Here is a 275681-nt window from a genome sequence, read left to right as displayed (position 1 = left end):
ATGTGAGCCCATCGTCTACATAAAACTGGCACTCAACAAACTGTCTTGCATCAAAGCCATGTTCTCCTTCGCCCTGCTGGGCCTCCCGTCTCATGCAGTAAATGGGAACAGCAGGTGACGGGCTGTTTCCAAACACGTGAATCTTCATTCAGAACTCGACTATGTTGTTTGTAATGTCATTGTTCTCGTACCACAGATAGCGTAAATAGTCTTCGTGCACAACAAAAGCAGTAAAACATTTGCTGCACATCAGCTGTCAGGGCTATGGGCTCTTTACCAAAGCGCAACAGCACTCCTAACAGGGAGTTGTTCAAATCAGGCCCACTAAGAAGCACTTGGTTTAGGGACACACCATCACACTCTGCACTAGAATCAAACAAGACTTGTATTTGTTCTGGCTTCTGTGGTTGGTATCCACCGAACGTGGGCAGATACTATGGTTCTTTATTTCAGGCAGGGGAGAAGCAGGCTCAGCTCAGTTTTCTGATGTGGTGCTCTTCAGGGCTAGAGTGAGACCAGGATGCATTGCCGATAAGTGTTTAGTCACACTCGATACACTTTATGTCTGCTTTACAGTCTTCTGCAATATGTCGGACCGACCCACAGTACCTGTAGCAGATGTAATGTTCTTTCAGATAGGCCTGTCTTTCTTCAATAGGTTTGTCTCTGAAAAGCTTACACTTTTTGAGCGGGTGAGGTTTTTTGTGGAGGAGGCACTGGCGATCCGGTTCCTCCGTTTTCCTTGGACTGGGACTATTTTGGTTAGGTGCTGCTGTAATGTCCGTCTTGTGTGCTGACACAGTAGTTTTGCAGCTAAAAGGTCTCAGTTTGTCTGTGTGAGAAGGAACGTGAGCGTTAGAAGTGGACTTGACAAAGCTTGGGTCGTTTCTCATTTTTGCTTGCTGCTGGATAAACTGCGTGAAAACTGAGAAAGGAGGGAATGACACGCTGTGAGTGTCTTTGTTCCTACAGTTGTCCATCTTTTCTGTAAGTTGAAGGGAAGTTTCTCAACTATTTGTCTGACTCCTCGAGCTGTGTCCAGGTATGCAAGCCCTGGTGGAGCGCCATCTTGTTTAGCACACTTTAGCTCCATTAGGGTGTCACTAAGCTCTTGTAACTTAACATTGTCTTTATTTGTTAGTTTTGGAAAGTCCTCTACCTTTTTTAAGAGTGCGTCTTCAATGGCCTCAGGTGAACCGTAGCACTCTTCAAGACGTTGCCAGACCATCTTGGCACCTGGGCCAGGATTCAGGGTGTGTACAGCACAAATGCGTTTAGCTCGTTCGGATGACTTTGAACCCAACCACTTTGTCAACAAATCTAACTCCTCTCTGGGAGACAAATCTAGGTCTTTTGTTGCACTAATGAATGAGGTTTTCCATGCCCAATAGTTTTCAGGTTTATCATCGAATTGCAGAAGACCCGTGCTCACTATTTCTTTACGGATTAGGTTTTTTGCACTTGTGCATTGTTAGTTGTAGGCATGTAGCTCTTAGGAAGATTGGTAGTTTGCTTTGGACAGTTGGACAGGTAGGTGTGGGTTAAATATGTGTTCATTGTTGGTTCCAGTTTCATTTGTCTGTTTACTGGTGGTGGGTTTGTTTGAATGTTGACTGTGACAGGATTGGTTATTCGTGTACTGTCTTGTACGTCTACCTCATTGTCGTTTCTTACAGGAGGCTGTACTGCATCATGCTGAGTGTCTGGAAAAAGTAACTGACTTTGCTGTTGAACATATTCACTAGTGCGCTGTGCTGCACTGATAAGCTCAAACTCTTCATATTTGGCTCTGCTGAACTCCCCGCTTTGAATCTTCGCTTCTTCGTAGGCTATGGCTTCAGCTGCAGCTGCAGCTACTGCTTTCTGGCACTGAAGAAGGTGGAGGCTTGCTTCTAATTCTGCTTTCTGCTTCATCACATCTGCCTCTTTCTCAGCGAAAGCTACTTTAGCTCATGCTGCCTTGGCTTTGGCATAGGCATAGACCAACTGCCTGGTTTCTCAGGCTAAAAGAGATTCTTCTACCATTGAGAAACAAAAGAAAAGAGCTCCAAACTAATATCTGTCAGATTGAGAGTGACCCAGAAAAACAGAATAAGCTTCCCAGATGGCAAAATATATTCAGAACGGATATGGGCCAGATGTGCCAAACCATTTGGTCCGAATTGGTAAAACGGATCCGCACCAGTGTCTTTTTGCACAATGGGCTTGACCTGGTATGGACTCATTTGCCAGATCTGCAACAGCTTTGGGCCAGCACTGGTCCAGAGCATCAAAAATCAATTAATATATGGCCCAAATAAGGCACAGATGTGGTCCAGATTTGTACCAAAACGGTTTTCACTATTGAAACTGACTGGTCTTTTTTTTTTTTAATGTACCATACTTTAAAGTGTCTAAATGAATAATTAAGTTCTAATCTATTAAAAAGAAGAGGTCATTAAGGTTTTCATTGAAGTGCCATTTATTAACATTTGTTTGCAATATTTTTCAAGAATGTAAACAAAAGTGAATGAAAGACAAAAAATATGAAAAATACAAACAAAAATAAATATGAATAAAAATATACATAATTTAAAAAATACATGATAAAAAAATGACTTGCAAATAAAATCATAGAACCCATTTCCATAAAACAAATGTTCATGCCATCAAAACCCTGAGATGTGGAGAGGCTCTTCTCACAGACACAGTTTTAGAGTTAGAACACAGTTTTGTCTTCTTCAAGCAACCTTCCTTATAAACCTTTTCAGATTATAAACCAAACACTTTATTCTGAACATTGAAACAGTCCCTAAACAATATAGAAAATGCCCCATGTAAATGATCACAAAGTTGAACTGCAACTATTTTTCAAGAACTTTAGACAAAAAAGGGAGATTGGATATAGGTCGATAATTAGCCAACACTTCTGAATCAAGAGTAGGTTTTTTAAGTAAAGGTTTAATTACAGCAACCTTAAAAGTCTGAGGTACATATCCTGTCAACAAAGACAGATTGATCAAATCCAATATGGAAGTGTCAATTAAGGGGAAAACCTCCTTGAACAGTCTGGTTGGGATTGGGTCTAAAATACAAGTTGATGGTTTAGAAGAGACTATTGCTGTTGTTAGCTCAGAGAGATCAACTGGGCAGAAGCTGTCTAAATACAATTCAGGTTCGAAAGATACTTCTAAAGCTTCTCTACTTGATGATACATCAGTGATAATAGTGGGAAGGATTCCATTAATCTTCTCTCTGATAGAAACAATTTTATTGATGAAGAATCTCATGAAATCATCACTGCTGAGAGTTAAAGGAATACATGGCTCGACAGAGCTCGGACTCTTTGTCAGCCTGGCAACAGTGCTGAAGAGAAACCTGGGATTATTCTTATTCTCTTCTATCAATGATGAATAATAAGCAGTTCTTTACATTACCATGTAAAACAGACTTTCGCCATAATAAATAAAGTTTAAAAATTACAAATTACAAATTCACCGTTACGGGGAAAAAAAATATTGTGGCAGATGCAGCAAAGAGACCCAAAGCATGGCTATGAGAGGAGGTGAGGAAGAAGAGATAATGTGAACCAGGAAGATATGAGACAGGAATAAACATCAGGTTGGATGTTTCTGCTGGAGAGAGAACAACTCAGAGGAAAAACAGGGTGACAGACTGATCCATAGTTAGCTTCATTGTTGCTATCAGTCAGTAATAACTGCTCAGCTCTCTGGTTCTGACCCGTTTGCTTTGCTCGGTTCTGTCGGGGAAGTTGCTGACATGCAGGTTTAAATTCATGAAAATAATATGGTCATTTCTTCCTCTGTTCTGTTTCAGCTGTAAATCAGAGGAGACAGAAGCTGTGGTTTATTCCTGTAATAAAACTAATGAAACGTGTTTATTTTCTCCAGACCTTTACTTCAGTGCTGTTTATCATGAACTCATGTTTATCAGGAAATACGCAACATAACAGTTTATTCGGAGGGATTTTTACTTGCAACTGACCATTTTTACGTTAGTGTACTGATACTTAAGTAAACCTTTTGCAAGACAGTCTCGATGGGATTCACTTATTGAGTAAAGATGAAAAAAAAAACTCTAAGACCCAAAGACCCTGAGACCCTCGCAATCTGTGCATCACTTGGAATGAATGAGCTGATTCTTGTCTTCCAAATTCAGCAGTATTGTTAGGCAGCCAATAGTAGCATACTGTAACTTCCCTTAAATAACTTGGTTGTTGCCAGCAGATGTTCAAGTGATTAGCAATCTGTGAGCTTCCAATAAATAAAATAGACATCAAATTTGAAGATGCCATAATTTGCTTTGTAGAGACAAATGCACATGTGCAACTTCATATTCTACAATAGAGAATAGATTGTCATCTTCATTTTCTAACACGGGTCTCTGTCAGTAGTATGTCGCAAAACTGGCCAGAGAAAAGAGCTGGGAGGGGGCACCATGTGCAAAGCTTACTGCAATGGCTCTGTCTGTAATGAAGTAAACACCTTCTCTCACAGCAAGTAGGGAGCGTTACAAGAAAAACATATTTCTGTTGAAAAGTCATGGGGCACAAGACAAAAAACTGTAAGATCACGGATAAACTCAGAAGATGAAAGATACATACAACAGGAACTCATTAACAGATTATAAAACACATGTACTGCTTTAGTATTAGAATGATTTAATGGTTACAAGTGAAGAGCCTTAATAAAGCAACTGTGACTATTTTAATATCACTATCCTGCTTTAATTAACTCTGGAGGAAAATAGCAGAAAGCCTCTCATAGATATATCATTTTTATTGTACAGTATTAAAAAGGACCTCCAGATGGCAGGCAACATAACCATTGCATGAAGGGAAACTGATCTGTTTATCACACTGCTGAGCCACAGGAACAGGCTCACAAGACATCTTAATTATCTGGAAAGGTCACAATCCTTTGATTCAGACACAGACCAGGCAATGAGAGGGAAGTCACAGGAGGGTGTGGGTGGCAGCACTGTAAGAGGGTCAACAAATTGGCGGCCAGATGAATAGAGATGGAGGATTATCTTCTGCTGAGATCTTATCTTTTGAGAAAGTTCAACCTGAAAGTGGCCAGATAAGAAAAAGTATAAATTAGCTTTACAATGTACTTAAGGGGGTCATTTTTTCCTTGGAATTACAGTGGAATTGCCAGTGTGAACAAAGGATGTAGATTTTAATGGGTAATTTGCTTCGGCCTGTGCATCATCGATCGTTGACACCTTCTAGAGTTGCTTCTCTTTGCTGTTCTGATTTTCTCTATCAGTATATTTCTGACACAATTGTACATAATCCTGCCTCATGGTGGTCCATAAACTGATCCAATTCCAATTCTTGGGATCATAATTGGATTATATAAAAGCTCCAGAGCAGTCCCCAGCACAGAGCCAGCCTTCTTTATCAGTTTGTTCAGTTTCTTTGAGTCTCTGGCTCTGATGCTGCTGCCCCAACAGATGCTGCAAGCAGATTGTACTTTCCACCACAGACCTATAGAAGATATACATCTTGCTGCAGACATTGAGGGACCTAAGCTTCCTTAAGGAGCCAATTCTGTCCTTTTTTGTGGACAGCCTCAATTTTGTTTTTCCAATTCAGTCATATTAAAGGGGAATTCCGGTATTTTTAAACCTAGACCTTATTTCTGGCATGAAATACGTTCATCTACTCACTGAGAACAGTTTGGTGAAAGTCGGCGTCCTTCGGAAGCTATTTAGATAACTTGCTATCGTATATATACATATAATGGATATATAGTTTATTTACTCCATTCTCTGTGACAGTCGGATAACTTCACACAGAGTTTGCTGCTGCTAGTTTTGTGCAACATGGCAGGATATTTATCAGATTTTGACAATGTGAACGACAACTTTGAGTAAGATGGACGTTACCAGAGTGAATGAGCTGTGCTGCAGGGGGGCGTGTCGATGAAGTGGTCCCAGTAGAGGTGTGTGTAGAATTCCCTCCCGTAGCTTATAGCTGCAATTAGCCACATAACAGCAGCTATGAGCTAACAGAGCTATAGTACACGTTATTAATAAGGCCATAACTACCATTGTGGACACCGAGGTCTCGTCCTCTGTATTTTATTGTTTGTCTGTTGTTGTTGCTTAAATTGTGGAATATAAACTAAAAATAAATTAGACGCGAGACTGACTGCAGGACGATGATATTGATCTCCCACAAAACCATAAGGTGATTTTATACTTGAAGAGCCAAGTGTAGCGCGTCATCAACAACATGCACTGTCGCTATGGTAACTACCACACACAAGTCGGATGTTAATGTTGTTACCATTAGTGAGTCAGTCAGTCTCACCTGTCACTGGAAGAGGAGCACATCAGGCTAAAAATGTAGGTGGAGAGCAGTTTAAGTGGTAGATGACTGAGAAAAAAATGCATTTTAATGTGGAGAGATTTTTATTGCAGCCCAGCGTACTCGGATAGCAAGGAAACATGAATCAAAGGTTAATTTTGGTTAACTTAATTTCCACCGGCTGAGTCAACATTCACTTTGCGATTGAAATGTCAGCGACGTCTTCGATTGAAAATGAAACGTTTATTGTGAGAATGCTGATTAAGCACTTCCATCTTTCAAGTACTTTCAACTCTTCAAAAACTTCCTCCTTTTTTTTCCCTTCTCCTGTTCAGCATTATGGCAACAGAATTGTACTCTGAATACCGTTTATCTCAAACAGATTTGCTTTGCTAAGGGAAACTTTATGAATGTAAAGCTCCCCTCGATGCCCATATAACATAAAGAGAAAGAGGAAGATCAAAGAAGAAGAAACAGAACAGAACAGAACTAGAACCACAACCAGCTGCTATACCTATAGAAACAAAACAGAAGACAATCCACAGCCTCTGAGGGGAATCCAGTCTGAGCGTCACCGGGAGCACCCGAAAGCAGACAAGCAGAGAAAAAACAAACACACAAACAAACAAAAACAAGCACAAGTAGCAGCAATCGCATACAACACAACTGTGGATATAGATGACCTCAAACCACAGGACAACACTACTGCTTAGTGAGCATGCTACTGGGCTAATGAATGTGTGTGTGTGTGTGTGTGTGAGAACACAGGTCCTACATGATAACCATGCTTAGCTGTGAGTGTATAAGTGTACAGAGCCACAATCCACAACCCCCTCCAGCAATCACAACCACGCATCCACCCAGAAGACTGCAGAGGAAGCCCCCGGACAAAGCCCCCATAAGCATAGGGCAAAGGCCCCCCAGGAACCAGGGGCTACAGCCCACCGACCACACCAGGCCCCCTCCTGGGCCAGGCGCTCCAGACAACCGAGCATAGGGGGCCAGCGCATGCCCCAGTGCCCCTGGCTAAGTGCCCACAGGTGGGTGAAGCTTTAAACAGGTCACAAGACATTCAGTTATTACCAATTTGCTCAGCTTTTTCAAATATTAAGCCAGTTTTGAGTGACACTGATAATTTTCAGCATTTCCTGATATTCAAACAAATTCCTCTAACTTTCATACAGTTTAACAGAAACAAATTATATCTTAAAATGTAGGAAATTCATTCCTCTTTCAGCCAATGTAACTTATAAAGAGCTCCCATTTACAGAATTTCAGCAATGAGCCTTTCAAAGAAAGCCAGAGAAAGGTTCAACTGTGTTCAACTTGCTGCCGTTTAAAAGTCTTTCACTCAATTGAAATGCCATCCATCCATCATCCACCCTTATCCGGGGGTCGGGTCGTGGGGGCAGCAGCTTTAACAGAGAAACCCAGACGTCCCTGTCCCCGGCCACTTCCTCCAGCTCTTCCGGGGGGACCCCGAGGCGTTCCCAGGCCAGCCGAGAGACATAGTCTCTCCAACGTGTCCTGGGTCTCCCCCGGGGTCTCCTCCCAGTGGGACGAGCCCGGAACACCTCCCCAGGGAGGCGTCCAGGGGGCATCCTAACCAGATGCCACCTCATCTGACTCCTCTCAATGTGGAGGAGCAGCAGTTCTACTCCGAGCCCCTCCCGGATGACTGAGCTTCTCACCCTGTCTCTAAGGGAGGCCCAGACACCCTGCGGAGGAAACCCATTTCGGCCGCTTGTATTCGTGATCTTGTTCTTTCGGTCTCTACCCACAACTCGTGACCGTAGGTGAGGATGGGAACGTAGACTGACCAGTAAATAGAGAGCTTCACCTTCTGGCTCAGCTCCTTCTTCACAACGACGGGTCGGTGCAGAGCAACACTGCAGACGCCGCACCGATCCGCCGTCAATCTCACGTCAATTGAAATGAAAAAACATTACCGCATTCCTCTAACCTTTCTGGTGCTGACGGTCTTCAAATTATTTTCCTGGCCCTTAAAGTTTTATCACTGGAGGTCATAGTATCCCTTCAGCCACTTCTGCTCTTCGATTGGGAGGGAGCTCATTAAGCCGCAGCTGTTTGCAAACATTCCTATAACTGTGAGGAAATTTTCCCCATTTTCAGCTTTTTTTTAGCATTGTCAGCTATCCCCTTTTCTGCATTCTCACTGCTGTTTCGCAGGAACAGCTTTTTTACTAGTTTAGTTTTGATTTCTCAATGTTGGATCGTCACTTCACGGAACCAACCTGTGTAAAAGTGTCTAAAAACGTTTGTATGAGCACACATGAAGCAGACCTGCAAATAGCCTTAGCATGTAGCCTAAAGACTGCAGAGGGATACTGGCACCATCTCAAAATGGACTACAATAACTTCTGTGCAATTTTTGTCATATGGAACCTATCTCCTGTCATATTTTATATGTCAAGTCTGTGATGAACCAATAACACTCAGCCTGATCTGTGTGTGTCAGTGTAACTTCATACTTTTATTGTTAGTAACCATAATAAGCTATAAAGGATGTCAAATGAAGAATGCATAGTTGAGGCATATGAATAAGAAATTATTCAAATAATATAGTAAAATATACAATTAATTCATTGTAGCCTATTAGTGTGTCTATTTAGAACACATCTACACTGATATGTTATTTTAGGATTTAGTCTTTTTTACTTGCTGGCCCTTTAAGACCTCAAATTATAGGTTCTATAAATTGCAGTACTAGTTAAAGGGATATAGCACTGATTTTCAGCATTAGTATATATTATCCCTCTGTCCCAGGACAGTTCATTTCCTTTTTATTCCTAATCCATAACTTGATGAAATTCATTCTCCAGTTTTACAATGTAACTCATTTGCAAATGATTTAGGATGAGGGTGATGTTCTCAGACAACATAAGCATTTGAATAAGCATATTCAAAAGTCATAATGATTTTGTTTTTACTCCTTAAGATTTAAATAATATAATTAAAAAAATTAAACTAATATATCCTGGATGCACTTATCACACTGTAAACTAGTAAGGCCACGACCTGCAGAAGTAGGGAAAGATTAGTTACCCACCACCGTTCTCTGAGGCATGAGTCTGACTACAAAGGGGAATTCTCTCAACAGGAGGGGGTTCGTCTCAACCTCAGTGAAGAAAACAGAACATAGGGTGTGGCTAAAATAAGACGGCTACGGCTGTGGTGGGTTAAAAGGAACCAGCTGTGTATTGTTAGTCATTACTCTTATCATAGTATTCCTAATTCTTGTCACGATTTAGGTTTTTTTTTCATGTCTTGTCTCGTCATTTCTGTTTTATTTGGAAAATCACTAACTTCCCTCTTGTTTCAGGTAACTTGCCCTTCCTCCTGTGTCAAGTGTCTGATTGTCTTCCCTGATTCCCAAAGTGTTTCCACCTGTTCCCCTTGGCTCCTCATGCGCTCAAATAGTCTGCGTTTCCCTTGTCTTGTGCCAGTTTGTTGCCCCCAATCATGAGCCTCACTCTCGCGTCTCGTTGCACAGAAACCCACAGCCACAGATTCCCTGAGCCTGCAGTGAGTGATCCTCCTGCAGAGTGTATCCTTTGCTTGGTAAAATTATTCTATAGCTTTAATTTAATTCATGGTAAGTTTCACAACCTGGTTTTGTTCCTCCGGTTTGGAGAGATTTTGATTTGTTAATGTTTCATGATGGAGCGATTTGTGTTTCGTTCTTTAAGATCTTTGTGCCACCGTTAAAGGCGTGCTTATAGGTAAGTTTCATAGTGCCTCTGTTTATTACGTGAGATTCTTTTGTTTAAGTTCGCCTCAATGGGAGAGCGTGAAAGGTTATTTGTTCTCTTTAATAGCCCTTTCTGTTTTCCTCCTAGAGTGGAGAGAGTTTTTGTTTTTTGGATAACTTTCATAGCTGCACCCTCCTCTACCATAGTTGTTGAGGAGAGTGCTCCGGAGTTTCACAGCCTCTTTATTTGCTCTGCCTGGAGATCCTCAAGCTGCTGCTGTTTATATCAATAAACACTTTTGCCTTGAAACTGACCCTGCATCTGTGTCCTGTGTCCCGAGGCCCTGACAGTTCTACGGTATTTAGCACAGATTAACAAAAACTAAAGGTAATGCATTACAATGAAACACCCTCACACCCTTGACACAGGCTGACCACAGAGATAGGAGGTCGCTCAGGTCCAACAGACAACTTGTGAACCTACATTTTGTTGCAGGAATAGATTGGGTGGCCGAGGTTGACTTATGCTCAGTTATCACATGTGGAGGCAAACAAAAAGCCCATGTGTATTCTGAGAAGTACATATGTGAAATGTATGTTAATACAAGATTTCCGAAGGATCGCCGGTGTATCAGTTAGAATTTTGTAGGAACGAATAGTCCACAACAGGTTATAGTGATCAGAATAAATGGCTGGAATGGATGATGTACACAGCATGTCAGAGTAATCTATTTGTATTACGTTGGCTAAGACCAGATCACATTTAGAAACTGCACCACTGAAATTAAGCAATCACTCTGACGCAGCTGGTTTCCAATGTGCATTACAATTGTATAATGAATCTTTTTTTTTTTTCTCTGTTGTTCCCAGCAGTTAAGAAAAGAGATGTACTGCCCTGTATATATGTTTCATCCACAGGGGTACAGGTAAGAAGGTGGGTACACTCCTGTCAGATTGTCAAAAGTCAAATTTATTTGTAGCACATTTCATTTACAAAGTGCTTTACATAGAATAAAAGCATTGCAGCAGGGAGCAGAAAAAGCATTAAGAACTCATAAAAGAAAACAAAGAAAACAATTAAAATGAATAAAAACAAGCAACAGTCTGGATAAGTTAAAATATACCGTGCAGATTTCATGCATAGACACATGAGAAAAGAAATGTTTTTAACCTGGATTTAAAAATGTCTGCATTTGGTGACAGTTTAATCTCCTCTGGCAGTTTGTTCCACTTGTTTGCAGCATAGCAGCTAAATGCTGCTTCTCCAGGTTTAGTCTGGACTCTGGACTGGACCAGCTGACCTGGGTCCTTGGATCTAAGGGCTCTGCTGGGTTTATATTCTCTGAACATATCACAGATTCTGGGATTTGTAAACCATCAGCAGGCTTTTAAAATCTATTCTGTGACTGACTGGAAGCCAGAGTAAAGATTTTAAAACTGATGTGATGTGTTCAGATCTCTTAGTCCTGGTTAAAACTCCAGCAGCAGCGTTCTGGATGAACTGCAGATGTTTAATGCTCTTTTTGGGAAGTCCAGATAAAGGACCATTACAGTAATGGAGTCTCTTGGAGATGAATGCATGGATGAGTTTCTCCTGGTCTTTTTGGGAGAGAAAACCTTTAATTCTGTTGATGTTTCTGAGTTGGTAAAAAGCTGCCTTGGTGACAGCTTTGATGTGGCTGCAGAAAGTCAGATCTGAGTCTATCAACACTCCAAGGTTACCAACTTGGTCAGTGATTGTAAGGGCCCGAGTCTCAAGGTATTTACCAATGCTGACCCTCTTCTCTTTGCTACCAAAGAGAATGATCTCAGTTTTGTCTTCATTTAATTGTAGAAAATTCTCTGTCATCCAGGAGTTTATTTCCTCCAGACACTGACACAGTACATCTGCTGGGCTGCAGTCGTCTGGTGACAGAGACACATGAAGTTGTAACCAAATTATATATCGCCGGCACCAACAATATATATTTATAGTGGACACACGTAGCGTGATGTGATAAGCTGTAAGGATTTATTCGAAAGTTCTCACTATCTGAATAAACCTTATTTTACCTCGTTTTAGGGCACCACCTTCAATCAAAGGAAAAAGACAGAATCTTACGATTCTGGTATGTTAAATTAGTAATCAATTATTAATTGATAACTAATAAATTCCAGTCTCATATAGTCGCTACTCGTGAATTCTCGTGAGGGGATGGATGGATACCGGAATCATTCAAATAGTCGAGCTTTGTTACTATTTGAATTTAAAGGCTAACAACTTGGGTTAATTATCATTTTAACAGCGAATTCTCTCCACACCCACCGCATACCGTCTGAAATGTAAGAACAGGGCAGATCTTACGGTTAGGTCAGCTCCGAACCAAAGGTAAAGCCAACGGGTCCAACTGGGTCTCTCGGTTCCGCGTCTCGCGGCCTTCGATGTGGTTGACTTTCTGGGACTGGACCGGTCGCTTTCCTGCACCGTAGAATGGCTTCCTTCTGGTAGCTTGAAGACGAACGGGGTGGTATGTCGGAATTCACCACAAATAATGATAAAACTGTCCAAGGGTGGAGTTGGTTTTGGTTGCTGACCAACTCTGATGAGGTGAACTTAAATTCACCAAAGATTGAAAAAAAGGTTGACAAGCTGAACGCTGGCTCCTTTTGGTGATCAAAAATAGGTGAGGAAGCTGCAGCAGCAGAGTTTAAAACGTGCTATAGAAAGGAGACAGGATGACGGACGAACAAAAACGTATCTTTCTACTACATTCTTCTCTTTCTGTCTTTGTTCGGACCTTCTTCTTCCGTCTCATCTTCCTCTCCTGCCATTTCCAAAGACTCTCCGCCAGACTCTCATTCCATCAATCTTAAAACTCTCTGCTCTTCACCTTCTCTTCTGATCTGGACTCTTTTCTGAACGTTCAATATTCTCTCATCTCTTTTCTTTATTCTTTATTCTGACTTTTCTGAGTTTGATTTGCGGAGGCGGGGCATGACGTAGGCCTACGCTACACTTTCAGCCAATGGTATGCCTGAAACTGTTGTGACGTCTGCCTGGGCGTATTTTGTAAGGCGACCTGCAACGAGGTTTGCCTCAAAGCAACTCGACTCCTGCATTCCTCCGTCTCATAAACATTTGTTCAGAGGATTCTAAAAACACCATAGCTGGTTAAGATATAAAGGGTAAAGATATAGCATAAACTTATGATATAAAGACATAAAAAACAACATAACATAACATGATGGTTATGAGTCTCAAAATTCAGATGGATATCTGTAAAATTATGACGTATGAATAACGAACCAAACAATGTTATCTTCCTGTGTTAAACACAGAATACAAGAGAAACAGCTGAAGCATTGGTTAACAGTTGCATTATTTCATATAAATGTCATATGCAAGTTGTTGACTTAGTTTTGGGTTTAACTATTCAGGACTACGAGCCACTCGGGGGCAATGTGGCTCCATAAGCTGATTAGTCATTTTCCAAAATAATTACTTCTTTCGTATCCTTCCACGTACGGTCATGAAAAAGGTATTAAAATGCAGCTTGTGATATCACTGAGAACATGAAAGAACTTGGAGGGTTATGGGCCAGAGAAGCGTTCTTGGGTTCCACACCGGTTCATTCTGGACCACTCACTCATCATTGACTTCTACAAAGCACACCCTAACAAGCCCGGTGGGCCGCCTAAAGGTATCCATGTGGGACACTGATGTTTGATATACATGTATTGAGAAGGCTGTATGTGAGTGTTTGTTTCAATGGGTGAATGAGAAACACATTGTAAAGTGCTTTGTAGAACCTAGACAAGGAAAAAAAGGCTCTTTAAAAATGTCGACCATTTTTCCATTTAACAGTTATTGTATAAATGACAGCCCAAGAGGCAAATGAGAGATTTCAAATTTATGGAAAATGTTTGTGACATGGTAATAACCATGTGTTGCATTTAACTGTTGCCATAATTGTGAATAACTTTTCTCTACTGGATATTGCAGTAGAATCTGGTCTTCTTTGCTACTTGACGCCACAACATAAAAAAGCTACACTTATCCCCCACTGCACCTTAGGGAGGGGAGAGAGTTTAAATATTTTATCCATGTGGGACTATATTACAATAATTACTGTTCTATTATGTCCTTTATTCATGTTTCCCTATTCAGGTTTTGTGTTAATATCCTTGATTTATCTAATTATTATGCAAATGCAACACCACAGACAGCATATTTTTCACAGCTCTCAAATACTGGGCTTCTCACTATCTCTCAGTGGTCTCAATGTCCTACTTTATGCATCTGTATCTAGGCTATCAGCAGTGGGGGTACAAAAAAGTGACATGTTTAACCTAAATGGGGCATATTAAAAGATACTGAGCAAATAAGTTATGAAATATGCCATAATTTTCCTGGTCCGCTGCAACACACTTGGAAAAGTTTAACTCCATTTTAGTAAGTGTGAAAGAGAAGAAGAGAGTAATTGAGATATTAAGGGCAACAAATTTATTTCTACCAGAAATGGAGATGACCATTTTGTTGCTTGTTCAAGACCCTTTAATTTTTCTTTCATTTCAGAACAGATAGTTGCAATGTTAGTCAAGGTGTGTGTCAAGGTGAGTTTAGTCTTTTTACTTCTGATAACGATTTGATGTTTAAAACAACCCCTTCATCAAGCATTATTTAATAGGTTTGATTAAGGTCTGGGCCTTACCACAAATATTCTGCATCTACTAATAAATGTAAACTGGAACTCTGAAGAAACAACTGTCCAGAGAATTAATTCCTTGACTGACATGTAAGCAAGGAGTGGGAGAAATTGGAGGTCACATTGAATTAGGGCAGATTGAACTGTATAGACTAACACATGCTTATTAATGTGAGAGTGAATAGATGAATGTTGCATGTAGTGTTAAAGCAAATGTAAAAAGTAAATGTTATTAAAATTAGATGTTTAATTTTAGGACCTTTAATTAAATGTTGTCTTAAATTGGAATAGAAACTTATAGAAAAGCCCACTGTTACACTCCCAAATATGTTTACTGATTTCTGTGCGAAAAAAAAAAACTTCCCTCTGTTTTGAAATATTCTCAGATATCACAGATGGATGTAACATGTAAACATCAGATAGACAGGTCCTTTGATAGTCAAAACCCTGAGTTCTTATTATTGTGATAAATCAGTTCACACCTGTCAGCTGGTCGAGGCAGATGGCCCTTCCTGGTTCTGGGACTGATTGAGATTTATTTCTGTTAAAAGGGAGTTTTTTCTTTTCACAGTCGCTTCGTGCACACAAGATGGGGGATTGAATCAAATAAATTATTTTATGTAAGATCAAGATCAGATCAGATTGTCCTCCGCTTTTAACCCATCGAGGTCGGCACCTATTGACACGCACATGCACAGGGTCACACACTCATAGAGACAGATGCCATACACTGGAGTGGTGGGCAGCCATTCACAGTGATCTGTTAGGAGTGGTTTCAAAATAACAAACCCCTAATTTACAATGAGAAATGGAGTGAAAAAACATTCTAAACAAGGACCTTCCACCCTTGAAAGATTCTGATGCCGCGTTATATGAGAACTTTTGAGCTGAAGCCGTTTTAAATGACAACTTTTGAGCTGAAGCCGTTTCACCATTCAGCTTAAAAATTGTCATTTAAAACGGCTTCAGCTCAAAAGTGTTCATTTAAAACGGCTTCAGCTAAAAAGTTGTCATATAAAGCGGCATCAGCTCAAAGGTTGTCATTTAAAACGGCTTCAGATCAAAAGTTGTCATTTAAAACGGCATCAGCTCAAAATTTGTCATTTAATACGACATCAGCTCAAAACTTGTCATTTAAAACAAATTCAGCTCAAAAGTTGTCACACTGAACGGCTTCAGCTCAAAAGTTGTAATTTAAAACGGCTTCAGCTTCAAAGTTGTCACACTGAACGGCTTCAGCTCAAAAGTTGTCATTTAAAATGGCTTCAGCTCAAAAGTTGTCATTTAAAACGGCTTTAGCTCAAAAGTTGTCATTTAAAACGGCTTCAGCTCAAAAGTTGTCATTTAAAACGGCTTCAGCTAAAAACTTGTCATTTAAAACGGCTTCAGCTCAAAACTTGTCATATAAAACGGCTTCAGCTCAAAACTTGTCATATAAAACGGCTTCAGCTCAAAACTTGTTATTTGAAATGGCTTCGGCTCAAAAGTTGTCATATAAAACGGCATCAGCTCAAAAGTTGTCGTATAAAACGGCTTCAGCTCAAAAGTTGTCATATAAAGCGGCATCAGCTCAAAGGTTGTCATATAAAGCGGCATCAGCTCAAAGGTTGTCATTTAAAATGGCTTCAGATCAAAAGTTGTCATTTAAAACGGCATCAGTTCAAAATTTGTCATTTAATACGACATCAGCTCAAAAGTTGTAATTTAAAACGGCTTCAGCTCAAAAGTTGTCATATAAAGCGGCATCAGCTCAAAAGTTGTAATTTAAAATGGCTTCATATCAAAATTTGTCATTTAAAACGGCTTCGGCTCAAAAGTTGTCATTTAAAACGGCTTCGGCTCAAAAGTTGTCATTTAAAACGGCTTCAGCTCAGAAGTTGTCATTTAAAACGGCTTCAGCTCAAAAGTTGTCATTTAAAACGGCATCAGCTCAAAAGTTGTCATTTAAAACGGCATCAGCTCAAAAGTTGTCATTTAAAACGGCATCAGCTCAAAAGTTGTCATATAAAACGGCATCAGCTCAAAAGTTCTCACACTGAATGGCTTCAGCTCAAAAGTTGTCATATAAAACGGCATCAGCTCAAAAGTTGTCATATAAAACGGCATCAGCTCAAAAGTTCTCACACTGAACGGCTTCAGCTCAAAAGTTGTCATTTAAAATGGCTTCAGCTCAAAACTTGTTATTTAAAACGGCATCAGCTCAAAAGTTGTCATATAAAATGGCTTCAGCTCAAAACTTGTTATTTAAAACGGCATCAGCTCAAAAGTTGTCATATAAAACGGCATCAGCTCAAAAGTTGTCATATAAAATGGCATCAGCTCAAAAGTTGTCATATAAAACGGCTTCAGCTCAAAAGTTGTCATTTAAAACGGCTTCAGCTCAAAAGTTGTCGTATAAAACGGCTTCAGCTCAAAAGTTGTCATATAAAGCGGCATCAGCTCAAAGGTTGTCATTTAAAATGGCTTCAGATCAAAAGTTGTCATTTAAAACGGCATCAGTTCAAAATTTGTCATTTAATACGACATCAGCTCAAAAGTTGTAATTTAAAACGGCTTCAGCTCAAAAGTTGTAATTTAAAATGGCTTCAGCTCAAAAGTTGTAATTTAAAATGGCTTCGACTCAAAAGTTGTCATATAAAGCGGCATCAGCTCAAAAGTTGTCATATAAAACGGCTTCATATCAAAATTTGTCATTTAAAACGGCTTCAGCTCAAAAGTTGTCATTTAAAACGGCTTCGGCTCAAAAGTTGTCATTTAAAACGGCTTCAGCTCAGAAGTTGTCATTTAAAACGGCTTCAGCTCAAAAGTTGTCATTTAAAACGGCATCAGCTCAAAAGTTGTCATTTAAAACGGCATCAGCTCAAAAGTTGTCATATAAAACGGCATCAGCTCAAAAGTTCTCACACTGAACGGCTTCAGCTCAAAAGTTGTCATTTAAAATGGCTTCAGCTCAAAACTTGTTATTTAAAACGGCATCAGCTCAAAAGTTGTCATATAAAACGGTATCAGCTCAAAAGTTGTCATTTAAAACGGCTTTAGCTCAAAAATTGTCATTTAAAACGGCATCAGCTCAAAAGTTGTAATTTAAAACGGCTTCAGCTCAAAAGTTGTCATTTAAAACGGCTTTAGCTCAAAAATTGTCATTTAAAACGGCTTTAGCTCAAAAGTTGTCATATAAAACGGCTTCAGCTCAAAAGTTGTCATTTAAAACGGCTTCAGCTCAAAAGTTGTCGTATAAAACGGCTTCAGCTCAAAAGTTGTCATATAAAGCGGCATCAGCTCAAAGGTTGTCATTTAAAATGGCTTCAGATCAAAAGTTGTCATTTAAAACGGCATCAGTTCAAAATTTGTCATTTAATACGACATCAGCTCAAAAGTTGTAATTTAAAACGGCTTCAGCTCAAAAGTTGTAATTTAAAATGGCTTCAGCTCAAAAGTTGTAATTTAAAATGGCTTCGACTCAAAAGTTGTCATATAAAGCGGCATCAGCTCAAAAGTTGTCATATAAAACGGCTTCATATCAAAATTTGTCATTTAAAACGGCTTCAGCTCAAAAGTTGTCATTTAAAACGGCTTCGGCTCAAAAGTTGTCATTTAAAACGGCTTCAGCTCAGAAGTTGTCATTTAAAACGGCTTCAGCTCAAAAGTTGTCATTTAAAACGGCATCAGCTCAAAAGTTGTCATTTAAAACGGCATCAGCTCAAAAGTTGTCATATAAAACGGCATCAGCTCAAAAGTTCTCACACTGAACGGCTTCAGCTCAAAAGTTGTCATTTAAAATGGCTTCAGCTCAAAACTTGTTATTTAAAACGGCATCAGCTCAAAAGTTGTCATATAAAACGGTATCAGCTCAAAAGTTGTCATTTAAAACGGCTTTAGCTCAAAAATTGTCATTTAAAACGGCATCAGCTCAAAAGTTGTAATTTAAAACGGCTTCAGCTCAAAAGTTGTCATTTAAAACGGCTTTAGCTCAAAAATTGTCATTTAAAACGGCTTTAGCTCAAAAGTTGTAATTTAAAACGGCTTCAGCTCAAAAGTGTCATATAAAACCAGCAGCTCGCTCATTCTATTATAGGGAAACCTTTAAAGGTTTCCCTATAACTATTGTTAGTGCCATTATATTCTCCTGAAATAGTTTTCCTCATAATACAGTGCGACTGAAAACTTGAACACTTCTTCCAGATATGTGAGAGTTCCGGTTCTCTCCTCTGTGTTCCACCATGAATTGGGCAACCTCAATGTTCTCACCACCTTTGTCAGGGCGCACACGTGATGGCAAACCAAATTTGTTGATGCTACCAAAGAAGCTCTCCAACACAGTCGATGCCCGATTGTTGGTTACAGCAGACAAACAAACAATTAAACGGCTGAAGCCATCTATTCCACCACGAACAACAAATCTCCAGCTATTAGTTAAAGAAAAGAAAGAAGAAGAAAAACATTTCTAAAATATATAAGGTATCAGATAGCAATTTGAAAAAGGTTCATACACAGCTTATTTGACTCAAAGAACGGTAGGGTACCACGAAGAAAAGTTGTGGAGCAGGTGAACAAACTCAACATATCGTAAGTATGTACCGTATTAATTTGTGGTTTCCATCTATGTGCCACATTGCATCTGGTGCAGGAACAGAGTGTTGCCTCCGTCTTAGTGTCTGGCCACGGCCCGCACCTCATTCCTGAGACTCGTTTTAAGGAGTCACGTACTCTTGTAACTACAACAGCAAACGTTAAATTCAAAGACAAATTACATGAAATATTAACAGCACTTCAAAAATCTGTTTTAACGCAGCACAGGTAATGCTAATGAAGGTAAGATTTAAATGATGAAATTGCCCATTTCATTTAAATAATTCTATTTTCACTTTATTTTAATCATATCGTGTTATTATATTTTAATCATCCTTTTTAAATAAAGCACTTTTAACTAGATTTTTGTTAGAAAAGTTATACAAATAAAGTTTACAATATTATTATTATTATAACTTAGGTCAAACTGAGAGAATGTGCACTGATTGAGCTCACAGAGGACTTAATGCATTTATATGGGGATAAACTTCATATAAAACTTACTTTGCTCTAGCAGTCCCCTGGCATGAAGGAATGACTTCATCATGCTGTATCCTGTGTTAGGGTGACTGTCACAGCTCATGTTTTCAGTTTCTTTGTCAGGTTTTCAGGTTCTTGTCATGTTTCTCCCCTGTCACGTTAGGTTCACTCATGTCACCTGTTTCTGTTCACAGCTGCACGTCATCACTGATCACTTCCCCACAGTATTTAGTTTCCTGGTTCACTCATGTCCACTGCAGAATCCTTATGTACCCTTCATGCCAAAGTTAAGTCTGGGTCTTGCCTCATTCTTGTTCGTTTTAGTTATTCAAAGTCTTGTTTTTTTCATAGTCCTGCTTTGTTTGTTCATAGTTAAGTATTTATGATTATCCGGCTCAGCCGCGCCTTCTGTTTTTGCCTGTTTGGAATAAACCTTTTTGAATTTGAAGAACTTCATCTGGATCCTATCTTCAATCCACCGTTCCTGACAGTGACTTTGGTGGATTTCTGCAATGGCTGCATCCAGCTCTTCATCACTCAGTGCAGAATACATCTGACATTCTAAACAAACAAAACTATTTCTGAGAATTATCTTGGCAGGAGTAAAAGAGATTTTTCTTTTTTTTTTTTTTTTTTTTCACAGCAGTCATTTTGATGTGATTATTTTTATTTTTTAGCTTATTGTGTGTTTGCCACTATCATCACATTATGCTGTCACATAGTCAAGTTTCTAAGTTGGATAGTACACATGAACCATGAACGTCAAATATCGGCGAGCCCACCCGTCACATTAATATGGGCACGGGTCTCAGCCAATCAGAAAACAGAATTCCTTGTTGCCGCTTAAAGTGGGGGGGGGGGGATTGAGGGTGCGTCAACCTGGTTGGGACATAGAAGGGAGCCGCTGATCGTTTAGTTTGGGAGCCGCTGATCTACGTTATAAAAGTTATTTTTAGTGACAGTCAATCAACAATAATCAGGTTAGAACTTTGGCTCAAAGCATCAAATGGCAGCAATTAAGTTTAGTTGTGAACACGGTCCCTTTACAAATAATAGCAATAATGAGTCTGCTACATCAATCCGACTGATTGTCTGGTGGCCTACACCGAACAGCTCCGCTATTTCCTTTATTTTGAAACCATTTAATAAATAGCTTTCAATGGACTGAACGGATGTTGATGGTTGGTCGCCCTCGTCCCATTTGAGGCTCCACAGCATCCAGCTGTTCCAGGACTGAACAGAGGTTTACTGTGTAAATCTGTGACGGCAGAGTATGCAGCCAAGCTCTCTGACTTGTTCTACTTGGCCACAGGCATCAGACCCAGATATATTATTAGATTCTACCTGCTAAGCTAATTCTAACAGTGTTTGCACAATTTGAGGGAGCGCCATGATCCGTGATGCGTCCTCTAAAGACTCAATTCAATCAGTTTCCCGGCACATTTGCAATGCAATGCAGATGTGCACACAGCCCCCTACCAAACAAGATGGGTAGCCCAGTCAGCAGGGAGCTGAGGAAGAGCTGACGTCACTCTGCTGCGCCGCTCAGAATGCTTTTTCCTTTTTGAATCATGGGCAGACCATGAAAACCAAAAAGCAATAATGTGCAGTCTTGAAGAAGAAAATGCAAATGGAAGGATTGATTACTAATTTTATTTATGAGTCCAATAATGCAGCCACATTCTTAAAATGAAAAAGCATTTCTGCAAATGCATTTTAATTTGAATTATGGTCAAGATTCGCTTCCATAGTTTTTCAGTCAAATAGTTTTTGAGACTTTTTCTCCCCATTTTTTAGTTTTTGTTTTAGTTTTGTTTTATTTTGTTTGTTTCAGTTATAGTTTACTTTACACTTTCAGACTCTAGACTCCTTTTTCCCTTTTTAGTCACTTATTTGACCTCTACTTAGACTATTTCACTTTCATTTTTGTTACCTTTTTGGGACGCTCATTTCCTAAGCAAAATCCACAGGGCAAACTTTTTTTTTACCAAGTTTACTTGAAAACACAACTTTTGTTGGGCTTATTTTGACTCGACCCTGCTTTAAAGCCACTCAGCCATCTGCCCGCACCCTTCAGCAAAAGGGGAGACGAGATACCGCATCAGGTGCCTTCAAGCTGAACCAGAACCAGAGCTCCACCGGCCACCATTCCACCGGAGAAAGAAAATCTACACGTGTCCACTTGGGGATTCGCTTATCCAAACTTCTGGGAAGGCGGCGGCCAAATTGTCTGGATTCTGCTCAAAGTAAGGTCTTCCCTCGTCTACCTCTCAAGGAACCTCGGCTGTGGTTTGGTAATAAATAGGGCCGAGTTAAAATAACCAAGTTTTCATTCATGCAGTAAGTCATCCCTATAATTAGCCAGAGACCGCTATAGAAATATAAAGTCCCATGTCTCTCTTATCCCTGATCTATTGAACTGAATCTTTGGTGTTCTGTCCTCATAACCATACATTCTGAGTGCTTATTTTTTTATCAAACGTCCCGCCATTCCGACACTTTTTTTCCTCCTATGGTCGGAATGGCGGTATGTTTTTTTTTTTTTTTAACATACCGCCATTCCGACAGTTCCTTTAAATAGCCTATTTTTTACCCAAAACATTTTGCACTAATGATATGCCGGCGCAAATACGCCCTAAAGTTTTACGCACAAACTTTAGACCCACAGCCTCGCAAGCAAACTTAATAATAATAATAATATTATTAATAATAATAATGATAATATCTATTATAAAAAAATCCCCTGAAATTTCAAATATCAAAATACAGATATTAATGTAGCTCTGGCGAGACTGAAACTGATCAAGCAGAAATACAGTGTCAGTGAGCTGTCACAGCAGCCAGCTGGAGCGGAGCTCTCCACAGAGCCCATGCGTCTTTTGCACGCTGTCATCATATGCAAAAGTAAAGTAACGGTTCGGTTTTAATCAGACATCAACGACAGCTCACCTGTGTCGGACGTCCCGTTGCTGCAAATAAAACCAATTTCATATATTAGGCTACCCCAACTTAGTTGTAAATTAGTTTTAAATCGGTGAACAGTGTTTGTCCATGTTTGTCGCTCCTTTTTGTGTAATAAACTATTTCATCATTTATTAGCTTTTTGAGTGCGTTTTGAAAATTACTTTTTTTAAGGTTATCTGAAGGTTGTGTGATGGATTGATGTTGAGGTAGATACCCTCACACACAGTTATGATTTTCAAAATAAATCAAACATTAACTTTATTGGAACATACATTGGTGATGGGGGAGGGGGCAGGTGGTGGGTTGGCAGGGGAGGTCATGGAGGATTAATTTATTCAAAATTAACTATGCAGTTCTGCACAGCATCCCAATACTGCTGGAGGGTTCTTATGCCTCTATGGTACTGCCGCCGCAGCCGCCTCAGCCTCTCCTCCAGCCTCCTCCACTTCCTCCGCTGTTGAGGTGCAGGGTCTCCGTGCTCAGCCAAGCCACACCTGGTCTCCACTAACCGCTGTTCATCCTTGAGATGGCGAATGAAGACCCAGAGTGATGGGTGGCGCTGCTCCATCGCTGCGTTCCATCTGTGATGGAAAGCTGAAATAATCGTAGATGTGTAAGAACTACATGCAGCACACATGGTCCATTGATGTTATTTTATACATTGTTCTGTGAAATTAGACTAATGAAACCCATTCTGAGCGAGAAGATGCACAGATGTAACCTCACTTTCAGCTTGATGTAATGATGCCAAACGTTTCTATTTTATCAAGGAAATTAGATGTGGCTGGATACTATTTTCAGTGTCCAGACTGACCTGCAAGCAACACATGAGCTCACACCAGATCAGGATGGTCTCACAAAGTTACTTCACACCTCCTGTTTCCTCATAAATTGTATTTCAATCTGTAATATTTTGTGTGTCAAATACAAATCACAGTCAAAATAATATGCTACCCATTAGGCTACAGTAAAGAAATGTAAGTTGTTACCTTCGACACGGTTGTTGGTCCTATTGTCAGACCCCCGGCCATAGACATTCCAGAGGGCCAGGGGGAAAAGAGCATTGACCCCAACATAGGTGTGCTCCACGTAGCAGGCGCCTGGTCTGCCGGGATGTGGCCATGGTGTGAAAGTTTTGCCGCACCACAGCTAGGGGAAGGTAGCCCACCGACATGGCCTTCCTCACCCACTCCTTAAGCTGCCTGTTGTGCCGGTATGGTGCTGCAGATGTTGAGGAGAAAAGTGAAAATGATTCACTGAAATTTGATATAGTCTTCTAAATCAATGGGTGAGCCTGTCATAAAAAGTCACAGCCTGTCAATAAGTCACAGCCTGAATCTTTGTCCATATGAACACTGACCTGCCAGACCAAGCTCCTGGACCTTCCGCCACAGGCTTTGGCAAAAATTAAAATAGCAGCCTAAAGTGCGGACTGTTGGCAACTCGGCCCGTAGTGCCACCATCAATGCCATTTCAAAATCGGTGACCACTCGATTTGGCATCCACCTACATAGACAGACAGACAGACACAGAAAATGAAACAGTTATTCTTAGTTTTCACAAAAATAATAATAAGCATAATTAACCACGCAAACATACACGGATGCGCAGAGGCAGGCAGACACACGCACACACACACACCGTTCTCCCGTTATCCGCTGAATCCTCCTCTTCACATGTCTGAGCAACGCGCATATGCACATATGCTCAGTCTTCCCAGACATGAGGACCATAATGAATGGTAAATGGACTTGTACTTGTATAGCGCTTTTCTAGTCTAGCTGACCACTCAAAGCGCTTCACTACATGACGCATTCACCCCACTCACACACATTCATACAGCACGTCTTAGGATATAACTACGTGCTTTCTAAGCATTCACACACATTCATACCACTGGGGGAGCAACGTGGGGTTCAGTGTCTTGCCCAAGGACGCTTTGACATGTATCCTGGGGAAGCCAGAGTTGAACCGCTGACCTTCCGATTGGTGGGTGACTGCTCTTCCTCCTGAGCTACAGCCGCCCAGCCAGCTGGGATGGTCCTCCCCATGTAAAGCCCGTGGATGGTTATGAACTGGTAAAACGGCCTAGGGCACGTTTTAAATGTCCCGTCGATATAGATCTAAAACAAAATACAAATAAAAAGTTAGAAAGTAATCTGTTCACATTCAAGAAGGTTGAGGTGCTGGTCAAGAGGTTGCCTCTAACCGGAGTCACATTGTAGTTTTTGTATGAACTTTTATTCTACCCAGGAGATTGTTTCCTGATATTTCGATATATGAAGTTCTTTGCATCATCACATCACACTAAAATTTGGATAAATGATCAAGCTACTTCATTTAACTGACATGCAGAAAGTTTCATGGGGGAGGGATTCTAACCTGGTGGCACTGGGACAGCTTGAGAAAGTTGTCTTCGGTCCCGAAGACAAGGAAGTTGTGGGTGGCATTATGTTTGGACAGGAAGTCCTCTCCACCCCAGCTCTCGGCCCACTCCCCCTGCACGGCCACCTCCTCAAGAGTGTTGGGAATGGGGGGCATAAGGCTGGCCCTCTTCCTCTCAAGCCGTGACCTCACTGCCTCGAAAGGGGGCATAGCTGCCACGTCTGCAGCCTGGGCCAACACCTATTTTAATAAAGTTAGACGGTTTGTGTCTTGTTCATATAAAGCAACTTGAGCAGAATGAAAAGGACTAAAGCAGGGGTCGGCAACCTTTACAATTAAGACATTTTTGGCCTATAAAAGAGAAAAAAATGTATGTGGAGCTGCAACAATTTTTTTTAATCTTATAATGAAGGTAACACAACCTATTAAGTGTAAATGAACACTTATCAATATGTTTCACCACATGTGGCTTCTCAGCAGAGGTCTAGCAAAATGTTATATAGCTTTATATATATAATTATATATAGTAATTACCTGGTCATATACCCGTTTGGATGGATGAGACGGGTCAGCAGCCACCTGCAGAAGCATCTGCCCAATGTAATTTGTGCTAGCCACCAATTCTGCCTCTGCCGCATGGCCATGCTCCCCGGGTGGATTGAGGACGATTATGTCGTCGAGATCCCCCCCCCTCGACATCAAATGTATTAGTTGTCAAATAGACATGACAGCCCCTCGAAGCACAACGCCAGTAGATTCTGGTGTTTGTTTTTTTTATTTTTCAAATATCGAAATTCGTCCAAAACTAGGACTGTACCCCCGCGACTATTAGCTACCTGGATGTACGCCATGGTGAGCAATAGGCCTGCTGAGATTTCCTGCCCTTGACCTTTTTTAAGTCACGTGATTATAGCACCCCCGGTTTCCCGTTTAAAATGTTTAAAAGTGCTGTCCATATCGAAAAGAATGACACAGATGAGTTCATTAATTTGCTCATTTTATTGATCACAGCAACACCCGCGCATCAGTGGTCTGTTTATTTGTAGAAAAGGGGATAGTGTACATCCATGAACATTTCAATTATAATGTCAGCTAGTTTTCATCCGTTGGCAGAAAAGAACAGAAAAAACGAATGAGTAAGTGAATAAATCAAAGAAGAAAGACAAAAAATAGAGGTGAGAGAGAGCGAAGTGTCTTTCGCTCCTTCTGGCACATCACCCCCATCACCACCGCCATCTGAGCTGGAGAAACAAAGCGAATCGTCAGTGCCATTGTAGAGATACACGTCTCTTCTAGCTATCACTGGTTCACGGCTACTGCACAGTAGCCTTGCCAATAGGAGAGGAGAGAAACGACAGCATAGAACGTATAAAACAAAATGCAGTGAAAACGTTTATTCATGTTATTCACGTAATTTATGAATACTCGCTCCGATTTTGGGAAGCGCGGATGGGCTTTGCGCATTTGGCACAAACACACAGCCGTTGCGCAAGGCTTTATACAGCCTGTTGATATCTTAAGGACCTAACTGGTCACACCTGGGAGTAAATGTCATGTAGAGATTGTTTTTACATGGCATTACAGCTGAACATATAGCTTTCATCCACAAACCAACGTGGGAGAGCCCGAAGACGCATGTGCCAGACGCACATAGGCATGCGTAAAACCAATTTTGACCACTTCATGCTGTTTATTTGCTTTCTTTTAGTTAACTTTCGTTTCTTTTGGATTCTTGTGCGTATTATGGAGCTGTTTCGGTCCATGTTTGTAAGCCTTTTTTTCCTGGATTATATTTTAAGTGGCATTGGAGTGTATGATTGAAAACCACCGCGGTCTGCTTCTCCTCCTCCAGTTGCCGAGACTTTGTGTTTTTAATAACGCTTATCTGTAAACATGTGTTAAACATATAAATTGCATGAACAGAAAGAAGGGACTCACCTGTTGAGTAACTTACATTTCCTTATAAGGAAAGCCTTGTCGGAATGGTGGGACGTTTGAATGGCGGGATGTCGGAATGGCGGTATTTCGGAATGGGTGTTGCCACCCACTAAAGTCAACGGGACTGGACGTGCATGACTAAAGACAGAGTCACTTGTTAATTAATTGAGGATCGGAACTCAGTGTTTGTGCTTAACGTGGAAAACAGTGAAACCTGTTGCGATTCCAGTTAAAAGATTGAAAACAGAATACTTTGCTTCTCAAATTCTGGTTAAAATAATAAGACGCTAGGGGCCAAACTAATTTGCTGCAGAGAATTGGGTTGGTGATCGCAGTGGTCGTCATTATTGAAGTCAGTGTGTTTTCCTGAGACCGCTGTGTCACTGAGACTTGTGAGTTTGCAAAGTTGCTGGTTTAAAAGTTTGTTGAGGCCGCCGCGCCTTCATTCCTTTACAAGCTGAGTGACAGAGGAAGTTCACTCAAGCGCATACAGAAACAAACTGTCGGAAACCCACATGAGCGGTGAGCCGCTATCGTTGGGCGGTGCTAAATTTCGTCACTCATGACACTAACACATTCTCTCTCCTCCCATCACAACCCCGCCTACCGGGAACACAAGGACGAGCCTTAGCGTCATCTGTTGGCAGCTTTGGTTAATTGCAAAAGGAAGGGAGAAGTCACATTTATTGGGCTGTGTACTAATGAACGACAGTTACTTCAATGATAGTTAATCATGTTTGACATATCATTAAAGCCCTCTAGCTAAATTGGTTGAACTAACACAACCTTCAATCACATACTTAACTTCTATACTAACAAAACATTTGTCTTGTATAATCCATTTGGAAAAAGAAAAAGGGGAAAATACAAAGTCAATTGATTTTAACAGTAACTGACTTTAAGGCTAAGAGGAAGCTCAGTGTATAATTTCTGATTATATCCATCCTTCCTAAATTGTGATTCTACATCAATAATCTAAGAATAGTACCATTGGAAGGGGAGAAAAAAGAAAAGAAAGGAACAAAGGAATTTTATTTAATGATTGTTTTTGAAGAAAACGTTGAAGAACTGTTCTGGTAGTTTTCTTTCTTCCCCTCTTCCAACTATTCTAGATTTAATCTATACCCTTCTGCTTACAGCAGTTATTCCTGGGCAAATAGATTAGTAAACATCAACAATTAAACAGTCGACAAACTCCTGGTGTTGTTGTGACTTTCTGTGGAGTTCAATTTACCTAATATACTATACTCTGTAGTTAAAGATGAGGAGTCATGAAGAATCAAAGATGAGACAGATTCAGCTGGTTCGCGGTCCAATGATGGTTTATTGCAGAGTTACAATATGACCATATATGAGAAGAAGCCCGGGCTAAGTCTGAAGTCTCTTCTGAAAGTTCCCCTCTTTTATACAATCTGGGCCTGTGGTTGCTCCTCCCTGGGCCCCTCCGTTCATATAGTGTATTTTCCCCAATTTTCCACCATTATGTCTTAACTACTTTGTTTACCCGAGGCTGGGCCCTTCATCCTGTCTTTTTTTAAAACCCTTTTATTCATATAATAGTCCTTCCTACTACTCCTGACCTTTCCCCTACATCCATAGCTCCTGTTTACCATTTTTATCGCACATGTATTCATTACTGATTGACTCAGAGCTACACCTTGGTTCTTTCCATAGCATTAATGATTGACTCAGAGCTACACATTGGTTTTTCCATAGTATTAAGCTACACATTGGTTTTTCCATTGTATTACCTTCAGGGCCTGGTAACCAGACACTACATTTCCCCCCTGTGGTCCTGGAAAGGACCACCCATCAAAGAAAACCATATTTCTGTAAATATTGTGCACACACAGATTAATGAAGTACAGCACACTGATTATAGAGGTAAAAACCACACTAATAGTGATATGTCAATATATTTGCATCCTACAGTGAGGATCACCAGAAGATGAAGTATCAGCTGTCAGGACAGCTGTATGACTTCACCTTAAAAACCATCCCGGGACTGGCCCATCCAGATGGCACTCGTGATCGTCACTGACGGGCTCCTAGCTGAACCTTGCAGACATGGCCAGGGAAACATCCTCCCACATGTAGAGTGTGAGAGGTAGAACCCTCGCCTGGTGGCAAAGTTAGCAGTACAACATTTCAACACTAAACTAAAAGTACCATAAAAATCACACGTGAACAAGCAGGTTAAATATACTTGTGAAGTAATAATATTTGTAACAGCACACACCAAACCATGTCAATTTCTGCTCATGCAGCTAGTTACCTTTTGGTTTGTTCTAAGGGCGAACCCTTGGCACACTTATGAGGGTCAATCCTCTTAAACTTTTTTTGTTGAAAGATTTTTTTGCTATTGTTTTCTCCAGATTAATTGCCACTAGGACAATGCTTAAATTTTAAAAATTTAAAAGTAACAGGCCCGTGCCTACACAGGCTAAGCTTTCCATATAGGGTTCACACCCTTGCTACTTCAACATTTATATTGTTATACAACAATACACTTATTCACAGTGCTTATGCTCTTGTGAATACATCACTGAACCAGGCCCACATAGCATGGTTACTGTTTTACTTATATTAATCATTGTCCATAAATCACCAATTGTTCGTCATTCCTTACTAACTTTGCATAATTAATTTCGATAACCGTTATTCAATAGTAATATGAGAAAGGGTGTCCCTTCCTCTTATTGTAACATAGACTCAGGTCAGGTCTTTGCTGAGGTGAGGAAGGTTCCCCCACCCCCCTTCTCAGTACGGCTCCCAGTCCATTGACAGCTGTGGTTTGTTGTTGCAGTTTGTTTTTACAAAATCTGAGAAGAGTGTTGTTGGCTCGTTGTAGTTGTGTTAAGGTTTGCTGGGCCTGATCATAGGCAGCCTGTGTCTGATCCACCTGCCTCTGTAGCGAGTTAGCTGTCTGTTGGGCAAGGTTTAGTTGCTGAGTCAGTCTCTCTTGTTCTGCTCTCATTCGAGGTTTAGTTTGTACTTGCCTCTAAGAGCTGAGCTTCTGACTTTCTGGATCTGCGTACGGGCCATGGGAGTTAGACCTGCTCGCAGAGAAGTGTAGACTGCTTTTGTCATGGTTCCAATTTCAACTCGAAGATCGTTAAGATGTATATACTGCTCGAAAGGGTGGGCCAGGAATCTTGAGATATGAGCTCTATCATCCGGGCCGACTTGAAGATAGGGCGGTCTGGCAGGCATCGGATGGACTGCAGCTGCTGGTTGGCCGTGGTGGATCTCCGAAGGTTGTCCTCGATCCCCTGGGCTGTCTGGACTTTCTGGGTTGGACGGAGGTCTGTGGAAGGCTGCTGGCCACTGGATCCCGAGCGGATCTGCCGGTGGTCCTGCTGGATTCCCCCTGGGTGATGTCTGGGAATGGCTCCACTCGGGCCCCCCTGACGGCGGATTGAAGTGCCTCTCGTCCTGCTGGGAGTCGTGCCTATTTGGAACAAATGTGCTCGTAGCTAGATGTGGTTGTGTTCCTACGGGTGTGTGTGTGTTGTCCCCTCTGCTAGAACTGTGACCATACCAATCATCCAGGGCCACTTGGCTGGTAAAGAAAGCCTCCGCCATTTCCAACAGTCTGTGATGGAGACATGGTAGTTTTAGTGATAATAATATGTGCATACGTATTTATGATTGTCTGCTGAAATTTGCCTTCTTTTATATAACTATTTACAACACCTATACGATTATTTACAACACGTACCTTGTGGGGAGCAGGCGGCGACCATTGCATCCCTACCTATTTTCCTATATGTCATGCAGCTCTATGTGCCCTTCCGGGTCTTGGTGAATTTGCATAGATATTACTGGAAATTGTCCTGTTATGACGTAATATTAGTAGACGGAGCAAAGGTATGACACAGCAGATCACCAGCAATACCACCAGCACAATTTAGCAAACAACGTGGGCCACATAGACAATTGACAATCTTTCTGGAGAAAACCTGGTCTGATGAGGAGAGATGGCATCCATCCCACTTTGGAAGGAGCGGCTCTCATTTCTAGAAATATGGACAAATTTATTAGTCATCAAAAAACATGACAACCCAGGGTTGAGACCAGGATGCAGAGTTGTAGTCTTACACAAAGTCTCTGCGGCTTCCCACCTGATGCTGGCCACCCCCCCCCCCCCCCAATCAAAAAACACAAAAGGAGCAAATCCTCTTGTGCAAAAAAAATTTAAAACAAAAACTTTAACTGAACAAAAGCATCAAACTATTAAATGTGATTTGCTGAATATTAGATCTCTCCTTTGGAAGTCTCTGTTAGTGAATGATTTGATCTGTGATCATCATATTGATATATTTTGTCTTACAGAAACCTGGCTGCAGCAGGAGGATCATTAATGAATCAACTCCCTCTGACTATTTAGATGTTCACGTTCCTCCAACCACAGGCAGAGGAGGAGGAGTGGCAGCTATCTTCAGATCAGGGTTACTAATCAGTCCGAGACCCAAGATTAGTTTTAGCTCTTTTGAATCTCTGATTCTCAGTTTCTCCCAAAGTGGAAATCACAAAAACCTCTTGTGTTTGTTGTTGTGTATCGTCCACCTGGCCCTTATTCTGAGTTTCTGTCTGAATTCTCAGAGTTTTTATCCCAGTTAGTGCTGAGTACAGATAAAGTCATTGTAGTGGGTGACTTTAATATTCATGTAGATGTTGAAAATGACAGCCTAAATATTAACTTTAATTCTATATTAGACTCTATTGGATTTTCTCAAAGTGTTCACAGACCTACTCACTGCCTTAATCATACCCTTGACCTTGTGCTGACTTATGGCATTGAGAGTGAACGGTTAACAGTTAACAGTGTTAACAGTGTTCCCTCATAACTCTGTCTTGTCTGACCATTTTTTTAATAACTTTTGAATTTACATTACTTGACTATACGGCTTCTGAGAATTTTACATATAGAAGGTGTCTGTCAGAGAATGCTTTAACCAGATTTAAAGACTAAATTTCATCATCCTTTTCTTCACTGCCATGTGCAGATATGACAGAGGACGGCTATTTAAATTTTACTCCAGTAGAACTTGACTCTCTTGTTGACAGCACTATAGCTTCAATGCGTACAACACTGGACAATGTTGCCCCTCTGAAAAGGAAGGTAATCAGTCAGAAGAGGTTGGCTCCTTGGTACAATTCACAGCTGCGTGCATTAAAGCAGACTGCAAGAAAGCTGGAGAGACAGTGGCATTCCTCTAATTTAGAAGAGTCTCAATTAGTCTGGAAAGTTTAATAACGTATAAGAAAGCCCTTCGTAAAGCTAGAACTGCTTATTATTCATTATTGATAGAAGAGTATAAGAATAATCCCAGGTTTCTTTTCAGCGCTGTTGCCAGGCTGACAAAGAGTCCAAGCTCTGTTGAGCCATGTATTCCTTTAACTCTCAGCAGTGATGATTTCATGAGATTCTTCATCAATAAAATTGTTTAAATGATATTATGCATATGAATGGTGTTATGGTGTTTTCCCCCCCTCTTTTCCCTCTTTTCTGTCTTCTCAAACCCCAGCTGGTCGAGCCACCCTTCCTGGTTCTGGTTCTGCCAGAGGTTTCTTCCTGTTAAAGGGAGTCGTTCCTTTCCACAGTCCCTCAGGCTCAGGACGGGAGATTGGACTGAAGACAAGTTTTGGTGCAATCTGTTAGTTTCCTTCGCTAGGATATTGTTTTTGAAATGGCTCTATATGAATGAATTGGATTATTTTTAAATTAATTACTTGGATTTCATTGGATTATGTTTACAATGAATTGAACTCCAATTGGCTTGAATATTATTTAAGTGCTTTGAGATGACATTTGTTGTAATTTAGTACTATATAAATAAAACTGAACTGAACTGAATTAAATTGAATTGAATTGAACCCGGGAAGCCCACCGCAGGGACAACCACTCATCCACCCAGAAGACCACAGAGGAAGTCCCCGGACAGAAACCCCACGACCATAGGACAGAGGCCTCCCCGGAATCAGGGGTGACAGCCCACCGGGGTCAGGTCCCCGCCACACAGACACGAGTCGATTGTCTGACCCAGGCCCCACGAACCCAAACCCCCCCGCAGAGGCCCCGTACAATGCCCTCCCAAGTGCCCCAGGAGCCCCCCCACACCAGGAACAGCAGAAGCAGGCCAGAGGACAGCAAGCACTGGACCCAACCACAGCCACAGCCAACCAAGTACTCCTACACAAATCAAAGAGAGAGAAAAAATAAATAAATAAAAACGCACCCACATACAAACACAACCCCACACACGCATGCACACACTTGCACACGCATTCGCTCATGGTACCGCCCCCCCCCCCATCCAGGCAAGTGTGCTTTGTTAAAATATTCTAGTCCAGTGAAGTAGAGGCTGTTGCTGTGCCATAAATTAGCAGTGTATCTTTTAATTTATAAATTTACTTAGGCTCCATACAGAATTTTCTTTTCTTCTGCGCTAGAGATTCAAAGTATACTCAGATTTTTGATATTTAAGGTTTCAAACTGAGTGATTGACACATGTTTTTGTTGTTGTTGCTTTGAAACATTCAGATGGACTTTGTGGAATCAGATGACTCAAACATAAATAGTCAAGATGAGTACAATCCATGTTCAAATGATGAAAGCGCAGAAAGTGATAGCAGTTTGGAATTAACCCTGGAAGATGGAAAAAAGAAAAAAGGTGCATTTAGTGATGGCAGAAGAACGTCTTCCAGTCAGAGCAAGTTTAAGCCCAGAGAGAGTGAAAGTGAGTCTTCCTGTCAGAAGACACCCTTTGAAAGAGGTCTTGCCCCCACACAAAAATTTCCAAATAGCAGAGCTGATGGGATTGAAAAGACAATAGTGTCAACATATTCGCAAAAGGATGTGAGCTTTTCAATGCCCCCTGAAGAACACTCTATGTCAGTCCAATGATAAAGAAGGGAAGCTCTAGAAGTTATAACAAAAAACATTTTTGCTTTTATTGCAGAAGGTTTGTCCAGACAATGTCACAACACCAGGATGAAATGGATGTTGCAAAAACACTAAGCTTACCAAAACAACTCAAAAGAAAGGAGACTGCAGTTAGACTATATAAGAAATAAGGGGAACTTTTAACACAACAGTGATGTTTTGTAGACACAAAAAGGCAATCTCATCCCGTGGAAGCAACCACAGAAAAAATCTGAAGGACACAATTTTGCACATTGTGTTTACTGCTATGTTATATTCTCCAGAAGAGTGATGTGGTGTCATTTTCAGTTGTGCAGCTTCAAACCTGAGAGTTCTTGCATTGTGTGCTTTTGCTGAACCTGCTCCACTTGGATTCAACAATGCTTATTGGATGTTCTTAAGTGTTATGAATCAAGACAGGATTACAGTTTTTATTGAAGAAGACCGCTGGTTACCGATTGTTCAAGAAGAATGAGAAGATAGTCAGTCAACATCAGTATATACGACAGAAATTGAGAGAGCTTGGCAGGCTGTTATTGGAAGCAAGAAAAGCTACACATGTGAAGAACATCCAAGAATCTTAAAACCTGAACAGTACAGTCAGGTTGTCTCTGCTGCAAAGAGCCTATCTGGATTCAGTGAGCAAACTGGTAAATACCAACGTCCGTCTCTTGCTCGCAAGGTTGGCCATAGCTTGCATTCTTTGGCCATGTTTATCAAATCTGAAGGCCTGAAAAAAAAGATAAACAAGCTACTCAAGATGCTGAGGATTTTGCAACGCTTTATCAAGAAAGTTGGAGATTTGACATTGCGAGCCAAGCATTAACTCAGCTTGACCAGAGCCAATGGAATGCTCCTCAACTGTTACCTTTCATACAAGATATCCAAAAGCTTCATTGTCATCTAGCTGAGAAACATCTGCAAGAACACCCATCACCATTAAACTGGAAAGAGCTTCCAAAAGTGACTCTGACACAAGTTGTGCTGTTTAACCGCCGGAAAGGAGGGGAAGTGTCCAGGATGCTCCTGTCTTCGTATCTGTCAAAGGACACATAAGACCAACATGGAGATGTAAGCTTGGCTCTTACACCACTTGAACAGAAGCTGTGCAAACATTTTGTAAGGATTACAATTGTAGGAAAGAGAGGAAGAAAGGTTCCCGTTCTTTTGATGCCAGAGAAAAGAATGTGGGGTGCTGTGTGACAATGGATATCTGTTTGCATTACCACACTCTGTCCATTATGTTATTATTGGCTTTGTTCTTAGACATTATAAATTCATATTCTGTATTTTCCTAAATAACCTAAGTTCCTAGCTGGTACTTTTCCACTCTACTCATACTGCACAATCGATTACCTTAAAATGGTCCAAGACCTTAGAATGACATAAACAACTGGGTCAGACAAAATATCTCTATTAGGGCAGATAGGTCTGGTACATTAGATCCACGCCTAAAACAGCACTCACACACACACACATTGTTTATCACATCCAAAGAGCACAACAAGGACAGCAGCCACTCAAAACTGGCCAATTATACCCTGACAAGTGTGAATACAACTTCTGTGAGATAAAGCTGAGTATAAATATGACATGTTTCCGGATAACGGGGCTCGGCCTGACGGATTTCCTGCAGGAGCTCTGGCACTCCGAGTCCAGCGCTGCAATATACTTTACTTGTGACCACTAATAAATACTTTTTCAATAAACGATTTCTCCAGCTTGTTCTTGGGCTTCCAATGAAAATATCGGGCTAACAATTACATAAGGGCTTCTGACTGCATAAGGCAGTTTGTGTAAGAATGTGACCACATCAAAAATCCTAAAGCATTAACATCAACAAAACTGAGGAAACATATTGCCACCCTCTCTACTGTATTGAACCTCAAGACCACAGAACTCGATCAGTTGGCAGACTTCCTTGGGCATAATATTACTGTCCACCGGAAACACTACCGCCTTCCAGAGGGTACCCTCCAGTTGACCAAAATCAGCAAAGTACTACTGGCTATGGAGCAGGGACACCAAGGAGAATACAAAGGAAAAATCCTGGATGAAAATCAAGTTGATGTGAATGGTATTAAGTGTTGTTATTATATTTTAAAAGTGCAATATATGACACTTACTTTTAAGCATCTAGTAAGCAAGTATTTACCCTGTAAAACATAGGGGAGTAATGGTGACCGGATGAGAATGACAGTAGTGTTATCCCACATCTGTAGTTTACTTTTACATAGACACAAAACATACTTCTGTATTTTGACTGCATCTACCTAGTAGTTATTGAAACAGAATGATCAGTCAATCAGTTTTCTGCAGTGTTTACAGTATGTTTAGTCTTAATTGGCAGATTGCCCACAGTTTCAGTTTTCCAACTCAATAATATTATATCACTTAACATTTTAGAGACCATTGGCATGGAGGAACCTTCAGAAGAGGGCATTGAAGGTATGTGATAATTGTTTTTAAATTGGTTATAAACTAGCCATCATCGGTCATCATTGAGGGTGCAAGTCTGATTCAGTCTGGGATTGAAATCTACTTTATGATATGCTGTATTGTACAGTGACAATATTACATTTTTCTAAACTGCCATTTATCTGTAAAACCCAGCTCGCACCAAAGATTCAGAACAAGACAAAATCATTATAAAATGTTGCAGGGCAAAGTTGCAGCAGTGTGAACAGGTAGCTGTTTCAAATACTTCATAAAGATCTGGTTTGAAGCTGCACTCTATAGTATCTCTAAGTGGAGCTTCAGAAATTATGAAAGTCACCATGTTTCTTTTGCCAATTAAGAGAGACAGCACAGAACATGGTGGTGATGTTAATTACATTATGGATAAATATTAATGATTATATATGTTATGTTCTACTTCATTAAAATGTAGAGGATGAATAAAGAACCACCACTGACACAATCGTACAGTAAATAGGACAGATATTTGGACAATAATCTTGTATACAGAAACCCAATATCAAACACAATGTCTTTTGGTATGAACCTTTGGTAATGGCATGCATTTTTACCACTGATCACTTTTATAAAATCTGTATACCCTTCATCACTGCTGTCAGTCACAACAGTGAGTTGAGTAATATCCTTGTCAAGCTAGCTTTACTAGTAGTAATATTATAATTTACTAGTAGTAATATTAATACTTAATATCAAAGTTAATATGTCTGTCTTGCATGTTTGAATAACAATTTTCTGTGTCCAGGAGAAGAGGGGTCGGAAGATGAGGTCAACATTTCATCCCTGCACGAATGTACATCCACATTCCAAGTCCAAAACCAGGATGGGTCTGCAATAGATGAGCCTGAATAATTAAACCAGACTGATTTTTAGCACTTCTATTTAAGATGAGACACAAATGCCAAATACTGGATTATTTTATAAAATGAAATAATAGCTCTACTGGGCAAGGCAATTTTATTTGTAAAGCACATTTTTACAAGAAGTTCGTCTCAAAGGGCTTTACTGACTGTTTTTGTCTTGTATTATTTATTAAAGTTCTTTATGTGTCTAGATGTCAGTTTGCCAAGAGAAGAGGGGTCAGAAGATGAGGTCAGCATGTCATCCCTCCAAGAATTTACCTCCACATCACAAGTCCATAAGCAGAGTGTGTCTGCAAAAAAACGAGGTAAGCTTTGGGGCTTGGATTCTCTTTTGGGCTATTGCATTTTATCTTACTTTTAAATGGAAAATGGTCTATTGCAAGCATAGGCAACCTATTCCACAAAGAGCCAGTGTGGCTGCAGGTTTTTGTTCAAACCAACTAAAGCCGGGTTCAGACTACACAATTTCAGACGGATTTTGACGCAATTTCGTTGTAGCCGACACATCATCAAATCAAATCAAATCAAATTTTATTTATATGACACCTTTCATACTTTAAAAGCAACACAAAGTGCCTCAGAAGCTAAAAACAACAATGATATACAATGTACCAATCCACCCACCCCCATAGATACCTAGAGAGACACGGAGACAAACAGACGCACACACACACACACACACACATGCACGCACACACACACACACACACACACACACACACACACACACACACACACACACACACACATGCACGCACACACGAACACACAAGCTCAGACCCACTGCACCTATCAGACAGAAACATGGAACCCAGACCTAAGGCAAGGATACCTTGGGTGGCCGACCACACTGAGTGGGCTCCTGGGCCATGACCACAGAGACGGTACCTGGGCAGACTAGAGGCCCCACACCAAGGTGCAGAGTCCTCCAGCCACCCGGGCCAGAGCAGTCCACAGGACAGCACCCCCCTCAGTGGACCAAAAGCAGCTCCCAGTGTGGTAGGCCCCCATGAGGAAACACTGGAGCTAAAAACTGAGAGACTAAAGCAGTAGAATAATATAAAAAGGTGTAAAATGAACAAAATAGATAAAAAACTTTTCAGCTTACATAGTTAAAATGTCTAACTAAGACATGGAGTTTAAGACATATAATTAAAATAATATAGAAATAAAATATAAAAAACGTTTGATTAAAATGAATAAAGAAAATCAATTAAATCAAATAAAAGCCTGATTAAAAGGGTCAGTCTTGAGCCTCTTTTTAAAAACATCAACAGTCTCTGTGGCCCTGAGGTTCTCTGGCAGGCTGTTCTACAATTGGGGGTTATAAACTAAAACTAAAAACTAAAAACCGCCTCCCTGTGTGTTTTAGATCGAACACGTGGTATGGTCAAAAGGCCAGTGCCGGAAGGCCTCAGGGTCCATGAGGGTTGATATGATAAAAGTAAGTCCGATAAGAAGGCCCAAGATCGTTAAGACACCTAAAATCGAGTAAAAGAACCTTTTATCTTGTACCTTGTACTAAAATACTCTAAAATACTTTGGAAGACCAGAGAGCAGGGCAATACAGTAATCTAAACGACAAGAGATAAAAGCATGCATCAGAACCTCCGTGCTGGCCTGAGAGAGAAACGGGCCAAGATGGTAAAAACCTATCGTTGTTATGTTTTTGATATGTGGAATAAAACTAAGCTCAGAGTCAAAAATCACACCCAGGTTTTTTTTACAGTTTTTGATGGTTTAAGATTTTGTTAAAAGTTTCTCTCTCTGGCCTTCAGGACCAATGACTAAAACCTCAGTTTTGTCCTGGTTGAGCTGTAGGAAGTTCGCTGCCATCCATGACTTGTCTGGAGAGAGCAATTCACAATGTTTAAAAGCTGCTCCTCAAAGAAATAAAATGTTTTAAAAACGGTGTGAGAACTGGGTCTAAAAGGCTGGTTGTAGGGTTTATCTGGGAGAAGACTCGACCAAGTGTCCACGCATCAACCAGGGCAAAACTCTCCAGGGTTTCCTCAAGTAAAAGCAATGATCCAGGTGTGGTGATGGCTAAAAACTGTTGAGATAAAAGGGATTGGATCTGATGTCATCAATTTTACTCCTCACAGAGGCAAGGCAGCTTTTTACCAACTCGGAAACATCAACAGAATTAAAGGTTTTCTCTCCCAAAAAGACCAGGAGAAACTCATCCATGCATTCATCTCCAGTAGACTCCATTACTGTAATGGTCTTTTAACTGGACTTCCCAAAAAGAGCATTAAACATCTGCAGCTCATCCAGAACGCTGCTGCTGGAGTTTTAACCAGGACTAAGAGATCTGAACACATCACACCAGTTTTAAAATCTTTACACTGGCTTCCAGTCAGTCACAGAATAGATTTTAAAAGCCTACTGATGGTTTACAAATCCCAGAACGGTTTAGGCCCAAAATGCATCGGTGATATGTTCAGAGAATATAAACCCAGCAGAGCCCTTAGATCCAAGGACCCAGGTCAGCTGGTCCAGTCCAGAGTCCAGACTAAACCTGGAGAAGCAGCATTTAGCTGTTATGCTGCAAACAAGTGGAACAAACTGCCAGAGGAGATTAAACTGTCACCAAATGGAGACATTTTTAAATCCAGGTTAAAAACATTGCTTCTCTCATGTGTCTATGCATGAAATCTGCACGGTATCTTTTAACTTATCGAGACTGTTGCTTGTTTTTATCAATTTTAAATGAATTATTTTGTTTCTTTCTATTTATATTCTTTTACATATTTTTAATGCTTTTTCTGCTCCCTGCTGCAATGCTTTTATTTTATGTAAAGCACAGTTGTTGATGAAGCACTGCGACTCTGCGGGAAGAAGGCAGGAGGTTTGGAGTGCCGATGTCTTGGGCTTGGCTGGGTCGCAGCGACAATGAAGAAATCCATGAGGATTTTGTCCCTCTCCATGAGGTCCTTCCGCAGACCAGAGACAGTCTCCCTCAATTTAGAGAGCCTTCAATTCTCAGCATTTCCAGCATCATGCCCGTTTATGAACGACAAACTGGTGTGTAGTGTGTCATAATTAACGACCAGCAATTTTGCGTCTACGAAACGTCGTACGAAACCCTGACGGACTAGCATGTTAGAATTTTTTTTATTTCCTCACCTAGTGTGACATCTCCTATGGCATGAACCTTGAAGTCGACCAAGAGGATGACAGAGCGCTCTGACGCATTGTTTACACCCAGTGAACATGTGCGCTAAATTTCTGTTTATTTAGGCTGTATTTATTTTCTGGATATTTATTTGTTTTTCAGTTATCATTAATGTAGCCTAATGTTTACATGTTTACTGTTACTGCACTATTGGAGGCCAATGTCAGAATGGCAGCATGTAACCTAAAATAACGTGTTTTCTCCTGCGGGACGGGAGAAGACACAAAATCAATGCATTTCTATTATTGTGCGGGATAAATTCTCAAAGTTTTGCGGCTGCGGCCGGGAGTGTAACACACACGTTGCGGTGGTAATGGTCAGAAATTCAGCGGGAGCGGGGTGAAGAAAACAGTCCCACACAGGGCTGTGGACTGAGAAACAGGAGGAAATGAATGATGTCTGATTTGTGATGTTCATTCATTTGTCATGAAATCATAATTAATTAGTGGTCTTCGGTTCTTGTAGATATGTATAGTGTTGTGTGTAAATAGATAAATGATAATTTAATAATGTGAATAGATACTTTTGAAAATTATATCAACATATTGATTTTGTGTTATACTCTACCATAAAATAATATAATATAATAATAATAATAATAATAATAATAATAATAATAATAATAATAATAATAATAATAATAGTAGTAATAATAATAATAATAAGAAGAAGAAGACACAATAAATGCACTATGTAACATTTTAGGGAACTTATTGTTACTTTTTCTCTCACTTAATTGTGTTACTAATTGTCAAAATCAATGTGAGTTTTACACTCACTTGTTCTCTACCAGCTGTCAGTGACAGGGCTGAACGGATCGTTCTCGTTCGTTAATTTGTCACGTGACAGCTACTGAGTCAGTGTCTCCTTTAAACAACAATGGCAGGGAGGATACAGACACAAGTCACCTTATTGTGGATTTGCTTTCCCAGGTTTTCACTTGGTTTGAATTGTTTGTGGCATTTTGTGTTTTGTACTTTATCAGCTCAGCTGAAGCAAACTATGTTTCCTTCAGTGTTAAGTGTTTAGAACCGTGGCCATTTTGTGCAACGCCCACAGTAGGGCTACAGCGCCACCTGCTGGAAAAATTAACGAAATGATTCGTTCAAAGATTCGTTCAATTTACTGTTCGAGAGTAAATGATCCGATTCAGCCAAAAGAGTCTAACTTCCCAACACTGTGGCTGTGTGCGCACCCACACACACGAGAGAAAGAGGGAGGAGCCGCTGACTCAGCGCCATTTAGAAAGGTTACGACACTCCTTGATCACGCGGTCACGTGTTTCATGTATCCGTCAATACAGAGCTATAGAGTATACACAGAGTTACGACACGCTTCGATGTCGCCGCTCTGTCACGTGGTTCCTCAATAGTTCCAACGGTTCAAACCAAACCGTAAGCTGTCATAGTTTCGTATAGTTTTCGTACAGTGTGAGCGATTGCTTGGTAAATATCAAAGTAAACGTACATTGTATGGGATGTATTTTCGTTTCAATTATGCTTTTGAGCTGTGGGGTTTACAACTGAAAGTGCTTTGATTACTGTTGAACGATAATAATAATGCATTTTTGGAGGGAAAAGTTTGTGTTAGCTTCTCTAGGTTACTTACGTGATTGATGCTAACTTTACAAGGGTGGGTGTTTATGCAAATAGATCAACAAGTTACTATTTCATTGTTACCATTATTGGACTCTAAGCACTGTCAGCACTTACCAGTTTTGTGAAATGTCAGCTTTTCCAAATTACTTTTTATCTTTATTACTAAGTTTAGTTATTTTGAAAGGATATGTATCAAAACCATGGAGATTTTAAGAGATTTTAAGCCATGTACCAGATCTATGAAACAACCACTAATTATGCTTGAATATGATCAGTCAATAGTAACAAATCTATCTCTACAAGAAACTATTCAAACTTGCAATTTATGTTAGAACCGATGGACTGGAATAAGTATGACTGGTACAAACAAGATTTTATGAAAAAATTATTGAAACAAGAACAATTGTGTGTGTGTACAAGAAAAAAAAAAGAATAGGAATATAAATCATGTACATTGTTTTTATTACTATAAATAATACATATTATATTAATGATAAATAATGATAATAATAAAAAGTAATGGTAACAGTAATAGCAGTAGCATCTTAGTATTAGCAGTAGTATTTTGGTAATGTTTTAAAACCTATCAAGAAAAACAACTTTACATAATGTTACATACAACAAAAAGTTAACGGGTCATGTGTTAACAAGTTAGCTTCCTTTACCAAGCTTTTCAGTTAGTTTCCTAAATCAATTACATTTTTAACATCAACATTTCATGCAAACCAAATGTAAAAATAACGATGTCTAACAGTGTACTTCTGATGTAAAAACTTTTGATGATGTAAAAACTTTTAGATTTTATAAAACAACTTCTAAAATGCTGTTATTTCATTAACTTACCAGTAATTGTTGTTGACGAGCAATTGAGTTCAACGGAGCTCCGTGCCTCGTGTGGAACTATTGGCGTCTCCATAACCCAGAAGTGTCGTCCGCCATTTTTTACAACGAGAGTCAATGGGAGTGTCGTAACTCTGTATATACTCTATAGCTCTGCGTCAAGAGTCCCAAACATGTCATCTGTTTGAATGGATTCAGGTCGGAAATATAGAGAAAACGATGATTTTCGTGTACATTTAGGCAAATCTCATCCATAATTTTTTGTTTGTCGTTTTTTATTATGAATGCATTAAGGAAATAATTATGTAATAAATTAATAAAGTAATATTTTATTAGGAGTGATTAGAAGCGAAGACAATGTAGCAGAATGCATTTACAGTAGGCTTTGAAAACATTCATATATTGTAATCAACAAGTATCAGTCAATATAAGGCCTTACTCAGTTTAAGAATGTCTGTGTTGGATCATAATAATGTCATATAAATGTACTTCTCTGTTAGCTATGAACCTAGCAAACACACAGGGGTATTTAAGTGATAAAACTGTCCAAAGATTTAAATAAATAAATAAACACACTGCTCTAAACATGGGGAAGATCTGGATCATATTTAATGTATTTTAAATCAATTACATTCAATTAAATTAAATTAAATTCTATTTATATAGCGCCAAAGTACAACAATTGTCATTTCAAGGCACTTAAGTAATATAGTCCAATTCAAGCCAATTGGAATTCAATTCATTTTATTCATAATCCAATTAATTCATATAGACCCAATTCAAAAAATAATATCCTAGCTAAGGAAACCAACAGATTGCACCGAAACTTGTCTTCAGTCCAATCTCCCGTCCTGTGCCTGAGGGACTGTGGAAAGGAACGACTCCCTTTAACAGGAAGAAACCTCTGGCAGAACCAGACTCAGGAAGAAACCTCTGGCAGAACCAGACTCAGGAAGGGTGGCCATCCGCCTCGACCAGCTGGGGTTTGAGAAGACAGAAAAGAGGGAAAAGAGGGGGAAAAAACACCATAACACCATTCAAAGGATATCTGTTGGAACAGGGAAACATAAGTTAATAACCACAATAATGTCACATGTACATAAAATCATGTGAGAAATTAAACAGGGGGAAAAAGAGAGCAAAGTGAGGAAAGGTGTGACAGATGAGGTCCCCCAGCAGTCTAAGCCTATAGCAGCTTAACTATGGGATGTTTCAGGATTACCTGAGCCATCCCTAACTATAAGCTTTATCAAAAAGGAAAGTTTTTAGCCTAATCTTAAAAGTGGAAAGGGTGTCTGCTTCCTGGACATTTACTGGCAGCTTATTCCACAAGAGAGGGGCCTGATAACTGAAGGCTCTGCCTCCCATTCTACTTTTAGAAACTCTGGGAACCACAAGTAAACCTGCAGTCTGAGAGCAAAGTATCTCCATCTGTATCTCTAAGACTGGTATTTATTACCTCAGAAACATATCTAAAATTTTCTAAGAATTTGATTGTGAAAAGTTGCCTGTTTTTATTTCCAGTAAATTAGCAAAGCCAACACCAACTAAACCACAGCCTATTCAGAATACTGCGATCAGAGTAAAACTAAAAAGCTGTGAGCATATCACTCCTCCATTAACACCTCTTTACTGGCTCTCAGTTCAACAAATCACTGATTTCTAAATATTTCTTTGTCAGGATTCGCAGGTTTTTGTGTTTTGAATTGTCCTATGTTCTGAGTTTTTCTACAGTCTGGTTTTCCTTGTTAATGTTCAGTTACTTCCTGTTTTATTTTGTAGCAGTTTTATTTCCTCTTCTTGCCACACTTGGCTTGCTTTGCTGAGTACCTCACCTGCCACTTATTTAGTTCCCTCTGAATATATACTCCTAGTTTTTACTTGGTCATCGCAGGATCTTTTCACATTCCTGGCTTATTTTTCCCAAGATTTTTGTTTGTCTGTGGATTTTCTGTTGTTTTTTTATAACTAATCTTTGGAGACCATCTGCCGGCTATGCTTTGCTCTTCTCCATCCTATATTTGGGTCTCCTTCCTCCACTACCGTCGACACTTGTTTGCTGTCAGCCATTATGGTTCTGTTCTCTGGAACTGTCTGCCACAAAACTAAATCTGCTACATGTGTCTTTAAAAGCTAGCTAAAAATATACATTTGTTTTCCTCAATGTGGTTTAATGTATGGGTAAACTTTCAATAATGTTGACTGCTGAGTTCACTGATTTCCAGATACTACTGTATTCCAAGTAATCATTGGAATAAAACCTCAAAACCAGACAAATAGAAGAGCTGTCCCAGATGCAAAGTAAGAACAAAATGGAGAAAAAGGAGGACGAAGTTTGAGTTTTGGGAAGTGTGAGATAAAATTAACGAGCTTGATGAGGACACAGCAGGAGTATTGGGAAAGTAATGTTATTTCATAACAGATAAATGGCTGCATAAGCAACTCTACCACCTCTCTACTCAGCTTTCAAACCACATAGACAGAGAGCTTACAGTAAAGGAGGAGGATCACAGAGCTGGTTAACAACAGATGGTGGAATCCTGGAGCGTCTCTGCAGCCCAGATGTTGAACTGCTGGCTGTGAGTTTCTGTCCATGTTGTCTGCTGAGAGTTCACCTGAGTTACCTGCTGACGCTGATGTTGCCGAGCTTCAAAAACAACACCCAAACCCACTCATAGTGATTCGCTAAAGATTTCCACCAGACCCTCTTCTCTGCTACATTTCAACTTTCTAAATATTTGTCAGCAGACATTTATTTTATATTTATTTTGTAATCTATCAATAGCAATAGGATATATTTCTACAATCTTTACTGATGCAATATTATTTCCCTTCAGGGATGAATAAACCATTTTTAATTGAACTGACTTGAATTGAATTAAATTGAATTGTGTATGTCGTACAGAGGGACCAGGTGAGTGCTCTGGAATTAATTCATACAGAGAATACTTGAAAAGCCATGTAAAGTCTGTGGCCTCACATGAAAACATTTGAGATATCTGTATGTGTCTGGGATCTGCATTCTTTGAACTCAACATATTTCTGCTGAAGCAAAACTCTTGTAATCATTTGATGAGTATCAGGGTATCTTAGCTTTCAGTGTGGACAGCATTTACATGCTAGCACCACTTCGAGTAAAACGTAATATCTGTGCTAGAATGGCTAAAATGTTGTTTGAAGGTTAGACTTCAACTGTTCTAAACTAACTGAAGAAAGTGAGATAAAGAAAAATCTCTGAAAGCCTTGTTGTATGCTCTTACTTGATCATTTAACAGGTGTTAATGGGTTTTTCGAGTTGAATTATTTATTCATTAATTTGAAAAGATACCAAGACGTCATACAGAACTTTCAACAGAAATCTACATGAAACATTTAGTTTTCATAATTGGTAATGCTTCATTCATGCTGGAAAACAGCATTCCTTTCAACTTAAAGATGAACACTTTTCTACGACAATGGGAAAAGTGGGTGCACTATATATGAAACCTCTAAGACCAGATTTTATTGAAATAATAAAATGAAGGAACTTTTTTTTATTTGCCAGCAATTGTATGTAAAAAGGGGGGGGGGAAAGATGTTGTAAAACATAAAATGTGAATTCCAATTCAATAAAATGTACCATACAGGGACCTGGCAAATCAGAATTTGTTGAATGCTAGTGTGTTGATGCTCTGCAGTGATACAGGGAAGAATAAGCTGTCAATAAAAAGTCCATAAAGAGGCTAAGCTAAGATTTAAAAGGTTCTTAAATAGGCATAAAATAGGGAGACCACTCGAGCTATTAAACTCTTTGTGATTAAATGCATCTGAGAAGAGTGCAATACTGAATGTGTAGTCAAGTTCACTCTGAGTATTTTGTTTGTTTGAGCACTATAAAAAAGTGATCCAATCAATAACTAAAACCCTCTCAGGTTAGACTCACTAGTACAGCAATACAGAACTTTAAATGCTGAGTAAGAAAACACAAAGAAATGAACAAACCTTCTGTTTCATATGAGCTGCACGTGGTCACGTGAAGAAGGTTCCTGGTTCTAATCTCAGCTTGACTCTTTCTGTGAGAAGTTTGCATGTTCTCCACATGCTTGTGTGGGTTATTTCTGAATACTCTGGCTTTGTCCAGCAGTCCAAAACACGCATGTTAGGTTACAGAGACTGCGCTCACTCCAGAGGCTACGCTCACTCCAGAGGCTACGCTCACTCCAGAGGCTACGCTCACTCCAGAGGCTGCGCTCATTCCAGAGGCTACGCTCACTCCAGAGGCTACGCTCACTCCAGAGGCTACGCTCACTCCAGAGGCTGCGCTCACTCCAGAGGCTACGCTCACTCCAGAGGCTACGCTCACTCCAGAGGCTACGCTCACTCCAGAGGCTACGCTCACTCCAGAGGCTGCGCTCACTCCAGAGGCTACGCTCACTCCAGAGGCTACGCTCACTCCAGAGGCTACGCTCACTCCAGAGGCTGCGCTCACTCCAGAGGCTACGCTCACTCCAGAGGCTACGCTCACTCCAGAGGCTGCGCTCACTCCAGAGGCTACGCTCACTCCAGAGGCTACGCTCACTCCAGAGGCTGCGCTCACTCCAGAGGCTACGCTCACTCCAGAGGCTACGCTCACTCCAGAGGCTACGCTCACTCCAGAGGCTGCGCTCACTCCAGAGGCTACGCTCACTCCAGAGGCTACGCTCACTCCAGAGGCTACGCTCACTCCAGAGGCTGCGCTCACTCCAGAGGCTACGCTCACTCCAGAGGCTGCGCTCACTCCAGAGGCTACGCTCACTCCAGAGGCTACACAATTGTTTGTCTCTGTGGGGCCCTGTGAGGGATTGGAGACCTGGCCAGGGTGTACAGTGCGTCTTGCCCAATGGCAGCCATGGTGGGATGAAGCAGGTATGAGAAATGGATGAATCTATGCTGTTTTATTAGGAGGAGCACATATTTCCTGCCCGCTGGTTACATTTAACAAAAAGGGCAGCAACATTCAAGTTAATTCCCAACTCGTCGTTTTTCTCATTCAAGTGGGCAAGCTTATATTGTTAATACATTCCTTTAGACTATACAGTCACAATGTGTCTGCTTTCTGTGCACTTTATCTCTTTTACAAATAATGTTTAGAGAAATGTGTAGCACAAATTCAATGACTTAAAATGCTTATTATTGATAAATTAAACATTCATTCAGCTATATCATCAAAAATAACTTTGATCAAAATACTCTGAACAGTAATTATACCAAAAATAAGAATATACAAAGTACCATACTGTATCTTATCACACATTGGCCACTATAACAAGTCTGATTTAGATATATGATCACCTAACTCATCTGGTAAATCAGCTAACTTCAACTGTCCCTGACACCTTATTATCATGGGTTTACACTGAAACTGTTAAGTTGATAGGTATATAGTATATAATACATACTTGCTGATCAGATACAATAGTTAACCTATCAATGTTTACATTGGCAACAGACCAACAAAGGTAGATACTGAATGAAACCAAAAAAAATGAAAAACCTCCTTAGTTCTTAAAGTAATAAATGTGCTGCACAGTCCCATCCACCAAAAGAAAATGGACACAGTAAATGTGTATAAATACATCCATTATGCAGTTCCTGTTCCCTTCATGAAGTCATAGTGCAAATTGGAACAACGATGACCAGGATGACGGTGCAGGTAGCAGCTACTATCAGTGCTCCAATTTTACACGCCTTAGCCCTCCTGAATTCTGCTTCTTTTTTCTTGAGCAGTGAGTTGTAGCCCGGTGTGTAGATGTCTTCCATCCAGTACTCCAGGTTGTTGGGGTTTAGGGACTCCTGGGTCTATTAAACAAAGAGAGGTCATAAATGGGAATGGTGAAAAGACACAATTATAGAACATATAAATCCCCCAATTTTATGATGTCTATTAATATAACCAGCAGTTTGACAAAGGCTGCAAGAAAAAAAAGACATGATTTGGAGTCTCCTTAGCCAGATCTGCATGCTACCTTTGTACCATTCAATTGCATCAGAGTGTAATCACAGTAATCTAACAAAGTATATAACAATTAGAACAGCAGTTAAATTGTAGCCTGTATCAGCTACAAAATTCCCCCACCTTCCACTTTGTGCAAATCAATAACTAGTGTTAAGCTGGTGCTGAATGTTGAAATGTTAATTATTGTAGAGGTATTGTAGAAGTACAAATAATGCATATTTAAAGCTGTCAAACATAGGAGAAGGCATACTGTTTTCTACCCATTCATGTTGCTAATACAATGATCTGACACATCAGTAAAGAATTACATTTTACTGACAATAACTTAAGAAACCCAGAAAATCCAGAACACGAGAACTGGGATTAACTACAGAACGAAAATAGTGCCTGAATGTGATGACTGTTGGAACCTCCAGATTTCCATCAAGAATATGAACCTAAACTGTGAACATATTGCTCACCTTTAAGCCAAAATGTTTCCAGGTGATCACATACAAAGAGCTTAGTATTGTCAAAGTATAAATTGAGACCAGACTGCCCAAACACGTTTCAGGAAGTCAATCAATCAACTAAAGTCATAAAAATTGGAAATTTACTGCATGGTCTTACGAAGATAAGCTCAATGTAGCAATTGGTCTTTTTGAAAGTAATAACGTGATTGATTGTTATAAAAAGGGTTGCCATTAAAGCTGTGGAAATGATTTTTTCAGTGCTCAGTTTTTTGGTAGATACAAATGTGGTGGTATCCCAGACAAGGACATTAACCAATGCTCATTTAAACCAGACAGGTTACGATTTTATATCATCCGCAACATAAATTAAACATCAGTGTGTGACTTTTAAGCAAAAATAGCCCCTCTTCCTGCTTTAATGCTATAAAAGCCAGATCAGATCTCAACATGGCCTCATTATCAGGATCAAATACAATCAATATAAGAAGAACAATATAAGAAAGACCTTAAAAATAATCTCAGCTTCAAAGAATAAATAGAAAATTATAGGAGCTATTTATGCTACCCTATGGTTGGCATATGCTATTCCATGGATTACAAAACGTTGAACTCACAAATTCTTCTTAATTTAGAATTGAAATTACCCTGGGATATAGAAAAATGGAAAGAAAGATCATCCCTAAAACACACATGGCACCTTCTAGTAAACAGTCGTAAACTTGTCATCTATCCATCCATTCATTATCTTCTGCTTATCAAACGTCGGTCATAGATGCATCAGATCCAGGAGAGACATCAAGACATCCCTCTCCCCAGCAACACTCTACAGCTCCTCCTGAAGGATCCTGAGACCATTTCAGATGAAATATATAATTCCACAAGCGTGTTCTGGTCTGCCCCAGGGCCCCATACAGTTGGATGTGCCTAAAACCTAAAAACCTAACCTAAAAACCTAGAAAGGGAGGCGACCAAGAGGCAATCTACCCAGACACCCAAACCAGCTCAGCTGATTATTTTCAATGTGAGGAGCTTCTGAGCAGCCTCTGGATGGTCGAAGTCCTCACCATCTGCCTAAGTTTAAGTTCAGCCACTGTCTGAAGAAAATTCATTTCAGTGCCTTGTATCCATGACCTCATTCTTTTGGCGTGCTGATGTTTTGCAGTAAGACATGTTACATCTCTTCCTGTTACCTTTTTTATGTTCATTTAGACTTTTTGCTCCTATTTGATGATTAAATATCACAAAATGTCTTCTTATACTGACACAGTTTTACATCATATACCTTCTCACACCTTGTTATGTTTTACCACCCATTTCTACAGATCTTTGGCATTTTGACACATTTTATTCTTCGAGTGGTGTGTGGAAAGTTCTCTAGCTTAGCATGGCTACCAGTTCTCTTCCTCTATCTCCTGCTTTCAGATGTTTAGTTGCTCCTCTGCCTCCTTTAGTGGTAATGGTACATGTAACAAATGTTTTGTAGTTTTGAAGGCAATGTTATCTGAATTTGAAGCTCAGCTCTGCACTGTTGAAAACCACCCGATAGCGAGACAGGCCTAGCAGATCCCGAGCAGCCGGGACTTAAGAGTGGCTGGGTGACTGTCAGGAAGAGGAGTCATAGTCCTAAAGTCAAGCCTGTGGTTCACCATCAACCTGTCCACGTTTCAAATAGATTTTCCCCACTCAGCGACACACCCGCTGAGGACAAAACCCTGGTAATTGGCAGCTCTATAGTCAGAAACGTGGCATTAGCGACACCAGCGACCATAGTCAAATGCATTCCAGGGGCCAGAGCGGGCGACATAGAATCCTATTTAAAATTGCTGGCTAAGGATAAGCGTAAATACGGTAAAATAGTTATTCACGTCGGCGGTAATGACACCCGGTTACGCCAATCGGAGGTCACTAAAATTAATGTTGCATTGGTGTGTAATTTTGCCAAAACAATGTCGGACTCTGTAGTTTTCTCTGGACCCCTGCCAAATCTGACCAGTGATGACATGTTTAGCCGCATGTCCTCCTTCAATCGCTGGTTGTCTAGATGGTGTCCAGCAAACAACGTGGGCTACATGGATAATTGGCAATCTTTCTGGAGAAAACCTGGTCTGATGAGGAGAGACGGCATCCATCCCACTTTGGAAGGAGCGGCTCTCATTTCTAAAAATATGGACGAATTTATTAGTCATCCAAAAACATGACAACTCAACGTAGTATACGTTAAGTTAATTTTATAAGGTATGCTTGAATATAAATGTGAGTGTATCAAGTATACTATGGACAATGTAGTTGTACTGTACAAGAAAGTGTACTAATTTGACACTTCTTAAATTTAACTCATACTGTACGTAAGACTGCAATGTGTTGCATTATATCTTATGTCGGATGATGATAATGGTGAGATGGAGACCAGAGTACATCCAACTTGTGTTTACTTCTTAACTCCAGTGTGTATCTCCTAAACAGGTCTCTGTAGCAACCTCAACCAAGCGTAGCTAGATCCCTTACAGAACACCTCCTCCTTTAAGTAAGAACTGTCATCTCTTTAACACTTTTAAATGGTACTGACTCCTACAGTAATCTCAGCCATTTCCAAATCTGAACACAATATTTCTGAACATTTATAAAGAAACATTTTCTTTTCTTTTTCTCTTTCACACAGGCACTTACAACTCCAGGCGTACTGGAGAGCATAACACTCTACCTGAGAGAGTGACATATGATGTGTTAGTACTATCAGTCGTTGATTGTGTCTCTGATGACAGGAGTAAGTGTATCAGTGTTATCTGGCTCTGTGTTTTTGTTAAGTGTATCAGGTTGGCTGTTGGGATTGAGGGTGTTGTATTGTGTGCATGTGTGTGTGATTTCTTCTGACATGTCCATCATCAGTGTGTATTATGTATGACCTGGGTGTTGTTGCATGTTGTATGACAGTCCCTTCTCTCTTCTCTCGTAAAGCTAGAACTGCTTATTATTCATCATTGATAGAAGAGAATAAGAATAATCCCAGGTTTCTTTTCAGCACTGTTGCCAGGCTGACAAAGAGTCCGAGCTCTGTTGAGCCATGTATTCCTTTAACTCTCACAGTGATGATTTCATGAGATTCTTCATCAATAAAATTGTTTCTATCAGAGAGAAGATTAATGGAATCCTTCCCACTATTATCACTGATGTATCATCAAGTAGAGCAGCTTTAGAAGTATCTTTAGAACCTGAATTGTATTTAGACAGCTTCTGCCCAGTTGATCTTTCTGAGCTAACAACAGCAATAGTCTCTTCTAAACCATCAACTTGTATTTTAGACCCAATCCCAACCAGACTGTTCAAGGAGGTTTTCCCCTTAATCAATACTTCCATATTGGATTTGATCAATCTGTCTTTGTTGACAGGATATGTACCTCAGACAGTGATGATTTCATGAGATTCTTCATCAATAAAATTGTTTCTATCAGAGAGAAGATTAATGGAATCCTTCCCACTATTATCACTGATGTATCATCAAGTAGAGCAGCTTTAGAAGTATCTTTAGAACCTGAATTGTATTTAGACAGCTTCTGCCCAGTTGATCTTTCTGAGCTAACAACAGCAATAGTCTCTTCTAAACCATCAACTTGTATTTTAGACCCAATCCCAACCAGACTGTTCAAGGAGGTTTTCCTCTTAATTGACACTTCCATATTGGATTTGATCAATCGGTCTTTGTTGACAGGATATGTACCTCAGACTTTTAAGGTTGCTGTAATTAAACCTTTACTTAAAAAAACCTACTCTTGATTCAGAAGTGTTGGCTAATTATCGACCTATATCCAATCTCCCTTTTTGTCTAAAGTTCTTGAAAAAATAATAATAATAACACAGGGGTGGTCTGAATTGCACTGGAAAGTGAAATTCAGGTTATGACAACTGGGTTTTTAAGTAGGCCTACTAATGAACTGTACCAGTGATGGATTACAAACTTTTATTGGCTACGGAGGAGACAGAGATTTGACAAATGCTGATTCAACTGAGTTGTTGTCCCTCCTCTTAACTGATCATTTTTGACACTGATAAATTGAACTAATTGATATAAGCACCTGTTCTTAGCCATCAAAACAGAGAAATCAAAATCAAGATCTGATTGATCGACATTTTACTGACTCTTACTGACATTTTATTTTTTACAAATTTTCGTTATGATGACAAAAAACATTACAAAAGATCACAATTGGGAATAGCTTTGTTTTTAGTTGTGTCCATGAATTCAGAAAAGGAATGAAAAAAACAAGTATAAGTGTGTTCCAAAATCCAATGTTCTCTAGAAGTTTTGGAATCAAAGGCTCAGTGATGTAATCATATGCAAATTATGTGATTAAATTTACTACCATCATAAAGTTTGGGTCACAATAACTTTCTCTTTAAGCCATGTTTTTTAATCTTGTCAAAATGTAAGGTTTTCTCTAAAAAAAAAAAAACTTGGTGCTCAAAGGGTACACAAACCCAATGGAAGAGAGAGTGGAGTTGAGTTTGCTCATTACACACCCTAAAAACAAACAATAAATCACACTTTTCAATGGCAGAACTGTACTGTCTGTTTTATTTTGAGCATAGCATGCCATTGATATTTTATCAAGACCTCAGGAAAGTGTGCCAGCTTGTGAAAAGGGGGCAGAATATGTCTCCTTAAAGCTATTTGTGGGATACATCATGTTTTAAAACATCTGTGGAGGTGGTCACAGCACCACTATATTATCCACATGCTGGTGCCTGTGTATTTATTAATAGTATATTGGTTTGAAGTCAAACCATGTGACAAATTACTGACAAAAAAGATTCATATATTAGCATCTCTCTCGGAACAATAGGGTTGTTGAGTAATTATGTCATCAGATCTCCAGCAGGCATGCAGATTGGACAGTTTGTGTTACTTCTTGAGTGTAATTTACAGTTATGTCGTTGCCCATAAGCTCTTGCACTAGAGTCTCTAATACTGTGACAGGACTGGCAGGTAAGTGATGCTGTGGTGTTGTGAGAATTCACAAGACTTGGGCAGAATTCAACATAGAGAGCTAGTAAACAAAGATTTCAGTGTCGGTAAAATTCTGCCATCTTATTGAAAATTGTTTAAAAGTTGGTTATTTATTTACTTTCTCTAATCGGATCTTGCTGTATCCCAAATACTCTGGAGCAAAATAAAAATTTGGATTACCCAAAGAAGTTAATTGAGGAGTGTTATGAGACAATCATTGTGGATAAATCCAACGCAGCCGCCACCAAAGCTTCATCCTCCAAAAGATGCAGCAACAACTACTCACCTGGAGCTATTTCTCCCCTGGGAAACGACAAAGCAGATATTCTCTTAACCATTGACAACCAATTATCCAGCTTTGATGCTCATTTGTCCCTACTGAAACTGCTCCATAAAGAGTTTCAGGCTCTGTGGGAGTCACCGGAGTTCAGCCAGCAACAAGTCCAAGTGCTGGCTACAGAGGATACTGCCCTCAAAGAGTCGGTGAAATCCCTTACTGATGTAATGACTGATCTCCGAGAGGAAAGCAAACACATCAAATGAGATTGAACTTCAGGCTCCCAGCATGAGGGACAATCTTTTTTTTTTCAGGTATCTCTGAGCGGGCTGAGGAAAATCCCGAAACAACCATAAAAAACTTCATCCAGACTCACCTGAAACTTCCAGAGGACACCATCAAAAACATCACCTTTCACTGAGTTCACCGCCTGGGAGTGACAGCCACCGTCCGAGACCGAGTGTAGACAAATTTGAACATTTCAAGCATAAAGAACAGGTGAAGGGACGCGGCAGAGAACTGAGAGTAACAGACTTTAGTGTCAACGATCAGTTCCCAAAAGAGATCCTGGACGTTCTGTTCCCGATCTGAAGGTTCTGTTTCCGATCTGAAGGTTCTGTTCCCAATCTGGAGGAAGTTTATGGATGGAGATTTCCTGCGTTCTACAAGCTCTACATCAATGGACAGCTCTGCCATGATCTGAACTCCATGGCTCTTCAAAACTCAGTGAAAAAACAGAAATAATTTACAGCATCAGCTGACTATATGCACTGAAGTCATTAACACAATTGTTAAGCAAGAATGTTAAAGTCCCTGTCTGTCTCATGAGCTCAAGTGATGCACGGTGACTGATTTTTATGGGTCTTCTTTTTTTCATTGATACTTTCTGTCCTTTTTGTTTTCTTTCTTTTCACTTCATCTCAACTAGCTGCATCTTTGCTTTCTTTCGTGATATCAAGATAAACATGCACAGCACCTGTACTTGCATAGCACACACTTCCAAACACAACACAACTATAATACAGACAGTGCATCTATACACACCAGCACACCTTCTTTACACACAGACACACACAAGCACACACATAGAAACACACATCCAACACTTACACCACTAATCTGACCATGAGCACACTAAGGTTTGTTTCATGGAATGCATGTGGAGCTGGTTCCAGGGAGAAGAGATTAAAAATTTTCACTTGATTAAAACAACTACAGGCAGACATTGTCTTATTACAAGAGACTCATTTATAACAGGTAGCTATAGATGTACTCACCACAGCACAGTTTCCTCATGTGTACTCAGACTTCACTTGGAGAACTTTGAACATAGTAACAGGTCTTGGAGATATCTCGCTAACCAATTGAAAACAAACAAAGAAAAAACAACTATAGCTTCTGTTAAGGACGCATCAGGAAAGGTCTCTCATGATCATGATGCAATAAATTTAATTTTTCAGGGACTGAAATACTCATCACAAATTGACCCATTAGACAACATTAACCAGTTTCTTAGTAACATCAGCCTTCCAAATGTACATTATGACCAGGCTATGGCTTTGGATTCACCTCTCTCAATAGGTGAACTCCATGGCAGTTTTCCAGCAGAATTCTATGAAGAATTTTGCTCTTCATCGGCTCCAACGTTTTATAAAATGATACTGCAAATTAAGGAGAATAATGCACTACCTTCAAACATGAGCTTTATATCTTTATAGCTTTATAATATCCTTACTAAACGTAGACCTAAAAACAATTTGTAAAGCCCTTGCTAGAAGAGAATAACCCCCTTCATTATACATCCTGACCAAACAGGTTTTATAAAGGGTAGACATTCTTTCACTAACACACGCAGACTAATTGACATCATAGACTACTCCACCATAAACAATTTAGATGTCACAATCATCTCTCTAGATGCAGAAAAAGCATTTGATCAGGCTAACTAGAAAATTTTACAACCAACTGCCAACTTATCCAAGCTTCAGTCTGTGTAGTTATAACAATGAGGTGTGCAAGGCCAGAGAGCTGCATTTTGGGCGGCTGTAGCTCAGGAGGAAGAGCAGTTGCCCACCAATCGGAAGGTCGGTGGTTCGACTCTGGCTTCCCCGGGCTACATGTCGAAGAGTCCTTGGGCAAGACACTGAACCCCACGTTGCCTCCCAATGTATCATTGGGGTATGAATGTGTGTATGAATGATTAGAAAAAGCACGTAGTTAAGAATCCTAAGACGTGCTGTATAAGTGTGTGTGAGTGGGGTGAATGCAGCATGTAGTGAAGCACTTTGAGTGGTCAGTTTGACTAGAAAAGTACAAGTCCATTTACCATTTATCTGAACTGATTAATAAGAATGCCAACAATTCTCTATGGTTGAAAAACTTACAAATCCTCCTAAACAGTCAAACCCAGACCTCCTCTCTACTGAGAAATGCAACGAATTTGCCAACTTTTTTAGCCAAAAAATCAAAATAATTACACAAAACATTCACGCCACACAGACCAAGAAGAAAACTAATCTGTGTCTAAAACCTAGAAATGACATTATTTCACAATTTAATATTGTTGATTTAAAAATCCTGGAGGAAACAGTTCAGCATCTGAAATCAACAACTTGCACTGTGGACATAACACCATCTGACTTTTTAAAAACTGTTTTTACCTCAGTAGAAAGTGATCTCCTACAAATAGTTAACAGCTCACTGGCATCAGGCATTTATTTAACCAGCTCAACGACTTTCTGAATGAAAGTGGAAGTCTCGATAACTTTCAATCATTCTTCCGACGTCATCACAGCACTGAAACAGCTCTGCTCAAAGTGTTTAACAACATCAGGTTGAATACTGATTCTGGTCATGTTTCAGTCCTGGTTCTGTTGGATCTCAGCGCTGAGTTTGATACTGTAGATCACAGAATCCTGTTGCACAGGCTGGAAAATTTGGTTGAACTTTCTGGAGAGGTCCTTAACTGGTTCAGGTCCAATTTAGAAGGCCGGAGTTATTGTGTTACAATTGGCAGCTATGAATCTGAGCGAGTGGCCATGACTTGTGGAGTCCCCCAGGGGTAAATTCTTGGACCTCTTCTGTTTAACTTGTACATGCTCCCTTTGGGTCAGATATTGCAGAACTTTAACATCAATTATCACAGTTATGCAGACGATAAACAACTTTATGTCTCTGTCACCAGACGACTGCAGCCCAGCAGTACTGTGTCAGTGTCTGGAAAATTTTCTACAATTAAATGAAGACAAAACTGAGATCATTCTGTTTGGTACCAAAGAGAAGAGGGTCAGCTATGGTAAAGGAGAAACTCATCCATGCATTCATCTCCAGTAGACTCCATTACTGTAATGGTCTTTTAACTGGACTTCGCAAAAAGAGCATTAAACATCTGCAGCTCATCCAGAACGCTGCTGCTAGAGTTTTAACCAGGACTAAGAGATCTGAACACATCACACCAGTTTTAAAATCTTTACCCTGGCTTCCAGTCAGTCACAGAATAGATTTTAAAAGCCTACTGATGGTTTACAAATCCCAGAACGCTTTAGGCCCAAAATACATCTGTGATATGTTCAGAGAATATAAACCCAGCAGAGCTCTTAGATCCAAGGACTCCGGTCAGCTGGTCCAGTCCAGAGTCCAGATTAAACCTGGAGAAGCAGCATTTAGCTGTTATGCTGCAAACAATTGGAACAAACTGCCAGAGGAGATTAAACTGTCACCAAATGCAGACATTTTTAAATCCAGGTTAAAAACATTGCTTTTCTCATGTGTCTATGCATGAAATCTGCACGGTATCTTTTAACTTATCTAGACCAGTGGTTCCCAACTGGTGGGTCGCGGACCCGTTTTCAATGGGTCGCCAGACTCTGACTGGGAATTAAAAAAAGTTAACCAAAATAACCATGCTTTAATTTTGAAGGGCTCAGAATGGATGCTATTCACACTCTTAAACAGTAGGTGGTGACGATGCCCTGTAATGCTAATCGACTCCATTTCACAGATAGAAGAAAAGCTACGGTTTGTTTTCATATGACAGTGACCATGGCTAAACGCAGGTACGACATTGACTACATAAAATATGGATTTTCTTATGTTGAGGACAAAAGATGGGAACGACCTCAGTGCACTTTTTGATTTTCAATTAAAATGCACCCACTTGAGTGTTAAATGGAATTTTTCCTCTCTACCGTCACACTCTTTTGTTTGCTTTGTTTTATCGTTAAACTTGAATTTTGTGTCTATTGACACACTGTGATATTTTATTTTACGTCAGGTTCAAACTGTAACATGTTTTCATTAAAGAAATTTGAGATGTTAAAAGCATTTTGCAATAACTTTGAAATGTCAATCTTGCCATTTATTAGCCCAAATATCAAGAATAAAAAGTATTTAAAAAACAATGACATGCTCCTCTCTGACCGTCTGGTGAGAATTCCTTAAGATAGCCAAGTCTTCATTCTACCCATGCAATCTTACACTCATCCTGACATTCCTGTGGCCTGTGTGTGGGGGGTGTTCTTGCATGGATCAGGGTTTGGGTTCTGGGCCCTGGTGCGTGGGGCCTGCCCTCTTCCTGTGGGTGGCTTGGTGCTGTGGGGTCTCAGGTGTGCTTGCTACTGGCGGGGGTGGGGGCTTTTCTCTCTCTCTCTGTTTGGGGGCTGCACGACTGGGCTTTCTTGGAGGTGCGATGTAGCTCTGGGCTCAGGCTCGGCGGACCCAGATCCGACAGCCACCCAACCCTCAGTTTTAATTGCACCTTAGACATTTCTACACAAGACACTGACACCTCACACACATACACACTTTGGGCTTTGGTGGATGGGCATGCCAGGTAATACCTTACTCTAACCCTAATCACGAGTAGTGAAGATAGCTCCTCTGCATTTACCCCCCTGGGGTCTGTTGTTCTCTGGCCTGCCTGTGCTGTTCCGTATAATCAGTTTCTACAGTGAGTTTCCTTGTCATAAACTTGCTGCTGGTGATTTTGTTGCTGTTTGTTTGTTTTGTTGTGTATTTCTTTCCATTTATGTTTCTGCAGGTGCTCCTGACGATCCTGTGCATGGCTGCAGTTTCCTTTCTGTTTTACTTGGCTATTGTTGTCTATCTTTTCAAGCTCTCTCCTTTCCTCTCTCTTCAATCTCCCTCTTTCTTTAATTTCTTCTTTCAATTATTATGGGAAAAGCAAACAAAAACATACAATGGTGCTGCAAACTATGATGAGAACACAGGCACAGTGGACTTTGGCTTTTCTGATGCCTGTGCCTCTGAGTACAGCAAAATCTTTTCTTAACACCTCTGCTTCAGCACTAAACTTTATCTCGTGGCTTTTTTCAGGATTAACTGTAGTTGCAACACTCTGCATTCCTTTTTTTCAGAGGTGGTTCACAAGTCAAGTTCACAAGGGAAGTTTGTATACTGTTTTCATCTGGGAAATTGAAATTAGAATAGTTAAGTATTAGGTGGAGTGTTTGTTTTAATTAGTCAAAACCATCCTGCCTAATTAAAACCAACATTCTACCTAAAACTTAATACAGTACGTCAACCTCTTTTACTCCCCTTCATTTGATTTATCATGTCCTGTTATTTTTTGCCTCTCAGTAAAATTGCCACTTTTAGTTAGTGGGAGAGAACCCCTTGAGTGTTATGTTGCCCAGACATTAGCCACTAGTTGAATCTCCTGAGGCAAACTAGTCTAAGGGATAACAGTAACAGTAAAAGCAATTTGAGAGCGAGTTCTGTCTTTGGACTTTTGCACAAGTCTTGAACTGTACATATAAAACACCATGTTTGAGTAGACGGTGGCCCATTAGAATATTTGGTGCTAAGTCACCTTAGGCCAAAGATTAACAATTGAGTTTGTAGTTGCATCATCAGACCTACAGCTATACGTCCTGGATGCTCGGGTAAAGAGATGGGAAGAGCTATCAGCTGATCACCACTTGGTGGTGAGTTGAACATGGTGGCAAGGGAGATTTCTAGTAGTGAGAGAATTTTCAGCATGTAACTAGGGAGGCTGGGGGCATGGGCTATGTTCAGATGGAAGACCTGCTAATAGGCACGGTTGCCCTGAAGTCAATATCTCGCAAACCTTTTCAGCTACTCAGAAAGGGAAAGCAGGGCCCATCCAAAGCTGTATTTTTGTCTGGGTAAAGAACTGCTGACCTAAGCTTGCAATATTTTTGAGCAGTGGTAAAAAGACTTTGACAATCACCTTAATCCAGCTAGGAGGTCCTCCACCGAGGAGGTAGTTTCTAAGAACTTAGGGGAGGATCCTAAACCTCCATGCAACACACACAAAGTCTCAGACTGACAACTGGCTAACTGGGGTGGTGGTCCTCTTTTTTTTTTTTTTTTTTTTAAAGAGAGACCAGAGAGCATATTCAAAATATAGAAGGATCACACTGCTCAGACTACCTGGACAAATTTACTCCAATGTGTTGGAAATGAAGCTCCAACTAATTGTCAAACCTTGGATTCAGGAGGAACAGTGGACTTTATCCTCACAGAGCTGCAGTAGGGGTCATGGGAATCATGTTTTATGGACTTGGAAAAGGCTTACGTCCCTGTCCCTTCTGTGGGGTGCTATAGAATTATGGGGTACTGGTGTCTTTGTCACAGGCCATGCCCTGTATAATCAATCTCTGCATCCATGACACAAAGTTAAGCTAATTTACGGTGTCTCTTGGACTCTCACCTGTGCTGCCCCTTTTTACTCATCCCGTTGGTGGTGTAAATGGACAGGATCTCAAAGTCAAGTTAGGAAAGATGCCCAATAACCAAAAAAAAAAAAGTTACTTATTGAACAATAATGCCTAAACTAAATGACAATGGTAAATTCTCTTGCACCTGCTCTGGTCTTTGTTTAATTAGCCTAATCAGAGAATCTTATCTATGTACTTATAACAATAAGGCAACAATACAATGAAAATGTTACCAAAAAGTTACAAGTAAAAGGTGTTCAGATATCTGAAAAAGAGCAGCTGGGCTCCTTTCCTGATGTTTTACAGGAAATTTGAATGGCTCAATACCTGCAAGTCCAGAGCTGTAAGCGGGTTTCCCTTTTCTCCTGGACTGCATCTATATTCCTTAATGGTCCAGGATGCCTGACTGCGCTTGCCATCTGATAAACTGATAGGCCTTAGGTCAGTGTACAGAAGACTGCCTTTTATATGGGGCTTGACAGAGGGGCTGAAGGGGTGAGATGAGAAAACCTGTTCAGTCAGGTAGGAATCCTTTGGTTTTGGGGGCCGCTGTGACTGGGAGAGCTCATACTGTTGATCTCGCTCTACCTAGGAAAAGCAGAAAAAAATCAATTAAAGGTTATCTGAAAAGCTTCTGTCAACACACTTTCTTTAACCTTGAAGGTTTCTTCACACTGCTGTTAAACTGCTGATATTCAAAGAGTTTAAACATCACTCTCACCAATCTAATATCTTAATCTGTAAAATGAGTAATCTCAGATGGATTACAGAGCAGAAGGTGGATTTTCAGGATTTTGTGGAATTCACAGCTGCGTACGTTAAAGACTTCTAGAAAGTTAAAAGGAAAATGGTGTCCCACGAACTTTGAGGAATTTCAAATTGTCTGGAAAGACGTTCAAGTAAGCACTTTGCAACGCCAGAACTGCTTACTATTTATCATTGATAGAGCAGAATAAGAACAACCCCAGAACTGACAAAGAGTCCGAGCTCTGTTGAGCCATGTATTCCTTTAACTCTCAGCAGTGATGATTTCATGAGACTCTTTATCAATAAAATTGGTTCTATCAGAGAGAAGATTAATGGAATCCTTCCCACTATTATCACTGATGTATCATCAAGTAGAGCAGCTTTAGAAGTATCTTTAAAACCTGGTTTGTATTTAGATGGCTTCTGTCCAGTTGATCTTTCTGGGCTAACAACAGCAATAGTCTCTTCTAAAGCATCAACTTGTATTTTAGACCCAATCCCAACCAAACAGTTCAAGGACATTTTCCCCTTAATCAATACTTCCATGTGTCAGAGGTAATGGGAAGTATCAGGCGGAGTTTGTGGAGCTTTTGCAGCACACCTGTAGCTCATCTACCATCATCAGTCACTGGCTTGATAAGGACCGGCTGGAGCTACAGACGACGCCAGATTGTCTTACTACCTCGGTGGTAAAGCTGGTCTATGGTAAAGCCTTCATTGCGCCTTACCTTATGCCTTCTGTTTCAGTTTATTCCCCACTGAGATCTTCGTTCCTGGAATCCTGCTGGATTAATACTACATTGCCGATTCACTATTCAACTCTGGATCTGCTGCCTGCTGCCTTCACATCCCTGCTTGCCCTGTCTGAACCTCAGAACAGCTACACAGTCATCTACAACTCCTGGTACCCCTCCTGTGCCAAACCATTCCTGGAAATAAGTAAGAGTCTCTGTCTGTTTCACATTATGGATTCTCCTTGGACTCAACTGACAAACACTCGTTTTAGTGAACCACCGGACCAGAATCTCCCAGACCCTCCTTACCATCTAATCTCTATAAATAAACTAAACTCCATCTTACCCTGTCTGTCTGCTCTTGGGTCCTATTCTGTATGTGCGCATGGCTACCAGCAGCCATGACACCATGTCAGATTTGATCAATCTGTCATTGTTGACGGGCCAGCGAGAGGGTTCTGGGTTCAATCCCCATCTGGGGCCTTTCTGTGTGGAGTTTACATGTCCTCCCCATGTATGCGTGGGTTCTCTCCAGTACTCCGGCTTCCTCCCACCATCCAAAAACATGCATGTCAGGTTAATTGGTGATCATAAATTGTCGTTAGGAGTGAGTGTGGTTTTTTGTCTCTATGTGGCCCTGTCATGGACTGGCAACCAGTCCAGGGTGTACCCCGTCTGATGACTGACGGGATAGGCTCCGGCTCCAGCCCCCCCCCCACAACCTGATTGACGGTAAAAAAAAACGTAACTAATTATCTACCTACATCCAATCTCTTTTTTTTTTTGTCTAAAGTTCTTAAATTTCTGCAAAGATAGTTGCAGCTCAACTTTGTGATCATTTACATAGAAATAATCTGTTTGAAGAGTTTCAGTCAGGATTCAGAGTGCATCATAGCACAGAAACAGCACTGGTGAAACTTATCAATGATACATGCCAGAGTAAGTCATGGAGTTGCACAGGGTTCTGTGCTTGGATCTCTTCTTTTTGCTTTATACATGCTTCCATTAGGTAACATTATTAGACACCGTGGCATAAATTTCCATTGTTATGCTGATGATATATTGACGGTAGAGAAAATGGATGGATGGATAAAACAGGTTTCTAGGACTGCCTTCTTTCACCTTTGTAATATTGCTAAAATCAGGAACATCCTGTCTCAGGGTGAAACTAGTTCATGCATTTGTTACGTCAAGATTGGACTACTGCAATTCCTTATTATTGGGCTGTCCCACATATTCTCTGAAAAGCCTCCAGCTGATCCAAAATGCTGCAGCCAGAGTTCTGATGAGAACTAACAGGAGAGATCATGTTTCTCCAGTTTTAGCTTCTCTTCATTGGGTCCCTGTTAAATTCAGAATAGACTTTAAGATTCTTCTCCTCACATATAAAGCTCTTAATGATCTCATTGTAATATATTTTCCTAACAGAGCACTTTGCTCCCAAACTGCAGGTTTACTTGTTGTTCCCAGAGTTTCTAAAAGTAGAATGGGAGGCAGAGCCTTCAGTTATCAGGCCCCTCTCTTGTGGAATAAGCTGCCAGTAAATGTCCGGGAAGCAGACACCCTTTCCACTTTTAAGATTAGGCTTAAAACTTTCCTTTTTGATAAAGCTTATAGTTAGGGATGGCTCAGGTAATCCTGAAACATCCCATAGTTAAGCTGCTATAGACTTCAGTGTGCCACAGAGTACAATTTTGCGGGCCTCCACTTCAGAAAGTAGCACCTCCATCTGGTTTTCCGTGCAGTCCTTCTTTTTTCCCGTCTTACTCATTCTTTTTTCTTTATTTTCTGATCATGCAGAGAGAGGAATCGCATGTGCAGGGCTCATTTAAATCTGATTTGCATGTTTTAGTAGGGGCGTGGACAGGGACGTGTCAGGTACCCCCGACGTGTGCTCAATTTCAAGTCTGTACATGAGGTCCCTGATCTTTGCTGTATGTTCACTGGCAAACAGTACTTTTACTGCGATGTCCTTCAAATAAAAACAATTTTAAATAAAAATTATGAGTTACTTGACTAATTTTGAAGTCTAGAAAGTATTTTATTCTATTCTATTTCGATTCTAGATAGCATAAGCCTTTTTCCTGACACATCGCCTGGGCAGGTAGCATTGGTACAGTTCCTTTTTAAATGTAACGTGTTTTGACATCTGCAGTTTATTTTTAACATATTGGTTAACTGCAGATTGTAGTTGTTGATTAGAAACAAGGCACTTAATAGGTAACTTTTATTTGTACTTTTATTCATTTCAAAGTGTGGCTAGGTAGTTTCCTTCAGATAACCTGAGGTTTGTGTTTCCATACAACGTAAGTATTTTTTTTGTTGTGTTTTGCATCTGTTCTGTTTATATGATCTTTTTTTAGAGCCCATCTATTTTCTAGAATGAAAAAAAAAAGTTAGCTTACGTCTTTAGCTCTCCGATGTCTGTCCTTGTTTTCTCGTTCTCTGTCCTTGTTCTTTGTCTTGTCTCCGGGGTGGCAGGTGTGGGACACAGTCCTCCAATCACATGGAGAGTTGGTGATGCTTGCAACCTTTGACTCATTGGTACTGTTCTCCTCACTGGGTGAGCAAGACGACCTTCTCGTGAACATGCCCCTCTTCAGGGCTTTCATCCTGAGGACATCACTGTTACTCTCATCTGAGTGAACCCACTCCCCTGTATGGCCAAATTCCATTTTCACATTGTGACCAGTGGTATGGCACTGGAAAACATGGGATGAAAGAGGGGTGTTTGAATGTAGATTTGGGTGAGGATGGGGTTTATCTGGGGTGGCACCAGACTCTGATCCTAATGTCCTCTCTCCACATCTCTCATGGGTTTCGGGCTCCTGAATCTTTTCATCCAGCTTGTTCAGCTTGGAAAGTACCTGGGAGATCTCACTGCGAACCCCTGACAGAGACTCCAGTTTCGTCTCAATCTCACCAATTCTCATGACAAGCTTACAAACACTAAGTTTTAGTTCATCATCTGTGTTTTCCAGTGAATGGAAGAGACGGTCCAGCTTGGACTTTGCTAGTTTGACTGTATTGCGTTCAGGTGAGCTGTCGCCATCTGACTTCAGTGTTCCCTGAGAGAGAGACCCATTACTACTATTATGACATGATGATTGAACAATGCCCAGAGAGTCGCAAACACTCATGTCATCCAGAAAACGAAAAATGTCACTTATATCATCACTAATGATCTCAGAGTCCTCATCAGAGTGTTTCAAGTTATGTCGTTCTCTACCATTGTATTTGGACGGGTAATCCTTTACTTTCTTCTGCTCAGCCTGCTCTGTTTGAGTACCAACACTAGAGGAGTTGTCTCCCCCAGCAAACAATGTACTGCTCATATTTTTGTCCCAAAAGTTTTTGGCTGCAGCTTTTTTGTCCAAACCTATGGGTGCTCTTGCCATCAATGCTATATCCTTGGTTTTTATTCCATTACCTGTTTTTGCAAAGCCAGGAGAATGTACTACCTTGTCTTTTGGGCAGTGAAAATGCTGCTCATTGTCAGTATCAATAACGTTGATGTTGCAGTGGTGGTTTTCTTTAACTGCTTTGCTGTTTAGAAAAGGTCTGTCAAAATCTTGTGGACCCTCCTCTGTATTTAGACTGAGACTCTTCACCGGCCACGCAGGCTGCTTCCCTGCTTTGTTGGTGTGCTTCTTGCTGGTGACATGCTCAGATACTGTGGTGGGACCGAAGTACGTGGATGCCTGCAAGTCATCCAGGCTTTCATGCTTCACCCTCAGTCTGTCCTGAAGAGGGGAGTTCAGAGCAGATTCAAAGTAGGGGTTACTGTAGGGCAGTTCAAAGCTGTGGTTGAAGAAGGTAGCAGGCTTGTGCATGTCCCTCCTGTGGTAGCCACCAGCAGCTTTTCTGGCCTGTTTACATTCATTGGTCACAACCTGCAACAATAAGCCAGACAAGGATTGAGTCAGCTTCAGATGACACCCATGAACAAATACTGCTGAGATAGTATTCTGCACAAATATTACAAATCTAGAGCCATAAAATGATTGCATGCCACCAACCAAAAAAAGCAGCCGAATGAAAAAGCAAGTTCTTCCTGTTCTTCACAAATGTCAGTGTTGAAAAGCAACAAACTTCAGTTAATAATGTTGTTTGATTGATTGATTTGACAACTTAAATTGATATCTATGGATAAAATACCGAAGTAGCTGGGACAGGCTCCAGGCCCAAGATACACTCAGCCAGCACCACCTTTTAGTCATGTGATGAAAAGTAGTGACAGTGGGAACAACATTTGTCTCTTAAAAGTTCTGGCAGTTGGCTTATAAAATAAGTTGAGAAGTGTGAAAAAGGAGCTGGGTGCAGCTGTTTTCTGAAAGGCAGCTGCATTTGTTATTTAGTCTGAGCACTGACCCCTGTTTCTAGACCCTTTTGTAAATGTAAATGTACTTTATTTATACAGCCCTTTACAACAATCCATTTCAGTTTACCAAAGTGCTTTACAGCAGATAATAGATAAAGAAAAGAATAAGTGAAAACAATAAAAGAACAGTAAAAGCGATAAAATACAACAAAATCAAATAAGACAAGATAAAAGTGTCATCATACTACTGGGTATTAAAAGCCATCTGAAACAAGTAGGTTTTTAGCCTAGATTTAAAGAGGCCCAGGTCAGAAATAAGACGCATCTCGGCGGGGAGCTTATTCCAGAGCCTGGGGGCAGCAACGGAAAAGGCTCGGTCACCACAGTGCTTGTATTTTGACCTGAACACTTCCAACAAAAGTTGATTTGTTGACCTCAGAGCTCTACCAGGATTACGGACAGTTAAAAGCTCAGATAAATACGATGAGGCGAGGCCGTTAAGAGCTTTAAAAACAAACATGAAAAGTTTAAAATCAATTCTATAAAGGACAGGAAGCCAATGAAGGGAGTTAAGAACAGGAGTGATGTGCACACGTCTGTTAGTGTTGGTTAAAAGACGGGAAGCAGCAGCGATTTGCACAAGTGACTGAGAGAAGTCTGGGAGACGCCGACATAAAGTCCATTGCAGTAGTCTAACCTTGAACTTATTAGGGCATGGATGGCTTTCTCAAGATCGTGACGGCTTAAAAACATTTTAACTTTGGCCAGGAGAGCAACTGGAAAAAACTAGTCCTGACAGCATTGTTAATTTGTTTGTCAAACCTCAGATGACTGTCAAAGGTCACTCCCAGATTTCTGACGGTTGAACTGAGCTTTGAAGACAAGGTGCTAAAGTCAGCCGTCACAGTATCCCCAAACACAATACATTTAGTTTTATCATCATTTAAATGTAGAAAACTTTGGGCCAACCACTGCTCAATGTCAGCAATACAATCAAACAAAGAACATTGTGCACTGTTACTATTTGGCTTCACTGGAAGATAGATTTGTAAATCGTAAATTTGTAAATCTGCATAACAGTGAAAAGAAAGGTTGTGCCTGGCTATAAATGACCCAAGTGGTAACATGTATAATGAGAAGAAGATAGGGCCAAGAATAGATCCGTGTGGGACTCCACAGGAGAGAGGAGCAACCATAACGGAGAAGGTTCTACTGGATGAGTAAGATGTAAACCATGTCAATGCAGTGCCGTGGATGCCAAAATAATTACTTAGATGTAATAGGAGGACTGCATGGTCCACCATGTCAAAGGCTGCTGTGAGATCAAGCAGCACTAAGGCAACAGGGCACTTGGCATCCACAGACAGAGCAATATCATTGTGCACCTTTAACAATGGAGACTCGGTGCTGTGACGAGACCTAAATCCAGATTGGAACTTCTCAAGAACAGTTATATTCAAGAAAGGACTGTATTTGTATAAAAACAACTTTTTCTAAAACCTCTAGAATTTTCTAAAATTTGATAACATTGAGGGGTCAAGATTAGGCCTATTAAGATGGGGCCTGACCACAGCATGTTTAAAGGCAGCTGGGACAGTTCCTAATCTAAGGCAGGAGTTAATAAGAACCAGGAGACTGGGCCCCACAGTATTAAAAAACATTTTCAACACTTTGGCAGGGACAATATCTAATAGGCAATTTGTAGGTTTCAGAGATTTCACTACATCACAGAGACAAGAGAAGGAAACCAGCTCAAACTGATCAAACACAGCAGAATGAGGTGGGGCAACAGGCAGATCCTTATTTGTACTCTATTTGAGTTTGTTCTGACAGAATCAACTTTGTCAACAAAATAAAGAAGAAAATGGCTGTCGATACATCAAATCATCAAATTAAAAGTTGCCAACAGGCTTTTGAAGTCTGTGGCGAATTGGTCAGATGGGCAACAAACGTGAACACTGAAATCTCCACAGATCAGGATCTTGTCATATTTTGGGAGAATGTCAGCCAGAAACTCAGAAAACTCATGAATAAAGCCCTTATTATATTTCAGAGGGCGATAGACAACTGCACACAACACAGGACTTGCGAACTCTATGGAGTATGTACCTATGGGAAGAAGCCGACATTTAAAACTGGCATTGAACACAGCAGCAAGTCGCCCTCCTCGCCCGACACTCTTGGGGAACAGCTGGATGGAACGCACTGTTATCACCTGGTTTAAGTAAGTAAGTAAGCTTTATTTGTACAGCGCCCTTCACAGACCAGGGTCACAGAGCGCTTTACAGCAGAACAATAAAACAGGAAATACATACAATTTTAAAAAGGTCAAGACAACTTAGTAACAATCATATCAGCCCAAAAACAACTAAACAAACCATAAACAAATAAATAGGTATTAAGTTGTCTTTTAAAGGAGTCGACAGACTCCATCAAACGCAGAGAGAGCGGAAGGTCGTTCCAAAGCCTGGGAGCAACAGCTTGGAAGGATCGTCTCCTCTGATCTGGAAGTGAGTGCGTGGCACCATAAGTAAATTCTGATCCACAGACCTCAGATCCCGAGCTGGGGTGTAAGGCTGGATCAGATCACTGATGTAGGGTGGAGCCTGACCATGTAATGCTCTGAAGGTTAAAACCAGAATTTTAAAATTTATCCTAGAGGAAACTGGCAGCCAATGAAGGGCTTTCAGAATAGGGGTTATGTGAGTCCTCCTATCAGAATTCTCGCTGCAGAATTTTGCACTAACTGCAGGCGAGACAATTCCTTCTTGTTTAGACATAAAAACAAACTGTTGTAATAGTCTAAACATGAAGACACAAAGACATGGATTATCAGCTCTAAATCATTTTATGACACCATTTTTCTGAGTTTGGAGATTTTCCTCAGTTGAAAAAAGCTGTTTTTTGATGAGCTGTTTACAGTGTTGTACTAATGACATATCTTTGTCAAACACAACACCCAGGTTTCTAAGGCTCAGCTTCACAGACTAGCCCAAGTCATCCAAGTATTGGCTTATTCCTGGAATAGAGTCATCAGGCGCAATAACCAGTGTTTCTGTTTTGTCCACATTTAACTGTAAGGTGTTATCCATTAGCCATTGTTTTATCTCCACCAAGCAATTAACTAAGGATTTTAGCCTCTGGAGCTCAGTTGGCTTGAAAGAGCAGTAAAGCTGGATGTCATCAGCAAACATGTGGTAGGAAACATCTGAAAATCTCTGGATGATTTTTTTCCAAAGGAATCAGATACAACAAAAATAATACCGGACCCAAAACAGAACCTTGAGGAACTCCACACATCAATTCTGCTGACTCAGATTAAAAAATTAAAAATGGTTGATTTATTCATCCATTTTCTGTACCGTCAATCTGTCGGTCGGGTCACGGGGGGGCAGGACCCAGCAGTCATCGGGCGAAAGGCAGGGTACAACCTGTAAGCCAGTCCATCACAGGGCCACACAAAGACAAATGAGACAAACAGCTATGCACGCTCACTCCTAAGGACAATTTCCCAGGTGGGGATCGAACCTGGAACCACTGTGAGGCAACGATGTTAATTTATCCCAAATGGAAATTATATTGTTGCAGCCAGCTATTTTTCTCTTTTCAATTTCCTTGTCAATAATTATAAGTTGTCTTTATGTAAGGTTATTACTGCTGGGAGTAATGGCTACCTGTAAAAATCTGTCTAACAGCAGAGCTAAAGAAGCCTCTAACTGATCACTCTCCTTGGTCTGAACACAATGTTATGAAAATGATGGTCAGTATTGTTCTTCATGTTCAGTAACTCGATGAACAATGTTATAAGTGCTTCACAAGGTAGCACCAGAAAATATTATATGTAGAGTTCTCACTACTGAAATGCTCCTTCGTGAGCTCTTGCGTAAATTGACCGAATTTGCATAAAGAAGCATTCAACAGTGGCTTGTTAGATATATATATAACTATTTCTTGAAAGATATGGAGAAATGTACCAGAATGACTAAAACTGGGTCACTATTTACGTCTAAAGGCTTTGGAGTGATTTATGAAATTTTTTTTGTTTGTTTTTGTAAATTTTATCTATGCAGTTTTTGTAATTACAGACACACATAATACCAAGACAGAGGGAACCACAACAACATAGAAAAAAAACAAAAAGCATACAGCCAGCACTTACTCGACATAGAGAAAAGAAAATGTGTACATATACATGTCACACAACTGATGTCACAGGGAGTTCACTCACATAGATCGAGTCCAAGCAGCCTGAGCCAGAGGGGGACGGCAAAGTCTCAGTATGGATAAGTAACAAAAAACAACAACATAAAAAACAGTGTAGAGCAATCAGGACCCAGTTTGTGGTCCATCCTTCCTGATATATTCTATGAATGGACCCCAGATCTTCTTAAATCTATCTTGGGTGTTAGACATAGAAAATCGAACTTCTTCCAGGTGTAAACAGGAAACCATTTCGTTTAGCCAGTGTTGTAAAGCGTATGGAAGAACCAAAGAGCTGCCAGAGCTGCCCAGAATCACCAAGAGACAGTCAGGAACCAGTTGACTATTATAAACAGCACTCTACAAACTAAAAATGTCAACCCAGGACCCTGTGAGCTTAGAGCAGGACCAGAAAAGATGGCCAAAAGTTCCATCAGCTGATTTACATTTATCACAAGTGGGGGAGACAGCAGCAAAAATTCTATTCAGTTTAGTCTTGGAATAGTGCAACCTATGAACTACTTTAAACTGAATGAGCTGAAGTCGAGCATTAATAGAGCATAACTTTATCCTGTTTAGCCCTTTTGCCCATAGTTCATCAGAGATTGCTTCACCAGTGTCCCTGATCCATGCCTCTTCAATATGGAGGTTGCCATATAGAAAAGGTTAATACGGGGTTGCCATATAGAAAAGATTAACAAGGCGAGAGATCAAACGCTTGAAGGTGGGAAGGTTTGGTCATGATATGTAGAAGACATATTGTATGGGGGTCGCATCTAGGCAAGAAAATAATTGCTTAACAAAAGTCCTCTATAGTGGTTAAGTCTTTATCTGACCAGTGCTTAAAGACAGCATCCATCAAACCTGGCTTGAAACGGGGGTTCTGACAAATGGGAGCATGAACTGACATCTCTGAGAGGTTCAGAATTCCCTTGATTTGCTTTAAAATTTTAATCAAATTGCAAAGAAAAAAAATTATCATTAAGCAATTTAATTTTAATGTAAGGTTTTGAGAATAGAATGGCTGATAAGGAGGCACCAATTAGTGATACAGCATTACTACGCTCAATCTCACACCATCTAGGGCCGGACCTGCACTCCTCTGCACCCCCAGCCATGAACTGATTCCAGAAAACCAGTGCTCTGGCGTTGCAGGCCCAGTAGTAATGCCTAATACAGGGAGGCCTAGACCACCCTCCTCCATAGGCTTCTGCAAGTGGGCCTTTGAAATACGGGGGGGGGGGGCTTGGAGGCATCTTGAAGAAGGAAGAGGTGGGAAAGACGAGCACATTCTGAAATAGATAAGCAAATTTAGGAAGCACAACCATTTTAACAATGTTAACACGTCCAATCATTGAAAGGGGGAGAAGTTTCCATTTATCTGTCATACACTTGAGCTTGTTAATCAGGGCCGTATAATTACGTTTGAAGTATGAATAAGTTTTGGATTCCTGGGGATTTTAATGCCCAGGTTGGAAAAGTGGTCATGTGAAACTCTGAAAGGCAACAGATTTCCCCCAATTAATAGTGAACCCAGAAGGTCGCCCAAAGTCATCTATCAAATTAAGAAGGGGTTAAAGGGATACTTTTACATCCGAAAGAGTCAGAATTACATCATCTGTGTACACTCGGATGTGCCGCACCTTATACCAGAGATTATACCACAGACAAAAAAATCTGTCACTGATCTGCTTGTAATCAGTTAAAAGCTGACCAACAGATGAAGAAATTTTATGTATTGCCCTATCGGATTGGACTTCCTTCAGTTGCCTAGCAAGCAATTTATCAGCCTTCTCACCCAGCTCAAAGTGCTTCTGCTTTAGTCTACGAATATAGTTCCCAACCTGCTCGCCCAGAATATGGTTATATTCATATTTCACTTTCAAAATAGAGCTAAGTGTGTCTTCAGAACAAGTGTTACGATAGTCCTCCTCCAGAATAGCCAATTCAGCCTTAATATCAGTGTGACACCTGTACCTGGTCCTTTTGCGGGACGCCTGAAATGAGATGACGTGTCCTCTTACAATGACTTTAAAGGACTCCCACAAGGTAGAATCTGAAGCAGCACCATTGTCACTGAAGTGCAAAAAGTCTGCAATATTGGTCGATATTTAGTCCCTGAAAGTGTCATCTAAATATAGAGAGGGGTTAAATTTCTAATTATATTGAGGGGCATAAAGCTTGAAGTCAAACACCATTGAGAGAGGTGCATGGTCTGAGATTAAGATACTATGGTAAGTCAATATATACGTATATATATATAAGTACACATAACCAGGAGCACCAATCAATATTAATACAATCAAATAGTAATAAATAAAATTGAACCAGTGCTAGATTCATGCACTGGAGAAAGCACACTGTGTGAAACGTTATTTGAACACATACACTGTGCTGCATTGGTGATCAACTAAATATAAAAGTGTTGGATCTGAACAACTATCAAAACGCTGGGGAGAAAAATAGCTAAACCAAAAATATATGCATATCAAAATATATAGTGATGATAATCTGTACCATACAGGAATTAAGCTTCATCTGCTGGTCTTAAGAGTTGGCAAGTCATTCAGCATCGGCCGGAGACATGAAGGTGAAGGTCTTCGATGCGTTGTTGAAGTCGACATGGAGCTTGGCTGGAAAGCGCAGAGAGCATTTAGCACCAGCTTCAATCAGCCGCTTCCTCACGTTTGTAAAGACCTGTTGCTGTGCCGAGACCTCCGCCGTGTAGTTGGGGAAGATGGACACACTTTCACCAAGGGCGCTTGTTGGCGATTGAGTCGTAGTATGTCGATCACGTCCCGGTCGTTGTGGACCTTGGAAATGATGAGCTGTGGCCGCTCATTAGGCTGAAGCTTCGGTCTCAGGCTGCAGTGGGCCCAGTCTATTTTGACGGGTCAGCTGCATGCTAGCATCGTGGATTTTTGGGTTAAGCCAGGTCTCCGTAATGATGAGGACACAGCAGTCTCGAACAGAGCAATTTCTCGCAAGCCGTAGCTTCAAGTCGTCCGTTTTATGTGTGATAGATCTGGGGTTGGTGAGGTACAGGCTTGGCAGAGGTGTTTTGTATTGATTGTTCTTTAGCCTTAGCAGGAGACCGGGCCTATGGCCCCGCTTTTGCTTTCTCTCTCTCCTCCGCCTAAGCCGCTTTCCAGACTCGACAACAATCCATGGAGCATCCAACAGGCTTGCTACTTTAATCTGGGATGTTGTGATTCTAATAAAAGTCCATTGAAACTAGGGATGTCCCGATACAGATTTTTTTGCCTCCTGATACAATCCGATTTTTTTAATGATTAGTCTTGCCGACACGATACAGAAAAACAGCGCGGAATTGTGGTAACAAATGGTAAGTTTCATTGTGTGGAAAAGACTGGGATAATTCTTTTGTGCAAGGCAACATCAGACTTGACTTAAACATTTCTTTCCTATTTTTCTAAAAACAAATAAACAGATATAAATATACTGAATTACTTATTTATTTAATAAGTGTACAAACAGTCTTAACCATAAAACTATAACAAGTGTAACGGGTTCAGTCAGTGCAATTCGGGAATCAAAATCCAATGTAAAAAAAAAAGATTAAATAATAAAGGTGCTGAAATTGAGAAAAAAACAATAGCTTCACTAGCTTGGTTGGTAGACTTTCAAAATAAATCAATCAGCTCTTTATATAGTTTAGTGCAAATGGAAATAGAGCATCTGAACAAAACAATAGCTCCTCTAGCTTGGTAAAAACTGAAAAAGAAAAAAAAAAAATCAGAGGTATTCCCTTAATTTTTTTCACCACTAGAGGCAACAGGCCCTTGAATGAATGCCAATGCTGGACAATTAAAAAAATAAATAAATCGGCAATATGGATCGGCCCTTTGTAACCGATACCTGATCTCAAATTTTCTTCGATATCGGTACCGATATCTGATCCAAATATCGGATTGGTGCATCCCTAATTGAAACTGTTTTTTTGTGTCGGTAGCCAATATCCAAAGGTTCCTGGTAAGTGTAGCAGTTGAGTGCTAAGGTGGGCGTACTTAAAGCGCACCTACAAACAAGAATACAATACAAAAACAAGCACTGGAAAGGAGAGCCACTGCGTCTGTGCACGCCACCATCTTGGAGCAAGATGATCATGTTTTAGATGATGATAATAGGATTTTTTTCTCTCTGATTTAGTCTCTCTTAAAAGTCTTTTTTGGAATGCATGCCTCCGATATGCTAATCAATATCTTATTGCTTTAAACTAGATACAGATGGATGATGTTATACAGGTAGCTAATGCTACGGCAAGGGGTGTTCAATCCTTAGGTGCTGTAGTAGCACTGATTTATCAATTCTGAAAATAGAAAGGCCAATGATGTGATCACTGCTGCTAAAGGAGGAATTTGTACCATTTTAAGTGATGGTTGTTGTACTTACCTTCCTTCCGAATCGGACGGTTTAGGGAATTTGACTAGAACTATTAGGAATCTGAAGGACATTCAAGAGGGGATAGGTATGACTAGGTATCCCACACATGACTGCTGGATATTCATCTAGGATGTTTTCCTTTTTGAAGAATTTCTTAGGCAATAATCCTATTGTTACTTGGTTTGTAGATATTTTAGGTTCTCTTAGTCATTTTGATTATGGTAGTGTTAGGTTGTTGTTTTCCACTGATCAAGATGTTGATTCTTCTATCAGTTAATTCAGTGACTAACATGACCTTTGAGCAGAATCCAGTCAGACACACTTCAATTTTTATCCTACCAGTGAGGAGGATGCCGTTTCCAAACACTATGACGACTTCTTCATCTACCTCTGGCTCAGATGACTCTTTAGCTTCTTTTGATAATGTTGTCCTATACTTCACACTTACACTCTTATAGACATGCACACGTTCTCATCCACATATTCATACACAATCACACTTATAGTCACACTTTTTTATTTGTATAATCATTCTCAAAATTTTTCTTCTTTGTTTTCACTTTTTCACTATGCTTATTGTTACAATTTCTTTGTGTGGTCATTATATTCATTGATTATGCGCATGCTTTATTGCTAATGTGAACTGTTATACCTATTCCTGGGCCGCCCCGCAGGGGGCACGACTATTTTTCCTGCTGTGCGCAATATCAGAGAAACAGAGCAGATATTCCTTTGAGGGCGTGGACAAGGGAGTTTCTCTTAGCACATAAATACAAAAAGGACGGATGTGATCGTATGTTTTGGAGAAGCCAGACCGGATTGATGCTGGATGACATTTCAAGGGTCAGTATGGTGATATATGGTGCAAGTGGGTTCGTTGAAAACATATGACATGTCAACATGTTGATCTGAGATGTGTCACTATAAGGAGAAATTTAGTAATATTTAGTGATCCAAGAAGAGCAAAAAGCCCAACTGACCACATATATGGTAACAGGAAGTGATCTAATATGTCTACACTAACGTCCTGATCACAAGGATAATCAGTCAATGCTGGATAGAATTAAACAGACATTCAGCCAATCAAATTATGCTTCATTGGTCATGTGATGCCAACCCATTGGTAAGCGGGTAACAGGGACTCAGACAGCTAACAAACCCAAACTATATGATAGTATGTTTTTAGAGAAGCCAGACCTGATTGATGCTGCATTACCCTGGAAGGTTCAGTATTGTGATATATGGTACAAGTGGGTTCGTAGAAAACATATGACATGTCAACATGGCACCAGTATGTCTGGACTTTCCTCATAGAAACCATAGGAGCACAGTTTAGGATGTTTGAAGTCACCAGCAAATGTAAAACTCCACAAAAACACAACCTTGGCGTAGTTTTTAGTTCTCCTTTGAAAGTTCCTCAATTAATGAGCCATCCTTATTTTCATTTTCAAAACTTCCTCTGCAAAGCTTCGACCTCCAAGCCCTGCCTGCTCGTATCAACCCTGCTTGACTGAAGAAGACAGCTTCTGGTGGAAATGTTCTGCTGTCAGCTGTACTGAGGAGCATGCATCTTCCATCTAGCAGTAGCCTCAGAGGAAATAAAGAGCCCAGTGATTAAACTATACTTGAGGGTAATGTTCCAGCAGAGTTAGCTAAAGACTGTGAATGTGCAGCAGCCACTTTTCATCCCACTGTTTTAACAACTTAGTCCAGTTCAACGCTGGACTGAAGGAACTGAGCCACAAAGAGGATCAGTTCCAACTCTCAGAGCCTGAACTTCAGAGCAGGGAAATGGAAGTATCTGAGAAATAATTTGTTATGATTAGTTTTTTGTTTTTTTATTTCTTTTTTTGTTTTGCAGTAGCTAACGCTTAAAGCTTAGGTAATAAAGATGACATACACCAACTTCTAAGGAGTTATTGCTTTTACTTTTTCAAAAATTAACACTATAATTATAATATTACTTAGTTAATTCAGTGCTCTGTAGTTGAATGGTTAACGGGAAGAAACCTCTGGCAGAGCCAGAACAATCTTCTTCAAATAACTGGGGTTTCAGAGGACAGGAAAGAGGGGACAACAAGCAACATAACACCAGGCCAGGGATACCTGCTGAGAGAGAAACACAAGTTAATGCCAAAAAATAATTACATATGTACATGGAGAGTAAAGAGAGCAGACGGAGTACAGGTGCATCATGGGAGCTCCCCCAGCAAGGTAGGGCTATAGCAGCTTACCTATGGGATGTTTCAGGATCACCTGAGCCATCCCTAACTATAAGCTTTATCAGAAAGTTAAGTTTCAGCCTGATCTTAAAGGTAGAGAGGGTGTCTGCTTCCTGAAGCCAAACTGGCAGCTGGTTCCACAAGAGAGGGGCCTGATAACTGAATAGAATGCCCTTTATTGTCATCATACATTGTACAACACAGTTGGAGACCTTCTCCTGTGCTCAGTGCAAAAATTAAAGTAAAAACAAGTAAAAGAAAAAAATGTCCAATAATAATATAAGGCCTGATAACTGAAGGCTCTGCCTCCCATTCTGCTTTTAGAAACTCTGGGAACAACAAGTAAACCTGCAGTTTGGGAGCAAAGTGCTCTGTTAGGAAAATATCTTACAATGAGATCTTTAAGATATGATGGAGCTCAGTCATTAAGAGCTTTATATGTGAGGAGAAGAATCTTAAATTCTATTCTGAATTTAACAGGGAGCCAATGAAGAGAAGCTAAAACTGGAGAAACATGATCTCTCCTTTTAGTTCTCATCAGAACTCTGGCTGCAGCATTTTGGATCAGCTGGAGGCTTTTCAGAGAATATGTGGGACAGCCCAATAATAAGGAATTACAGTAGTCCAATCTTGAAGTAACAAATGCATGAACTAGTTTCTCTGCATCACCCTGAGACAGGATGTTCCTGATTTTAGCAATATTACGAAGGTGAAAGAAGGCAGTCCTAGAAACCAGTTTTATATGTGTGTCAAATGATAAATTCTGGCCAAGAAAAACTCCAAGGTTCCTCACTATATAACTTGAAGCCAAGGAAATGCCAACGAGAGTAACTATATTAACTATATCCTGCAAGACATTTTTATCCTGAAGGGCTTCAGTCCAAAGACAACTTAAATTCTGTCTGAATGTAGAAGCAGAATATTCAGTCATCTGGCTCTTTATTTAAACATGTTTGCAGTGTAATCAACTGACTGTTTCATAGATGAGTACAGCTGAGTATCATCAGCATAACAATGGAAATTTATGCCATGCTGTCTGATAATGTTACCTAATGGAAGCATGTACAAAGTAAAAAGAATCGGTCCAAGCACAGAACCCTGAGGAACTCCATGACTTACTCTGGCGTGTATCATTGATAACTTTCACCAGTGCTGTTTCTGTGCTATGATGCACTCTGAATCCTGACTGAAACTCTTCAAACAGATTATTTCTATGTAAATGATCACAAAGTTGAACTGCAACTATTTTTTCAAGAACTTTAGACAAAAAAGGTAGATTGGATATAGGTCGATAATCAGCCAACACTTCTGAATCAAGAGTAGGTTTTTTAAGTAAAGGTTTAATTACAGCAACCTTAAAAGTCTGAGGTACATATCCTGTCAACAAAGACCGATCGATCAAATCCAATATGGAAGTGTCAATTAAGGGGAAAACCTCCTTGAACAGTCTGGTTGGGATTGGGTCTAAAATACAAGTTGATGGTTTAGAAAAGACTGCTCTACTTGATGATACATCAGTGATAATAGTGGGAAGGATTCCATTAGTCTTCTCTCTGATAGAAACAATTTTATTGATGAAGAATCTCATGAAATCATCACTGCTGAGAGTTAAAGGAATAGGAAAAAGGAATATTAGTTAAAGGAATATATGGCTCAACAGAGCTCGGACTCTTTGTCAGCCTGGCAACAGCGCTGAAAAGAATGATAATGGTGTTCATATATATGAAATGTTGAAGAACAGTAAGTAGCGATAAATATGCATTACTTTGAGTTACATGGTGCACATCTCTGGTTTAATACACTACAGTTGATCACATAGCATTGTTTACTAGCATCCGCTGCTAACTTACAGCTTTGCTGCTGAACTGTTTCCCTCTGGGATCAGTTGACTAACTATCTATATCTACATATAGACCTGGAGTGTTTTTGGTATGACTAGAGGAATAGCTGTATTGTGTTTGCATTTACTGCATTAAAATTACACAATAGAGTCCCAGGTTTTGATAACAGACAATTTACATAAACACATTGTAACTAATTCTTTAAATCAAACTACTGGTTGTGAACACTCTTTCCAGATATTAAAGCTGCTTGTTCCAGTGTTAAGGACTGTAAGCATGAAGCGTTGCACCTCCATGTTTTTCACTCCTTGATCAGCAGTTATCCTAAAACAATCATATTTATAGCTCATATAAAGTATATATATATATGTATATGTATATAAAGGCATTTTTCACATATATATATGTATCATGTTGGATAAAATATGTTAAAAACATCTGAAAAATGCCTTTTGTAAGAAAGCCAGTTTAGCTGATGGCAGGTTGTTGGAAGCTGTACTAAGATACAGTATCTATAGATACAAAATCTACAGGACACTTTGACACTGCTATGGGAAAGAAAAGTATATAATGATTGTAAAAATATGCACACTTGTACTGACAACTGTGCTTAGTTTACAGGAAAAAAACAGTAATGCCACTAAACATAACAATGTCGTAACTGAAAGGGGGAAAGTACATTTGGCCACTATAAATAATGTAATAAAAAGTAGTAAAAAAAAAGTTTTTTACATACAAAACTGCAGATACGCAGGTGTGTTTTAAATAAAGATGTAGTCAGATGTGATTGTGCACGTAAAACAGTATGAAAAAAAATGCATATCAGTTGCTACTGTATTTTATTTATATATAAATATAGGTGTATATATATATAAATAAACATACATACATATCTATAAATAACCAAACTAGTTTATGGTTTGTATCTATGTGTGTCAAAGACTGGGGGCCTGGAACAAAGCATCATATGTGATATGACACCAGTCGTAACTACACAGTGCATAGAAGCCCTGACTCTGTTATACTGCACCCTCAGTCCTCTGGCTGGCAGAATTCCCTTTACCATTTAATATGCAGAGTGAGGCTGCCTAGATTAAATTTCCAGAACACACTAGTCCAACACCACATCTGACAGGGTTCTGTACAGTGCTTTCACTGAAAGATCAGACTCACTGATGCATCAGTATACTGTGCTTCTGGGCATCCTCAAGAGTTTGGCTATGCATGGAAGACACAGATGGAGTTCCAAAAGGTCACAGAAGGTAGTCTGGGGATATGACCATTGATTGTCACCCGGATAGTACTTGCTCAAATTGCACATTCTTTTATCTTTTTCAAATTGAATAAGTCTGTGTAGATTTATCAATGCATCAAACATGGCTGAAGTTCTTGTGTACAAGGGAAGTCTTAGAAGTCTAGATCTTGAGCGTGTGTTCAGGAATTTGTTCCAAATGAGAGCGAAGTCTTTAAAAAGAAATATGATTTAATTCCTTGAAGAGAAGGCGAAAATAAATGTTTAGATAATCCTAGTATCTAGAATGACTGACTGATGTGCAGACAAATAGCACATGTCCTATTGTTTTATTTGACATTTGTTTGCCAAATTATGTCAAACAGATTCTTTTGTTTGTCTTTGTACATTACAACTCAAAAACAGCAGAGCCTCCATACAACAAATCTCACTTTAACCCATCTCTGACTGATAGTTCAGAATAAGCAATAAGTACATAAATTCTAGTTTAATATTTAACTATCTTGACTGATCACATGACAGTGTTACTAGCTCGTCGCATGACGTTAGTTTTGCTAGCAAAATTAGCTAGCAACATTTTAATGGCCACACAATAGATATTCTAACATTTTAGTTTCACATTTGTATGGTCTATTAAATTCTATAAACAAACAACATGTAAGTTATCGCCTGTAATTTCATCTAACAATAACAACACAGCAAATTAAAGTGCTAAATACTCACCAATAAGATATTGCTTGGGTTTGTTGCCATCTGAGTCTCTGCTGACCAACACATTTACGTCACATGACTAACAAAGCATAATTTGATGGCCGATTGCTGGTTCAATTCCACCTCTGCAATATCTCTGCTGTTCCTAGGACTCAATTTTTCTGGACAGAGACCTCAACAGTTTTTTTCTGGATCTGTTGAAGTTACTATTCCAGAACAACAAGTTCTTCAATTATAAGCGACACCACTGTTCCTGTCTGTCCCCACATCTTTTTAACTTCTCTTTCTTCGCTTGGTATATATTGAGTGTGACTGTGTGTTATATTTAAATGTATAACTTTTGACATAATTTTTATATGTACTTTCATTTAGCTTCAATTGAATCAAATGCTCTTCTCTGAATAATTTTCACATTATAATCATCATGTCAGCTGTGTAATCAGGGCACCTCACTTCAGAAATGTGCTGTAAAGTGGCCATTACAAAACTGACTTCCGATGTCACTGATATCACCTGGCAGTCGCCACAAGAGACATTAATTACAGCTGTACTCCATTACCACATCCTTTTTCTCATTGGGACTTTTAAAGATTAAATTAAAATGGAACTAGGTAAAAATTAATTATCTAAAGAGTTAAAAACGATAAATTAGCATTGCGTTTATAGTGCTGGAAATTATTATCTTGAAATATGATGGTTATTTATGCATTAGTTAAATGCTAACTCATTTGCAAAGAGGAAAATAAGATACTATCAAAGAATGTGTTGGACTATAGTCATTATGTTAATACTTAACACTAAATTATTATCATGAGGAAAATAAGTCTTGCTGTTTTTAAATTAGAAGCTGAATTTTCTTGTCAAATAGGCTTTAAAAAAATACATGTACACAAAAATCTATTGTGGTTTATTCTAGCTCTACCAACATACATGATGAATCAACTTTACATCTGACCTCTAATAAGCTGTCACTTCTATTTTTCATTCACATCCTAAAAGCACAAACCTGTGGTGAAAAGGCCACAAAGTTGTGAAAATCTTCCTTGAAGAGGTTCCTCTTCTGGGTACAGGAGTGAATAGTAAAGCTTTCAGGATGCCCAATGTGCCGCAGCGACTCCTGATCGGTGGTGGACTCGCTGTCAATGTCCATGGGAAAGTAAGTGCTCTGCATATCAGGAGGGACTGAGAGTGGACTACTACTAGAGATCTGGGGAAGGTGGTGCAGTTTGTCTGGAGGGGGTGCTCTACATTTCAGCTCTTTGTTGATGTGCAGAAGGAAGTTGGGGTCTGAAGTGGGAATAAATTGTCTGTTACTGCATTCAGAAGAGTTAGAGAGAGCCTCAAGGTGCTGCGGGGGGTGGTTGTGATGATGGTGCCCACCCCTGGGGTGATCTGTGTGCTCGTAACTGACCATCCGGTCACTGTCTTCGTAATTATAGGCATCACTGTCAGACCTGTGCAGCTCTATCGATGTCTTTTTGTGAATTTTTGTTTTATGGGCTATGGGGAGCTTGTCTTTGGCTATTTCCCCGTTCACTTGGATCAAGTTAAACATGGTAACAATGTCGGCTGCTACCATGAGTTTCTTCGACTGCAGGTCTTCTGTGGAACAGCGCATTTTGTCTTTAAAGAGGGTGGCTGGGAAGGCGGGATCCAGGCAGGCTGTGTAAAAGAGCAGGCTTCGGATTTTAGCTAAGTGCACCAGGTCAAAGCGAGCACACAGAGACTGGCACAGATCCTGGTATGTCATGGTGTTGCGCTTAGTGTCCAGCTCCTCCAGGATCCTTCCCAGGAACAGAGAGTATTCAGGAAGAGGGTCCATGGATGATGAGCAGTGGGAACAGGCCAACAGAAAAGGTCCTACCTCGTGAGAAGCTTGGCACCTGGAAATAACATGTTCAGTTAGCACTAATTTGTTGTTTTACTTTAGATTAATTCTGTCAGTTCCATAAAAAGAGCCATTTACAGCAAAAATCCCAAAACTACATTAGCTGGTTTACTTCAACTGTCAATCGCAGAATATAAAATGGGTAAAAATGAATAGATAAAAAGCACCCGCATTCCCACAATGAGTGAGTCTGATGAAGAAGGACGCAAACACATTTCATTCTTCTATCATCTGTATTTGAACACCATCACAAACGTTTGACCAGCTGTGCAGCATCTCTCTCGTTAGTCTACAAAAAGCAATCATCTGAATCTGAGTCCGCAGCGCCTCACAAGCATGCGGGAGGGTGTGTGTGCGCCGAAAAGCTGAAACCTCAACAAAATGTGCAAACCGCACCAGCCAGACCAGAGGCAGAGAGCACGCCAGTGCGCACAGGTAGGCGCTGATAAATACCATTCAGATGTGCTGCTCCCTGACAGTCCCTGCAGACTGGACTGTCTCCGCTTCCGAACGGAACAGCGGCCATCACAGCTGCGGGGCGGCGTGAAGGAGCTGTCCACCAAATTCAGCTGCGTCCTCTGCTCCAAACCACAAGGTAGCAGCAACAGCCCCCAACGCTTCCGCTTTCTGCTTTCAACAGAAAAGTCTCACAAGGACGGTCGCAAAAAGCTATACTTCGAAGCCTTTTCACCAAAAATGAGCAAATACTCACTTACTGTGGCGTCCAAAGAAAAGATCTCTATTAAAAACGCACTCACTGTAGCCTGAACACTGATATGGCAGAATGATCATCAACACGTTGCAGCACTGTCATTTCCTACTTGATGTAGAACTAAATTTGCAATATGAACTACGAGCAGGTATGTGGAGCTGTCTCAATGTGATCATTGCTTTACATTTGTGCCTCTATTTTGAAGGCAACGTATCTAATATCCGGTTACAGTGTCTGTAATTTTGTGCAGTCGATGCAGTTCTTTTGTTTCTACTAGAATGACGTAAACTACTCCCCAATGAAGAGGTATGTTTCCCCTCTGCACAGAGAGAAAAGAATGGAAGTTAAAAACATTTAAGCTTCCAAAGCATCTTTTAGAAACTGTTGTGGTCCACACATATGAAATCTATGAATCTTTTCCTTCATTCTTACAATGAGCTTTGCAATGAGTTTCTCAATCACACACATCTACAGCGCCTCTTTTTTTATATTGAAATCAGGTGTTAATGTCCTTGGTATTTCTTTAGTCTGCCACGTCTTGTGTGGTGCTCTTTAGACATCTCCCAAATGTTCCAGTCAACAGTTTTGGTCTGTGGTTCATCTACAGCTAAAATTGTCACTGTGTTTTCATTGCAGTCTTTGTGGTTTCACAAGAAAGGTGGTGTCAGGTGAACAAGTGACAACAGGACATGACAGTCGTCAGTATATGTAGCCTATATTTCAATTCAATTCTGCTTATATGTATTACTCAAATTCACAACAAAAGTCATCTTAGCGCACTTTAAAGAGATGGTAACAAAGTTCAATGCAATTTCAGTTAAATACAGTTAAATTCTATTATAGTACAATTCATTACAATCCAATTCAGCCCAGTTCATAATGGTTTTATGCATGTTATGCCATTTGCAAAGTTGCATTTATATAGAAACAATCCATTCAATATCGACCACTTATCAGGGACCAAGTTCTGAGGGCAACAGTTTAAGCAGAGATCCTCAGACCACAGCTTCCCACAGATTCCCCAGCCATTTCCTCAAGTTTTTCAAAGGACACACCAGCATCTTTTCAAGCTGGGCAAGAGATATTTCCACTCAGTCTTAGGTTTGAGACAAGGCCTCCTCGCAGAAGATCAGCAACTCTACTCTGTGTCCCTACCGGGTGACTGAACTCCTCACCCTATCTCTAAAGGTGAGCCCAGCCGTGCTTCAGAGAACATCACTTTCCTCAATTCATTGTGGACCCTTCTCTCCTGTTTTCAGGCTTACCTGAGCTAGCTTGAGCAATAACATTTAGCAAAATGTGAAACTTTTAAGCCTAACCTGAAAGGTTGAGAGGACATCTGCCTCCTGATTCAAATCTGGGAGCGGGTTCTACAAGATAGGAGCCTGATAACTGCAATATATATATATATATATATATATATATATATATATATATATATATATATATATATGCCGTAGCCACCACATATTTGAGACTTTTCAGTCCTCTCAACCCCCAACTGGTCAGAAGCAGGTGGCCACCCTTCCTGGCTCTGGTTCTGCCAGAGGTTTCTTTCTGTTAAAAGGGAGTTTTTTTCTTTCGACAGTTGCCTCGTGCATGTGCAGGACGAGAGATAGGATTGAAGAGAAGTTTTGGTGCCTTGGCTAGGATACTTTTTTTAATTGGCTTTGTATGTATGAATTGGACTAATTTTGAATTTAATGAATTGGATTTAATTGGAATATGATTATATTACAATGAATTGGGTTCTAATCAGATTTTGAAGTGCATTGACATGATATTTGTTGTATTTGTGGTGCTTGTGGCACTATATAAATAAACTGAACTCTAAATTTCTATGGAGGCAGTAATGATGGACATTTTTTAATTTTTAGTTGTTGTTTAGTAAATATTTACAATAACAACAATAATAATAACAATGACAGTGTAACATGTCATATGTTGTAGTTCATGTAAGGTATTCACCTCATTTTAAGACCTGGAAACCATCAGAAGATTTGTTATTTTTAGGGCTCGGCACATTAACGCGTTATTTTTGCGTTAACAAATTAATTCATTATCGCCGACAATTATTTGCCTCCCATTAACGCAGTTTTTATTATTTATTATTTTTATTGTAAACGTCTGTTGCTCACTGGCTTTTATTTTGAAAAAGTCCATCGTGAGCAAGCCTAGTATGTTGCTTACTGCTGCGGCGCTCACAGGAAACAATCATAAAGGAAAAGAATGGCAAATAAAGAGGGAAAAAGAAACATGGTGAAGGTTACGGAACTTTTCCATTTTCCATTTTCATTTTAAAATACTTCCAGACGGCGCAGTCGACAGAGCCAAAGTCATCTGTAAGCACTGTAACGTTGAATTGTGTTATCACCGGAGTACTTGGAGTCTGAAATACCTCCCAAGTGCAAAACACTCAGTTGATACTAGCAAATCATCCAACGAAACAAGCTGAGCGAGGCTTCGGCAGACTATGTTAGATGCAACGTGTGGGAGAAGTATAGATGAACAAAGACAAGAGAAGTTAACAAATGCTATAGCGAAGAGGATCACTACTGCCTCCAGGCCGATTAGTGTTGTGGAAGACGTTGGTCTGAGAAACGTTCTCCAAATCGCAACAAATGATGGCGGGCATGAGATTCCCTCAAGATGCACCATCACAAGAAGAATACAGGAATTGTATGAAAAGGAGAGGACTGCAAAAGCGGTAACTTTACAACGTGCAACCTCCGTTGCTCTCGCTGTGGATCTGGACATCACTGAGTAACCATAATTACCTCTGCATTACAGTGTATTATATTGATGAACAGTGGGAGCTGCATTCACATGCTCTAACGGTAATGAAAACAGAGGAGAGACATTCTGCGGAAACGTGCGCCAAACACTTTATTCAAGTTGCACAACAGAGGAATGTGTCAAATAAAGTCACCTCACTTAGCACACATAGTGGAAGAAACATGACCGCTGCTGCGAGACATCTGCCTTTCGAACATGTCCCCTGCTTCGTCTGCAGCGTTCCATCACAGTATCTCTTTAGAACTATTCTTTTGTACTTGACAATGTTCTGGCCAAGTGCAGATAAGTTGTTTAAACGCAGTCCAGCAAATGCTGCAGAATTAGACCAAAAACAAGTTGAACATGGACAAAAGAAAGAGTCGCTTGTGCAAGATGTTCCAACAAGATAGAATTCCACACTGGAACGAACAGCCACTGAGGGATGTCCTCACTACACACACCAAGACTGCCATGCCAGCTACTGCTGAAATGGACAAACTGCAGAGGTTGGAAATGCTTTATGTTTATGTTTTACATCATATGTCTCACCTGTCAGAGTGCATGTGAGAAAAATAGCGTGTGTGAGGGTGTGTGTGTACGTGTGTATGAAGAAATATGTAAATGCAGCATGAATATGTAATGGATATTTTTGTGTATAAGTAAATGCAATTTATATTTGACTCAAGTGGAGTTTATTTTCTGTTGCAAGTATGTGAAGAATTTTTGGGAGGAGAAAAGTGTGTCTCATGCTCTGTGGCTCTACCTGCTTTTTGCCATGTATCACGGGTGATGGAGAGCTCAGATGGGGACCCTGCCTATATGACCTAGTTCAAGTCTACATTCAGAAAAGACCTGGAGACACGTAAGGAAAATGCCAACATTGCATATCTGAAGATTGCTACTGCACTGGACCCTAGATTCAAGGACCTCAAGTGTATACCCAGAGATGAGAGGAGTGAGGTGTGGGCCTTTGTCACCAACTTAGTTAAGGAACAGATGGTTGTTGCAGAGAAACCTGTGGAAAAAGAAACATCAGAGCCACCAAAGAAAAAGTTAACCCTCCTGGCTGATTCAACTGAGTCCAATTCTGAACAGGAATATGATTTAATTGAGCACAGTGTGCGTCGAAGCGTCAGAGCAGAGCCCACCATCAGTTCAGATTCCTGTCTATTAGAGTGGAGGTCCAAACATGCACACTCACACGGCAAGCTGACCCCAGACAGAACCTGGTCTCATGTTGTCCGTCGCAGAGGTAAACCCAGCACGAAACCTAAACCTCCAGCACTCACTCCACCACCTGAAGTCCCATTGCATAATAGATACAATTTGTTGATTCTAAATACAATATGTGATGATGAAGGTGATACAAAAAAACAATAAAAACAAGAGAAATGGCCCCAAAACTCAGCCAAGGGCTAACCAGAACATTAGGAGAATCCCAAATGCCACAACCAAGGTGAGGACATATTCTGAGAAGGAAGACTGGCTCTGAGATCCTGAACAAAGACTTTTCTCAGACCTCAGTGCTGCGTTTGATACTGTAGATCACAGAATCCTGTTGCACGGACTGGACAACTGGGTTGGACTTTATTTTGTTACAATTGGCAGCTATGAATCTGAGCGAGTGGCCATGACTGTTTAACTTGGGGTGGCTGTAGCTCAGGAGGAAGAGCAATCGCCCACCAATCAGAAGGTCGGTGGTTCGACTCTGGCTTCCCCGGGCTACAAGTCACTGAACCCCACGTTGCCTCCCAGTGTATCACTCGGGTATGAATGTGTGCATGAATGATTGGAAAAAAGCATGTAGTTATGAATCTTAAGACGTGCTGTGTGAGTGGGGTGACATGTAGTGAAGCGCTTTGAGTGGTCAGTTAGACTAGAAAAGCGCTATACTAAGTACAAGTCCATTGAACTTGACCTCTTCTGTTTAACTTGTACATGCTCCCTTTGGGTCAGAACTGCAGAACTTTAACATCAATTATCACAGTTCTGCAGACGATACACAAGTTTATGTGTCTCTGTCACCAGACGACTACAGCCCAGCAGATGTACTGTGTCAGTGTCTGGAGGAAATAAACACCTGGATGAGAGAGAATTTTCTACAATTAAATGGTAAATGGACTTGTACTTGTATAGCGCTTTTCTAGTCTAGCTGACCACGCAAAGCGCTTCACTACATGCCGCATTCACCCCACTCACACACACTCATACAGCACGTCTTAAGATACAAATAACTACGTGCTTTCTAATCATTCACACACATTCATACCCCCAATGATACACTGGGGGGGCAACGTGGGGTTCAGTGTCTTGCCCAAGGACGCTTTGACATGTATCCTGGGGAAGCCAGAGTCGAACCACTGACCTTCCGATTGGTGGGCGACTTCTCTTCCTCCTGAGCTACAGCCGAAATGAAGACAAACCTAAGAGGGTCAGCATTGGTAAATATCTTGAGACTCGGGCCCTTACAATCACTGACCAAGTTGGTAACCTTGGAGTGTTGATAGACTCAGATCTGACTTTCAGCAGCCACATCAAAGCTGTCACCAAGGCAGCTTTTTACCAACTCAGAAACATCAGAATGAAAGGTTTTCTCTCCCAAAAAGACCAGGAGAAACTCATCCATGCATTCATCTCCAGTAGACTCCATTACTGTGATGGTCTTTTAACTGGACTTCCCAAAAAGAGCATTAAACATCTGCAGTTCATCCAGAACGCTGCTGCTAGAGTTTTAACCAGGACTAAGAGATCTGAACACATCACACCAGTTTTAAAATCTTTACACTGGCTTCCAATTAGTCACAGAATAGATTTTAAAAGCCTACTGATGGTTTACAAATCCCAGAATGGTTTAGGCCCAAAATCCATCTGCGATATGTTCAGAGAATATAAAGCCAGCAGAGCCCTTAGATCCAAGGACTCAGGTCAGCTTGTCCAGTCCAGAGTCCAGACTAAACCTGGAGAAGCAGCATTTAGCTGTTATGCTGCAAACAAGTGGAACAAACTGCCAGAGGAGATTAAACTGTCACCAAATGGAGACATTTTTAAATCCAGGTTAAAAACATTGCTTTTCTCATGTGTCTATGCATGAAATCTGCACGGTATCTTTTAACTTATCGAGACTGTTGCTTGTTTTTATTAGTTTTTATTCATTTTAATTCATTTTAATTATTTCTCTTTATATTCTTTTACATACTTTTAATGCTTTTTCTGCTTCCTGCTGCAATGCTTTTATTTTATGTAAAGCACTATTAATTGTTAATGTGCTATACAAATAAATTTGACTTTGACTATGCACAGAAGTATTTAGATACACCTTCAACATCCGTCCCGTGTGAAAGGTCGTTTTCTCTTGCTGGTCATATTCTACAGAAGAAGAGAGCTTCTTTATCATCTGAAAATGTGAATAATTTTGTATGCCTTAGCAACTGGATTCATGCAGAGGAGTAAGAAAAAGAAGCTCTAGAAATTGGCAAACTGCACTGAAAGTGTTTTCTTTTTTTTTTTTTACTGAGAGTCTCATTTTTATATAATTTTTATATCAGTGACAATAAGCTTAAGTTTTGTATTTGATTGTTTAAGTTGAGATTTTGACCAAATAATTTATTTAACTGCTACTGTTTTTATTTATTTATTCATTTAAATGCTGATGCCATGCACTTTACTACTTTTGAATTCATTAAGTCAAATTGTAGGAATTGACAAACTGCACTTAAAGTGTTTTCTGGTTATTTTTTTTAGTGAGATTCTGCTTTTAAGTGTTTGCACAACAAATGTATGGCACATTCGTTCACAGTTTCAATAAAAGTGCTTTATATGCTACTTTTGAATTAATGTTAGGATTTTGCTTCTAACAATGCAATTAATCGGGATTAATCACAGGAAATCATGCAATTAACGCGATTAAAGAATTTAATATTTGCCCAGCCCTAGTTATTTTATTTTGTCTTGATACATATAACCTTAGAGCTGAAAAAAGTGGACTTGTTCGATATTACTGTCTCCTAATTTACGTGTTCAACACAGGAAGTCTTTGTGTTGTTTTGGCTCCTCTGTTCTTTGTGATATTTAACATGACCAAGAGTATGATCAAATCTAAAGAATACATTTAGCCACTCACAGTATTGGTTTGAAAGTTCAGTCAACAACATTTACATTAGAATAGAAGTAAAATAATAGAAATGATAGCACAGAGTAATACTTTATTAGTCCCCAAGGGAAAAGTATATTGTTAGTGTTTTCTCTTTTGCCAAAAGAAAAAAATAATAACAAATAAAAGGCACATATATCATGCATTTCAGCTTATGGGAGGAGTCCCCTCTCAGTTTATTGTAGTGGACAGGAATGACCTTCTGTATCAATCCTTTTTGGAGCAGAGATGAATAAACTTCCAACTGAAGATACTGTTGTTTCATCAGTGTGTTCTGCTGTCAAGGATCTTTTGCAACATTATTCTTCCCACAACCTGTTCCAGGGGCTCCGGAGCAGAATTGCATCATCGGCATCATCCACATTTTAGTAAGAATCTGTTGGTTTCATATAAAAACATGCAGGTGAGAAAGACAAATCAAACCAGGGCAGCAAAGTGGCAACTAATTATACAACTGTAGAATTTATATGCTTAGTTCCTTTTTTGTGATTTCTATTTAACGACTCAGTCATTAATAGCACTTTTTCAAGACAATAAACTGAGATCACATTGATGCTAACAGCCCACATGTTTAACCTCATGTTGCATTGTCTCACCAAGTCCAGAGGAGCTGGTGGTGTCCCCCAGAATCTTCTCAGAGCAGGTCCCACGGTGGCAAGGTTGGTAGGTTGGTGGTCTCAGCCTCACTGAGCAGTTGTCACCATGACGACCAGTCACTTTGTGCATACAATGGACCACTCGTGACTGCAGGCCTTTCCCACAGGAAGTTGAGCACTGAAACAGCAAATGAAAATGATTCCTTGTCACAGTTCATGTTGTCGCTCTCAAAGAATTTGTGGTTGAGGTAGTAAAAATATGTAAATGTAAAAATAACCGTAAACTACCCCTCTCTATCCTCCTGCCAGACTGGCTTTGTACAGTATGTGGATTGTCAAAAGCGTGGAGAAAGGACATTAGATCTGTTTTACGCTAATGTGAAGGAGGCTTACAGGGCAGTGTCTCTTCCACCACTGAGTAGATCTGATCACAGCATGGTCTATCTATAACCCACATACAGACCTTGTGTACAAAGACTTCCTGTTACTACCAGATCTTTCAGGAAGTGGTCACCAGAGGCGAGTGATGCATTAAGAGACTGCTTTGATGTCACAGACTGGGCTGTACTGCTGGAGGAAGAAGAAATGGACATTGACATGGACAGGAGGGTCAGCACCACCAGAGACGACATTAACTTCTGTAGGGACACTGTGATTCCAGTGAGGACTGTAAGGTGCTATCCTAATAATAAACCATGGATCACCAGTGACATCAAAGTCCTCCTGAACCAGAAAAAGATGGCGTTCCAGAATGGGGATGGAGAAAGGTGGAGGAATGTACAACTGGAGCTTAAAAAGACACTACGTCGAGCTAAGGTGGAGCACAAGAAAAAGGTAGAGAGACAGCTGGAGAACAATAACACCAAGGAGGTGTGGAGGGGCATGAGGACTGTAGCCAATTTATATAGCCGGCACACAAGGCACCAACAATATATATATATCGCGGACACACGTAGCGTGACGTGATAAGATATAAGGATTTATCCGAAAGTTCTCACTATCTGAATAAGCCTTATTTTACCTCGTTTTAGGGCACCACCTTCAATCGAAGGAAAAAGACAGAATCTTACGATTCTGGTATGTTAAATTAATAATCAACGATTGATTAATAACTTTTGCGCTTTTATTCGTCCGTCATCTTTGGAAATGGCAGGAGAGGAAGATGAGATGGAAGAAGAAGGTCCGAACAAAGACAGAAAGAGAAGAATGTAGTAGAAAGATACATTTTGCGTTTTTGTTCGTCCGTCATCCTGTCTCCTTTCTATAGCACATTTTAAACTCTGCTGCTGTACGCTTCCTCACCTATTTTTGATCACCAAAAGGAGCCAGCGTTCAGCTTGTCAACCTTTTTGTCAATCTTTGGTGAATTTAAGTTCACCTCCTCAGAGTTGGTCAGCAACCAAAACCAACTCCACCCTTGGACAGTTTTGTCGTTATTTGTGGTGAATTCCGACACACCACTCCGTTCGTCTTCAAGCTACCAGAAGGAAGCCATTCTACGGTGCTTGAAAGCGACCGGTCCAGTCCCAGAAAGTCAACCACAACGAAGGTCGCGAGACGCGGAACCGAGAGAGACCCAGTTGGACCCGTTGGCTTTACCTTTGGTTCGGAGCTGACCTAACTGTAAGTTCCGCCCTGTTCTTACATTTCAGACGGTATGCATTGGGTGTGGAGAGAATTCGCTGTTAAAATTATAGATTAACCCAAGTTGTTAGTCTTTAAATTCAAATAGTAACAAAGCTCGACTATTTGAATGATTCCAGTATCCATCCATCCCCTCCCCTTAGTTCTTTTCAATTCACTAAGTGTTTCTTATATAATCACCTATATTCAAAGCATTTCTCCTGTTGTCTTAAGGTTCATGTCTTTGGTCATGTCATTTTAATAAATGGTTCATATATATACATATATAAAATCAACCGGTTTTTGTGTATGTGTTCTTTACGTAAGTGTGAGTCCAACAAAACGAGAATTCACGAGTCGCGACTATATGAGACTGGAATTTATAAGTTATTAATTAAAAATTGATTATTAATTTAACATACCAGAATCGTAAAATTCTGTCTTTTTCCTTCGATTGAAGGTGGTGCCCTAAAACGAGGTAAAAGAAGGCTTATTCAGATAGTGAGAACTTTCGGATAAATCCTTATATCTTATCACGTCACGCTACGTATGTCCGCTATAGATATATATTGTTGGTGCTTTGTGTGCAGGCGATATATAATTTGGCTACAACAGCTCCCTAAATTTTATTCCAACAATACATGACTCTCTTGTTGACAGCATTCTTCTTGTTTATAGTTTCAATGCCTGCAACACTGGACAATGTTGCCCCTTTGACAAGGAAGTTAATCTCAATCCCAACCAGACTGTTCAAGGAATTTTTCCCTTGAATCATTACTTCCATATTAGATTTGATCCATCTGTCTTTGTTGACAGGATATGTTCCTCAGACTTTTAAGGTTGCTGTAATTAAACCTTTACTTAAAAAACCTACTCTTGATTCAGAAGTGTTGGCTAATTATCGACCTATATCCAATCTCCCTTTTTTTGTCTAAAGTTCTTGAAAAGATAGTTGCAGTTCAACTTTGTGATCATTTATATAGAAATAATCTGTTTGAAGAGTTACAGTCAGGATTCAGAGTGCATCATAGCACAGAAACAGCACTGGTGAAAGTTACCAATGATCTCCTCTTAGCCTCTGATAGCGGACTTGTTTCTGTGCTTGTCCTGTTGGATCTCAGTGCTGCATTTGATACGATCGATCATAGCATTCTGTTACAGAGATTTGAACATGTTATTGGGATTAAAGGAACTGCATTAGGCTGGTTTAAGTCATATTTATCTGATAGATTCCAGTTTGTTCTTGTAAATGAAGAATCTTCCTCACACACCAGAGTAAGTCATGGAGTTCCTTAGGGTTCGGTGCTTGGACCGATTCTTTTTACTTTATACATGCTTCCTCTAGGTAACCTTATTAGACAGCATGGCATACATATCCATTGTTATGCTGATGATACTCAGCTGTACGTGTCTATGAAACCAGATGAAACCAATAGGTTGGTCAGACTACAAGCATCTTTTAAAGACAAAGACCTGGATGATAAATCCCCTGCATGAAACGTGCTACCTCCAGTAGGGGTCCTTAGGCAAGACCCCCTTACCCTATCTGCCTACCTGTAAGTCGCTTTGGATAAAATTGTCTGCCAAATGCATAAACATAAACGTGGATGACTCAGAACTGTCTGCTACTAAATTCAGACAAACTGAAGTTGTTACATTTGGACCTGAGCACTTCAGGGAGAAATTTTCTAGTTATATAGTTACTCTAGATGGTATTTCCTTGGCTTCTAGTACTACAGTGAGGAACCTTGGAGTTATTTTTGACCAGAATTTATCATTTGAAGCACATATAAAACAGGTTTCTTGGACTGCCTTCTTTCACCTTCATAATATTGTTCAAATCAGGAACATCCTGTCTCAGGGTGATGCAGAGAAACGAGTTCATGCATTTGTTCCTTCAGGACTGAACTACTGTAATTCGTTATTATTGGGCTGTCCCACATATTCTCTGAAAAGCCTCCAGCTGATCCAAAATGCTGCAGCCAGAGTTCTGATTAGAACTAACAGGAGAGATCATGTTTCTCCAGTTTTAGCTTCTCTTCATTGGCTCCCTGTTAAATTCAGAATAGAATTTAAGATTCTTCTCCTCACATATAAAGTTCAGTTATCAGGCCCCTCTCATGTGGAATAAGCTGCCAGTAAATGTCCGGGAAGCAGACACCCGATGGCTCAGGTGATGCTGAAACATCCCATTGTGAAGCTGCTATCAGTGTAGACTGATGGGAGCCTCCTATGTTACACCTTTCCTCACTTTGCTCTCTTTTTCCCCCATTTATTTCCTCATTTGACATTATATAGATTTGACATGATTGTGGTTATTAACTTGTGTTTCCCTGTTCCAACAAGTATCCTTTGAATGGTGTTATGGTGTTTTCCCCCCCTCTTTTCTTCGGTCTCAACCCCCACCCTTCCTGGTTCTGGTTCTGATGGAGGTTTCTTCTTGTTAAAAGGCAGTTGTTTCTCTCCACAGTCGCCTCATGCATGCTCAGGATGGGAGATTGGGCCGAAGAGAAGTTTTGGTGCAATCTGTTGATTTCCTTAGCTAGGATATTGTTTTTGAATTGGCTCTGTATGTATGAATTGGACTAATTTGGAATTTAATTAATTTAATTTGATTGGATTAGGATTACAAAGAATGATTACAATTAAATTGGCTTGAATATGACTGTATTATTGAAGTGTCTTGAGATAACATTTGTTGTAATTTGGCGCTAAATAAATAAAACTGAATTGACTGAACTGATTTAATGATTTGGTGCTTGTTGACTTGTGGATGGCATCAGGGTAAGATATTTCAAGTGCAAGTGGTTGTGTAAACTAGATAAGATTCGCATGTTTACATATGCTTAAGAGCTTTGCCCCAACATAATTTAATTTTGCACACATGACATGCCAACTTTGTTTGATTGGTAGCAATGATTGTGAGACAGACAGAACTTTCTTTTTTTTGTGCCAGGAGAGCACGACAAAAAGGCTCAGCAGGATTTTTTTTTCCAAATCGTTGTGGGGAGATAGATAGATTCTTGATCCCAATGGAAATTCAAGGAGGGGAGGGGACCAAACACGCACCAAACACATTCTGATAATTAGAATTTTTGATTCTCAATATATCGGTCAGTTTAAAGGCTATTTGCAGAAATTGTTTCTTATCAATATTTAGATTGTTTTATTTTTAAATTTAAATTCCATGATCCCCTCTATTTCAGGGTGTATAGAACAGGACCCTCGGGACCCACTTTGTCTTTGATATTCTCCAATCCTTAGATATTATAATGCTTTTTCCATTAATATCTAATAAATTCTAGCCTTATCCTTGAAATGGAGGATGAGGCCTCTCTATGGAGATTGAGGAATGGGAAAATCATGTGGTCTTCCACACATGAAGAGGCCCTGTCTTTCATTCCCCCTCCTTCTTGACCCCAGGACTTACTTTGGACTTGCCACGATCAGCAGCCCTGAGACTGCATTTGATTTTCTTTTCCCTGAGGATATCCTGCAGCTAATCCTGCACTTCACAAACCTGCAGGGAAGTAGGTTAGTAAAGGAATTGAAAGATTTGAGTGAGGACAAGCTGCGGGCCCACCTGGGGCTGCTGATCTTGGCCAACATCGTCAGGTCACAGTTTGAGACAACCAAGAGCCTGTGGGACAATGAGACAGAGCGTGTTATTTTTGCTGCAACAATATCCCAGAAGAGATTTTTCCAGATCAATCTGGCCTTGTGGTTCGATGACAGACTGTCCCTGCCAAACCGCCGCAGGAGAGACAAGCTGGCCGTGATTAAGGACCTGTGGAATGGATGGAGCACCCGCCTCCCCAAGCTGTTTAACCATATCCTTTAATGAACAGCTGGTTCCTATTTAGGAGCCACTGTTCAATCAGACAGTATATTCACTCCAAACCTGGAAAGATTTGGGCTCTCTGTTACAAGCAGACCTTGTATGCATGGAGGGTCCAATTGTATACAAGGAGGTCTGCCTCAATACCTAGAGAGTACCACCAAGGGATGTGGGTGGTACTTCAACTCACCGATGAGCTTGAGCACCATATCGTTACCACCAACAGTTTTTTCACCTTATCCTCTTGCTAAGGAGTTACAGAAGAGGAGGATGGCCCTGGTGGGGACACTTAGGTCAAATAAACCTGAGCTCCCCCTGCTCAACATTAGACACAGAAGTGCTTTTAAGACATCGCGAGACAGAGGTCCAGGAATATGGAAAACGAAAACCCCAGATCATTCTGGATTTTAAGTTGGTGGGAAGCGGCAGAGAATTGTGTTAGACTACAACTCTGCATCCTGGTCTCAACCCTGGGTTGTCATGTTTCTGGATGACTAATAAATTTGTCCATATTTCTGTCACTGTCTTGTCTTCTTGTCTTGTCATTTCCTGTTTTATTTTGAAAAGTAACTCTCTCCTCGTTTCAGGTCACTTGCTCTTTCTCGGTCTGATTGTCTGCTGTTTCCACCTGTTCCCCGTTACCCTGTGTATAAGAGTCTGCGTCTCCCTTTATCTCGTGCCAGTGTGTTCGTCTTTGTTCTTGTCTGCATGCGTTCACCTCAGCCTTGCCACAGTCTTTTCACAGCCTTGACCTTAGTCGTTATTTGGATTTTGTTCCGATTCCTCCAAGTTGTAAGTTTCATATCAAAGTTTAGTTCCATAGTTTATGATTTTGCAGCCTTTTGTCTCCTCCGTGTGTAGTGATCCTTTGTTTGCTTACCTTTCATAGATTAGTGTTTTCTGTTGTTTCAACCTTATTTTGCGAGTTCTTTTGCCTCCGTAAGCGGAGTGATTTTCAGTAACTGTTGACGTTTTATTGTTTTGTGTTTTCCTCCTTTTAGTGGAGCGATTATTTATTTATTTTTTGCTTTTTCCATTTATGCGTATCAGAGGTAAGTTTCATTGCCTTTTTTGATTGCTCAGTCTTAGAGTTTTGAACCCTCAAAGACTGTTTTTTGAAGAAACTGAAACCCTGCGTCCTGAGATGTAATCTGGTCATGACAATTTCTTGAAATGAGAGCCGCTCCTTCCAAAGTGGGATGGATGCCGTCTCTCCTCATCAGACCAGGTTTTCTCCAGAAAGATTGCCAATTATCTATGTAGCCCACGCTGTTTGCTGGACACCATCTAGACAACCAGCGATTGAATGAGGACATGCGGCTAAACATGTCATCACTGGTCAGATTTGGCAGGGGTCCAGAGAAAACTACGGAGTCCGACATTGTTTTGGTAAAATTACACACCGATGCAACATTAATTTTAGTGACCTCCGATTGGCGTAACCGGGTGTCATTACCGCCGACGTGAATAACTATTTTACCGTATTTCCGCTTATCCTTAGCCAGCAATTTTAAATAGGATTCTATGTCGCCCGCTCTGGCCCCTGGAATGCATTTGACTATGGTCGCTGGTGTCGCTAATGCCACGTTTCTGACTATAGAGCTGCCAATTACCATTATTTTTTCTTCAGTGGATGTTTCCCTGAGTGGTACCCAGCCAGCCTGGTTTCCAGGTTGCTCGGGACATGCTGAGGTACAGCTGGGGATTTGCTACGCCACACTGGCTAAAGGGACCTGGCTTGCTATCATATGGTTTTCAACAGTGTGGAGCTGAGATTCCAATTCTGAAAACCTTTCTTTCTTTCTACCGAGAGGCTGAATTTGTTACATGTACCATTGTTGTGAAAAGGGACAGAGGAGAGAGCTAGTAGGCTAAGCTAGAGAAGCAAACACACCGCTAGAAAAGTAAAAACGTGTCAAATTATCAAAGATCTATATAAATGGGTGCTAGTATAAATCAAATAGTGCGTGATAGTGTTTGATGCAAAAGTGTGTCACTTATAAGAAGAAATTCAGTGGTATTTAATCATCCAAGAGAAATGTCAGCACGTAGCAGCAGTCCAACTAGAAGCAACTCCTAAACTGTTGGTGCAATTAAATACATTTCCGAGTGCTGGTGTAAGATACACTAGACACTACAGTAAGGGGAGCTGAGTGAGAGAGCTAATTATTGGCACCAGGAACCCTCTTGCTGTGACTCAACAATGCAAACCATTACTCCACAAAGCTGAAGTCTGAACTTTTTTCTAATTTACTTTCCATAAACTGGACTTGTTTGAGTTTAACAATCAATTAGATTGATTTTGATTATAAACCGGCTGGGTAGTATCTTCAAAGTGTATTGATATAAAATTTGTTGTGAATTAGTATCGCATACATGTAATTTAATTGAAATTTATTCCATTTCTATTAATTAAATTTAAACTAAACTGAAATTAATTGTATATCTGTATAAGTGAGTTAATTAAAGAAGCTAGAAGTGATAATAAATTAAGAGTAATTTTGCTGATCTGTGCCATTTGATATTTTTTTCTGTAGATCAAAGAATCCTGTTGCACAGGCTGAAAAACTGGGTTGGACTTTCTGGAGTGGTCCTTAACTGGTTCAGGTCCTACTTAGAGAGAGAGAGAGAGAATTTTCTACAATTAAATGAAGACAAAACTGAGATCATTCTGTTTGGCAGCAAAGAGAAGAGGGTCAGCATTGGTACATATCTTGAGACTCGGGCCCTTACAATCACTGACCAAGTTGGTAACCTTGGAGTGTTGATAGACTCAGATCTGACTTTCAGCAGCCACATCAAAGCTGTCACCAAGGCAGCTTTTTACCAACTCAGAATTAAAGGTTTTCTCTCCCAAAAAGACCAGGAGAAACTCATCCATGCATTCATCTCCAGTAGACTCCATTACTGTAATGGTCTTTTAACTGGACTTCCCAAACAGAGCATTAAACATCTGCAGCTCATCCAGAACGCTGCTGCTAGAGTTTAAACCAGGACTAAGAGATCTGAACACATCACACCAGTTTTAAAATCTTTCCTCTGGCTTCCAGTCAGTCACAGAATATATTTTAAAAGCCTGCTGATGGTTTATAAATCCCAGAACGGTTTAGGCCCAAAATGCATCTGTGATATGTTCAGAGAATATAAACCCAGCAGAGCTCTTAGATCCAAGGACTCAGGTCAGCTGGTCCAGTCCAGAGTCCAGACTAAACATGGAGAAGCAGCATTTAGCTGCTATGCTGCAAACAAGTGGAACAAACTGCCAGAGGAGATTAAACTGTCACCAAATGGAGACATTTTTAAATCCAGGTTAAAAACATTTCTTTTCTCATGTGTCTGTGCATGAAATCTGCACGGTATCTTTTAACTTATCGAGACTGTTGCTTGTTTTAATTCATTTTAATTATTTTATTTCTTTGTCTTTATATTCTTGTGTTCTTAATGCTTCTTCCGCTCCCTACTGCTTATGTAAAGCACTTTGAATGTTTTTTGGACATGAAATGTGCTATACAAATTGACTTGACCTAGAGCACTGAAATTAGCCAGAATTGCCATCACCATTAGAACAAATGTGACCCTGTTATTATTAAGTTGAGGGTAGGCTGCTGAAAGTAAACAGCATAAAGGATTGTTAAAAAGGTGGAACAGCTTACACTCAGGGCTTACTTCAACAACCGTTAAGTGTTACTATAACTAAATTAAACTGAAAAAGTCACTTCACTGTTACCGCAGATTGTGAGATTATCTTTGAATCATTTATTCTAAAAGCTAACAAATGACAAATTTTTTGTAATGGCCACCTTGAAAAGGAACAAAAGGACTGGAGATTGAAGGCTGAAGAACTTGCAATGACATTTTTCTTAAGGGGAATCACATGATCTGGATGAGCCCCCACTTGTTACATGGGACACATACAAAAAGTTCAAATGCCAATTTAGATTTTGATACCCACCCTTAACCAACCATACAGGAGCCATGATGTTTGAAAATAATCATACCTTAGACCAGTCTCCATATTTCCACTCAAAACATTCAGAGTGGTCCTCACAGGATTCCTCTTGAGTTGGCTTGGACAAAGGATCACATAGTCCTTTAGGGTTTGAACACAACACTGTCCTTCTACGAACACCTTGACCACAGTTTGATGAACACTGGAGAGAGTGACAGAAAGAGAGTGACAGATTTTTTACAGTTTTGCTACTTTAAGGACCTGTCTGACACTTGCATTCCTAACATCCCCCAAAAGGAATTTAACATACCAGGGCCCTACAGATGTGTGTACTGTCCACACTTATGTTCTAACTATATGCTTATGAATGTATTTCACAGTATCAGTTACTTGAATTGTTCAAATTTGCATATGACACTACAGATGTGGGTTTGCTTCTGCTAATCCGCCCCTTAGTACTTCGGTGTTCCAGGAGAAAAATATAAAAATTCCAGACTAGGAAATATAATAAACAATGAAATATTATACCCTTATGGATGTGATCTTGTTCTTTTGAAATGTATTGTATTTTATAAATTTGTCTTGTAATGGATTGGACTGAGTGTATCTTTGTCAGTGCATGAAGCTCAAAATGCCAATAAACTATGTTGACATGGTAAAGAAGTATTAAATCTTAAATTGGAATCTTAAAAAAATCTTAAAGTAGAACAGATCACCTTAGAAATGGACAAAACCTCAGACATTTTGTGAGACTACAATCACGTTTTTTTTTTTTTTTTTTGTAAAGGTGGCGTCAACGTAACGACGATAAATAAGCCATTGTGTGAGTACTTCTAAGTTGAAGAAATATGTCTATTTCTGCCCTTTAAAGAGCATGGTAAATCACTGATCACTGGATGCATTGCTTCCCAGTTAATAACATTAAGACAGTTCTCATGACATTAAAAGCCATAACACATTTTCAGGACACCACAATTATGAACATTTAAACAAGGTTTGAATTCCCTATGCAGCTATTTTACTTCATGAATCCAAGACTTTTGGATCATTCATAAGCACCCGTTTTACCAAGCCATGTACAAGTGCTTTGCAGTGGCCACAGTTGCAGAAGTGACAGAGAACACCAATTCAGTGTTCTGAGTTGTCCTCTTCCTCTTTTCCATCTTCTTCATCTTCAATTAAGCTATATAAAGCAGTATAACATACTATACAGTACTATATAAGTACAGTCCATTTACCATTTAACATATCTGCTGCAGCCTCAGCAGCTCCAAGGAAGCTCTGGCTCCCAAGCCTCTAAGCTTTGGCCTCAGCCTTCACCAGACTTCGCTTCAGCCTCAGTATTTGTGCCTGAGTCTGGGTCTTCATCAGTCTGCGCCTGAGTTATAATCTTTGACTGAATTAGCATCAGAGCCCCAGTCTCCTAAGCATCAGTCTGCAGTGCACCAGTCTCCTGACTGTCAGTCTTCAGAGCTCCAGTCTGCAGAGTTTCTGTCTTCAGTGCTCCAGAGCTTCCGTCTTTTGATCTCCAGCCTCCAGGCTTCAGTTTTCCAGTATCCAGACCCACCTTCGTAAGAGGCTCCTTCTCCGTCTGACGTCCGGCTAACTGGCTGAGATGCTCATGCTCTGCCTGCCATTCGGCTGCCTGCCTGGTTGTCCACAACGTCTGTCTGGCCATCCTCCAGAGAGGTCTCTGCACCTTCATTGCTGGATATCTGGCTGTCTGCCTGGCTATCCGCCAGTGAGGTCCTAGCTACTTCCTCCGTGGACATCTGGTCATCCAACAGAGGTTCTGGCTCCTTCGTTGCTACATGCTTGGCCGTCCATCAGAGGCTCTTGTTCCTTCATCTCCTGCTTGCCCAGCCCCCAGAGGGGTCTCAGTCTCGTCAGTTTGTCTGGCCTCCTTTTAAACCCCCCAGAGGGTTCTCTGCTGGGCTGATGAGATCTTAAACACACTAGCAAATCAATAAAAAAAAAAGGAATGTCTGAAAAAAAAAAAGAATCAAGGTGTTGCAATGGTCCAAAGTCCAGACATCAACCTGACAAGACAATCCTCCTGGTTGTCACAACTGTACTGAACTGAACTTTTCTTATTTAGCACCTTTCAAACAAGTGTGTAACCCCAAGTGCTTTACAGAGAAAAGCAGAGCATTTGAAGAATAAATACACAAACCAAGATAGCAAAATAACTGAACAGGCATAATGGAAAAGAGACACGTGGGAAATGAAACAGTGGTCTTACAAGGAGCAAACAAAACCAAGCAGCATGGATACTGAGGAGGATAAAAAGGGGATAGGATAACCATAAATTGGTAAACAGGTGGTACCAATCTATTGAATGAAAATGTATAAGCAAGCAAGTAAGAAAGCAAAAATGTATTTAAATTTGAATGAAATTTAATGAATTTAAATGAACTATTTAAAAAAAACTGAAAGTCAGGTTAATAGATACGATAAAATATATATATCTAAACAAAAGCACAACCAAAAACATCACATGAGATCACAAGAATATTGATCTATTGTAATGATTGGTGGCTCCTTCTGGTTAATTATGGCAACAACGGAGAGGACGACCAAAACATACAGGGAAGAGAAGTTTATTGTATCTTGCGTTTATATAGTGTGTGCGTAATTTGTTCATATTCAAATTGAAAGACAGTAAAATGTACTTAGAATACATTCTAAGTGACTCACTTTTTATGTGAATCAATGGACAATTTTATAATGGTGTATTGATTTGTGTAAAAATGATTCATCTTAAATACATTACTTTCATTTGAGAAAAACACTCCAATTGACGTACCTTTGACCACTCTGAAGCATGCCACACGGTGAAACAGGGGGGGCCTTCACAGCCCTGTAGAAAAGGAGGTTTTCTCCCTGGACAGTACATCTCCTTGGTGTGGATGACTGAACCATTCTGTACATGGTAAACACAAGATACCTTCCTCTGCTGAAGTCCTTTACCACATGTGACAGAACAAGGTCCCCACTCACCTGTCACCCATCTGTGAAAATATCAGGCTATTATTAGAACTGACAGTTCACTGAAAGTACACTTACAGCAAAATTCATAAAAAAAACCTTGAAAACATTTAGCGAAAATAAAAATTAAATATCTCAACTATATACAGAAATATAGCTGCCTCTGGTGTTTGATTATTCTGCTGTTTTTATTGTGGTTATTGTAATTTTTTTTATTGTGTTATATATTTGTATAACCATTTATGTTACTTAATTTTGCATAATAAAAACTGAAAGGTTACTTGTTACTGAATTAACCAATTAACTGCAGTGACATTTGCAACTTTTCAGTGGATGTGCTAAAAGTTATTTTCTTTTCTTCTTTTTTAAGATTGAAATGTGAAATGCTTGTCCACAGCAGTCATTAACACATTTTGTGTATCAAGTAAAAAAATATAGATAATTTATAACTGGATTTAATATAAATATAAATTGAAACAGAATGTACTTATATGTGAGTGTGTGTGAATGTATGTACAGTGAACAACTGAAAGAACGCTGGTATGTTGGTCCATATTTCAGTGCCTTTTTTTCCTCTTTATTGGTCAGTTACAGAGAAGATTATTGGCTTGTAAAATCTAAACTGATTGAAATATTGCAATATTCAAAACATGTAAAGTTTGTCTAAGCCTCTAGATTATTCTGAATTACTTTCATGACAACAGGTCCAGCATGTTGACAAAAAGCTTTCAGAAAACTGAAGTTAGTCCATACCAACTTAAACCATAGCTGAAACAAAGTGCTGCACATCAGAAATAAAGGCAATAAAATACAGCTAAAACAGAAATAAAAGACAAGAAGTCCAACAAAAAGCACAATAAACCAAAAATAAAATCAATGTCTCATACTGGGTCAAAAACCAATGAGTAAAAGTAGTAAGATTGATTTGAAAAGAAAGTGGACAATGAAGGGGCCTGTCTAAGTTGCAAAGTGAAAAACAGATAATCAGCTGACCTGGTAGACCGAGCAGGAGTGTACAGATGGGACAGCTCAGAGTTAAGGCAGGATGAGAGCATTTAAGCATTTAAAAACAAATAACACTGTCAAAATACAAAGAAGTTTAAAATTAGCTCGAAAATACACAGGCAGCCAGTGAAGCGAAGCCAGAATGGGTGTAATGTGATTTTTCTTATGTACTCCAGTTAAAAGATGTACAGCTGCATTTTTAAGCAGCTGGAGACGTGAGAGAGAAGACTGACTGACTTTAAAGTGCATTGCAATAATCTAGCTGAGATGTAATGAAGGTATGGATTAATGACTCAAAGTGCTGTCTTGAAAGAATGGGTTTCACGTTTGCCAACTGCCTTAAATCAATAAAGCTTGACTTCACTACTGTAGCAATTTGACGGTTCAATTTAAAATGCCCATCTTGAAGCTCAGATTTGTAACTGTAGGCCTTACATGCAGTGCCAAGGGACCCAGGTCAACAGAAGGGGACAAGGACCTCACCATTACTTCAGTTTTTTGTCATTAAAATCTAAAAAATTAAGGGCCTACTAAGCTTTAATGTCATTGAGGCATACAAAGAGAGGTGCAACTGAAAAGGCATCCCTCCACTTTAGAGTCACATAAATCTGACAGCCATCAGCGTAACAGTGGAAGGAGATACTTGGCTCCAGTGGAGGGATGGCCAGCAAGCCCCACTCCATGAAACCTTCCACCTTGGTGATGAGAGCGTATGTAGACACAGGCGCTCTCAGCTTCCCAGGTTCGGCTGCCACTCTGGACTGGTTGGCTGTGATGGCCCGGAAACAAGGCCAGGCAGGGTCCCATCAGTCGGTATGCTCTAAAGTGAAGGTTCCCCACCAATGTTGTCCAGACAAGATGGAACCTGTGCAGGCAGAACAGCCAGGTTCTTGTTGTATGGCTCTGGCAGCTTCAAACATTCTGGCAGGAAGTGGGGAGGTTTTGCTCAGGATAGCCTTGTCCAGCGGGTACTCCTCAGTGATGGGAAAAGCTTCCTCAACTGCAACAGTGAAACACTCCACTCGGCATTGCTTCTTTTCCAGTGGTAGCAGCTCATAACCCGCAGGTGGCCTGCGGAGTCAACGCCAACCTGACGGGCTGTGGGCCGAGGCAGCCTTCACCCTTGCTGTGTAAGTCCAAACTGAGGATGTAGCCAGTTTGGCCCGCTGGACACCCATGGACCTTGTCAAGCAGCTTGTATTTATTCTTGTAGGCTTTTAGAATAGTATTCAAAGTGTTATTCAGGCAGATGAAAAATGGGAGCTGATTGTCCACTCTCTGTCCAATTTATACTGGAGGCCGAGGTGTGGCCCACTCAGCAGGTGGGCGTAGACTAAAGTTTTCAGTGACCCAACGTCCGCGGACACTAAGAAAATTCAGACAACAGGAGCTGAAGAAATCCATGAGGTTAAAAGTTTTGTTTGTCAGTGTTTTGTTTGCCCTGGCATTTACCAGGGCCATCTGGTAACAGATGGGGTCTCTGGTTCATCAGGCCGGGAGCTAGGCACAGAGGCTGATGGAACTGGGGAGAGCAGGGGCGTCATGTCCAGAATAGGATCCAGGGAGAGCCGAGACATAAACAAATGAAGAAACAATCCATGTTATGTCCAAGGAAAGGTGGAAGAACGCATCAGATGAACCTTCAGGTTCATCACTGTTACTCATCTATGAAACCAGATGAACCCAATAGGTTGGTCAGACTACAAGCATGTCTTAAAGACATAAAGACCTGTGGCCATATTCACAAAGGATCTTAGGGCTAAAAGTAGCTCCTAATGGGCGAATTTAGGGGAAACTCCAAAAAAATGAGCATGTCAGTCTTAAATTTGTCAGTTACCAGGGGACTCAGGACACAGACATAGGGTATTTTAAGATTACAAGAGGGTTTCATTTTCAAACAAAGCACACAGAGCACAGCAAGGCAGGGCGATCTCCAGGCAGAGCAAAGCAATGGCTATGAAAAACCTAAGCGCTCTCCTCAGTAACTATGGCGTAGAGGATGAGCGCAGCTATGAAAGTTAACCATCTCTCCAAACTGGGAGGAAAACAGAAAAGCTATGAACAATTTAACAAAAACACGCTCTCCTAACGAGGCGAATTTAAACAAAGGACGCACTCGAAAAAGAGAGGCAGTATAAAACTTTAAATATAAACTTAAAGCTCTCCTTTAACGGAGGCAACTATGAAAGGTAGCAATGAAAAATCTCTCCTTGAAAACGGAGGAAAAACAAGGCTATGAAAACTTACCGTATTAATAAATAAACTAAGGCTAGGAACAAGAATAATTTACAACACAAGATAGCTCTGCAGGAGGATCGCTCACTGCAGGCTCGAGGAACTGTGGTTCAAGGAATAAGACAAAGGGCTGGTAATGATGCTCGAACGGAGACAACATACTGACACAAGACAAGGGAAACGCAGACTATCTGAACACATGAGGGACCAAGGGGAACAGGTGGAAACACTTGGGAATCAGGGAAGACAATCAGACGCCTGACACTGGAGGAAGGGCAAGATACCTGAAACGAGGGGAGAAGGTCAGTGATTTTTGAAAATAAAACAGGAAATGACGAGACAAGACATGAAACAGAACATAAACCGTGACAAAATTTAGGACTCCTAATTTTTTTCACGAAGAGCAATTCACAAAGGCTTTTAGGCCTAAAAGTAGCACCTAACTCTAGTAGAGCTTAAAAGTCCTAGAGAGGACTCCTAGTTCAGTAAGACCTATTCAAAAAGAATCAGAAAATGACTGCAGCAAGACAAAATGTTTTGGAGACAATGGAGGACTGTGAATTGATGAAGAGAGATATAGGCTAAATCGTGAGGGTATTAAACTTATGGTAGAATTAGTGCAGGATGCAATAACATCCCCTATTAAGAAAATGAGAAAAATAACCTGATCAGTCCGGAGACAAAATATTTGGCAACATTACGATATTTTGCAACAGGAAAAATGCAACTTTGTAATGCCGACGATTTAGGAATATCGCAACCATCAGTCAGCCGTGCCATAAACCAAACTATCAACACGCTCTCGAGACATACAAAGGATACAAAAGTTTATCTGGTTTCCTTTGGACAATCAGCAACTACACAGGATCAAAGCGTGGACGATGTTATTGACAGGACGCATCAAAATAATTGCACCATCAATAGACAAGGACGTGTTTGTCAATCGAAAGAAAGTCAACTCCATCAACACGCAAAAACCTTGTTTTTGATGCAAATTTTAAAGGAGATCAATTTTCCACCAGTTCACACAGGTCCCTTCATGACATGTCTGTGAAATTGAAGGTGGAATCAATAAGTATTGCAAGCAAATTATATTCCAGTTCTATAGGGGCATGTTTTAATATATGTGTTTATATAATTTAATATCTCTTTAAAACTCTTTGGAGTTATCTTTGACCTCAGTAAAGAAAACATTTTGTTTTATTTTGTGTAAGATATTATAAGAGGTCACAAGTGAGGCTAATAAAGTACACGTCAGCTTCTTATGATTCCATGAATATTATTTAGAAAATTCCTTAGAAATAAAAGTCTAAATAAAATAAATTAAACAATTTAATAGTGGGAAGGATTGACTGGTGACTGACCAACTGACTGACTTGGTGTGTGTGAACCGGTTTGTTTGTACTCATTTGTGCTGCTGTGTGTGAAATCCTGCTGTGTTATGTGAATTTGAAGAAAAAAAAGAAAACAAAAAAAGTTTTTCAAGTGAGAAATCAAAAATCAACTCATCCCATCCCTGACTCTCTTCATTTTTAATACCTATTACATGACTAAAACACACACATTAATTCGAACTTAACATCTGTTGAGTTCTATTGAGTGTGTTCTATTATATTATTATTATAACTGTATTTATTTATTGGCTGCTGTGATTCGTATTGTGTGTCTATATTTTGTTTCTGGTTCAGGTTGCTGGTTTGAGTTGCATTACATTTATATCCTTGGATGCTTTGACATTTTTATTCTGTGACCAAGATCCACAAATGTTCTTATTATAATGATATTTTCTTTTATCATATTGTCATAGTATTTCAGTATCCAGTGCACATTAATTAAGCTGAGATTTAAATGTATTTCTGCCTGTTTCTAGCTTGTGAGTTTGTATTTTGGACTCTTTTCTTAAGTTGTTACAACAGTGATACAAACGCTGTTGTGTGGTGAAGAATAGGGTGCGGTTCAATTGTTTTCTTCTGATTATTAGATTACAGATTGGGGGGAGTTACTAAAATCCTAGGAGGTAGGCTTAGAGGTGTGTTCATATTTCATTGAATTAGAATTTACAGAGCTGTGACGTGTATTGTTGTCTCGTTTGGATTGGTGAAAGGTCATTGTGTAGAGATCCGATTGGGAGCATCTGGGTAGGGCAAAAGTTAGGGCAACGCCCTTAGCTTGAGTCACATCAAAAGAGGTTGAGCATTAATCTAGTTCTAAATTAGCAGTAAAGTTAGCGTTTATTAGCAATAAAGCTAATATAATCTAGTTCTAAATTAGCAATAAAGTTAGCATTTATTAACAATAGCATTAAAGCTAACATTAACCTAAATCCAAATTAGAAATCACAATAGCAAAAAGCTCAATTAGCTTTGTATTGAATTAGCATTGGTTTTAACTCAACCTAGAGCATAAGCCTTTTGTTAGCCTTCAAGGCTAACTAACATTAACACCGACATCAGCCGAGCCTATTCATTAGCATAATTGGCAGCATCTAATTAAACTAATTCTAGCATTAAACTTGTATCAGTTTGAGCTTTAGGTTAGCTTACACTTAGACATCCAAGAGTTGCTTTAAAGAAAACGAAAGAAAAGGGGAAGGAAGTAACCAGGTGAAATAATTAATTGGATTCAACACCAATATTGATCATAAGTGTAAAGAATCCTAAACTTTTCAAAGATATTCAAAAAGTATCTCAAAAATGGGGAAAACGAACAAAAAAATAAAATAAATAATAATAAAAAAAATAAATAAAAATAAAAAAATCGGTTCTCACCTTGGCCAAAAGGTGGCGCTTTCGATGTAGCTGCTTGTGAGAGTATGGGATTAAGGATCAGAGATCAGAGATGATGGATGATGGGGGGGGGCGTTGCGTCTCCCCGCTTTTTCACACACCTGTGGCAACGTCTTGACTCCCGGGGCACTTGGCCAGGGGCACTGGGGCATGCGCTGGCCTACTGTGGGGCATCTGGCTCTCTCGGGTTTTGGGTGGGGGCCTCTGCCGGGGGATTTGGGGGCGCTCAGGCTCCTGGGGCCCGGGTCCGGTGCACGGCCCATCTCTGGGTTGCTGGGGTCGGTGGGCTGTTGTCCCTGGTCCCCGGGGGGCCTCTGCCCTATGCTTACAGGGGCTCTGTCCAGGGGCTTCCTCTGCAGTCTTCTGGGTGGATGCGTGGTTGTCCCTCGGGTAGGCTTCCCAGGTTCTGTGCTCCGTTGAGGCTGCTGGTGGCCTGGGTCTTGTGGTCCTCTCTGCCTACTTCTGATTGCTGGGGTGGGGGGGTTTGGATTAAATGGGCAGTTGATGGGCATCAAGGGGAGCTTTACATTCATAAAACTTCCCTTGGCAAAGCAAATCTGTTTGGCATTAAAGGTATTCAGACTTCAATTCTGCTGCCATGATGCTGGACAGGACAAGGGAAAAAAAAAAGGATCAGAGATCCCAAACCAAAAGATAAGAGCAAAAAGAGACAATGAAAGCTCCCCAGCCAGACGCTGTCCCTAACACAGATCAGGAGGCAGAGAGACAGCCCCCACGGTATAAAAAAAATCATCAGTTCAAAGGCCATCTTTTGAAGATCCTGAGAGTGCTACAGCTTTATCAACAGCTCATTCCTCAGATCACCAAAAGTCACATCAGGATCGAACCACAACTCCCCCTGTAGGCAAAACTACAAGACATGAGTCCCAGATGTTGCAGTACAGGCAGAAAGACTGCTATGCAGAATTTAACGATAAACTCTTAGAAGACTCGTACTGGGTAGAACTTGAGCATTCTACGGTTGATTTGCAGCAAGAAATAAACCAAGCTGAGAAGCAAGATTCGAAAAAACAAAAACATCAAGATGTCAAAATCAGTAAAGATAAAAGTTATGTTCTGAGAGACAGACACTATATTCATCCACCAGATAGATATACTGATCCAGGACAGTATCCAATTTTGATAAAAGGGACTCAGGGACATTTTGTGCCATGGCAGACGCTCAACTTTGCAGAGCTGGTTGCTCGATTGCCTGATGTTCACGAGGGTGCAAACAAGTGGATAAGAGCTTTTGAAGAAGAAACTGTGGGCAAACTGTTAGCTGTGTGAGACATTAAAGAAGTGTGGGTGTTTTGGAGCCTCTTCCATGGAGGACACTTTGAGACACGATAAGAATGATTGGATGTTGAGCCACCAAGCAAATTAAACTGAAATGAATGCAAATCGAGCTGCATTGTGGGAAGCACTGCGTACTGAGTATCCTGCAAGAGTGGACCCGTAAGCATTAAAGGGTGAGCCACTGTTAGATACAGAGAGTCCAGCTGCATATGTTGCACATCAAATGAGAAAATGGAAACAAGAAACGCAGGAAGAAATTGAAACATTGAAAAGTTAAAGACATTGTTCAGAGACACCATTCTAGAGGCTCTGCCCGACCCAGTTCGGAGGAGGCTGGAGGATGTGGTTGGATTGAGATCAGTGCCACATGGGGTATTCCGGGATTATGTGGTGCATGCAGTTGAAAAATATAGACAACTAAAACTGAAGGAGCAGGATAAAAACATCCAAAGAAAACTTGCACAGTTGCAGTTGGGAGAACTGCAAGGGAAACAAAAGGTAAAAGGTCAGGCCCTGCTGATGCTGGGGGCCACTGAACAGATACTTCTACCCTCAACTGCAATGAACATCACACCTTACACACCAGCTGTTATAACACAACCACCATGTCCACTTCAAACACCACTTTCAATACAAACACCACAATACACATAACGTTCAGGGGGACAAGTCCAGTATCGACCCCATCGAGGGTTCAGAAGAAGCACACTTGGAGGTCGAAGTTCCATGGGAGCGGGTTGGGCTCGTGGTGAGCTTGGACACTTTGCTGACAGATGTCCCAGAGCACAAGGAAACCCAAATATTCAGCCTGATCGTGGCCAATCCCTGCGAGGTGGAGCAAGGGACCCAGCAGATCCATGGGTGAGTCCAAATTTTGGTTATTAGGGGTGCCCACAGAATCCTAAAGAGGATGGTCAGTGTTACGGCCTCATAAAATTTAAATAGACTCACACGTAGGCTCAATGAGACCATAACATATAAAGACGCCACACAATGTTTGCAAAAAGAAAAGATTCATTAAAAAGTTGCCAATGAAAAGGAAAAAAAAAGTTAATGGTTAACCCATAGAATTATCAACCAAAGAGATGGAGACCCCGGCCAAAAGGAACAAAAAGGGGAAACACAAGGCCAGCCACGCAGTGATCAGTGAATGAGGTGCAGCTGTGAACAATGAGACAGGTGACGTGAGTGAACCTAACGTGACAGGTGAGAAACGTGACAAGAACATAACCTGAAAACATGAGAATAAACTGTGACAGGGCCCCCCCCAAGGATGGCTCCCAGACATCCAACGAGGGTGGGAGGGAGGGGTTCTGAAGGGCCTAAAACCGGGTCCCGTCTGGCGGACGGCCAGACTTCCGGGAACCTGATTCCCCGCGCCGGAGGCCGTCTGGCAGACGGCCAGATCTCCGGCGACCCGGCCGCCCCTTCAGGGCAGCGAGGCGAGGTGGGGTCCGCCGTGAGGCAACCCGGGTCCCCACCGGGTGCAATAGGGAGATCATTATCAGTATTATCAATACAGTCATTCCCATCTTAACTGTCAGCGCTCCCCAAGTTCCCAAAACAATAACACATTGTTTAAGGTTAGAATGAACCCTGTCTAGATAATGATGAAGATGCAGTAGCGTCCTCAGACAGCAGGCACCGAATAGAGATTGGGTTTGGGCCACGTACACACTGAATGATATAGGAAGGTATAAAAGGATGTCACAAACTGAGGTAATTGGGGAATTTCCGTGCATGCTGAAATGTACATGTTTCTGTGACGGTCTGTTCAATAAATTCCCCATAAGAGGCTGACCACGACGAGTCTGACTATTCTTTTCTTCACAACAACGGCTGATATTTAATGGGTTTAAATGCTGGAAATATGCACATTTGATAATTGATCATTTGCAGGGAATAAATTAATCACCTCGTTGATTTAAAGCAATTGACGTATTTGTATTGTTTGCTTTCTCTCTCGCTTTAACATGCATAACGTCATTATCGTAGTCTGCACAAACTTGTCATCATGCGTGTATTCTGCTTGCTGCACTGTCCATAACTATTTGATAGGAGTTCATGTGTAGTCTAGGCTATTTCCTAGTTTTTCTTTATTTAGTGGGCTCGTTTGTGGGATGTTGCGGAAGAGTTTCGCTGAGACCCCCTGCACTCAAACAAACAATTACCGTACTGAGCGCTTCTAAAGTCGTGCACGATAATCGTATTCCATAACAGGGGTGATTTATTCTTAGTATGAGTAGGCCTCAGCGGCATTGTGAATTACTTTTAAGGAAAAACTCCCACGTAAAATGTTTTAGCGTGAGTTAGGGGCACTCCTAGCGGTAAGATAAAAAGCTTATTTATAAAATATATAAAAAGCTAAATACGGCCACTGGATGACTCAGAAATTTCTGCTTCTAAGTTCAGACAAAACTGAAGTAAGTAAGTAATTAAAATGTGTCTATATAGCACCTTTGTCAGCCAGCAGTCACAAAGTGCTTCACAGGAAGGGCATCAGTGACTACAATACGGACATAAAATACATTACAGCAACATGCAGTCAATGTCAGTCTTAGCAGCCCGGGGACCGTTGGGCTACAATGCTTGCTTAAAAAAAGAATGTCTTCAATTGTTTGTTTTTTTTACAGGGAGTAATGGGGGCTCTTCTGTCAATGCGCGTCAGGATCCTCGCAGCAGAGTTTTGTACAAGCTGTAAACGACTCAAATCCTTCTTGCTTAGACAGGTGAACAGACTGTTACAGAGTCTAGAAGTGATGAAATAAATGCATGTATCAGCATCTCAAGATTATTTTTAGAGACGATAGTTCTTAGTTTGGAGATGTTATGCAGTTGGAAAAAGCAGGTCTTTAGTAACTGTTTTGTGTGATGTTTTGGTGATGTGATGTCAAAAATTTCTCAGGCTAGTTTTGGATGTCTGACTGAGGCAACCTAAGTGCTGCTTGATGCCAGGAATATATATATGGGGCAATGATGAGGGTCTCAGTTTTGTTTGAGTTTAACGGCAGACAGTTATCACTCAACCATTGTTTTATTTTTGATAAACAGTTGGTCAGGGAGCTCAATTTATGGGTCTCAGATGTCTTAAAAGAACAAGATAATTGGATGTCGTCCGCAAACAGATGATAAGAGATGTCAGCAAACTGTTGTATAATCCTACAGAAAAACTTTAATTGGTCCCAGGACAGAACCTTGAACCCATATAGGAGACCTGCAGGGTCGCATGTTAAGTTGTTCACTGAGACGCTAAAGCTCCTGCCGGTGAAATAGGAGGCGAACTACTTTAACACTAAACCAGTCATCCTAACCACATCCCTCAGTCCGTTTATCAGGAAGAGGTGGTCAACTGTATCAAAGGCAGAGGAGAGGTCCAATAGGACTACCAAAGTACATCTCCCTGAGTCGGCTGACATCAAAATGTCACTGGACATTTTGAGTAGGGCTGTTACGGTGGAGTGGTGTTTCCGGAAGTCTGACTGGAAAGTCTCATAAATGTTATGGGCCTCTAAGAAAGATGTAAGTTGTTTGGACACCACCTTTTCTAATATCTTGGCCAGGAATGGAAGCTTAGATATAGGCCTAAAGTTCTGTAAGTCTAATGGGTCAAGGGAAGGTTTTTTTTAGTTCTACAATAGCATGTTTAAAAGAGCTGGGGAATACGCCAGAAGACAGGGACAGGTTAAACATTTTGGTAACCCATGGTCCAATGATTTCAAAGACATTCTGGAAAAGCCTGGTAGGGAGGACATCAAATGAGCTAGAGGATGGTTTCATTTTGGACATCAAAGCTGAGATACAATCTAGTGGTACAGGTTTGATTGAAGACCAGGTGTGGGAGGGAGGCTCAACATGGACTAAGTTGCAGCAAGAACATTGGGGAATTCTGTCCTTTATATCCCTGATCTTTTCAATAAAAAAAGTGTAAAAACCCATTGCATCCAGCTTTGCAAATCATAGGGGCAGCCAGGACAGCAGGAGACACAATATAATTGATTACTTAGAGAAGACATCAACTCCCTCAGATATAGTCTGTCAACCTCGAAGTTGGTACATTTCCACAGGCGCTCAGTTTTGCGACTGAGATTCAAAATGCTCTCATTAGGCGCATTCCCACTGTAGGAACCTTTTGCAGTTCCTATAACCTTTTCAGGAATAGGGACGTTTTTTCGCGCATTCGGACATACAGGAACTCGGGACCATGGCCCTCAGTTCCTATAACCATTTCAGCTCCTTCTCCGAGGCAGGGTCTTTTCTGGGTTCCATAGGAACACATATGACGTAGGGGTTTGGTGGCTGGTAGCTCCGCCCCTTGTCTGAAATTTTTACTCATACAACACGGACGCAACCGCCGCATGTTTAATAACTTAAACTTACACGTTGTCTCCTTTGTCTGTGGCGCTCTGCTCTCCTTCTTTCCCTCATGAAACGAAGACGTATCGCCCGTTGCTCGATTTTTCGTCTCCTGACTCTCGCTGTGTGCTCTTCCAGCCTCGATCTTAGACGCCTGATGTGATCATCCATGATTAATATCACCGCCATGGAGACCATGAACACGGTGGCCTCTTCGCTCTCCATATTAGCTTCTCGGTGGTATTGTTTTATTCTATCCTTACTTTTCGCGGGTTTTATTTTGTTGTTGAGCGTGGCGCTCAAGTAACACGTCTGTGTTGTAGACAGTTGAGTCATATCAGTCCCGACCAAGGTCCCCGACTCATGTGCATATGCAAAATGAAACAGTTCCCCTGGGGAAAGGAAGTTCTTATAACGAAATTCGAGGTGGACAGATCTTAGAACGTCTCTGTCCGAATGCGGCTATTGAGCCTGGAATGGGGCTTTTTCTGAGACACTCTTGCCCTTGAGAGGTGCCACCTGGTCTAAAATAGCTGTGTAATGAACATCATAATAGTGCATAAAACTGTCAACATCAGAGCATTAATTTAAAAGACTTGTATTGAGAATGGCACAGAATCTCTCAGTAGCACTCTCAGTAATAATATGTCTTTGTGGACTTAGGTTTAGGGGATGGGGCTTAATGTGGACGATGAGCTAAAAAAGCACACAGTAATGGTTGCTCATGTGAACATCCTCAATACGGACATTAGCAACATGCAGGCCAAGTGAAAATACAAGGTCCAAAGCTTGGAAGACCTGAGGAGACTGCATAGGGGGCACGTCTCCACAGGTGTACACCGTATACCCACTAGAAAAGGTCAATGATTTATGATTCCAGTGGTGTAGTCTACATTAGCACTTTACAAATTGTTTCTGAACTGTCCATGCCATGTTTAAGTGTATGCTGGACGGACCCTTGGCCGGGCATCTCCCTCTCTTCCTCGAGGCTCTTGCCCTGCTTTTCTCCCCCTCCCCTCAGAGAGAGCCCGGTGGTCTCCTCTGCGCCCAGCCTTTGAAACATGGACCACACGTTGAATGTCTTTATGTGCGTTGAAAAAAGTCTCAATTAAAATTAGTAGGAGAGTAAGCAGTTGTGTTTGGTGTTATTTTGTCAAATTTTAAGGAGACAGAACAGCTCGGAAAAGAAACTGCTTATGAGCTAACGTCCGGAGATTTCACTCAGCAGTACATGAGTGCGCATGTGCGTCCACTTACGAAACGCAGTGGTTCCTATGGGGATTTCTTTCAAGGAAATTCCCCGCACAATGGTAAAAATCAGAAGATTAATTATAAAGCGATGAAGCGAAAACAATAGCAAACAACCCTTTTTCAGTGTTTTCCAAAGCATGCTACTGCACCCACAGCTGCTTCGGGTGGCGCTGCTTATGAGATTGAAGAAAGAACACAAACAGCCAGATGATGATCAAGCTGAGGCTGTTGTAAAGGAGAAGGAGACTGACGCTACTATAATGCCATGAAATCAGCATAGCAGGGGATTGTTGGTATATTTAAATCTAGCGTCCCTCGGTACATAAACCTGTATTATCAGCTGGTTTCTTTATGCTTTATTTGTGAACAACCAGGCTACTGTGGGCCGTAGCCAACACCAAAACAAGCAAAAGCAATTCTGTTCTCGTCAGTAGCTGACCAACTTTTCACTCATTAACATAACTCAATGTTTATATCTCCTTGTTTCAGATGATGAGACAGATGAGAGTTCCTGGCCAGCCTTGTGGAGTGAAAGTCAGGCTTGGGAATTTAAAACCAGGCATCCCTGGTTAGAGTGGAGGGACAGAAAGTTAGGTAAATGTCAGCACATGCAAAGAGGATCTAAACAACTGATATTCATAATGTCATAATGAGAGTTATTTCATGACCATGTTAAAAGTGCATTACTTTAAAAATATTTACATTATATTACTATAAGGTAATGCCAGTTATGAGTAGTTGTCAGATGTCAGTTAGCTGTTGCAAGAGTAGAATAGAGGGTATGCACGTGACGTCACGGTACTCGGAAGTCAGTGGGGTTATACCCACTGAGTGGCAAAAAGAGCTGCCAAATTATTGAATACACAATTATATTAGATATTGAACATGGGGAAGAGCTGCTGTGCAATTGACTGTACAAACAGGGGTACAAAGGGGTCAGAGCAGAGTTTCTACTGGCTACCTAAAGCAATAGAAAAGAGACGGCTGGAATCCAGGTACCAAAACCTGGATTTGTGGTTCGGCAGTGTCAGTGTCAGTTTGGCAGACTCAATTACGAATAAATAATGCCTGACAGTAGCTAACTAAAAAAATAGAAATATATATAACTTATATACAAACCTGTCCACAGACAACCAGAATATTGATATCCAATATACATCCACCGTCAACCTGAACCTTATTTCTAGCTGTATATAAGTTCATTTACTCATTTATAAAATTTTAGTGTCACTCGGAGTCGTTCGGACCAATTTAGATCATTCAAGAGCTGCTATCCGCAAATATCATAACAGGAGTGAACGGGGCAAGAACAATGCAGCCTCTAAATAAGGCACAAAACTCCTTAATTTCACCAATACTTTAATACAAATCGCCAGTACTACTGCTAGTTTTGTGCAACATGGCAGACTATTTATCAGATTTTGAGGATGTGGACGACTTTGAATACAATGGACGTCCTTATCCAGAGTTAGGTTACGGATGAGGTGCTCCTGGAAAGGAGAAGCAGAGGAACAGCTGGCCAGAGAACAGCTGGCCAGAGAACAACAGACCACTGCACGTCCGTGAATCGATCGGTGTTCTTGTGGACAATGTTTACCTATGCCAACAGAGGAGGAATGCCTTTATTGCTCCGAGTGGGATTTGAGGCCAGGAGATACACGTCTGGATGTCTCCAAAAATGACAGTTTCACAATGGCAGATGATTTTGCTGCTTTGATAAATCAGGCTGTGGTAGATGTTTTTTTCTGTGTCCCTAAAATAAATTGGAAGACCCAGCGAAAGCCTGCAGGACCGAACGGGCAACTTTCAATTGAGTAAGTTGCCTACACACGTATATATTGCTGCATTGGCCTTGCCCCGTTAACTCCCGTTATGATATACGCAGCTCTGGAATGATCTAAATATCGTCTGAACGACACCAAAATGTTATCAATTAGTAAATGAGTAAGCTATATATATATATACAGCTGGAAATAAGGTCCAGGTTTAAAAAAACAGAACTTTCCCTTTAAAAAAAAAAATGACCAAGCGTCAAGGCTTTTGTATACCTTTATCTTTGTATCTTTACCTGGCCTTGAAATCAGCTACGTATAAATATTCGGATACCCGATTTCTGGCCATGTCAGTGTTTGTGGACCAGATGGTTTTGGGGAGCTGGTCTGGATCACTACTGAGTCCAACTGACCTCAATTGGTTTTGATGATCCATTTTTATTCATTTTCGCTGTGTCCGCTGCTATCCTTCGCCATGTTGTGGGCGGTTTGTTTTGCCACTCAGTCCGAGTGAGGGGTGCATGTCGGGGGGCAGAAGTGACGTAAATGCATACCCTCTATATAGGCACATCTCAAAAAATTTTGAATATCATGAAAAAGTTAATTTCTTTCAGCCTACTGAACCAGACAGAGAGACCACTTAAAGGCTAAGAAAAACTTTGCAGGTGTTTTTGCAGTGAACTAAACGATTACAGTGTGACACCCTTACTCTATTATATTATATTAGTATTGAAGTGAGGTTTTCTCAGTACATGAATGAAAAAATTTGAATCCGAATCCCATTCACTAATGCCCAGTTTACAGTATACATCTTGAGAGCATTCTTAAAGATTATGGTTATGTTATCAACATGTTAGAAGGCAGCATCAGACACAAAGTGGTGATGGTGCTTATGAGGTGTTGGATGGGTGGGTCGGGTGAGTATAGACAGTATACCCACTACAAAAAAACACCACTGGGGCAGACACACAAATAATTTGTTTGTAGCTATCCCAATCATTGAAGCAGTCTACATAAGTTGCAATAATAAAACCAATAAGCCTGGATATGAACAGTTGAGTTATGGCAGAGCTGTACTCAGGCGCCATCTTGGAAATGGGGAGTGAAGTTATTGTCTTTGAACCTGAGCGCTTCAGGGAGAAACTGTCTAGTCATATAGTTACTCTAGATGGTATTTCCTTGGCTTCTAGTTCTTTTTTGACCAGAATTTATCATTTAACGCACATATAAAACTGGTTTCTAGGACTGCCTTCTTTCACCTTCGTAATATTGCTAAAATCAGGAACATCCTGTCTCAGGGTGATGCAGAGAAACTAGTTCATGCATTTGTTACTTCAGGATTGGACTACTGTAATTCCTTATTATTGGGCTGTCCCACATATTCTCTGAAAAGCCTCCAGCTGATCCAAAATGCTGCAGCCAGAGTTCTGATGAGAACTAACAGCACATATAAAGTTCTTAAAGGGGAACCCCGGTATTTTTAAACCTAGACCTTATTTCTGGCATGAAATACATTGATCTACTCACTGAGAACAGTTTGGCGAAAGTCGGCGTCCTTTCAGATATTCAGATAAGTTGTGATCCCTATAACAGAGTAAACGGGGCTTAGACGATGCAGCCTCTAAATAAGGCATTATCTGTCTTTATTTCACTAATACTTTAAGAAGAATGAATGAATGAACACGTACTATTGCTCTGTTCGCACATAGCTACTGTTATGTGGCTACTTGCAGCTATAGGAGAGCTAACAGAGGGATTTCTACACACACCTCTACTGGGACCACTTCATCGACACGCATGACTGCAGCACAGCTCATTCACTCAGTCGAGGTGGTGTTCAGCAAACAACATGGGCTACATAGATACCGTCAACACTGTGTATGGTGGTGATGGGGCTCTGCTGACCTCAACTAGGGACGCTGTGAGTCGGTGGAATACCTCCTAAATCCTACCGACACTCCTTCAGAGGAAGCAGAGTCAGAGAGCTCGGAGATAAGGGCCTCTCATCATTTCTGAGGTTGCCGAGGTGGTGAAAAAGCTCCTCGGTGGCAAGGCCCCCAGGATGATGGATGGATGATGTGTATATATATATATATATATATATGTGTGTGTGTGTACATTAGAATATATATACAATCAGAAACACTCTAAAATACAAGTTGATGGTTTAGAAAGGGCTATTGTTGTTCACTCAGAGATATCGATCAGACAGAAACAGTCTAAATACAAATCAGATTCTAATGATATTTCTAAAGCCACTATACTTGATGATACATTGTTAAATCTTATATGGTTGGAGTCTTATTTATCAACATCTGTCACAATGACTTTGTAAAATTACATATTTATATCGTGAGAGCACCATATCACATAAGTTAATGTAAAGAAATGATAATAAAGTGTGCAGTCACTACCAATAACTACTGCCGTGTATCTTTGTGGATGTTTGTTTATCTCACCGATATTGACAGGGGTGGGAATTGCAGAGTTGTACATAGGGATGTGGCCGGTTCTCAGGTTGACAGTAGCCATCACTGACCACCTCCATGGTTTTATTGACTATCCTCATACAGGAAACCACTGTCCTCCTTTCACCTGCATGTACACAAATACAAACATTTGCACACATTTCTAAGCGCGACACATCTTCTGAAACATTATGGGAGGCAGAAAAGATGAGAAATAATAAGATAATTAACCTTTAACAAGGTACGTCTAATCATTATATTTGTATGCAGTAGCCAAGCTAGCACCAATGTTCATGCACCAATATAGATTGATCAGCATCTAAATTAAGTTGCTTCGATATGAGAGGAGCTATCTTCACCTTGTGTCTTATGCAGTGTTCCTGGTATTGGCTAATACCTACCAAAATGGTCTGAAGCACTGCCATGGTCACCTAAGCTTCACTTGTGCACGTGGAGAGCAAAGGCTGCTGTTGTTCAAACAGCTGAAATCCTTAATGCTGGCTGGAACTCAAAAGTGTAAAACCACATATTGCAGCTTGCTGTACATATTGCAGCTTTCTCTTCCGGCTCTCAACGAAGGCGGTCGCATTTCTCTTCTCTCCTGTATCTTTCCCTGTCCCTTATCTTCCCTGCTTCTCTTCTTCGTCTTGTCCTGTCCTGTTTCAAACTTTTGGTGTCTCTCTCCACATTGCTCTCAAGACTAAAATCATGGAATTGGTCAACTGGTCTCTCAATGCAATTCACAGAATCTCCTGGGTGAAGATGAGGGCCGTGTGCCTTGCGATCCTTTCCATTGAGGACATTGAGGATCTTTACATTTTCGGAACCATGATAGCGGGCTATCTGCTGATTGGATTAGGCATTGCCCTGGAGTATCGCAAAATTCGGAGTCGGAGACAGCGGTTAAAGGCCCCAAGTTGCCCGACATGATTGTAGCAGTAGGCAGAGCTGTTGGCGCTCAGACTGTGGTCATTAACCGCAACATGGAAAACATCTTGGAGAAGCTGGTGGCTTTGCAAAGGCGTATGGATAGTTTTTGTGACCAGAATGGACAAACAGAGTAAGTCGTGTCCATTGAAATACAACTACTAGCCCTAACCCAACAATCCTAATCTAATCTGCATTCCTGCTCTCCTGGCACTGGTCTTGGCCAAGGCCGCAGCTGAAACAACTCTCCCTGAGATTGCTGCTGCTAGACGCTCTGAACTACTCCCCCCCTTCCTGTCTTCACTGACAACTGTTGACTCTGACTGGGACCCAATCGAGGACTTCTCCATGGCAACCTGCTGTGGTATCACAATGACATCCTGTGAACTGAGACACTGGTTGAGAGCCAGACATAGCAATTCTCAAAGCTTACCCCCATCCCACGCCTTCAAGTTGTTTTAGCATTTTTATGTGTGAAGCGAGCAAATGTTTGCTTATGTTTCAAGTTTGCTGTTCTTGATGTTGCTGAGGTTTTTTTCCGGCCCCACATTGTTCTCCTTTAAGGAACATAGTCTGGACACTGTTTTTTTTCCCCTCCCGTCTCTCTTGTTTTCCTCTCCTTTCTCCCCACTCTTTGCAACTCTTCAAAGTTGGCACATGCGTTTGCAAGCTGCCGGGCTAATTTTGTTGTACTCATGTATAATGACAATAAAGAAGATTTCATTTAATTTTCGTTATCCACTGGCAAAATCTTGTTCATTATGTGTATTTCTGGTCATATTAACATATAGGTAAATAAGAATAAACAAGTATATACGTATATATTTATGGGGCTGCACGGTGGTGTCGTGGTTAGCACAATCCCCTTACAGCAAGAGGGCTCCAGGTTCAATTCCCAGCTGGGGCTGGGGGAGTTTGCATGCCCCCCCGTGCATGTGTGTGTTCTCTCCAGGTACTCCAGCTTCCTCCCACCGTCAAAAAAACAATTTGTTGCTGAGGCTCTAAACTAGTCCAATAGTTGAAATCGTCCGATAGTGTGTGGTTGTTTGTCTCTGCATGGCCCTGTGATGGACTGGTGACCTGTCCACAGTGTACCAATGACCGCTGGGATAGGCTCCAGCCCCCCCGCAACCCGACCAACGGATTAAGCAGGTATAGAAAATGGATGGATGGATTGATGTTTACTTGAGAGAGATGGCATAAGAATGCACAATTGGAAAAAGGCAAGCCAATACAGGTAGTGTGATACACTGGGCAATGTTCAGATGCTAATCATGTGGATGTAAGTTTGTCACATAGCATTTACCTAAACAATGTTTCCTTTCACATAAACCCCACACGGGACTAACAGGTATATCTTCTTCTTCAACCTGCCAGACTGCAAAGGTTTTTCAGGAATAGTTTGAAAAATGTGAAAAATATTCTGGGTAGACATTTCACTTGTCAAAACCAAAAGGACATAACAACAACTTTGTGAGGGTGTGTTCAGGTACCAGGACAGGTATATGTGCCTGGGCTGCCAGAACTGAGAAGAAGCTGAAGACAAGAAGTTGAACACAAGCTGACAATATTTGAGGCTTTAATTAATAAAACTGAGGCATGAAAAACAACAGAATCCACCAGGGAAAGCACTCCCTACGTTAAAAAACATCAAAACTCTTGCTTTTATGGCCACTGCTCAGTAAGGTGGACAAACAGACAAATTGCTGGAAAAGAGTAAAATATTCTGAAGCACAGTTTCTTCTGCTTCACTGCTATATTATATTTCATCATCTCTGAGTTGCTTTTATTTAGTTGGTTAAGAGTCAATCCTGTGTATCCGTGTGTCCTATGTAACATTGACTGACAGCTTTTTGGACATCAACAACATCATGTTGCTTGTAAATTTTTCCGGTTATACTTTTTTATTCAGTGCATTCTATAATAGAATAGAAAACACTTTTTTCACCCTCCGTGGGAGAAATTCAAATTGTCATGTAGCTCAAATAAAATATTTGCAATGATTGTATATTAGAACAATAATAAACAAATAAATTTGAGAAAAATATGTCAGCAGTCACTGTTAAAAAGTTTTAAGGCTGTGGGGACAAAGGACCTCCTGAAACTCTCAGTCCTGCAGCGCAGTGAGATGAGCCAGAAAGTAATAAAAACAAAAAAATAAAAATTTCCTTTCTCACTGCAGCTGCTCCTCTGTCCTGCCAGGATGCTGTGGAGAGGATGTTTATTATTCTCTAACACAGAATACAGTTTCCTCCTCATCCGCTGCTCCACCACAGCACTGAGAGGGTCCAGCCTTCTGCCTACAACAGAACTGGCCTTTTTCACCAGTTTGTTCAGGCGCCTACAGTTTTTGTCTGTTGTGCAACTCCCCCAGCAGACAGCAGCATAGAACAGTGCTCTCTCAATGATAGTGTGATAAAACATGCACATCATGTCACTGCAGACATTGAATGACCTGAGCTGTCTCACGAAGAACAGACGGCTCTGGCCCCTTCTGTACACTGCTTCTATGTTGGCAGACCACTCCAGTTTATTATCCAGCACCACCCCCAGGTATTTGCAGGTCTGAACAATCTCCCCTCCATCAATGCAGACTGACTGGTATGGAGTTTTAGATCTCCTGGAGTCCACCACCAGCTCTTTGGTCTTGGTAATGTTCAGGAGAAAACAGTTATTTTTGGTCCAGCCACAGAAAGGACTCCACAAGGTCCCTGTACTCCTTCTCCAGTCCACCGCGCACACATGCCACAACAGCCGTATCATCAGAATACTTCTGCATGTGGCAGGACTGATGTGTACAGGGTGAAAAGAAAAGGAGCCAAAACAGTACCCTGTGGATCCCCAATGCTGCATTCTAGTGTTCCAGAAACACATCTCCCCATTCTGACATACTGTGGTCTGGCAGTCAGATAGTCTATAATCCACAATGTCAGGGAGGGGGCCGCACCCATACCTAGAAGCTTGTCTTTCAGTATGGGAGGCCGTTTGATGTTGAAGGCACTGGAGAAGTCAAAGAACATGATTCTCACATATGAACAAATATATTTATTATTAATGTATTATTAATCTTATTAATATGTATCATTAATATATACTCTGAAAGAGATATTACAGTGTTAAATAGCAAATATCCACCACATATTCCATGGAAAATTTTAAAATGTATACCATTATATCACTTTCACTTTAGTAATTGATGAAGATGGAGCTCAACATGTCTAGCTGCAACTTATTTTCAAAGATAATTCATTCAGAAAATCATAAAATGATTTGATCCTGAAGAGGCTCTTCACAATGTCTGCTTTTCCCAAATGTGTAAATGAACTAAAATAAGGACAAAAAATTCAAAAAGATGGAACAATGAAAAATTACATTAGAAATATCAAAAATCGTTCATAATTAGCTGAATTTAAACTAATCATTTCAGCTCCACTTTTATACCACATTTAATCTTTAACTTTCCATAGATTTTACATGACAAAAATCTTATTTAGAAAATTGAAAATTTAGATTTTATCTAATTTTTCATAGATCAGTTCAGGGGCACATTTCAGTAAGCCAAAATGAAAGATTCCATTCATTTGATGAAAGTTATTTTAATGTATTGTCTTATTTTTATTTGATCATTAATAACCAAAGCAATGAAGAAATCATACCTCCGCCACACTGGACAGTACAGTCTTGCCAGCTACTGTGTGTCCAGATAAAGAGGTACTCTGGTTCCCTCTGTTCCTCACTGCTCCCGTCCTGAGATGTGTTCAGGGAAACAGTATACTCATAATGGAGCCCATAACTCTGGTCATGAAATAGTAAAACCTGGAACAACAACATAGATGGGTTTAAAGAAAAAGGAAGTCTTACCTAAAGCTAATTAAACTTGACCAAGCTTATCTAAAATCTGTCTAAATCAAATTCCTACTCTGAATTTAAAACAGAACTATTAAGCATTTTTTCAAGATTTGTCTCTGTTGATACAAGAGGAGGGGATATGAAAGTATTTCCAAAACATATGCAGCGACTTTGTCTTAATCAATTTCCAATCCTGAAACAAAAATCAGGATATAGAAGGATGATATGGTTTTAATTATCAATGTTGGAAAAAACGTTTTAAGAAGGGAAAGTGGAGGCCACCAGCGGGCAGCCCTTGTATTGAGGCTCTATGCCACATCAGCCGTCCATGGTTTGATTCCGGCCTGTGGCCCTTTGCTGCATGTCTTCCCCTCACTCTGCACCTCGTTTCTTGTATAGCTACATTCAAATAAAGGCTACTAGAGCCAACAAAACCTTAAAAAAAAGGGAAAGTGAGCACCTAAGTCTGGTTCTGCTGGAGGTCTCTTCCTGTTAAAGGGGAAGTTCGTTTTTTTTAAACCTGGATCTTATTTCTGGCATAAAATACGTTCATCTACTCACCAATAACAGTTTGGTGAAAGTCAGCATCCTTCGGAAGATATTTAGATTACTCAAGATCCGCGTAATTGGAGAGAACCAGGCAGAGACAATACAGCCTCTAAATAAGGCATTACCTGTCTTTATTTCACCAATACTTTAAGAAGAATGAATGAATGAACGTGTACTATTGCACTGTTAGTTCAGAGCTGCTGTGTTGTTGTTGTTATTGGGGGTTATCGGGGTGCTTAAGCCTAGTTTATGCTTCTGCGTAAAAATCCTAACTACGCAAGGCTTTGATTGATCCGCTCAGAGCGTAATTTCCGGCAGTTGCCTTTTCCGGTCTTAATGGCTGTATACGGCGAAGAAGCTCATTGACATTTGAAATGATCAAAAGTGCATTTGTTCATCCAGGTTGTAAATGCACAACCAGTGTTGTAAATTCCCCCGTTCAGCCTCGGCCGGTCGTACAGACCACCCCCTCGAATGTCTTCTCTGTCACCTGCGCTTCAACATTTGCAATTTAAGCGTTTGTCCTTCAATATTGATGAGCTCCAACTGTGAAGACAGCTGCTCCAGCTCGGGTGTCATTGTTTACTGTTGTTAACTGTGACTGGAAGAAAAAGCAAGGATTTGGCTACAACCCCTGAAACCACACAAACATACAACCACACCCCCCCACTTGCATGGTGAATTGTAAAGCAACACGTTCCCTCGATGCAGAACTTCAAATGCTCGGACATGACGGCATCGCGTCCTACACAGACTTCATAGGGACCTTTTTTTTTATTATTGAGAAAAAGTATACAAAACCAGCAGATATTGAATTAACAAACAGCAAAACAAACATTAATTCATCGTAAAAAACAAAATAAATGACTAAATAAAAAGAAAAACTTTTTTTTAGGAAGGTTTCAGGAAAATATTTTACGTAATTAGAAAGAAATGTCTTTTGCTTTCTTATTATTAATCAATTTAAGGGATTCAATCAGAGATTTTAGTTCTGACAAAAATGAGTAATATTCTGTATCGAGTTTGCAAACTTTTGTTTGTGAATGAAAAATTTCGCATATATGATAATAAAATTAAGCATCTGTTCAAAATGACAATTGTCAGAGTTACTGTAATAGCAGATAATATCCTTTAATCTTATTGTGCATACAATATTAGTCGAATGGAAAAAGTGAGATTCAAGGTCACTCCAAAATTTTTTGGATATGCCACAACTAAAAATAACTATGACGTTATGAGTTGTTTTTTTAAAAAAGAACAGGAGTCACTAAAATCTGTGAATTTAACAATAATACAGTTCACGGGATATATGTTATGTAAAATGTTGTACTTCTTTGGCTTTGTTAGAAACACAGTACTTGTGAAGTAAGAGTCAGGCCAGTTTATGTTATCAAAAAAGAGGCTCTGTGAACTTTAACGATAAACTTAAAACTCTCCTTTAACGGAGGCGACTATGAAAGGTTACAACAAAAATCACTTCTTGAAAACAGAGGAAAAACAAAGCTGTGAAACTTACCGTTTAGAATAAATAAACTAAGGCTATGAGTGAGAATAAATTATAACACAAGATAGCTCTGCAGGAGGATCGCTCACTGCAGGCTCGAGGACTCTATGGGTCAACTGTGGTTCAAAGTAAGGCTGGTAATGATGCTCAAATGGAGGCAACACACTGGCACAAGACAAGGGAAACGCAGACTATCTGAACACGTGAGGGACCAAGGGGAACAGGAGGAAACACTTTAGGAATCAGAGAAGACAATCAGACGCTTGACATGGGAGGAAGGGCAAGATACCTGAAACGAGAGGAGAAGGTCAGTGATTCTTCAAAATAAGACAGGAAATGACGAGACAAGACATGGAACAGAACATAAACCGTGACGCTCTGAAAGGAACAGGAAAACTATGGACAGACATAAAGTGCTCATAAGATAACATATTGCCAGTATTATCAACAAGATTAAGGATGTGGTTGATGTCTCTTTTAAACCAATTAAGATTGAATGTGGATAATGATAAACCAGATTGAACCAGATTTTATTACACAAAAGGTTGCAATCAACCATCAAAACATATCAATATAAGTTGGGATGGATTTTTTGGTCAGAAGTTTCTACAACTGAATACTGAACTGATATTTATCACACAAAGGTGGCAATCAAAACATTAGTGACATCACAGTTATCTCCTCATTCATCCACCTCCACCTCAGGAGCTAACTGGGTAGAATAAGAGCAGAACATGAGAAAAACATGGCATCACCTGGTAATCTCATGCTAATGTTACAGCTTCACTAATGACGGATATGAAAACAGTGTCATAATGTTAACATTCACTGACTTTTATGACGTTACGTTAGGTCTTCAATTCAGAAAAACAATCTTACTTAAATGTTACATCACTTCACATACACTCACAGCCAAGTCTACTGCCAGTTCACACAAAATAAATAACTTAATACACAACATACCATTTATCAAGGCTGCTGGTCTCCTTTTTCTTTCCTTTTTGCCACCTCTAGATTGTTGTTGTTGTTAATGCTGCTGCGTCCGTACGTCATATGACGTCGTCTCTGGCGATGCATTAAATGGCTACCGTAATAACTGGTGTTACTTTGAGTCTGCGCGCATTTCCCCCATTCGGTGTCAAAATTGGGGACATTTTCAGGGACAGCTTTGACCGAAATCTGGTCACGTTAGTGTGTGGCTGAATTTCCGGTTCCTCACCTTTACAAAAATCAGTTGCGTTTCATATTTGAACAGCATATTAATAAATAGAACAAGCCCCACTTCTCCCCTTTTTTCAGTGTATGTCGTGTTACCCATGGAACAACTTTTTCTAACATTATATAGCAAACTCCTGCTAACTTATTTGATTACCATCAGATGTAAGGGAGACGTAGTAGGTCCCTTAGCAGACATCTTCTCCCACAGTCCTCTTCTAACATAGCGCACGGTGGTTCCAGCCAGCTCAAATTCTCCCGGGAGTTCAATCTTCCAGTCGCTGTTGATGGATCTCTTGCTGGAGTCCTTTAAGGCTGTAAAGATATTAGAGAATCTTGGAGCTTCTATTTTGAATCACAATATTGTTTTTGGCAATACTGCTCATTTTCATGAAATGTTGCATATCAATTGCTTTTTTTCATGGATCTGTTATCTATATACTTATATTCTACAGTTGTGTTAAATTTAAATTCAAACAGTTTTGGTTTACAGTTTTGGTCAGAACCAAAGGTATGTTTGAATTCTGGGTACAGAATTCTTGTCAACCTGATGAGATGCAAATTGGTAAATTCTATATTTAAGCATCCCTAAAATCACTGAACAAGCAAAGCAAAAAAAGACAACAAAAAGGCTTTTGCATTGGTAAATGGGATATTTAGATGTACCATGTCTGTGGAAAACATAATGCATAATCAAATAAATGCTCTGCTATTTTTGTTTCATAATTCCATATTGGCAACATAGTGTTCCGCTTTCTTATGAGGTTTTGTGAACAAATTCGGAAAAAATTAACTAGATGAACTAGACAGCTTGCTCTCTTCCATCCTTGAGCATGACTGTCCCATAATGGTCCTTGGTAATATGAATATCTATCTTGACAGTCCTAACTCTTCAGATTTTCTGACATTAATGCACTCGTTTGAGCTACAACTGGTTTTCAGTCCTCTGACTCATAAAGATGGCAAAGTGCTAGATCTCATTTTCAGACTTTTCTGACTACTATTTCATTCAGTTCAGAGTGAGCCTCCTGAGAAGACCCATTGCTTCCACCCCTATGGTTTCCTTCTGCCGCAACCTCCACAACCTGTCGCCCACCCGCTTCTCCTCCCTTGTTGCCTCCACCTCTTCCGACCTCCAGCACATTCTCCTCCCTTGAGGTTAATGATGCCACAGAGTCCCTCTGTTCTACACTGAGCTCATGTCTGAATAGTCTGTTCTCTATCTACCAAACCCACTCCATCCTCCCAGTCCCACCCTTGGCTTAGTGATACCCTCCGATTGCTGTGCACCAACGACAGAGCTGCCGAAAGAAAATGGCACAATTCAGAAGATCTTCCAGATCTAACCAAATTCCAGACCCTACAACCATACACCACAGCATCTGCATCCAAACTGAATCCCTATCTCTTGCTCCATCAAAGGTAGAAAGAAACTTGGGTGTCATGATTGATAACAAACTAACCTTGAAAGATCATGTTAATTCCGTTGCTCGATCATGCTGCTTCGCATTGCTAAACATAAGCATGTCAATATATGGTCATCTCCCACCTTGACTACTGCAACGCTTTCCTAACTGGTCTCTCAGGCTGTGCTGTCAAACCGCTGCAAACTGCACATCTGGTCTTTGATCAGCCAAAAAGAGCACACGTCACCCCTCTGTTCATTTCACTGATGTTAGCCTACAAAGTCCTTTAAGGAACGGCTCCCATCTACTTGAATGTTCTTGCAAAGGCTTATGTCACAACTCGGTCCCTCCGTTCGTCCCAGGATTGTCGTCTAGCAGCTCCTACACCACGCCTAAGACAATCCAAACTCTGTTCATGTGTCGTCCCACGATGGTGGAATGACCTACCGAGCGCTACCAGAACAGGGGCGTCCCTGTTTATCTTCAAGAAACTCTTGAAGACCCAGCTGATCAGAGAGCATCTCCTATCCTAGCACTTACCCTGTACTTCCCTACCCCCTCTATCTTTACACTTTATCTTTCTGTACTTTCCTCTATGCCTGCACTCTATCTCTACTCTGTCACCCCTGTCACCTCTGACAGAGTCTGACTAGTGATTTCCTTCTATGTAACTTATTGTTAGCTTTGATGTTTGCAGTAATGTCATATTCTTATTTGTAAGTTGCTTTGGATAAAAGCGTCTGCTAAATACATAAACATAAAGAAATGGAAAGAAAGTGAATTGATGGCGGTTTATCACATTAAAATGGAACAAGTCCAGTGTTATGAGTCTCTGGTTAACAAGGAACTGAGCCTGAGATATGTCAATTAAAACAATAGGAAGGAACAAAAAAAAACCTAATGTGTGTATCAAAAGATGTTGGTTGTTCCCAATCAGATGTGTCTAAAATTTGAAGCAAGCACAAACTAAATGGAAAGTGGTAGAAGGGAAACCGACAGGTTGACCAAGGAAGACGTCAAAGAGTCAGGATGGAAAACTGAAACCAATATGTTTTAAAACAGGAAATGCACAACAACAATAGCAACAGAAAAAAATGCAGAAGTGATGATATGGGCTTGATGGTAAAGGGCCAGGGGACAATCATTACCTCTACATCGAATGCACAGGTGGACTCTTAAGTTTTGAACACTTTTCTCATGCAATCAATCGAAAGGAGGTTTGGGGATGCTGCACTTATTTTTTTTATAATAATGATGCATCTTTTCACTAAGCACAGAGCATTCAAATTTCTTCAGGAAAGACATATCAACTCATGACGACTGACATGGCCAGCAAACAGTCCAGATTTATGGTGGAAACTGAAAAACGTGTCAAGGCTCCATCCTGCAGAGCTGATCTGTCAGCTGCTGTACAAGAAAGTTGGAACTTGATTGAAGAATATTGTTTTTCATTAGGAAAGCCCTCATGAATTCAAGCTGTCAGAAAAGACAGAGGAGGTGGGACAAACATTATTTTCGTCATAATTAAGTGATTCCATATTTTTTCTCTACTTAATTTTAATGACAATGGATATATTTAATTTATTTAATCAATTGCATTACAAATTTTACGAGTTTACAAATCACCAATATGATACAAAATCATTTAAGAGCTGAACATTCTGGCTTTGTAAAACTACAGCAAAGAAGCATTCCACATCAATTAAGTTCAGTTCAGTTTTATTTATAAAGCACCAAATCATACCAAATGTCATTTCAAGGCACTTCAAAGACTTGGTCCAATTCAGGCCAATTATAACCCAAATAATGGTCATACTGTCATAATCCAATCCAGTGTCGTATTGTTGAGCTATACTCGTTGGCTGTAGTTACTCCATGCAGCTGGGGGCTCTTTGCTGCATAACATCCTTTACTCTCTCTGCTCTCTTTCCTGTCGACCTACTTTCAAATAAAGGTCACCATTGCCCAAAAAAATTTAAAAAATCAAATTAGTCTGATCCACATCTCTGAAATCCATCGTAATGTCTTTTTAAAAGGGGACACAATCAGAACCTGTTCCCTTTGCTGGAGTGTTATGGGCCCTTTATGTGACAAAAGAATCAGGCTTTTCTTATGACCTCTTTTCCTATGATTCTTACCAGTTGGGTGGTGTTTTGATAACCAGGGTGAGTTCAACACATGACTCATGATGAAAATGTGCCTGAAAGATGGATCAGTATTCACTGTCCTTGGCTGAACTGCAGACAAGGGAAACACAAGTTGCAAGTTTGCGAATCAAATTGCCAGTCAAGTATTCAGTTTGCTGTGTGCTAGTGTAAGCTCTGAGGCTAGTTAAAGGAAAAAGCCACCTTGGGGGGCCGACCACACTGAGAGGGCTCCTGGCCCACGAGCACAGGGAGCGCTGCCACAGAGACAGTCCCAACCCGGGCAGACAAGAGGCCCCATACCAAGGTGCCTTTATTTTGAGAATGCTAGAAAGCATTCTCACAATAATCCCAGGTTTCTTTTCAGCACTGTAGCCAGGCTGACAAAGAGTCCGAGCTCTGTTGAGCCATGTATTCCTTTAGCTCTCAGCAGTGATGATTTCATAATAATAATAATACATTTTATTTAAAAGCGCCTTTCAAAAAACTCAAGGACACTTTACAAAACAGATAAAAACAATTGATAAAACAATGTATAATAACAAATAGAATAAGATAATGCAGTTGAACTTAAAGTGAATATGCAGTCTTAAACAGATAAGCTTTGCGTCTGGATTTGAAGACGAGAAGAGAGTCAATATTTCAGACGTTAGGTGATAAAGAGTTCCAGAGTTTAGGGGCAGAGCAGCTAAAAGCTCTACACCCCATGGTGCTGAGGCGGGCAGGGGATACAGTGAGGTGGATGGAGGAGGACGATCTGAGGGAGCGGGCTGGAGTGGCGACATGGAGGAGGTCAGACAGAAATGGCGGGCCAAGAGAATGGATAGCCTTAAAGGTAAACAAAAGGAGTTGTAATTTATTCTGTGGGTGACAGGGAGCTGCTGCAGGATGGGGGTGATGTGATGAGATGATGGAGTCCTTGTTATGATCTGGGCAGCAGAGTTATGTACGAGTTGAAGCTTGTGGAGAGACTTCTGGGGGACAATTACAGTAATTGATGCGGGAGGTGACAAGACTGTGGACTTGATGCACTTATTTTTGATGAATGCAGTGTGGACAGTAAGGGTGGGACAAAGTCGGTTTATATTGCAAAGATGGAAGTAAGCAGACCTGACAATGTTATTGATGTGAGAATGGAAGGACAGAGAGCTGTCAAGGATGACACCCAGACTCTTAACCTAAGGGGAGGGGGAGACGGAGGCACCGTCGATGGTAAGAGAGAAGCTGTCAACTTTGGATAGTAATGATTTAGTACCAATAAGAAGTAATTCAGTTTTTAACTGTTCAATTTCAAGAAGTTGGAAGTGAACCAGGACTTGATTTCAGATAAGATGGAGGTGAGGGAGGAGGTTGGTTGCGAAGTATTTGGCTTGCTAGAAAGGTAGAGCTGGGTGTCATCCGGGACCTAGTGGAATTGAATGTTGAATTTACGAAAAACATTGCAGAGAGGGAGGAGATAAATGATAAAGAGAAGGGGCCCTGGGGCACACCTGTAGTGACTGGAGAGGGGTCGGCTCTGAAAGATTTAAGCTGTACGAACTGGGTGTAGCCGGTGAGGTAAGAATGAAACCAGTGGAGGGGGGTATGGGTGATGCCAATGGATAAGTGTCTATTGAGGAAGATGGAGTGAGAAATGGTGTCAAAGGTCGCAAGGATTTATCCAAAAGTTCTCACTCTCATCTGAATAAGCCTTATTTTACCTCGTTTTAGGGCACCACCTTCAATCAAAGGAAAAAGACAGAATCTTACGATTCTGGTATGTTAAATTAATAATCAGTCATTAATTAATAGTTAATAATTAATAAATTCCAGTCTCATATAGTCGCTACTTGTGAATTCTCATTTTGTTGGACTCACACAAACGTAAAGAACACATACATAAAAACCGGTTGATTTTATATATGTATATATATGAACCATTTATTAAAATGACATGACCAAAGACATGAACCTTAAGACAACAGGAGAAATGCTTTGAATATGGATGATTATATAAGAAACACTTAGTGAATTGAAAAGAACTAAGGGGAGGGGATGGATGGTGTCAAAAACGTTTGCTTATTATCATTAAATAAAAGTCACAGCCAGAGAGGCCATTTCATATCAAAACTTCACAAGGAGAAGTTGGGAGACAAAGAGAACTGTGTTTTAAGAAGGAATGTTGTCTCCCCACTGATCGTTATCTTTATAGCTCCCCAAATAAGGAGATGCCTCCAGACTCAGGAGATATACCAGACCTGGGCACATAGAGGATTGTATGTATGTGTCACCTAATAAAAGAGCAAGGGAGGCAACCACTCATTGGAGAACTCTTGTGAATCTGCAGAGAGAAGGTTCGTGTGTTGTTCTCCCCTTGCAAGTAAAATACTGAGGCCTCTGAGGGATTTCTTGGTTTCATGCCGTTGTCTGTGAGTTAATTTTTCTAACAATGGATACCGGAATCATTCAAATAGTCTAGATTTGTTACTATTTGAATTTAACGGCTAACAACTTGGGTTAATTTATCATTTTAACAGTGAATTCTCTCCACACCCACCGCATACCGTCTGAAATGTAAGAACAGGGCAGATCTTACGGTTAGGTCAGCTCCGAACCAAAGGTAATCGCCAGCGGGTCCCACTGGGTCTCTCTGTGTTCCGCGTTTCGCGGCCTTTGTTGTGGTTGACTTTCAGGGACTGGACCGGTCGCTTTCTTGCACCGGAGGGCTTCTGGTGGCTCAGAAGACGAACGGGGTGGTGTGTCGGAATTCACCGCAAACAATGATAAAATTGTCCAAGGGTCGAGTTGGTTTTGGTTGCTGACCAACTCTGATGAGGTGAACTTAAATTCACCAAAGATTGACAAAAACGTTGACAAACTTAACGCTGGCTCTCTTGATGAGCGAAATGCGTGCAGCAGCAGAGTTTAAAACGTGCTATAGAAAGGAGACAGGATGACGGACGAACAAAAACGCAAAATGTATCTTTCTACTACATTCTTCTCTTTCTGTGTTTGGACCTTCTTCTTCCATCTCATCTTCCTCTCCTGCCATTTCCAAAGACTCTCATTCCATAATTTTAGAACTCTCTGTTCTTCATGATTCAATCTGTTTAATTCTCTACCATCTTCTCTTCTACTCCGACTTTCTTCGACTTTTCCTCGCGGTTTCCGGAGTTTGATTCGCAGAGGCGGGGCATGACATAGGCCTACACTACACTTTCAGCCAATGGTATGCCTGAAAATGTTGTGACGTCTGTCTGGGCGTATTTTGTAAAACGACCTATTCTGGCCGTGGATTAAACATTGTGGATTAAATAAAGGCACCTGGTTTCTTAATTTCTTCGTTTCATAAACATTTGTTCAGAGGATTCTAAAAACACCATAACTTGTTAAGATATAAAGGGTAAAGATATAGCATAAACCTAGGATATAAAGACATGAAAAATAACATAACATAACATAACATAACATAACATAACATAACGATTATGAGTCTCAAAATTCAGATGGATATCTATAAAGTTATGAAGTATGAATAACAAACACAGTTTGTTTGAATTAAATTCCACACTTGAGTTCGCTACAAGGATGAGGATGAAGAGTTGGCCAGTGTCAGCTGCAGTGAGGAAGTCATTGGTTATCTTTAGGAGCGCGGTTTCAGTACTGTGGCAGGGACAGAAACCGGACAAAAAGGGCTCATAGAGGGAATTCAGAGATAAGTGGGAGTGAAGTTTGGAGGCGACAGTTTTTTCAAGGATTTTGGATTTGAAGGGTTGGTCAGAGATGGGGCGGAGATTATTGTAGTTATTGAGATCGGAATTAGAGTAATAATTAGATATAGAATGGATGATAGAGTCCTTGTAGAGAGAAATATGTTTTTTTGCATGTCTTTATGAACAGTGAGACCAGTTCTTTTATAAAGCTGCTCAAGCTGAAGGCCTTTAGCTTTCATGGACCGGAGTTCAGGAGTGTACCAGAGTGATGTTGAGGAGAAGAAGACTGTTCGTGTTTTCACTGTTGCAGGAGAGTTTAATATGCTGCATAATCCATCATTATAGAGTGAGACAAGATCATCTGGGGTGGAAGGGAAATCAGGGATCAAGGTAGAGTCAATACTGGAGCAGAGGGTATCAATGTTAATGTTCTTAATATTCCAAAATGAGATGGAGCGCAGAGGTTTGACTACAGAAAGGGAGAGGATGAAGTTGAATTAGAGGAAGAAGTGGTCGGTAACATGGAGTTCGTCAGATGAGCTGTTGGAGGGTGACACCAGAGCAGCAGATTAAATCCAGAATATCCTTTTCTATGCGTGGAGAAATTTGAGTATTGTTGAAAACCAAAACTGTCCAGGTAAGATGAAAAGTTCCTGGTGAGAGGTGAGTTTGAGTTGTCCATGTGTATACTGAAGTCACCCAGCAGTATTACATTGGGTGAAAGAAGGGAGAGATGGGTGAGTAAAGTGGAGAAATCAGATAAGAAGTCACTGTGAGGCTTCGGGGGGCGGTAGACTGTAGCTACGATTGTGGGAGTTGGACCAGGCAGCTTAAACATTGTATATTCAAATGAGCTGAAAGTAGTTACAGACACAGGCAGGACTTTCCACTTCACCTGAAGGCGATCAATGTCCAGCACCGGCGGCGGAAAATCAGGCAGATGACGGCAGAGCCAGAAAAGCTCAGCGGCTGTGTACCGAAATAGCCTGGCCACAGGGCGATGGCAGGATGACAGGAGCAGCCAAATAAGCAAGAACCAGATGCAGGGTTTGCTAGCCCACATTTTGATCTGCACAGCGACCAGGTAGATCCACAAGCCAGGTGCCAGGTGACAGGAGCAGGCAGGTAAGCGATTATTAGTCCAATTTCACAAAACACTGGAGTGCACGATAAACATCTATTGATAGTTAAATATCACTGCTCAAACATGAGAGCAACTACACATTTGGATTGGGTCCCATAAACACTTAAAAGTTACCGATGAGCAGCGGCAGCAAGTCATGCCAGCATGTCTCAAGTGGAGAAGGAGAAGATTCTTTCATGAGATTCTTTGTCAATAAAATTGTTTCTATCAGAGAGAAGATTGATGGAATCCTTCCCACTATCATCACTGATGTATCATCAAGTAGAGCAGCTTTAGAAGTATCTTTAGAACCTGATTTGTATTTAGACGGCTTCTGTCCCGTTGATCTTTCTGAGCTAACAGCAATAGTCTCTTCTAAACCATCAAAATGTATTTTAGACCCAATCCCAACCAGACTGTTCAAGGAGGTTTTCCCCTTAATTGACACTTCCATATTGGATTTGATCAATCTGTCTTTGTTGACAGCATGGCATAAATTTCCATTGTTATGCTGATGATACTCAGCTGTACTTATCTATGAAACCAGATGAAACCAATAGGTTGGTCAGACTACAAGCCTGTCTTAAAGACATAAAGACCTGGATGACTCAGAACTGTCTGCTTTTAAATTCAGACAAACTGAAGTTGTTCTCTTTGGACCTGAGCGCTTCAGGGAGAAATTGTCTAGTTATATAGTTACTCTGGATGGTATTTCCTTGGCTTCTAGTTCTACAGGGAGGAACCTTGGAGTAATTTTTGACCAGAATTTATCATTTGACGCACATATAAAACTGGTTTCTAGGACCTTCGTAATATTGCTAAAATCAGGAACATCCTGTCTCAGGGTGATGCAGAGAAACTAGTTCATGCATTTGTTACTTCAAGATTGGACTACTGTAATTCCTTATTATTGGGCTGTCTCACATATTCTCTGAAAAGCCTCCAGCTGATCCAAAATGCTGCAGCCAGAGTTCTGATGAGATCTAACAGGAGAGATCATGTTTCTCCAGTTTTAGCTTCTCTTCATTGGCTCCCTGTTAAATTCAGAATAGAATTTAAGATTCTTCTCCTCACATATAAAGCTCTTAATGACCGAGCTCCATCATATCTTAAAGATCTCATTGTAAGATATTTTCCTAACAGAGCACTTCACTCCAAACTGCAGGTTTACTTGTGGTTCTTTTCCCTCTTTTCTGTCTTCTCAAACCCCAGCTGGTTGAGGTGGATGGCTGCCCTTCCTGGTTCTGGTTCTGTCAGAGGTTTCTTCTTGTTAAAAGGGAGTCGTTTCTCTCCACAGTCGCCTCATGCAAGCTCAGCAAGAGATATTGGACCCAAGAGAAGTTTTGGTTCAATCTGTTGGTTTCCTTAGCTCGGAAATTGTTTTTGAATTGGCTCTGAATGTATGAACTCATTTTGAATTTAATTAATTGGATTTGGTTGGATTATGAGTACAATTAATTGGATTCTAATTGGCTTGAATTGAACTATATTATTGAAGTGCTTTGAGATGACATTTGTTGTGATTTGGTGCTATATAAATAAACTGAATTGAATACAACTGAATAGTGCTTCAGGTGTTAACATAAACTGAGGTGTATAGTATGCACAATCCAGTGATTTAAAGAAATATACATCCTTCAAAAGTAAGCAGTCCATCCAGATAAAATTCAAATATTCATGTAAATATATAAATTAAGTCACAGTAAATCAATAGATATGTTTACTGACTTATGTCTGAAAGTTAACACTGATCATTTTGTAGAACTTGAATGACATCCTGTCAAACAAAAGTGTATTTACCTAGAAAGTTCTGTGAAGGTTTGTCCTCCATAACTTTGATTCTCCATGCACCTGCAGGGATAACCACAGCCTCGATGTAGCCTGCCAGAGACACAAACAAAAGACGACAAATTCATTGGCATGTACAGGTGGATTTACATTGATGGACTAATGACTGCTCCAATGCACAACTGAATTTATTTATATAACAAAATATACTACAATTATTGTATAAGTTCAAAGAAGATTTATATTTTTGTTCAGTGGTTTAGTGCAGTAACATCATTAAAGTTCAAGAAAAGCAAATTCAGGGATTTGTACAGAAAAGTGTTACAGTTGTCAAACAATAATTGCTTGAAAACAAAATTAACATTGTGGGGAGAGCAGGGCCTTGACACTGCTCAAACCACATGTTGTGTCTTGACACTGCTCGTTGTTTAGGATCAGAGGGAACCCTGAGGTTGGTTAGGTTGGTTATAGGTTGGTTATTACAATATCACCAAAGCTGAAATCCGCACTTGGAAGACATGACAACGGAGTGGCGCAGCAGAGTACGGGAAGCAACGGGCAAGAGGAAACGATGTGCCTGAAAACAGAAGAGAAAGCGGGAGGGCAAGCTGGCCCAGCTAAAGGCTAGCAGGCTGCCGATTCCAACTCTCTCTCTGGCCAACGTCCGTTTACAGGATAACAAAGTGGACTTGTTATGTCTGGGGCTGAAATTTTCTACAGAGATGAGGAACTGTGCTGTTCTTTTTCTCTCGGAAACCTGGCTCATCAACAACATGTCGTACTCAGCCTTCCAGATTGACGGACTACAGCTTTTTCCGAGCAGACCGCGACAACCGGTTGGGGAAAACACAGGGAGGAGGTCTCTGTGTGTACGTGAATGAGGGTTGGTGTACAAACTGTGCCCTGGTTAAAAGACCGTACTATCTGACACGGGAGTTTCATCACCATTGTTTACATCCTGCCAGGTGCTAATGCTAACGAAGCATTAAAGGAGCTACATGAGACCATTAGCTCACTGCAGACAAAGCACCCTGAGGCATTTTACATGGTTGTGGGTCACGTTTAATCACGTGAAACTGACAGACACTCTGTCCAGATTTTACCAGCATGTCACCATTCCTACATGAGGAGACAACACTGGACTGTGTGTACACTAACATTCACGGTGCGTATAGAGCTCTTCCTCGCCCCCATCTTGGCCTCTCCGACCACTTTTCCATCCTGCTGAGACAGATCAGGCCAACAAAGAAGACCACTATGTGGCCCAGGGATGCAGCCTCTGTGCTCCAGGACTGTTTTCAGTGCACAGGCAGGTCTTCAGAGAGGCAGCAATGTGTGAAGAAGAGATGGACCTGGAGGAATACACCTCCTCTGTCCTCGGCTTCATCTCCAAGTGTGCTGATGATGTCACCATCACCAGGACAGTAACCTGCTGTCCGAACTGCAGGCATCGCAAGGGCCAAAGCCACATACACCAAGAAAATTCAGGGTCACTTCACCACCAACGACCCCTGGCGCATGTGGAAGGGTATAAAGTGCATCACAGACTACAACACCAGGGATGCACAATGCCCAAGGGACTCCTCCTTGCCAGGTGCACTCAATAGGTTCTATGCCCATTTTGAGGTTGAAAGTTGAATCTAATCTAATCTAATCTGAAATACGCCTACAGGAAGAACCGCTCCACTGATGACGCCATCTCATCGGTGGTCCACACAGCCCTTACCTATCTGGAGAGCAGAAACTCCTACGTACGTCTGCTCTTCCTGGATTATCCCATGGACCCTGGTGCAGAAACTCTCCACTCTTGGACTGAGTCCCACCATTCCGACAAGGCTTTCCGTATAAGGAAATGTGCATTACTCAACAGGTGAGTCCCTTCTTTCTTTTCATGCAATTTATATGTTTAACACATGTTTACAGATAAGCGTAACTAATAATAGATTATTAAAGTTTGTTTGCAAGGCTGTGTGGCCTCTGCATGTGCAGAGTTTGTGCGCCAAACTTTAGGGCGTATTTGTGCTGGCATATCATTAGTGCAAAATGTTTTGGGTAAAACATAGGCTATTAAAAGGAACTGTTGGAATGGCGGTATGTTAAAAAAAAAAACATACCGCCATTCCGACCATAGGAGGAAAAAAGTGTCGGAATGATGGGACGTTTGATAAAAAAGTGTCGCCATGGCAGCATGTAACCGATAAGATCAATCAGCATGACCCTGCAGGACTATATCCAGCACAGACAGGGGTAGTAAACGTTCAAGGAGATTTTGAAATGACAGATCACAAGACACCACAGGAACATCCGAAGACACAAGTAGCTCCATCAAGTAGACGTGAACATCCTGGTACCCCAGTGGCCACATCAAGAAAACATAATGACCTGGGATGTCCTGAGCCAGATGCTGTCATTAATTTAAATCAGGATGCTGAGAGACAACCCCCATATAATCAAAAATCCCCAGTTCACAAGGCACCTCTTGAATATCCTAGGATTACAGCAGCTTCAGCAACAGCACATCCCCCAGACTACCAAAAATCAAGATCATATCATTACGCCCCCTGAAGGCAAAACTATACTACAAGACATAGTTCCCAGATATTGCAGTACAGGCATAAAGACATCCAAAGACTATGCAGGATTTAACGATAAGCTGGATCGAGAATCATACTGGTTAGAGCTTGAACATTCTACGGTTGATTTACAACAAGAAATAAACCAAAGAGAGATGCAGGGTCTGAAACAGAAAACAGTTAGTTCCCAGGGGAGCGCAGGTAACTTAGGAAGAGCACAGGCAGAAATGATGAGAGATAGCGATAAGAATAAAATCAACTCTGAGCCAATGATGACTCTGCCTGAAGATGGCAACACCAGTAAAGATAACGATTATGACCTGAGATACAGACCCAATATTCACCCACCAGACATATTTACCGATCCAGGACAGTACCCAATTTTGATAAAAGGGACTCAGGGACATTATGTGCCATGGCAGACGCACGACCTTGCAGGGCTGGTTGCTAGATTGCCTGATGTTCACGAAGGTGCAAATAAATGAGCTTTTGAAGAAGAGACTGTGGGCACGTTGTTAGCTGAGGTAGACAGTTTTGATATACAGTGAGAATGGTTGGATGTTGAGCCACCGAGCAGATGGAACTGAGTTTCATGCATATCGAGCTGCACTGTAGGGAGCACTACGAGCTGAGAAGAATTAAGCTAATGGAAAGAAGGGCCAAGAAAAGGAAGGTTGGAGGGGAAGAGGGTGCAAAAGGCAAAAGCAACGATGGCAGTGAACCTAGAGACCGAGGGCCCAGGACCAGCTAGTAGTGAAAGTGAACCGATCATACGAAGAGAGTTGTGCAAACTAAGACAGGTGCTTGCTGAGGCAGCGGGAGAAAACAAGATAACAATGGCAAGACTTGAAACTAATATGAGAGAACTTGTGGACAGAACGGCATCTTTTAGAACAAAGAACGGTTCATGTGGAGGAAAGACTTGGGAGCACCGAAGCAGCACCTCTGTTGAAAGGTCTCGGGATCAATGTGGTGGAAGACAGTACAGAGGTGCTGCATCGAGAGATGATGTGGAGTGGCTGGATCACGGCGACAGAACAGAGAGGGAGGAAAAGGCAGCTCCACATCACAGAGGAAGATCTGAGAGCTCTTATGGAATAAAGCTACATATATGAGTACAGTACTGACAACAAAATGTCTAATGTTCAGTGAAAATTATATTCATTTGTTTATTCTATTATGATTTCATGAGTCGCTAGTTTCCTTAATACTTGTAAAGTATTTGCTAATATTGGTTTTCTACAGAGCAACCATGAGTTTAAGAACTTAAGCAACTATTAGAAAGTTGCAGTTGCGAAAACACAACAACTCTCTGATGGGATCCTTGGAAGGCACATTCTTTTTTTTTGTTAAATTGTGTTGATTTTGGTTTTAATGGAGATGTGCATTTTTTGTTTTTTTGAGGGTTTATTATTTTCTGCTTACATGAGGGATATCGCTTGTGAGTTTATATTGAAACCAATATGAACATGTTAAACTTTGTCTCATACAATGTACATGGCTTGAATCATCTCACTAAAAGAAAAGATACTAAGTCAGCTGAAAAAATTATAATGTTCTATAGCTTTGTTACAAGAAACGCATTTAACAGAGACTGAGCAGTGGAAATTAAGAAAGGAATTGGTAAACCAGGTATACCTTGCCTCATATGGCAAAATAAGAGGAGTAGCAATATTAAAAAGTAAAGGTGTACCATTCAAGGTTGAAAAAGAGATTAAGGATAATATGGGTCGATATATAATGATTGTAGGATCTATAGGAAGTTTAGCTATTTCAGTTCTAAATGTATTTGCTCCAAATGAGGAAAAAGAGACATTTTTTATAGAATTGATCAAAGTAATAACCAGCAATGCAAAGGGGATGATCCTGATGGGGGAGATTTCAAAACAGTTAAAAATTGTAAAGTGGATAGATTTCCTGCAGATCAGGTACCAAACACAAAAAAAGTGTATTAAAGACTATTAAACAATGTTACTAAAGAACTTGCTCTTACGGATATATGGAGAAATAGCAATCCTAAGAGAAGAGACACATTCTATTCAAGTCCACACAATAGCTATTCAAGAATAGATTTCTTCCATTTATCACATCAACAGATGTTCAGAGTATTACAGTGACTATTGGGTAATGAACCTCTTTTTAGATGTTGGAGAATGAATGTATCAATACTGTCTAGTGTGAGTATAGTACAGGAAAAAAAGCAAAATTTAAAGGAATATTTTCAATAAAAGATAATGGTGAAACATCATCATCAATACTATGGGATTTGGGGGGGGGGGGGGGGTGTTACGAGGAAAGACTATAGAAATAACATCTCCATTAGAAAAATTCCTTGAAGCAAAAGGGTCTCTACGTTTTATAAACCAGAAACACTATGAAATGAGCAATAGGGCTCGTTGTCTATTAGTGGTTCAATTTAGGAAGGCTCAAAAATAAGTCTTTTGCAGACTACTATAGAAATTTATATGATAATTGCAAAACTATACAGATTTTTCTCAATAAAATAAATCTACCAACCCTGTCAGACAAAGAAGCAACTGAAATGATTCAACCAATTTCTACACAGGAAATACTGCATACAATAAAACACTTAAAAATAAGAAATAAGATGGGTTTCCTGGGGAATTTTACGGATGTTTTAGTGAGGAATTATCACCTGTATGACATCAAATATTTAATTATGCTTTAACTTCAGGAGATGCACCAAAATCTTGGTCTGAAGCAGTTTTTATCAGTTTTACATAAAGAAGGAAAAGATCCAACTTTATGTGAAGGATACAGACCTGTGAGTTTACTCTGCAGTAACTTAAATTTTATTACAAGCATGAAAGCGAAAGAATGCAGAAACATATTGCCAAATTAATTCAAACAGATCAAACAGGCTTTATTTCGGGGAGGCAGGGAGCAAACAGCATAAGGAGGATACTAAACATAATATCAAGTGCAAAAGACAAGTATCAACCTTCTATGCTTCTAAGCTTCGATGCTCAGAAGGCTTTTGATACGGTCAATTGGAGCTTTTTATATGTCAGTATTTGGAGCTTTATATTTTTATGTCAGTATTTGGATTCCCATAGATTTTTATAGAATGGGTAAAAATGATTTATAAAGATCCTAAATCTCAAATCAGAGTTAATGGTTGTTGCTCAGATTTTTTTCTACCTTAAAAGAGGAGTGAGACAAGGTGATTGCCTGAGCCCTTTGCCAATGGTTCAATACTTAATGCAAAAAACAGAGTCAATTAGACAAAATAAACAAATATTGGGAATAAGGGACGAGGGAGGAGTGGAACATAAAATATCACTGTTTACAGATGATTTATTGGTACTTTTAAACAACCCATTCAAATCAATACCAGCATTGAAGGAAAGCCTTGGTGAAGATGGAAAAATGCCGATGTATCTGACTAATGAAAGGAAATCCGTTGCTATGATGATTTCAGCAGAATGCCTGGCAGCGTTGAAAGAGTGTGGACTTTAAATGGAATGACAAAGGAGTCAGATGCTTGGGAGATTATTACTCCTCAAATTTCACAGGTATATAAGGCAAATTATGGAAAGCTGATACATGAAATTAAGAAAGATCTGGCTAGATGGGCCCTCATCTTAACCTCATAGGGAGGGTTGAAACGATTAGAATGAACATATTGCCAAGATTGTTGTTTTTGTTTCAGTCACTTCCAATCAACATCCTTAGCTCAACTTTTAAAACATCAGATAAAATTATGTCAAATTTTTTATGGCAAAACAAAAAAGCAAGAATTAAATATAAAACACTTATTTTAGGCAAAAATAAGGGTGGTCTAAATCTACCTGATCTAAGGAAATATCCCTGGGTAGCCCAACTTAGAGCTCTTATATTATGGATAACCAAAGATAAGGATGCAATATCGGTAAAAATGGAACAAAGAGCTTGCCCAAAGATATCCTTAGAATCACTTCCCTTTACAACAAAAACAGGACAAAGAGCTCTTAGGATTCATAAATATTGGATCAAAGAAAGAATGAAAATATGGTCAACCATACAAAAGAAATTAAATCGATCAAGGTCAGTCAGCAAAGTCACACAAATCCCAAAAAATATCTACAACTGAGACATTACCTCCAGAACCATAATGAAAGAGATGTAATAAATAAGGAATTAACCAAAGTCGAAGAAATCCTGGTATCAACTGGAAGGGATGAATAAAAAAAGGGGGTGGAATCAAAAATCTATAAAGCACTACAACTTGAATCCATTGTTAATACTACGTATGTAAAAGAAAAATGGGAACTGGAAGCAAATGTAATTATTACAGATGAGGACTGGGAGGACACACTTCTGTCTGGACATAAATTAACCAACAGTCCCATGTGGAGGGAGTTTGATTGGAAGGTAAAGATGCACTATTTTAACAGTCTGATTATGGTCTCAAAATATGGTAATATATCCAATTTATGTGGGAGAAATTGTGGGATGCTTCGGGGACTGTACCCATATATTCTGGGATTGCCCAAAGGTCATAGATTTCTGGGAAGGTGTTCAAAAAGAAATAAAGGAAGCCCTACGTGTTGAGTTATTTTACTTTATTGTATTCTAATCTTTGTGGGGTTTTTGTGTTTGTTTGTTTGTTTTGTTTGTGTTTCTCCTCATTTATTTATTTAGTTTCATCTCTTCTTTCCCAAACCTCCTCTGGTTTTGAATTGGAGGTACAGCAAATTGCACTGTAGACTGTACAAGGACTACATGTACTTACCACATGTTACTTGATGTATAAAATGTGAATGTACAGATGTAGACGTGTATATTGGTGTGTGCAAGTATATGTATACTGTGCAATGCAATCTGTGCACATCAAAACAGACAGATTTGTAAAAAGGGGAAAGGAGTGAATTAATATGCATCTCCATGTGTTTTGTTAATGTTGAATAAATAAATAGTTGACACTGTGGTAAGCAGCACAGGGGCCCCACAGGGAACAGTTTTCTCCCCTTTTCTGTTCACCCTGTACACCTCTGACTTTCAGTTCCATTCTGAGTCCAGCCACCTGCAGAAGTTTTCAGGCGACTCTGTTGGCTGTGTCAGTGAGGGGAAAGAGGATGAGTACTGGGGTGTTGTGGATTCCAGTGTCAGGTAGTGTGAGACTAACCACCTGCATCTTAATACCACCGAGACAAAGGAGTTGGTGGTGGATTATCGCAGGAGGAAATCTGCCCCCACACCCATTTCCATCAATGGTGAGACTGTGGAAGTGGTTCAGGATTACAAATACCTTGGTGTACAACTGGACAACAAACTGAACTGGGCCAAGAACACTGAGGCTGTGTACAAGAAGGGTCAGAGCCGGCTCTATTTCCTGAGGAGGCTCCAGTCTTTCAATGTATGTAACATCATGCTGAGGATGTTCTGTCGGTGGTAGCCAGTGCCATCTTCTTTGGTTTGGTGTGCTGGGGCAGCAGACTGAGGGCTGCAGATGCCAACAATATCAATAAGATCATCAGGAAGGCTGGCTCCGTCCTGGGGGTCCAGCTGGACTCTTTGTTGGTGGTGTCTGAGAGGAGGATGCTGGGTAAACTGCATAGCATCCTGGACAACACCTCTCCACCAGGTGCTTACCTCCCACAGAAGCACCTTCAGCAACAGACTCATTCCACCCCTTTGTAGGACTGAACGCCAGAGGAAGTTCTTTCTGCCTGTGGCCATCAGGCAGTTTAATTAATCTACCTCAGGTTGAGAGAAGATTACGGGAAACACTGTGTCCTGAGAAAAAATACCAATGTCATTTTACCCTATGCCACTTTACAATGACACTTCTCCTTGTACATACTGTTTTCTCTATTGAGGCTGCTATTTGCACACTGCACATATTGTCCAGCAGTTACTTATGTTATTTTATGTTAGCTTTATTTTGTCTTATTTGTCTATTCTATTTTCATTTTATTTTATTTTATTTAGTACTTTTCCCCTTGTTCCATTACTGTTGCACAGCAATTTCCCTCGGGATAAATAAAGCCTCTTGAATCTTGAATTATATTAAATTATATATCGCCGGCACACGAGGCACCAACAATATATATATATCGCGGACACACGTAGCGTGACGTGATAAGATATAAGGATTTATCCGAAAGTTCTCACTATCTGAATAAGCCTTATTTTATTGAAGGAAAAAGACAGAATCTTACGATTCTGGTATGTTAAATTAAAAATAAATGATTAATTAATAGTTAATAATTAATAATCAATTATTAATTAATAACTAATAAATTCCAATCTCATAGAGTCGCTACTCGTGAATTCTCATTTTGTTGGACTCACACATACGTAAAAAACACATACACAAAAACCGGTTGACTTTATATATGTATATATATGAACCATTTATTAAAATGATATGACCAAAGACATGAACCTTAAGACAACAGGAGAAATGCTTTGAATATGGATGATTATATAAGAAACACTTAGTGAATTGAAAAGAACTAAGGGGAGGGGATGGATGGATACCGGAATCATTCAAATAGTCGAGCTTTGTTACTATTTGAATTTAAAGGCTAACAGCTTGGGTTAATTATCATTTTAACAGTGAATTCTCTCCACACCCACCGCATACCGTCTGAAATGTAAGAACAGGACAGATCTTATCGTTAGGTCAGCTCCGAACCACAGGTAATCGCCAGCGGGTCCAACTGGGTCTCTCTGTTCCGCGTCTCGCGACCTTCGTTGTGGTTGACTTTCAGGGACTGGACCGGTCGCTTTCCTGCGCCGGAGAATGGCTTCTGGTAGCTCAGAAGACGAACGGGGTGGTGTGTCGGAATTCACCGCAAATAATGACAAAACTGTCCAAGGGTGGAGTTGGTTTTGGTTGCTGACCAACTCTGGTGAGGTGAACTTAAATTCACCAAAGATTGACAAACAGGTTGACAAGCTGAACGCTGGCTCCTTTTGGTGATCAAAAATAGGTGAGGAAGCTGCAGCAGCAGAGTTTAAAACATGCTATAGAGAGGAAACAGGATGACGGACGAACAAAAACGCAAAATGTATCTTTCTACTACATTCTTCTCTTTCTGTCTTTGTTCGGACCTTCTTCTTCCATCTCATCTTCCTCTCCTGCCATTTTCAAAGACTCTCCGCCAGACTCTCATTCCATCAATCTTAAAACTCTCTGCTCTTCATCTTCTCTTCTGATCTGGACTCATGTGGACTTTCAATATTCTCTCATCTCTTTTCTTTATTCTTTATTCTGACTATTCCTCGCGGTTTCCGGAGTTTGATTCGCAGAGGCGGGGCTTGACGTAGGCCTACACTACACTTTCAGCCAATGGTATGCCTGAAACTGTTGTGACGTCTGCCTGGGCGTATTTTGTAAAACGACCTATTCTGGCCGTGGAAGAAACAGCTGAAGCATTGGTTAATAGTTGCATTATTTCATATAAATGTCACATGTTGTTGACTTAGTTTTGGGTTTAACTATTCAGTACTATGAACCACTCAGGGGCAATGTGGCTCCATAAGCTGATTAATCATTTTCCAAAATAATTACTTCTTCCGTATCCTTCCACGTACGATCAGGAAAAAGGTCTTAAAATGCAGCTTGTGATATCACTGAGAACATGAAAGAACTTGTACAACGATACAAAGCACATTCAATACAGTTTGAAGATTCAGCTAAAAAGTGATTCTGGGTGAGATCCTTTTCAGAGGTCCGTGCAGCGACTGTCTCTGGCTTGAATCAGAGTCACGGCAAACTGTCACCATTGTTTACTTTGAACCATATAGGGCCGGAAAGGTCCTGTTCTGGTTTTCCCCAATACTCTCCTGAAAGGGTCCGTTGTTTGTTCAGCTTAGTTAGTACTAAGCTATTAATGCATTTACCTAAATTTATGGCACAGGTCTGTGGAAAGAGGGGCTGAGAAAACTCCTCCAAAATGCTTTCATGGGCAAAGGTTGTTGTAAATTTCTCTTCTTTGATGTGGAAATCCCCCATCTGGTATTTCCACACTGACCATCCCCACAAAAGAATGTTGCAGTCATTTAAAGTCTTAAGTTTGTATTAAATTCCACACTTGAGTTCGCTACATCACATTACAGGCTGATCGAACTTCAGTGGAAATTCCAAAATGAGGCTCAGTGGTGTGTGTTGCCTCCACCTGCCTGTATGACCTCCCTACAACTCCTGGGCATGCTCCTGATGAGGAGGCAGATGATCTCCTGAGGGATCTCCTCCCAGACCTGGACTAAAGCAGTTAACTCTTGGACAGTCTGTGGTGCAATGTGGCGTTGGTGGATGGAACAAGACATGATGTCTCAGATGTGTTCGATTGGATTCAGATCTGGGGAACGGGCAGGCCAGTCCATAGCATCAATGCCTTTGTCATGCAGGAACTGCTGACACACTTCGGCCACATGAGGCCTCGCATTGTCATGCATTAGATGCACCAGGGCCCACTGCGCCAACATACGGTCTCACAATGGGTCTGAGGATCTCATCCCGGTACCTAATGGCAGTCAGGGTACCTCAGGCTAGCACATGGAGGGCTGCGCGGCCCTCCAAAGAAATGCCTCCCCACACCATTACTGACCCACCGCCAAATCAGTCATGCAGGAGGATGCTGCAGGCAGCAGAACATTCTCCATGGCGTCTCCAGACTCTGTCACGTCTGTCACATGTGCTCAGTGTGAAGCTGCTCTCATCGATGAAGAGCACAGGGTGAATCTGCCAATGGTGTTCCCCAGCAAATGCCAATCGCCTTGCACGGTGTTGGGCTGTAAGCACAAGTCCCACTTGTGGATGTCGGGCCCTCATACCACCCTCATGGAGTCTGTTTCTGACAGTTTGAGCAGAAACATGCATATTTGTGGCCTGCTGGAGGTCCTTTTGCAGGGCTCTGGCAGAGCTCCTCCTGTTCCTCCTTACACAAAGGAGGAGGTAGCGGTCCTGCTGCTGGATTTTTTTGAGCAGTGTATATATTGGATAAAAGTTAGATACTAAAGTGAACACACGCACTCACCCATTCCCTTAGTGTGGTTGAAGTCTCCTCTTACTATTTTACAAGAGTGCCCATGTCCATTGCAAACACCACATGGGTCTTCCCTGGCTGAGGAGCCAATAATGCCGTCACATCCAATTTTCTGTGCACAACAAAATGATAAACACAACAATGAATTACTGCAGTATAAATCAAAGAAAATTATAACAGCTGACAAAAGAACAAAAACAAATGAAAAAACAGGCATGAACTAACAGTGAAGCTCAGGAGGAATGGCTATATGATTTTTGTCGTCCGGCATTACTCCCTCTAGTCCATCTCTCAGCAGCTCTACTGCAGTGCCCTTGCAGTCCCCAGGTCTATAGAGGAACCGCCTGTGTACTGTGGATCGTGTTATGGTCCTTGTTTTTCTGTTGTAATTTTGACTTTCTCTTGTGGTTATCTCTCTTTTAACTTTACTTCCTGTTTTCTTTGGAAAGTGTGTTTTCTTTGAGTTTTTCTTTCTATTATTGTTTCATATCAGATATCAGTTTGGTAATTACAAAACCTGTTCTTCATTTTGCCATTACTCTCATTAGTTCAACACATAGTCTTAGGTTTGTTTTGTTCATCGCTAGTTCCTGGCCATTGTTTGTGCATATATTAGTTGTGCTTCCTATCAGACGTGTTAACTGCAATATGTTCATGTTGTGAAGGTTTTGGTTTTCTGGATTATTTGTCACAGCAGGGACTTGATTTTGTTTTGCAAGTAAATAAAGTTTCATCTGGAAGTATTTTGGATCATAGATATCTCTAATAAATGTAGACCTCAAAATAAAATATAAAGCTCTTACCAAAAGACTAGAAAAAAATATCTCCTCTTATAATACATCCTGACCAAACAGGTTTTATAAAAGGTAGACACTCATTTTGGATATCGAAAGTATGCCAACTGACAGAAGGTACCTAAGCAAATGGTGTATTTTGTTTATTCTTTAATTTTTGCTGTTATTTTTGTGAAAATCTCCTTTATATCCAAGCCAAATTTGTATCAAAACTGAATTATTTAAATCGATATTGAATATAAGGCCAAATGACATGTAATAGTATTTACTCTTTCATAGATGATTCTGATAGTGTGCACATACGTACCTTACATTTCCCATTAACACATAGGTCAGACTCATATGGGCCACAGGGAGTCCCATCTATAACTCTATCAGCCATCAGGACTGGCGCAGCTTGACTTACTGGGCAGCAGAACAATGCACATGGCTTCTCTGTTCATAAACACATGGGCACAAAACAGAGAAACACTAAATCAAATTGTTTGTACAAATGAAGGCTGAAAACACAATCAGGATTTGTATGACTAATTTTTTACAGGTCCAAAACATCACAAACATGTGAACTGAATTTGAAAACAAAGAAAAAGACAAAACATGTGAGAGCCTGCTGAAAAAAACATTTACTTATGTGAAACTGTCAATTGTAGATCATTTTCACACTAACTGGCTCTGAATGTCACAGAAAAAATATTCATAAATGCGAAAATAATATTTACATGTGTAATATTACAGCTAACAACTTAAAATCCATCACATGCTCATACTTATTGTTTTCGTTTTTTTTGTTTGGGCCACATTACACTAAGAAGTGTAAATACAAGTTAAAGATAACAACATCTCAAATTTGCTGGTTCGGGTTCACATCTGCATTCCTGTGTCATGATATAATTTGAACCTGGACCTGAATTTGTTAGTACAACATACAATTTCTATTCCACTTTACATAGTTTTCTAAGGCAATGGGTTTGCAATTATTTTTCTCAGGAAAACTAAATTAGCTAATGGGACAACAGCCCAGCAAATAATGGTGTTTTCCAAATCACATTTAAAAAATAAATCTGATTTCATTGTGTTTCTTACATAACAATTAAAATACTATACTAGAAAACTTCTGAAGAAATTTTGATGGGTGCCAAGCTGCTGCCCGTCGAGACAGGGAGACAGAGAGGCTGTGCTGTGCTGTGCTGAGAGAGCTGTTTCTTGTTAGTCAAACATTAGATTTTTAAAATCCAGTCTGAAATATGAGATTCTGGCTTGTTCTGGTGAAACCTGCCTTTTTGGCAGGACATTTTGGATGTAAGAGGCATTTTTTTGAGAAAGTTTTTTTTAATCATTTTACAGTGGGAGTTAGAGTATGAGAGGCATGAGATGAGCTCCTCTGGCAACATAAAACCTAAACTGCCGTTGTGTCAAAGTTGAATAAGCTATCAACAAGCCCTTTACCACAGTTAAAGCTGAGTCTTTCCTGTCACATACAAACTTTGAATGATGTGTCTGTGATGCAGTATGGCTGAGTGAGGAGGCCTCCAAGAGGAGGCCTTTTCAATGAAGGCCTTGTGAAGGCCTTTTCAATGCATTTTCCCATTGGAAATTTTCCCAGTTTTTCCCAATTTTCTGGAATTCCTTTCGAGTAATGACAGAGAAAAGTCATAGATCCCGATCGACGTGCACGCAGCTGTGTGTTTTTTATTCTGGTCGGACCACCGCTGCAGGAGGAGTAGCTCGCCGAAAAATAGGGCAGAACCAGAAGAATAACTAGAAAAAGGCTGTTCCTGCGAAACAGCAGTGAGAATGCTCATGAGCTGAATGTGATTAGTTGAACATGCTCAAAAAGCTGAATCTAGTGAAAATTTAGCAGAAATCAAGTGATTAATAGTAAAAATGGCTTCAGTGTAATATACAGCAGGGAGTGGAAGAGTGATGTCATCAGTGATGTCATCAGTGATAGCAATGTTTGTCAACAGCTGCAGCTCTCTCCCTGTATAACCTGCAGAAATTGCATTTTGGATACTATGACCTCCTGTGAGAAAACTGGAAGAGCGAGGAAAATAATTTGAAGACCGTAAGAAGCAGAAGGCTTGGAGGAACGCAGCAATGTAGTTTTTATTTGAATGGAGTGAAGAACATTTAAATGGCAGCGAGTTGAACACAGTTGAACCTGTCTCTGGCGTTCCACCAAATTTACATTGGAGTTAGTGAGAGAAATTGAAAGGTTTCTCTCTCTTCAAGGCTCATAGCTGAAAGCATTTCCCATTCATTTGAATGACAGGAAAATTTGAATAAAAGTTACATAGTTTAAAAATGATAAAAGTTGTAAACAACAAAAGTCATAGCCGTAATCTCCTGAACGAACCGAACAGTTTGATACCAGATTTGTAAAAATCGGTGAAAGATTGTAGGATTAGTTAAGTTTCTGAAGAAATTTTGATGGGTGCCAAGCTGCTGCCCGTCGATACAGAGAGGCTGTGCTGTGCTGAGAGAGCTGCTTGTTGCCAGTCAAACATTAGATATTTAAAATCCAGTCTGAAATATGAGATTCTGGCTTGTTATGGTTAAACCTGCCTGCTTTACACAGCATAAGTGAGGTTAACTACACAGAAGGATGGCCTAAGCCAGACAGACACAGAGGAGGATAGACTTTGCCCCCTGAGAACAAACAGCTGTTTCAATGGATTTATAAGTCACAGGTGAAAACAAGTTTGTCCTGATAATAGCAGAAAGGTCTGCTGAAGACAGTTATGTCATTTATATCAAGGTCTTCTGTAGAATACAGGTTTTTATGGCAGTTTGAAGACAGCCCTCTCTATCAGTGTAATGGGGAAAAGGAGGGCCTGTTTATAACGGAAATGTGTGATTTCGCTCTGAATCTGAGGTGATTTGACAGAAAAGCACAAGTTACAGCACAAAGATGGTAGGAAGACATAAATAACTTCATTTTGAGGTTGAATTGATCAGTTGTATTAGAACAGGGCATTTGTTATCAGATACCCTGCTGGTATAGTAACCTGACCAAAGGAGGAGATTTAAGCCACTTACATCAAGACAAGAAAGCTTCTCACAATGCAAGGAGGGTTTCACCCTAGGGCCAGCACTCTGAGATTGTACAATAAGTAAAAGGAAAGAAACCGGGGGCTAGTGAGTGTTACAGCGAGGAATACATGAGAAAGCTGGCCCCCAGTGATGAACTGCTAAGTGAGTATCTCAGGCAGTTGAAACCAAAGAAAGTGGAATGACAAGTGTCTGTATGGCATGTATCACTGACGGACTGAAAAAGTGGCTAATATCAAAAAGTCCTATCAGTGGCTGGAAAAAGCTGGTCTGAAAGACAGTACAGAGGCACTAATCACGGCAGCTCAAGAACTTGCTCTGAGAACAAGAGCAAAAGAGGCCAGGGTTTACCACACTAGAAAGAACCCCACGAGGAAGCTGTGCAAAGAGGCCTCTGAGACTGTCCAGTACATAGAAGGAGGGTGTAAGATGTAGGCAGGTACAGCATACAACTGCCATCACCAAGTGGTGGGAATCATCTTCACTAACTTCTGCTGAGTAAGGGTTGGAATCCCAAAGTCAAAGTGAGAGATACCTCCAAAGGTGGTGGAGAATGACAGAGCCAAGATCCTGTGGGACTTACAGATCCAAGCTGGTGATGGTTGACCAACTAGACATTGTGGTGATAGTCAAACTCCAGGCCTCAGGTAGGGGAACTGAGCGTGAGAGGAAGACTACACACAAGTAAAGGCAAATGTGGAGTTAATGATATCACAGAGGGCAGCAGGGTGTTGAGGAGCTTGACTATGTCAGAGAAGAAGCTATTGCAGTATCTAGTGGTTATGGTTCAGATGCTCTGAAGCCTTCTGTTGGGCAGCAGGAGGATGAACAGTCAATGGGAGGGGTCTTCCACCATGCTGTTTGCACAGCAAATGTGCTTATTGTAGAATTGCTTAAAGGGTGGGTCCATAATGATCCTCTGTGCTGTCGTCACTGTCCGCTTCCATTCGGCGACCTTGCAGTTCCCAAACCAGTAGCAGAGGACTGTCAATGGTCCCTCAATAGAATATGATGAGAACGCGAGGGGGGATGCTGGCCATCTTCAGCTTGCACAGGAAGTGGAGATACTGCTGGGCTTTTTTGGTGATGGCGCTGGTGTTCAAGATTTAGGAGAGGTTGTCTGCCTTGTGCACCTCCAGGAATTGCTGACTATCTCAACAGTGGAGCCATTGATGTTCAGTGGGGAGTGAGCAGCAGGGTTTCTCCTGAAGACATCAACCTTCTCTTTAGTTTTGCTGATGTTAAGATTCAGGTTGTTGTCCTGACACCAGTCCACCAGGTGTGTGACCTCTGTTCTGTAAGTAGACTCATCATTGTTACTGATGAGATCCATCACTCTTGTATCATCTGAAAACTTGATGATATGGTTCGAACTGTCAGGCAGCACAGTCATTGATTAGCAGAGGAAACAGTAGTGAACTGAGCTCCCAGCCCTGGGGGGTGTCTGTTATCTGTGTCCTATGGAGACAGACTCAGGCCTGTGCATCAAAAAGCCCAGGATCCAGCTACAGAGGGAAGAAGGTTCAGCTTCCTTTCCAATTTCTGAGGAATGTCTGTGTTGAATTCTGAACTGAAGTCAATGAACAGCATTCTGACATGGGTGTCCTTTATTGTCCAGGTGGGAAAGGGACAGGTAGAGGGCAATGGAGATTAGGTTGTATGTGGTCCAGTTTGTACTCGTTTACCTTTAGCGAAGATCACATATTTCAGGAGAAATAGATGTGACACCTTTTTAAAGATCTGGCAACCTTTTATTGAGTATATTGAAACATTATCCCTAACCGCTGCGGATTCTCTGTAAGCCTTGAACTAGTTAAATTATACATTTGTAATAACATCCAGGTACATTGTTTGAAATGTCTAAAATGTCTTGTTTAAGATGTCTTTGACATCTATCACAATGTAATAAATGTCTTATTGTATTGTAATGTATTATTATTATCTTATGTGTTTTCTTAAATACTTTTATCATTATTATTTATTTGTTTGTCTTTATTATTTATAGTACTTTACCTGTGGAAATTAGTTGTACTGTTTTTTCATAATTGAAAATGTGGTTTTCCTGTCAGGTCTCGCACCCTTAGTTTTTTGGTACCTTGTCTTGTCACTTCCTGTTTTATTTTGAAGTATTAATCAGTCCTCTCGTTTCAGATAACTTGCCCTTCCTCCCGTGTCATGTGTCTGAGTGTCTACCCTGATCACCCTAAATGTTTCCACCTGCTTCCTTGGGATCCTCGTGTGTATTTAGTCTGCGTCTTCCCTTGTCTCATTGCCAGTGTGTTGAATTTGTCTTTCAAAGCGTTCTCACTCTAGCCTCTACAGCGATCATAGTCTTGAGTAACCCATAGAGCTTGTTTTTCTGTTGTACCTTTTCAATAGCCATAGATTTAACCCAACTGATTTTTTGTTGTTTTTTTCATGCTCATGGTATATCCGTTAGTGGAGTGTTTTTTCATTTATATCCTTAAAGTTTATAGCAACTCCATTAGAAGGAGTCTCTTTCTGTTTTTGTTTTGTTAACTTTCTATAGCGCCTCCGGCGATTCGGAGAGTGGTAAGTTTAATTTGTGAAATTTCTATAGCTTTTGTTTTTTCTTCCTAGCATGGAGAGAATTTTCGTTTGATAAGTTTTATAGTCACACTGCCCTCTTCATAGATATAGAGGAGAGTGCGTAAGGAATTTATAGCCCATTGTTTTGCTCTGCAAAAGAGACTATCAATAATTACTGTATAAATAAAATACTATTATTGATACGACCCTGCATCTGCCTGCTGTGCTTTCACGGTACGTGACAATTCCAAAAAAAACAGAGGTCAATGTTCACAGATTCTTGAGTAGGTTGCAAAGGTCCCAGTCAAGACCAACAGCCCCTAATTTAAGATGATATTCATTTGTAATATTTCTTATCAATTGATTAGTGGTGGCAGCCATATTTGACTTTTTCCACTCAGGCCATTAATTCAAGTGCTCTAGTTGTGTCAAGATAAACATTTACAAAGGTGCGTACTCTCTATAGCACACAACAAATTTTTTTACTCAAAGATTTTACACTTACTCTGTCGCTCCAGATTCTTATGAACACCCTTATGCTTTTAGTCATTCTATGAATGGTTGATGAACATTTATTTTTTACAGCTGTTGAGAGGGTAGCAGCTTTATCATTCTTTTTATGCAACACAAATACTTTCTTCAATTTTATTAATGGACTGAGGGCTTTTCAACTTCAGTGGCTTTTAGGCAGTTCAGCAATTATTCCTTTAATTTTCTCCCATCTGGACGTGCAAAAAACCTCCAAAGGGAGGTGATCAGGAGGCATCCAAACCAGATGTCCGAACCATCCCAGCTAACTCCTTTTGATGCGGAGGAGCAGAGGCTCCACTCTGAGCTCGCTCCAAATGGTCAAGCTCCTGACCCTATCGCGAAAGCTTAGCACAGTCACCCTCCGAAGAAACCTCATTTCAGCTGCTTGTATCCGCAACCTCATTCCACTTGAGGCAGAGACACATCCCTGACCATGAGGGAGTACTCTCCCTTTGTCCAGTTAAGAACCATGGCCACGGATTTGGAAGAGCTGACGTTCCTGCTGCTTCACATTCAGCTCCAGTGTGTGCTGGAGCGGTTCATATTTCCTTATATTATGGAGGTAGAAATAAGAAATATATTATTAAAGATTTAATTTAATTTCATATCATTTCATGTTAGTTTAAATTCAGATTAATTTAATTTAGAAAATCTAATTTAATTCTTTTTTGTTGACTGTAGCAAGTTAAAAAAAAGTGGATTGATGAGTATATGGGCAACTACTACAATAAAAGTAATATCCTTTTGTTTGATTAATTTTTGGTTTAAAAGATTTATTTTATAGTGTTTTTTTTACTGATCTGTCCTTGCTCGTGTGCTTTTTAAGAGAGAAAGAAAAGGATCATGAGGCCACTGTACGACTCACATCATAATCTATCGCACTAGATTTCAGGCTTCATATAAATGTTATTTTAAAATCATTTAAGTGGTTTAGTTTAAGTGGTACACAGTAACAGAAAGACAATGATTGGGGGCGGCTTATGGCTTTAAGGCTCTGGTAGTCTCTCGGAGAGTCTATGCCTGGGGAAGGTCTGGGTTACTTTGGGAAAGCCCAGGTGTCGGTGAGTTGGTGCGGTTCCTGGTGTCCAGCTGGTTGCTCAGGGGCCTCTGATGTGTATGCAGGGTTGTTTTTCAGGAGGTTGTGGCAGTGCTTTTCCCCTGTTGGGGGTTGCTTGGGCTGGCCCGGTTGATGATGGGTCTCAGGTTCAGGCCGCTGTGAATGTTGAGACTTTGTGGGGTTTTTTTTGTTTGGTTTCAAGGGTGACCGCCGAGGTGGGTACCTTCTGGGTGTTCAGTGGCTCCCCAGATACTGTTACAGATGCAAATAACTGAGCAAAATTCATGTAAAATTCTTTGGGGGCTAACAGCTAAGCTAAAAGCTAACCCATGCAGAACACCGCTTCCATCCATCTTGCTCGCCAGCGTTCCCTGGTGAACAAAGGGGATTACTTAAAGCTGGATTTATCAACGAACCGTGAGATGAGAGACTGCTGTGCCTTAATTCGGACTGAGACGTGGCTAAACTCCATCCCTGACGGCGCTGTTAGCATAGGGGGGCTAACAACTTTCCAGATGGACAGGAGCTGCGCTCTCAGCGGCAAAACCAGGGGTGGTGGTGTTTGGATCTACAGTAACAACAGCTTGTGTAATAATGCCAAGGAGGTCGCAAGTCCCTGGGCAGACCCTTCTATCTGCCCAGGGAATCATCCCTGCTGTCGATTTGCATTGGTTTATCTTTACATTTATAAATTTAACTAATGAGTTTGGGCGGTTTTGCTTCTTTAGGAAAGTGTGTGTGAATAACCACAAACATGGAAAAACTATTTTGTGCGTGCGTGTGTCTCACCATCATTAATAATAGCAGTCAACAGGCTGCTCTTTGTTTTGCTGGACTGTCGATCATAGGACATGCACTGCAGGTCTCTGAAGCTGGGCTCCCCCTTGGGACATGGGGCACCTTCGCATGCCTTGTGCTCCACACTGGCCTTTGGACAATGTCGACCATCTGGACCAGGCCTGTACATGCATGCAAGCGTACACACACACAAACACATGCATACAAACACCAAATACAAACCTTTACTTTAGTGATAGACGTAAATATCTATATTTGCAGTCAAACTGAACAAATCTGAATAAATTTAACCTCTCAGCAGGTATGATCAACCGCAATGACAGTTTTACAATAAAGGCTATACAATAAATAAAAGCATTGGGGAAGTACAGATCGTCTTTCAATAAAGCCTCCATTTAGTGTATTTCAGATACACCAGTAGCTTATTGTTAGCTTTGATGTTCGCTGTAATGTCCTTATTTGTAAGTCGCTTTGGATAAAAGCATCTGCCAAGTCTTATGCCAAGTTTATGTTTATGCCAAATGCATAAACTGTTCTGTTCTTTGTGCAAGATACATTCACAAAAGCAATGTCCATGAAGTGGTAGAAGAAAGTCTACTTCTGTGTTTTGTGCAAGACCTTGTCTTATCTCATCAGGTCATTTGATAGGTCAACTCCCCCCATGTACCTAAAAGGGCAGTTGGAAAAACAAAAAAGAAAAATCGTATCAAAATATGTCCAGGACACAAATTATTACATTTCAAAAGGAAAAAAATATCCCTGCTGCCGCAGACTATGTGTCTTTGTGGACGTAAGACTTGTTGTCGACTAACTATTTTACTGGAGTACATTAGCTGGACTCTTGCCAACGTAACAGGACCATTTTATCTTTTCTTAGAATACTGTGAGGCTTTATAGGTGACTGACACTACATTGTATTTGCGACTGGTTTTACATAAGTGTGTACTGTGTCCACAGTTCTGATTGTATCCTTGATTGTCATACATCATTGTAATTGCAAGACCCTTTGCCCTGAAGTAAGCATGTCCCGCCGGTGGGACATAAAAAGGTTAAGGGGTTAAAGGCCTGCGGGAATAGCCAGGGTTGGCCGGATTATCTTTGTCCTCTGACTTGTGATCAGTATTTCATAGGCTTTGCTCTTTGTAGTCTGTCACACTGTGAGGTCAAGTAGGGTTTTTGTCCTGTCTCCATGTTTTGTCTTGTCATTTCCTGTTTTACTTTAAAAGATGAACTTTCCTCTTGTTTCAGATCACTTGCTCTACAACATTTGTTGTAAATTCAGCCTTTCCCAGCCTCGGCTGGTCGTACAGACCACCCCTGCAAACGCTTCAACATTTGCAATTTAAGCATTTGTTCTTCAATATTGATGAGCTCCAACTGCAAATACAGCTGCTCCACCTCGGTTTCCATTGTTTACTGTTGTTAACTGTCACCGGAAGAAAAATCAAGGATTTGGCTATAACCCCTGAAACCACACAAACACACAGCCACACCTCCCTACCGGCATGGTGAATTGCAAAGCAATGTGATCCCTCGACACAGAACTTCGAATGCTCAATGAAACACTTTCTGTGTACATGATCACAAAGTTGAGCTGCAACTATTTTTGACGTGTGCTACGCGGGACAGGCAGCAACTGAAAAGGTCCAAACCTTCCAGGACTACAGTGAGGAGGTGGACTCCAGAGGCAAGTGACATGCTTCAGGACTGCATGGAGTCTACTGACTGGGATTCACTGAGGGCTCCTGAGGATGACAACGACAGTTTTGCTGACACTTTATGTTCCTACATCAGCTTCTGTGAGCAGGTCTGCCTCCCAACCAAAAACATCACAAGACGCAACAACCAAAAGCCTTGGTTCTCCAAGCAGCTCAGAGAGTTCAGACGCCAGAAAGAGCAGGCGTTCAGAGAAGGTTACATGGACACATTTAGGCTGGCCAGACATGACCTCAAGAGGGCCATTAAAAGGGCTAAAAGGGACTATAGTGCCAGACTTGAGCAGGCACCAACGACTGCAGTTGTGTGGAGTACCCTCAGACAAAAAGCCCTGTCATCACCCCCTCCCCCGGACTGGCTGACGATCTCAACACCTTTTACACCAGGTTTGAGAGACCACATGCCCCCCCCCATTGTCTCCCCTCCCCTGCTCCCCTCCCCTCCCCCCTCTCACAAAGGCACTGTGAGTTCCCCCCATAACTCCCTCACTCACTCCCCCTGTTCGTGGACCACAGCTCGGCCTTCAACACCATCCTCCCAGACCGCCTGCACACCAAACTGCTACAGCTATATGTACCCAGCCCCATCTGTGAGTGGATCACTGACTTCCTCACCAACAGTAAGCAAAAAGTGTGGTGCTGGCAGCCACCTGTTGGCCCCCCTCATCACCAACACCGGTGCTCCACAAGGTTGTGTCCTCTCCCCCTATTTGTTCTCCCTGTACACCTATGACTGCCTCTCCAGCCACTCATCCATCAAGCTGGTCAAGTTTGCGGATGACACCACGGTCCTGGGCCTCACCAAGGACACCGATGAGACGGCGTACAGGGACACGGTGTCACAGCTGGCAGCGTGGTGTACACGCAACAACCTGGAGCTCAACACCAACAAGACGGTGGAGATGGTCATGGACTTCTAGAGACACCCACCCCCCACTTCTCATCAACAGCTCCACAGTTCAGGTGGTGAGCTCTGTGAAGCTCTTGGGCACCACTATCACCAGCGACCTTAAGTGGGAGACAAACTCCTCCAAGGTCATCAAGCGGGCGCACCAGAGGATGTTCTTCCTCAGACTGCGCCGCAAGATGAATGTCTCCCCCAAGGTCCACTCCCACTTCAACAGAGCCACCATTGAGAGTGTCCTCACCTCCTCCATCACTGTGTGGTACCCTGCATCCTCTGCCCACACCAAGAACAGACTGGAGCGCATTGTGCGTCGTCTCACGGGCCTAGAACCGGAGCCTGTGTGTGTTCTGCTCGATGGCAGATCCCAGCAGAGGGCCAGGAGAATAGTGGGGAATCCATCTCACCCACCTCACTCCCTGTTCACTCCCCTCTCATCAGGTCAAAGGTTCAGGTCCATCAGAACCAAAACCACCAGGCACTTGAATTGTCTTATCCCCATGTCACCCCTCTTAAATAAGGACATCTCAGATGAAGAGAATAAGAATAATCCCAGGTTTCTTTTCAGCACTGTTGCCAGGCTGACAAAGAGTCCGAGCTCTGTTGAGCCATGTATTCCTTTAACTCTCAGCAGTGATGATTTCATGAGATTCTTCATCAATAAAATTGTTTCTATCAGAGAGAAGATTAATGGAATCCTTCCCACTATTATCACTAATGTATCGTCAAGTGCAGCAGCTTTAGAAGTATCTTTAGAACCTGATTTGTATTTAGACGGCTTCTGCCCGGTTGATCTCACTGAGGTAACAACAGCAATAGTTTCTTCTAAACCATCAACTTGTATTTTAGACCCAATCCCAACCAGACTGTTCAAGGAGGTTTTCCCCTTGATTGACACTTCCATATTAGATTTCATCAGTCTGTCTTTGTTGACAGGATATACCTCAGACTTGTTTATGTTTATGCATTTATCGAAGACCAGACGCACCACCACATTCTGGACCATCTGCAGAGGTTTCATAGTACAGGCTGGGAGACCAGTTAGGAGACCAGTTAGGAGAGCGTTGCAGTAGTCAAGGCAGGAGATGACCATGGCCTGCACCAGGAGTTGGGTGGCATGTTGTGTTAGGTATGGTCTGATCTTTCTTATGTTTAGTAATGCAAAGCGGCACGAACGAGCAACAGAAGTAACATGATCTTTGAAGGTTAGTTGGTCATCAATCATGGCACCCAAGTTTCTAGCAACATTTAATGGAGAAAGAGATAGGGATTCAGTTTGGATCCAGATGCTGTGGTGTATGGTTGGTTTGGCTGGGAAGACAAGCAGTTCAGTTTTTGGGAGGTTAAGTTGGAGGTGATGGGCTTTCATCCATGTTGATATGTCAGAGAGACAGTCTGAGATTCGTGCTGAGACCGTGTGGTCGTCAGGTGGGAATGACAGATAGAGCTGGGTATCATCAGCATAACATTGGTATGAGAAGCCATGTGATCAGATGATCTGTCCCAATGAGTTGGTGTATATGGCAAAGAGAAGAGGTCCCAGTACTGAATCTTGGGGGACCCCTGTGGCGAGGTGGTGCGCTGCAGAAGTGTGACCAAGCCAGGATACTTTGAAGGACCGACCAGTGAGGTATGATTCAAACCAGGAGTGTGCTCTCCCTGTGATGCCCATGCTTGAGAGCATGGACAAAAGGATACTGTGGTTGACAGTGTCAAATGCAGCCGATAAGTTGAGCAGGATAAGAACAGGTAAGTACAGCTGACTTTTAAGGTTGCTGTAATTAAACCTTTACTTCAAAAATCTACTCTTGATTCAGAAGTGTTGGCTAATTATCGACCTATATCCAATCTCCCTTTTTTGTCTAAAGTTCATGGAAAAAATAGTTGCAGTTCAACTTTGTGATAATTTACACAGAAATAATCTGTTTGAAGAGTTTCAGTCAGGATTCAGAGTGCATCATAGCACAGAAACAGCACTGGTGAAAGCTACCAATGATCTCCTCTTAGCCTCTGATAGCGGAGTTGTTTCTGTGCTTGTCCTGTTGGATCTCAGTGCTGCATTTGATACGATCGATCACAGCATTCTGTTACAGAGACTTTAACATGTTATTGGGATTAAAGGAACTGCATTAGTCGTAGTTTATGCTTCAACGTCATTTCAACGACATAGCTGATGTCGACGTTGACCCCTCCGTTGTAGCCTGACGTGCACCTTCAAAAAATTCTAACAACACTTCGCATAGACGCGGGCCGTAAGGGCTGTGATTGGTCCGCTCAGAACGTCATTCATTTCCGGCAGTTGCCTTTTCCGTTCTTAATTGCTGTATATGGGGGCGAAGAAGCTCGTTGACATTCGAAATTATCTAAAGTACATTTGTTCATCCAGGTTGTAAATTCACTCCAGTGCATGAAGACAAATGTTATTAATTGTAATGATCGATCCTAACACTGCATATAACAGTCTGATATATGAACTAAATTATTCTACTGGCACACCCATTCCAAAGAAGAGAAAGCAGGATCAAAACCCCTGGCTCAGAAAAGGGATACTAAATTCTATAAACCTAAAAACAAACTGTATACGCTGTACATCAAAAACCTGAGTGATAACAACAAAAAGGAATATTATAAATTTAGAAATAAACTCACCCACATCATAAGGAAGAGTAAATAAAACTACTACATTGAACGCTTAAGTGCAGCCCAGGGAGATTCCAAAAGGACTTGGGCAGTCTTAAATAAAGTCCTTATCAGGGGTCAGAGGTCTTTAGTGCTTCCAGATATGTCACAGTTTATGTTTTGTTAAATCTTGTTTCAGGTCTTTTCATGTTTTTTCCCAAGTCACTTAGTTTCACTCATGTCAACTGTTTCATTGTCCTCAGCTGTACGCACTCACTAATCACCCTCCTCAGTATTTAGTTCCCTGGTTTACTCATTGAGGAATCCTCACTACCCTTCATGCCACAGTCGCCACAGTTAAGTCTCGTTAAGTCTTGTCTCATAGTCTTGTTTCCATAGTCATGTTATTTATCCATAGTCTTGTTTTTGTTAACATCTGGTATTTTTTAATCCGGCTCAGCTGCGCCCTCTGTTTTTGCCTTGCTCCTTGTTTTTGTGTTTTGTGGAATAAACCTTTTTTGATTATTTGAAAGAACTGCATCTGGGTCCTACCTCACCATCGTTTCCTGACAAGCGAAAAGCAATTTACTTCAACTCATTGAGAGCTTCAATAACTACTTTGCCTCTATTGGTAAAGGACTTACCAATAAAATCAGGCATCCTCAGCGACATTCCTATAGAAGGCCACTATGTGCACCCATTTTTATGAAACCTACTGATACTACTGAGCTTAAATCATCACAAGTATGAAGAATACACGTACAGCAGGGGCTCATGGTATATGCAGCAAAATCCTGATAGCAATTACAGACTTTATTGTACTATCTATCACTACTCCATGGTCTTGTGCCAAAAATGACTAAAATTGCTAGAATTATTCCAATTTACAAATCATGAGACAAAAATAAAGTTAGTAATTACTGTCCAATTTCTGTCTTACCATCTCTATCTAAAGTACTTGAGAGAGTGGTGTATAATAGATTAAGCAAATATCTTGAAATGATTGTTGTCTTCAACTGCTGCAGGGTTCTATCATTCAATATTTGACTTGTTATTTTATCATGGGGAAGTCCAGACTTACATACAAGATTTAGGAATAACACAATGGGAAAGTGATCAGATATAACAGACATGACAACATCAGAGTCCAACTTGGTATTTTGACTATTTGTTGACTATCTCCACGTTGGAAGGAGCGGCTCTCATTTCTAGAAATATGGACGAATTTATTAGTCATCCAAAAACATGACAAACCAGGGTTGAGACTAGGATGCAGAGTTGTAGTCTTTCACACTTCTCTGCGGCTTCCCACCTGATGCTGCCCCCCCCCCCTCAATCAAAAAACACAAAAGGAGCAAATCCTCTTGTGTAAAAAAAAATTAAAACAAAAACTTTAACTGAACAAAAACATCAAACTATTAAATGTGGTTTGCTGAATATTAGATCTCTCCCTTCGAAGTCTCTGTTAGTGAATGATTTGATTTGTGATCATCATATTGATATATTTTGTCTTACAGAAACCTGGCTGCAGCAGGAGGATCATGTTAGCATTAATGAATCAACTCCCTCTGACTATTTAAATGTTCACGTTCCTCCAACCACAGGCAGAGGAGGAGGAGTGGCAGCTATCTTCAGATCAGGGTTAATAATCAGTCCTAGACCCAAGATTAGTTTTAGCTCTTTTGAATCTCTGATTCTCAGTTTTTCCCAAAGTGGAAATCACAAAAACCTCTTGTGTTTGTTGTTGTGTATCGTCCACCTGGCCCTTATTCTGAGTTTCTGTCTGAATTCTCAGAGTTTTTATCCCAGTTAGTGCTGAGTACAGATAAAGTCATTGTAGTGGGTGACTTTAGTATTCATGTAGATGTTGAAAATGACAGCCCAAATATTAACTTTTATTCTATATTAGACTCTATTGGATTTTCTCAAAGTGTTCACAGACCTACTCACTGCCTTAATCATACCCTTGACCTTGTGCTGACTTATGGCATTGAGAGTGAACAGTTAACAGTGTTCCCTCATAACCCTGTCTTGTCTGACCATTTTTTAATAACTTTTGAATTTACATTACTTGACTACACGGTTTCTGAGAAGAATTCTACATATAGAAGGTGTCTGTCAGAGAATGCTGTAACCAGATTTAAAGAGTTGATTTCATCATCCTTTTCTTCACTGCCATGTGAACAGAGGACGGCTACCTAAATGTTACTCCAGTAGAACTTGACTCTCTTGTTGACAGCACTATAGCTTCAATGCGTACAACACTGGACAATGTTGCCCCTCTGAAAAGGAAGGTAATCAGTCAGAAGAGGTTGGTTCCTTGGTATAATTCACAGCTGCTTTAAAGCAGACTGCAAGAAAGCTGGAGAGACAGTGGCATTCCTCTAATTTAGAAGAGTCTCAATTAGTCTGGAAAGATAGTTTAATAACGTATAAGAAAGCACTTCGTAAAGCTAGAACTGCTTATGACATCTGAGATGTCCCATCATGCCGGGTTCCTCCACGTTTCTGCTGGCCGTCGTCGTCCTGCCGCAGCCGACCGCTGCCGCCACGACCAAGCCCCCTCCAGCGGTCGGAGACCCACCCACCCACCCCAATTTAGAGGAGGGTGGGGGCTGTGGGCATCGCCGGGGGTGGGCAAAGCCTTGTCCTCGCCATCGTCCACGGAAGCCGGAGTGGGCTCAGGGTCCTGGCCCATGGAAGCTCGAGCAAGCTCACCCCATTGCCAATGGGATCCTGGCCAGTGGGGGCCCACGGCGGACCTCGCCTCACTGCCCTGAAGGGGCGGCCGGGTCGCCGGAGATCTGGCCGACCGCCAGATGGACCCTGCGTTGGGTCCTTCAGAGCCCCTCCCTCCCATCCTCGTTGGATGTCTGGAAACCATCCTTGAGGGGGGGGGGGGGGGGGGGGGGGGGGGTTCTGTCACGATTTACGTTCTGTTTCATGTCTTGTCTTGTCATTTCCTGTTTTATTTTGAAAAATCACTGACCTTCTCCCCTCGTTTCAGGTATCTTGCCCTTCCTCCCGTGTCATGCGTCTGATTGTCTTCCCTGATTCCCAAGTGTTTTCACCTGTTCCCCTTGGTCCCTCATGTGTATTTCATAGCCTTGTTTTTCCTCCGTTTTCAAGGAGCGAATTTTGTTGTAACCTTCACAGCCACCTCCGATTAGCGGAGTGTTTTTGTGTTTTGATTTATTGAAAATATCTCGTGCCACCGTTAAAGGTGAGTCTTTAAGTTAAAAGTTAAATTTTCATAGAGCCTCTGTTTTGGAAGAGTGCGTCTTTTGTTTTACTCCGCCTCATTAGGAGAGCATGTTTTTGTTTTGTTAACTATTCGTAGCTTTTCTGTTTTCCTCCCAGCGTGGAGAGTTTTATGTTTTGTAAATATCATAGCTGTGCTCCTTCTCCGCCATAGTTACCGAGGAGGGCGCTTAGGTTTCTATAGCCTTTTATTTTGCGCTGCCAGGAGATCGCCCTGCCGTGCCCTATGTGTGCGTGTGTTTATAAAATAAAACCCTTTTGGAATCCAAAGACCCTGCATCTGTGTCCTAAGTCCCTCGAGGTACCTGACAAGAGGCTCTTCAATATGAGCCATCAGATGGAAAAAGTCCCCCTGCTGTGGAAAACTTCTTCTCTCATACCAGTGCCCAAATTAGGGCAACCGGTGGAGCTGAATGACTACAGGCTTTTACAGCTCATATCATGAAGACCTTGGAGAGACTCCTTGTTCATTGCATGAGATTGCAGGTTGCTGAGGATCTTGACCCCCTCCAGTTTGCCTACCAGAAACACATAAGAGTGGAAGATGCGATTCTGTTCATGCTGCATCGGGCATATGCTTATTTGGATGTGCCTGGTTCATATGTGAGATTCATGTTCTTTGCCTTCTCCAGTGCCTTCAACATCAAACGGCCTCCCATACTGAAAGACAAGCCTCTAGGTATGGGTGTGGCATCCTCCCTGATATCATGGATTATAGACTATTTGACTGCCCGACCACAGTATGTCAGGATGGGGAGATGTGTTTCTTGAACACTGGAATGCTGTACTGGGGCTCCGCAGGGTACTGTTTTGGCTCTTTTTCTTTTCACCTTGTACACACCGGACGTCAGGTACAACAGGCATGTGTGCACGGTGGACAGGAGGGGTACAGGGACCTTGTGGAGTCCTTAAATGGCTGGACCAAAAATAACTGTTTGCTCCTGAACATTACCAAGACCAAAGAGCTGGTGGTGGACTCTAGTGGAGATCTAAAACGCCATACCAGTCAGTCTGCATTGATGAAGGGGAGATATAGACTGTTCAGACTTGCAAATATCTGGGGGTGGTGCTGGATAATAAACTGGAGTGGTCTGCCAACATCGAAGCAGTGTACAGGAGGGGCCAGAGCCGTCTCTTCTTTCTGAGACGTCTCAGGTCCTTCACTTTCTGTAGTGAAATGATATGCATGTTTTATCACACTATCATAAAGAGTGCACTGTTCTATGCTGTTGTCTGCTGGGGGAGTTGCACTACAGACAAAAACTGTAGGCGCCTGGACAAACTGGTGAAAAAAGCCAGTTCCGTTGTAGGCAGAGGGCTAAACCCTCTCAGTGCTGTGGTGGAGCAACAAATGAGGAGGAAATTATATTCTGTTTTGGAGAACAATAAACATTCTCTCCACAGCAACCTTTATTGTCAATTCTGAAATACATCCATAGATATACTGAGAATTTAAATTTCGTAAAAGAAAATCCTCTGGAAAAACCTCAGGCTGGGATTGGGTCTAAAATATAAGTTGATGTTTTAGATGAATCTGTTGTTGTTAGCTCAGAGAGATCGACTGGACAGAAACAGTCTAAGTACAAATCAGGTTCTAAAGATACTTCTAAAGCTGCTGTAATTCATGATACATCTGTGATAATGGTGGGAATGTTTGAATTTTTTCCCTGATAGAAACAACTTTGATTGAAGGGCATGATTAAGACAGTAAGTAGGTCTGTGAACATTTGAGGAAATCCAGAAAAATTATGGAACAGTATGAACAGTATTTTGCCAAAGATCCATCCATCCATCATATACCGCTTTTCCGGAGGTCGGGTCGCGGGGGCAGCAGCTTTAACAGAAAAACCCAGACGTCTCTGTCCCCGGCCACTTCCTCAAACTCTTCCGGGGGGACCCCGAGGCGTGCCCAGGCCAGCCGAGAGACATAGTCTCTCCAACGTGTCCTGGGTCTTCCCCGGGCTCTCCTCCCAGAGGGACCTCACCAGGGAGGCGTCCAAGGCGGCATCCTAACCAAATGCCCGAGCCACCTCATCTGACTCCTCCCGATGCGGAGGAGCAGCGGTTCTACTCTGAGCCCCTCCCGGATGACTGAGCTTCTCACCCTATCTGTAAGGGAGAGCCCAGACACCCTGTGGAGGAAACCCATTTCGGCCGCTTGTATTCACGATCTCGTTCTTTCGGTCACTACACACAACTCGTGGCCCGACAACGCTATCAGAACCACATCATCCACAGAAAGCAGAGACCCGATTCTGAGGTCGCCAAATCGGACACCCTCAACTCCCTGGCTGCGCCTAGAAATTCTGTCCATAAAAGTTAGAAACAGAATCGTGATAAAGGGCAGCCCTGATGGAGTCCAACCCTCATCAGAAACGTATCCAACTTACTGCCGGCAATGCGGACCAAACTCTGACACCGGTCATACAGAGACTGAACCGACTCTGCCTCCTCCGAGTAAACCCCAGTGTACAGGCACACAGCCGGGGGGCAATAAGTATGCCCACACCTGCTCTGGGCCTCTCATCACGGGAAACTCCAGAGTGAAAGAGAGTCCAACCCCTCTCAAGAGGACTGGTTCCAGAGCCCAAGCCGTGCATCGAGGTGAGTCCGACTATATCTAGCCGGAACCGCTCAGCCTCGCGCACCAGCTCTGGCTCCTTCCCCAAGAGAGAGGTGACATTCCACGTCCCAAGAGCTAGCTTCAGTAGCCAAGGATCAGACCGCCAAGGGCTCCGCGTTCGGCTGCTACCAAGCTTACATTGCTCCCCGACCCCCTTGGCCCCTCCCACGAGTGGTGAGCCCGTCGGAAGGTGGACCCACGTTATGTGTTCGGGATATGCCCGACCGAGCCCCATGGGCACAGGCCCGGCCACCAGGCACTCGCTGCCGGGCCCCATCCCGATAAGGTGATACATTCTCTCATGGGAGAGACACACAAAGATATCACATTAATTTCAGTGAATTAATTAATCATTTAATTTATCTGATTGTGTAACTGGGAATCATTGGTCTCTATAAGGACCAGTGGTCCTAAAACAATGGTGACAATCCCAAAAAAAGCTCCTAAAAAAATAACAAAAGTATGGTTATGCTAACAAACACACTTGTAAACATGCACAAATAGAAAAGTGACATACGGAGGGTTGTCGCATTTTCTCTGTCTGAACTGGACTCCAGTACCACAGGTCCTACTGCACAAGCTCCACTGACTCCATGGACTCCAGTCACCATCCACATGTTGCGGGATGGGGGTCTTACTGACACAGTCTCCTGCTCTGCACCACTAACATGTAAAGATTAAAATGATTTCAAAAACACTTAACAAACTTTTAGGCAAATCAGTATAATCTTTCATCACAACATATAGCCTGTGAGGAATCAAGAATAGAACAGAACAGAATAGAATATAAATCTATAAAGGGAAGTTATATGGTTGTGGTGTTATTTATAAAATCTACTATTTACCAAAGGAATAAAGTTCTAACTTGAAGAATGTTATGTAGGTGAAACAATCCTACCTTGTCTGTCCCACACTCTGTTCCTTCCAGAGGAGGATCTAGCTTTGTCTTACAGGGTGTATGTCCCTCTACTAAACACCACAGGCCAGCACACATTAGGTGCTGAAAAAATACCAGAGACACAGAGAATAAAAAATATATCGTAAACAAAATACCGGTACTGACATGTTAAAATCATTACTAGTTTTGGTTAGTAAAACAGCAGCACTGATTTGCATATTATATAATGTGCCATTCTTTTAAGAAAACACAAGTGACAAGGGTAAAACACGATTTTCATTTATTAGGATTCAAATTTGACCATAAAACAGTGAATAAAAATTAACTGAAATTAAATTTTAAGAAGCACAGAGACAATTTATCAATTTGTCCAGTTTTTTTGAGTCACTGGTTTTGATGCCTCTCCACTTGACAACAGACTTGTAGAAGATATGCAACAGCTTGGTGCAAACATTAAAGAAAACTTCCTGAAGAAGTATAGTCTGTTATGTCCTTCCTTGAGGACAGCCTCAATGTTGCATTTTCAGTCCAGTCTGCTGTCCAGGTGAACACCTCGGTATTCCTGTATTCCTCAACCACCTCCACCTCTTCACCTAGGATGGACACAATTGGCCTCATGCTAGAAAAGTCCGTACGAACAGATTTGTTCTTAAGTCGTGCATACGAGGTATTTAAGAGAATTTGTGCATTCACCAATGTTTTTGTATTCTAAGTTTTCTTTCAAGTACGAACAGAATTTACGATTGATCCAGACTTGTCATAGGAGTTTCGTAAAATATTCCGCTGTTATTCAAATCAATTTTGCTTGACCGCTCAGAAGGTATGCTGCGTTTTGCACAATATTATCATCAACGAGGGTCACCCACTAGCTGAACCAGTCCAGGCAGACCACAAGGTGTGGTGCCAGAAGACCCTCATGGATCGCCCCATGAAAATGCCATCATGATGAGGCAAGAACTGACTGTCGACTTTAGTTGCAGTCATCAAGCTCCTGGCCATGGCGAGATGTTTTTTAAGCCATTTTACATATCAAACAATTTCTTCTTTATTTCTGTGACATTACGAACAACAGGTGACACGGAATTAACTCGTAATTGCTTTCTTCGCTTTAGCAGGTTCCATAATTCCACTGCTGGCACTGCTAAAAAAGACAGATTTTCCTTTTTGGATCTCTGAAAGCAGAACTTCAGTCTCAGAGTCTGTAAAGTTGCTCTTTTTGCGCCTTGATGGCATTCTCATGACTCAACTCTTCCTGGCACAGGAGAGAGGAAGCGTAGCCTTATATGGAATCATCTTGGGCGTGGAGTATGCAAATTTACTATCTTCGTGCACTTAAATACACACATGTGGCATTCCCATGAGACTTTCTTAAGCACTGCAACAAGGAAGGATATCCTCCACACCACTGGAACCTTCTTCAGATTTAGGCTAAGACTGAAGATGTGCTGTGGCATCCCACATAATTGTCTTACAAAGGCCTTCAGGACCCTGTGGCTGCAGCCTTATTTTGGTTCAGTCTTTCCAGCTGCCTCTTCACATGACTACTGGAGACAGGCAGGATGGAGGGAGGGATCTACAGCAAATCTTCAACCTTAGCTTGAGTCAGGAGAAAGTTCCTGTGCTGTAGAAGATATCCTGCCTTGTTCCTGTATCACTTCTGCCCTCAGTGACTACAAATCAGTGCCCTAACATCCCACATCATGAAAGTCCTGGAGAGACTGTTATTGGCTCCATCACAGTTGGCAAGTGAACACCTTTCAGGACCCACCTCAGTTTAATTATCATCCTGTGGCTGGCGTTGAAGATGTAATTATCTACCTGCTTTAACAAGTCCACAATCATCTGGACAACAATCACCCTGACAAAGCAGTCAGCACCACAACGATCATGTTATTTGATTTCTCCAGTGTTTTAAATACAATTTAGTGTGTACAGTTATGCAAGAAGCTGTATAAAATACAGGTGGATGCCTCCAAAAGCACTTTGATTATTGACTACCTCAAAAAATAGACCATAGTTTGTGAGACTTAAAGGTTGTTTGTCTGACAGGATAGTCAACAGCACATGTCTTATTACCACAGACATCTAAATCCTGTCATCTTGAGAAATACTAGAAATATGCTGCAGTTGCTGAGTGTATTAACGATGGACAAGAGGCTGAGTACAGGGGACTGGTCAACCACTTTGTTATATGCTGAGGGAAAGATCACCTAATTTTGAACACAAACAAAAGAGAGTATTGAGACAGACTGGACAGCAGACTGAACTGGAAATGCACTACTGACGCTGTCTAAAAGCATAGACAGAACAGGCTGTTCTTCTTAAGAAAGCTTAGGTCCTCCAATGTCTGGAGCACAATGTTGCATATCTTTTACTAGGTTTTTGTGAGAAGTACAGTCTGCTTTGCAGCGAGCTATTGGGGCAGCAGCATCAAAGCAAGTAACTGAAAGAAACTGAAGAAACCTACAAATAAGGCTGCCCATGTGCTGGGGACTATTCTGATTATGCAAAGAAGAATGGTGCACAAGTCGATGAACACAATGGACAATACTGCCCACCCTCTTCACAACATAGTGTGGAAACAATGGAGTGTTTTTTTGCAAGAGGCTGCAACACTGAACAGTACTGGTGGACAAGCAGCAATAACCATACACAATGGTATCAGATAATAGTTGATGTAAAAGAGACACTGCAATATGATGATTTCATTATTTATTTATAAATATTATCTTCAAGACAGATGATGTACAAATTACCCCAACAAGAAATTGATTTCACTGTGTACCTTCAGAGTCTTGACAAATACAGAGATCATCACTTTGTGATCAAAATGTCAAATGTCTTTTCTATGAGACAACAGGCCTTGGCATGGTAACTTTTCAACCCGGCTGCAACTGCACTTTGTCTTTGATCCCTGTCAGTTGTCATAACTGTAATAGGCTCTCACATAAATTGGCATCCACTATCTCCTAGAATGAATGTATATGAACTGTATACATACATATACATACATATATATATATATATATGTCCATCCATCCATTATATGCCGCTGCTCCAGGGGGCAGCAGCTTGAGCAGAGAGACGTAGACGTTCCTGTTACTTAAACCTCCCAGACAGGGTTGCCCACTTTCCACTTTTCCCTTTTTGCTATATTTATTGACCCTCTAGCAGCTGCTATCATGCAAAATAAGAATATTAAAGGCATTCAATCCAAAAAAACTAAAACGTAAGATAGAGTACATAAGATAAGTCTTAATGATGATGATGTATTACTTTTCCTCCAGAATTCACTAACATCTCTCTCACAGACAATCACACTCATTGAACAATTCACATCAATCTCTGATGATTCTATCAACTGGTCTAAGTCCACTGTTCTGTCAATTAAGTGTAATTTCTAGAATATACCCACAATGACACTATAGTCAGGAAATATAAGATATTTAGGGGTAAATATTTCTCCCAGGCTTTCAGAGCTAACAAAACTCAACTATGCTCAGCTTCTAAGGACAATAGAAGATAATCTCACACATTGGAACTCCTTACTCATGGGGAGAGTTGCTACTATTAAAATGATGGTCCTACCAAAAATCAAACCTCTTCTCTATGATACCCATCAAACCATCCCCTTACTGGTTTAAGTCACTGGACTCATACATCTCCAAAAATCTTTGGAAAAATAAGCCACCACATAGCCTATTAGCTTAAAAAGTTTACTGAAAACAAGAGACAAGGATTAGATTTACACATTTTTCATTATCATTTCTTAGCCAATAGGTTACAGTATATCTCCAAATGGTGTCAATTTTATCCCCTAGATGAACCATGCTTAGATTTAGAGGAAACATTTTGCAATAACTTAGAAATCTCAAACTTACCATCTATTCGCCCAAATATAAAGCATAATAAGTGTTTCGAAAGCAATAACATCAGCTCCCCTCTGACAGCCTGGTGAGAATTCCATAAAATAACTTTATATATATACTTTATAAATATATATAATTTATTTCACTCACTTTACAGAATGCAGCTGCAACGCATTTTTAGAGTATGAACAGCTCAAATCTATAATAAGTAAGAAATATACCATCAGCCAACTATCCCTACAACTTCCTTCTGGAGTAGCAGATTTCTTAACCTCAATACTCCAAAATTACTATCAAAAATATACAGATTACTGTACAAAACAGATGACTCTTTCACTACTAATCTTAAAATGGGAAACAGACTTATCCATCAACCCTAGTGAAAATTTCATGGTCACAAATCTGTTTAAACACCTTCATCATGACTAAAAATCCAAATTTGCAACTTATACAATAACATTTTTTTTAAGGAATACATTATACATACAATGGATGTTTCAGATGGGCCTTACACACTCAAATTACTGCCCACATTGTACTGATAACAATGACTACATGCACGCTTCGTGGTTTTGTATACCAGTACAAAAATTCTGTCTGGAGATATGTGAAGACTTAACAACATGGCTCAAGTGTAGAGTTCCTGCTTGACCCACACTGTGTATACGAGGTCACCTGGGCGACATCAGCATAGAAATTAACTAGGCACATATGGTCCTCACTGGCTTATGTATTACAAAGAAATCTATTCTCATGAATTGGAAACAAAAAAATAATCTATGTATTAATCAGTTTTGAAATATTTTGTCAGACCATATCAATAATGAGACAATGTCTGCTTCCTCAAAACATCAATTGGCTGAATTACATTCTCTCTGTTCCCTGTTTATTAGTTCTATGACTTAGTGGAGGGCTGGGATCCGGCTGGGTGGGGGTCCTGAGCGTGTGGGTTTCTTGTGGTGTCTGCGGGTGGGGGCTGGTTGGGTGGTTGAGGGCCGCTTTGTGTCTGGTCTCTCAATCTTAAACAGCATACCATTAAACATTGGGGGGAGGGGGGGCTGGGCTGATACATTAACCCAAATGGCAGAAGAGGAGGAACATACTGATTGAAATGACCAGCCAGTCAGCAAGCTTATTCCAGTTTTACTACTTAACCAATACCATCCTGGCACCAAAGTTCAGATCTTAACCAACAAGATCATTTTTAGGGACATGAAAATGGCTGGCACAATTATCACCTCTGTCAGAGTCTGAATGATTTTTAGTAAAAAACGTGAGAACCTTCCAAATGAAAAGAGTTCCAAGTTTGTAGCCTGAATAAAAAAATATTGAGGTTGTTCCCAAAAATCTTTTAACCAAGTACAAACAAAATTCCTCGAAGAACTGTTTTTCTCTTTTTGCTCTATTACAGCCTTATACAGCATTGCTCATCTAGCTTTACTCTCAGATGAAAATATAAATAGATAGCCTGGTTTTATGGTAGATCAGATGTGCAGCAATTGTTTTGGATAGCCATATAATATGTTCAAAACAATTTAAAATAATAGGACTGAATGTTGTACCTCCATGTCACTGCAGAAAGTAGCATTGATTCCAAATAGGATCTGGCACTGTTCATTCACGCTGTAGTGCATGCCTGGCAGTTTGGATGACAAACGGACCTGATAACGGCTCCTGGGGTTTGTGTGCAGTAGACATGTGCTGGCTCTTGATCTGTTTGAAAGAGAGAAATAAAAATACACACACACACACATACATTTATATATATATACATACATACTGGTATTGTGTGTGTATAAACAACCTGGGTGCTTTTACCATAGCTCTGCTCCCTGGAACAAACAACTGAGGTAGATAATAACTGCCTACATTCAAAGGTAAAATCTAAACTTTCTTGTTCTCACGGGTCTACAACTGATAATTATGGGTGTATGTTTGTGTGTGTTATATTTGTATTGTTGTCCCTCAAAACTCGTCTTTACTTACAAAATTCCAGCTTGCATGCAGATATGCTCTGTTTCACCTCAGAACGGCACTTCTGCTCTCAGACACACTGCTGCCAGTGCAAATGTCCTATTATCAAGTTATGTGTTGTATTTCTGTGTTAAGCAAATTAACATAAGCAACTCCATTTCCAAAAGACACATAAATAAATAAACTGAGCTGAATTCTACTTTTATGCTAAGGTATCACCAGCTCAAATATACAGTCAGCAGATATATATCAAATTACCGACTTTATGGCAAAATCAGAAAACAGCCTACTAAATTACTAATATAAACTGTGGCAACTTACAATTCATCACTGATGCAGGTTGACAATATATACAGCCTATTTTCTTATCACCTGAGGAAGCTCTCCAAGTCATTACGGCTGCAGGATGACCAGAACAGATCACTGGGGTTCCGTCCTTTCACCCATTCACCAGACATGATATGGGAGTGGCTGGAGCAATTGGCATGGTCTTCATCATGACTTATTCCCATACTGAGGGTGAGACATGGAGACAAGTGTGAATGGTTGTGAAAATGCTTGGGGAGAACAGACGATGCTGCTCTGTAGGTGCTGGAAAGGTGATACCCGAGACCACCTTCTCTGTTCAGAGATGTTTTTTCCAGTTTAACATAGATGGCTTCCTCGACTCCTCTCTCAAACCATCTGTCTTCTCTGTCCAGAATGTGGACATTACTTTTTTTAGATGTAGTGTGCACTGCTGAGTCTCTGAGACTCTAACGACATGCACATTGGTTTCAGAGCAAGAATCAAAAGTCTTTATTGCCGCTGGGATAGGTTCCAGTCCCCCTGCGACCAGACCGACAGATAAAGCGGATATAGAAAATGGATGGATGGAGTCTTTATTGTCATTACACTAGTGTTGCTTTCGTCAATGAAAATTATGACTAAATATCATCGTCAAAGAACCTTTTTCATGTGACGAAAACGAAACGAGATGCAACATAAATGTTGGTCATGTCACGACAACTATAATTAAAAATATAATGCAATATTGATGACAAATTAAAACGAGACTAAATGCGGTTTACAAAATAAAAAAATCTGCTAAAATGTCTCTTCATTTTCGTTGACTAAAACGAGACGAAATGTTATACACACGTGGACAAAATTGTTGGTACCCCTCAGTAAATTCTCACTGAAAGCACTTGAAACCTACAAAAGTAACAATAAATAAAAATTCATTGAAAATTAAATAATCAAAATCAGCCATTACTTTTGAAATGTTGATTAACATAATTATTTTTAAAAAACAAACTAATGAAATAGGGCTGGACAAAAATGATGGTACCTCTATAAAAGATTGAAAACTATTTGACCAGAGTGACATGATTAACTCAGGTGTGTCCTTTAACTGACATCACAGGTGTTTCCAAACTCATAATCAGTCAGTCTGCCTATTTAAAGGGAGACAAGTAGTCACTCTGCTGTTTGGTGAAAAGGTGTGTACCACACTGAACATGGACAACAGAAAGCGGAGGAGAGAATTGTCCCAGGACATCCGAAAAAAAATGATAGACAAACATCTTAAAGGTGCAGGCTATAAGACCATCTCTAAACAGCTTGAAGTTCCTGTGACAACAGTGGCTCATATTATTCACAAGTTTCGGTGCAATCTGTTGGTTTTCTTAGATAGGAAATTATATTTAGAATTGGCTTTGTATGTATGAATTGGACTCATTTTGATTGGATTACGATAACAATGAATTGGACTCTGATTGGCTTTAAATGGATTGTATCGCTGAAGTGCCTTGAGATGACATTTGTTGTGATTTGGCGCAATATAAATAAACTGAATTGAAATTGAATTTGCCAGAACACTCTAGAGGTCAACTAAAAGTCCTACTCCATAGTCTCCCCAAATTCCTCCTGCACCTGAGTTTTAGTCTCAGTAACCACCAATGCTGCTCCCTCTTAGCTGCTCAGTACCAATCAAGTGCTTTGGGTGACCCCTGGGACAACTGAGCCAGAAAGGCCTTCTTCAGCTTGACGGCTTCCTTCATCCCCCATATTCACCAGTCGGTCCCCCAGTTACCGCCATGACAGGCCCTGACAACTTTCAGGCCACAACTGTTCTTGCAATGATTTTCTTTTAAATATCTGGATTCCATCTTCAAATTGTTACTGATTCCGTTTTTTAATTGTTTAGCTTCGGTTTCATCCCTGTGTCTTTAAATCTGCATAAAAAGCACCAATTATATCAGTGTTTCACCCTGCATTATCGATATAGCCAAATGGAAGTCATAGTGGTACTGTAATCAAGGCCCAGAAATGTACATTTTTACAAATATCTTCAGAACTTAAAATGTAACAGTCCAGCTCTATTTGCTCAAGAAAAAAAAAACACTTCAGGAGCATTAATGTCTTTCATGTTGGATTAGATTTTTGTACAAACATATGTATATGTGTGTGTGTATATATATATATATATATATATATATAATACTATACTTTATACTAAAACAAACTAAAAGCAACAATAACAACAACAAAAGTGCCTATACATATATGTTTGACTGTATTAATACCAAATTTGTTGTACAGGATCACAAGACAGATTCATACTGTTTTACCATAAATGGCTAAGATCAGCCAAAAAGACACTACCTGCCCATCAATCAAAGTTTCTTAGTTGGCAGGATATGGCTCACAATGAATTGATCTTTTGTCCAGTATGTTTTAGGATTGTGCTTATGAATAAAAATAGAAAATATAGATGATTTTTATGCTGAATAATTTTGTAAGTGATGTTCTAAATCAGTGATGAGAACATTTTACAGCCCTCTCATAGCATAATGATATGACATAAGGATAAAAACATGATATATTATTCAAAACCACTTGTTTAAATTTCACCACAACCTACTTGTGTCCCAGCTCATGAGCAATGGTGAAGGCCAAATTAAGGCCATTGTCTTCTGCTAATACACATTTCCTTTTGGCACTGCAGATACCACCCAGATAAGCAATACCTGTAACACAGTGAAGTGATATGTCAGTCAGTTTTATACAGGCTGAGTAATAAACCTGCACTAACACAGCTGTATGATATCAGTGTCTGTGTTTAACTCGGTACACGTTAACTGACAGATAAACAACAGTAAGACGGAGGCTGGGTATGTTAATGATATATTGAGGAGTCACAAAGGATGAAGTTGATGGAATTTAGAAAGTTCTGTGACAAAATAACAAAGTTGACTATTGGCTTAGAAGACTGGACACAAGTATCAGTCTCTTGTGCAGTGCCCTGTGCCTTAGAATGGCCCCTGCTCAAGTCTAAAGGGTAAAGGGAAAAAAGCAAAACATTAAAATGGCCATTACTTAAGAATTTGGATCAAAGATTTGGGACCTATGCTGAAAACACACCTTTTCCACAGTTGTAGGTTTTACAGAACATTACCATTAAATTAGAAAGCATTCAATTCATAAAGTATTGGCAAAACAATGATAGTAAACCATTTAAAAAGTAACACCAATGACTCCTCAGAAGTAGGTGTACCTAATCTTCATTACCTAAGCTGTTAGCTTTAGCTAGTGCTAAATGAGAACATACATAAATAAATTCAGACAACTTATTTCTCATTTACATTTCCCTGCTCTGAAGTTCAGGCTCTGAGAGCTGGAACTGATCCTCTTTGTGGCTCAGTTCCTTCAGTCCAGCGTTGAACTGGACCAAGTTGTTAAAACAGTGGGATGGCAGTGGCTGCTGCACATTCGGGTGGCAACACCCATTCCGAAATTCAAAGTCCCACCATTCCGACAAGGCTTTCAGTTTAAGGAAATGTGCGTTACTCAACAGGTGAGTCCCTTCTTTCTGTTCATGCAATTTATATGTTTAACACATGTTTACAGATAAGCGTTATTAAAAACACAAAGTCTGGGCAACTGGAGGAGGAGAAGCAGACAGTGGTGGTTTTCAATCACACACTCCAATGCCACTTCTTTCAACTTGTGTGCCATTACTGTGTTTTTAACACACATAAGGCGCACCTAATTATAGGGCGCGAGTTTTATATACAATCCACACAAGCATACAAGTTTTTGTATTTAAAAATAGATCGGGAGCAAAACAGAGTTTGTTTGTGCTTTATTTAAAACACACGGTTGAACAAGTTGATCTTAAATTCTCTCACAGCTGCTCGATTCCCATGTTCCTCCGCGTAGCTGATGGCCTTCAGTTTAAACTGTGCTTCAATAAGCGTGCCTCTTTGCCATTTTCAGGGTTGTTGAAACAGAGATGTTCTGCATAACGCACACACCTGTTCTTTTATATACAATCAACGCTCCCACTTCACCCTTTAACGTTCTCACGGTGTTCTCTACTACGTCCGCCTTACAACAACGCACAGGGCGCACTGCACTATAAGGCGCGCTGCACATTTTGAAGAAAATCTAAAACTTTTATGTGCGCCTTATGGTCGTGAAAATACGGTACAGATATTTTAGGTTTTATGTTTAAATTACAGTTAATTAACCATAATGAAAGATTACATTAATATTGTTTTTTAACTTTAATACCATTTTCTGCATGTTTTTACAGGCTTATCACCATTTTTCCATAAAACTGCAAATTAACAGATACTAGCAGTAATTTAAATAGTTACCTTTAGAATTACATGTAATTACCAATAACATCATTTACACTATGAAATTTAACATGTTTGTCATTTTCAAATATAATTTTACATAAAATGTGACATAATTTTACAGATCTTTCCTAATAATTGCAATGAAGAAATGGATATAAAATGACAGAAATGTGTAGTTATTTCCACAAAATTGCAGGTTATTTAGCATGCGTGGTTGAAGTGATTTCATGTTTTTTTAACTGTGCATTACTGTAGAAAGACAATTTAAAATATTTTACGGAACGTGCACTTTAAAGCATTCTGTATTCTTACAGGTTTTAACTTTACTTTTGTTTGTTTTTTACCTTAAAAAAAACAGTGAAATGCCTGTTTATTTTGATATATTGGGAGTAATTAAAATTTTTGCCATTATGGTCCCAGGTAATTTACCATGATTTAAGATTATGTTAATATTATGTTTTCAATGTGTCACAGTCGGCTATAGAAGTTAATGTTATGTCACAGTTTGTTTAATCATGGTTTCAGTTATGTTCTAGTCCTGTTTTTCCCCTGCCACCTCGGTTCACTCAAGTCACCTGGCTCATTGTTCACAGCTGCACCTCATTCACTGATCACTCCCTCCACAGTATTTAGTCTTCTGGTTTCCTTTCAGTCACTGCAGAATCCTTACCTCACTATCCCTTCATGCTTCCACGACACAGTCTTGTTTTGTTTCTCATGGTTTTGTTATTTAATAGTTTAGTGTTTTTGATAATCCGGCTCAGCTGCGTTTTTTTGTTCTTGCTCCTTGTCCCCTTTTTTGTTAATAAACCTTGTTCCGTTTGAAAGAACTGCATCTGGGTCCCTTCTCGCACCACGCACCGTGACACAATGGCAATTGTGAGGTATCAATTTACAGATTGCTGTCCATGATAACGAATGTCACGACCCGGCAGGACACAGGAGCAGGGATTTTCACAATAAGTAGTTCCTTATTGACAACACTTAATAATATCCATGTCAGAGAAATAAACAGGCTATAAAAACTCTAACACACTTTTCTCATTACCTATAAGTGTGGCTATAAAATTTGTCAAAATAATAATCTCTCCACTCTAGGAGGAAAACGAAAAGAGCTATAAACTTTAACAATATCTAAGGATGCTGTCTTAACTAAAGAAGCGAAAGGGAAACCAAAATCTCTCCTATAAAAAAAAAAAGGAGGCACTATCAAAGTTAACAAAATCAAAATCACTCCTTACGGAGGAAACCAAAAGACGATGAAACTTGACAAGGCTAAACTTTATGTTCATGTGTTTATGTTTCTGTATTTAGCAGACGCTTTTATCCAAAGCGACTTACAAATTAAGATATAACAGCTGTATAAAAAGCTAACAATAAACTACTATCAGTCAAAACTAACAAATGAAAACCACTCTGTTGGAGGGAAAAATGCTGCTCACTATGGCTTGGATCAAGGCTTGAGTTTGCTATGGAAGGCTAGGATGAACGTACGCACACAAAGCTTGTAACGAAACACACTGGCACAGGACAGAGGGAGACGCAGACGATAAATACACATGGAGGGAAATGGGGAACAGGTGGAAACACTCAGGGATCAGGAAAGACGGTCAGACTCGTGACACAAGAGGAAGAGCAAGTGACCTGGAACGAGAGGAGAGTTAATCCTTCAAAATAAAACAGGAAATGACAAGAGAAGACCAACTAACAATCAAAAGACCTCACCGCGGTGTGACAGCGAAGACATAAAAAATTACTTTAAGTAACTGGTGATTTCTGTCATTTTTTTCTGTGAAAAATATCTGTAATTCATTCATTCATTCTTTCCATCTATCTGACATCAGTGATAGGCCTGCTATCAAGCCTGCGGCTAAAACTATCTGGACTGCCAGCGATATCTAATGTAATGCTAACAGAGAGAAGCTGCTCTAACTTATTTCTCTCCAAAAGACGCACCAGGCTCCATATTTATAACACATTTAATTAATTAATTAATTAACAAAGTCAAATTTTCACACAAAAAAGTCAGGGTTTGTCCAAGGGGAGGCCTACCATTTGAAAACCTCTGTTCTATAAGCATCAACAGCATCAGAAACTTTGGTAGACAGAAAATAAGGTTGAGGACTGGGTTGAGGTACAACATATATGTGATGGAAAAGTTAACTTTCTCTTTGAGACTGGAGGTGGACAGATTTAAAATAATTTGGGAAAACTGGATAGAGTACATAAAACCAATTAGGTCAGACTTTATCTGACATGTACATTGTGAAAAAAAACCTAGTTCATAGCTACTGAAGTTTTTCTGTTTTTTTTCCCTTTTATTTTAATTTATCATATTCGCTACACTGGTAATTTGGTACAACTCTGTTAGTTTAACTGGTCAAAATGCATGGTAGAACGTAAATACTATGTGCGGGGCATAATTTTTTTTGTATATTTGAATAGGTATGGTTGTCCTTTATTTCGATTCAAAGTAAAAGACAGTGTCATGTTTAATTTAAAGATACTGCATTTGAAAAAGAAAAAAACTCATTCTGCATACAACTGGTACACAATGACTAAGGTGACCAGACGTCCCCGTTTTGAGTGACCTGTCCCCGGTCAAAGCTGTCCCCGAGTTTGACACTGAATGGGGGAAATGCGCGCAGATTCAAACACCAGTTATTACGGTAGCCATTTAGCACATCGCCAGAGATGACGTCATATGACGCACAGACGCAGCAGCGTCAACAACAACAATCTAGAGGCGGCAAAAAGGAAAGAAAAAGGAGACCATAAATGGTAATTTTGTGTATTAAGTTATTTATTTTGTGTGAACTGGCATTAGTGTGTGTTGGGGAGAGAAAGTTGCAATTAAAAAAATATATATATTTATATGTGTGTGTGTATAGAATATAATAAATAGGGCTGGGCAAATATTAACTTCTTTAATTGCGTTAATCACATGATTTCCTGTGATTAATCACGATTAAACACAGAATCCAATAGTGAATTCTTAAGTAGCAAATAACACACTTTTATTGGAACTGCACAGTCATATGACTGTAAAGTACCCATAAGACAATTCAACGTTGCAGTGCTTACAAACGACTTTGGCTCTGTTGACTGCGCCTGGAAGAACTTTGAAATGAAAATGGTCATGTAAAAGTTCCGTAGCCTTCTCCATGTTTGTTTTGCCCGCTTCATCTGCCATTCTTCTTTTTACTGACTGTTTCCTGTGAGCACCGCAGCAGTAAGCAACATGCTAGGCTCGCTCACGATGAACTTTTTCAAAATAAAAGCCAGTGAGCAACAGACGTTTACAATAAAAATAATAAAAACTGCGTTAATGGGAGACAAATAATTTGTCAGAGAATAATGAATTCATTAGTTAACGCAAAAATAACTAATAATAAAAAACATTTTTAATATTTTATTAATATATTTATTTCAATTAGAAACGCACTTCTGCAATCAAACTATGCAGATTCAAATTTCCAAGTTGGCGCCTATTTCATTTTGCTTCGTCCCGCCTATAACGACCAACCGGCCAAGTTTGAAGAACGACAATGCTAGTGTCCTTCAATCAGGCTCAGAGTGTCATGAGTCAGTCATGTGAAAGACCTGCCCTCACGGGCATTGGGCGCATGACCTTCAAGGAGGATGTATGAGACAGCCACAACAGACATTGTCAACCAAGTGCCTTTAGAGGTAAGTGTCCCAGATAACTCATGTGAACGATATTTTAATTCATTTTCATCCTTCAAGTGGACAGCCTTGAAGCTAACGTTAGCATCCCTCAAATAAATTGTTGATATTAGCTGTTAGCAGATAGCTATCGTTTTGTATAGTTTTGAGTCTAAGTGAATGGTGGTAACCAGGTAATTTTATTTTACAGCTGAAGTATTAATTGTTAACGTGCAAAGAGTTTTCTAACATGGCCATAAGGTTAGTCTAACTGTGCTGCTCTCTGCTGATGTATGTTCATAGAGTTGTTATCCGTGATTTGAATGCGGTCAAACTGCTGTATGCTGCTCTGTGTAATGTCCCACTCGTCCTGCATGAGTCCCGCAGAGACTCGAGATTTAATTTTTTTTAATTAGTTTTGTTCTAGCATTAGCTTGCTCAGTTAGCCTGCCTACTGCTATCTTCCCTGCCTAGAGTCTGCTCTGTTTTTCACCAGCAGGGCTGCACGTTAACTTTTTCAGGCTGACAGCTTTTCAGCACAGGACCAGAGAGTTCTAGCACACCCTGTCGCATCGAACTTTAGCCAGGCCAGGGCCGGAGTGGGACTCATTTTCAGCCCTGGAGTTTCATGCCTCAGACCGGCCCACTTTAGAACACAAGCTATTATTAAAATCATGTAATTATGACCTTACATTAGTGATGTGTCGTTCGCGGACGATTCGTTCGATATTAACTAAGCTTTTATATGACTCGGGAGTAACGAGTAGTCTCATTGAGTGATTCGTTCGTTTTCACGCAGCACCCTCCCTCCCCATATGACAGGCGGCTGCTGCATAAACTCAGTCAGAAGGACAGGAAACAGAAATTATTAATTCATTTCCATGCAGTACCCTCTCTCGCCACATGGCAGGCGGCAGCTGCATAAACTCAGTCAGCAGAACAGGAAACAGTTTTGATTCGTTCACGACTCAACTCCTCGGGTTACGGCTCCTCGCACAGGAAACAGTTTTGATTCGTTCAGGAGTCAACTCCTCGGGTTATGGCTCCTCGCACAGGAAACAGTTTTGATTCGTTCACAAGTCAACTGCTGGCGGCTGGCGGCTAAAAACACTGTGAGATCGGGATGTAGCCTAGCGACAGGATGTCAATAAATGATGTGGAAAGGAAGCTCAAAAAAGGTCTTTACAGCACAAAGACAAAGCAAGGCAAGTGTGATATTTGGAGAAGTTTCTCAATTGTCCGTAAATCTCTTTATTAATAGCCTATAAAATGACGTGTTTTCTCCTGTGGGACGGGAGAAGACACAAAATCAATGCATTTCTTTTATTGTGCGGGATAAATTCTCAAAGTTTTGCGGCTGCGGCCGGGAGTGTAACACACACATTGCGGTGGTAATGGTCAGAAATTCAGTGGGAGCAGGGTGAAGAAAACAGTCCCGCACAGGGCTCTACTGTGGACTGAGAAACGAAGGAGGAAATGAATGATGTCTGATTTGTGATGTTCATTCATTTGTCATGAAATCATAATTAATTAGTGGTCTTCGGTTCTTGTAGATATGTATAGTGTTGTGTGTAAATAGATAAATGATAATTTAATAATGTGAATAGATACTTTTGAAAATGATATCAACATATTGATTTTGTGTTATACTCCACCATAAAATAATAATAATAATAATAATAATAAGACACAATAAATGCACTATGTAACATTTTAGGGAACTTATTGTTACTTTTTTTCTCACTTAATTGTGTTACTAATTGTCAAAATGAATGTGAGTTTTACATTCCCTTGTTCTCTACCAGCTGTCACGTGACAGGGCTGAACGGATCGTTCTCGTTCGTTAATTTGTCACGTGACAGCTACTGAGTCAGTGTCGGGCTTTAAACAACAATGGCAGGGAGGATACAGACAGAGTCACCTTATTGTGTATTTGCTTTCCCAGGTTTTCACATGGTTTGAATTGTTTGTGGCATTTTGTGTATTGTATTTTGTCAGCTCAGCTGAAGCAAACCATGTTTCCTTCAGTGTTAAGTGTTTAGAACCGTGGCCATTTTGTGCAACGCCCACAGTAGGGCTACAGCGCCACCTGCTGGAAAAATGAACAAAATGATTCGTTCAAAGATTCGTTCAATTTACTGTTCGAGAGTAAATGATCCGATTCAGCCAAAAGACTCAAAGTTCCCAACACTAATACATAATATGCAGGTTTAACTCATATTACTTTCATCCTATTCCCTTTGAATTGTGGGCTTTGTGTATTTATTATCTTACTTTTCATGATAAAAGTATAACGTGTCTCTACTATCGTTTGGGTATAGAAAGTGGTTATATTGTAACCAATGCTTGCTTGTTCACACACGCAGTCCCTGGCTCTGCTTCTGACACTAAATCACATTTTAAAAATGGTCATAATTCTCCCCTTTTTACAAAGCCTTCTGATCAATTCAGGTGAGTTTCATTAATGTGATGCTGAATCATCTAGCATTTCTGGACACCTTTTTCTTTACAGCATTTACACAATAATATTCACTCAATGAGTAATCCTGTCCACTCTGGACTTGTGGGTTCATAGATGGTGCTTGGTGCTGTATCTTCTGACTCTGTGGGGCTACAAGACAAAGTTTCCCAGTTATGCGGCATCCATCATACTATTATTTGAATTATATAACGTTACGTTATGTGCCACACAGTTCATTGGCTTGATAATTAATTAACTTGAACAGGGGTTTGCAGGCAAAGGTCAACATATTGCCTTACCTGTTCCATCGTCCTCTCATTTGACGTGACAAACCGCGAGCTCGTTTTAGTGAAAAAGTTGCAAATATTTGCATATTTAGCTGCATCTGTTTCCAGAGCTTTCCTCTTTTTTAATTCCAGCCTTCTGCGCTGTCTACTTTTCATACTTCAAACACAACTGACCGAGTGCAGTGACGCGTTACATCAGGGTGAGTCTGCAGAAAATCAAACACACAAAGACGGCCCAGGGACAGCGATAGCAGCATGTAGTAGAGTAATGTGCTGACTGTAATCTCTAAAGAGAATATTTATCAGTCTTTATTTCTGCTCTTCTGTGTCTCTTAGTTTGGAAGTAAAGTGGTACGTTGTTGGCTTTGCTAGAAATGCTCAGTGGGCCAGCAGCCAAGCAAGTAAACAGACATTATCTGACAAGTTTCTCACGGACAGTATGTAATGCCCAAATTGAATGTATTCTAAAATTATTTTTACATTTGTTTCATTTGCAAGAAATAGTAACAAACTTTTATGGCCATGAACTAAGTCTAAAGATTGTCTTCATAAGCTGCTCCTGTGCTTCACAATTGTGGAACAACCACCACATTTAGCTCTGTTTAGATGTGGTTTAGGAAATGGGATGTGTGATGGTAAATTTTATGTCCACATTAACCATTTGTATCACCCAGACACGCTAATTGTTTTAAACTATCTACCTCTTAATTAACACTCAGACAAGATAATTGTTTTAACCTCCTGTTTCTCATCAAAACTGCATCCTACCCCCCCTGGAGGTGTGGTGACACACCTAAAGAACAAAGCACCCTCCTCAGGTATAAATGTTCTGGGTTCCTTTTGTTTGAACTTTTTCATACCCATTGCTGCTGAATGGTGTGGACTGACTGATCTTTTTCCTTGCAACGAGGAATAAAAACTTAGCCGGCCGGCAGAAAAAGTAAAGTTCTCTATTTCATTGCTCATCAGAGGTAGGAAGGAAGGAAGCGATTGAAAACCTCCATAACAGATGTCGGGGATGAAATATACCCCATCGTCTGGCCTCTCAGGACACCTTGTATCAGAGTTGTATTACCCTTGCACATTCCTTTTAATGGCTTCTGGGCGAAACCAGGTCCTTCTGTCTCCAAAAGTTGTGCATAGCAACTTGTATCTTGAGAAATTGCTTTGACACTTAGCTGCGATGGTAACGGCTGCTATGAGAGCTCGGTCAGACTGAATAATGCAGTGAAACGAAATGGCAATTCTGTCTGAGTATCAGGCTAGCAATGCATTGAGTATGTGCAGTCAGCTCTCACTGCATATTCAAAAATTCTTGATAGTTAATATACATTCGGGAGTTTCTTGCACACATAAACCACATACTATGCAGCAAACATGACATACTCAATCTGACGTACTTAGGATGAATAGTACATTCGTAATCCAGTATGATGGACAGCATGACAGCTGCTCCAGTTAAGCCAAAACATCTCAATCGCCCCCTGGTGGCTGGCTGTAGTATAGGACATAAAGTCGGCCCTCTCCATGTACATGTAGTTCTTATGCTGATGTCTTATAGATGAAAAATGTTTCTGTTTCCAGTTTAACCCTGCAATTAATGTTTATGGAGGTCTAGTCAATGTAACTTGGAGAGCACAGGAGCAGCTGCTGAATATTTTGGACTTGGAGTATGGACAGTACAATATAAAAATGATGAATTAAAGGATAAAACTGGTGTAGTGTTTATTTATTGTAAACTTGGCCTGTGAAAAGAGCTAAATCTGCAATGCTTTTCTGTTAATAACTATGGTCCATGTGTCCACCGCCAGAAATATCTATTCCATATTATGCATCTATTTGGACTCCATGGTATTCAAGTCACAGCTTTGCAAATTTTGGTCTGCACAGCTAGTTTTCATCTTTTTTTTTTAAAAAAACAATGTTTTCCCAGATAACATACTGATGATTAGGGATTGTTCATAAAAAAACCCAATATTTTGTAAGTAATACTCTATATTGAACAATAAAGTAACTGCTGAATACTTTACATTTACAGAGATTGCCTTAGCTGTTTTAATGTGTGATTACTTACTATCCTTGTTTTTCTGTCAAATTAAATTTTTTAAGATTGTGTTCAGTTTACTAAAATGATTGTTTAATACCGTAAATTTACAGATATTATCTTTAAATACACCTATTAATGTATTTTGATGTACAGTGTTTAATTTTCCATTGTCCAATTCACTAAAATAACTAATACTGTAAATGTGAAGAAAATCCTATTTGATTAAAGGTACATATTTTGTCTATACATTGCGTCATTGTTGTTTTACTTTGGGAAAACACAATTATGCAGAAAATCAGTGTAGATGGACAAGACGGTTTCATGAAATGACAACAAAACACCCTTAATTTAAAGGGATTGGCCTTAAATGCAGCTATTTGTGATGTATTTGTAATGTACTCTGCCTTTTTTTCCCACTGTCCAGTGAACAATTTTAAATCTTATAATTCTACAAAAGCACAGATTATTACTGTAAATGGGCAGACATTTATCGTTGATTTAATGCATTTATACCATTTTTACACATTATTTCTCATTGTACATGAAAGAACAATATTTAGACAGGAAATTACTCTAGATAGATGAGGCCATTCCATGAAAACAATACTAAAATACCCTTAATTTATAGGGACTGGCCATGTAGCTATTTTTTTTATGTATTTAGCTTGTTTTTCCATTGTCTAATGGTTGTTTTTTGATATACTAATTCTCTAAAATAACAGATTAATACTGTAATTTTTCAGACATTTACCTTTAGTTTTATGAACCTAGTTTGTTTTTATGTAACAACTTTGTTATTGTACATAGAAGAAATAGTATTCTAACATGAAATTACTGTAAATGGACTGGGCTGTTTCCTAAAATAAGTAATGTATATCGTGAAATTGCAGAGATTAATCTGAAAGTTATCTTATTTAGCAGGTTTTTTGACATATATGTTATTTTACAGTATGATGGGCATTTATCAACTATAATATATTGTATTTTAATTCATTTTGACTGTAAAGTTGACTGTATTTTTACAGTAATTGTGTGTAGTTCTGTGATCCAGTTATTGACAAAGTAATTTACAGTAAATTTGAAATCTGTCCTGCCAGTGCCTTCACCTTTTTTTTTCTTCTTTACAGTGTGTTCTCCTTCATGATTAGGCTAGTTTATCATTGTTGACTGAACAATGGATGTCAGTCCATACAGCAGGACTGAGAGTGAGTTGCCAATCAGTCTTTTCTTTTTGTCTGCAATTTCTCCCATCATTTTCAGAACCTCCAAAACCTGTTGCACTACTGTAAAAAGAAAAAAGTTGACTGTGCCCATTCCTGTAGTCTCTCTTGTAGAATCTCACTGAAGATAAGTGTTTAGAACCCATTAGAACTGTATTTGATACTGGATTAAAAACTGATTTTATGAAAGAAAAAAAAAAACTTTCACATTGTACTCAAAAGCCAGATGTTTTATTGTATGTATTTACAGGTTGTTTACTAGTGTAAAAGGGGCAAAGACTTAAAGAAGGAAGGAATAAAACATATAATGGTACTCACCAACAGTATCACAGGGTTCGTCTTTATGAACACAGAAATCTGTCCTGAAAGAGAAACCAGAGTTAACGACACTGAGTAAATCAAATTACAGAGATTGCATTCTTATTTTAAGAACTAGAATATACCCAACTTTTCAGAAAACAAATTTTACAATTCCAATTGAACAATTCCAGTGATCCAGAATTCTAATTGATTTACTAAGTAAGGGATAATGCCCTCCAAGGTGTCCATTATCAGAAATTAATGGACTTGGCGGAAGCAAGGTTCATGCTTCCGTATAGTCCATGTGTTGTGACTGTGTTGTCACAGCTGAGAGGACTATTTATAATAATAGTGACTGCTAACATGTTCTTCTCAAATTTCTTTATTTCGTCATTGATTATTATTGTTGTTGTCTAGTATGCAATCATTGTAAATATTTATAATTTTTTGAGCTACTCGACTAATTTGAATTTCCCCCACTGTGGGATGAATAAAGGCTTTTTCTATTCTATTTAATATCTCCCTATGAAGACGTTGCTAAGCAACGTGGCCAGAGCGACTCAACCGCAGCAGTTGATCAGTGAAGGGAAATGAGGTGACGGCTTAACGTTACGTTACATGATACAAAGTTTAATTTCAGAAGGCCAATGCGCTACTTTACGCTTGTATGTGTCCAGAGGATGATGCAAAATTTTGTTTCAAAGAATCAAAGTCCACAGATAGTTTCCTAAATAGTTTTTATTACAGTAAATATTATCAGCCATTCACTCGGATCATCAAATGTGTAGAAAGGAAAGCAAGCAAGTAGCCTAAGTATGCAAGACAGAAAGACAGGAAATGGCAGTATGCCGGAGGTAACTTAACTATTAACGCACTATTTAAAATTAAATGCTACATTACCATTAATTGTAAAATTTGAAAGCAATATTGGCATGTCCGTCATCGTGGCATTTGATGGACGGAGATTTAAAGTTGACGTCCATGACTTTGTCAGCCAGGAAGTCTCTTAGTGTTAACTGTCCATGTTGTGGTTTTCTTTGTGTTTATCTCTTCCTTGTCATCCTCTAATTTGTTCAATTCCACTGGCGTCACCTCCTTGGGTCGCTTCTTCCGTTTTCTTTTCATATTCACTTCTCTCTTCTTCTTCTTCTGCTGCATCCCAGTCTTCAAAGTTATCATATTCACGAAATAAGTTAAAAGAAATGATAAAATCACTCATCTTTTTGCCATTGTGAGAAATAAACTGTGATGTAACGTTGAGTCTGTCTGAATGGTACTATTTCTATTTATATTGTTTATGCTTGCTGGCCACACAATGTTATGGGAAAGGGACGTTCAATGTTATGGGAAAAGGCATTACTATCCATTTAATGTTATGGGAAGACGAGTTCAGACATATTATTACATAGTATTATGAGAACCAAAAGACAGGTAGAGGCCTCCCCCCATCACAGAAACTCTTATTCTTGCAGCTTTTCTCATAGTATAACTATATAATCTTTCTAACAGTTGTATTGGTTACCAACTAGCCTCCAGCCAATCAAAATTGAGTATTCGCCCAGACCATGGTATAGTTTTTTTTTAATTGATTTTAAAACAGCCTATATCTGCCAACAAGGTAAAATTGTAATGTTTGGTGAAGCCCCCAGTCCAACTCCCATCTTAGACAGCAGGTAGAGATTATCTGACATTCCAAGGGCGTAAGGGGCATAGGGTCCAAATGTACACTGAATGTCTAAATGACACTGACAGACAGACCGGGGCAGTATCTGTAGTAATGAGAATATTGTACTAGCCTGTTTTAGTGGATAAAGGCATCCTTTTGAATGCCTCCCAGTTGAAATGTTTTGATCACGTCTTATCTGTGAAGTTGGGTGTGTGGCTACCTGGAAAGCATACATCTGCAAAGCATCTTAAAATGGTAAATGGACTTGTACTTGTATAGCGCTTTTCTAGTCTAACTGACCACTCAAAGCGCTTCACTACATGCTGCATTCACCCCACTCACACACATTCATACAGCACGTCTTGAGATTCTTAACTACGTGCTTTTTTTTTTTCTAATCATTCATACACACATTCATACCCCAGTGATACACTGGGAGGCAACGTGGGGTTCAGTGTCTTGCCCAAGGACTCTTCGACATGTATCCTGGGGAAGCCAGAGTCGAACCACGACCTTCCGATAGGTGGGCGGCTGCTCTTCCTCCTGAGCTACAGCCGCCCATGTGTTCACTGTCTTTGTAAGGTGAGACAATAACAGTCTATATGTGATGTTGCCATTCACAGTGCCCGAGGAGCAGGTGTTGGGGGACACGGTCATAAGCTTTCTCCAAGTCCATGAAACACTTGTATACTGGATGGTAAAACTTCCATGACGCCCTCAGTAACACTACCAGGGTAAAGATCTGTTCCACTGTTCCATGTCCTGGGACGAAAAACCACAGTGCTCCTCCTGAATTTCAATATGTTGGCACCTCCTCTTCAACAGCCTGGAGTAAACGTTCTCAGTGAGGCTGAGTAGTGTGATCCCCCTGTAATAAGAACACACTCTCCCTCTTTTTAAAAGTGAAAAGCACTACCTCCATAGGTGTTGTCCCATACCTCCATGCAACATTGAAGAGACCAGTCTTCCACAACAGCCCCACATTGTCCAGAGCTTTCAGCATCTCAGGACAAATCATGTCCATCCCTAGGGCACCTTAGTGCCTGGAAAATTTTTAAGTACCCGAGCCACCTCTGTCAAGATGAGGGACAAGTCTTACCCCAAGTCCTCAGACTCTGTCTCCTTAATGGAGGACACACTGGTCAGATTGAGGAGATCCTCAAAGTGTTCCTTACACAGCCCAACAATATCTTCAGTTCAGGTCAGCAGTTCTCCACACAAGCCAAGCACAACCTGGGACAGACCCTGCTTTCCCCTTCTGAGTCACTGAGTGCCTTGCCAGAACATTCTTGAAGCCAACCAAATGTCCCTGTCCATAGCTCCTTTGAAATCCTCCCATACCAGAGTTTTAGCTTCAGCAACAGCCTTCAGCCCTTTTAGCCACTTGATATCTGTCAGCTGCTTCAGATGACCCCGAGACAACCAAGACCAATAGGCTCAATACCTCTTCAACTTGACAGCTTCCCTCACTGCTGGCTTCCACCAGCGGGTATTCTGATAAACGCCACAACAGGCACCGACAACCTTCAGACCACAGTTTTGGAAGCTGCATTCGCAATGCAGGTGTATCTCAGTGTTTCCCAATCCTTGTCCTCAAGGCACACCGCCCTGCATGTTTTCCATGTTTCCCTGCTCCAGCAAACCTGATTGAAATGAATGGGTCTTCCTCAGCCTTCTGCAGAGCTTAGAGACCTGACCCATTAATTTGAATCAGGTGTGCTGGAGTAGAGCCTTGCGCGGGACTCTATCCATGTTTTCTTCATCCTGCTCCTGCTGAATTTCTGACCATTACTGCCCGCACCCACAATGTGCGTGTTACACTCCACACACAGCTCTTTCTTATTGTATTCTGTGTTTAACACAGGAAAATAACATTGTTTGGTTCGTTATTCATACGTCATAACTTTACAGATATCTATCTGAATTTTGAGACTCATAACCATCATGTTATGTTATGTTATGTTGTTTTTTATGTCTTTATATCCTAAGTTTATGCTATATCTTTACCCTTTATATCTTAACAAGTTATGGTGTTTTTAAAATCCTCTGAACAAATGTTCATAAGACGGAGGAATGCAGGGAGTCGAGTTGCTTTGAGGCACCCTCGTTGCAGTTCGCCTTACAAAATACGCCCAGGCAGACGTCACAACAGTTTCAGGCATACCATTGGCTGAAAGTGTAGCGTAGGCCTACGTCAAGCCCCGCCTCCGCGAATCAAACTCCGGAAACCACGAGGAAAAGTCAGAATAAAGAATAAAGAAAAGAGATTAGAGAATATTGAAAGTTCAGAAAAGAGTCCAGATCAGAAGAGAAGGTGAAGAGCAGAGAGTTTTAAGATTGATGGAATGAGAGTCTGGCGGAGAGTCTTTGGAAATGGCAGGAGAGGAAGATGAGATGGAAGAAGAAGGTCCGAACAAAGACAGAAAGAGAAGAATGTAGTAGAAAGATACATTTTGCGTTTTTGTTCGTCCGTCATCCTGTCTCCTCTCTATAGCATGTTTTAAACTCTGCTGCTGCAGCCTCCTCACCTATTTTTGATCACCAAAAGGAGCCAGCGTTCAGCTTGTCAACCTTTTTGTCAATCTTTGAATTTAAGTTCACCTCATCAGAGTTGGTCAGCAACCAAAACCAACTCCACCCTTGGACAGTTTTTTCATTATTTGTGGTGAATTCCGACACACTAACCCCGTTCATCTTCTGAGCTACCAGAAGCCGTCCGGTGCAGGAAAGCGACCGGTCCAGTCCCTGAAAGTCAACCACAACGAAGGCCGCGAGACGCAGAACCGAGAGATCCAGTTGGACCCGCTGGCGATTATCTGTGGTTCGGAGCTGACCTAACGATAAGATCTGCCCTGTTCTTACATTTCAGACTGTATGCGGTGGGTGTGGAGAGAATTTGCTGTTAAAATGATAATTAACCCAAGTTGTTAGCCTTTAAATTCAAATAGTAACAAAGCTCGACTATTTGAATGATTCATCCATGCCCTCACGAGAACTCACGAGTAGCGACTATATGAGACTGGAATTTACCTTTACCTTGTCGCAGCAGCAACATGTGATCATTAGAAATGTCCAGAACTGGTCTGTGGAACCTGTGGAGACTCTACAGGTGTTTTTTGGGATTGACTGGAATAATTTCTGTTACACAAATGAAAATTAAGTGGTTTACGAGTTCTCAATGATGCAGCTATAACTACGGCATTGGGCTGTTCTTTTTCGCTGATTTGGGCTGATGCATGCATTCCACCATGAATATCACAACAGCCTCCTACAACATTTTGGGAATAAACGTTTAAGTCTGCATTTTCCACCAACCATAATAATCAGGTCAAGTTGCAAGGCCAGTGGTCACACGTAAAAAACTATATATGCAATAACATTCAGGTTTGTGACAAGGGTCTCTGTCTCATACAATCTGTATGGAGTTAATCAGGAGACACAGATGTACAAATGCATTATGGGATGTTTGCTATTTTCTTAAATAGCCCTGTGGAAGCCTCTGAGACGATCTGCTGCCAGAAGTTCAGAACAACTTCCAAATATTTGTTTTCTTGTTAAAGTCTCATTGGAGAGGTTTTCCAACAGCATTATGCAAGATGCATGGCTGCAGTCTGCACCAACATTTACTGGAAATAAGATTATATTATGGAAATTAAATATTTCAAACAAAATTAAAATAACTTAGTAGGGGTGTGACGATACACTCAGCTCACGAGACGAGACATATTGGGTTCACGAGGACAAAACGAGGTTTTAAGAAAACTACAATGACAAAATATATGACTGGACCAACAGACTTATTTAACCAAGTTGCACATGCATTTTGAAATGTTTTATTATAACTCTTTACATGCATGATGTAAGCAGGAGCTTTTAATAAACTTCTCCTTCCACAATTTGAATCACTGCGGTGTACAGCATTATTTTCATACAAGGCTTGCATATTGTCCGTGTCTTTATCAGTCACTTTACTGCCATTTATCATTTCCGCCAGGTACACAAAATGCTGCCAAACAAACGATTTGAGAGTGGCGGGGGCATCTTCAATGGTAATACCGGTATTTTCATTCTGGCTGCTTGCTGCTTCCCTGCCCCCTCTTCTTCTTTTCCTTCTCCTGCTTTAGGTTCTGGAAGGCTAGAGATAACAAAGGCACATTACTGCCCCCTCAGGTCACAGATAGAAGTTTGGAAAGATCTCATCACACCCCTGTAACTTAGATAAAGAATTGTTAAGTTTACTGTTAAGTTGTTATATTTTCTTATGGTAAATTATGTGACCTCTTTTCTGTTTCCACCTAATATCAGAATTGACTTGTTATGAAAGCAATAGAACTCATAGTCTGAAGAACTGTGCATATTCTCACTGCATATTCTTCCTTTGTGTATAAATAGTTTTTTGTGTGTGTGTGTGTATGCATCACGTCGTGCAACTGGTGCCTCCTGATTTTTTAAATCTAACTCTACAAACACATTCACTTCCCAATGTGACTTATCAAGGGAATGTTGAGTGGATTCCAAAAAAAACATGATACCATCGAACATGCCCAACAGGTGAAGGTCTACATTCTCAAACATTTCCAAATATTTCAAGTATCTGAGGAAGACCTAAGTGGAGGAAAATGCTCAAAGACATACCTAAGTGGCACAGGTACTGCCATATATGTTTCAATATTCATCTTCTATTGGCTTCCAGCCAAACATTCTTTTAGTCTAAGTTCCAAACACATTTAGAAGAGGATATAGAATAATTTGAATAAGAAATTATGCTCCCTTTCAATCATAGATTAGTAAAACCTCAGATGAACAACAATTCATGACATATTACACTACACCATTATTTATTGAGCAACAACTGAGACAAAATGCAGAAACAGTGTGAAAAACTAAGTCTACACCATTATTTAACAGCATTTTGGACCACCTTTAGCAGTCATATCTCAAGTAATCGCTTCCACCTTATTCCACATCATTGTGGAATTTTAAGCCAATGGGTCAATGGAATCTTGGCCCACTCTTCTCTCCAGCGCTGGTTCAGCTCATTGAGGTTTGCAGCATTGGTTTCTGCACAGCTCTCTTAAGGTCCCACCACAGCATTTCAGTCAGGCTGAGGTCTGGACTCTGACTGGACCATTGCAACACCTTGATTCTTTTCTTTTTCACACATTCTGCTGTAGATCTGCTGCTGTGTTTGGGATCATTGTCCTGTTGATTAACCAGTTTCAGCCAAGCTTTAGCCATTTAGCCACTAATGCTAATAGAAATTAGTGGTACCACCTTTTTTATATGCCAAAGGCTTTTCTTCATCCCAGGCCTGCTCACAAAATGGCATATTTATAGATCGTAACCAACAGAAGAAACTGTTTCAGACGCATATCTGCTTCCTCCTGCTGCTTACTGCTCTATTTGCTTTTATATCATTCTACTTCTTTCCACCAGTCTTGGATATGATTTTGTTCTTTTTCTTTTAAGTGTATATTTCTAAATGGTATTAGCCCTCCTGTTTGCAAAGAGAATTGGACAGAACAGTGTCTCCTAACCCTGCAGTATCAGTGAGCTGCACAGAGTGTGAGTGACTCTCTGTGAGGATAACACAGCTCAAGAAGAGGATTGAAACGCTGCAAGACATTCGTGCGAAGGACTCTATTATAGCTCCTTTGCAGGCTGTGGAGCCTTCATGTGCCAAAGGACTAACTCAGATTTTTTACACGAGGTAACAGCTGATGTGGAGCTTCACGCTGCAGACCTGGCTGACACACTTCCCTGGATGTGTCCAAATGACACTGGAATATCTGGTGAAGCTCCCAAACCGGCCGGTCCAACTGATATCTCTTACTGGAACAGTGTTGGTGCCAAACCAAAGTCATCAACCCCAGCCAGGACCTGGTCTCATGTTGTCCATTGCAGAGGTAAACCCAGCATGAAACCTAAACCTCCAGCACTCACTCCACCACCTGAAGTACCATTGCATAATAGATACGATCCATTGATTCCAAACACAATATGTGATGATGAATGTGATACAAAAAAACAATAAAAACAAGAGAAATGGCCCCAAAACTCAGCCAAGGGCTAACCAGAACATTAGGAGAAGCCCAAATGCCACAACCAAGGTGAGGACATATTCTGAGAAGGAAGACTGGCTCTGAGATCCTGAAGAAAGACTTTTCTCTGCTGTTGGAGAGACTTTGTCACTATGGGGCACACTCAAACATGAGTGTACAGATAAGGGTGGAGGACACAGCAAAGAGGCAAACAACCCTCAGCTCTCCCCCCTCACCAGACCCTTTACTCCACATCACCCAAGGTCTCCAAAGGATGTCTCTATCCCAGCCAGGACTCCAGCGACCACCATCTACCAGGAAACCCCCTGCTCTTACATCATCTGTCCTGTGCAGGATGTTCAAGGAGCAGCAGCAGAGTTCAAAACAAAGATTACCTGCCATGATGCGTTCAGGGTCCCTGCTATAGTAGTCAGACTACTGACAGCTGTTCTGAGAACAAGCTGGGACCCAGTAGGATTCCTGTTAACGGTACCACGTACACTCCACAGAGCTCGCTCTACTTAATATTAGATCTCTGTCCAATAAGTCCCTGTTAGTTAATGACTTCATCATTTCACACAAATTAGATTTTCTTTTTCTGAGAGAAACATGGTTAACAGAGAGCACAAATGCTACTGTTCTTAATGAAACAGGACCCCCAAATTTTAGTTTTATGGATAAATGCCGAAATGGGAGGAAAGGTGGGGGAGAAGCTGCCTTATTTAAAGATACATTCCAGTGTAAAGAGATCTCATTTGGTGACTTTTGAATATCTTAGTTTTATTTTAAAGGGCGTTTCTAAAATTCTGTCCTTAATCATTTACAGATCTCCAGTATACTGTGCAAGTTTTATTGATGAATTATTGTCTGTTATTTCAACGGATTTGAACCATTTTATCTTGACCGGGGATTTTAACATTCTCATAGATAATATGACGGATGGTAATGCCAAAGAATTTCTTCTGTGGATAATTTCAACTTGAAAACTTTTAAAGTAATGGATGCTGTTGCACCAATAAGAATCAAGAGCACCTGAAGCAAGCAGAAAACACCATGGAGAAACACCACAACTGCCAAAAACCTGAAAAGAGAATGCAGGAAAGCTGAACATAAGTGGAGGAAAACAAAGCTTCAGATTCACTATGAGCTGTACAAACAAACCCTGCGTAGTTCTAACAATGAGCTGTACAAGGCCAGAGAGCTGCATTTATCTGAACTGATTAATAAGAATACCAACAATTCTCCAACTCTGTTTGCTATGGTTGAAAAACTCACAAATCCTCCAAAACAGTTAAACCCAGACCTCCTGTCTACTGAGTTTTAAAATCCTTACCCTGGCTTCCAGTCAGTCACAGAATAGATTTTAAAGCCTACTGATGGTTTACAAATCCCAGAACGCTTTAGGCCCAAAATACATCTGTGATATGTTCAGAGAATATAAACCCAGCAGAGCCCTTAGATCCAAGGACTCAGGTCAGCTGGTCCAGTCCAGAGTCCAGACTAAACCTGGAGAAGCAGCATTTAGCTGCTATGCTGCAAACAAGTGGAACAAACTGCCAGAGGAGATTAAACTGTCACCAAATGGAGACATTTTTAAATCCAGGTTAAAAACATTGCTTTTCTCATGTGTCTATGCATGAAATCTGCACGGTGTCTTTTAATTTATCTAGACTGTTGCTTGTTTTTATTCATTTTAATTATTTTATTTCTTTCTGTTTATACTCTTTTATATATATTTAATGCTTTTTCTGCTCCCTGCTGCAATGCTTTTATTTATTTTATGCTCATACAGCTGTGAAGCCGGATATGTCCACACATGAGTCTGGTTTGTTGTCGTTCAGCCAGGACTCAGACAGACAGATCAAACTGCTCTCCTTATACAGCTGTTGGTTCCGCACAAGCACCTCTAGCTCATCACACTTGTTTGGTAGCGAGTTAGCGTTTCCCGTAATCAGCGAAGGCAGAAAAGACTTGTACCTCCACCTCCTGTTGTCCCTCTTTGCCTTTAGTTTTGTTCCAGCTCTGCATCCACGGTACAGCTTTCTTTGCTCGGTCAGAATTGGATGCCTAATTCCGCATCCAATCCTTGACAGTGCCAACAGTTCCTCTCTCATGTTCACTGCTCTACTGGTAGCGGTGCACATTGCCACAAAATTAAAAATAAAACGAAATGTAAATAAAAAGCAGATCACTAAAAATGTTTAGCTTAAAACTAAAATGACATATAATTATATCAATGACAAACAAAATTCAGAGCTACACAGAGTTGCCGATAAGGCCGGCGCATAGCATCCAGGCACAGTATTGTTGTCCCTGTTAATAAATTCCCCGAGAGGCTGCCAGGATAAGTCTAATCTACAGTATCATCAAAAGATTCTGAGAATCTGGAGTCATTTTTTTGTGCAAAGGATAGAGCTTATAGTCAATATAAGCTGTTTGTGATCTTCAGGCCCTCAAGCAGCAGTGCATTAAAACAGACATAATTCTGACTTAGAAATCACTCCATGGACTCACAAACACTTCCAGAAATCATGTCTGTGAACACAATTTACCGTGCCATCCACAAATGCAGGTCAAAGCTGTATCATACAAATTCGGAAACGCCTTGCAATGGCAGCAGCTCTTGATGCATCTATTTCAACAGCCTGACTGGTCTCCTCAGTTCCCAGATGTTTACAAATGTTGTTAAAAGAATAAGAGATGCTACACAGTGGCAAACATGGACCTGTCCCAATTTTTTTTTAGATGTGTTGCTGCCATAACAATTTAAGATGAGATAATATTTTTTTTATGAAATAGTAAAATATTTTCATTTCAGCATTTGATATTTTCTATGCTATTCTGTGACTAAAATGTTGTTGATTAATTTAAAAGTTCACTTAATATTTCCAATATTTTTTTCCCCATTTGATTCAATTTATTTTGTGACTTAGTAGAAAATTAGCTCACATTTTATAAGTCACTGATTCATAAATACTAGCACTTTCAGGGAGTTATTCTTCATTTCTCTGTATCTTCCTATTTAGCCATTTTAGGCAGGAGGAGAATAACCAAAAAAGAGAGAAATATTAGCCCTAAAGTTCATGATGGGAAATGTTAAAAAATATGAAACATTACCTATAAAGTCTTCTACCTTTTATACGACTAGAACAAGTGACACATGGTCAACAGTGAGAATTAAACCAGCTGTCTAAACAAGAGAGATTAAATCATATTTAACAGAATTAACATTAATTCATCTGTGGAAATGCAGGCTGCATACCTTGTGACCAGCACAGCAGTATCCACTGGTGGGATGTCATCCCTTCCACCAGTAATGTGGTTGGTACCAAGATAACGAGGCATCCCAAACTCCTGATGCTGCCAGTTACAGAAACTCTCAAGAGACTTTTCTCCATGATGGCCCACCTTTAATGTTTCCTGATGGGATATGGATACATTAAGTAAACTTTATCCATCCTTTATAAATTCCCACAATGCCTTTTGTATTCACATCATATGTTCAAAAACAAACAAAAAAGAAGAATATAAACAGAACAAAATTAGATGCTAAAATCTCTGTAATAAGTTCTTCCTAAACCCATTTTCTAAAGCATATTCTGGTTCAACTGGTGACTTGTCCAGGGTGTACCCTGCCTTTTTCCCCATGACAGCTGGGATAGGCTACAGCCCCCCTGCAACCCTGAATTGGCTTAAGCGGGTAGACGATGGATGGACAGTCAATGCCTGGGCACCAAAGTAGTTGTGAGAGATAATATAAACGGATAAAACACAGATCATTCCAAGGTTCAAGCAGTAGCAGAGTGTCCAACCCCTGACAATTGCAAGCAGCTACAATGTTTCTTGGGTTTTGCAAAATTCTACTGATGCTTCCTTAAGGACTACGGCAGCATTGCTGCCCCTCTTAACAGGTTAATCTCCAGCAATATCATCTTCTCCTGGACTGGAGAAGCCAGGGAGGCTTTCTTGAGCTAAAAAATCAGTTTGTTTCTGCACCCATACTCACTCAACAAGATACTACCAGACAGTTCATAATTGAAGTTGATGCCTGGAATGTTGGGGCTGTGCTATCTCAAGGAGCTTAATGAGATCAAAAACTTCACACCTGTGGGGGGTTTTTGCTGTCGACTGACCCCCGTGGAAAATAATTATGGTGTTGGCAACCGTGAACTGTTAGCCATTAAACTGGCTTTAGAAGAATGAAGTCATTGACTTGAGGAAGCTGAACACCCTTTTATTGTCTGAACAGACAATAAAGACCTTGCCTATCGGCAGTCAGCTAAACGCCTATATTAAATTAAAATTTGGAATTTAATAAATTGTATTTGATAGGATTCTAATTGGCTTGAATTTGATTGTATCTTTAAAGTACCTTGAGATGGCATTTCTTTGTAATTTGGCGCTATAAAAATAAAATAAAATTGAATTGAATTGAATTAGATTGCAGCCAAACTCACTGGTCCTTGTTTTTTGGGTAATTTCATTTCACCATTACTAACCGTCCCGGATCACACAATGTCAAGCTACATGCTTTGTCCTGTCTGTTCTCTTCTGTTTAGCCTCAATCCACAATACTGCCTACCTCTAGAGTGGTTGCCATGCATACCTTGGAGATTGAAGATAAGATAAGACAGGCTCTACAGTGCGAGCCTGATCCAGGTGGTGGTCCTCCCAACAAGTTATTTGTTACTACCTCTATGCAATCCCAGGTTCCTCAATGGAGTCATTGGAGTCATGGTAATAATCAAACTTTTGCCTTCCTTCAGAATTCGTTCTGGTGAATTGCAGCTGACACCAGTGCTTTTGTCCTGGCTGGTTCCAACTGGCACCATTAACTTACCGTTGGATACCTTAGGCCTCTTCCTGTTCTCAGTCACCCATCGTCTCATATTGCCTTAGACGTTGTCAGTGGTCTCCCCATTTCCCAGGAGAATTCACTTATGCTCATGAGTATTGATCATTTTCCCAAGTCAGCCCACTTTGTTGCCCTACCTAAACTTCCTTCTGCTTCTGACACCGCAGATATTCTAGTTAATCATGTTTTTCTGTTACATGGAATCCCTCATAACAATTAGTGACAGGGGCCCTAAATACACTTCTCAAGTCTGGTCAGCCTTTTGCAGAGCTCTAGGTGCTACAGTTAGCTTGTCTTCCTGCTTCCATCCCCAGACCAATGGACAGACAAAACGGCTTAATCAGGAACTAGAAACCGTTATCCACTGTGTCACAGGATCTAACCAGAGCTCCCGGTCTGAGCATCTTACCTAGACTGAGCATGCACACAACTCATTCATCAGCTCTGCCTCTGTCAAATCCCCCTTTGAATGTCCACTTGGATACCAACCACCATTATTTCCATCTCAGGAACATGATCTGGTTGTTCCTTTGGTTCAGCATCATCTAAACCAGTGTCGCAAGACCTGGACACAAACCAGGGTAGCATTACTCAGATCTGTAGAAAGATTTCAGAACTACATCGACCACTAACAGGCCTCACCTTACTGTATTAGAGACAAGGTCTCTCAACATACCTCTCAAGATTAAATCAAATAAACTCTCCCCAAAATACATTGGCCCATTTGACATAGAAAGGATAATCAATTCCACAATTGTCTGTCTCAAACTCCCAAGAACCATGAGGATTCATCCTACCTTCCACGTCTCTCAAGTAAAACCCATCACTACCTCAGATCTGAACCCTCCTTCCAGATACCCACCACCCACCCGACTCATTGATCACAGTTGCTTTTATCTTTCGTCGTCTTCTGGATGTCTGCCACTGCAGATATGGATTACAGTCCCTGGTGGACTGGGAGGGTTATGGACCTGAAGAGAGGTCATGGGTCCCTCTGGCTTTTATTCTGAACCCTAACCTCATCTCTAATTTTTATTGCTCCCATCCTGACAAGTCCTGGGACTCCCATTGAGGAGGGTGTACTGTTGGGATCTATTGGTTTTTCCTTTTTTCTTCTCACCTCTGCACCTACCTGCTGCAGGTGTGGCCCCCTGAAGTAGCCAATTACACATCTCATTCATCTGTGTTGGGACTTATTGCCTCCTGCTTTTCTGTCCATTTGCCTGGGTCTGCTCTCCAGTCATTACCAGTCCACCTGCTTACCAGTGGCATTGTTTGGCCACCTGAGTATTTGTCTCACTTATGATCCAGGGCTTGTTAATAGAGAGGCTCCTTAAATGTCCTTGAGGGGAACGCTTTCTATAGAGAAATTAATGTAGTTTGTCACACACCCGGTCATGGCGCTGATATCATCTCCATGTGGCTCATTGAGTGCATTCCAGGCTGTGGATCCAAAGCACCCCTGCAGATCATCTTCTTTGTACTGTGACAGGTTGCTGCTTAACAGTAAATGTATAGTTGGAAGTGAGGCAAACCAGATTGTGGTCTGATTTTTTGTAGTGGAGAAAGGTTGAGGAGCTCTTTGAATCTCTTGTATTTACATACAGTAAATCCAATATTTTATTTTCTCTAGTGGAGCAGTGTAGCACTATAAAAATAGTACCCCCTTCTTTGTCGATAATATGGACATAAACTTACATGGTGCAGCCATGAAACACAATACTATATTCTTGATATTTCTGCTGTGTCCTCTTGAGCCCTCCAAGCTTGTTCATTTTATTTGATAGCAATCTGACATTCCCCATCAGCATTGAGGGAAGACTTTGTTTAAACTTTGTTTGTTTAATTTTTCCATCTTGCAACAGCCCAACATCCATGACGTCTCTTCTTCATCTGGGTTCATTTGGGCTTTCGTTGTCAATAGAAAGCTTGATCAACATTTGTAATCAACTTTTCCATTGGCGTGGTTACTCATCAAAACAGACATTGAAAAGTGTCAGAAATAGGAGAATCCACTCAAGTAGCACAGCTATCAAACCAGTGCAGAAGATCTCTTAAGAGTCAATGTTTTGCAGAAAACATTCTTCAGCAGAAATCTAAAAAAACACATACAATATGATTGGAGAAAGTCTTCTGCCTCTATGGAGCAGTACAGCGATGCATTCCAGAAAACAATGTGAAAATTAAGCTTACTGGGCGGATGTGAAGCAACACCAGTTTTGTGACTCGTATGTTGATTCTAACTCCCAGACTCTTGTGGTGAAACATGTTGTTAACCTGCAAGAGGCAGAACAAAACTAAGATAGATTGCACCAATGAGAGAGGAAATATGTTTGGGTTCTGATACATCTTTAAAATTAGTGGTATGGTGCTTACAACACTGAAAAAATCCTGTTTGAGAAATTAAGCATCGAGATCTCTTTCCAAACTAACATGGCCTGTTAGTCTGACTAATCCACAGAACATGCTGTGGACATGAATAATAAGAACATAATTGTTTGTGGAATTCTTACCATATTCATGACAGTCAGCAGAAATCTTTGTGCTACTTCAGCACCATGGTACTGAACCATGTCAAAATCTGCCACCACTACTGTTTCAACAGTGTATGTCTTGTGCAAGTGAATGGTTTCCCTCTTCCTGCGACCCTCATCATCCACTTTTAAACTCCTCTCCTTCTCCCCTACCACAAAAAAGCAGAAAGACAGGCTTTAAGACAAAGGTTAGAAACGCTTTTCCACAATTGCAGTGATGCAAAAAAAAAAAAAAATAGCAAATATATTAAAACATAACCATTATATTAAAACATATTACTTATATATTTATATATGTGATTTAGGTGAGGCTATATATGTATATATATGTAATTTTCATGGACAAGCTCTCAAGGCGTGGTCGTGGAGAGGAGGGGGTCTGGTTTTGGGAACTTCAGGATCGCATCTCTGCTTTTTGCAGATGATGTAGTTCTGTTGGCTTCATCAAGCCAGGACCTTCAACGTGCACTGGAGCGATTCATAGTTGAGTGTGAAGCAACCGGGATGAAGGTCAGCTTTTCCAAATCCGAGGCCATGGTTCTGAAGGTGGAATGCTCTGCCTAAGTTGGGGATGAGTCCTTGCCTCAGGCGGAAGAGTTTAAGTATCTCTGGACCTTGTTCATGGGTGATGGCAGGTTGAAGCGATGGCCAGACAGATTGGGGCTTTGTCAGTGTAATGACAGCACTGTTCCAGTCCGTCGTGGTGAAGAAGGCTCTGCTCAGCTCCTGAGACTTCCAGCTCAGCTCTCGATTTACTTGTCCATCTTTGTTCCAATCGTCACCTATGGTCACAAGATCTCGATAGTGACCGAACGTACGAGATCGCGGATACAAGTGACTGAAATGGGTATCCTGATTCAAATGATCAAGCTCTGCAGTGGCCTGATAAGGAGCCATTCATCTGAATCAAGTGTGGTGGAGGAGGGAAACATTGAAAACATGCAGGGCGGTGGGTCATGAGGACCGGAATTGAGAAACACTGCTTGGCTCAGCCTTAGAGACAGGGTGAGGAGCTTGCCATTCAGAGGGAGCTCAGAGTAGAGCCGCTGCTCCTCCGCATTGAAAAGTGTCAGCTGAGGTGGTTCAGGCACGTGGTTAGGATACCTCCTGGTCACCTCTCTTTAGAGGTTTTCCAGGCAAGTCCTAGTGGGAGGAGGCCCCGCAGCAGACTCAGGACAAAATAGAAGTGCTTTTGTGAGTATTTTTTCATAGATAGAAATCACAAAACTGCATGTAAGATTCAGTGCTCAAAGTTTCCACCTGCATGTGACTCGGAATATGCTGTGCTGATTGGACAGTGACAACTCAATTACAAATCAAATAGTGCAATAATTTCCTACAACTTTGATGCAGGTCCTTAAGGTGTACTAGATTTTCAGAATGGATTATGATACTTCTTTGACTCTGATGGGTCATTTGGAGCATTTGGGTGCACCTTTGGTTGTCTGTGGCTGTGCCAACGAGAACTGACAGCTACACAAGAGGTGGAATGTGTCACCAGTCTGATCTCCACTCATCGCCAGATTGTTGGATTCACCAGACGGGTGATTTTAAGGTAAAAATGTAGATGATTTCTTTATCAAAGTCTGTTCCTGTCAAAAATCAAGTTGTCTCTTTTTTTTCTGTAGACTGTCTGTCTCAGCCCACTGCTGCTGCTTCAATTCACTAACCTGTCTGCATGCCCACCTGTTTGTTTTGCTTGACATGGAGGACTCAAGTCTGGCTATTCCTCTCCTGTGAGTCCAGCATCTTTCAACTAACATTTGCAAAAAAATACTGTTCCGAGTTTTGACTTGGTTTAAATCATATCTAATTTGAGGAGTTTTTCTGTTCATTTAGGGAATTTTTCTTCTTGTGTCCCTCTCACTTTTGGGGTATGTCAAGGGTCAATCTTGGGTCCAATGCTTTTTATATGTTGCCTTTAGGATCCGTTTTCAGGCAAAATAATATTCCTCTTTACTCTTTTTGCCGATTACTTCCAGGTATATTTATATATCAAGTTAGACAGAAAAAATGCACTGCAAGTGTTGCTGAACTAAGTGGTCATAAAACTTGGATAAAGTTGATATGTCTCAATTTCACTCAGAACAAGTCATTTGGTTTGGTCAAATCCACACCACAATTGTGCTGGCACTGTTTGCACTTTGGTTCTAAATAAATCTGGGTGTGATTTCACAGCTTTTTAGTTGGATAAGCATAAAGAGCAGTTGTGAAATCAAGGTTCTGCAAGCTTAGAGTTATTGCTGAGATGAAGCCTTAACTCCCTCTCAAAGACATGGAAAAAGCTATTCATACTTTTATCACCCCTTGACTTGACAATTAATGCCTTGTACATCTGTCTAAATCAGTCTTTGCATTTTGAAAAAGGATGAACATGTAACTCCTGTCTGCATTCATTCTATGACTCCTCTCAACTTTCTGGATCGATTTAACAGGTCTTATTTAGCAGATCTTGTCAACATATTATATCTGTAAGGGCACAGCGGTCAACCACCCAGTTTCACGTAGATATTCCGAGAGACCGTTTAAATTTTAGCATCTTTTCAATTAATAAAATCTAAACGGTTTCTTTTTAGAAAATAAAGCACTTAATCATCAAGCTCTTTGATGTCTTAAAGACTTCATAGTTCCAGATTTTACCAACAGTACACTTCACTCTTAAACTGAATGTTTACTTTAATTTCCTAGAGTTTCCAAAAGTGGAATGGAAGGCAGCACCTTCGGGCTCTTCTGTTTTATAACCTGCTTTCAGTTTGAGTTTAGGTGGAAAGCACTCTCTCTCCCTTTAAAATTGGACCTAAAACTGTCAGTGATTTCTGTTCATGTGTTGGATTATGGTGGATTTTTGCAAAACTGCAGTGTATGTCCCACAATCCTAATAATCACAGTACCTTTTCAGTTTGGTCAGTTGGCCAGGATTTGTTAAAACCACCTTTTAATGTTAACCCTATTTTAACTTTCAATGTTCACAAATACCTCAAGTTTTTAGATACCACTAAAGTTACTGGCACAGATGAATTAGAGCCATGTTTTTAAAACTTGCAGCAGATTTTATTGCCCCAACACACATTTTTAATCTTTGCTTTGACACAAATGTCATCCCTCTTGTATGCAATTCTGCCTTTGTCCTTCCTCTCTTATAAGGGGGTGATCCCTCTATTTTAAATAACTATGGGCCTATCTCCATGCTATGTGTCTTGGCCAAACTCCTTGAGTCCCTTGTCAGTGATCAACTAAAGGAGCTTTTAGCCAACAATAAGGTTATATCTAATTTTCAGTCCAGTTTTTGAAAAAGACACAGTATAACAACAGCAGCTCTTAGAGTTTTTTTTTTTTTTTAAATATTTTATTTATCCTCTTCATACTAAACACTATGATGCCCTATTCATTGATCTCTCTGGGGCATTTGATTTAATGAACCTAAATCAAATGCCATAGTGATTATTTAGTAACAAAAGGAGTGCCTCTGGGGTCAGTTGTAGAACCACTTCTTCCTATGCTTTATATTAACAATATTGACCAAAATGTGTCCAATACAGTTGGACAATTTTTATGCTGATGACACTGATGTATTGCACAGCCCCCATCCCAACCCTGACACTCATCCAGTTACAGTTGGCTTTTAACACAGTTCAGAAACATTTAAAACTTTTAATAAATACAAACAAAACTTCTAAGGACAAAACACAGAACCTGCCTCTTCACTGGGTTCACAGATTGAATCCATATCATATTATATACATTTAGGTATTTTAGTTGGTGAATCTCTTTATTTTACCCCACATGTTCATCAGCTGGCAAAAAGGCTTAAGTTGAAGCTGGGTTTATATTTCAGGATTAAATCCTGTCTTTCCTATAAATCCAAAAAGAGGCTGGTTTCTGCAACCTTTTGGTCTGTTTTGGATTATGATGTTTAGTACATGCATGCCTTGTCTCAATGTCTACATGCTTTTGATGCTGTATATCACGGGGCTCTGAGGTAATTTTACATCTCTCATCCATCACAGTTTATTATACCAACGTGTTGGATGGTCCTCCTTGTCAGTACGTAGCTAAGATATTGGTATATTCTTGTTTACAAGGCTGTTCTTGGTCTACTTCTGTCTTACCTTTCGAACTTCCTCCAACTGAAGAGTTCAGGGCCTTATAGCCTTCATTCACAGGATTCTTTATTATTTTCAGTTCCAAGGGTACAAACCAAGGCTTTCATGTACGCTGCTCCCTTTGCCTGGAACAAACTGCAAAAAGACTTGAAACTTCATGACATGGTCCCATTGTAGGCTTTTCAAAAAATGCTGGATGACTTGGAGGCAGATACATTTTGTAGATGTTCTGCCTGATTTTCTGGTTTGACTGTAATACATCAGTCAGTTTACATGTGTGCTGATATGTCTGTCTGTACATTTTTATCTCTATGCTGCTGTCTTGGCCAGGACACTTGGCCAATGCAAAATAAATAATGACCAGGAGTAGTCAGGGGGTTAGTGCCGATCATGAATAAGGTGGCACTAACCCCCTAACTCTGTGAAACTGTGCCCCTCACAGGATCCTTCCACAGACTATTTCACAGATTACGTAAACTTCTGTGTGGAGAACACTTTAACCAAAAGAACTGTGAGGCTTTTATCCAACAACAAAGCATGGATTTATCCTAACATAAAGGCTCTCCTCAAGGAGAAGAGCTTTTAGGTCAGGAGACAAGGAGGAGCTGAAGGTCATCCAGAGAGATCTGAGGAGGAAGATCAGACAGGAGAAGTACAGCTGCAGGAAGAAGCTGGAGGATCAGCTGCAGCAGAGGGACGTCTGTGGAATCTGGAGAGGACTGAAAACGATCTCTGGACAGAGACAGCCAGGCTACAGAATCTCAGGAGTGGGTGAATGACCTGAATCAGTTTTTCAATCGATTTGATCAAACAGCGGCCCCCTCTCCCTGCTCTTACTTCACTGCTGTAACTTCCCTCGCCAACACCTTCAGACCAAGGCCCCACCTCTCCCCCTATCATCTCCCAGACACAAACACCCCCAAATGATTCTATCACACACCCATCCCCCTCACCACCAAACACCTACGCTAACCCGTTCGTCACGACAACCCAGGTGAGAGAAAATTCTGTATTCTCTCCTTATTGTATATCTTGGGATCCTACTGGATGATTCTCTTTCCTTCAAACTTCACAATAAACATCTGTTAGCGAATCAAGACAACTCTTTAGAATCAAGTCTCCTTTTGAGAAAAAGAAAGACTTTGACTTCCAGTTCCAGCTACTTTCAAATCTATGCTGGAAGAAAGTGATGTTATTAAAATGCGTACACCATTGCAAAGGTTATGTTTCTTTGGATACAGTTTATCATGGAGCTCTGAGGTTCATCACAAGCCTTAAAACACCTCACGGCACGTTGCAAGTTAAGATTGGATGGTCTGCTTTGTCTGCTTTCTGTAGACTCAAACACTGGCATAGTCTAATTTTTAAAGCTTTTCTTGGTCTGCTCCGAACTTATCTACAGACTTAACCTTGAAAAAAGTATAGGAAGTAACAAAGCAACTCCTAATATCCATCCCCATTCTCTGTTCTGAATTGGGAGGGAAAAAACATTTAAATATGCTGCTCTTTCATGTAGACATAATCTGCAAAATCACTTGAAGGCAGCCAGTTACACTGAACAAATTTTCAGAAATTTTAAACACGTTAGCAACAGTTAAATCTGGTTGTAAACGCTATGATTGACCATAGCGCCCCCTTTTGGTTGAAGTATGATTTCAGTGACTAAATATGACAATGTTTTAGTTTCTTAAGCTTTAGATATTTCAACCTTTTATTTTTGTCATGTCACGTTTTTCTTGTTTTCAGGTTTTGGATTCATTACATGCCATGTTCTTTCCCTTGCACATAAATAGGTTCATCCATGTCAACTGTCCTTGTTTCACAGCTGCACCCCATCACCAATTTCATCATCACCGTATTTCGGTTTCCAGGTTCCCTCAGCTCTTTGTCAGATCCTTGCCACCTTACCACCGTTCATGTTGTCAGGTTGGTCTGTACCTGTTCTTACCGATAGTCATTGTTTCACAGTTTATGCCAAGTTTTGTTTTGTTATTTGTTCATAGTCATAGTTTCCGGCTCAGCCGCGCCTTTCGTTTGTTCCTTTTGTCTGTGTTTTGAAATAAATCCAATTCCTTTGCAATATCTGCATCCGATTCCTCCCTCCACACCTCATACCTGACAATTTTTTAAGAATAAATATAAATGTAGATAGACACGACAACTATGACAGAATTTCCCTCCATTGTCAGTAGATTGTCAGTAACCCCTTCAAGCTACAGGTACGTCTGATGCTATAACACAAAAAGCAGTATATTATCATTTAGAAACAGTAAAAAGAGGAATCTTACAAGCAACTAGGATGGTTGTATCTCATGCAGCAAAAATGAAAATGAGTTTTTCAGAGATGAGGGTTACAGTAAAACCTTTATTCAGCATTCATAGACTGGTATCTGCATTCCTCTAAATCAGCTTTTAATCAGTTTTAATATTTCTGAATACCTATGCCTATGGCATGGGGCACCCATAAAAAGCAGAAATAATTATATCTCTATTACACTTTTAGACATGACGCAGCATCAAAAACAACAAACATCCCATATAATTGTCATTACCCAAGAGAGTAAATTCACAACAACAGCCAGTGCATTTATTCATATGAGCACTAAGCAAAAACCTATGATATACAACCAACAAGCTTCCCTGTAGATTCCATCCAGCCTGCAGGGCTTAAACTTTACAATATACACTAATATACACTAACACACCCATCACCATGAAGTCTATCATTCTTCTTAACACCATTACAGTGAAATAAATATGGAAGCCCATTTCCGCCATTAAAGAAAAAATAAAAGCCCAACAGAAAGTCATAATTTCGACTTTCAAAGTCATAACTATGAGATTCAAAGTCATAATTATGAGATTCAAAGTCATAATTATGAGATTTAAAGTCATAATTATGAGATAGAAAGTCATAATTTCGACTTTCAAAGTCATAATTATGAGATAGAAAGTCATGATTTTATGACGATACCGGAGCAGTTAGAGCCAAGCCTACTTGATCGAATTCTTATAAAGTCTAATGCTCTTAAAGCTAAGGTAAGTATAATTAGGACCTAATTATTCGGTAACTTGTTATTGCTTTAAGGGTCAGTTAAGGGTCGGTTTGCCTTCTTTGGTTGCCTTGGAACCTAGGCCATAGTTGTGTTAGTTTTGTGTCGCCACGGAAACGTCTGCAGACTGGCTTTATCAAATATGTAAACAAGTGAAATGTAAGTATCAGAAAAAAGCTGCTGGATAGTTTCGGTTTAGATTCTTTCGTTTTAAAGTGGTTAGAATGCTTTTTGATCGTGCGTACAGCGGCCGTTGACATAGCAACGTTAGCTAGCTGCAGGTTTACAGTCAAAGCGTGTTAACCTTGTTATTGGAGTTAAATAGTCCGTTAATTAGATCGTTTTTATTTCAAAGTGTGAAAAGAAGTTGGTTAATGCACACCACGTCAACAAGTTAATATGTATAATTATTTTGCGGCATAAATACAAGGTATACAAATATAAGGTTAAAACACACCCCACAGCTTGTTGTATGCACATGTTTTGTTATGGGCAGGCCCTGTTGAAACTGTTCAACTTTACTCAACTTAGGATACCTACAAGGCCTAAAGAGTCAGACAGAGGAGGTTCCTTTGACCTGAACCTAAACAGAGGTAAATTGTAACTGTAAAAATCGAACTTATCATATTGTATGTATTAAATGACAGTAATGAATATCAAAACTAAGATCATTCTGATGATGTTCATGTACTTGACCATTTTGTAAAGATGAAAATTTCATTTTGGAAAGTATTCAACCATCTAAATATTTCAGGGCAAAAATGTAAACACAGAACTTTCAAACTCAAGCTCTACACTTTACCATTTAGTTGTGGAGACGTGTCATAGAATATTCAATATTCAGTATATAGAATATTCACTGAACTCTGATCCAGAACTGCACAGCATTCTGGGGGATGTAGGCAGAGGAAAGGCTTTAGCCACTCAACCTCTCAAGGCTAGCTAAGCTAGGTTGGTGGCATCAGTTAACTCACTCACTAGTAAACTAGCAACAACCTGTTGAGTAACTTGCACAGCAGCAGTTTCATGTTTCGCCACCACGCCTCATAACTGTTTAGAAATAAATAAATGAATAACGGCGTGAAAGCTGTGGATAAAAGAGGAAAGGTCACATCAACAGTTTGGCAGCATTTCAGATGTTTAAAATAAAAAAGTAATCAATAATTATTGATGTTGACTGATATGAAATGATTATATCGTGATGCGTCTGTCAGTAATATCATCAAGCCCTACTATCATGTTTGTGCTAAATCTTTTGCAATGTTATGTTTTATTAGACGTTATTCATTAGTTATTGTGTGGAACTGTCACAGGATGGATGAGGTATATGACTTCTTAAAATCACGAAATGTTTCAGAGAAAGTCATACAACGACTGGAAAAAGATAAGGTAGTTTGTTAAGGAAATCAGTACCATTTAGCAGTTATCATACAACACTATTATAGAGACTTGGCAAAGACAGATATGTTTTATCGTTTGGCCTTTTTTTTACTGATTTTTACATTTTTATTTATAGGTTAAATAATTGTTTCAACAATTTTTTTTGTAGATCGATTCCAGTGTCCTTCTGCTCATGACAGATGAGCAGCTTAAGGAGTATCTCCCATCGTATGGTGATCGACTGGCGCTTCTTGGATATTGCAGACGGAGGGAAAATGATCCTGCTGGCCGGAAATCAAAACTTTTTGACCGACTAAGAGCCAAGATTTCAAGAAACAAAGGCAATGATCAGAAGCGAGTCTCAGAAAATGTTACCATCAGAAATGCTCAAAAAAGAATGCAAAAAGTTGAGATAGGATGGCTGAATTGTCGAGATGGGAAGTTTTTTCAAGTTAGGACAAAGAAAGGTGGTGGAACAAGAAAAATTGATGTGTCAAAGGACTGTAGAAAAAATGAGTTAATTGATAAGGCAGTGGGTTTGTTTTTTCCTGCTCAAAGAAATTCTCAGGGAAGAATCAGATTTTGAGGTTGATACGACAGCTTTTCAGGAACATTCACTTGATGAACATATTACCGTTGGAGAACTTTATGAGCAGACAAAACTACCTCTTTTGCGATTTTACCTAACAACCAAAATGAAGGACAGTGCCAGGGACTCAGAACCAGACCACTCCAGTGGAAATGACCAAGAAGCTTCAAGTTTTTCTACTAACTCTCAGGTTTGCACACCGCTGACTCAATCCAAAGCACCAGACAGTGTTGATGTCATATATGTTGGAACTAGCAGTGACCTGACAAACAGTAGCACAGGTAATGTTCACCTAGTTTACTCTACTGTTGACATGGGGGATTTGTCCAGTGTCCAAGAGCTAGATGCAGCGGTCAATGTTGACATTTTAGAAAACAGTGGCACAGTTACCTTTTTCACAGGACACATTTCTAACACAGACAGTCTCAGTCTTGTTGACACCCTTCCGCTGTCTCCACAGTCATCTAGTCCAGTGCTTTCTTCTTCACACTTTGATTATTTGGAGGAGCCCATTGTTCAGAGAGAAGGGACTAAAGAAAATCCTTGTTCTTCACCGTGGCCAAATCCTGAAAGAACTAATTTCACATTTTTGTGATGCAAGTGACACGCAGAAGGACATATCTATTCAAGTGGTGCTTCCCGATGGAAGGAGAGAAAAGGCTGTTGATGATGGAGGAGTTTTAAGGGATGTCCTCTCCGAGTTTTGGCAGGACTTTTATGAACAGTGCGCACTGGGTAATAACTTTAAGGTGCCCCACTTGCATCATGATTTTGGACAGCAACAATGGGAAAGCATTGGCCAAATCATTGCCTTTGGCTGGCAAAAACAGAAGTACCTACCTATAAAACGTGCTCCAGTAATACTGGAGCAAGCATCTCTTGGTTGTATAAAGAGTCCTCTTGTTGACAGCTTCCTAAGGTATGTAGGTTACAGAGTCAGATCAAATGGTGTTTGGATCTTGTCGTTCAGATTTTCAGAGTGTGGACGGAGAAGAGCTGCTGGAAATCATGGATCTCCATAACTGTCGAAGAGTACCAACAGCTGATAACATTGAGCTACTACTTGAGGAGCTTGCCCACCAAAAGCTGATTCAGGAACCTGCCTTTGTTATTGAGAAGTGGAGCACTGTGCTTTCCCCGCTGAGGTCGGAGCTGGAAGGTATTACAGCTGCATATGAAAATCTCCAACCAACATTAAGAAAAGTTATACTTTCAGTTGTATACCCTGCAATCATGAATGCACAGCAGAAAAACATCAGCAAGTATTTAAGTTCTTATCTCAGGGAATCAGACACACAGCACCTGTCACTTTTTCTACGGTTCTGCACAGGATCTGATTTGTTTCTCGGAAAAACCATCAGTGTTAGCTTCACTCAACTTCAAGGTATTCAGAGACTTTTATACTTTTAAACTTTTAAAGTTTAGCATTTTCTTCAAAAAAAAAAAAACTGTTTTAGTTAGTAGCTCATCTTACCTCCAGTATTTCTACTTTTGCATCGTATTGTTCTCTGGAGTATATATAAGACCCGCAATACCTTAGTAGTAGGCACTCTCCTCCCGTGTTTGTTTTTTTTCTGTTAAAGTACTCCAAAGTTAAAGAAAAAGTTTAAAACATAAATTTGAGTCCGCAGTAAAATGTATTTTGTCAGTGTTTTTGGTTTAATAAATTTAAAGATTTGGTATTGCTGTTATGATTTTACACTTTTAATCATTTTACTTGAGGCTGGTTTAACCCACAGTTAAAAATGCAATAGAGCCGCCATGCTTAAAAACAAGCAGTACGAGTCACTGCATTTCTGATGTTTTTCTTTTTATATTAGTCACATACTCACTTCTTTAAATGTTCTGTTCATGAACATGTTGCTACTCCATTTGAATGTAAAAAAATTTCTCTGAAAACTTGTTAGTTGATATTTCAAAATCAAGTTATTCTGTGACCACAACACTTAACAAGTCTTCACTGACTTACAACTGTGAGATGGTTTAATTGGGTGAGACATGATTTTAAGTTCTGGAATGGAAAAGTGTTTTATTTATCCTTATTCATGAAAACGTTTCTTTTGTTTACTCAGCATTTTATTTATAGTGCTGTTATTTTAAGTTTATGCTTACTTATATCTTCAATAACAGAAAACAGCTGAAAAGAACACTTTTTTTCAGTTCTGTTTTTTTTTTACACCTTGAAGCATTATTTGTCATTATTTTTAAAAGTGTTATTAATTATTACAAATATAACTCAAAGCCTTCTGTAATGGCTACGTAGCGTCTTTTTTATTTTGAAGTACAATAAACCACTTTCTCAATTATAAGAGTGATTTCTTTGGGGTGGGTAGGGGGCTTTAAATCAGTATTGGGATGCACACATGAAAAATAATGAAGTTTCAACAGCAACTATTCCTTTGTTTCCTATTTAAAAATCAACATAATGTTCAAATTGTAATGCAGTGATATTGATAATAAAGGGAAAATATCAAAATGGTCTGACCATACTGGTCCAATGTATCAATATATTTTTCTCATGTCAGACTTATTTTATTTAACTATCCAAACATGCAATCTGTGCAATATTTAAGACATGCTATTTATTTACTATCATACTCAGAAAAGAAATCTTTGCATATTATACCATATTTTCACGACCATAAGGCGCAAATAAAAGTTTTAGATTTTCTTCAAAATGTGCAGCGCGCCCTGTGTGTTGTTGTAAGGCGGACGTAGCAGAGAACACCATGAGAACGTTAAAGGGTGAAGTGATTGTATATAAAAGAACAGGAGTGTGCGTTATGCAGAACATCTGTTTTAACAACCCTGAAAATGGCAAAGAGGCACGCTTATGAAGCACAGTTTAAACTGAAGGCCATCTGAGGAAAATCGGAATCGAGCAGCTGCGAGAGAATTTAAGATCAACGAATCGATGGTTCGCAAGTGGAGGAAGCTGGAAAACGAGCTCCGACAGGTGAAGAAGACGCAGCTGAGTTTCCGCGGAAATAAGGCGAGGTGGCCCGAGTTGGAGGAAAGACTCGAGCAGTGGATCATCGAGCAAAGTTTCAAAGCATAGTTTCACTATGGGTGAAACACTAAGGGTGGAAGGCAACGCCGGGCAAGTTACGCCACAGCTTGTGAGTGGATTGTAGATGCTTGGGCTAACGTGTCTGCTAGCACTGTTGTTCGAGCTTTGGCAAAAGCCGGCATCATTTCCGAGGAGCCACACGGCTTTTACAGTGAAGACAGTGAACCTGGCATGTTTGATGGAGATTTAGCACAGCTGTTCAATGCAGAAACAGAAGATGAAGACTTCGATGGGTTTGAGTTATGACGCACACTTGCTTGTTCAACCGTGTGTTTTAAATAAAGCACAAACAAACTCAGTTTTGCTCCCGACCTATTTTTAAATACAAAAACTTGTATGCTTGTGTGGATTGTATATAAAACTCGCGCCCTATAATTAGGTGTATAATTAGTATAATAACGGCACACATAACTGAGACTGCGCCTTTTAGTACGGTGCGCCGTATGGTCGTGAAAATACGGTAATCACTTTATAGTTATAGTTATACTAATAAATATTTTCAGTAGGTGAGAAGGTGTAAGACAGAGCAGCTTAAATCAAGCTCACCTGTATTATGTGGAGAAAACAGAACTGAATCAAGGATTTGTCCAAGAAATTGTCTGAGAAGTGTCCATCTGCTTTCAGTTTGTCAAAGAGATCCATCCAGAACTGAACACATTCACTTCGCAGGATCAGCCACCATCTTTCAATCCGCTGATTTCCAGTGCTTGGACCAAATATTACATTAACAGTTTCAGGCTGATCTTCTGTAAGATGCAAATATCTTTGCATGTCAGCCGCATTAACATTTTCTGTCCCTAAAGTCTTTCAGGACAACCCTCGGCTTTAATCACTGCATCCATGAAGTATCCAGCAATGACTCTTGGATCATTATTTGTTTTGTATGCCTCAAGCCATATTAGGCTTCTGGAAAAACCGTCAATGCAACCGTTGATCCCAATTCCAAATGGTTTGAGTTTATCATAGCCATCCATATGCCAAACATAGTTTGGACCACGACTACAGTAAACCCGTCTCTGCAGTCGATTTCTTGACCTTAGGTCCACTCCTTCACCATCTAGTAAGCGTAAAAGGACTCGAACTGTTTCCCTGTCTGTAACAAGACTATTCATCCAACATTTTTGGTGCATCCATCGATATCCGTGACACTGTCCAGAGGTTTCAAGTAGCTGTCGAATGAAAGCTGTCACTACACTCACATCAGTTTTGTTCTTTCGGCGCCAAAGTTTCTTCTTATTAAGAATCCTTTCTAGTGTCCTCTTGCTTAGAATAACCCCATGAACCTCAGCCAGCAAAGCAAGAATTTCATCATTGGTTAAACCACGTCTGAAATACTCTTCTATTTGTTTACAATCCATTAAAAAGGGGGAAAAACTGTTTTTTTACTGGTTAGACTGATCAAATTGAATACTGTGCAAATCTCATCCTCAGACAAGAAGACAGTATGTCTACTGGAAAAAATGAGACATTGTCAGTTTCAGAAAGTCAAAATTACGACTTTCTAACTCATAATTATGACTTTAAATCTCATAATTACGACTTTCTATCTCATAAGTATGACTTTAAATCTCATAATTATGACTTTGAAAGTCGAAATTATGACTTTCAGTCTCATAATTATGACTTTGAAAGTCGAAATTATGACTTTCAGTCTCATAATTATGACTTTGAAAGTCGAAATTATGACTTTCTATCTCATAATTATGACTTTGAAAGTCGAAATTATGACTTTCTATCTCATAATTATGACTTTGAAAGTCGAAATTATGACTTTCAATCTCATAATTATGACTTTCTATCTCATAATTATGACTTTAAATCTCATAATTACGACTATCTATATCATAATTATGACTTTGAAAGTCGAAATTATGACTTTGAATCTCATAATTATGACTTTGAAAGTCGAAATTATGACTTTGAATCTCATAATTATGACTTTGAAAGTCGAAATTATGACTTTGAATCTCATAATTATGACTTTGAAAGTCGAAATTATGACTTTGAATCTCATAATTATGACTTTGAAAGTCGAAATTATGACTTTCTGTTGGGCTTTTATTTTTTCTTTCATGGCAGAAATGGGCTTCCATACCTGAAGATATTTTTTCGAAGGTAAGTTACAAATGCTGTCAACATATTGTACACACACAATGTTACTCGACAACCGGCTCGTGATAAATTTCATTGTAAGTTTATACATTAATAAGTTTTCCACATACTCCTGGCGCAAATGGGCTGCTAACTTCAGGCTACAATTAGCTTTGTTATGCTAACGTCAGTTCATTCTGTTTTTACAAAAAATATGCATCTGGCAGACAAGGACAAGTTGAGCATGTGGTCCTCATCTGCCACTCATATTTGGGGCATGTGTATGTTCATTGTACTTTAGCAAAGTGGAATCAATAAAACATTGATTCCACTGTTCCCACTTTATCTGTGTGTAATGCACAATCCTTAGATCAGAAAGTATTTCCCGTTGGGTGGAAACCTTGTATGTCTAAAACCATTCCTTTATTATTGTAATAATTGTGTTACAATGTGTTGAATTTATAGATCTGCTATTTTCACAACTTATGTGTGACACGGTCCAACAGCAAACTCTAATAGGGTAAATTAATTTGTTCAAAGAATATAGCATTTTGACTAAAACTAGACTGAAACCTTTTTGACTTGACTGGACTAAAACTATCACATATAGAAGTGACTAAAACTAATAAGCATTTTAGTCCAAAAGACTAAGACCAAATCTAAGATGGTTGTCAAAAACAACAGTGCAAGCTGCTCGCACAGCCTGCCTTACTGTTAGAAAAGTAAAAGGCAAAGCTCATACTGGATGTCTGTGATTGCCAATTGTGTCAATGTGCTACAGCAACATTGCAGCATCTATGATGAACAGGGCCACCTTTGTGTGGATTTAAATAGCTCATTCTCATCTTGTAGTTGTTTTATACCTGTGAGCACAGTTGTGAATGTTATATTTAATTGAATTTAATAATCCTCCCAAAAAATACACACTGCAACTTTAAGGATTGCAGTAAACCAGTGGAAGAAATCCACGAGCTGGTTTGACTGGAGTAAACAGCGAAACTTCTAATGGCGAGATGTCCTAAACTCACAGACTTAACAAAGAGTTGTAATTATTGCAAGATTAGGTCTACAAAGTATTAGCTGGGCGAATACTTTTTTCTCATCTTATTTCTGCAATCTTTCACAATTCAATACAAATATGTTAGTCATATTGTGTTTATCAAATAAAGCAAAATGCGCAACATTTGATATAATTCTAGGTTGTTAAGTAAAGTCAAGAAAACAGTAGAAAACAGTTCAAAGTGCTTTACATAAAATAAAGAAGAAGCATTAAAAATATGTAAAATAATATAAATAGAAAGAAATAAAATAATTAAAATGAATAAAAACAAGCAACAGTCTCGATAAGTTAAATTATACCGTGCAGATTTCGTGCACAGACACATGAGAAAAGAAATGTTTTTAACATGGATTTAAAAACGTCTACATATGGTGACAGTTTAATCTCCTCTGGCAGTTTGTTCCACTTGTTTGCAGCATAGCAGCTAAATGCTGCTTCTCCATGTTTAGTCTGGACTCTGGACTGGACCAGCTGACCTGAGTCCTTGGATCTAAGGGCTCTGCTGGGTTTATATTCTCTGAACATATCACAGATTCTGGGATTTGTAAACCATCAGTAGGCTTTTAAAATCTATTCTGTGACTGACTGGAAGCCAGTGTAAAGATTTTAAAACTGGTGTGATGTGTTCAGATCTCTGAGTCCTGGTTAAAACTCCAGCAGCAGCGTTCTGGATGAGCTGCAGATGTTTAATGCTCTGTTTGGGAAGTCCAGTTAAAAGACCATTACAGTAATGGAGTCTACTGGAGATGAATGCATGGATGAGTTTCTCCTGGTCTTTTTGGGAGAGAAAACCTTTAATTCTGTTGATGTTTCTGAGTTGGTAAAAAGCTGCCTTGGTGACAGCTTTGATGTGGCTGCTGAAAGTCAGATCTGAGTCTATCAACACTTCCAGGTTACCAACTTGGTCAGTGATTGTAAGGGCCCGAGTCTCAAGATATGTACCATTGCTGACCCTCTTCTCTTTGCTGCCAAACAGAATAATAAGGCAACAAAATATTGGGTTTCATCCTTTCACAAAGCACTGCAAGCAAACCTAGCCTTTAGGGAGAAAATGATCCCAGATCCTCTAAAATTCAGTATAGGTACATAGTTTTTCTTTTTGTGTCTTTTATATTTTTTCCTTTTGTTAGAACTTCCATTCTGATAGAAGGTCTTCCTGTCACTTACCTTTTACTGTCCCATCATGCATAGGTTGGTCTCCATCTTGGCTGGAGTTGGTGTTTGTCGAGCATCGATGTCGCACGAGCTGATGTTTAAGTCCCGAGAATGACTGTGACTGGTCATATTCTCCCACTGGCTGGATGAACAAGCTATCCTCCCCAATCTGAATTATCCCCGTCTGTGTAGGGAAATGTGCAAGAAGATAGCAGAATAAGTCAATGCTCGTGAAAATAAAGAGCAGGGTTTAATAGTTATGTATATAATGAAAGGAGAATTAATTTAGTGTTAACAAATTTACAATAAAGGTAATAGAAAATTATTAATGTGAAAGAACTTTGTGTGGGATATCAAAGACAAGAACCTAATGAATAATTTTTCACATTCTAATATTACTTATTTCAAATCCTTAGAACTCAAAATGTGAAACATGGTGCATTTTTGCTAGAGTGCATGTACAATGCCTGAGAACAGTTGGTAGTTGGATGCCTTATTAATGTATCATACTTACTAAAATGTTAAATAAATCATAGGGTTTTGAACCAGTCCATGTATCTCTAACTCATGATTCATGATTAGAATAATACCACATATGGGAATTGATGAGGTTTTTACTTACAAAGGGACTATGTAAAAAAAGAAAAGATGTATAAAGTTCCATCATCCAACTACTTCAGCAAGCTCACTCTCTGGACAAAGCAGGCAGTGCCGTGAGGATCATCTTCTTTGATTTCACTAGTGGTTTTAATACAATTCAGCCTATACTGTTAAGTAAGATGCAGCAGAAAATACAGGTTGATGCCTCTACAACCATCTGGATTATTGACTACTACAACAGTTTGTGAGACTTAACAGTTATGTGTCTGAGAAGGTGGTCAGCAGCAGAGAAGCACCACAGGGGACTGTACTTCCTCTTCACTCTGTACACCTCAGACTTCCAGTATAACTCAGAGTCCCGACATCTCCAGAAAGACTCAGATGACTCTGCAGTTGTTGGGTATCAGTGATAAACAAGAGGCTGAGGGCAGGGAACTGGTCAGTTACTTTGTGGCATGGTGTGGCAAGAGTAACCTCATCTTAAACACAAACGAAACAAAGATTTTGAGAGAGAGAGAGAGAGAGATTCTGGATTTTAGGAGGACCAAGAGTTTGCCAAATACTACAATCTCCATGCTTGGTGAAGAAGTGGTTGAAGAATACATATCGAGGAGTCTTATCTGGATAGCACAGTGGACTGGAAATGCAACACTGAGGCTGTCTGTCAAGAAGGAACATAACAGACTGTACTTCTAAAGTAAGCTTAGGGCTTTTAATGTATGCACCAAGATGTTTTATATATTCTACAACTTTGTGGTGCAGAGGGCAAAGTTTTAAAAATGATTTAACTTGAAATGGGAGATAAGCTTTACCATAGACATTAGTAGAGCAAATTCTATGAACTTTTACCTGCTTACTGCAATGCTGTTGTGTGTGTGTTTCTGTGGGCAGGAAAAACCTAACCTTAACAATAGGAGTGCAGGGAGAGTAGATAGATTTAGCATTTCATTTTAAAGTGGCCATGACAAGATCATTTACAGTCATCAAATTATTAATCTTGGGTACTTCTAGATAAGCCTTGCATACTTCATAACTCCAAATAGTACGTCATTTGTTCAGAAATAGGGAGAGCTTTCTTTTAGGGAGGAAGCCTCCTCCTGGGAATGGGAGGATCTGGCTAAAGTGTGAGGTTTGCAGAGGGGCCGTGGAATGGGATGATGGTGACTCTTGAACATGCTTTACTACAATTGCTGGCCAGGCAGCCACAAGTGTTCAAGCCTGAATTGGATCCCAAATATCAAAATCTCAACGAAGATTACAGTAGGACGTCTCTCGTAAATATGCTCAGTACCAGCTTATGTAATTAACTTTGTGTTTCTGAGCGCTTGTTGAAGCAATGAATGGATATGTTCAGCTGTCTGATGTATAAATCTATTACACAAAGTACAGTTAACCCCGTTAGCTGCCTTTTCACTCAGTATAAAACATAATGCTTCTACTATAATCCCTTAATACGTATAATACCAACACAACATAAACATCTTAAATGATTTCACTCACAGCTTGAGGTTCAGACTTGTGCCCTTTTAGAGTTTGAACAATCTGGACTTTCAGCTTCAGTCTCCCTGTAAAGCCATAGTTGTACCTGTAGCCATAAAATCAAGATTGCTGAGTTTTTGGGGAAGCTGAAAAGGATCAATTTACCCAAACAATCAAAAATACATTTTCTTAAGACTTATCATGCTTTAAAAAGTACTCATGGATCACTTGTTCCTTACCGGGGGCTCACACCAAAAGCGGCGTGAGCGGCCAGCTGCCTCACACCTGGCCTTATTTTGGGCAGGCACCTTTTCAGCTACATCAGCCAGCTACATCTCAAGGGGGTGTCGATGATCTGAGGCGATAACAAATACTGCAGCCTCTGTTGGCTGGAAGCCAGCTCCTTCCCCTCTCTCTGCCTCCCTCCATGGTACAGGATAACTCAGGGGAGCAGGAGACTTCAATTTTCTACTCCTCAACATCATCAATAGTGCACACAGAAGACGCTACATAGTGTGTTAGATGTGTTCAGCTCAAGAGAAATCAACAATGAGGCGTGAAATTCTTTCAGTTGTATATTTTCCTTGCTTTTCTCTAACTCAAAAACTAACAATATTTCATGAATATATACATACATGGGATGGATCTATCCTTTTCATGAAGTTGGCTTGATTTCCACTGTCGGCAGAATCTGGATTAGAAGAGTCGACAGAAACCATCTTCATTTAATGCTGTAATCAGCTCAAAGATTTTGCATCTGGTGTAATGCCGTTTTTGCTGTGTAAGGGAAAGGTATCCCAAACAGACAAAATTTGAATGGCAGCGTACCCGATGTGGTGACACACGTTGTACGTTGGCGTACAAGGTTTGCTAGATGGCACTAGCATTGCGTGGGCTCTGGCACTGGACTGTTCCTGGTGCTGACTTTCCTTATTCATAACATTTAAGCGGCAAATTGCCAGTGAACACACAAAAAAAGTTGAGTGACCGATTTAACTTTTTAGGGTTCTCTTGGACAGTGGATGTCCACTTCACAGACGTTAACATGAGTAGGTCACGTATTCCAAATAGACGCGTCCAGTGGCACTACATAGAAATGGTGTTCACTTTATATATACTGGTTCTGGTTCTTATGTATGTGAAGTGGACAGAGGACGTCTACTGTGAAGTTGATATCCTTTGTCCTTTGTTTTTGTGGTATCATAAATATGTGTGAGTGGGTGTGAGAGTAAACAGGAGTGTCTGGTGTGTTTTTGTGAAAGAGCAAGAGATAAAACGAGAGCACAACCACAGAGAGCAACCTTTGTTCATCTTTTCAAGTGCTGTGTGACTTCACAGCTGCTGTGCTTCTGCCAGCTCTCTTCACGGACAACTACCTCTGTTTCTCGCTGCAAGGAATATCTGTTTTTTCAATGCAGTTCTTTCAACGAAACCTGCTGTTTCTCTGGCGCCCAAAACCTGGTCTGATGAGGAGAGACGGCATCCATCCCACTTTGGAAGGAGCGGTTCTCATTTCTAGAAATATGGACAAATTTATTAGTCATCCAAAAACATGACATCCCAGGGTTGAGACCAGGATGCAGAGTTGTAGTCTTACACACTTCTCTGCGGCTTCCCACCTGATGCTGCCCCCCCCCCCCCCCCCCCCCCCCCCTCAATCAAAAAACACAAAAGGAGCAAATCCTCTTGTGCAAAAAAAAATTAAAACAAAAACTTTAACTGAAGAAAAACATCAAACTATTAAATGTGGTTTGCTGAATATTAGATCTCTCCTTTGGAAGTCTCTGTTAGTGAATGATTTGATCTGTGATCATCATATTGATATATTTTGTCTTACAGAAACCTGGCTACAGCAGGAGGATCATGTTAGCATTAATGAATCAACTCCCTCTGACTATTTAAATGTTCACGTTCCTCCAACCACAGGCAGAGGAGGAGGAGTGGCAGCTATCTTCAGATCAGGGTTACTAATCAGTCCTAGACCCAAGATTAGTTTTAGCTCTTTTGAATCTCTGATTCTCAGTTTTTCCCACCCAAAGTGGAAATCACAAAAACCTCTTGTGTTTGTTGTTGTGTATCGTCCACCTGGCCCTTATTCTGAGTTTCTCTCTGAATTCTCAGAGTTTTTATCCCAGTTAGTGCTGAGTACAGATAAAGTCATTGTAGTGGGTGACTTTAATATTCATGTAGATGTTGAAAATGACAGCCTAAATATTAACTTTAATTCTATATTAGACTCTATTGGATTTTCTCAAAGTGTTCACAGACCTACTCACTGCCTTAATCATACCCTTGACCTTGTGCTGACTTATGGCATTGAGAGTGAACAGTTAACAGTGTTCCCTCATAACCCTGTCTTGTCTGACCATTTTTTAATAACTTTTGAATTTACATTACTTGATTATACGGCTTCTGAGAAGAATTTTACATATAGAAGGTGTCTGTCAGAGAATGCTGTAACCCGATTTAAAGAGTTCATTTCATCCTTCTTTTCTTCACTGCCATGTGCAGATATGACAGAGGACGTCTACCTAAATGTTACTCCAGTAGAACTTGACTCTCTTGTTGACAGCACTATAGCTTCAATGCGTACAACACTGGACAATGTTGCCCCTCTGAAAAGGAAGGTAATCAGTCAGAAGAGGTTGGCTCCTTGGTATAATTCACAGCTGCGTTAAAGCAGACTGCAAGAAAGCTGGAGAGACAGTGGCGTTCCTCTAATTTAGAAGAGTCTCAATTAGTCTGGAAAGATAGTTTAATAACGTATAAGAAAGCACTTCGTAAAGCTAGAACTGCTTATTATTCATCATTGATAGAAGAGAATAAGAATAATCCCAGGTTTCTTTTCAGCGCTGTAGCCAGGCTGACAAAGAGTTCAAGCTCTGTTGAGCCATGTATTCCTTTAACTCTCAGCAGTGATGATTTCATGAGATTCTTTATGAATCTGATTGGACTACTGTAATTCCTTATTATTGGGCTGTCCCACATATTCTCTGAAAAGCCTCCAGCTGATCCAAAACCCTGCAGCCAGAGTTCTGATGAGAACTAACAGGAGAGATCATGTTTCTCCAGTTTTAGCTTATCTTCATTGGCTCCCTGTTAAATTCAGAATAGAATTTAAGATTCTTCTTCTCACATATAAAGCTCTTAATGACCGAGCTCCATCATATCTTAATGATCTCATTGTAAGATATTTTCCTAACAGAGCACTTTGCTCCCAAACTGCAGGTTTACTTGTTGTTCCCAGAGTTTCTAAAAGTAGAATGGGAGGTAGAGCCTTCAGTTATCAGGCCCCTCTCTGTGGAATAAGCTGCCAGTAAATGTCCAGGAAGCAGACACCCTTTCCACTTTTAAGATTAGGCTTAAAACTTTCCTTTTTGATAAAGCTTATAGTTAGGGATGGCTCAGGTAATCCTGAAACATCCCATAGTTAAGCTGCTATAGGCTTAGACTGCTGGGGGACCTCATCTGTCACACCTTTCCTCACTTTGCTCTCTTTTTCCTCCTGTTTAATTTCTCAAATGATATTATGTACATGTGACATTATTGTGGTTATTAACTTGTGTTTCCCTGTTCCAACAGATATCCTTTGAATGGCGTTATGGTGTTTTTCCCCCTCTTTTCCCTCTTTTCTGTCTTCTCAAACCCCAGCTGGTCCAGGCGGATGGACACCCTTCCTGAGTCTGGTTCTGCCAGAGGTTTCTTCCTGGTTCTGGTTCTGCCAGAGGTTTCTTCCTGGTTCTGGTTCTGCCAGAGGTTTCTTCCTGTTAAAGGGAGTCGTTCCTTTCCACAGTCCCTCAGGCTCAGGACGGGAGATTGGACTGAAGACAAGTTTCTGTGCAATCTGTTGGTTTCCTTAGCTGGGATATTAATTTTTTGAATTGGCTCTATATGAATGAATTGGATTATGATTACAATGAATTGAATTCCAATTGGCTTGAATTGGACTATATTATTTAAGTGCCTTGAGATGACAAATTGTAGGTGTGGCCATTCTAATTTCAGGGAATATTGTCTATGACCATCTAACACAAATAACAAACAAGGAAGGTACATTTATTTTGATTAAGGGTAAGATTGATGGTGTTTTAGTAACTCTGTACAATATATATGCATCATCAGGACCAAATTCTATCAACAAATATTCGACAAAATAATGGTGGAATCAGAGGGAATAACAATTTGTGGCGGAGACTTCAATTTAAAGAGGAACTCCAGTATTTTTAAACCTTGACCTATTTCTGGTATGACGTACGTTTATCTACTCACTGAGAACAGTTTGGCGAAAGTTGGCGTCCTTCGGGAGCTATTTCGATAACTTGCAAGAAGAAATCCCTCCGTTAGCTCTCCTATAGCTGCAAGTAGTTACATAACAGCAGCTATGAGCTAACAGAGCTATAGCACACGTTCATTCATTCATTCTTCTTAAAGTATTGGTGAAATAAAGACAGATAATGCCTTATTTAGAGGCTGCATCGTCCCTGCCCTGTTCACTCCGTTATATGGATATACGCTGATCGCAAGTTGTCTAAATAGCTCCCAAAGGACGTCGACTTTTGCCAAACTGTTCTCGGTGTGTAGATACAGTGGGGGGAACAAGTATTTGATACGCTGCCGATTTTGCTGGTTTTCACACTTGCAATGCATGTAATTGTAAGACTGCACGACTGTAATTTTTACAGGAAACGTCTGACTTCTGTAATTGCAAACAAAGGTTTCTGTGCCAAGTATTAAGTTTAATTTTTCTGATGTATCAAATTCTTTTTTCCTACAATAAAATGCAAATTAATTATTTTAAAATCATTCAGTGGGATTTTCTGGATTTTATTTTTAGATTTCGTCACTCACACTTGAAGAGCACCTATGATAAAAATTACAGTCTTCTACATGCATTGCAAGTGTGAAAACCAGCAAAATCGGCAGCGTATCAAATACTTGTTCTCCCCATTGTAAACGTATTTCATGCCAGAAATAAGGTCCAGGTTTAAAAATACCGGAGTTCCCCAATAACTCTAAACCCAAACATGGACTCCTCTGGTACAAGAATTCCCAAACCCAATCATATTGCTGAAAAAAAACATGCACCTTAATGACAGAACTAGATATAGCTGATGTATGGAAAGAAAATAACTTGACAACTAAGGACTATACTTACTTCTCCCACCCACACTCAACATACTCAAGAATCGACTATTTCCTGATGTTTAAGAAGGACAAACAGTGGGTTGAAAAATGTCACATAAGATGTATGGATGTATCAGACCACTGCCCAGTTTATGTCAGTAAACATAAGAACTAGACATAAAGAAACACTCTGGAAAATGAACTCCAGTATCTTAAATAAAGACACGGCAGAACACTTAACAAATGAAATAGAGGGATATTTAAAACTTAATGATAACGGAGAGGTGTCACCGACTGCACTCTGGGACGCATGCAAGGCAGTAATGAGACGCAAATTAATCGTCATGGCATCCTTGATTAAGAAATGCAGGAAGGAAAAACTGGATTGAAACTCCATAACGAACTAGAAATAGAACAGCATAAAAAATCACTTCGTATAGAAATAGAGATGAAAATTAAATAGATGAAATTTACGCACAGGAAATTCAGAAAAAATGAATATACACTAAACAAAAACACCATGAAGGAGGTAGTAAACAAGCTCGACTCCTTGCCTTTAAACTGCGAAAACAACAAGCGGATAATACTTTTTACTCCATAAAGGACCCTTTGACTACACAAACATACCATGACATTGATAAGATCAAAAGTTGTTTAAAAAATTATTATGAAAAACTTTACACTCAACCACTGGTAGATAGCGACAGCAAAATGGACGATTTTTTTTAAATCAGTGAATCTGCCAGTCCTTTCTGAAACTCAAAATAATACATTAATGTCAGCAACAACAACAGAAGAAGTGAAAGATGCCATAACAAGACTGAAAACAAAGAAATCCTCAGGTCCTGACGGGTATACAGCACAATGGTACAAAACTCTAAGAGCGGTATTGACACCTATTTAGTGAAGACATTTGATTGGGTTGTGCAGACAAAAGAGACTCCAGTTTCCTGGAAGGAAGCGATAATATCGGTTACTGCAAAACCAGGAAAGGATAAATCAGAATGCGCTAATTACAGGCCAATTAGTGTACTAAACCTAGACTACAAGTTATTTGCCTCTATTCTTGCTAAAAGATTTGATAAGATTCTGCTACAGATCATACATTTAGACCAAACAGGATTCATTCAAAATAGACAAACCCAAGACAGTACAAGACACACACTACGGATTATCAGACATATCACCCAAAACTACCTCCAGGCTATGATAGTAAGCTTAGATGCAGAAAAAGCCTTTGATTCTGTGAGATGGACCTTCCTATTCAAGGTAATGGAAAAATTTGGTTTTAATGAGACAATAATACAAACAATAGAATCACTATACAAAAACCCATCAGCACGGCTGAAGATTAATGGAGAACTCTCAGAATCATTTATACTTGAACGATCAACTCGACAAGGATGCCCACTGAGCCCTCTTCTCTTTGCTATTTTTATTGAGTCTTTAACTCAAGGAATAAGACAAAATAAAGCAATTGAGGGGATAAAAATGGTAGACCATCAGAAACTGGCATTATTTGCAGACAACGTTTTAATAAATCTACGTAATCCATCACAATCTTTGCCAGCACTAATGTCATATTTAAATGAATATGGCTCTTTCTCAGGTTACAAATTAAATGTTCAAAAAACACAGATTCTTAGTTTTGACTACAATCCTATTGATCTCTGTCAGAAACACCAGCTAAACAGGGATGAAAAATCCATAAAATATGTAGGAATCCATATTATTCCTAAAGATCTGTCAAAAATAGCAGAAATTAATTATAAACCTGTGATTAAGGAAATTATCCTTATAAGATATTCACAGATGGAGACTGATACCATATCTAAGCCTCAGTTCACATATTGAATCCATCAAGATGAACATCCTGCCAAAGGTTTTATGCCTTTTTCAGTCAATACCCTTAGAATCTCCAGAAAAACTATTTCAAGATTGGGACAAATTCATTTCTAGATACATATGGGCTGGGAAAAAACCTAGGATACGATATAATACTCCAGCTATCAAAAGAAAAAGAAGGACGAGCTCTTCCTATTCTAAAAGACTATTACAAGGCAGCCCAACTTAGGCCTTTAATAGGCTGGTGTACTCCTAGTTAGAAGGCCAGATGGAAAAATATTGAACAAACAATGGGAAGAGGACTCCCAGTCACTGCGTTGATTGGTGATCCATCATTAAACAAATACCTTACCGATCAAGATAATTCTTTAAAGCTTTTGACCTGCATGGAAAAATCTAATTAGCTATTTCTGCACTCCATATCAAAAGAGATCATATTCCAATCAGACAGAATGTTGGAGACATTGTGGAAGCAAAGAGGCGAATAACTACCACATATTCTGGTGCTGCCCGGCTGTGACCCCATTTTGGTTGGGCATATATCAAACTCTAGAGACTGTTTTCTCAACAAAAATAACTTTTTGTTTCAATTTGTTATATTTGGTGGATCTAGAGGAACTGGAGTGGAGGAACAAAGATAAATATTTACTGAGAATATTACTGGTGAGAAATCAATAACGAAGAAATGGCTGAAGAGGGAAACACCGAGTGTAGATGAATGGATTGCTATTGTGTACAACATCTATGTAATGGAAAGAATTACCTTCAATTTAAGAAGTATTTATTGAAAATTGGAAAGAATGGATTACATACAGTACAGAAGTTTGGACACACCTCATTCAATGCATTTTTCATGACATAGATTCTCACTGAAGGCATCAAAACTATGAATGAACACATGTGGAGTTGTGTACTTAACAAAAAAAAGGTGAAATCACTGAAAACATGTTTTATATTCTACTTTCTTCAAAATAGCCACCCTTTGCTCTGATTACTGCTGCTCTTGGCATTCTCTTGATGAGCTTCAGCATTTTTTTATGTTGTATATAAAGGCAAAATCAAAAGTATTTAAAAACAGCCAAAATGGGCTCAGACCCCTGAGGGTTAATATGAATCTGTCTCATGACCCCACTTGCACTTGCTTGAACTGACTCGCCAAAGCAACACATCCAACACAAACAGTTCAAATAAATGCAGAGTATCTATTAAAACATTAACCAAACATGGCATCAACCAAAGCATGAACCTTAAAAGCAGAAAATCTGTGTGTAATATGAGAACTACAGTTGTACATGAAATATCTGTCACGAGGTAGAAAAAAATGCACTGAAAAAAGTGACTTTTTGGTGCGATAAATTCTATTAGAGTAACTGTCATCATTTCTACCCTGTAGTATTTTTAAGATTCAGTAAGTACTAGAGTTTCTTAAGTAAAATTAAACATTTTATTAACGTAACAGATGAATTATTGGGGAAAAGTAAGTTTTACTTCGGTTTCCTCATATCATTTAAATGTTTAATAGATGTATGTCCATAAACCTAAAAATTTTACATAAACTTTACTCTGAAAGTGTAGGGTTTCGAAACGCATGCACATGAAGCGACACTGCTCCGGACGTCACAGCAGCATCACGCTCAGCAAGGTGGAGCACGTACGAGCGGTACATTTTTACCGCTCTGTTTTAAATTTGTAATAATATATAATATATCTGCATGTAGTGTGACGAAAGATATTTAATGATATCTGGTTATCTGGTACCTACCCAGAGTGGTGGTTAGCACTGTCGCCTCACAGCGGGAGGGTTCCAGGTTTCCCGCCTGGCATTTCTGTGTGGAGTTTGCATGTTCTCCCCATGTATGCGTGGGTTCTTTCCGGGTACTCTGGCTTCCTCCCACTGTGCATGTTAGGTTAATTGGTGACTCTAAATTGTCCTTGGACTGGCGACCTGTCCAGGGTGAACCCCGCCTTTCACCCGATGACTGCTGGGATAAGCTCCAGCCCCTTGACGGATTGATGGTATAGAAAATGGATGGATGGGTGGACTACCTAATTTTAGTTAGTAGTGTAATGCAAATTCTACAGATATGTAAGATTCATCATTTTAAGTTCTAGAGACTGTGTTCTCAAAAAAAATAACTTTTTGTTTAAGTTTTACGTAAAATACTAAGTAAAACTTGAAATTTGAAGTAAAATGATGTTCCTGCCAATGAGAAGCAAGTACACTTTACTTAATTTGTTTAAATAAATATATTTTAAAACTTGGATGTAATCAAGTAAATGTTACTTAATATTTTCACAACTGTAATGTTTTATGGAAAGTAACGTTTATTTGATACTGGCAAGTGAGTTTTACTTAATATTGCAGGATTAAAGTTTACTTAAATCATTTGCATGCAAATACTTACAATATATATATAAATAGAGTTATAAGTAGAGTTATAGAGTTATAAGGTTATAAGTAGTAGAGTTATTTTTTTCAGTGTGTGGGGTGAGTTAAGAAAATATTTAACCATATGAATCTGAATATGGAGATGACCCAATTGGGCAAAAGAATGGAGAAACAATCACAGAGCCAAATTAAATGTTGGGACTCTAGATTTAAGAAATATGTTAACTGTTAGCAACTTGGAAATTAATTTACTACTAATCTCAAGACATCAGTTATAACAAGCAAAAAGAGAAGAAGCCATTGATCCTACTTTGAGTTGAAGTGACACACACATCCAGCTGGACAGCTTTTGTATTGGGAGTAGATGGCTAGTGGAACTGGAACCAGGGTATTGCCCTAATTCCCCTGCCTGGGTTTCTTGTGCAGATTGTAGGTTCATCTGTCAGGCAGCTCTTGATGGGTCCTGCACAGTGTCGAATTGGCTGTTGGCTCTCTCTCTCTCTCTCTCTCTCTCTCTCTCTCTCTCTCTCTCTCTCTCTCTCTCTCTCTCTCTCTCTCTCTCTCCCTCTCTCTCTCCGAACAAGGAATGGAGCTTCGGTTGATGTTGCAAGAGGGTGTGTTTTAAAAAAAAAAAAAAAAAAAAATGTATGTACTCACAAGGGCTATTTGTTTTAAAGAGCTTTTGTGAGGGAAACTTTGATTCAAGCTACAAAGCTAGTTGATCCATAATGATAAAAATCTCATTGACTGATAACGTGAAAAAGACAGACATGTGTTTTGCACATACCTTAGAACATAAGCAGGACCTGGTTTCTTTGTTCGAGGTCTTATCACTGATGCATGAGAGCTGTATGACCTTGTGTATGCCGTATTAAAGAATATTCTCTGCTAAACACTCTTGCTTCCAGTCTGATTGATTCCAGCCTCATCTACTTTGACTTTTGGTGCTGATGACAACAGAACGCCTGCCCAGGAAACCCTCAATGCAAAATCTAAACTAAATCCTTACTCCAGTCCTGGCATCTGATGAAGTGAAGACCAAAATCCCTATAATCCAGGCTCTGTTTTCCATTAATTTAATAGCAACTGACAAAAAAGGTGTTGGATAAGAATAACCACCCTGCTGCTTTTCTGAAACATTTTGAAGATCACAGAAGACTTTGCCTGGTCACAGAATACAGCAGTTCTGGTGAAGAAAGGACACCAACGCCTTCACTTCCTGCGCCAGCTGAGAAGAGCACACCCCCCATCTCCCATTCTCACCACGTTCTACAGAGGAACCATCGAGAGCGTGCTGACCAGCTGCATCTCCATCTGGGCTGCTGGCTGCAGTCTCACACTGGAGGGCTCTTCAGAGAGTGGTGAGAACAGCTGAGAAAATTGTTGGGACTTCTCTGGACATGGACACAAAAACGCTGTGTGACCACAGCACTGAGGATATCCACAGATCCTTCTCACCCACAAAACTGACTGTTCAGCCTGCTGACCTCCGGCAGGAGGTACTGCAGCATCTGGTGCAGAACCACCAGGGGCAGAACCACCTGGGGCCTCATGTACAAAGGGTGCGTACGCACAAAAAAGTGGCGCAATAAAACGCAACGACCGCATACGTTGACTTCTGGCGCTGTCATGGCAACCTATACAGCAGCATTAAGAGTGTTAGCTACACGATCAATGTACAGTGATGTGTAAATGCAATCAACCAACATTGTGGGGGTGGCCTGGTTCAACGCAAGATTCATACATTCAGTAACAGAATTGTTGAGAACAGACTACAAACTGGCACTGCGGCGATGGGTGGCTTCTTGGTGAGTAACTTTATTCGTGTAATTGTCCTAATATTATTCCTCGTGACGTGCATTGAGCATGTGGGCCCCCAATTTCTATCCCGTCTTCACAGCATCATAGTTGGTGGTTAAGGTTAGTAACTTGCTGTTTTTTTGCTGGTTAAACAACAGCTTCAGATCTTTCTAAAAAAACCCTGATCGTCTCTGTGTGCAAATGTTAATAACCCCGTGGGTGAAGTGGGAAATGTCTTAATCACCCTCACCTTTTCCCCGGCACACTTCTGCACTATAGGTTACTGTATGAACACGTTTGTTGTGAGTTGCACAAATATAGGTATTTACCTTTAATCAGAGTCACCCACACTCCCACACCCCCCATCCCTGAGAGAGCAGTGTCACCCATAGTTGTGCCAACTCCCTGTTCAAACAGGGTGGGCCCCTCTTCTCCTGTCCCCCCTGCTTGTTTTGGCCATACTTCGGCAGTGATCAGCTGGTCTCCCCTTCTCATCCACCTTAATGTCGGACCACTTCGCCAGTCCATCGCAGGGCCACACAGAGACAACTATGCATGCTCACACTCCTAAAGACAATTTAGAGTCACCAATTAACAACATTAACATGCATGTTTTTTGGGACGGTGGGAGGAAGCCGGAGTACCTGGAGAGAACCCACGCATACACGGGGAGAACATGCAGACTCCACACAGAAAGGCCCCAGCCGGGAGTTGAACCTGGAACCGTCTTGCTGTAAGGCGGCGGTGCTAACCGACTCCATAATTTTAATTCTATTCTATTCTAATTCTAACTGTCCTTTAGCCAAGAAATGTAATTTGTTCTATGTCAATGTAAGTGGATGTCTGAATGACAAATAAAATGTTATTTTTACAGTCCAAATTCAAGATCAGTTTTATGATCATACATCTGTAGCGAACTCAAGTGTGGAATTTAATACAAACTTAAGACTTTAAATGACTGCAACATTCTTTTGTGGGGATGGTCAGTGTGGAAATACCAGATGGGGGATTTCTACATTAAAGAAGAGAAATTTACAACAACCTTTGCCCATGAAAGCATTTTGGGGGAGTTTTCTCAGCCCCTCTTTCCACAGACCTGTGCCATACATTTAGGTAAATGCATTAATATCTTAGTGCTAACGAAGCTGAACAAACAACGGACCCTCTCAGGAGAGTATTGGGGAAAACCAGAACAGGACCCTTCCGACCCTATATGGGTCAAAGTAAACAATGGTGACAGTTTGTCCTGACTCTGATTCAAGCCAGAGACAGTCGCTGCATGGACCTCTCAAAAGGATCTCACCCAGAATCACTTTTTAGCTGAATCTTCAAACTGTATTGAATGTGCTTTATATCGTTGTTCAAGTTCTTTCATGTTCTCAGTGATATCACAAGCTGCATTTTAAGACCTTTTTCATGATCATACGTGGAACGATAAGGAAGATATTATTATTTTGGAAAATGACTATTCAGCTTATGGAGCCACATTGCCCCTGAGTGGCTCGTAGTACTGAATAGTTAAACCCAAAACTAAGTCAACAACTTGCATATGACATTTATATGAAATAATGCAACTGTTAACCAATGCTTCAGCTGTTTCTTATTGTATTCTGTGTTTAACACAGGAAAATAACATTGTTTGGTTCGTTATTCATACTTCATAACTTTACAGATATCTATCTGAATTTTGAGACTCATAACCATCATGTTATGTTATGTTATGTTGTTTTGATGTCTTTATATCCTAAGTTTATGCTATATCTTTACCCTTTATATCTTAACAAGTTATGGTGTTTTTAGAATCCTCTGAACAAATGTTTATGAGACGGAGGAATGCAGGAGTCGAGTTGCTTTGAGGCGCCCTCGTTGCAGGTCGCCTTACAAAATACGCCCAGGCAGACGTCACAACAGTTTCAGGCATACCATTGGCTGAAAGTGTAGCGTAAGCCTACTTCAAGCCCCGCCTCCGCGAATCAAACTCCGGAAACCGCGAGGAAAAGTCAGAATATTGACGGAATATTGAAGATAGAGAATAGAGATGAGAAGATGACGTTCTGTATTATTTCTGGCTTTCGTAGTTTGGTCTACCTTTTTGGTTTGTTGTTTTCTAGTATTCAGTTCTTTGATCAATATTTTCTGGTTTTGCCGCACCTTTAGTTTATAAGTAAACAGTTTACTTTTCATTCTGCTTCCTGGCTCTCAGTCATTGTCTGCACTTGGGTTTTCCTTCCTCGCCTCCACCTCCTCCTCGTGACAGATATAGAAAAATGCAAGTATTTTCATCTCTGATTAGTATCAGAAATGAAATTTTCATTTATATCCATTTGCCTCTAAACTTGTCTTGGTAAAAACATTTTAAATTCTTAATAAAGTCCTTCACATTCACTAATTGTTTCATTAAGATCTGAAAAAGTCATTTCTAAAAATTCCAAAGGGTTTACTACCTGGCCTTAAAAGCAATCAAATCAAGTCTATGTACAAACCCCTGTATAACTATAAAAAAGAAAAGTATAAATAAAAAAAAATCCATTCTATATTTGATAGCTAGCCAGAGGGGATGCTAGCAGGGCAATAATACGTCCTTCTCTGTTACCAGTTACTAATAGCTGTGGATTGAACATTAAATTAAGTGGTGTAATCCTGGACATTAAGGAACATCTGTGCTTGTTGGACATTGAACTGTTAGCCGTGAGCATGTGTCTATATTATTTGTTAAGAGAGTTCTCCTCTGACATATTTGTTGGTGTTTATGTCCCATCATCAACTGAAGAGGAAGTGGCACGCAGTGCAATACACACCACTGTCGTTCAGCTAAGGTCTAAACATTCAGAGGCAATCATAGTTATAACTGCCGATTTCGACTGCAAGTTTCGACTCTACTCTCTGCCCTTTTCATCAGTTAGTTGACTACACCACAAGAGGCAGCAAGGGTAGTTTTACACCAGGATAGCCTAAGGGACTTGGTTCGATGGGCAGGGAATACCGAAAAATTTGGTATGGTTTACTTTCACACTGCACTTCTGAAAGCAGACCATACCGCCTGAACAATGTCACGCAGTTACAACAGCTACTCATTTCGGGCGCTATTGCCCGAAATTAACACTGACCAGGAAGGGAAAAAAGCACGAGGAAGAAGAAAACCCAGCTCATTGATTGGCTAGGACTGAAAACAGAAATCCATTCCCTTCAGCCAGCTTGTTCACTACAAGTAATAGCCCTAGCCACATACAATCACAATATATAGTCCTCTGACCATATATCAATAAGAGCCTGCACCTCCTCTCTACTCTCTGCACTCATTTCCTCTCTTTGGTTCACTGGATAGTCCATGGGGTTAATTTGCAGAACTCGCTTGTTTGGTCCACACCAGAGTTCAGATGAGCTTTCACACCTGCCCAAAGTAGCGGACCATCCAAGGAAACCAACTCTGGTCCGGACCAAAAAGCACTAGTGTGAAAGTACACTGGACCTTCTATATGCAAATGTGAAATATTTATAGCGCGACAGCCCTTACTTCATTTGGCCACTCTGATCACAACCTGGTGTTATTAACACCTCACTATGTTTCTGGAGTTCAAAGGCTGCTGGTCTCCACAAAGACTGTGAGGAGGTAGAGTCAGGAAGCCAGCTAGGCTCTGAAGGGCTGCTTTGACACCACAGACTGGGTGAATCTGCTCTTCAACTGGACCCCCTGATGGACCATGAACTGGAGAGACCCCAAGGTAAGGTTACAGGCCCAAATGCTTCAGTCCCAGAGTCCTGAATTCCTGTGCTGCCCAGCTGTCTACCACCCTGCAACACATCTTCAACCTGAGCCTGTTGCGGGAAAGAGTATTGTTGCTTTGAAAAGCATTCTGTTTAGTTTCGATACCAAAGAAAGCCACCCCATCTGGCCTCAATGCCTTCAGACCAGTTGACCCTGTATCGCATGTCATGAAAGTTCTGCAGACACTGGCTCTGGCTCACCTTGGACCACAGGTGAGACCTTCTCTGGACCCTCTTCACTTTGCCTACTAGGCTCATGTTGGTGTGGATGATGCTCTCATCTACCTTCTGCAAAGCACTCATTCTCACCTGGATGGTAGAGTGACACTGTGAGGATAGTTTTTTAATCCTCCAGTGCCTTCAATACCATACAACCCATTCTGTTGAGTGAAAAGCTGCTCAGGATGGTGTCAGCACATCTACTGTTTCCTGGGTTGCTGATTATATGTTAGACAGGCCTTAGTTTATTTGGCTGGGGAGGACACTACTTATGTGGTGGTTAGTAACATAGGTGCACCACAGGGGGCTGTCCTGTCTCCATTCCTTTTAACTCTGTACACCTCAAACTTTAAGTCAAATTCTGAGTCATGTCACCTGCAAAAGTTATCCCCTGCAGTGGTGGAGTGTATCAGAGATGGACTGGAGCCAGAGTACAGAGAAATGGTGGATAGCTTTGTTGAGTGGTCCTGCAGAAATCATCTGCTTCTCAATGTTACCAAGGTCAAGGAGATGGTGATTGAAACAGATCTCGGACCAAGTCCATTAACATCATCGGTAAGGAGGGTGAAGCTGTGGTGCGCAACAGGCACTTAGGTGTGCATCTGCGCTCAAAACTTTCAATGTAAAATGCTGGAGATCTTCCACCAGCCTCTGATATTGAGTGCCATCTACTGTGCTGTGGTCTGCTGGGTGAGCAGCATCAGTGCCAGAGATGCCAACAGGTTAAATGAACTGATTCAAAAGGCTGACAAAATCACAGGACAGAATCAGAATCTTTATTGTCATTGTGACAATGAGGCATTGCACAATGAAATCAAAGGGGCAAGTTCCCAGTGCATACAAAATATAGAAAATATGAAAGTAAGATAAATAGATGACAAAAAGATAAATTAAAAACTATAAGAACCTAAACTAACAACACAAACATATAATGCATGTGTCCTTAATTGTGTAAACATATTGGTTGACAATCCTGGTAAAGATTCCAGCCAACTGGTTTGCGCAGTCCTTCAGCACACATCCTGAGATGCCATTGGGTCCAGCTGCTTTTTGTGGGTTGACAGCCTGTAGTTTGTGATGTGCTGGATGCTCCACCACACCTGCCTGCTGTTCTTGCTGTTCAGGTGGTCCTAGATCTTCCTCCTGTAGTCCGATTTGGCCTCTCAGAAGACCCTCTTCAGGTTGGCATGGGCTGTGGTGTAGAAGGCCCTGTCACCGGACCTGAAGTCCCTCTCCTTTAGCAACCTTTGGATCTCCCTGGTCATCCAGGAATTATGGTTGAGGTAGACTTTGATGTTTTTGAATAACAGTTTCCCAACATCACCTCTAAGTATCGCTAAAGAATCAACAGCTGAAGAAAAGTGCGTACGTCAGCCCTGAAGTTGGCGTGAGGCACCGCACATTTCCACGATCATTTCGCTTTTGATACATCTGATCGTTGACGTGAAAGAGCGTACGCCACTTTTTTGTACATGAGGCCCCAAGACTTTCAACCCCCGTGCCCAACCCCCTACTCCTGTATGAGCGAGAGGCAAATCGCTGGAACCTGCAGGTGCTAGCATCCACTTCCCCAACTTCTGCTTCTCTGGATCTGGCACCCATCAAGATGGGTCTGGTGAATGCCAAATCCATAACGAACAAAACTTTTATCCCGAAGGACTTCACATCTCAGGGATTGGACTTCTCAGTGTGACGGACACAGGGATGTCTCTTGGTGAGTCCTATGGCTGCTCTTACTTTAATACCCAAACATTTTGACTTTAAGCAGCTGTCCCCTCAGGCTGCTTTCTCCAGCTTTGAACTGAGCTTCTTCGAGCTGGGCCACTCTCCTCCGCTGCTGTGCGTGGTGGTTTACTCTCCACCAAAGTATAGCAAAGATGTTTTTAGGGACTTTTCTGATTTCTTGGGTGAAATTACGCTTAAAAATGAAAAAGTTGTAATTGTTGTGGATTTCAATAGTCATTGAGTGGACGCTTTTGACCTCACTCAGTTGATAAACAACTCTACCCATGAACGTACACACACACTCGACCTTGTTTTATCTTATGGTTTACCTATCTGTAACTTTGAAATCAGTGATGTGGTGTTTTTAGACTACGTTTTATTTGATTTTATTCCTGTCTATCAACTTGCTAAACCCTGTGCTCCTGCTCGGTACTGCCATGTTTTTAACCCTTCCACCGTTGCTCAGTTTCCCACTGTTTTTAGTCATGTAGACTCTCGGCCCATTATGTCTTCCAGCATTGAAGGGCTTTATCTATATTTTAATTCTGGGGCCTCAATTAAAAATGAGGTGAACAAAGCCCAGATCGGACCCGTGGCATTAGACAAGAGTGTAGAAGAAATTAGCAAAAGTGGAAAAAGGACTAATTACATGTTTCTTTTGAGATGATGAGAGAAAGCTGGTGCTGTTATCAAAGAGCTGTGAAAACTGCTAGAGCAAAATATTTCTCCGACGTCACCACTGATAACTCATATCCCCCGTATTCTTAATGCTCTTGAAGCTGTCCCTCTGGAAGCTTCCAGAGAACTTTGTGATACATTTCTTAATTTCTTCTTGGACAAGGTTGTTAACACAAGGGTCTGTATTTCACTTCCCTCCCATGACCCGTCCATCTTGGTCCCCTGCTCTGCTGTGTTCGATCAATTTGAGCCTGTCTCCCTTTCCTGTTTCCTGTTACCAGTATGAAGCCATCAGGCTCCCCCTGTGATGGTGCTCCTTCACAACTTCTTAAGGTTTTTCCTGCCATTGATCCCTTTATGCTTTCTATTATTAACAGTAGTTTGGCCTATAGTGTGGTGCCAAGCAACTTTAAACATGTGGTACAACTTCTACTGAAGAAATTTGGCCTAGATCCTTCTGTTTTGTCTAATTTTAGGCCCATCTTGGAAAATAAATTGCTCCCTTCTGGATGAACATATAATTTTGGACGTATTCCAGTTTCAGATAAAGGTACCCCACAGCACTGAATCTGCTCTTTTAAGGGCTTTTAATTATATATTTTAGTGACATATTCTAGGGACTGTTTGCTACTTGGATTTAGCAGCTGCTTTTGTGGACCATTACATTCTCATCTCCTGGCTGGAACGATGTGTGGGCATCATTGGCTCTGCAAAGGTGCCTACCTCTGACAGGAGTTTCTGTATCAAGATTCATGATTTTACCTCTGCCTCGGCTGCCCTCCTCTGGGTACTCAGACACAACACTCCATTCTTAGACCTCTCCTCTTTTCTATCTACTTGCTGTCGTTTGGTGCGATTTTCAGAAAGCATGGTATCTCGTTTCATATACATGCAGATGTCAAGTCTATCTTCCTTTCCTGTTCCGTTCAGCCTCTCCTTGAATGTCTCAGTGACATCAGGGGATAGATAGCACTGAATTTTCTTAATTTCAATGAAAAAAGACTGAGGTTATGCTGTATTTAAACAGCAGTGGCCCCAGTTGCACTCCCTCCATTGACCTGTCCTCCCTGGCCCCACATGAAAAATTCCAACTTCACTAATTTAGGTGTGAAATGGACCCCAGCCTAAAACTTGACTCATAAATCACTGCTGTGGTTAAATCGTGTTTTTTTTCAGCTGAGGCTGCTGTCCTTTCAATCAAGGCCCTCCTGTCTAGATGCCACCTAGAGACTCATTCTCGTATTACCTCATGCCTGGATTAATGTATCTCTTCACTGGCTTCCTTTCCATTTAAGAATCCATTTTAAAATGATTTTATTTGTTTTCAAGTCTTGCAAAGGTCTTACCCCTTTTTATTCTTCTGAGCTGCTTCACCCTCAGATGCCATCATGTGCTCTCTGATCAGCTGACATGCTTTTAACAGTACCTAAAAGATTTTATAAACCAAGAGGAGACATAGGTTTCTCAGCTGCAGCTCCCAAAATGTGGAACGAGCTGCCACTGCAGGTCAGACGCCTTCTCCAGCTATTTTCAAAACTCGTTTAAAAACGCACTTTTACTCCCTGGCCATCGACCCAGTGTGAGTTGTTGTCTGATCTTAATCTTATTTTTTGTACTCATGTACTATTTTATTCTAAATATTTATATTTCCAATGGGTTCATTTGATTTAATTCAATTTTGTTTGGGGGTTTAGTTTGGGGGTCACAGCCATAGTGCTCCGATTACCACTGGTACCAATGTTGCTTTCACAATTTACATCTTTTCAACTTCCTCCTTCAGCCTTTGGTATTTCTTAAGCTTCTATTATTCCTTCCTTTTGATGTTGCAGTCACTTGGAATTGCAAGATCTATCACTACTGGAGTCCCACAACCATTAAGGCAACCATGATGAGGCTACAAGGAGGTCAATCTACTAAGAGTAAGGCAGGTCCTGAAGCATCAGCTGAATGAGAAGAACAATGCCATAAACAAGTATGTCCTGCCGTGTACCAGACACCCTCATAGTATAATTACCTGGCCAAAAGAGTGGATAGAAGCCACTGATATCAGAACAAGAAAGCTCCTCAAAATGCATGGAGGGTTTCACCCCAAGTCCAGCATCCTGAGACTGTACACTAAGTGGAAGGGGGTAAGCTGGGGGCAAGTGAGCATTAGAACCACTATCCAAAACAATACAACAAAAATCCAATTGAAAGATGGCCCCCAATGATGACCTGCTACGTGACTGTCTCAGGCATCTGACACCCAGTGAGAAAGAGAAAGAAGAGGAGGAACCATTATGGAAGGATAATCCCTTGCATGACATGTATGACAGACAGATTGAAGTTTGACGAAGTTCCATAGGCTTTAAAGTGCTCAATAATAGTGAATACATTTATAATGCATGAGTACAGACCACTAATTGAGGACTAGGAGCAGTGCATTTTCACGCTAGATATTCCACTTTCAGCTTGAAAACAGGCAAAGTTGTGTACCATAGTGCCCTCTTCTGGCCTTTTGGTAGAATACCTCCAAAACTTTAAAGATAAGCAATGTAATTTTCTTTCACTTTGCCCATGTTTTTTGGTGCTCAGTGTGCCACTGAGTGACTCAATTACAATTTAAATCGTGTAGATGATAGAAACACTAATGTGTTCTGTTATTTCACAAATTTACAAAAATCATGATGCCTAAGTTATGTAGTCACCCTGTGAACCATATGTCTATCTTTGAACATGGAACCTCATTAAGAGGACAGAATACTGGAATTTTTTTTATGTTTCATGTACTCTCAATTGTAAGATGCTGAAAAGAACACCATAAAAAGCCACCAAGTGGAAACTGAGTTATAATGTGCAATAAAATCATTTAGTTTTCCCCTCTCATTTCCTCTCAATCACCCTTTTCTTGTACATGTCTATATGTGGATTATTTCTACGAGTCATTGTAAATGTCTTGTCATGTAAATGCCCTGATCAAGCCCTTATTTCTTTCTGTTTCCTTCCAAGCAGCCAGACTTTCTTGTAATCTTTAAAGTGTACATATCAATAGCTCTCCAGCTTTCTGAAGGTCTTTCAGAGATTTTCTTTGGACATTTTCAGTTTTTTTTTTCCACACATTTTCAGCCCAGTCCTTGTACCTGAGCATTTTTTTTGTTTTTTTGTTTAAGCCACTACTCTAGAACACTAACATACATTTTTATAACACCACACTAATGTTCGGTGCATTTTACCCAATATAATATACCCCCCCAAAATAATACTTCTCATCAAAATGTATTAAAATACAACAATACATGGTAAATGACAGTGCTCTTCTTTTATTTCCAGCTACTCAACACCTCATAAAACACAAAAGCTATCAGCGGGAACCAAGAGAAAGGCTCTAAAATTAGTGAAAAATTAACTGTTAAGGAGATTCCTAAAAAAGTACATATATAAAATGCATCTGGTAACTTTTATTTGGGTCCACCCATTCTTGGGACGTGTGCATCGTATGGGTGACGTCGTTACGTGACGATGTTAGTGTTCTAGGGTTTACACTGACCAAAGATTCCTTCAAGCAAAAAAAAGGGACCTAACTCAAGGAATGAACAGGTGTTGTCTACACAACACAAATGGGGGGTTTTATTTTCTACTTTGTTTGAAAAATGTTCAGTTATTAAATAAAATTGCTTTGTGTCATATCTGTATTTTTTCTTTTTTACTAATTAAAAAAGCTGGATGAGCATAACTCAAGTGGGGTGATTCCAACATTTCTTCTTATCTTCATTATCTTAAAATGGATTAATCTGAGCTCTGCTGCTTGATTTATATAACATCACATATTATCAGCAAGTCAAAATTTTTTTAGATAGAATTACCAAACCGCCACAGGTGCTCAGTGAAGCCGAAGAGTCCGTATGGTTGACGATGAAGCCGGAGTAAAAGCAAAGCTGGTTTGTGGATAAGTGGTTGACAACTACTCTTTGGTCTTTGAGCCTCTCCTCCACAACAAAGTCACTCGCGAGAATTGAATGGTCCTGTGTTAGATTTAGATACAGGTTGTTTCCAAAGGCAGGCAGGAACACAATGATGTTTTGTGGCTCAGGATGAACTTCTCTCTGCACATCCATGGACCAGTGACCATGATGCTTTAGGGTGTGGACAGTATGAACAGACAGGTGAGCCTTCTGCCTGGACAGCAGCTGGGGAACCACTTCATCTGTCTCCAATTCAGCCAGGGCTGTGGGTAAAGACAGATTCAATCAGACACATTTACATTTAGTCATTTATTAGACACTTTTATTTAAAGCAATAGAAACAACCATAGCCAAAATAGCCAGCTATCCTAATTCAGTGAACTTACTTTTGTACTCCACGTTTCTTAAAGTTACACTCAACTTTCCAGTAAGCTTTTATGTAATATTTTTAAATTGGATTCTGAAACTGATGCGTTTGGAACTTCGCACTGCAGGTTTGGTTGCAGAGGATAATATATATCTATATATATATCTTAATATCATGTGAGACATGCTCAGAAGATGAGATAAACACTTTCTGTGTTCAACTGGAGAAAATTGTTAGCCATTCATGCTTTAATACAGTTGACACAATCAACAAGTTCTGACACTTTTGAAACATTTTGAGAATGAAAAAACATCTGCTTTGACTGTCCTCTGAAGCCGAGGCAGACAGAGCGAGGCTTCAGAGGACAGTCAAAGCAGCACAGAGCATAGCTGGCTGCCCTCTGCCCTCCCTGATGGACATCCACTCCACCCGGTGCCTCAGCAGAGCTCACCAAGGACAGGTCACATCCTGGTTCTCTGCTGTTTGAGCTGTTGCCGTCTGGTAGGCGCTACAGATGCTTACAAGCAAGGACAAACCGTTTCTTTCCTAAAGCCATTAACACCCTGAACGCTCACATGTAAATAATATGTACAGTTACATGAAAACTGCTGCTACTGTTCTCCTTGGACACTGTGTGCAATACTTTTTAAATACTTTTATATTTTTTATTCTTATTTTACTATTTTGCAAATCTGCACTTTTTATTTACGTTTTGTTTTTCCTTTAATTGTTTTGAACTGAGCACAGGAGAAGCTCTCCAATTTCGTTGTACATTGTATAATGACAATAAAGGGCATTCATTCATTCATTCATTCATTCATTCATTCATTCATTCATTCATTCATTCTACTGAGTGTCCACATAATGTAATAGGACCAGGGCAGGAATTCCACGAGGGCCATGGCTATTGGGCCCTCGCAATTTGGCTTTGTGCCCTTTTGATGACATTCATCATCAGGCGTGGGTTTGATTCGACGTGGCATGAACCACTCAGACGATTCGGACGGTATAATGACAGTTCAACACCAATCTATCACGGCCCAAGGAGACTTAATGCACCCCCAACCCCATCCCTGCCCTATTGTGTCCGCGATGCTGTGACGTTTAACTGAAGAGAGGGAAAAAGTCACCAGGATTGAGGTAAGACAGTGTGAGAAATGAGCGAACCAATAAGGTAGAAATTTCAACATCTATATAATAAGTTAGTTAACGTTAAATTGCTTGTAACGTTATATCACGACAACGTTGACCCAGTTTTAACGTGCCAACCATAGCCTGTAGCATTAACATCAACAAACGCTTGCGAATATGCTGTCTAGTTTTCCCTTTGTCGAGCTGCTGGTTCCCACCGTAATGTGCATATTTTATGGTAAATGGACTTGTACTTGTAAAGATTTCTAGTCTAACTGACCACTCAAACTACATGCTGCATTCACCCCACGTCACCAGCAAGTCTTAAGATGCACATAACTACGTGCTTTCTAAGCATTCACACACATTCATACCCCCAATGATACACTGGGGGGGCAACGTGGGGTTCAGTGTCTTGCCCAAGGACGCTTCGATATGTAGCCCAGGGAAGCAGCCAGAGTCAAACCACCGACCTTCCGATTGGTGGGCGACTGCTCTTCCTCCTGAGCTACAGCCGCCCTTTTATGTATTTATGATCTTGGTGTTGCTACTTGGGTAAGTTACAGTTTGTTGATGTGTGCTGGCTGTTCATAGTAGAGAGAACAAGTCTCAAATCAATTAGTAGTCCCAATTGAGCAGCACCAGATTGGGTGGCCATGCTGCTTTCCCTGGGCGCAGCCTCCTCAGCTCTCTGCTCACCTGCTCCTTGGTAATAGTGAAGCGGAGGGGGGTTGAAATGTCTGTTGTGGTGGGGGGGGGGGTTGAACTGTTCATGGGTGTGGCGGGTGGGGCTACTCTGCCACCTGAGGTGATGATGGACGTGATGGGGGTGTGAAGGGTGTGAAGTGGGCAGTCACTGGCTGTGGGAGCTGGAGTATCAAACCTGTTAAAAAACAGGTTTAACTGGTTTGCCCTCTCAGCATCCCCCTCATCTGTGCTGCTGCCCTTCTTCCTGCAGCCTGTGATGGTTTTCATGCCATCCCAGACCTCCCTCATGTTGTTCCGCTGCAGCTTCTGTTCCACCTTCCTTCTGTATTCCTCCTTTGCCTCTCTCAGCCGGACCCTGAGTTCGCTTCAGCTGTTCTCTGTCACCATCCTTAAATACCCTCTTCTTCCTGTTAAGGATGTCCTTAACATCACTGGTGATCCAGGGCTTGTTGTTAGGGAAGCAGCGTATAAAAATAAGGAGGAAGAATAAGGAGGCCTTAAAGGCTTGGTTGTCTCATGGGTCACCTGAAACAGCTAACATGTGCCAAGTGACTTGACTAGTGCCAAGCTGAAAGTGGAATATCTAGCGTGAAAACGTTGGTGGTTCCTGAAATCAAAACTCAGGCGTGGGCCATGGAGAAGTACTTCCAGTTGTCAGTCCCAGGTTATGCTTGGCCTGGGTGAAGAATTGATGACCCAAACTTAGGATATTGTCAGGCAGTGGAAGGAGCACTTTGACAATCTTCTCAATCTGGCAAGCATGTCCTCCATTAAGAAGGCAGAATCTGAGGACTTGGGGGAAGAAGTCACCAGGGTGGTTAAAAAGCGAAGTGGACAAGATTTACCCTGAGATGCTAAAGGCTTTGGACATGGTGGAGCTGTTGTGGCAAACACGTCTCTTTATTGTCACATGAAAGTCGAGGATAACGCCTTTGGGGTGGCAGTTCCCATGTTTTTTTAAAGAAACGGGGGTGTGTTCCAACAGGAAGCTCGCACTACTCAGCCTCCCTGGTAAAGTCTACTCCAGGGTGTTGGAGAGGAGGTGCCGACTGACTGTTGGACCTCAAGTTCAGGAGGAGCAGTGTGGTTTTCACCCAGGTAGTAGAACAGTGGAGCAGATCTTTACCTTCACAGAGTTACTGAGGGGGTATGGGAGTTCCAGTTTGCATGTGTTTTATGGACTTGGAGAAGGCTTACAACCATGTCCCCCCAAGGGATTCTGTGGAAAGGTGCTGCGGGAGTATGGGGTACCAGAGTCGCTTTTGCAAGCTATTTGTTCTCTATATAACCAAACCAAGAACTGTGTCTACATTCTTGGCACAAAGTCTAACTCATCTACAGTGATTGTTTGACTTCGTCAAGGCTGCCCCTTGTCATCGATCCTATTTGTGATTTTCGTGAAGAGAATTTCAAGACATAGTCGGGGAGAGAAGGGCATCTGGTTTGATAACCTCAGGGTCTCATCTCTGCTATTTGCAGATGATGTGGTTCTGTTGGCTTCTTCAAGCCAAGACCTTCAGTGTACACTTGACCAGGTTGCAGTTGATTGTGAAGTGGTTGAGATGAGAGTCCGCTCTTCCACGTCTGAGTTCATGTTTATCAATCGGAAAAAGGTGGAGAGCTCCCTACAGGTCGGGAGTCCCTGCCTCAGTTGGAGAAGTTCAAGTATGTTGGTATCTTGCTCATGAGTGATGGAAAGTTCCAGCGAGAGATAAACAGATGGGATTTGTCAGCAGTAATGAGGGTGCTATGCCTATCCGTTGTCGGGAAGAGGGAACTGAGCCGAAAGGCAAAGCTTTCAATTTACTGTTCCATCTTTGTTCCATTTTTGTTCCAACCCTTACCTAAGATCGTGGATACACGTGGCTGAAATGGGTTCCCCACTGCAGCCTGACTTCCTCTGTGAGCTGATAAAAGTTGAATTTGCAGGTTCAAGAAGTGAAACATGTTCCTTGTTCCTTTTCCAGGTTTCAGTCACAAAGAAGAAATCTAGCCTCTTTGACTGGATTATGCCGTTCAACTGGCTTGAACGGAAGGCAAGTTTTGCAAAACTGTCAATCTATGAAAACTACAATCTATGAACGTCCATAGACTATCTGATGAGTAAAATAGTCTAGTGATTGTATGGTCAAAAAGAAATGCCATGGCTGACAAATAGAAAAATAAGCAGCAAAACAAACAGGACAAAGCAAAGCGGGCAGCGGCAAAAATAAATAAATAGCTCCTTTTAAAGCTCTTAGCAAAAATCGGTAGGTAGTAGACAATGTTGATTTTGCAGAGAACATACTTGCCTCAATAAGTGTAATACTATAGGACTATGACTATATGTGAGTAAGAAGTGCTGTATGAGTGAGTGTGTGTGTGTGTGTGTGTGTGAATGGGTGGTCATTGGAAGTGAAAAAGTACTTTGTGGTCAAGTTGATGAAAAGCGCAATATAAATACAGTCAATTTACCATTCAAAAGTTGAAATCATTACATCATGAGAGTCACAACGCTACAGTAGAGGAAAGGTCATCAGTAGTGTGAGCTGTATTGCAGTAGGGAACTTATTTCCAGTATTCATCAAAAGCAGTCATTGTGTATGGTTATGGCTGAGGGTAGGAACAGAACTGCCGCTCTCAGAATATGCATCACGCACCGCATGTAGGACACCAAGTGCCTGTGGGGGCTACAAAGTCCCTTTCTAACGATTAATGGCAGAGGTTTCAATAGTTTCAACATACCATTGACACTGTTCGCAGATGGTTTCATTGGAACTTCGATTCTATTTCCTCCATAAGCACCATCTGATGGAGAAAAAATGCTGTGGCTGCCTGTCCAATTCTGCTGTGGGTCTCCGCGGTCAATGCTACTTTAAGTTCTTGGACTAATGAACTGAGGTACTTCAACTCTTGGACCTGCTCATTCTGTACTACATCGAGGTGGACAGTGGCCTACGTTCCATCCGCTGTAAGACTCTGTGTTGATCTTCAATCAGTATGACATTGCAGTCTGGGCAATGTCATATAAGATGTCCGTGGCCTCGGTTATTATCGCTTACAAAGATGGCGTTGCCATCAGCAAACATGAGGTCGGTCACAAAGTCGTCAAGACCAAACTGTACTCCTCGTTGACCGTCCATTACCTTGTACATGCTTTTGATAACAATATGGAACAGGAGCAGAGATCCCATGTCTCCTTGGTGGACGCCGGTTTGAATGTTGAACCCCTTGCACAACTCATTCTTGATTTTGTGGCGTAGTATAAGGGCCCAAATTAAGACTATTGAGCACCCGGCGGTGGTTACATACTTGTCGCAGAAAGCTATATCCATTCCAAAGTCAGGTACTTAACTGAGCAACTGGTGGCAAAGGAGAAAGCAAGTACTTATTCTACCTGGGAGGTATTTCTGATGTTGAACAACTAGCTTCTCTTGGCTGGTGACCCACTTGATTGGATACTTCCTCTGCTGTCTATCAGCAAGGAAATTCTGGTGTTAGCATTGGAGAGGCTAAAGACTAGCATACCTACATTTGTGACCTACTTGATTAGACACTGCATTGGCTGGCTATAAGTTTAGATTTGCATTTGCATTTGCATTTGCATTGAGAGGCTGGCAACTATTATACCAAAGCCTACTGAATCGTCTATTGTTCTGGGTACTAGCATACTAGACGCACGTTTTCTTTCATAAGTACTGGTTGACATGCGATACAATGCTGCCACACACTGTTGACTTGGTTGTTACTGCAGTCTCTGGGTTCCAGTCGTAAACTACAGATCAACTGCTCCAGTCTCTTTTGCAAAAGTCCTATTTGACTTCACTGAGATTTCTTGATAAGCATAAACTAAAATAATAAGACTCATTCTAAAGTCTAAAACTAATTCTTTCATTTTAGAGTGTTTCTTATAGTTACCAAAAAAAGCAAGAAAGCCAGAGCTAACGGGTGGCCTATTGTTCCCCTTCTTTGCTAGTGCATATTTTAACTTACTCTTATATCTGTTATATTTAGGGCCCGAGCTATAAGCTGCGAAGGCCCTATTGTATTCGCTATTATTATTTTTCCGCAATTTTCGCACTTTTCGGTGATTTCCCGTGTGCCAAAACTCACCAATTTTGCCAGGCCTGTTAGGCCTGGTGGCCTATATGTTTTAGTGGAGTTGCGTCCATGGCAAAATGGCCCTGTAGCGCCCCCTACAAATTTTCTAAAAACCCGTGCTGTTGGGGTTGGTTTTGCGAAGGCGGACGAAATTCGGTACACGCCTTCGTCATGCCCAGGCGCACAAAAAATTCTCTTGGCGTCATGGTGTCAGGTCCACAGGAAGTCGGCCATTTTGAGTGGAAGATGGAAATAGGTGCCTTTTTGCCTGTTTCCACACCTCGCATATCATCAAACTCCTCCTACACATTTCATGGTAACGGCTTCAAACTTGGTTAGATTACTCTTCAGCCATGGGGGATTAAAGGTTTGAAGAATCTTTTCCAGAGTCTGAGGGTGTGGCTGTGGCAGACCCTCAATCTTTGAGCACTCGCTACTGTTCGCTGCAAAACACAAAGTCACTTAACTAACTTATGTATACATTGTCCGATCGTCACCAAACTTCATAGGCTTGCCTGGGATTCTGCCCTAACTGCGTAAATACTCGCATACTGAAACTCACCTATCGTGCCACCTGCTGGTGGTTGGAAACGTTACTTTGTTCCCACACCTCGCATATGATCGAACTCCTCCTACAGATGTAATGGTAACAGCTTCAAACTTGGCCAGGTTACTGTGACATACATGTCACCTGGCATCCATCGTCTACCCCGATGTGCGCATGTGGTTTACAGATATGTATATTTACACTAACTGATCATGTCTGAAAAAAATGCAGTATGCAGCAGGCCTCATTTTAGTCCTTCTTTGTACCTATGCAGGCTGCTCTCACCCACAGTTCATATGAAAACGTACGAATGGTTATGCACAGATTTTCGTGCATAATCCTATGTATATCCATCAACACGAGCCTGAAGTGAGGGCTGATGTGCCTTTTATTCACAGAGGAAATAAAACATTTTAATATAGTTTTGACATTAAAATACATTGTTGAAAGCGAAAATTTTACTTTTTATTTTTACAATCTTCCTTCAGGGAATGTATGCAAGCTTTAGTTTTAAGTTATTAACCTGTAAAGTTTATTTTGTTTCTAACGCTGCTATGGTGGTTACTAAGGACGCTACTATCACTGTAGCTTCCGCAAACGTCACGTTAATCACCATAGGCTGCTTTTTTGTTTGTTTTAATTAGCTTTTTTTCTGGGTTCGCTGCTGAAACACGCTATAAAGGAAATACACGCAGGCAACAGAGAAAAAAGTTTGTTTTGGATGAACAACAGTGCATCCTGAAAGATCACTGCCCACTGACATCTTTTACATCGAATCAGAGCGCCGAGGCCAATGGAGAGAGCCGGAATAATTCTATTTACTATTTACGAAATAATTTTATTTACTATTTCATTTCTATTTATAGAAGGATGTATTCACTGACAGCTAATATACAACCAAATAAAATAAAGGTAGGTTTTATTTGTCATTCTTATGCGTTGCATAAAAACGAAACTGTGTTTCACACATCCACCGTTTGGAGATCAGTGCAGTTAATTTCAACAATAAATAAGGAAACATGGATAAATAAATCAAAACTGATAAAAATGGTCAGGGATAAAAGAGAATAAAAATGATCATTAAATAGGTGCTCTAACAAATAAACAGCTACAGACGCCACACACTCGTAGCAGTTCTGTTTTGAGCTAAATTAACACAGTTTGGACAGAGTGGAGCGAATAAAATGAGACCCAGGCTAGCTGAATTTACTGCAAGATCGAAATGTTAAGAATCACTGTAAGTGTACGGAAATCCCTTCATCATCTTCACATCATTGCTAATAAACAACATTTGTAAAACTATGTACGCAAAAGTTAAAACTGTATATCCAGATATGTATTGGCACTACAATATACTGAAGTCTTGGTCATCCAGGACCAGCCTGTCATGACGTCAACATTTGGAACACATGTGGCCATTTGAGGTAGCAGAGCTACCGTGCACAACAAAAACAAACACAATGACAGCAAACAAAATGAATGTGAATGTGTGGCCAAATCTGGCCCGTGTCCAAACTTCCACCAGCCCGAAGCATCCTGTCATAAAATCAATAATATGTGGCCCGCCAGCACAGTTTCCCACAGCAAACAACACACACATACGAAAAAGCAATTTTATATTTCACCATAGGCCGCCAGTAGACCTGTGGCTGCACTCTCATAACTAGCTGCCCTTGAAAAACAGAATCGTCCTGTATTTAGAAACAAAAGCTGCAGTAAAATGGCAACTGGTACAAAAAAGAGGAAAGTTGACAACGAGGGCCGCCGTTTCAAGGACAAGTGGACATCGGAGTACTTTTTCACTGACATTCGAAACAACTGTGTCTGCCTAATTTGCCAAGAGGCTGTGGCTGTTTTCAAATAATTTAATATTAAGAGGCACTACCAGACGAAAAATGCTAACTACGACAAGCTAACCGCGAATGAATGCATTGAAAAACTGAAGCAACTGGAAGCTGCTTTGATAGCACAGCAGAGTTTTTTCACAAGAGCCCGTGAATCAAATGAAAATTGTACAAAGGCCAGTTACGAGGTGGCAATGCTTATTGCCAAGCACTGCAAACCTTTCACTGAGGGTGAATTTATTAAAGACTGCGTGATGCAAATGGTGGAGAAAATATGTCCTAAGAAAAAGCAAGACTTTAACAAAGTTAGCCTGGGTCGTAGCACTGTGGAACGGAGGATTGAAGAAATTTCATCTGATATCAAGAGACAGTTAGAGGCAAAAGGAGAGGAGTTTGTCTTTTTTTCGTTAGCCTGCGACGAAAGCACAGATGCGTCTGACACCGCTCAGTTACTGATTTTTTTTGAGAGGAGTGGACAATGAAATGAACGTGAGTGAAGAGCTTCTTGACCTTCAGAGCCTTAAGGACCAAAGGAGAGGAATGGATTTGTTCGCTTCTGTTTGTTCCACAGTAGATGACATGAAACTACAATGGAATAAAATCACTGGGATTATTACGGACGGCGCACCTGCCATGGTTGGTGAGCAAAGTGGGCTATCAATGCTAGTCTGCAAAAAAGTCAGCGAAGAAGGAGGCAACTCTATAAAACTCCTCTGTATTATTCACCAACAAGTTCTGTTATGAAACCCGTGATGAAGGCAATTAATTATATTCGCTCCAGAGCCCTGTGCCGCCACCAGTGTCAGCAGTTTCTCCTCGACATCCACGCTGAATATGGAGATGTTGTGTATCACAATGACATAAGATGGCTCAGTCGGGGGTCTGCACTGCAGCGATTCTACTCCTTCAGAAAGGAGATCGGACAGTTCCTGGCACAAAAGGGACAACCGATGCCGGAAATCTCTGATCCTGTTTGGTTGGCTGATTTTGGATTTTTGGTTGACATAACATGACATCTGAACGCACTGAACACAAGCCTTCAGGGGCAAAATGCGATGGTAAGCCAACTGTATTCCTACATTAAAGCTTTTGGGACAAAGCTGCTACTTTTCCAAAGGCACCTGACACAAACGCAGCCCGATACCGCACATTTCCCATCACTGCAGGAAATGATGACCACTTTTCCAGAGAACAATTTTTGTGCGCAAATGAGGAGGTATGCAGACATTTCATCTCTGAATGAGGCGTTTCAGTGGCATTTCAGCGATTTTGCAGTTATTGAAAAGGAGATCACACTTTTTTGTGTGACGTGGAGTGTCGCAGTCACTACCAACAACTGCCTCTCTGCAGCTTTTACCGCCAGCTGGACAAAGACAGGTTCCGAGAGATTCGGACATTTGCGAAGAAAATGCTGAGCTTGTTTGACAAGACATACTTGTGCGAGAAGACGTTTTCAGTTATGAACAAGAACCGCGTGAGGACAAGACTAAGTGACTCTCACCTGCGTGACATCTTGCGCATCGAAACCACTGCTTTCTATCCAGACCTGGCCTGTTTACTGCAGTCGAAACACCAATAACACCCTTCTCATTAATGCTGGTGATTTTTTTTATTCTGAGGAGAATAAACTCCAAAGTCTATGTGAATTGCTTTTTTGTGACGACCAGACCACAGTTTTTTCACATTTCTGCTATCTGAATTGACTGTACTATTTTTCAAAATGCACTGGGATGTGATTTGTTAAAACAAAATCAATACATCTAATAAATATTTCAGTCAACTTTCATAAAATCGTTCATTTGTATTTAATTGATTATTATTTTAACCTTTAACTATCCTGGTAATGCAATTGACAACAGTTTCTCATTTGCAATATCGTCCTATTTGCAGACAGCAAAGTGATATAGTTACATATTTACATGTTAATTTACAATGATATTTTCAAGGAATGTCAGGCCAAATGGTCGACCCCCATACATTTTCATCTGACCGAATCTGGCCCTCTTTGCAAAAAGTTTGGACACCCCTGATCTAGAGACTCCGATTATAATTGATTGTTTGAGAAACAAATTCATTGTCATAGTCTGTGGCCCCTCTGAAATAACCTTGGCCACTCTCTGGCCACCACTCCGCCACTGGCAGGGGCACATTAAGGACAATATGATGGTGTGCTTGTGCTAGTGGGGTAGTCTTGGTGACATTTCAACAGAAATTAGCCACTGTTTGTCCCACACAATAAACACAAGTTGCTTTTTTTTTTTGCTCTGTTCTCTGCTAGCTTCCCTCTGTTCTCCGCTAGCTTCTCTCTGTTCTCTGCTAGCTTCCTTCTGTTCTCTGCTAGCTTCAGTCTGTTCTCTGCTAGCTTCCTTCTGTTCTCTGCTAGCTTCAGTCTGTTCTCTGGTAGCTTCCCTCTGTTCTCTGCTAGCTTCTCTCTGTTCTCTGCTAGCTTCCTTCTGTTCTCGGCTAGCTTCAGTCTGTTCTCTGCTAGCGTCCTTTTGTTCTCTGCTAGCGTCCTTTTGTTCTCTGCTAGCTTCTCTCTGTTCTCTGCTAGCGTCCTTCTGTTCTCTGCTAGCGTCCTTCTGTTCTCTGCTAGTGTCCTTCTGTTCTCTGCTAGCGTCCTTCTGTTCTCTGCTAGCGTCCTTCTGTTCTCTGCTAGCTTCCCTCTGTTCTCTGCTAGTGTCCTTTTGTTCTCTGCTAGCTTCCTTCTGTTCTCCGCTAGCTTCCCTCTGTTCTCTGCTAGCTTCCCTCTGTTCTCTGCTAGCTTCTCTCTGTTCTCTGCTAGCTTCTCTCTGTTCTCCGCTAGCTTCTCTCTGTTCTCCGCTAGCTTCCCTCTGTTCTCCGCTAGCTTCTCTCTGTTCTCTGCTAGCTTCCTTCTGTTCTCTGCTAGCTTAATTCTGTTCTCCGCTAGCTTCCTTCTGTTCTCTTCTAGCTTCCTTCTGTTCTCTTCTAGCTTCCTTCTGTTCTCTGCTAGAGTCCTTCTCAGCTATCAAGCCGACTGATTTCCATTAAAATGCTAACGTGAAATGTTCCCTTGTGTTTGTTCCGCTCAGTAGACTTGATATGTGAACTGGCTGCTTTCTGTTTTTTGATCATTATTTTTTTTAATGGCCTCAAACTTTAGATTTTGATTTTGCTCCTCATCTTGCTACACAGAGGATGACCTGGTATCAGAGTCAATTGCTAAGATGGCTGCTGATCGACAAGCCTGGAGGAGTTGTGTGGTCGACTGCAATGCAATGATGATGATGATGCTCATCATTATTTTCTCCGCTTTCCTCCATCACACCATCAAATCAAGCTTGCTACAAATGCAGAACATTTCCATGTTGTGTGACAGTATAAACTGTTTGAGTGAAACAGGGCGACAACTGAGCTTAAAGCATTTCCTTGTTATTCAAGTTACTCGAGGAATCATTTCAGCCCAACAGTGTTCCTTACAAAACTTTGGAATCAATAAAAAATGTTAGTACAAACTTGCCCATAATAGATCCAGAATGTTGCTATGGGTCTCGTTTACCTTCATTTCTTTGACAAATCCTGCAGTAAAGTATGACCGTATATTGAAATGATCAGTCTTTCAGGCTATAGTTAGTTTTTTCTGGTACTTGCAGACACTTCTTTTGTATTTCAGGAAAACTTAAACTTTTAAGATGATATTCAATTTTAACAAACTGCCGTTCCAATCGGAGCTATTTTTAAACAGTTCAACCTGGGAGTCTGCTTCAGTTGTGTCAACTCAAACTCTATTCATGTTCCATATTTCTAAGCATTGTGTGTTTATATTTGTGCCTTAGAGCACACAGGCTGTGAATCACTCAGATTAACTTTTGATTTCACTGTTTTCTTCTGATAGTCAGAGTTATCTGTGCTCATTTATTCTTGAGCTTGCTCGACCAGGGCAGCACAGCATGCCTTTTCCCCATCTGACTAAGGCTGCATAAATGGTGTTTGAATGTAACACTGGCAAACAGTAAAAGCTATTCCTGTAATAGAAAATTAAAATGAAAAGATTAACCTAACTACTGTGGGTATTAAACCTAAGATCACTGATACAGAAAAGCTTAAATAAAACCCAATCATAAATGGTTAAAATATTCAGGATTCTTTCAGAATTACAAAGAATCAAGATTCAAGAAGCTTTATTTATCCAAGGGAAATTGCTGAAAACTCCCTACTGGGGCTGTTTTGTGGGTTTAAATACCTCCCCCAAAACTCTGATGAGCCCTTGGTAACTCAAGATGAAAAGGTGGGAGCAGAGGAAAGGTCACCTTCAATAACTTGAATCCTTGAAAAGTTGCTGCAGCCCAAATGCAGCCAATCAGTGCTGTTACATGAGCGCCATCGGATCGGATTAATGGCTAAATTACAATAAGACTGACTTATTCAGCTCATGTAACAAGCTTAATCTGACAAGAAATCCAATTGGATCGGGTTACTCGTGATCGGATTAAGACCCTGGGATAAATTGATCCAAACGTGCACTGAACGTGCACGTAGACGACAGTGGATCGGATCGAGCGTTCTGCACATGCTCCAGATTTGTTCCCAGGATCGTCACCCGGAAGTCAAGCGTTCGGAAGGAGACGATATTACTGTTGCTGTCGCCACCGTCAGAAAGAAACAAACAACGCGATGGAGAATGCGCCGTTGCTCATCTCGCTCTGCGTTCTCCATCTTTCTGAATGCCTGAGTTTGTTGTTGTTGGCGGTGAAGACGTCAACAGGAAGTGGCTCTATTAGCGATAGCTGAAATGGGTACAGCGCCACCTATCGTACCGGGGTATGACATGATTTGTGCCAGTGATTCCATTCATTCACCGCCATATATCCAAGGATAATTACCCTCAGATAAGGAGCAGAACCCAACTATAGCCGTAATCCAGCTAATCTCACCATGTGGACCCTCTGACTGTGAGCAGAAAGGTTAGAGGTCAAAAATCAAGACTTTGGTGTGTCAAAGACCACACTGAAAATGACAAACTCAAAATCTGAAAGGTAAAACATACAACATTCAATAACATCGTCTCCACTTGTTTCAACAGCAGAGGGTTGCTTAAGCATCTCAAAGATACAGACCCATCTGTGCTAATGGACTGCATATCCATGAGCATGAACTATGAGTCAGTGAGCATGTTTACCAGAAGTAAACTCAATCTCAACTCAAACTCAATGGAAAACATTTGCTCTGCTCACTCTGTCAAATACTTCTGAACTAAACATCAGTTGCACACTCACACATTCTAACTGTTCATCCAAACAGACACATACAAAGAAGGAAGTTGTGTGATGTGAGCGAGTCGCTGCAGCTTCACAACACTCTGACAACACCTCCACTGAGGGGATGAGGACTGAAGACTTTATGTATGGTCATTAACTCGTGTTTCTCTCTCTGGCCTGGTGTTACGCTGCTTGTTGTCCCCTCTTTCCTGTCCTCTCAGCCCCAGCTGGTCCAGGCATATGGACCCTTCCTGGTTCTGGTTCTGATGGAGGTTTCTTCCTGGTTCTGGTTCTGATGGAGGTTTCTTCCCTGTTCTGGTTCTGATGGAGGTTTCTTCCCTGTTCTGGTTCTGATGGAGGTTTCTTCCTGGTTCTGGTTCTGATGGAGGTTTCTTCCCTGTTCTGGTTCTGATGGAGGTTTCTTCCCTGTTCTGGTTCTGATGGAGGTTTCTTCCTGGTTCTGGTTCTGATGGAGGTTTCTTCCTGTTAAAGGGAGTCGTTTCTCTCCACAGTCGCATCGTGCAGCTCAGGACGGGTGATTGGACCGTAGAGAAGTTTCAGTGTAATCTGTTGGTTTCCTGTATGAATTGGACTAATTTGGAATTTAATTAATTTGATTGGATTAGAATTATAGTAGAATGAATTGGATTCTAATTGGCCTGAATTGGACTGAGTCTTCAAAGGGCCTTGAGTTGACACTGTTATGATTTTGCACTATAGAAATAAAACTGAATTGAACTGAATGTAGCGAAGTCCTAAGTTGGGTCATACTACATACAATCCAGTGGATCAACACCACAAGGATGCATTCATCCTGAAGTGTTGTGGACTTTCATTTAGAAAACTTGAATATTCAACATGTCATGTCAAGCTGGTACTTGCCTGAATATCCTGATTCAGCTGCATCGTCATTGTTACTATTTCCATGACAACACTGTCCTGCTCAAATAAGTGATAATTACATCATAAAATGTTTACTACATTAGTCTCTTGAAAATGTTATATAGACTAGTGAAAACTTTGTAACGCGGTAGTACTGACAGAAAAACATTCTAAAATACATCAACAGATGATTTTATATTGAGTATGAAGTCTACTGTGCCACGAGTGAAAATATGCATAACCAAACCAGCAAAGCAGAAAGGCTGAAGAGAAGAGAACCTCAGCCTCCTGAGTAAGAAAAACATGAATATTAACAAATGTTGCAGCCATCAGTGTATTCATGGAACTAACAACCTTAATATTTCTATGAATTCATTTTCAGTTTCTTTCTGGGAAAAGTGGGGGGGTAAATGATTTCTTTGAGTGAAACTTTTAACAGAAACCTCAGCTGATCATGCTGGAGCTATAGCTGCCTGAGTGGGGTCTGCATCACAGGTGCTGCACAAGGTGTTCACTGCACCAAGGTTTAGAAGCTGTCAAAATTTAATTCAAATATGATGAATATGCTTATATGCCCAAACTGGAGGAGAGTCGGAAAAGTGTCAAACTGGGAGCCACAAGGAATTCTTCTGCAGATGACACCTTCAAGTGGCACCACGTGTGCACAGATTTACATGCTTTGGGAGGAAAATAAGTCCCATTTATCTTATTAAAATGACATGTTGATTTGTTTGCTGCTTTTTGCTAGTGAAGCCTTGAAGATTAAAACAGTGGGAACCTCTGCTTCTAGCTACATGTTAAGGATAAAACCCTCCTAATGTCTCCAGAGTATTACCCCTAATTATCTCCAAAAGTCTTTTTGAAACTTATTTCACAATGTAAATAATATTGTGAAAGGTGTGCAGTTCTGAGAGATGCTGGCCACCACCCGCCCTTAGAACCAGACCAGTTTGGGTTAGAACCAGACCAGACAGTGGACAAACATCAGAGGCAGGCCATGAAGACATTGCTTTCATTATGGCTTCCTTGTTAGTTGCCATATCTTTGTTCTTTGGCTCTATAGACTAAATGTTCCTGGTTTCTCAGTCTGATGTTTGAAATGTCCAAGTTTGGCTCACGCATTTGTCAGACTAATAACAGTAATCTACATTACAGATTCCTGCCAGCTGTTAAAAGAACTATGTGTTACAGCTACAAGCTTTATGTTGGATGATGTATTTCAATCAATGCAAGTAGGATTTAAACTGATGTGCTGTCACTGTGACCAGATGTGATTGTCTATAATCTCCAATATCCGACTGCAGTGAACGTAGCGCAAGATAACGGCAAGAGACTGATTTGTTTGGAAAAGTGAGTGGTGAGAAGGAAAGACACGGGAGGAAAGAGGTAAAAACTGATTAACTATCTATCAAAAATGAAATTATGATGAAAGCACAGTGCTAGTGCAGTTGAGTTTCTGATTTTGAGAAGATAAAAATCAGGTTGAAGGATGTTATTTCGCTAACTATACATGTAATGTTAGCTTGGTCTGACGTTGGTTCTGTGTAAAGTAGGCTACAAATGCTAGTGTTCACTCAACGTCTATCCAGGAAAACATTGTCCAGTTACTTTGAATCATCTTACAGAAATGAAGAGGAAAGGTAGCATATGCACTTTTTTTTCTCACTAGTAGAAATGATGAGGAGAAGAGGTGGAAGGAGAGAGAGAAGACCCAGACGAGGTGGTGGAGGCGTAGGGTGGTGCACCAAAGGAACTCCAACAGCGAAGTGACACACGTTGGGCCTTAGGCACATAGCATGTTGCAATGTTATGGACAGGTTGCCTGCAATAGGACAGGTGCTTAAAGAGATGGCATCTGGGAGCCATCCACAGAGAGCTGGAGAAGCAAGAGCTGGATCTCTGGTTCTGTTCGGGAAGTTTTTATCAGACATGCTCCAGTCTAAAACTGTTGAACTTATTGAAGCACTTAAAGAGACACTGGTCCAGTACCGTAGTCAAGCCTCTTTTGAGGAAATGTGGAGTGAAACACTCACTCAGTGAAAACCAAAGAGGCCAAGAGAGACAACAAAGGTGCTTCAGGTGCTGTCAGCCACTCCACCGTGGAACAGCACGACTCAGCAAACACACGTGTTGTGCCCACTATCCAGTTCTGGATAACACGATTGGAAAATAGGAAGAAGATTTTCTAACACAATGCAGGATGTCCAGGCACTGAATCCGTCAACTCCAACTTTTTTGAGAGAGGAGGCTGTTCTGTTATTGGCTGAAGCTTATGATTGAAATACTGAGGATCTCAGACGTGAGTTACATCAGACGAGGAGAGTATTACACAGAAATAAGGGGGAAATGGAGTCCAACCACTCTAATGGAGTTCACTCAGTTTTTTAGGAGTTGTTCAGGTTGTGTAAAATAGCAGGTGTTCTATCTGTGAGCAGTGCATCCTGTGAACAAAGTTTTTCATCTCTCCGGCTCATAAAGACTTATTTGCAGTCTGCTATGACAGAAAAGAGACTATTGAGTTTGGCTGTACTCAGCATTGAATCAAAAGCACAAAAGCGTTTTGCTGAGGAACATGGAAATCGCCACATTCACCTGGTGAGCCTTTACAAAGCTGTTAAAATGATGACCTCAGCAGAATCTGACTAAATGTATTTTTATGTGACTTCTTTTCAGGTTTGTGGAGACTCTGATGTAACATACCTTTATGTAACTCTGTGAGCCTTTTTACATAATTTGTTGATAAAGCAGCTCAGATTTAAATGCATGAAATGTCCCTTGTTGTTCAATTATTCAAGCTGCTGAGGGGAGACTGTGTCACTGCCAGTGACTCACTTTAATAAACCTTTCCTGTGATACTGCCATACCGACAGTACCATCCATACTTCTATCTCCTATTAAGTCTCCTTGCATAGTGTATACATACTATTTCTCATCAAACTGTGATTAAATTCCAGTTAAATAAAAGTCTGCCATATGTAGCCACTTCCTGCCCCCCTCTCGCCACCCCATAAATATTTTCTAGATCCGCCCCTGCCTATAACATTTATACTTTGTATATACATTCTACTTTAATCTAATCCGACTGTTAGTTTGTCTTAATGAAATCCATGTAGAACTTTACTAACTTTAAAACTAAGTATTTACCTAGGTCATGTTTCAAATTCGACACGTAAAATGTTACTACATAAATCCCCTAAAAGCAAAGGATAGGGTGACCGCGCACCGGCACGAGACGTAGCTAAAACATCGAGCAGCGACGGGAAGTCGAGCCGAAGTTTGCCGGACGGTACCGCGGAGGTACCGTGTGCTAACTGGGCTCATAGCCAAGGCAGTGGTTTGCAAAAATGAGACCACTGACATCCCACCACTGATCTTTTACATCACGAATACTTGCTTAATAGAGGAAAAGGGACCTATATTCAAAGGAAGCAGACTGAAGCACTTACCAGCTAAGCCGATGCAGAGCAGAGAGAGCAGCAGAGGGGGACCGTGGCTGTTCTGCATCACGAAGCAAAGCAGGCTACAATACTGCAGGAGTTGGCTGACTTTGCTGTTCTGTTGTACAATGCAAGAATCCTGCAGAACAATTTCTCCCGAAGTAGGAGAGAAAATGAGGTTTGGTAACCAGACAGGGGAGACTGTGCCAGGACCCGCCTCCACACCCATGACCGGCCTCCAGCCCCGCGTCACACAGGACCGGGACAATTCCACGTGCCAGCACAGCTGTTATTATTCTTTTAGCAAAAAACAGTTCTGTTCTTTTTTATCTTTGTTTTCTTGACTTGAAGAAGGAATAAAAATTAGTTGTACCATCCAGTTGTTCCTTTCATCGGTGAGTGGCCCCTCCTGGCTTCTGACTGCCTCTCTAACCTTTAAATACAGGTTTTTCGATAGAGTTGTGTCTGGATTACATTTATACTGAAGGCTAAAAAGACACACAGGCTAGACTGTTCTTATCTTATTTTGTCTTATTATCACATTTTAATTGGTGGCTATAGTAACCTTTTACAATGGTCATTAATTGATAGAACTGAAATATATCAATAACAAATATTACACCATCACTGAGAGGTTCTTGTTGTCTTTAAATGTACTGTTGATGCATTGACTACTATGCAACAGCATTTTATCAGACAATGTGTTCAAATGCAGATGAGTGACCAGAATATATATCTATTTCAAAAGTAAACGCACCTTTGTAACATTCGTACAGTATGTACTGCGAACAGTAGAGTTTGTTTGCAACAACTGTCATCAGACACTAAATGTAGTTACAAAAATGACCAGATCCAATGAGAACGTTCACACTGGAAGGTTTGAAACCTGTTGAGGTAGTTTCTGCATGCAAATGACCATGGAACATGCCATTCATCAACACCAGATTACTTACTAATGTGTGTAAAGTTGGCCTATGTATGTTAGACAAATACATTTTGTTTGGACAAATTTATGCAGATTCTAAATTTGATGTGAGACCGAATTCAGAACAGTTTTTACAAAAGGTTGATAAATGAGGTCCTTACACGCAGATGTGTGTGTAATGAGTGCAGAAGAACATTTCCACGCAAAGTGTGGAATTAACCAGTTTGTACTTACACTAAGAATGTGCTTGAATATAAGCACAGCTCTGACCATGCTTACACACTAAATGTTGTAGTAGAACAGGTAATTACAGCACTTTCACACCAGGATAGTCTGGAAACTTGGTTTGATTGGGTGGGGAATGCTGAAAAATTTCACACATATCAATTAATCAGTCATCTTTATTTCTAAAGCACTTTTCATACAAAGGACAAATGCAACACAAAGTGCTTTATATAGCCAATAAAGTGAAAATAAAAAAACGACACTTTACCCATCCTCTTCCCCAAACCACAAGTCCCACATTAGATATATACACACACGCGCACAAGCTTAAGCTTTCTTTTAAAAGTACAACGCTCCCAGCTGCCTCCAGGTCTTCAGGAAGACAAGCGAGGACCATAAAAACTGGAAGATGCTTCTCCATATCTTTTAGTCCTGCTTTGGGAATAAATAACAGACCAGCCCCTGATGGCCAAGTCAGATAAATACCTGACTAAAACCATTAAGAGATTTCAACTAATTAAAGAATTTTAAAATCAATCCGGACACACAGAGGAAGGCAAAACAGAGATTTTAAGACTGGAGTAATATGAGCTCTCTTTCTGGTCTTCCTCAGCAGACGAGCAGCTGAGTTATGTAGCAGCTGTAATGGATTTATAATCTTTTTAGGAAGACCAGAAAGAAGAGCATTGCAATAATCTGTTCTACAGGTGATAAAAGCATGGATCAGTATCTCAACATTGGTCTGAGAGAGGAACTGTCGCACTCTTGCAATATTCCTTAAAAGAACCCCATCTTTGTTATGTTTTTAATGTGAGAAATAAAATTAGAATTTGAATCAGAGATAACTCTGAAGTTCTTTACTTCCTCAGATGGATTAAAAGAAAGTAATTTCAGTATTAAAAACAGTTCCTCTCTGTGTGCTTCAGGACCAATGAGCAAAGCCTTTGTTTTGTCCTGGTTGAGCTGTAAAATGTTTTCTGACATTCATGTCCTAATATCTAAAATAAAGGACGAGTCTCTCCATGGTCTTTATAAGGTGGGAGGTCTTATAATTGGCTTTGTTCTTAGACATTATGTATTCAAATTCTGTATTTATAAGCCGTGTTCCTATTTTGTACTTTTCCACTCTGCTCATACTAAATATTGTATGTCCTTGAAAGGTCCAAAACTTTAAGATAACTTAGCTGGACTAAATAACTGGGACAGATGAAGCTTCTCTTTCTTGTCAGGTAGGTCTGGTACATTACACACACACACACACACGTTGTTTATCACATCCAAAGAACATGACGAGGACAGTGGTTGGCCTGCTCATGTCACTAATAACCGGCCAATTATACTTGGTCGCGTGTAAGTTCACCCTTTGTGAGATGAACGTGAAGAAGATAAATATGAAATATTTCCAGCTATCGGGGCTTGGGCTGACGGGTTTCCTGCGGGAGCTCTGTCACTCCGAGTCCAGCGCTGCCATACTTTACCTGTGACCAATAATAAATACTTTCTTTGCTTTAAGATTTGTCCGGTTTGTTCTTGGGCCTCCAATGAAAGAATCGGGCTAACAATTTGGTGCCATGACCCGGATTGGCTGACTCTGAGACCGTGTCCGATGGAGGACTGCCGGAGCTGATTGGAGGAGACCGTTTTTCAGACCATTCAAGGCGCCTAAAGCACAAGGTGAGCAGAAAACCTCTTGTAGAAGCCCATGTGAAATTTCTGCACATTGGTCATTCTAAATTAAATTGTCTGACTAAAGATGTCCTCTGATCATAAAATCAATGGATCAAATCTCTGTCTGTCTGTTTTACTGAGTGGTCACATGTAAAGTATAAACACACGGTCTCACATAGGGAGAGTTATGAGTGCCCGAGACTTGTACAATTTGGATTAAAAAAAGATGTAAAACTCATGGAATACATGAATAATCCCAGAGGGTTGTCTTTTAAATTGGATAAGCATAGGACATGTATGTAAATATTTCGCAAAAGGCGATGAATTAAGCGTTTATATCTGCATAAGGACACAGGGCTAAGTTTGTTATTTTTAAACAAAATGTGGGGTCATTTGCTATTTGGTTGATATTTTACTGTGTTGGTGGAAGTGTATCGAGCAGTCGAGACTGATCGAGAATTCCTACACTGTGTGTCAGTGCTTCTGTAAAAGGGGAAGTTTAGTTCAGGGGTTACAGAGATTGGTGAATTAAAATGAATGAACAGACTGGGAGAACCCCCAGCAATCAGTAAAAGGCTCCATATAAAAGCTTCTTGGTCGGGTCCACACTCGGGCATGGCTCCATTCACCCACTCTGACTATCTCATGTAAAGATATCTAAATATCTTGTCACAAACAATTGAGTGGAAAACATGTAAATTGGTCAGTATTATTTGACACCTTTACTAGTTGGCAGAAAAAAGCAGAAACTTCTGGCAGACTGCCAGTGTTTTTTACAGAAGTTAAATTCTCTATTCAGACACAGTCCTCTGCACAGTTACCACATCAAATGCCAGTCAAGAAGTTATCATCTCCAGAGACATCCTACTACCCTAGAAGATAAGACACCTCTTCCCAACATCACACATGCTCAATAACAGAAGCATGCCATTTAGCAAAAGAAAAAACTGACCATTTATACAGATTCAGCATAAACAGCTTTGGCTGTACATGTGGACATGTTAATTGGAAAAGGAAAGGTTAGATATCCTTAGCTTTGTCATAAATGCTCTCACCCTATTATCTCATCTAAACCCTGCTTCCGTCCTCTCTCATTCAGCCCTGAGAGTGGGGACAGTATGGAAGCCCATTTCCGCCACTTAATAAAAAAAAATTAAGCTATACTAAATCAAAATTATGAGATAAAAAAGTCTAAATTATAAGATATTTTCACACAGCAGTTCTTTGGTGTGGGGAGATTGACAGAGAAATGGATTGTGAGTACATTGAGGACTACCTCAAACGTGGCTTTACGACAAACTAAATGGTTAATTTGCTTGCTGATTCACATGGGATTGTACTAAGCAAGCGCACCCTTCAAAGGATATTAAGCAAGAAGCAACTCTGGCGTAAAAAGAACAAAACTAATGTGGCTGAGGTGGCAACTTTCATTGAACAGCAACTGCAAACATCTGGTCAATGCCATGGCTGCAGGTGCAGGTGCTTTTTGCAAAAGCTGAACTTGATATTGATCTCTTGTGTGGTTCTTTCTGTTTAAGGTGGGACTTTGTTAATAAGAACGAAAACCCTATCACAAGCTGAAAGAGACAGTGTAAACTTTGGTCCAAGCACTGGAAACCAGTGAATTGAACGATGGTGGCTGATCTGGCAAAGTGAGTGTGTCCAGTTTTGGATAGACCTATTTGATAAACTTTTCTTCACTTTTTTACTTGGACAAGTCCCTGATCCAATTTTGCTTTCTTCAAACAATACAGGTAATTGAGAGATATAATGAGATAAATGATGACCAATAATATTTTTAAGAGAGTGCTTTTGCTGCTCCTGCGCATAGTAAATTATTGTTATATTCTTCATTACTGCAGCTGATTTCAGGCTTTACACTTAAGCATATTGTCACCCTCCTAAAATAATGGCACAAGATATATTAGTCCTATTCAAGCAGACAAGTGCATTGTTCAACATTAGTTGCACTGCATAAAAATACATTTAACAGGTATTAATATTATTGTGCCAACCTACCACATTACAAGAACACAAAGCCAAAAATGAAGCTAATCATGCACCAGGACTACTTAGTAATTAACAATCCGCAATATTTTTACACACTCTGACTGAATATTATTGCATCCTAGGAAGAACTTAATCAGGTAGTCTTCACCATGAACATCCGTCAAGTCCACAACTCACGATCACCCCATGCACGACCCTCCAAATTGCATGCAGTCCCTCAACTGTATGGAGGCAGGGATTGTTTGCACCATGTGGACCTAGAGAGGGTTAATGTCTGCCTTGACGAGTGTATGTTCAAGGACTTCCCATGTGATGAAGATGTGTTCCATATCTGTGTGGACCTAATGTTAGAGTATGATCTGACACTAACAAATGATGTATTTGAAATGATATTTGAAACAGTTAACCTGTACATTGAACTAGATGTAGATTTTAACTAACCTGGGCCTGTGTCACATTTTAAATTTTTTCCATTCATATATTCAACCTGTGATTGAGACTAATATAATTGTAGTTATTTCAGAGACATTAAAGATGTACCAAATATGTTCAGTTCTTTCTAACAAAATGTATGTACACACAAAGTACTGTGTTGTTTTTGCATTGACTATAAAAAATGAACCCTCCATCATGCATGTGGTCTCCAGTTTTTATGGGGCACAGGATTTCCTCCGGCCAGTTGAGCCAATGAAGAATGAAATTTATCGAGAGGACTGCAGCTTTAAGGACTATCCTTGTGATGAGGACATGTTCCACTTATGTACGGAACCTGGAAATGTCCAATGATGTGTTTGTAATTACAGAAATGTATCTTAGACTTTGCCAATTGATTAATAATGAACTGAGGGAATAAAGTAGGCCTGTGGGCCACAAACACCTTTAATGCCTAAATCTATTTGTTCATTTTCTTTGGTCATGTTTAGTTTTCAAGTAAAGAATTGTCTGCATCTAATAAAAGTGTATTACATCTTTTGTATAGTATAGTAGAACATTTTTCTAAATATTGTCAGTAAAATAACAACACCACACAGTGCAATTGTAATTATGACAAATTAATCAACAAAAATATTTGAACAAAGACAGTTAAACATTTTAACCATTTGCCAAAAATAAGACAACAACAGTAGAATAGCTATTTTATATGAGCATTATTAATGATAAAGATAGAGAAAACCTTTCCTTGAGGCACGTATTTGCACAAAAATGTTTTCGCCTCGAACTTAACTGTCATTAAAGACAGCAAAATGTTACTTCAGGATTGACTTAACAAAAAAAAGTGTTGTCAGGTAGCTCCAAAAAAATAAAAAAAAACAAACAAAGAAGACAAATTAAAATCATTTTTCCATCAACCTTGAGAGATAAAATTCTCAAAAGTGCAAAATAACACAAGTCAAATTAAAATGTTTGCCATTGTTTATCTTCACTACTGTGACAATATTATGTCTATTATGTCATATGGTATTATGCTTAGCAAATGACCTGATAACAACAAGAAATGCATTGTCACTTTACTGTGAAGCTACCTGATCAACCATTTCAACACTGTAATGTTTTACAGATGGACACATGGTCACTGATACCGTGAAAAGAATAGTTTATGTTGTATATGGATCACATACACATACTGTCTGGACTGAGTTAGATTATGTCCATTACCCACACAATGGAGGCCAACACCTTGTTCATTTCAGAGCTGAAGTCTGGGCAGTTATCATAATGGACTGACAGCTCCAGCACACAGCCACATATGTGGGCCACGGGTCTTCTTTGTAAACCTTGAAGCTGAATGAACGCAACTATATGTTCTTCCCTAAGAATAGATCAGAACCTGAGGAACAAACACAGACGCTGCATATCAGAGTTCCTTCAGTATACAGTGAGGTACTTTTGAATGTCCTTCTGGTGGACATTCATTGCCTCTGAGAATGTGAGGGACTTCAAAACCTTTATCACAGTTGGTTTCATACACTGTGCTTAGCCATGCTGAGTACTGTTGCCCATTACTCAACCACATACGCAGGCTCTTGAACAAGCATTTTGTGGGAAAATTCTTGGAGGATTTCATTGACGTTGCTGGCTGTTGGTATCCTTCTGCAGCTGTTGTTATCAAGGATCTCTATTAGTTCTTCCTGATCAACAGTGTGAAAATCTCATTGCCCAGACTCAAATGCTGCACACTCAGATTCAGGCAAATTCTTCACCAATTCACTCTTCACACATCCCAAAGCAGCTTGCTCTAATATGACACCTGCAGTCTTCACAGGAAGATATTTCCCTCTCTCCCATCCAAAAGCAATTATTCGACCAACAGTCTCCCACTGCTGCTGTCCAAAATCATGTCTCAGGAAAGGTACTTTCAAAGTACTTCCCACTGTGCACTGGTCGTAAAATTCAGTCCAGAATTCTGAGAGACAGTCTCTCACAACTCCACCATCATCATATGCCTTCTCAGGTTTACCATCTGGCAGTACAAGCTAGATTTTAATGTCAGCCTCTGTAAGTCACTCATCCCTCAGTGCGGTTACAAGCGGGCAATCGGATCGGCTTAATGGCTAAGTTACAATAAGATTGAGTTAGTCAGCTCATGTAACAAGCTTAATCCGAGAAGAGCTTTCTGCGCACGCTCAAGATTTTTTCCCGCGATCGTCACCCGGAAGTCGAAGGAGACGATATTACTGTTGTTGTCGCCGCCGTCAGAAAGAAAGAAACAAGGCGATGGAGAACGTTGTGCATCGTCTGTGCCATAACCAGCTCATCACAGATGGAGAGGGACGCAGCTTCATCTCGCTCTGCGTTCGCCATCTTTCTGAATGCCTGAGTTTGTTGTTGTTGGCGGTGAAGACGCCAACAGGAAGTGGCTCTATTAGCGATGGCTGAAATGGGGACAGCGTTACCTATCTACTGTGGTATTGCATGCTTTGTGCCAGTGATTCGATTCCTTCACCGCCATATATCCAAGGAGAATTACCCTCAGATAAGGAGCAGAACCCAACTGTAGCTGTAATCCAGTTAATCTCAGCATGTGGACCCACTGACTGAAATGAGCAATGAGCTCTTGCAATACCTGCCTCCTGTGAACAAGCAATGTTTTCTTTACTCTCTCATTAGATGGCAAGGCTTGTGGCAATGTATCATCCAAATTCTGTTTCAGGCACGTTCAGTGGGCAATCGAATCGAGTTATCTCGGGGTCTTAATTCAATCGCAAGTAACCCGATCCGATTCAATTTCTTGTCGGCTTAAGCTTGTTACATGAGCTGAATAACTCAGTCTTATTGTAATTTAGCCATTAATCCGATCCGATTGCCCGCATGTAACCGCACTGAATCAGTGCGATTGCCCACTGAACGTGCACGTAGACGACAGTGGATCAGATCGAGCGTTCTGCACATGCTCCAGATTTTTTCCCGCGATCGTCACCCGGAAGTCGAAGGAGACGATATTCCTGTTGTTGTCGCCGCCGTCAGAAAGAAAGAATGTATTCCAGGGGCCAGAGCGGGCGACATAGAATCCTATTTAAAACAGCTGGCTAAGGATAAGCGTAAATACAGTAAAATAGTTATTCAGTTCGGCGGTAATGACACCCGGTTACGCCAATCGGAGGTCACTAAAATTAATGTTGCATCGGTGTGTAATTTTGCCAAAACAATGTCGGACTCCGTAGTTTTCTCTGGACCCCTGCCAAATCTGACCAGTGATGACATGTTTAGCCGCATGTCCTCCTTCAATCGCTGGTTGTCTAGATGGTGTCCAGCAAAAAAACGTTCTTGCTCGGGTTCTGCTCAGGGGCGGCTAATGGGGCTATCTACGCTAGGTGGCTCCGCACTGGCTAAAGGGGCCTGGCTCGCTATCGGGTGGTTTTCAACAGTGCAGAGCCGAGCTTCCAATTCAGATTACCTCGCCTCCAAAACTACAAAAAGACTACATTTGTTACATGTACCATTACCACTAAAGGAGGCAGAGGAGTAACTAAACATCTGACACACGGAGCAGGTGAAAGCAGGAGATAGAGGAAGAGAACTGGTAGCCATGCTAAGCTAGAGAACTAGAATGAGCTTAAATTTACTGCTGTCACAGTTATGAAATGTCGTAATTACACAAATCACTGCTTGACAATTTACATATGCTTCTCTGTTAGTTTATATGCTATATGACACTATAAACCTGCTAATAATTTAATTATGAAGGATACCATCTAATTATTAGAAATTATATAAAAACATAAATAAAGAAAATGTCTGCTTGACTTTACGCTTTGAAATTAGGAAAAAACGTATTACAGATATGCCATGTCACTAAATACATTGCTCACGCCAAGGCAGTTACAATCCTGTTGATGAGAAGGTTCATCCAATGCGACACCTGCTGGTCAGTTATTGTAATGAATTTTAATACCTGCAGACAGTTGTTCAAAAGTTATTTTTTAAGATTTTTCTTCTATTGTCCTAAAATAGTTTATTCTTCTGCCCTGTCCTATCGCTCTCTCAACAACATGATTTATTCTATAAATTTTTTTTTCAGGAATCTGGAGAGAAAACACATGGAAGCTGTTATTGCATAAATACAGACACTGAAAGAAAATGTCATGTAAGGCAGTTTTTTTTAATTCTTAATGAAAAAAACATAAATAACTTTTTTTTTTTTATGCCCACGTTATCCAATTTAGGGTCACAGGAGCCTGGAACCTATTCCAGCCGCCATCATGCTGTGCACACTCTAGACGGGTCACCAGTCCATCACAGGCATACAGCTGCTTCTGGGGGACAAAATGGCACCATGTGTACAGTTTAAACAACTGTGTGGGAATTTAAGTGATTAGGATTTTTGATTTCTGTGAATAGTGATTTAAGTTTGTTAGGTGTTGGTCAATGAGAAGTTAAGGTAACTTGTGATAACTGTAAACTGTAGCCCTTTGAGATGTAAAGGGCACTACAAATAAAATGTATTATTATTATTATTATGTAAAGCATTGCATTTCAAATATTTTTCTAAAATCTACTAG

At 40.5% G+C, this 275681-nt stretch overlaps 2 protein-coding genes across 2 annotated transcripts; both read right to left on the bottom strand.

Moving 5' to 3' along the window:
• Positions 1–47727: 47727 nt before the first annotated feature.
• On the bottom strand, positions 47728–84221 carry minar1 (membrane integral NOTCH2 associated receptor 1). Its single transcript, XM_072381117.1, has 5 exons — positions 84111–84221; positions 82776–83652; positions 65224–66711; positions 61665–61925; positions 47728–48748 (listed from the first exon to the last, which is right to left on the bottom strand). The coding sequence occupies exons 2-5, from the start codon at positions 83589–83591 to the stop codon at positions 48551–48553; spliced, it is 2763 nt and encodes a 920-aa protein (XP_072237218.1). The 5' UTR covers positions 83592–83652; positions 84111–84221; the 3' UTR covers positions 47728–48550.
• Positions 84222–91439: 7218 nt separating this feature from the next.
• Positions 91440–266043, bottom strand: adamts17 (ADAM metallopeptidase with thrombospondin type 1 motif, 17). The gene is made up of 23 exons (XM_072381119.1): positions 265863–266043; positions 247543–247904; positions 224089–224260; positions 207555–207724; positions 207235–207318; positions 203449–203606; positions 192498–192541; positions 180776–180881; positions 178243–178383; positions 177459–177609; positions 172028–172129; positions 171647–171792; positions 159999–160168; positions 152328–152455; positions 151218–151338; positions 139667–139747; positions 129659–129816; positions 126041–126200; positions 121449–121584; positions 104107–104311; positions 101350–101502; positions 91891–92068; positions 91440–91670 (listed from the first exon to the last, which is right to left on the bottom strand). Exons 1-23 carry the CDS (start codon positions 265918–265920, stop codon positions 91660–91662), a joined length of 3195 nt encoding a protein of 1064 aa, XP_072237220.1. The 5' UTR covers positions 265921–266043; the 3' UTR covers positions 91440–91659.
• Positions 266044–275681: the final 9638 nt, after the last annotated feature.

The sequence above is a fragment of the Leuresthes tenuis genome, unplaced genomic scaffold (genome assembly GCF_036924035.1).
Source record: "Leuresthes tenuis unplaced genomic scaffold, fLeuTen1.0.hap1 SCAF_2, whole genome shotgun sequence".
Taxonomy (NCBI): Eukaryota; Metazoa; Chordata; class Actinopteri; order Atheriniformes; family Atherinopsidae; genus Leuresthes; species Leuresthes tenuis.
This window is presented reverse-complemented; position numbering and strand designations above follow the sequence as displayed.

Bases quoted from the DNA above. Each gene is read 5' to 3' on its own strand.
- adamts17 (XM_072381119.1), bottom strand. From the start codon at position 265,920: ATGCAGAACAGCCACGGTCCCCCTCTGCTGCTCTCTCTGCTCTGCATC. The intron at 192,542-203,448 runs GTATGCAGCCTG...TTTCTCTTTCAG, and splicing joins ACTGCTGTGCTGGTCACAAG to GACAGATTTCTGTGTTCATA. The intron at 172,130-177,458 runs GTACAACATTCA...GTATTTTTTCAG, and splicing joins CTTTCTGCAGTGACATGGAG to CACCTAATGTGTGCTGGCCT.
- minar1 (XM_072381117.1), bottom strand. From the start codon at position 83,591: ATGGACCCTCTTCCTGAATACTCTCTGTTCCTGGGAAGGATCCTGGAG. The intron at 61,926-65,223 runs GTAAGCTAACTT...TGCTTTTCCTAG, and splicing joins GACATCGGAGAGCTAAAGAC to GTAGAGCGAGATCAACAGTA. The intron at 48,749-61,664 runs GTATTGAGCCAT...TTTGTTTAATAG, and splicing joins TTACAGCTCTGGACTTGCAG to ACCCAGGAGTCCCTAAACCC.